The sequence below is a fragment of the Sphaerodactylus townsendi genome, linkage group LG15 (assembly GCF_021028975.2).
Source record: "Sphaerodactylus townsendi isolate TG3544 linkage group LG15, MPM_Stown_v2.3, whole genome shotgun sequence".
Taxonomy (NCBI): Eukaryota; Metazoa; Chordata; class Lepidosauria; order Squamata; family Sphaerodactylidae; genus Sphaerodactylus; species Sphaerodactylus townsendi.
In genome coordinates, this window is record NC_059439.1 from 5850088 (window position 1) to 6138445 (window position 288358).

General features: G+C 46.4%; 4 protein-coding genes across 8 annotated transcripts; 2 read left to right on the forward strand and 2 right to left on the reverse strand.

Annotated features, from left to right (window-relative positions):
* The first annotated feature begins 15410 nt into the window (after window positions 1-15410).
* On the forward strand, window positions 15411-59853 carry LOC125444980 (transcription factor CP2-like protein 1). Its single transcript, XM_048517784.1, has 15 exons — window positions 15411-15498; window positions 18152-18306; window positions 29165-29238; window positions 29593-29698; window positions 32897-33003; window positions 34098-34250; window positions 35533-35643; window positions 36197-36294; window positions 36386-36440; window positions 40070-40163; window positions 45079-45169; window positions 48222-48304; window positions 49629-49774; window positions 58874-58925; window positions 59682-59853. The coding sequence occupies exons 1-15, from the start codon at window positions 15416-15418 to the stop codon at window positions 59717-59719; spliced, it is 1446 nt and encodes a 481-aa protein (XP_048373741.1). The 5' UTR covers window positions 15411-15415; the 3' UTR covers window positions 59720-59853.
* Window positions 59854-65035: 5182 nt separating this feature from the next.
* Window positions 65036-164611, reverse strand: FBXL20 (F-box and leucine rich repeat protein 20). Of its 2 annotated transcripts, XM_048517320.1 has the most exons (16): window positions 164132-164611; window positions 160260-160493; window positions 123641-123702; window positions 99171-99225; window positions 97066-97140; window positions 93321-93415; window positions 90314-90382; window positions 88392-88487; window positions 87459-87585; window positions 80909-80983; window positions 76462-76592; window positions 73828-73888; window positions 72695-72739; window positions 70349-70405; window positions 68867-69079; window positions 65036-68426 (listed from the first exon to the last, which is right to left on the reverse strand). In XM_048517320.1, the coding sequence occupies exons 2-16, from the start codon at window positions 160308-160310 to the stop codon at window positions 68319-68321; spliced, it is 1320 nt and encodes a 439-aa protein (XP_048373277.1). In that variant the 5' UTR covers window positions 160311-160493; window positions 164132-164611; the 3' UTR covers window positions 65036-68318. The 2 variants fall into 2 exon arrangements, with proteins under 2 accessions (XP_048373277.1, XP_048373278.1); XM_048517321.1 differs by lacking the exon at window positions 160260-160493.
* A 9691-nt stretch (window positions 164612-174302) lies between these two features.
* MED1 (mediator complex subunit 1) lies at window positions 174303-208883 on the reverse strand. Of its 3 annotated transcripts, XM_048517008.1 has the most exons (18): window positions 208666-208883; window positions 204263-204372; window positions 202865-202943; window positions 201560-201638; window positions 198426-198558; window positions 197661-197689; window positions 195393-195464; window positions 192860-192934; window positions 191251-191324; window positions 189246-189335; window positions 186985-187096; window positions 185879-186003; window positions 184948-185066; window positions 181547-181748; window positions 180536-180631; window positions 180323-180428; window positions 176076-178024; window positions 175728-175906 (listed from the first exon to the last, which is right to left on the reverse strand). In XM_048517008.1, the coding sequence occupies exons 1-18, from the start codon at window positions 208691-208693 to the stop codon at window positions 175869-175871; spliced, it is 3516 nt and encodes a 1171-aa protein (XP_048372965.1). In that variant the 5' UTR covers window positions 208694-208883; the 3' UTR covers window positions 175728-175868. The 3 variants fall into 3 exon arrangements, with proteins under 3 accessions (XP_048372964.1, XP_048372963.1, XP_048372965.1); XM_048517007.1 differs by having other exon boundaries at window positions 174303-178024; window positions 201560-201614; XM_048517006.1 differs by having other exon boundaries at window positions 174303-178024.
* A 4447-nt stretch (window positions 208884-213330) lies between these two features.
* CDK12 (cyclin dependent kinase 12) lies at window positions 213331-259632 on the forward strand. 2 transcript variants are annotated; one of them, XM_048517202.1, is made up of 14 exons: window positions 213331-215470; window positions 225571-226449; window positions 228288-228464; window positions 231266-231405; window positions 235233-235403; window positions 235976-236165; window positions 239673-239729; window positions 240869-240970; window positions 241638-241715; window positions 245313-245429; window positions 249188-249319; window positions 251298-251512; window positions 253812-254270; window positions 257051-259632. In XM_048517202.1, exons 1-14 carry the CDS (start codon window positions 214410-214412, stop codon window positions 257719-257721), a joined length of 4449 nt encoding a protein of 1482 aa, XP_048373159.1. In that variant the 5' UTR covers window positions 213331-214409; the 3' UTR covers window positions 257722-259632. The 2 variants fall into 2 exon arrangements, with proteins under 2 accessions (XP_048373159.1, XP_048373157.1); XM_048517200.1 differs by having other exon boundaries at window positions 213332-215470; window positions 257027-259632.
* Window positions 259633-288358: the final 28726 nt, after the last annotated feature.

Here is a 288358-nt window from a genome sequence, read left to right on the forward strand (position 1 = left end):
CTAGGACCAGCGTCTGCCTGCTCGTCGGGCTTGCCATCCAGGGCCAAGGCAGGGTGGCTAGGCCTGTAGAGGGCCTCTCCTGACTGCCTACGCCCACTGGGGGCCCTGCCAGTCTGGACCTGGGTGCTGCTTGGCTTTCCCTCCCAGGCCTCCCCCGGGTGACTGGAACATCCCCTGGACCGTTTCCCGAGTCCCTGGTTGCTCCCCACCCCTGTCTTATCGGCCTTTGTTGAGGCTGGGCAGTCTCCACAGCTCTCCCCTAGGCTGTGGTTGGGGCTGCCAGCTCCATAGCTGCCTGTCCCAGGATGGACCATCTCTTTTGGATCCCACCTGGCTGGCGCAATCTCAGCCAGTGGCAGCAGCGGCAACAACGGGCTCCAAAGACCCATAAGAACCCTTCCATGGGAGTGCACTCCACTGAATAAAATGGAGCTTCGAAGTTACACCTGCTCAAGATGGGTCTGGGAAGCCAGCCGGTTTGGTGGCCACGTGAGGACTTAGCTGCAATCCTAAGGAGGAATGAGTGGGTTCCAGCAGTTCCATTTCATTCAGGTTTCGATCCTAAGATAAGATCTTCCAGCGAAGATCAGCAACTGGACCAGAAGAAAAACCAAGGAATGGGGAGGAATATGGCTCATTTCTCCCCAGTGTCTACGGGACTTATCAAGACTCAATAATAAGCTGTTTCAAGTGCCGACATAAGAGTTTTGATTCCCTGAGAGCTGTTTGCTTTTGATATATATCTTAATGGAAAAATGTGTGTATGTCTATATATATTGGGTAGAAGCTAACCATTTGCCCTGGTTGCTAGAAGGATGGAAGGCTGAGGACTGGGAACCGTGTGAAATTCTTGTGCAGAATAGGATATTTCTCCTGTTCAACCCAGGATATTTGGACCAGGCAGAAACAGCCTTTGTTGGGATTCCCGAAAGCACTTATCTTCTCCTGTGAACTAGGAGCCTTTGGGAAATACTTGCCACCTTGGGAGGCCATGATGAGTCCTTCTGCTAGGAGCTCTTTCCCTCTCCGCGGTCCGTTTTCAAAACAATCCCCCTTCCCTTTTAAAAAATGTTTGCTGTAAACCTAGATTCATACACATAGGACATTCCTTGCTAATGTCATTTCCTTCTTTCCCCTAGCTTTGAACTCATTATAGGGAAAAAGGTAAACAAAAGAATAATTAAAAAAAACATGATTAAGGCTTCCAGTTCCAAGCAGTTCCCCCTTCCAGACCTCATCCTAAATTAAACACACAGGAATGAATTAACAGATGTATAGAGGGTCCCAGTGGTGGGATCAAAAATTTTTAGAGACAGGTTCCCATGGTGGTGGGATTCAAACAGTGGCGTAGCACCAAGGGGGCTGGGCGGGGCACGATGGGGGCATGGCCGGGCATTCCGTGGGCGGGGCATTGCTGGGCGGGGCTGTGGCAAGGACGCAGCTGCTGCACCGGTCCTTGGGCGGGAAACGAATGCACGCTGGTGCACCTCCTGCTAGACTGCTTCAAGTTCTGCGCACTACTGCTGAGGAGCGGAGGAGGGGCGTAACTAAGGCAAAAATCACGTGGCAAAATCACCAATTAGTAACCCCCTCTCGGCACACGAAAATAATTAGTAACCTACTCTCGGGAACCTGTGAGAACCTGCTGGATCCCACCTCTGGAGGGTCCCATTTGAATTGGAGATACCCAGGGCTCTGTTCCAGCACACAGCAAGGTGGAGTTCATTGTGAAGTTACTTACAGAAAGGACAGTGAGTTGTATAGAGTCTTCTTCACCCCTCAACAAAGTTCCCATTTGAAATTAGGGGAACTTGTCCATGTTGGAGATCAGGGCTTCTAGCCAGGGTTGCGTATCAGCTACGATGACTATACTGAGGTTGTCATACTTTGGTCACATTACGAGAAGACAAGACTTGCTGGAAAAGGTAATAATGCTAGAAAAGGTTGAAGGCAGCGGGAAAAGAGGAAGATTGACTTGATAAAGGAAGCCTCAGCCCTCAGTTTGCAAGGCTGTTAACAAGAGGACATTTTGATTCATCGAGTCGCCATGAGTCAGAAGCCGCTTGACGGCACAGAGATACAGTTTTTGAAATTGATCTACACCATCCTGACCTAATTGTCAGCCATGGTGGCTTAACAGAACTTCTATATTGAGAGGCAGTGTATCTCTAAACTCCAGATGATGGAAGTAAAAGCATGAGAAACAGATGGTTGCACTCATAAATGACTTACAGGTTTCCCAGTGTGGAATCTGCTGGAAAGCAGATGCTAGACTCAATGGACCATTGTTCTGATCTGACAAGGTCCAACATAGGTTTTGTGAGTTAGTCACCTCCTCAGACAACTGACAGGTGCTGTCGAGGATGACAGTGCTACCCAAGTGTTTGATACATGGGGTACAGTTGCTGAGCTAGTGCAGAGATCTGTTCGCCCATGTCTGGAACCAGACTTTCCCTGCACATATTTTGACTTTTCCCCACATTTCCATTTTAGAGCTGAAATGCACAGCCACAAGGGCAGGAAAGATGTGTCCTATCTGGGCACGTCCAGGTGCAAATAGACCGTGACGTCCTTCCAGGGGCAATCCATGTCTCTGATTCTGCAGGAATCCTAAACCTCTGGTCCATTGTCAGTACTATAAAAATATATGTACTCATTTTATTTCATCACAGCTGCATAGATTTCAAGATCACACAGGTCAATTTATATTTCCCTGCTGCTTACAGGTACCAATCCTGATATAACATACAGTGTTGCCAGGTTCTGGGCAGTAGCACTTGCAGGATGGTCTGTGGTATAAAACAGGCTTAATGAATACTAAAGTTGTCTTACTAGAGTGTACTGTGATCTAATATTTACAGCCTTTTACCTATCAATTTTAGTGTTCCCTTTGAGTATTTATAATTTCCTTTTAATATTGACGCCAGGCCCATAGTCAGAACATTTTCTTCTGGGGAGAGGGCAAATAAGTACAGTGGTGGTCAGTTCATCGTTATTTATTTTATTTATTATTATTTATTTACCAATTTTGTACTTGAGACGCAAGGTGTATGCATAGCATAAAGCAACGTAATTGAATACCTTGAAAGATCTCATAAGCAATGCAATGGATTTAGGATTACAAATGAGAAAAGGGCAAAAAAAGGTACAGACATCCCATGTTTTCCTCCCAGACTTTTTACATTAGGACACTTCAGCCCTGCTAACCGCTAATTCTGTTCTAGCCAATTGTATAGCAATTTACCCACTCTGCCGCTTGAGCTGTGGAGGCTTATCTGGGGAATTCAGATTAGCCTGTGCACTCCCACACACGCCAGTTGGGTGACCTTGGGCTAGTCACAGTTCTTCGGAGCTCTCCCAGCCCCACCTACCTCACAGGGTGTTTGTTGTGAGGGGGGAAGGGCAAGGAGATTCTAAGCCCCTTTGAGTCTCCTTACAGGAGAGAAAGGAGGGATATAAATCCAAACTCCTCCTCCTCCTCCTCCTCCTCCTCCTCCTCCTCCTCCTCCTCCTCTTCTTCTTCTTCTTCTTCTTCTTCTTCTTCTTCTTCTTCTTCTTCTTCTTCTTCTTCTTCTTCTTCTTCTTCTTCTTCTTCTTCTTCTTCTTCTTCTTCTTCTACGCAGAACAGCATAAAGCCCTGACTGTTGAGGACCCCAGCCTTTGAGCACCACATATTTCTCTAAGTTCTTTTGGGGAGGCTTTTTCGGAGAGCCAGAGTGGTGCAAGGGTTAAGAACGGTAAACTCTAATCTGGAGAACCAGGTTTGATTCCCCACTCCTCCAGAGTAGTGAACTCTTATCTGGTGAACTGGATTTGTTTCCTCACTCCTCCATATGAAGCCTGCTGGGTGATCTTAAGCTAGTCACAGTTCTCTCAGCCTCACCTAACCTCACAGGGTGTCTGATGTGTGGAGAGGAAGGGGCAGCATTTGTAAGCTGATTTGAGACTCCTTACAGGAAACAGAGGAGGGGCATAAATCCAAACTCTTCTTCTAAACCATTGGGTTCCACACATCATCATTATTACCCAGAAGTCTGAAGGGGTTTTTGGTTTGTTTTGTTTTGCTTTTCATTTCAGACCCTGATATTAGTCAGAGGCCTTCACTGGAATAACGGCTTCCACATGCTTGGCATGCCAGGAGGCAAAGCTCCCTTTCTCACAGAAGCGTGGAGTGTAGAAGGATCCACTTTGCCTGACTGCAACAACAGGAAAGTTGCCTGATGCCAAAGCGCTGCATGATCTAACAGCACACATGACTCACGCCCCACCGAGCCCTCCTGTCCACTTGGCCTGTGCGGGGCCTACTTAGTCAGAGTGGAGGCGTAGGATGAAGAACGGCAGAACGGCAGATTCCTAATTTGCTGTCAGCTGCTTGCCGTCCGGTCACGCTTCGTTCTGGATCCACCGGATGAGCCCTTCTCAAGGTCTCTCCACCGCCCAACAGGGTCTTTTAAAAAAGATTATAAATATAAACAGAACAGAATGGGGGGGGGGGGGAGGTTCAAAACAAGTAATACAGTGATAGAAGACTAAGGAAAAATGAAATTGTGCATAGGATGTTATACACAATAATTTAATGTGTGCAGTGCTCTCTTGGCGAGGCTGAATCTAACAGCCACACCAGAAAGCACAGACGTAAAACAGGCTGTGTTTAAATAAATAAATAAATCTGTACTGGGAAAAAATGGATTCTGTGACTTGTGCAAGTTATACACACGGGACAAATTTGATCTTGCTCATCTGGAGATCATATCAAGAGATCTCCAGGTGCCACCTGGAGGTTGGCAACCATACAGTGCCACTTGGCTGGAAGCCACAGGAGTCGGCCATCAGCAGTATTTGACTGGGCACGGTGGCTGGGACTTGGCTGGCACATCGGGCATGTATCAGTCACCCTTGGTGCTGCTAATGGGAGGGAGCGCCCTGGTTTGCAGCATACTGGCATTCTCCTCATGATCCCCCCCCCCCACACACACACATAAAGCTGCCACTTTGTGATGCAGAACTGAACCTGCTGATCTCACCTGGGACAGGTATGCAATGGTGCAGGTTGGGCCAGCCAGATCTGGCTGAGGCAATTGGTTATTGACGAATGGTCTGTCTGTCATTGGAAAATCCACTCACTCAGAGAGGTGCTAGTCTGAAGGAACTGAAAGAGTCTCGTGATCGGGGGTGGGGGTGGGGAGGGAAGAACAGGAGGTCATCGTATGGTTTTAAATTTCACAGATATGGTCCCCACGAGCAGAATAAAGTGGTACAATTCAAACTGTAGGAAGAAATAGTGTTTTTGAATGCTCAAAACACCACCCTATGGAGTTGCCAACACCCAGGTGGTAGCTGGAGAACTCCTGGGATCCCAATTGATCTCCAGGAGACAGAGATTGGTTCTCCTGGAGAAAATGGCTGCTTTGGAAGGTGGATTCTCTGGCATGATACCTCGCTGAATGTTCTAGCTCAACTTGTGCCCAGTTGTGCTGATTTTCTGCTCACGGTGTGAATTTTTCACTTGCAAGAGCCCTGAAGAAACGTGACCCAGTATGGCCTTCCTCCAGTTTGATTTCAAAGGGATGCTGGGAAGGTCACCACCTTTCCCCTGGACAACTTTGCACGCGCCCAGCAACTGGGCCGTCACCCATCCAAAGCTGAAGCGCAGGCTTAGTTAAGCACAGTGAGGTGATGCCCGCGGTGACTCTCAGATTGCCGTCTGCTCACTCCAAGCGGAGGCGGTTTTGCACTGGGGGTAGGGCAGTTTAAACAAGGCAGCTGCTGGGCATGTACCAAGTTTCACGGGGGAATTATTTTGCTTCGCCAGCGAGATGTTTAAATCAGGCCTCCTCTGCACGAATCGACTGGGTTTTTAGTCATAAACGGCATGGCGGAAGAAAGAAAAAAGCCAAAAAGGGGGCGTTCTTTGTGGCGAGGAGCTGATATTTGGAGAGATCAGCTTGCCTAGAGGATCTAATGTGGTCACGGCAGGGCTGACATCTCGGGGGCTTCTCCACCACACAAGACCAGCTCTATGGAATCTCCGGGACTGACCTCTAAATGCTGGTAGGGAGTGAGGTGGAGGAAAGTTATCTCCATATTAATGATTGTTTCCTAAGAAAATACACCAGGGGTGTCTAACTTCAGCAGGGGCTGATGGGAATCATAGTCCATGAACATCTGAAGCGTCAGAGCTGGACACCTCTGAAATACACCATCAAACCTGGGCCTTTTCTAGAGCACGGTTTGACGCATTTCCATCATCTATGCTTATAGGCAGATTTGGGAAAACCCCTTGGCATTTGAGGAAATGTGTTTGTAACTCTGGGGACGTTGATTCTATGATACATATCTTGTTACACTGCATGCTGCATAAGGCAGAAAGAGAGCTCTTTATTTTACCTCTGCTTGTGCAACACAGCTTGATAATTGCAAAGGATCCTGACCAAGAGATTAGGAAAATGCTGTTGGAAGACAAGGATGCAACCATCTCCCAGCAGGTAGCAAAGTTCTGTGCATTGGTGTATAAAAAACGCAAGGGCCTACTTAATCAGGGATGAGCTGAAAGCCAAACATTCATGTAAATGGTTAGCTGTAATAATTGTTGTAATTTGCTGTTGTGAATGTGTGCTGTTGTTTTGTTTTGTCTTTGCTGGCCTTTGGCCGTATTAAACTATCTATCTATCTATCTATCTATCTATCTATCTATCTATCTATCTATCTATCTATCTATCTATCTATCTATCTATCTATTCCATTCATCTATCTATCTATCTACCCATCTATCTATCTATCTACCCATCTACCCATCTACCCATCTATCTACCCATCTATCTACCCATCTATCTGCACCTACCATACCCACCTACCTACCTACCTACCCACCCACCCAAGTACCTACCAAGTACCCACCTACCCACCTACCTACCTACCTACCCACCTACCCACCTACCCACCTACTCTACCCACCCTTACCTACCTAAATGCCTATCTATCTATATCTATCTATCTATCTATCTATCTATCTATCTATCATCTATCATATATCTATCTATCTATCTATCTATCTATCTATCTATCTATCTATCTATCTATCTATCTATCTATCTATCTATCTATCTATCTATCTATCTATCTATCTATCTATCTATCTATCTATCTATCTATCTATCTATCACCATCAAACCTTTCTTCCATATCTTCTTGCAAAGACCCTGCATCTGCCCCCCTCTCTCTGAAGTGTATGAAAACACATGATTTATTGTAAATTTCCATTTATGAACTGACTCATTTGTGAAAATATACCACGTGGCTGTGGTGATGATATTATCTTGTAGGATATTTATTAGATGAAATAGCTTATTAAGCCATGACAGGGGCCTGTAGACCTGCTTCTCCAGATGTTCTTGGACTAGAAGTCCCATCAGCCCCTGCGGCAGGGGCTGATGGGAATTGTAGTCCATGAACATCTGGAGAGCCGCAGGTTGCAGACCCCTGTGCTACATAAACAATGCAAAAATGCAATAAGTATCTGGAGAGCCGCAGGTTGGAGACCCCTGATGTAGTACTTGTGTATCCATTCCCCTTTACATTGCATGATGACCCTTCTCTGGCCAAGCATAGCAGCACAGTGCATTGGGGGATTGGCAAAGGACATTGACACAAATTTGGATCCCACGAGATGCACTTCAGTTATTTATGGTGCCCCACGAAAACCTCCAGGCGTGCCTGTGTGTGTGTAAAGTACCCTCGGGTCACAGCTGACTTCTGGCAACCTCAGCAAGAAGAAGAAGAAGAAGAAGAGTTTGGATTTATATCCCCCCTTTCTCTCCTGTGGGAGACTCAAAGGGGCTTACAATGTCCTTGCCCTTCCCCCCTCACAACAAACACCCTGTGAGGTAGGTGGGGCTGAGAGAGCTCCGAGAAGCTGTGACTAGCCCAAGGTCACCCAGCTGGCGTGTGTGGGAGAGCACAGGCTAATCTGAAGTCCCCAGAGAAGCCTCCACAGCTCAGGCGGCAGAGCAGGGAATCAAACCCGGTTCCTCCAGATTAGATACACGAGCTCTTAACCTCCTACGCCACTGCTGCTCAAGTGAGAAACAGAGGTGGCGTGCCACTGTCTTCCTCAGCAAAACCTTCCTTAGAGATTCCCCTTCCAAGTAGTAACCCTGTTTAGCTTCTGAGATCTGAGAAGAGCAGGCTATTCAGTGGTGGGATCCAACATCCGGCAGTACGCCCCTGTCACCCACTTACCTGGGGGAAGTGGCGAGGGCCAGCTGCAGCGCAGACTTCAGGGGAGGGCAGGGAGGCCTGCTGGAACACCAGCAGGGAAGGCCACCCTGGCAGGCCATGCACCACCAGCCAAGAGGCGCATGGCCTGCCAGGGTGGCTTGCCCTATTGGCGTTCCAGCAGGCCTCCCAGCCCTCCCCCGAAGGCTGCGCACCATGGTACCACCCCAGGGGGGCTGCCAATCTGTGGCTGCCCTGAAGTAGTGCCATGTTGGGATTCAGCTGGTTTGGGAGAACCGGTGCGAACCAACTGAATCCCCCCTCTGAGGCTACCCCTTGCTGCCTTTCCTCCTGGGCCTTGACATACTGTCCACGTGTTAGAAATTCTACCCCAAGATGGCAGAAATGTGGTTGCTAGTTCCAAGTTGGGAAGTACCTAGATATCTAGAGGTGGAGCCAGAGGTGGGATCCAGCAGGTTCTCACAGGTTCCCGAGAGTAGGTTACTAATTATTTCTGTGTGCCGAGAGGGGGTTACTAGTTGGTGATTTTGCCACGAGATTTTTCCCTTAGTTACGCCCCTCCTCTCAGCAGTAGCGCACAGAACTTGAAGCAGTCCAGCAGGAGGTGCACCGGCGTGCATGGCAGCCTGCGCCTGCGTGCATTCGTTTTCCGCCCAAGGACCGGCACAGCGGCTGCATCCTTGCCACAGCCCCGCCCCTGGAATGCCCGGCCACGCCCCGTCATGCCCCACCCAGCCCCACTGGCGCTACACCACAGTTTGAATCCCACCACCATGGGAACCTGTTACTCAAATTTTTGGGTGGTGGAACTGGGTGGAACCTGAGGAAGATAGGGTTTGGTGAGGGGGTGGACTTTAACGGGATATAATGCCATAAGAGTCCACCTTCCAAAGAAACCATTTTCTCCAAGTGAACTGACCTTGGTAGCCTGGAGATCAACTGTAATAGCAGGAGATCTCCAGCCACTGCCGGGAGGCCGATAATTCTAGCTGTGAAGCACCTTTTAGGATCCATGGTACGGCTGGTGGATGGGCTGAGTTTGCCTGGGTGGCTCAATGTGACCAGAACAGATGGCTGCCTTGAATCACAGTTCTGATCCATCCAGCTTTGGCCCATTCCGCAAAAGTCCCTGAAAATGTTTTTTAAAATGTTTCAATTCCCTCCCCCCCCCCCGCTTTTTTCTCACTTACCCCCTCGAAATGATTCCTGGCCCCCATGTTCTGCTTGCTCCATTCTTTTCAAAAGCTCCATGAATCCGATGCTTTGAAGCTTCGAAGCCTCGTGCTATGATTCTGCAGGGGCCGTGTCTTCGTAGCTGCCCCCAAAATAAAGAAAACACCTGATGAAAATAAACAAGAGGATGATGGAGCAAGCTCAGAAAATGGCACCAAGGAGGAAGCGCGCCGCCAGTGAAAATGTTTTCAAAACGTTTTCAGAAAAAGAGACGGGAAACGCCTTAAAGGCATACGCATAGCAACTGCAAACATTTTCAAAATGTTTTCAGAAAAGAATCGAATCCACCATGTGTTTAAACATTGTCAAGCTGGAAATAAAACAACTAAAAACATTGCGGAACACCTCGCAGGAAACATTTTGTTTTCTGCCTGAAAATGTTTTATTTTGGTTGTTTGGAATAGACCTTTGTTGCAGCTGGCTGCAGCTCTGGAACATCTTGGACACAGAAGAGTTTCCCCCTGAGCTCCTTTCATCGGAGATAATGGAGTGGGACGGGGAGTTTTTCTGTGGACGCAAATGACCCCTTCTGCTGAGTTATGTGCCTTCCTATTGTTCCTGGTCCCTCCCTGCAGAAGGCAGAAATGCAGTCCTGCTGTCTCGTCCACCCAGACGTGAACTCTCTCCCACAAGGGAAATTTGTTTTGGTGATGCTGGACTTGACGCTTCCAACCAGATACACAAGCAGGAATAATCTGGGAGCAGGTGAGCAGGTAGCAGTTTCTGCTCCTTCCTTCATTTCACTGGTGATTGACTGGCTATCACAGGGCTTTCTATTATGATACGTTTATAACCCTTTTTCCGTAATACGGAAATGTTGTTTTCAGCAATGTTGCAAAACAACATAAAAGAATCCATCCTTTCCTCTTGCGTCAGACCATTTTCTTTTTGACCTCCTCCACGCTGCAAGCAACTGTGCGTTTCAGGGTATCGAGGTCATTAATTTCAATGCTGGCATCACAGTTAACCCTTTCCCAGGCTTGCTGTCATTAGAACACCTGTTCGTATGACAAAAAAGGCAGAATCAGGAGGGCTGAACTGCTCAAGGGGGCTGGAGGAGCGGGGATGAAATATGTTAGTTCCTGGTCCAACTCTTTGCAAGCATCTGTGCAAATGCACCACCTCATATTGGGCGAGCCACAGTCCTCTGTTGCAGGCCCCTGTCCCCACTCAGATGATAAGAACGCTGGCCTCCAGCGTGGCGTAGTGGTTATGAGCAGGTGCACTCTAATCTGGAGAACCAGGTTTGATTCCCTGCTCTGTCACTTGAGCTGTGGGGGCTTATCTGGTGAGCCAGATTAGCTTGTGCCCTCCAACACATGCCAGCTGGGTGACCTTGGGCTAGTCACGGTTCCTCAGAGCTCTCTCAGCCCCACCCACCTCACAGGGTGTTTGTTGTGAGAGGGGAAGGGAAAAGAGCTTGTAAGCAGCTCGCCCAGCATGGTGGGATCCAAAATGTTTAGTGACAGGTTCCCATGGGGGTGGGATTCAAACTGTGGCGTAGCGCCAATGGGGCTGGGCGGGACACGATGGGGGCGTGGCCGGGCATTCCTGGGCGGGGCTGTGGCAAGGATGCAGCCGCTGCGCCGGTCCTTGGGTAGGAAACGAATGCACGCAGGCGCAGGCTGCCACGCACGCCGGTGCACCTCCTGCTAGACTGATTCAAGTTCTGCGTGCTATTGCTGAGAGGAGGGGCGTAACTAAGGCAAAAATCACATACCAAAATCACCCATTAGTCACCCCCTCTCGGCACACACAAATAACTAGTAACCTACTCTCAGGAACCTGTGAGAACCTGAAGGATTCCACCTCTGCTTGTAAGCCTCTTTGAGTCTCCTTACAGGAGAGAAAGGGGGGGGATATAAAATCTCTTCTTCTTATACAGTTGTAAGGAATGCGCACAGCATATTTACAATGAGTTGTGTTTCTTATAAATGAATCCATTTTATGTTTGCATGTGTGCCTAGTCCAGGAAACGATTTGAGCTCATGAGAACAATCCAGGTTGTTTCGACCCTTTCGCGCAAAAACACGTTTTTTGAAAAATCTGCAGCGCATGCGCAGCATCAAAGGCACACAGAAATGAATCGTTGCAGCCATGCCGATTTCCTGCATTTTGTCTAACAAACGCTCAGTCTGGGCTACAATCGAGTGTCTCTGCATGTGTATGTGTGCATTTTCAAAACACACATACGCACACAAAAGGGAGATAAGGGGACTTTCATGCAGTGACCAGGAGATAATGAATGTGTGGAATCTGTGTAGATCTATGTGTGAAATGGTGGTCATAATCGCTGCCACGGGGAGAAAACCTGTTTGAGGGACTTTGTAAACTGGCGGGAGGTCAGAGAATCATCCTACAACATACTGCGCGAACTGCACAAAATGGCGGACAGGCAGAATCATCCTGACATGACTGACTGCAGCAGAAAATAAAGTAACAGAGTGGAAAGGTGGAAGGGAGGGGGGAACAGGCCAGCGGGTGGGAAAAATAAAGTGTCTCCTGTCTGTTGTGTTTACATGGGAGCGTCTTCAACCTGAGTTTTTGGGAAAAGATTGCCAGTTCAGTGATTTTAGAAAAAGTTGGGTTGGGAGAAATCAGTGGCGTAGCGCCAACAGGGTGGGGGATGGGAGTGCGACGCCCCAGACGTGTGCCTGTGCAGGGGCATGGCCAGGGCAGGGCTGGAGTTGGGGCGGGGGGGGGGCTTTCTGGGCAAGGTGGGGGCGTGGCAGTGGCACAGGGTGCACGCATGCCCTGGGGGCAGTTCCCCCTCACTCCGCCCCTGGGAAAAGATAATGGGCTGAAGTCGTTTTGGGGAAGAGAGCTTTGCAATGTTCTCCCCCAAAAAGCTTTTTTGTAACTTGGTCAGCCCGGTGGATACTTGAATTGTACTCTACACATTTTCACATTATTATTACTAGCAAAATATCTGCCCAGGGAACCTGGTCGGCGTGGGCCTGAAAGATATTTTTGCTGTTGCAGTACGATTATGCCTTAGAGCAGCGGTTCTCAACCTGTGGGTTGCGACCCCTTTGGGGGGTCGAACGACCCTTTCACAGAGGTTGCCTAAGACTCTCTGCATCAGTGTTCTCCATCTGTAAAATGGATAAATGTTAGGGTTGGGGGTCACCACAACATGAGGAACTGTAGTAAACGGTCAAGGCATTAGGAAGGTTGAGAACCACTGCCTCAGAGCTCTGCTTTAGTCTTTCCCATGTGAACTGTTCATTGATTTGGGAGACAGCAGCAGGGGCGCCAACTCTGCCTTGGGAAATTCCTGGAGACTTGGGAGCGGAGGCTAGGGAGGGAGGGGACCTTCAGGAAGTATAATGCCATAGAGCCTACCCTCTAGAGCAGTCATTTTCTCCAGGGGAATTCCAAGAGATCCCCCAGACTCTACCTGGAGTCTGGTAACCCTAGGCAATGAAGTGCGTTCAGAGACGGATTTGAGTAAAAGCTAATTCTGATAAGCCCGCCATTGAGAAGGAAGGAAGTCTGCCTGTCCCTCTATCTATGCCGCATTTTCATCCTGTCCTTCCTTCTAGGAGCTCAGACCAGCATATATGGCTCCCCAGTCCACCTTTTGTGGTTACAACAACAACCAGAAGAAGAATTTAGATTTGAATGTTTACTCGTATGTTTATTTTACAACATTTCTGCTGTGAAGAAGAGGCCTGTTATCTCTGCAGACACAAACTCCCAGTTTTGAGAACTGCAAAGCCAAGCCTCTGTGATTATATCTTCTAGGTAGACAAAGCTGACCAAAATAATGTTACAAAAACCTCTGGAAGAGGACGACATTGGAAATGGATTCATGGAATTCATTTACCAAAACAATGTCGACATTGCATGAAAATGCAGCCTTGAGCTATGTAATTAAAAACTAATTCTTATTTCATGATGATTATTCTTTGGATTATAGAAGAAGAAGAGAAGAGTTTGGATTTCTACCTCACCCTTCTCTTCTGGAAGGAGACTTGAGGCGGCTTACAAGCTCCTTTCCCTTCCTCTCCCCACAACAGACACCTTGTGAGGTAGGTGGAGCTGAGAGAGTTCAGAGAGAACTGTGACTAGCCCAAAGTTTATGTGGGTTTCATGTGGAGGAGTGGGGAATCAAACTTGGTTCTCCAAATTAGAGTCTACTGCTCTTAATCACCACACCACGCCGGCTTGTGAAGTGCATTAAGGTGACAGTGACACCCAAATGGAAGAATGGGGATTCAAATCTAGCACTCCCAGTACTCTAACCACTATACCACACTGGTTCTAAAGACAACAATGAGTCTGCAGGGACTCAATTGTGCCTAGGTGGTCCATCTTGGTCTCACATAGGGTTGCCAACCTCCAGGTGGAATCTGGAGATCTCCCAGAATTACCACTGTTCTCCAGAAGAGAGGCATCAGTTGCACTGGAGAAAATGTTTGCTTTTGGAGACTGAACCCTGTGGCATTATACCCTGAAGCTCCATTCAAAGCCTGCCCTCCACCCCTACATCCCAACCCAGCCTCAGCACCCTGGTCACCCAAGAGTGTGAAGGAATGCGGGAAATCCCCTGGGTGGATGTTTCCTTTAAGTGTAAATTTCCATCAAATGTGGCAGAACTGCTGTGGTGGATTTCTAAAGAAGGAACGTTGTTGGCATTGCAGTGAGTGAGCAGAGTTAATAACAGGGCAGAGATGCAAGTGTGTTGTTTTGTAGAACTTTAATGAATAACAAAACAACGTTCCACTAAATATAGGAACAGTAAACTCTGTCTATGCAAGTTCTCAGCCTGAGTGCCTATGTCTTCTCTTTGGCTGGAAGAAGAAGCAGCAGAAGGATCTTTCCAGAAGCTCACGTGCTTCTAGGCACGTGACTTCAACAGTTAACTTTTGCTTGACTGAATGTAGCAGGAACTTGCAAGATCCTAACAAAAATCCTGGTTTTGAGAGTTCCATTTGAGTCTCATTGGCTGCAGTTCCACATAAGGCTATACAGAAGAGGTTATTCTTTCTCGAGAGAATTTCTTTTTAACGTTTTGTCGAATGTATTGTCTTTTTAACGTTGTCAGGTGTATTTAAAAATAATAGTAAATTGTTTAGAACTTGCAACAACGTAGCGGCAACTACGTGGTCTCTTTTTAACGACAGAGAAAGACAAACCCTGACCGAGTTCCTCCATTTCTTTGCCATTGATCCTTCTGAACGAGGAGACCCAGTTGGTTATCTGCTCATCCACTTTGCTTTTAAACAGACATTTATAACGTTAGCAGCACCCCTGGGTTCAGGGTGGCTTACTGAAATCCTTTAAAGACACACAAACAAAAACAAGGCATAAAACAGTACCATGGCCATCAAATTGCAGCTCACATGTGGAACAGCGCACATCGAAAGCAGTTCTGCTGAACTCTACTTCGAACACCTCCCCCAAAGCGGGCAGAGACAGATCTCTGCATCTCCTTAGGAAAACTGTTCCAGAGAAAAACATCTCGGATTAAGTGGGGTCCAGCCCACAATAACGTCGGCTTCTTAGTCTTTTTGACTAAGCCAGAGTCTTTTTGGATTCCCACCAGGCTCTTCTGTATCTCTGCTGCAACAGGCCGCGGTGGCTTCCCTTCTGGGATCGCCCCGTGGACAGAAAGGGCCTTCAGCAAAAGACGCATATCTGGGGTCCTTGTCAGTGCGATACAGCAGGTAGTGGAAACAGCTCTATGCACCTCTGACCAACTGCAGGAGAGAGGAAAGCCTGTAAAAAGCAGCCCGGCTGTTATCTGAGGCATCTCTCCTTCGGCCAATCAGAGGTCACCTCTCCTGGCACACACCCACCTGGCTGGCAGGTGCTTAAAGACTACGGGGGTGATCCCTGCAATCCAGAAGAGCAGCCGGCTACTGCGGTGTCCAGGCTTCTGCTGGGGAGCTTTTTGTTTTTATTCTGCTTCTGACAGATTCCCTTTTGGGATCCACTCGCCATGCTTTTCTGGCACAGCCAACCTGACCATTACTGGCCAAGCCCAGGGGAGATGTATCCCTGCTCCAGCAGCAACCTGATCAGGTGAGAGATCTTCTTTTATTTGCCTTGCCTCTGCCCCCACTGGACAACTGAGTGTTGGGAAGATCCGGACAGAATGGTACAGGAAGAAATGCTTCGAAGGCTCCAGGTGGGCTTTGAACCCCTTATCGCTCACTGACCGGACCGACTGGCAGGATCACCCCCAGCCCAGCACCCCGACAGCAACCAGGCCAGTGCTCTCGAGAAGCAGGACATGATGTTTCTGCCTCTTGGCTGATGCTGGGGAATATTAAAAGGTAGACTGTGTCTGCACAGGAAGGTTCCATTGAACCATCATGACGAAGAATACGGACTGGAAGGTCGAGACTCCATAAATGTGTCTAAACTGTTTTGAGGCTGTTTAAGCCGGCAGAAACACCATACCTTGTGGCAACGAATTCCATAATGATGGAAATTATGGAATTAATTATGAAAATGTAACCCTTAACTTCTGGTCATTTGTGACACTTGAGCACTTGGCAGACTCAGAGGGGTTTATGTTTTTGTTGTTTTGCTTTTTTGTTTGGGGGGGGGGTTGCTCTTCTTTCAGCCTTTACCATAGTTCATTGGCAACTGGGAAATTTCCTTTTTTCCCACCAGGAGTTTTCAGAATGTCTTTCCTCCAGAGCTGTCACGTCAAGATATTTACCCCAGACTTTCTCTTTCTCTTTTCTCATTCTTGCCACTCTTAGTCACCTTTCTCTCCTTCTCCCATCTCTATCTTCTGATGAGCTTTCCTTGGTCTGCCAACAGACTGTCTCCCTCACTTTCTCCAAAGTCCTCCTTGAGACCTCTGGCAAAGTTTAACCTCAACCCCCCTTATCTCCGCTGCCGCCAGACGCATATCATGGATATTCAGCACACAAATGAGAAAGAGACAGTTTCTTCCTTGAATCAGACGACCGGCTGGGATCCCTGCGCAGACAAACACGCGCCAATTTTGTCCAGATCTAGTCAGGCCCAGTTTTCCTGCCCAGCCAACCTAGCGACTTCTTGAGGTGGCAAAGTGAATGGGTTGCCCAGTCTGGGTTGCGAAATGCCTGGGGGTTTTAGGGGTGGAACCTGAGAAGGGTGCGGTTTAATGGGGTCTAAGGCCACAGAGTCCATCTTCCAAAGTGGCCATTTTCTCCAGGTGAGCGGATCTCTGTTGCCTGGAGATCAGTTGTAGCAGCAGAGATCTCCAGCTACCACCTGGGGACCAACAACCCTAACAGGAAGGAGAACACTGAAGTGCCGCGAGGGCTTGGCTCAATCCCAGCCATCCGTTCCGTGGGGTGGGGAACCGGCGTCATTTCCTGGCCCTTTGCTGTCATGGATCGTGCCCGAACCAGCAGCAGCTCCAGCCCAAGAGCAGCTTGAAAGGGCAAATCAGACCCAGCTCTATGCCAGGTGCCAGGTGCGTCAGGAAAACAGCTCCACTTAAGGAGAGCCAGCATGGTGGTTAAGAGCAGCAGACTCTGATCTGGATAACCAAGTTTGTTCCCCTGCTCCTCCACATGAAGCCTGCTGGGTGACCTTGAGCCAGCCACAGTTCTCTCAGAACTCTCTCAAAATACCTGCTGCCTGTGGCGAGAGGAAGGGAAGGAGCGAGCTGCTCTGAAACTCCTTGGGGTTGAGAAAAGCAGGGTTTAAACCCAAACGTTGTCTTCTTCTGAGCTCAGAAAGGCTCTGCTCCTGGCGGTCTGTGGTGTGGCTCTAAAGTCCATTAGGCAGAAAGGGAGTGACCAACCCAGGGCTGTCCAGTGGGCAAGAACAAAATAATGAGGGGATTTTCAGAAGTGACAAGAAGAATGCCCTGCTGACTTATTAAAATGTGCAACTTTATGGATGGGTTGCCCAGAGCAGAAAAATTACATCCTGGGAAATGGTGGCTGGTGAGGTGGGGGGGGGGGGCGCGATGGCACAGAGCCAGTCTGTCTGCCTTGGAAGGTGGCCACAGACCCTCGCCGACTAATGCAGAGTTTATTAGCAGCTGGGCTCATAAACCTTTTTTGCAGGCAAGTCGTGGTTGCTGATGGTGTCCACACAGTGAGAGGAAGGAAAAGAGCAGCTTTAAAAGGGAACGCGCACCCTCGCTGGCACAGACTTAACATTCAAAGCGCATCTTTTTGTGTTTCTGCATTTGTGCACAGAAAGCGCTTGGCGGCACAAATCAGTGTATAATCCGCTTGTGGGTTGACTGTCACAGCTGTACCGATGTGTGCTAATGTGTACTTTTCAGGCTGCTCATGCCCAAAGAAGCCACATCCCTGCATTTGTGACCCTATGCAGCAAAGGATATATATCGGTGAAGGCTTTCATGACCGGAATCAACCAGCTGTGGTGGGTTTTCCAGGCTGTGTGGTCGTGGTCTGGTGGTTTTTCCTCCTGACATTTTGCCTGCATCTATGGCTGGTGCGGGCAAAACGTCAGGAGCGAAGACCATCAGACCAGGCGCACACAGCCCAGAAAACCCACAACAGCCACACCTGGGTACATTTGCACATTCTTTCCTACCTACAGGTAGCATGCGCGGGAATGCTTTCCACACTGGGAATGCTTTCCACCCTAACTCATGAATGATCATAGTGTTCCCTGTTAAAACGGCTTGAATGAATCTCCCCCTGGGCACACCACACAAACTGTCCCCTGATGCATCTTGCCTTGGGCCCTGCAGGGAGCCTCTGCCATTGCCGTTCTTGAAGCAGGAGGAAGCCAACAGCATCTCTACGTCGGCTGAACAGCAGTGCCCTTCCTTCCAGTATGTGCTGTGCGCAGCCACGTCCCCGGCTGTGAAGCAGCACGAAGAGACCCTTACTTACCTGAACCAAGGTAAGTGGGTTGAATGCACCTCAGAGATCGATTCAGCTTTGCCAAATGCTGCCCCCTGGTGTTAAATATAAGGAATGTTTCCCAGACCAAATACAAGATGCCTTGAGCCAGAATAAGAACTTTTAAAGGTCGATTATTCACTGAGTCTGCCCTGCAGCGAGGATAGGTTTTCTCCGGGGCAGAGGCTTCTGTACTGATGCAATACCATTTGGGGCACTGAAGATCCTAGATGCCCCATAGTTAGCGAGAGCAGGGAGACCCCAATGCTTCCCCTCACTTTTGGGTTTTGGTCCTTTCAGGTCACTCTCCTGTCCGATGCAGCAAGGCTGAAGATTCCTGGCTTTTCTTTTAGCTGTTTAAATGTAATATTGATATTCCTTATATCGATATGATGCAGGCTGCTATCAACGGTTTTGGCTTTTTAGGTAAATGCCGGTCATTGATCCCTGCAAGGAGTCGGGGAGAGGAACAGTCTCCTCCTCACAGGGATTGAAGGCTGGCATTTCTGTAAAAAAACCAAAAATAGCAGTACCAGCCTGCACTATATCGATATAAGGAATATCAATATTACATTTAAATGGCTAAAAAAAAGCCAGGAGCCTTCAGCCTTGCTGCATCGGACAGGGGAGTGACCTGGGAATGTGGGGAAGCAAGCTGGGAAAGCCACGCAGCAGGCAATGGGCACTTCCTCACATGGAAACAAGGGAACATGAAGGGACCCCACTACAAAGGCACTGCGGGGCAAGGAGTGTCGTGGGAAGCGCTCCATGCATAGTGGGCCTAAACAATGTGTGCCAAACCAGAATAATGCTGATTGTTTTTAAAAAACGGCTAAGGGTGTCAGAGGATCTTCTGTATATTAAGCATCGCCCAGTGAACCAAAAAAGATTCTTGGCCATCAGCTCCTTGGATCTGACTCTGCAAGGTTGTTGTTGTTGTTGTTGTTGTTGTTGTTGTTGTTTCTTCTCCTCCTCCTTCTCCTCCTCTTCCTCCTCCTCCTCTCTCTCTCTCTCTCTCTCTCTCTCTTGCCTTTAAGTGGCTCATATGTCACCATCACAATAATGGGTCACTGTCGATAGCAAGAACAGCAGGGCGGCAAATGTTTTAATAAATTAATGATGAATCAAGGAAATGTTAAAATCATCCAGCATGTTTTTTTTATATTTTCGAGTTTTGAAATGTCATCCCAAAATGTGCCATTTCAATTTCAGAATCAGCATCTGACATTTTATTTATTTATTTATTTATTGGCCTATTCAAGAGGATGTTTCGTGAGCCGTTAAAGGAATGAATGGACGTAAAAGGTCCTCCATGGTGCTGGAAGCTTACTAAGGGATATTGGTACTACTGGAAAAGATTCAGATGTCTGATGTTGACAGTGAACAACTCAACTTGACTTTACCTTTATTGCCCTTAAGACAAAAAAAGTCAATACAAATATTATAAGGTGTTCAGGTTGAAACATCAAAAGAGATTAAAAACCAGTATGTCTAGGCCAGATAAGAATAATCAGGAAATGCTACATTTTGCTGTAAGTTGGGGCAATATGACTGCTAAAAAAATTGCCACAATATCTTTTGTAAATGAGTCTTTGTCTCAGAAGAAGTTTTGATTTATTTTCTTTTAAACTTTTGAGGCCCTTCTGATTTCTATATCGTTCCAGTGGCAAACACTGACAAACGAATTGTTTGCAATTGAGCAATAAGTGTAATAAGAAATCTGGAATATTGCAGGCAAATAAGCATAATCGCTGCTGGAATGGTATCAGTATCTTCCACTTGTAGCATTTGATGGAAAAACGTTAAGTCAAACAATGAATATTATGGCCATACATCTACACTAGGGATGCCAGCCTCCAGATGGAACCTGCCCCCCCACCCCCAGAATTATAGCTGAACTCCAGACTAAAGAGATCAACTCCTGTATTCAGCCCCCCTTGTTAAAAATCAGTAGTTTGGAGTGCAGTTTGTGCCTGCATGGGGGACATTTTGGACACCAGTTTTAGCACTGCCTAGATCTCCACTATGAGAGAACGGTGAGATATAAGTATAATAATATTCCTATAAGGATAATAAGGATATGTAGTAATACTCACCACACAAAATCACTGGAGAAAAATTTGAAAATAACTTTTAAGGGGAAATGATTGTCATGCTTTGGACATCACCACTGTTTTGATCTGAGATAAGTCCAAATAAGCCTTTCCATTCACCTAATTTTATTTTGCGTGCTAGTTTATTAATGAAAGAAGCTGGCTTGATCTACCCTTTTCCAAATAAAAATGGGTTGGTTCTAAAATTCGTTTCCCCCTTTCGGCAACCACCTGCTGCAACCTTGGGAAGTTCTGCAGTTAAAACTGCCACCATGTTGACAACTTCAGAACAGGCAAAAACTGACATGGGGCCCAGAGAGAGGAAAACACTCCAACCGATCTGTGAAGCAGGAAAGGAAAAGAGGCGGTGTCCAGGCTTCCTGTGAAATCTTAATTCCACAATTCCATGCGGAACCCTGACTCGGAGGTTCTTTTGCTGACCCTCCAATCAGCAGGCAGGAGGGTAGTGAGCAGATGACCCAGGCACCAGCCTTATGGCTTGGCAAGCCTGCCCTGAAGGGTGAAGGTCGGGGCCCGGGCTCACCCACAGCTTTCAGTTGGAGGCTGCTTGGGGGGAAGTATCCCTACAGCTGATGCTAATCTGATTGTGGTTCTCCTGCAGGGTATGCCAGAGTTGCCAAGTTCCAACGGGGAGATTCATGGAGATTTGGGGATGGAACCCACAGAGTGCAAAGTTTGGGGATGGGAGGGACCACAGCAGGGTATATAATGCCAAACTCATCCTCTAGGTCAGGGGTGTCCAACTCTGGCGCTTCAAATGTTCATTGGCTACAGTTCCCATCTGCCCCTGATGGCATGGCCAATTGGGCTGTTGGGGATTGTACTCCACGAACAACTGAAGCGTCAGAGTTGGACACCCCTGCTCTAGGTCAACCATGTTCTCCAAGAAAGGTGATCTCTGTAATCTGGAAGTCAAGTTGTAACTCCTGAAGATCTTCAGTCCCCACCTGGAGATTGGCAACCCTTAATGCAAACCAAAAGGTTCTTGGAGGGTTGGCAGAACTGGCCGGGATTGTTCCTGGCCACAGGCAGCCCTCACCCATCTGCCCTAGTGGGAGCTGGCCGCTGAAACTTTCCCAGTGAGTTACATGGTCAAACTGCCCCTCACAATAAAAGGGTAACCAGGGAGAGCGACATGTTCTCTGAGCCAGCGTGCCTTCGGGTGTGACTTGACTCACTTTTCCAGCAACCGGCTGTAACTAGCTCTTGATGCAACAGATGAAACAAATTCATACAGATTCAATTTCCCTCTTTCTTCCTCGTCTCCTTTTTAAAAAACATTGTGCTGCTGCTCTTTTAGACCACCTAGGAGGGATTCAGAAGAAGCTATGTGAAGAATTCAAAAGACGTAATTGTCTCTTTCAAGGTGCTTGTTTACACAATAGGTTTGGCAAGGCCCATTCATCACCAGTTGCGGCTAGCCAGGAGATTTGTCACACACCCAAGTGGATTGGACCTGGGAGTCATACTTGGCACTTTGTGACTCTTCTCATCCCCCGCCCCCCCACAGATTGTTCTTTGCGTCTGGCCTTTTGGTCTTCAATTAGCAAAGAATTTTTCTTTGTCACCTCTCTCTCAGGAGGGCACCCACTTGAGCGCTGTTATGCATCGGGCAAAGAAGGGTTTTCTGTACAACTGCCATGCAACGAAACTTGTTGATTTCATGGGCTTAGACAGGCATCGCTGCCTGCCTGCATACGTTTGCTTTGTGAATTTCTTGCAGCAGACTGTCTCCTGCAGTTGCCACAACAGACTAACCCAGCTTCCCGACGGAAGGAAAGGATTGTGCGTGGAGTACTTATCTTTAGCTGGCTTGCTGGTTGTTTCTAGGCCAGTTAAAGGTGCTGGCTTGTAAAGGATAGATATGTAATAGCTGTTCCCTATTACAGTCTATGCAGTAATGAAATCTCAGGGGTGTGCTGTCAGTAGCAGCAGGAGGAGGAGGAGGTCATTTATGCGCTTGTGATCTCCTTCGCACTGAGCAGACGTTCCCTTTGGGCCTGATTTTCGTTTTCCCCTCTTTGGAACTCATCCCAGTCTCAGATCAGAGACACTCTGCAATTTCTGAAGCCTGTTAAAGTGTGACTTTCTCCCTTAGCAGGGAAAGTGAAGTTCCGCACATGGTAGACTTTCTTTGGGTTTTCTCGCTCCTCCTACCTTCCCCTGCCCACACAATAGCAGTTTCCCCCACTCTTTGGGCCACCATTTTAAAAGGATCTCTGACAAGAAATTGACATGGTCTAGCACAGTGGTGGCGAACCTATGGCACAGGTGCCAGAGGTGGCACTCAGAGCCCTCTCTGTGGGCACGCGCAAACAGAGTCCCCACCCCCACCCCACCATCTAGGCTGGCCTGGGCCGCTGGGTTCAATTATTAGCATTAAACCTAAGACCTAGTTTTGGGGAAGCAGTGTAGGTAACCCTGTTAAGTGCTGTTAAACCCCACTGATTTTCCTGCAAAGAACTAAAGTGTGATACTTTACCTGGGAGTAAGCTCAGTTGCTGGCAATGGGGCTTGCTTCTGAGTAAACCCTCCTAGGGTCGTGATTCACCTGTTCGAAGAGTTGCACGGTTGCATCAAAGCAAAGCCAACAACTACCACCAAGCTTACTCCTGAGTAACGCACGCCTTGGAGCCAACAATTTTTTTCTAAACTAAAACCTCAGTATTCAGCTTAAATTGCCATGTTGGCACTTTGCGATAAATAAGTGGGTTTGGGGTTGCAATTTGGGCACTCGGTCTCGAAAAGGTTCGCCACCACTGGTCTATCAACTGACATGCTGGACCACAGGTGTCAAATTCACGGCCCTCCAGATGTTATGGACTCCAGAACATCTGGAGGGTCGCAAGTTTGACACCTATGTGCTAGACCAAAGACCACAGGGGGGAAAGTCATCAGGCAAGCTCCCCAAGGGAGGTTGCATGGAAACAGCAAGGACAAAATGGTGGATCAGCTCAGGTAGGGACACTTTGCAGGGGAGAGTCCCAGCGTAAACAAAACACTGCGGGCAAAACCCACTGTGAAGCAAACACCCATAAATTCATGCCGGCATAAACGGCCAAAGGGTTGGTTTTTATACGCCTGTGCTCAGGTTGCTAAACTGCTTGGAAAAAAGCTGAATAGAGACTAAATAGGATATTATTTACCAGTATCAGGGTTGTTGTGATGATAAAATGGAAGTCAGGCAAACACTGTAAGGCCCTTTGAGTCCCTGGTGTGGAGAAAGGCAGGGTGTAAATGCACTAGAATGGATATGCCAGGTGGTGTCGCTTCCATGTCGTGAAAAGCTTCCACTGCCCACACAGGAAACCTCGGTCCCTTGCCACCTATGTCTAAGGATGCTGTTGATATTCTGACCTTGTGCTTGGAGTCAGTAGGAAGGTGGATGAGGGGAAACCGGCTGATACTGAACAATCTCAATAATACAGAGCTTCTCTGAGTGGAAAGGCAGAATTGGGACTTGAGCTCTCTCTTGTCTTCGAGGGGGTTCCGCTCCCCTTGAAAAGTCAGGTTTACAGTCTGGGAGAGTTGCTTCACATAGCAGTCACCATAGAAAGCCAGGTGCTGTGGTGGCTCAGAGTGCTTTCAGCTGGTGCTTCAGCTGTGTTCATTCCTCAGTCAGTTCTAGCCGCCCTGATCCATGCCAGATTTCCAATCAGACTGGACTACTGCAATGCACTCAACATGGGGCTACCCTTGAAGAGTGTTTAGAGGCTGCAACTAGAGTCAAATGCTGTGGCTGAACTGCTGCTTGGGGCCAGCCATCAAGAGCACATAACCCTGCTATCAGAGCATTTACACTGGCTCCCAATCCACGCCCGATCCCAGTTCATGGAGCTTGTTCAGACCTTGAAAGCCCAACATGGCTGGGGACCAGGGTATCTGAAGGACGGTCTTCTCCCATGTGTTCTTGCTTGCAAATTATAGTGGGGAGAGGCTCTCCTGACTGACCCACCAATCAAAGAAGCCTGTTTGGAGATACATGAGAAATGGCCCTCTCAGGGGCAGCCTCACAATTGTTTTAGTTATTTATTTATTTACATTTATTCCCGACCCTTTACCAGGGAGACACACCTGGTTGCCTGTCAGAGCCCGGGTCTGGAAATAATAGAAACTGTAGATTTGCGCTGAAGTCTTTATTTCCAAGTGAAAGGTAAACATCAGTTCTGAAGATCCTGCGCAAATCACTTGCCTATATCCCCCACAAAACCCCGCCCCCCTGTAGCCAAAAGGTTCACTCTGCCCCTCGAACAAAGCAGGAGAAAGCTGAGAACGTTTCACCCTTGATAAGGGGCTGCTCTTCCTGGCTCCAAGGCCGCAGACGGTGGGAGCCTCGGAGGGCTCGCCTGGCCTTTGGGCTGCCAGCCACCAGGTGGTACCTGGAAATCTCCCACTATTACAGCTGATCTCTAGACAACCACGATCAGCCCCCCCCCCCCCTGCTGAAAACGACTGCTTTGGACGGGGGACTCTGTGGCATTATACCCTGCTGAGGGAGCCTGATGACCGGACACCGGCAGAGAAGAAAGCCTCACAGTTCCCTTGCAAATGCTGGCCACCCACAACCGTCCGGCTCACCCCAACGGCCATTGCCCCACTCCCAACCTATAGGAGGCAGCTGAAGACAGTCTCATTCAGGACTGCACTTGATTATGTTTAGTAGCAGTCCTGAGCAGTGATTTTAAATGTTGGCTTTCTGTTTCAATGTATTTTATCCAATGCATTTCATATACGCTGTAAGCCACCTTGAGTTCTGTAAGGAAAATCAGAGGCTCGCATTGGTGTTAGAAACGTGGGTCCAAGGACCCTCAAAATAATCTGGACAAAGTTGGTGAAGCAGGTAACAAAGCTTTTATTGGTTTACGGTCTTGCAAGATCGGGTGTCCACCCAGTAGTAGGCACACCCTTCCTTTGTTCTACAACAGTTTATAATACTTTTTCAGGACCACCCAATCCCTCCCTCACTTCTCCATTGGCTAGGAGATGAGGGCCATAGCCTATTACAATTCATCTAGGCATACTATGTCATATACCAGGTGGTATCTCCTCCAATTAATACATCTCTATATGGTCATTTCCTGTAATTAATATTTGGTTCTTAGTTGTCAACCCTTCGTTAGTGTCTTCATGATATATATCCATGCACCTGCCATGTCTTTGGTTCCCTTATCTTACTGTGAAGACACCATCATATTTTACCCCTTCATCCAAAGGCCTTCTACCTTGGCACAGGATTCAGTCAGCCTATAAGCTGGGTACCTCTTGGCACAAGAACCTAGGTCTTCCTGACTCCACTCCCCTGCTTTGAAGACACTCATCCAGCTTGTTAGGGGCCCTCTTATCAGCAGGTGTCTGTTTGGCACAAGAACTCATGTTCTATTACTGTTTATGACTATTGAAACCAGGCTTCAGAAGCATCTTAGAAAAAGACTTTAGCTAGAGGCCTTAAGAAGCTTCTGAATGGAGTTTCTGCTTAATAGCACCTACTGATTAGGGTCTAGAGAAGCAAGCTGTTTTAGCTATTTTACACTTTAAACTGAGAGAATAACATTTATAGCAGGATTCATTACACATGAAGCATTAGGATACATATATTGAACATGAGTGATTAACATATTCTTTAAGTTTCATTATTTAGCTACAATATAAAAGCATTCAAATATACAAACATGATTATAAACTACTACATCACCACATCACCTATTATTCCCCTCTAACCCTTGACCTTTCTGTTCTTCTGCTAGCTCATTTTAAAGCAGGTGTGCTTTTAATTGGGATATGATAAGAAATACACAAGTCAAATGGAATATACTAAGCATCATACTCCCATCTCTCTTTGAATTCCATCCAACTTAACAGGCTTTATTCAAGTGTAGATACTATACATGGACTTTATATTCAGAGTTCACCTACTAAATCTTGTGATTCTGTGAAGGGTATATTCTTTGTGACTTCTAAATCCAATATTTGTGCACTAAATATGTTTATGTGTGTAGATAACTCAATATAATCTTACACCTTATGAAAACACCTAAAGCTACCTTCTTTTATAACTTATAAGGCAATCATTGTCATTGTCCCGTGTATACTTTATAAAAGTAACACCTCTTTGGCATATGTAAAAGCAACATTTTCATCTATCACAATGGCAACCGGAACTCATTCCCCGTCATTGGTGATTGAAGGTGATCAGCATTCCCTTCCTTATCGTGTTCCCAACTCTGGGCTGGAAATGCCCGGGGGTTTGGTGTTGCCTGGAGAAGGTGGCGTTTGGGGAAGACAGGAAGCTCAGCAGAGATGTGGGGCCCTCTGAAGCTGACATTCCCTTCCGGAGAACTGATCGCTGACATCTGAAAATCGACCATAATTCTGGGAACCTCCAGGGCCCACCTGGAAGTCGGCAACACTACTTCCTGGGCTCGTGCCACTACCAACAGAGCGAAGGACAGTTGCCAGCGCTTGGTTGGTAAATAACTCGAGATTTTGTGGTAGGGTCTGAGGAGGGCAGGGTGGAGCCTCAGCAGGGTATAATGCCACAGAGTCCCCCGTCCAAAGCAGTCATTTTCAGCAGGGGGGGGGGGGGATGATCTTGGTTGTCTAGAGATCAGCTGTAATAGTGGGAGATTTCCAGGTACCACCTGGTGGCTGGCAGCCCTAAGGCCCCTTCGAGGCAATGCCTGCCAGTGGCACGGACTCAAAAGGGGATGGAGAAACCTGGAACTGACCCATATTCAGTGGCTGGGGAAAAGCCCCCCTCCCTGTGCATTTTGAATTCCACCTGCCTGGGCCTTTGCTGAGAACGTCAGATGCCCATTCCAGCATGCACAACATGTGGCCCAGATTGCCTGTTAACAGGCCGCCGCAACAAAGTGCTTTGAAGAGCACCCAGAATAGACTTCAGTGCCCAGGTGCTCTTGCTTAGTTCTCGGTGAAATCCTAATTAAGTTCCCCAGCAGTCAGGAAGAGGCAATTTGACTCATTTATAGAGCTCGGGGGGCGGGGGGCGGGGGGTTGCACTCTGCAAAATATTAAATTCTGAGTGAGGCAGCCTCTAACATTTCAAAACAGTGGGTGGCTTTTAAAAAAAATATCTCCGACTCACACTTTCCCGAAGTGTTTTGCAGACGTCAGCTCCACAATCCTGACAACATCCTTATAAACTAGGCCAGTAGGAAATAATGAGTTGGAATCCAGCCAGCGTTTCTGGTGATGAAAAAGGGAGAAGGGGAAGGCCCCACGGGCCACCCCAAAAAGGCTGTTCTGGGAATCAAAGGACCTGTATGGACGAAAGCCACGTGGGATACGGATTGCAAAAAGGAAAGGAATTGGACTAGATTGAAGGCTGGATCTAGTCCAACAGTCTTACAAGTTTATTTGCTACCCACAGTGCTCTCTTTGGTCACCCTCAAGGGGTCCCCAGTATGGCTCAGTTCATTGTCACCAGGGGAAGGGCCTTCTCAGCCTTGGGCCCTACCCTGTGGAATGCACTCTCTGGTGACACCCGTGCGCTGCCAACTTGTTTAGTTTCTGCAAGGCAACCAAGGCCAAACTGTTAGGTTGACCTTCAGAGTGTAATCCACGTGTTTGGGTTGTTTCGTTAGTGGTATGGTGGTAGCCATGTATTTTAAGAGTTTTAACATTTTCATGTTAATATTTTATATTTGTTATCTGCCTTTATTGAGCCTTTTAAACTTGTTTATATTATTTTAATGCCGCATGTTGCTATGAAACCCTCGGGGTGACGGTGACTTTTTAAAAATCTAATGAATAATGTATATATTTTGAGATTTAAAAATTAATATTTATATCTTGCCTTATTTCCTTTGACTCAAGGCAATGGAACTATAAGCTGTAAGGACACAAAACACTGTAGTCCATTAAGAAATAAAGTTGAGGCTCAGCTATAAAGACACACTGCTAAATCTGAGGAGTCTGTCACCCTTCTCCACATATCCCCTGCCACAAAACTGAAGAAGAATTGGATTTTAAACTTCACTCTTCTCAACCATAAGGTGGTTTACAAACTCTTTCCCTCCGCCTCCCCACAATAGACACCTTGTGAGGTAGGTGGGGCTGAGAGAGTTCTGAGAGAACTGTGACTGGCCCAAGGTCACTCAGCAGGCTTCATGTGTAGAAACATTAAGCATTACTTGCATGCCTTCCTGAATGTAGTAAGTGAAGGTGCCATTCAGTCCATTCCGGAAGGTCTAGGTACAGGGGTGGCCAACCTATGGACTACAATTCCCATCAGCCCCTGCCAGCATGATGGGAATTGTAGTCCATGAGCATCTGGAGCGCCATAGGTTGGCCACCCCTAGGATCTGGGAGGCCAGGGTTTAAATCCCCACTCTGCTCTGGAAGCCTTTTGAGTTATCTTGGGCCAGTTGTATACCATCAGCCTAATAACCTACCTCACAGGGTTGTTGGGAGAATAAAATGGAGAAGAGGAAAACAATGTAAGCCACTTTGGGTTTCCATTGGATAGGAAGGCAGGGTATAAATGAAGTCAGTAAAATAAAATAACACTTTGAAAGGGGCCCAGAAATAAGTACCGGTAGGTAATCAGTGAGATCATCGCTGAGATGGGGTTTGAATCGGGTTCTGCATAGCTTTTGCGGTGCAGGGAAATCAGACTTCATGTCGGTGCATACATTTACCCATCTTCAGAGAATAAGAACATGGTGGAAGATTTTGGATTTTTGTCCAAATGTTACGCGGCATTCCTGAGAGTCTTCTTTTTCCCAGGACAGTCTTATGAGATCCGAATGCTCTGTAACCCCAAGATGGGAGAATTGGCAGAAGGTCGCAAGATGTTGAAGGTGAGGAATGAAGAGGAAATCTTTAGGCCTTTTTTAAAAAACAAACAAACCCTGAGAACCTTTCGGTGCCTTATTACACAATTCCTAATCAACCCACGGAACTCATTGCCACTGTAAAGGGACAACCACTACTGTAAATAGAGTTTTGAAAAAGGGTTTCAGGCAGATTCTCCTGTTGCTGATTTGCTGTTAAAATATTTCAGCTTCTGTTTTCCTAAGTCAAATGTTGCCAGCTCTCCTAATTTGCAAGCGCTCTTAGATGTCGTCATTTCAGATATGATTTGGCAAACTGAAATGGAGGTGTGTTTCACCTGTGCGGGAAAAATGCTCCTTTTCTATTCTCCCACTCCTCAGAGTGTGGCCAGGGTGGTATTCCATGACCGGAGACTACAATATACAGAGCATCAGCAGCTAGAAGGGTGGAGATGGAACAGACCGGGTGACCGCATCTTAGACATTGGTAAGCAAGTATATTCCCTTTGTTTAAAAGAAAGACTCACTGGCCCTCCCTGCATAAAACCTCGAAAACGTTTCTAAAACGTTTTCAATCTTTACCAAGATTTATGTCCGCACTCTCTCCCTCCAAACAATTCCTGGCAGCGATTTTGTGTGATTTTTGCCCTTTTCTTTTTGTGAGTACGTTGTCAATTCCTGCCTTTGTGCTGTGATGCTCTGCACCTTTTGTGCCACATATATCGAAGAACAGCTTCCCCCTCAAATGGCAAACAAACAACAGAAACGCTCCACAGCAGGAGAGGGGGAACCGAGAGTGAGCGCAGAAAATGGCAGCAAGAAGGAAGTCCGGGGACTGCAGAGAAGCTCGGAAAACATTTTAAAGAGAGAAGCACAACAACTGAAGACATTTTCAAAATGTTTCAGCCTCAAGTAATGGGATCCATTTAAATCATGTTGAGGCTGGAAATAAAACATTTGGGGGTAAATACAATGTGGAAAGGAAATTTGCATGTTCACAAGGGAATTCCACTGAAGAGAACTTGCTAAACAAATACAGTGGAATGGTAATGTGAAAATCAGAGCCCAGATGTTCATCTAACAGGCATGATACCCACCCGTGGATTGGCCTAAGACATTTCCTGCCCCACAGTGTGTGATAGGGAAGTTGTGTACCTAACTGTCAAGGCCTCGCTGACAAGGGACTTTATCTCATTTGTAGTTGCCAACCTCCAGGTGGTAGCTGAAGATCTCTTGAGATTATAGCTGATCTCCTGGTGACAGGAGAAAATGGCTGCTTTGGAAGGTGGACTCTAGGGCATTATATCCCACTGAAGTCCCTCCCTTCCCTTCCCCTCCCCAAACTCCACCCTCCTCAGGCTCCACCCCCAAATCTCCAGGTATTTCCCAAACCAGAGCTGACACACACACACACACACACACACACACACACACACACACACACAGAGTGGCGTATCTGCAATGGAGACATGGGGAGTAAAATGTCCCTGGGCATCCCCTTGTTGGGGGGGGGGCAAGAAATGTAGGTCCGTTTGTGGGGTTTTTTGTATTTTTAGTGTTTTTTTCATTTTTGGCCTGCAAGGGGCGCAGTTTTTAGGCTAGCACCACCAAAATTTCCGAGAATTTTTGGGAGACTCTCTTGATGATATCACCCGGGTTTGGTGAAGTTTGGTTCAGGGGGTCCAAAATTATGGATTCTCACCGTGGGTGCCCCATCCCCATTGTTTCCAATGGGAGGTAATAGGAGATGGGGGCTACACCTGAGTATCCTGAAGATACTCAGAAATTTTGCTACCTTAATAATTGCTACCTTAATAATTGCATAATTTTGCTACCTTAATAATTGCACCGCTGAAAGCAGGCACCCCTCCCCAAATTCCCCCAGATTCGCCTTTTAAATCCATCCCCTTCAGCATAGATTTAAAGGGAGAATCTGAGGTCCCTAGTTTAAACATTGAAAGTGATGCTGTTTCAGGTTGGGAGATAATCCACCCCAAAACAGCATCACTTTCAATATTGTTTTAACTGGGGACCAAGATTCTCCTTTTAAGGTGGATTTAAAAGGAGAATCTGGGGTCCCCAGTTAAAACAACATTGAAAGTTTGGGGGTGGATTCCAGCATTGCTTGTTTAAACTAGGGAGCCCAGATTCTCATTTTAAATCTACCTTAAAGGGAGAATCTGGGGTCTCCAGTTTAAATAGCATTGAAAGTGATGCTGTTTCCGCCTGTTGGGGGGACTGGATACAACACCATAAAATGTTTTCACAGCAGTAATAAAACATTTTGAAAGAATTTTGAAAACGTTTTCATTTTTTTTATTTCTGCTGTGTGGCATAGCTCATTGCTGTGTTCAGATTTGTGATGTGATGGTGACTTTGAAATGACCTGGTGTAAAAAATCATTGTTTGGTCACGGTGGGGGAGGGCAGCCGCCCATGGAGGGGGGTCACAAAACTCAGATGGTGTCCCGGGCTCCATTTACCCTAGATATGCCTCTGAATTATCTGCCCTGACTGGCAGCAGACCTCCAAGGCAGAGGTCTTTCACATCACCTTCTACCTGAACCTTCCAGCTGGAGATGCTGGGGACTGAACCCCGGGGGCGGAGCAAGGGGAAACTGCGCCCGGGGCACATGCGTACCCTGTGCCCCTGCCATGGCACTGCCCCGCCACGCCCCCGCCGCTGCTTCACCCAGGGCATTGCACGCACACACACCGCCCCGTTGCCGCTGCGCCACTGCTGAACCCAGCCCTTTCTGCCTCTCCCACTAACTCACAACCCACACCTAAACAAAACCATTGAGTGGTCTGACGTGGTTAGTATTGCCTGCTTTGACTGGCAGTTGCTCTCTAAGGTCTCTCTAGAGGAGGTTTTTCACATCATCTACTCCTCAATCCTTTCCACGGGAGATGCCAGAAGATTGAACTGGGGAAGTTTTGCATGCAGAGCAGATGTCCAGCTACTCAGCCAAACAGAAAGGAACTAGGAATCTAAAGGTGACAGTGGTGTCAGGGAAGGGAGAGACAAGGGGAAGGGTGAATGGGCATGATGGAAATGCTGGGGCGTGTCATGAACGTGTGGTTGAGAGTCAGTGTGGTGTGGTTAAGGTGTTTGACTAGGATAGGGGTGGCCAACCTATGGCACTCCAGATGTTCATGGACTACAATTCCCATTGGCCGTGCTGGCAGGGGCTGATGGGAATTGCGGTCCATGAACATCTGGAGTGCCATAGGTTGCCCACCCCTGGACTAGGATCTGGGAAACCCAGGCTCAGATGCCCACGCTTGCCATAGAAGCTTGCTGGGTGACTTTGGGCCACTCTCTCAGCCTTGACCTTGGAAGGCATTTGGATGGGAGACCTCCAAGGAAGGCCAGCACTGGGATGCAGCAGCAGGCAATGGCAAACCAACTCTTGCCTAGAAAACACTATGGGTTTGCCCTAAATCAGCTGTGACTTGACTGCGAAAAGGTAAAAAAAAAAGGGGGGGATGTTTACAGCTGGGAATGGGAACTAAGGATTTAAGGCAAGGCCTGGTGGGAAAAGCAGGGTTGCAGGAAAAGAGAGCATTGCCCAGGTCTGTGCATCCCCTTCCCCCTAATTTGTACCACAGAAAAAATTGCTTGCGTTGGGGGAGATTGTGCTGGAGTCCTGACATAACCTTCTTCCTTTCATGTCCTACCCCAGATATCCCAATGTCTGTTGGTGTCCTTGAGCCCCATATCCACCCAACATTGCTCAACACTGTGGAATTCTTGTGGGATCCCACTAAGAGGACATCTGTGTTTGTCCAGGTGAGCGGGCAAAAGGCGGTGAGACTTCTGGACATGGCTTTGAATCTTCAACTCCATGCAACCACCATGAGAGTCTTCTTTTTCCCGGGACAGTCTTATGACTGAGCACAGATTTGAGCACGATTTGGATCCCCCTACATGATTTGGCACTAGGGGTTTCCCCCCAAACACAGTCTCAGAACTGAAGAGCTTACAGTCTAAAATAAACTAGAATCAAAAAGCCCTGGGAAAGAAGAGGTCTGAGAATATACAAAGAGAAAGCAACGTGGTCTCTAAGCAAAGTCAGGAGACTGGTGGCATGTGGAAGGCCAGCACAGTTTATTCCAGCTTTTGAGGCCTGGTGCCCATTCTTCATATGGATGAATCTGACAGAGTATGCTGGAATAAACTGTGTTCATTTTTAAGGTTCCACTGGACTCTGGTTTCCATTTCAGCTGAAGACCACATCATTTCTGGGCAGATTTCAGGCCCAGCATCTCAGGTTTTGGGGCTTAGTTTTAGTTTTGGCCTTGAAAACTGATTGGTCATGGATGGTAGGGGAGTCCCTTGATTGTGCTTTGATTTCTCCTTTGATTTCTCCCCCCTCGGTGTATCAGTTTCCAGGGGGAGAGACTCTCATCTATCCCCACCATTCAGGAGTGGGAATAATTCCTATAAAGGCAGTGTTGTAGAGTGGTTAAAAATGGCAGATTCTGATCTGGAGAACTGGGTTTGATTGCCCTCCACTTGAAGCCTGCTGGGTGACCTTGGGTCAATCACAGATCTCTCAGAACTCCCTCAGCCCATGTGAAGGCAGGCAAGGGCAAACCACCTCCCGACTTTTGCCTTGAAAACACTACAGGGTCGCTGTAAATTAGCTGTGACTTGATGGCGCTTTCCACTAGCAAAATAATTCCTAGCAGTAGCCAACAACATTTCACAGAGCTTGGCACAGTAATCCCCCCAACAGTCCTGCAAAGTAAGTCAGTAAAATGACTTCATGGTATAGGCTGAAAGAAAATAGCTTGCTTTATTGGTGAGTTCAGAGGTCAGGTTTGAACCAATGACCTCACGGCTTACAGCCTGTACCTCAGCTACTCTTTTTCCTGCAATAGGTCCACTGCATCAGCACTGAATTCACACTGCGCAAAGGTGGTGGAGAGAAAGGGGTGCCCTTCCGCATACAGGTGGATACCTTCCGGCCCAATGAGAAGGACGAACACGTGGAACACTTACACTCGGCCAGCTGCCTGGTGAAAGTCTTTAAGGTAAAGGCGCCTTACCTGGCAGGGGCAGGGGATAGAACCCGGACCCTGGTTTCAGGGTTCGTCACATGACAGTCTTGGCACAGCTCATCTCTCGCTCGTTCCAGCTGCTCCAGGATGAACATGGGAGTAAATAAAAGCCATTACTCCCCAGACACTTCCTTCTGCATAAGACAGGACAGCAGATCGCTTAGGAGCAATTGATCAGAAGCTAAGAGGGATGGGATTGGACATTTATCTTGGGTGGGAAACCATGTAAAAGGATTGTTGAAGGCTTTCACGGCCGGATTCAACTGGTTGTGGTGGGTTTTCCGGGCTGTGTGGCTGTGGTCTGGTAGGTCTTGTTCCTAACGTTTCGCCTGCATGTGTGGCTGGCATCTTCAGGGGTGTATCACAGAGGGAAGTCTGTTACACACGGTGTCCAGAGAAGTATGTCCAGAGAAGTCTGTTATACACTGGACACACTGTGTAACAGACTTCTCTCTGCCTTTTTCATGGTGCCTCGTTGAAAGGAGAGTCCCTCACCGCTGTCATCTGTTTTCTTCTTTCCCTGCTGCAGGGCTCTGTCTTTGCCCACCTCTTGGTGGCTCAGGGCCCAATTGCAAGAGATGCAAAGGTCTAGGACTGGAACTCCAGATGTCTAATTTAGGAGAAAGCAGCTAAAGGGGAGGAATTAGGATCAGGACTCAGGTTGCTGACTCTTCCTAGGATGTTTCAGAATTGATATTTTGCCTGACTTTTTTCTACTATCAGGACTCTGCGGGAGCCATTTGTTATGGGGGAAAGGCTATCCCTGTCCCCTTCCTCAGAGAGATATGTCAGTCACAGAGCTCCCACATTGTGTGTAGCTGACGCTGTCACATATCCGATTCCCCACCACCCCCATGTGCATTTGGGTGGGGTTTTTTGCAAGTGTCACTCCTGGGGTGGTTAAGTGAGGGTAGCAAGCTAGCACTGAAACAGCTGAGCACGATTGAGTTTCTTCCCCGCCAGAATGGATGGAGATTTGGGAAAAAGTTAGACAGTGGGAGAGGACAGTTACGGAGAACATTAGAGAGGGCTGTTGCCAAGACAGAGAACTGGACCGTTATTAGAGCTGTAACCGGAGTTAGAAAGACCAAGAACGAAGAGTTAGTTGGGCTGTTCTTGTTTTTTGCTGCCCTTCTAACCCTTTTCCTGTTTTCCAAATTAAATTTTTCTTAGAGGCTAAACCCACCCTTTCCTAAGGAGCATATCATTCCTCTGCCCTATATTTGCTCTGCTAAATAACCCAACAATTTTCCAGCCAAAAGGAGCCGACCGGAAACAGAAAACAGACCGGGAGAAGATTGAAAAGCAGTCTCTCCAAGAGCGTGAGAAGTACCAGCCTTCCTATGAGAGCACCGTGTTGACAGAGGTGAGAGGGCCGCTGCTTCCAGTCTGTGCAGGGTCACCAGGTCCCACCTGGCCACTGGCCAAGGAGGGGAGGTGGAGTTGCCAGATTCAGGTTGGGGAACTCCTGGAGATTTGGGGGTGGAGCCTCAGGTTCAGTGGAGTCCAATGGCGCGGCGTCCACCCTCCAAAGCAGCCATTTTCTTCAGGAGAACTGACCTCTAAAGTCTGGACATGAGCTGTAATTCCAGGGGATCCCCAGGTCCCACCTGGGCCCCTTCCACACATGCAGAATAAGACACTTTTAATCCACTTTCACAGTTGTTTGCAAGTGGATTTTGCTATTCCACACAGTAAAATCCATCTGTAAAGTGTGTTGAAAGTGCATTATTCTGCATGTGCAGAAGGGGTCCTGGAGGCTGGCATTCCTAGATGGGCCAGTGAAATGCACCTTCCAAGTTCTAATTGGCCATGCTGGCAGGGGCTGATGGGAACTGTAGTCCGTGAACATCTGGAGCACCCATGTTCTCATGTTTCTCTCCTTGGATCTAACTCTCTGCCCCTGAACCTTCTCTTAGTGCCCGCCATGGCCAGAAGCTTCCAGCAACCTTCATACTCCTCCGGCCACACCTGGCCTGCTCTCTCCGCATCCCTTCAAGTTCCAGACTCCTGAAAGGTCAGCCTCTGGAGATGCACAGGTGCCTTCACTCTTTTGATCCTCAGGCATTCATCCAGCATAAGCCATGTTACCTTGTTCTCCTTGGCAGGGTCTGTTCCTCGCCCAGCTACGCGTTGGACAGCTCATCAGAAAGTACGGTGGAGGTAAGACCGTGTGGACAAACACACGACGACCAGCCTTGTTGGAACAAGGCCTGCTGAGTTTTTCCTGCAGATCCCCATGACTTAGTGCACGATGACAATGAACCAAAGGAGGATGTTGGGCTGGATCAGACCAGTTTTTCCACTGAGGAAAAAAGCATGGATAGATCCCCTTGGACCACCTAGATACTGAATCCATAGAGATCCAACTGTTGTAGTCAGCGGTGGGGGGGGGGGGCGCCCCAGGGCAAAACCTGCTCCAGGTGCACCCCACACCCACCCAAGAGCTAAAACAGATAAGAACAACATCACCTGTCTTGATGTGTCCATAAAAGGCAAGCGGCCTACTTAGCCAACCTCAATTGGCCTCAAGGCAGTGCTGGAAAGGGACAGGGTGCCTAATGGGTTACTGTTTCGCTCCTTTAACCTCCTAATAGCTGAACAGGGGAGCCAGTTTTGAGTAGCTAAATCAAATGGAAATTCAAGGGTTAAAATCCATCTTCCTGGCATGCACAGCTCTGAGGCAAATTGAGGCTACATGAACCTGTAATTTGTGCTGGACAGATGGACCCAAGAAGTGTGATCCCCTTCTCATCCATTTGAGCCCAAATGTGCACTTTAAGGTCTTGGCTGATGAATTCCCAGAAGTCAAGAACTCTGTAAACTATTGTCCTGGTATAGGGATTCTCAACCAATGATCGAGGTGAATCTAACCTTGAGGCAAGATTAGGTAGCTGCTGTAAATGGCCTGTATGGAGGTGCGTGAAAGGCAAATGGACAGATAGCACTGAGTAGTGGTTAGAGCAACTGAACAGAATCTGGGATGCTCAGGTTCAAACCCCCACTCTGAAATGGAAGCTCGCTGGGTCACCTTGGGCCAAATTTAACTTACCCAATAGGGTTGGTGTGAGGAAGCGGGAGTCCTATGTATGCTGCTTTGAGCTCCTTGGAAGGAGGAGGAGGAGGAGGGTGGGGCTGAGAGAGCTCCGAAGAGCTGTGACTCGCCCAGGGTCAACCCTCTGGCTTGTGTTGGAATTCACAGGCTAATCTAGTTCCCCAGATAAAGCCTCCACAACTCAAGTGGCAGAGCGGGGAATCAAACCTGGTTCTCCAGAGTAGAGTGCACCTGCTCCTAACCACTACACAACTGCTGCTCTCAAGAAAGGTTGGGAGAAATAAAAATACATAAAAGATAGATTTTATTTCAGGGGTCTCAATCCACAAAAAAGATTGCCAGGAGCTACCCAAAGTAGTCTTCCCTTCTCCTCATCAAATACAATGTCAGAGCGCCTCCTTGTGGCCCATATCTACACACGTTGCCCTGACGGCTGAAATAGCGCCCAAAACACCCGTGGAGAAGTTTCTATAGAGCTGCTCTTTAATTAAAATACCAAAGCGAAGGGTGTTGCAAGTGTTGCCATCTTCCAGATGGTGGCTGGAGATCTCCAAGGAATTCAACTGATCTCCAGGTGATAGACATCCTTTCACCTGGAGAAAGTGACCACTTTGAAAGGGGAACTCTATAGGCATTGTACCCCTATCAAGCCCTTGCTCTCCCTAAACCTCTGCCCCTCTCAACCTCCACTCCCCAGTTCTCCAAGTATTTCCCATCGTGGACCTATAGGAGAACCCAAGATTTGTAGCTCCTGCTCCTGGCCATTCTGTATTTCAAACATGCCACTCCTTTCCCTGGTTAGCTTCTCTCAGGAGACTGAAATGAGGTGCACACAAAAGACCTACAAGAGGCATCTGGAATCGGCAGGCGATGTCTTTTAAACCCCTTTCAAAAAGCTTCCCAGAAGCAATCAATTGCACAGCAAGGGGCTTTCAAGGCAAGTGAGAAGCAGAGGTGGTTTGCCGTTGCCCTTCCTCTGCAGAGCTGGTCTCCCACCCGAGTACTAGCCAGGAATGACCCTGCGGCTGTCCAGGTCATAGCATCCACAATATATGTCCAAATATACCTGAGATTAAGCTGGACTCTTGGACTCCAGTCAAAAGAATGGGCTCTTAGTTTGTTTAGAAAGAGTCTAAGAGAGTGCCCTGTGATTGCTGCATAATCATTAGATACCTGCAGGCAAACTGCTATATTTTAGTCTTATCCCTCCACCCTCTTTGGAATATGGGGAAAATAACAATGACCTACCTGGCAAGGCTGTTGTGTTATGCTAATTTGTTAATTGTGAAATACCCCAGAAGCTCTACACAAATGCCTAGGGTGGTCATTAGTATGCCTCTTAATTTCAACTTTACTAGCTGGTTTCAACTTTACTAGCTGCTTTACTAGCTTCAGCTTTACTAGTATGCCTCTTGGTTTCAACTTTGCTAGCTTGGTTTCAATTTTACTAGCTGGCTCCAGATTTGGAGAGAGCCTGTTGCGTTTTTGCGTGCTGAACAGCACTTTCACAGTTTTTCCAGACAACCATCCAAACTCTCGCTTCAACCCCAGACTGTGTCCAGATTGATCTCCACCTCTTGTGCTATAGGTAGTAGGGTAGCACCAAGGGGGCAGGGTGGGTGCGATGCATCAGGCGAGCACCTGTGCGTGGGCATGACAGGGGCGTTCTGGGGGGTGGGGGTGGGGGCGCAGGCATGCCCCGGGCACAGCTCCCCTTTGCTCTGCCCCTGGCTATGTGGAATGTATTTTCAATGCCAGGGTTAATGGAGAGATAGATAGGCTTATTGTTGTGGTCAATTGATCCATAAAACAACCTCATATAGCAAACAACAGTATCTGGTCAATAATAGCAAACAGGTCCATAGATTAAAGGAACAAAAGAGGTAATTAGTGGAGAGAAATGCTTGCTGATTTGGAGGTCGTGCCTGGAGGAGGGGGAGGCAGCTTAGCAGAGACGTGAAGGCATGATGGAGCCCCCCCCCCCCTAAAGCCGCCTTTTCCTCCAGGATCTGATTTCTGCAGTCTGGAGATCAGCTGTAATTCTGAGAACTCCTGGCCCCTCCAGGCAGATGTTGGCCATTCTAGCCAGAGTTCAGATCTGGAAAACCATTAGACCAGGGGTGGCCAACCTATGGTGCTCCAGATGTTCATGGACTACAATCCCCATCAGCCGCTGCCAATTGTCCATGCTGGGAGAGGCTGATGGGGGTTGTAGTCCATGAACATCTGGAGCACCATAGGTTGGCCACCCCTATGCAGACCTTTGTCTCCACATATTCTAAGAGCACGTGCACACCACCATATATGCCAATGTGATGCAGAGAGCCAGCGTGGTATTGTGGCTAAAAGTGGTAGACTCTGATCTGGAGAACCTGGTTTGATTCCCCACTCCTCCATGTGAGCGGTGGACTCTTATCTGGTGAACCAGACTTGTTTCCCCACTCCTACATCGAAGCCTATTGGGTTAGTCGCAGTTCTCTCAGAACTTTCTCAGCCCCATCTATCACATCAGGTGTCTGTTGTGGAGAGAGGAAGGGAAGGAGTTTGTAAGCTGCTTTGAGACTCTTTACAGGAGAGAAAAGTGGGGTATAAATCCAAATTATTATTCTTCATGGTGAGCAAACTGGGTCCACGTCCGTGTCAGGGACTGATTGGGGTGACTTCTCAGCCAGGCTTGATTTCCAGAGCTCTGAGGTTACAACTGAGGCCAGTGATCCCATTTGTCTGTTCCTTCCAGGCCCTGAGCCCAAGTGCCTCCATCTTGGAAACACAACAGTGGCTGCACAAGAACAGGTTCTCCAGTTACTTCCGGGTTTTCGCCAGCTACACTGGTGAGGCTTCTCCTGTTCCACGGAAGGACTGTTTACAACTGATTGACTTGCTTCATTTATGCCGGGGGTATCAAACAGGTGGTCCGGAGGCCACATTCGACCCCTTGAGAAGGCTTATCAGGCGCTCAAGCCAGCTGAGGCAACTGCCCCCCCGCCCCCCAGCCACACTCAATTTGGCCTGGCGAGCCCACTCTGCTGCAGGCTGGCCAATCTAGGCAACTATCCCATCTTGCTCGCAATCTGGTCTGGTGAGCCACCCCTTCACCCCAATGCCAGTCTGGGCTGATGAAGCTGCTGCGGGCTCACCGAGTGAGGCAACCACCCCTCCCCCATGCTAATTGGGGGGGGGGAGAAAGCCTGCTGCAGAGTCACCAGGTGAGAAAGCCCCCCAGTGCTGACCACCTCCCCCAGGACTTGCTAGCTGAGGCAGCCCCTGAGCTCCGTGCGTCCGCCCCGACCAAGTCACATTTAAGCCAAAGCCAGCCCTCATGGCTTACGTCATTCTCCTCTCATCTGCTTTATCAACACAACAACCCTGTGATGTAGGTTAGGCTAAAAGTGTGTGACTGTTTCAAGGTCACCCCACATGCTTCAATAGCAGGGATTCCAACCTGAGTCTCTGGGATCCATATTAGAAACTCTCCCCTCCAAACCTTGTGGGTATCTCTATGGCGTTCCTTGGGCACTTGCAGAAGGTGAGAGGTATTTTTCTAAACCCTGTAAAACTAAGGAGAAGAAATAAAACAAAAACCAGCCAGTTGGTAACTTGCAAACATGCCCTGGCAGCCCAAGAAGCTCAGGTCAGAGAAGTGGAGTTCAGTTCCTCGCATGTTCTGCTCTGCTTTAAAAATAAACTCTTTCTTCTACTGTCCTTAGATGTGAGTGGACGGATGCCTGTAACCCACTATGACCCCAACCACAAGCAAAATAGTTGGGTAACAGCTGCAGCACTTGGGAAAAGAGAATGGGAACAAAATGGAAACACAGAAACGTAAAGCTGGAAGGGGACTCAGGGGTCATCTAGTCCAACCCCCTGCACAATGAAGGAAATTCACAAATACCGCTCCCCACACCCTCGTGATCCCTGTTCCATGCCCAGAAGATGGCAAAAATCCTCAAGGATCCTGGACTCTGAGCAGCCTGGGCTGGAGGAAAATTGCTTCCTGACCCCAAAGCGGCAAGCGGAGTTCCCCTGGGCATGTAAGAAGGGCCCACAAGAGCCCAGCACTTACTCATCCCTTCCTGCCCTCCCTCTTATGTGTTCACAGAATCAGCATTGCTGTCAGATGGCCATTGAGCATCTGCTTAAAAACCTGATGCCTGTTCCACTGAGGAGCAGCGCTAACTGTTAGGAAGTTCTTCCGAATGTTTAACTAGAACATTAGTTCAGCAGAATCACATCAAAGCCCTCCCCAGCTAGTAATCCTACAATGTGATTAGTAGAAGCAACACACTGAAAAGGTACCACAGTCCTCTGCGGCGGCATAAACTGTGCGTATCTCTGACGACTGGAAAATGTCCCTGTCAGTTACATATCTGTTACTATCTTTTCCCTTCCCCTCCTTTCCTTCCTGAACACTATAAAAAGGAATTCAGATAACAGAGTAACATTTGAGGATTTTAGGTGACTGTGGACAATCGCTAATGCTTGGATTTGCATAAATTAAGCTAAGTGATTGTTTGTAAGCCATCTTGAGCTTATGCTGGGAAAGGTCTAAGCCACACACACACACACACACACACACACACACACACACACACACACACACACACACACACACACACACACACACACTCAGTCCAAGCACCCACACACACACACACACACACACTCAGTCCAAGCACCCACACACACACACACACACACTCTCTCACACTCAGTCCAAGCACCCACACACCCCGTTCCTAGTCTGGCCTAGCAAGCCTACTGTGGGCTTGCCAGACCAGAAGCCCACCCATCCCATTCCTGATTGTTCCTGGCAAGCCATCCTTCCCCATTGCCAATCTGGGCTGGTGATCCCGCTGTGGGCTCGCCAGCTGAGGCAGCCACCCCTCCCAATGCCAACACCTCCCATAGTGCTGATCTGGGCTGATGAGCCTGTTGGGAGTTCATCAACTGAGGCCGCTACTTCCCCCACCCCCGCCTGGCCCAACCAAGTCATATTTATGCCTTCGTTAATGAATTTGACACCCCCAGTCTAAACATTTTAAATAAAGAATATATAAATAAGGAGGCATTTTCAACGTGGGTCTCAGATTTTAATAAATGCTTGGCTGGTTCATGTCATGATCTCAATATTCTTTCAGATAAGGAGCAGCAGTGGTGTAGTGGTTAAGAGCAGGTGCACTCTAACCTGGAGAAACCAGGTTTGTTTCCCCACTCTGCCGCTTGAGCTGTGGAGGCTTATCTGGGGAATTCAGATTAGCTTGTGCACTCCCACACACGCCAGCTGGGTGACCTTGGGCTAGTCACGGTTCTTTGGAGCTCTCTCAGCCGCACCTACCTCACAGGGTGTTTGTTGTGGGGGGGAGAGAGAAAGGAGATTGTCAGCCCCTTTGAGTCTCCTTACAGGAGAGGGGGGTTATAAATCCAACACTTCTTCTCTTCTTCAAGCACAAGATGCATTTAATAATAGCAAACCTACAAAATGAATGCAATAAGGGTTTAACTTGAAAATGATATTGTTAAATTAGTGTTTCTGTGCACTGATTGTACATGCTCTAGGACAGGGGTCGGCAACCTGTGGCTCTCCAGATGTTCATGGACTACAATTCCCATCAGCCCCTGGTTGCAGACCCCTGCTCTAGGAGTTTTGCTGACATTTGACATCAGGTTACTTGACATACAGCTTGGAACTGGTTCAGAGAAGGTGAACGAACTACATTTAAAGTTAATGTCTGAACTGATTCAGAAATACCTGAGAAGCGGAACTGGAACTGGAAATAATGTTGCAAGGACTGGAATTCCTACATGATCCAACCATAAGTACTGGCCCTCGCCCCACCCCATAGTTCCATCATGGCTTGACTTTTAAAAAAAAGTTAATTATGAGTTAATTATGAGAGGAAAAGCAATTCAGAGCTTTAAGACAAAGGACTGTTGGCTACTGTGGGTTTTCCGGGCTGCCTGGCCACGGTCTGGTAGTTTTTGCTCCTAATGTTTCACCCACATCTATGGCTGGCATCTGCAGAGGCATGGAATGGGAAGATGTGTTTCTCTCCATGACACTCATCTCACTGTGACATGGCCCTGAATATTCTCCTTCCTGGATGTGGTCGCCCTCTGCCGTTGTGCTCAGGTCTCCGGGGTAAGCATGATTGCGTACCAGCATTGGTGAGGTTTTAGAACTGCTCGTCTCTTGGACACCTCCAGGCGATCAGCTTGCTTCAAAATCAGGGAGATGTCGATATGAAGTGAATTTTTTTTTTATGCAGTGGAATGTTTGTTCATTCTTTTTTCGCACATACACGCACATACACATACACACAGCAGCCCACTGGGTGTGTCTCTTGGGTTGCACCAAATGATGGGTTTACTATTAGTGTCCCCACCTCTCTCATTAGCAGTCCACAGTCTTGGCCAATCCTGTCACCTGAGGTCCTTTCCCTAAAGATGCCAGCGGGCAAACTCTGATCTGTGTGCCAGTTTGAACACCCCACTGCTCAGCCACTCCTCTGTCAGCAATATAGACCTGGTGCTTGACGCGGTAAACACAGCCATGAGGTAGCTGAATTCTTGCCTCTTCTGACTGGGCAAAGGCTGGTTAAGAAGCAGCAGTTGACCAAAACTGTTCTCCCTCTTTTGCAGTTTATTCATTTTTATCTTGTCTACCCTACAAGAAACTCACCCGCAGTTTCCCTGGTTCTCCCTTTTGTCCTCACAACAGCCTTGTGAGGTAGGTTGGGCTGACAAGACATGCATGTGTGACTGACACAGGGCCACCCAGCATGAATCCATGGCAGAGTGGGAATTTGAACTCGGGCCTTCCAGGTCCTAGTCCAGAATTCTAACCATTACACCACATTGGCTCTCTCGGTCTCCTGTGTGTGCTACAATCCACTTCTACAGAGCCTTTGGCTGTTGGATATGGATGCTCTAGCCCTAGGGGTGAGTTTAACTCCGGGCGCCTGATAAACTGATGGATTACGGAGTGAGCCTGACAGCCCCTGCTGCCATGGCCAATTGTCCATGCCAGCAGAGGCTGATGGGAACTGTAGTCTATGAACATCTGAAGCGCCAGAGTTGGACACCCCTGCTCTAGCCACATTCAACAATGGATGCCGACCTCCAGGTGGGACTTGGGGATCCCCCAGAATTACAGTTCATCTCCAGACTACAGAGATCCGGAGAAAATGGCTGCTTTGGAGGGGGGACTCTGTGGCCCGCTTGCACCCCACTGAGGTCCCCGTCCTTCCCAGGCTCCACCCCCAAATCTCCAGGAGTTTCCCAACCTGGATCTGGTAGCCTCACCCCGCCCCCATCCGTTGCCAGGGGCTGGGGGAACCTGGCAACTCTACTTTCAACTGCACTTGTATTTCCATTTCTGAGGAACATGTGAAAGCAGAGCCACTCTGGGTATGCCTGTAGGATGCAGCTCTCCTCAGTCCTTTGGAATCTTGTTCCCGGCCTGTTTAAAGATTATTAATTAATAAACTGATTTAGATTTCGTTTTTCTGATCAATTTTGAAGAATAAATTCTAAATTGTGCATGTGCGTGCGTGTGCGCGTGCGTGTGAGTGAACTTCCATATCCTGACAGATCAGAACCAAGACCTCAACACTGAAATGCAGCTATTCAGCAAGTTTGTTTTACCGGTATTCCTGGTGCCATTGCCAAGGGAAATGTTCCCTTTTCCAACTGCATCAATTCTGAACAAGAATGATTTTGCCTGTCAAACTGCTCTTTCTCCTGCAGGAGCCGATTTGTTAAAGCTTTCCCGCAGCGACCTTGTGCAGATCTGTGGCACCGCAGATGGCATTCGACTTTCCAATGCCTTGAAAGCCAGGTATGGAACTAGAAGGAGAGATGGTTTAATTTTCAAAATCACAGCAAGATGCACTCTCAGGAGAGAGAAAAAACACCCCAAAACAGAACATCTATCATGCCAGGCCCAGCAAACCCCCATGTTTTTCCTGCTTCCCAGCTGAGCGACAGTGCGCAATTTCACCATGGCTCAGCTGTGAAATGAACTCCTAAGAGTTAAACGAGGAGGGTTAAGACTCAGATACTCCTCAACAGTCGTTATTCTAAACGGACTGAGGATGTAGCAAAGTTTCTTGCTTTGGCCCTGAACAAAACTTAGTTAACCTGATTAGGTTTTATTCTGTTTTCCTCCCCTTTTAATATATTTTATTTATTTTATTTTAAATTATGCCTAATAAAGGTGATTGATTGATTGAGGTAAATGAGGGTGAAGCGAGCTCTACCACATGAGGGTGTCCTTGTAGGGGCTGTCCTCCCCTATTGAGTAGTCAACCTACCTGCAAGTCCACCATATGAAAAATAGGTTTCCTGGCAAAGAAGGGCACCTCCATACATCTCTGACCCCTCGAGCATCTGTTTTGATATAAATTGTCACTCATTTGCTCCTCAACAGTATCCAGCTTACCCCCGCACCCTTCCACAGCCTTCCTGCACTCTCCAGTCTTAACAGTTAGAATTATTAATACCTAAACCTAATTTTCCTAACAGTTCAGCCTTGGAAAGTAATATGTGTGCCTCTGAGCCTACAAAGAGTTTCTCTCCCTGATTTAAAACAGAACCAGAGTCTGTTGCCACTTGTTTGGGATTCGAAACAAGAACATCTGTGCAGCTGCACGTCCTGCACCTTGTTGTGCAAATTAAGCATGGCTGATTTTTGCCACTAGGCTGACAATACCCAGCTCTGGAGATCCTGATCCGAATCTGGGGATGGGATAGAGCAGGGATCCCCAGCGTGGGCACTTTAGTAATTCTAACCCAGGGTGGTGGGTGGGCGCAATCATAAAATGGCTGCCCCAGGAGGTGGAGTCAACCATAAAATGGCTGCCAGGGGACGTGTAACTAACCGAAAACTGTAAGGGAGTGATGTTTAACAAGATGCCTTATAAAATGTCATACTGTTTTCAGGGCCATATCCATACAGTTGACCCAGATAAAGCCTAGGGCAGTGGTGGCGAACCTTTGGCACTCCAGATGTTATGGACTACAGTTCCCATCAGTCCCTGCCAGCATGGCCAATTGGCCATACTGGCAGGGGCTGGTGGGAATTGTAGTCCATAACATCTGGAGTGCCAAAGGTTCGCCACCACGGGCCTAGAGTCTCCAGGGACCAGAACCTGTCTTTTATTTATTTATTTAGCTAAGGCACTGTTGATAGGCAGAGATAAACCAGTTCCAAAAGATTCCTCTGTTTCAAAGTTTTATTTGTTCAAAACTACAGTTTCAGGAGCTCTCCTGTGAGCTTCAGGGAGGAGTCTCAGAGCTCTATTTTTCGCAAACATGATTTACACACTCTTTTTATTAAACCCTCCCAAGCAACTTTTCTAACATTATCCATTAGTTGGGCTGTGAAGACATACAGATTGCCTGTCATGCTCTTAATCTTTACCCCCTCCCAAAGCTTTCTATATTTGGGAATATGGTTAAGTCATACTTATTCTATTTCATATCATACTTATTCTACTTCTGACTACCATAACAACCACGCGTTATCAGTAGTTTCTACATTCCGGCAGAGTCAGCCGTTTCTGTGTTTTTCCCAAAAATCCCTTTTCTAACTTCCTTAGCTAATGTATATGATTCTTACATATATGGTGAATTATAAGTTACTCTAATATAGTTCTTGTGACTAAATATGCATATATCTGTCCATCTTTCCGTCAGTCAGTCTGTCTATCTATGGCTTAAAACAGTATAATCTATTATTTCTATCACTGTTACCAGTGTCCCAAGGATCCAATGGTTAAAGGCACTTTGCACTCTGCACTGTGGCAAAATGTATACATATGTATTTATCCATATATATATGGATAAATACTCTTGTGTGTGTGTATCTATACTATACTATATATACTCTTGTGTGTGTGTATCTATATCTGTCTATGTAGATGTATTATATATAAACACACACACACACATTATTTTAATCCCATATTGCTTACCAGTTTCTTTTTAGCCAATATCTCTATTCCAATATTCAGGCAATAAAAGAAGGAAGATGCTTCGTTTCAGTCCGCATCTACTCTTCCACCCATTTTAGTCTGTTTCTATGAAACGTTTATTGTAAACTTCTCCACTTACCTGTGCAATGTTATAGAATCTCTGCAATCTCTTTTCGTACAGCCATGTGCTGAACAGGTGGCTTTTACGTTAAGAAATAATAATTACGTAAAAAAATAATCTAGAGGAGTTGCAAGAGACAGTCGCAGTCAGCTGAGGTTTGTTTTGAGTCAAAGGTGTGGGGGGAGACTAGCGTCAGTGTTGTGACATCATGCCGCCTCCTCCCTTATTACACCTCCATGAGCAATTCAATCTGGTTGTGATCTTGATCGCATGCGCTCGAATGTTCCTATGAGCTGTTGGGACCAGCTGGAGCCGGGTGAAAGACTGAAGCACAGAGGGAGCCCATGTACCTGAGAGTCTAGGGGCCAGGCCATGAGTTATTACGGCCCTGGCTGTTTTAATGTATTTTCTTGCGTACACACAGCTTACCTTCCCTCACACAGACGTCTACAATGCGCTGTTTGCTGAATGTGCCAGTTGGTTGATTGTTCTGACTCACTCTGGCTAATTCATCATGAGTCCAAGTGAGGAATAAAAAAATTAAAATGTGGATGCTGATAGCATGCAAATAACGCTTTTAGAGCATTCAGGGGCATTTTGCTTTATCTCAGTAATCCCTACAACTATCTTGCAAAGGGGAGTGAACATTGTGCTTCCCAGGTCACAGGTAATGCTGCTGGGGCTGGGAGAATACCTGCTCGAAGGCCCCCTGTTGGGGCAAACTCTGGAGCATCCTGACTGACAACCAGGTCTTAAGTGGCAGACCACGATTAAGTTCCCTTTCCGTCCCGTAGGAGCGTGCGTCCTCGACTCATCCTTTACATATCCAGGGAGACAGAAGCAAGTGGGGATAACAGTCCCAGTACACCTGTGCCTGGTAAGTCTAGTTCCTTCATCAAATGCCTGGTGGAATATCCATTTGCCAAAGTCCTGCAGGGGTACAGGTGGGATGGGGGTGAATCTAGCCATTCCCCTTAGGACAGGGCGCCCCAACCTTTTTTGAGCCTGCTGGCACATTTGGAATTCTGACACAATAGGGTAGGCACAGCCACAAAATGGCCACCACAAAATGGCTGCCTCAGGAGGCAGAGCCAGCTGCAAAATAATTGACACAGGTTGCATTGTTATTATTATATTGTTCTTATATTGTTATATTGGTTTTTTTGACAGTTGTTGTTTGTGCTGTTTTATATTGTTATATTGTTGTTTGCCGCTCTGAGCCCTCTGAGGGAGGGCAAGGTACAAATTGATAAATAGAACTTGAGAAATTCAGCTTAGATCCTTGTGCCACTGTTGGCAAAGCAACATTTTTAAAAAGATAGATTTTTTTTGCTTAAAGCAGAAGAAAAACGACCTGCTCATTTGTGGATTTGAACAAGGAGAATAAGAAAATGGGACATAACAGAGCAAGTGTGAATCCTACTCATAATAAGAAATAATTGAATTATAATCTCATAATTGTAACTAGGGAGCAAGTGGTAAAATTTTAACTGCGTTTATATTTGGCACAGAAGAAATTGGGAGCTCTCCCTTTCCCCCTCATAGTACAATTGTGTGTATATATTTTTAGTTGTTTCCAAAAACAATAAGAACTAGAAATGCAAAAACAAAAATCTGCGCAGCCTATCAGAAACCTATCAGGAGCAGCAGTGGCGTAGTGGTTAAGAGCAGGTGTACTCTAATCTGGAGAAACCGGGTTTGATTCCCCGCTCTGCTGCCTGAGCTGTGGAGGCTTATCTGGGGAATTCAGATTAGCCTGTGTGCTCCAACACATGCCAGCTGGGTGACCTTGGGCTAGTCACAGTACTTCTGAGCTCTCTCAGCCCCACCCACCTCACAGAGTATTTGTTGTGAGGGGGGAAGGGAAAGGTGTTTGTAAGCCCCCTTTGAGTCTCCATACAGGAGAGAAAGGGGGGATATAAATGCAACTCTTCTTCCTGCTGTGCAAAATCCACCCCACCCACCTAAAACACGGGGGGGGGGGGCAGCAGCAAAGGTCTCAGCAGGCACTGTGGCACCCCCAGGTGTAATGTCACGGACCCTACTTTAGAGTCCGGTAGAATCTTGGTTTGGGATAGGAATTTGATTTGTGGGGGAGGGGATTGGAACAGGCCTCTGGCTTGCCTTTTAAAAATATGCACCAATTTCAATATCTTTATTTAAAGTTCAATTTTTCTTTTGCTTTTCCCATGCCTGAAAAGACATTTACCAAGAGTTGTATCTGGAAGAACTAACTGCTACGGAGCTGACCAATAAGCTGGCTGAACTGCTCAGCCTCCCAGCCAATCAAATCCAGCAGCTTTCCAGACAGGGACCTGCAGGAATTCACATCCTAGTGAATGACCAGGTATGGAGAAACCTTTGAGGACAGGGAAATTTGAGGACAGGGAAACCCTCCCCCTCTGAGCTCCTTCAAAATCTCTACAGCAACAAGAAACCTTAGATGTACTTGGTGCTACACAGCCGACTTCTCTGATATTTCACTAGAGAAAAAAAAAGGGGGGGGGGGGTCTTCCTATCTCCCAAACACCGAGACAAACACTGGTGACCCAAAGGGCTTGCCAGTCCTGCATATTTGGCAGTGATTTATTTAGGGATTTAGAGGTGACCCCTCTTCGCATGGTGGTTGTGGGAGATTTTGATGGAATCAGACCACAGCCTGAAGGACGAAGCTCTCCATTGCTCAGTTTGATCTCCCCTTGGACAGTGAGCGATTTCCTCACCTAATCAGCTGGCTCCTGTTGCCAGACCTAAACTCACACCACAGCAGGCTGACGGGTGATCTGGGCTAGCTCTGGGTCTTTGTATTCACTCCTTGAGGCCCTGGTCCTGTTAGCATGGCTCCTCACATGGGGTTTGTGCAAGCTTTCCTGCACCTTTGTTTCCATGCAATGTCTCTGTGGCATCCATGCAACCAAACCCGGGTGGACTGGCCCTCCAGCCTTTTCAGTTGCTGCTGTGGCTCAGGTCTGAACTGAGCAGGCCCTACACCACTGGCAGCATTACCCAGACTGGTTGGCTTAGGTTTTTATGGCGCAGTGTCGGCCCCTGCGCATATCACCCAGGAGCTGTGGTTTTGCATGGGGGCAAGGAATTTACATAGACAGTTGTCTTGCTTTGAGGCCACACATAGCAGACCAGGTTAGGCAGAGAAGTAACGAATGTCACTCCGCAGAGTGCATCGCACGTGCATGCATGAGCCAGCTATATCACTTGTGTCAAACTTCAGTCTGTAACAAGACCTACAGAGGCAGCTGCCTGTGGAAGTGGCTTGGTGTGTGTGTGTGTGTGTGTGTGTGTGTGTGTGTGTGTGTGTGTGTGTGTGTGTGTGTGTGTGTGTCACTATTCCTCCTGCCACCAGCCTCCTGTCCCCACCTGGTTACCCCCTATGTGCTTGCCTTCATTGCCTCTTCTCTCCAATGGGGGACTAGACCACCAGAGCAGAGCTAGTCAGGGGCAGCATTTCTCAACCGGATTGAGAGCCTGACCTCAATTAGGAGGCTGACCACTGATGAGTCTGAAGTACCTCTTTCAGTCGGCAGAGAGGGCTGAAAGGGGAACACACAGAAAAGCGGAAGCTCCTGGCTGCCTTCCTCAATTCCTAAAATTAAACAGAGAAGTGGGTGCCACTGGACTACCTGTTCAGAGCCTGGCTGCCTCTCTGGGTTTCTTTTCTCCATCTCCGGTGCCCCTGTCTCTGTGGGCAGATGGACAATTAGCCGCAAAGAAGAGACAGCAGAGAGAAGCTGCCTGAGGCTGGAGAAAGGTGGCCAAGGACTCTTGCAGAGAGGCTGCCTGTGGCTGCTTCAGACAGGATGGTTGAAATGTGGGGCCAGATAAACACCCAGGCTGTCTCCAGAGAAAGCCTCTGCCCATCTGGACTCGGACTCCCATTTAAGGTGACACAAGACCTTGTCATTTTGATGTGGGTGAGGTGAAATAAAGGCCCATGGGGCTTAACTAGCCAGTACTTGTCAGCCAGTGAAAGTCATGCCAGCCAGAGGGACCATGAATGTGTGAGCCAGATTGCCAGAAACCCAGTGCAGGGGTGTGTGAGGTCCTTCTAGTGCACAGAAATGAAACTGAGTCCACGGGCAGATTCTGGCTGCTGAAACAATTTATCCTCTCCTGCTGCATTTGCATCATCAATATATCTATTTCTCAACATGGCCCATCTCTGGATACTTACATCCACAGATAGGGGCCATGCTTAGAGCAAAAGATCTTTCTACAATCTTGTGGGAACCTCCAGCTTGCTGAAAAGTGTGGAAAGTGGTTTAAACATTAGGGAGGGGTGTTTTAAATAGACCATGCACCTCCACTGACCCGGTCTCACCCACACTAGGCAGACAGTGGGCAGAAATTAGGAACTGGAAATCATGCCAACTCCAGCCACTACTTTGTGAAGCACATAAACAATTATTACATAGATGAGCAGGGAAACAGTAACAGCAATGGGACCGTCTGGCCCCATATGTCCCACGTCGGTCTCTGTGCTCGGCAGAGGCCAATCTACTGGAGATCCCCGCCCCCTCTATGATGCGGCTGGCCTCCACTAGGGCCAGGGCTTTTACGGCCCTGGCCCCTGCCTGGTGGAATGCTCTTCCTCCAAGGCTGTCCGAGTTCTGCTATGGACCTAAATGAATTCCGCAGGGCCTGTAAGACCGAGTTATTCCGCCGGGCTTTTGGGGAGGCTGGCTGCTGATAGGTGCCCATTAACAACTAAGATCCGCTGTTCCCCTCTCAGAGTTAGAGGAGTTAATGGTTGAACGCCATCTGTTTTAAATATTTATGGATTTGGAGCGCTGCATTTTAACTGGTATTAATTTTTAGCATTTTATCCTGTTTATCCACTTGCCTGTAATTATGTTGTAAACCGCCCTGAGCCCTTTGGGGGAGGGTGGTATAAAAGTGGAATGAATGAATGAATGAATGAATGAATGAATGAATGAATGAATGAATGAATAAATAAATAAATAAGAGCCACCACCTCCCTGCCCCATTGCTGATGAACTGGCAGTAATGCATGTGGGATCTCCATCCCCTCCCATTCCTGCCATGAAAGCCAGAAGTGTAGCAGACACCAAAGAAGGATCCATTGAATACTTACTGTGAAGGGTCTTTCTACTGTAGGTAAGGGAGACATCTTAGATGGTGTCTTCTCCACCAATAGCAAGGAGGCAGGAAGTAGTTTTAACTTTTAACGGGTCACTTCCCCTTCTTTGCCCTCGAGGCCATTTTCCGTCAGTATTCTCATGACCTAGTAGTTGGTATCTGGAAGTGACCGTTTAACCAGTTCTATAACTTGAAACACTAATAACTATAAAAAACATAACTTATGAGGCTCAGCGAATTCTCAATTCAAACACTCATTCATTCAGGCTAGCATCGGGGATAATGGAGACCAGGGGGGGTCAAGATGTCTCCCTTACCTACAGTAGAAAGACCCTACGAAGTAAATTATTCAATGGATCCTTCTACCTTGGGTAGGAGACTTTATCTTAGATGGGACCCCTCGAGCAGTGTCTAACCAGGGTGGAGTCTCATTACTCCCCGATGATGTGTTTCTAACACCCTCCGGCAGAATGCTTTCTCTGCAGCGGCTAGGGAGTTCCGTTTGTCATGTCTGGAGAACGTGGAAATCGAAGACCACGTGGCGGCTTTAAATCTCTCTTCCACTGAGGATATGTTGCGGTATGCAGCGTTGGTTGCTGCCTACCTCCTGGTGGGGTGTTACAGTGATACCAGATGGAATCCCAAGTGCCTACCCGCTTTGTGAGCTATCTATGATGGTAGCTTTGAGTGTGAGATTACTTATCGCCCTTCCGTTGACATAGGGGCCCCTATGTTTGGCAAGGCAATGTTGATGAAGAGGGTTTCAGATTTGCGTATGCCCTCAGTCCTGATTATGAACGCTTTGAGTGCTCGCCGGACGTCTAGGGTATGCCACTCCTTCTCTTTTGGATGTGAGGGGTTAGGCATGAAGTTAGGCACCACGATTTCCTGTTGAAGATGGAATTTGGACAGAACTTTTGGTACAAAGACTGGGTCCAGACGCAGTATCACTTTATCTTTGTGGAATATGCAGAATTTTGTGTTGATGGATAGTGCTCTCAGCTCTGAGACCCTACGTGCCGAGGTAATGGCCAGGAGAAACAAGGTTTTCATTCTCACCCACCTTGGGGGGGATAGTTTGGATGAGTTCGAAGGGGTGTTTGGTCAGAACCCGTGAGCACCGCGTGGAGTAGCCATGGCCGAAACCTGTGTATAGGCCGATTGGATTTGTGAGAGTTTCACACCTCACCAAGAAGTTCACTGCGTCTATGTGGCTGCACCCAATTGTGTTACCCTCTGCTGATCTACACACCGTCGATATTGCTGAGATCTGTCTTCTCAGTATTGGCGCATGAGTCCCTTCTCGAATCCTTGTTGCAGGAACTATGGCCAATATGTGGCGGATGGAAGGGGGCCTCAGGGTCAGAAGTCTCTACCAGCACTGTAGTGAAAGAAAGGTTCTCCATGAGGCATTGTAGATGTTGATAGTTGACCGTCTGCGGGCTGCCAGGATGGTATTAGTTACACCGCCTTAGAGTAGCCTCTCTGACTCAATTTTCTCCGTTCACATGCCAGGCAGTCAGCTTGAGCCAACCTGGGTCCGGATCTGAGAGAGGCCCTTGCGTCAAGAAGGTCTGCTGTGGAAACCGGTAGTGGTAAAGGTGTTTCCTACTGACATCTCTAAGATTGTGGAGTACCCACGGTCTCTCCTAGGCCATTGTTTGTACGATGAGTATGAACTTGTGCCTTTTCCGCTCTTATTTTTTTAAGTAGAAGGCGCGTGATGGCCGAGGAACGGTGGGAACGCGATATAGGAGTTCCCTGTGGCCACAGTGCATATGGCATCCACCTCCAGAGCACTCTGGTGAGTGTATCTGCACATGAAGAGCTGCAGCTGCTTGTTTTCCGCTGTGGCAAACAGGTCTACCTTAGGTTGGCCGAGGCGTCGGCAGATCCATTGGAATACCTCTGGGTTCAACCTCCATTAAGCTTTCCTGGACTTGCTGCCCTCTTAGTCCGTCTGCTTTGTCATTTTGTATTCCCCGGATGTAGTAGGCTTCTATAGACAGGAGGTGTTTTTCCATCCAGTTGAGGACCCAGCGCTTCCTTGTACAGCCTTAGGGTTACTGACCCTCCCTGGTTGTTGAGGTATATCTTGGTTGAGATGTTGTCTGTTCTCACTATCAGGTGCTGCAGTGTTATTTCCTTCTGAAAGTGTTGTGGTGCCAAGAACACTGCTTGCGTCTCCAGCAAGTTGATTGGAAGCTTCAGCTTCCTGCTTGGACCACTTGCCTTGCACGAATTTCTGATTGAGTGTCGCTCCCCAGCCCGATAGGCTCAGGTCTGTGAAGATTTGGGGCCTTTTTGTCGTGTAAAGTAGCATCTGCCCAGTTGGAGGTTGTCTTTGTTTGGCCCACCACTTCAAGCTGTCTCTGACCTGCGATGTCAGTTGGAGTCTTCTGTCTCTTTTTCTGATGATGTCGAGGAGGCTGAGAATGGCCTTAAGAAGAGTTGCAGTGGTCTTGCATGTAGCCTTGCCCATTGATTGAGATCGGTTACCGATATCAACAGTCCCAGTAGACTTGGCAGTTGGAGCAACGGCCGGTTTGCAGCCGACAGAAGTGTGGATGTTGCCTTTATTATTCTTGTGATTTTTTTCCGGTGGGATAAACGGGTGCATTCTTTGTAGGAGTCTATGATTGCTCCCAGGTGTTCTAATTTCTGTCTTGGGATGAGGGAGCTTTTCTCCGTGTTTACCAGAAAGCCGTAATGTTGAAAAGTTTTCTGTACTCTGGCGATGACCCTCAGACCTTGTTGTTTGGTTTTTGATCTTACTAGGAGGTCGTCTAAATAGGGGTGGATGTGTATCCCCTCTTCCCTGGAAGCTGGATGATGCGTTATGGGGAACCCAACGGAGAATGTTCTGGGGGCTGTGGCCAGCCCGAGCGGTAATGTTCGGAATTGAAAATGAAGCTTTTCCTACCGTGAACCTTAGGAATTTTCTGTGGGCAGGATTGATGGGGATGTGTAGGTAAGCCTCCAGGAGATCCAGGGAGGTGAGGAATTCCCCTCTGGTCTTAGGGCCAGAGCGATGGATCTCAGTGATTCCATTTTGAATTTTGGGAGCCGAATGGTGGTTGGCGTATCATAGGTTCCAGCACTGCCCTGCAGTCCCCGTTAGCAACAGGGACTGTAAAAAAAAGTCCTAGCAAATAGGTTCCTAAGAATTTCTCCTGTGGGGGAACGTGTTCCACTGCCCGAATTTGCAGGAGGTGTTGTACTGCATTTTTTGCTCTTTGGGCTTTTTCTGGGTTCGCTGAAAGGGGGGACGGGACAAAGAGGTGTCGGGGGAAGCTGGTAAACTCGATTACATAACCCGTTGCGATCACCTCTTGTGTCCAGTGGTCGACATGTGCGGCTTGCCAGGTTGGGAGGAAGTTGGACAGCCGCCCCCCCACCGGGATATCCCGGGAGTCATTGTTTGTTTCCACCTGGTTTAAAGGGCTTTCCCTGTTTGTGGAAAGGCTTAAATGTAGGTTTGGCACGAAAGGAGTTCTGATTGTGCCATGCGGGACGATTGGTCTCCCTGTTAAACCTAGGTAGTGTTTTCTGGGATCTGAATGTAGTGCGATTTCCCTGGGCAGAGTTCCTATCCTGTCTGACTGTCTTCGGCATGGCTTTCTTTTGGTTCTTTCGTTTGAATTAATACCTGTTCTAGTTCCTTGCCAAAGACGTGTTCCCCGTAGTAGGAGTAGGCTGCTACTGCATTCTTGGAAAGTATGTCGGCTTGCCATGGGCGCAGCCAGGCGTTCTGCAGCCTGGCCACCGTATTAGAGGCCATTGTTCACAGCGCCATGGCAATCTGGCGATCTAGTGTTGCGTCTGCTATAGAGGAGCATTAGCTAGGAAAACCCTTTCAATCCCTTCTCTGATTGCTGTGTTTTCTGCAGGGATCATCTCTAGGATCCGTTTAGAGCCAGGCCATGGCAGCTCTGGACACAGTGGAAGCGAAGGCATTGAAGTGCCTTAATGGCGGCAGCCAGCCAGTCGTGGGACCTGCGTAGGGCAGCTTCTGATCTCCTGTCTAAGGGGTCCTTAATATTACTGTCTCCTTCCTTCGGCACCAATGCCCCAGAATGCAGGACTGCCACTGGGGCCCTCTCACTGAGGGGACTTTTAACATGGCCATGAAATTGCTGTGGTAGTGGGTATATACTTTTATAAGATGGCGGCAGCCCCTTGCGGTTAGTGGGGTTGAGCCATTCGCGCTGAATGCGCTTCACAAAGAAATATTCCGGCACCGGGAAAACACAGGCTTCTGAGTCTTGTGAAGAAGTAACTGGGTGTCTCCCTTAGGGAAGCCTTTGATGGGCTTTGAGGGTTTGTCAATTTGGTCAGGGGTAGGGGGTTCTTCGGCGTCTGCTTGGTCGTGCAGGGCCAGGGCCGAGACCGTTTTCTTTATCAATAATTGGATATCTTCCTGTTTAAAGAATTGTGGGGATTGTTCAGCCGCTTCAGTAACTGGGTCCTCCGTATCTGAGAATCTATCCCCCTCCTCCTGTATCTCCCCTCTCACTTTCTTCCTCCTCCTCCTCTTGTGAAACAAGAGGATCTCTCTATCGATGGGAAGGGGCTATTGTATTTTTATTTCTAAGTATTTGAGACTGAGGTCTGTTGGCCAAGAAGCGCGTTGTTCCCTTGCGTCCAAGACTTTTTCAATTTGTTCCTGCAGCATTTGTGCAAAAGCAGCAGGGGGCGCCTGTTGCCAGGCCATCAGTTCACTGTTAGCAGACTGAGTTTGCCCTGGAGCGTCTTGGAGCTCCGTTTCGCTTTCCTCCCCACCGCTCTCCCGGGGCCCCGGTACTTGCCCTTGCTGGCTATGCGCTTCTTCTGCCGCCTCCGCGGTAGAAATCCCGAAAAGGTAAGGGTGATCGAGTGCCTCGAATCCCTGTCAGGGTAGGAGAGACTTCGTCTGGGAACCCGCCGCTTCGGCTGACTCTATGTGAGGCGTCAAGCTCCCCGGCAGCGTCGTTTTCTTTGCCTTCTTGGGCGTCGGGGGTCCCTCCGCGCGCCCGGCTGCCTTTACTCACGCCCGTTTCGGACGTCGAACTTCTTAAGCCCCTTTTGTAGCCCTGAATTAAGCTCTGTGACCGAACCGCGAAGTCTTCTCGTGGCGGAAGTGCGTGGGCCCGAAGCGCCATTTTCGCAAATGGTCGGGATCTTCTCGTTCCCGCCTTTTTTGCCTCCGGGCAAATTCGATCAGGAGTAGGTTTGTGGGGGATTTTTAGTTCCCCCTTTGGTTGCCTGAAGATTTGCGCTAAAAGCCGGTAACAAGCGTACCAGAAATCACACACACACAGTTGAGAGTGCGAGAGCCTCTAAAAGCACAGCCTCCCTGCTAGGCAGGAAAAAATACTGACGGAAAATGGCCTCGAGGGCAAAGAAGGGGAAGTGACCCGTTAAAAGTTAAAACTACTTCCTGTCTCCTTGCTATTGGTGGAGAAGACACCATCTAAGATGTCTCCCACCTACAGTAGAAGGGGAGATGCACCTTCTCCTGCTATGTGAGCTGCAGGGGCGGGGGTGACAAAGCAGGCACAGTAGGTGGGAGCTGCAGCCACTACCCACCATCACAAGAGCTGTGGAGGCAGAAATGATGCATGTAGGCAGCAAATCCAGAAGCTCCCACTGCCCCACCCCCATGGACCTCAGAGCTAATCTGCAGAGATCAGCTCCCTTGCAGAAAATGGATACTTTGGAGGGTGGCCTCCAGAGCATTGCACGCCACCGAGGTGGGTCCCTGTCCTCCCCAAAACTCCAAGAGTTTCTCAGCCTAGATCTGGCAACCCTCCTCCTCTCCCCCGCCCCCCCACCCGATCCCTGCCAGGTTGTACCTGGCCATTCTACCCAGAGGCACCTTGTAGCCCACCAATGTGTCTTCTGCTTGCTTTGTAATCTAGGGGATAAAGTCTAAAAGGTCTTACTGAGAGAGTAAAAAGGAGCTGCAGATCTCTCCTTACCTGCTGAACTGGCACCGTGCTGTGCTCACTCTGGGCAAGCATAATAGTCATGAGCACTTAGCTTGGCCATAGACAAGGGTTGCCAGCCTCCAGGTAGGCCCTGGAGTTCTCCCAGAATTGCAACTAATCTAGAGTGATCACTTCCCCTGGATAAAATGGAAATTTTAGAGGATGGACTCTGTGGTATTACGTCTATGCCAGGGGTGGCCGGTCTACGGTGCTCCAGATGTTCATGGACTACAATTCCCATCAGCCCCTGCCACGCTGACCTCCTCCCCATAGTCTGCCCTCAAATCTCCAGGAATTTCCCAACCTGAAGCAGGCAACTCTAACCATCTAATCTTGCATTTGCTCTCTTGTTTGATTTTCAGATGGTCAGAAATCTCCCAGATGAGTCATGCTTTATAGCATCCGTAACAAAAGGTAAACATGGTTCCTGTGTTACTTTGAAAATATACAGATTAATTGGGGCATACGCTGGGGTGGGGGTTGAGTCCACTTCTTGCAGTGAAAGAAGATACATCGTCTGTGGGATCCAATTTTGCAAATGCGCAGCTTATCATTTTGAGCTTTGTGCACAGAAATGGCACAGATCTGATATCTGTCTGCCAGCTGAGGATCACACTTCATGCATCCAACAACACAAAAGCTTAGACTTGCAATTGGGTAATATGTGTGATGCTCTGGAGCAGGGGTGGCCAACCTAAGGCGCTCCAGAAGTTCATGGACTACAATTCCCATTAGCTCCACCAGGGCAGGGGCTGATGGGAATTTTAGTCCATGAACATCTGAAGCGCCATAGGTTGGCCACCTCAGCCTGGAGTTTGCTACTCCATAAAATGAGAGTTGGGAAAGAGTATATTAAAGGCACAGGTTAGGGTGAGGGCAAGTTTGTTGGGAAGGTGCCCCAGATGGCTACTGTTTGCCTTGCTGGGGAAACTTACATGTAGCCCATAGTTGCAGATGGGTTGCAGACCCCTGATAATTAAGTCCCCAGGTAGGAACTCCTAGAACGCACCCTTCGAGAGTCCCATGGACAACACATGGACTTTGAAATATGGGAATCGGTTCTAGAGTGACAGAATTTCCAGGGATTCAGGCCATGGCTCCATACAACAAAAACACCCTCTGTTTCAATCCCTTCACTAGTGACAGGTTTTCTCTCCTGTCTCACTACAGCACAGAATTCAGAAGGCTATCACTTAGTTCTGAAATAGACTGGGATCTTCCAGAAGGCTTGCTGTTGAACCGCAAGAACAGTGCCAACGCGGATGCAGCGAAACCAACACCGAGCTCACTGTGTCCTGAGATTTCCCAAGGAGAGACCCTCCAACATCTGGAACTGAAACTGCTTCCCCCTCATTGGAGGACAACTGTCAAGTTTGCCATCTTGGCTCAGAAAATTGGCACAGCTGGGGTGCTGCAGAAATACTGTTAGTGGACAGAGGAAACAGCAGAGAGTTGCCACAGTTATCAAATCAGATTCCAGGTCTCCATTGCACAGGGCAGAATATAGCGATCTCTCTGAAAATAGCACAGGCTTTTTAAAAAAGCATTGATTTTTTTTTAAATATGGAACTTGTTCAGGAGTCTCCCTCAGCTGCCAATTGTTTAAACTGTTGTTTATCAAACATAACCAATGGATTGTTGCTTGGGCTGAGCCCCCCATTTGCCTACTTTCTGCCTCCTGTCCCCCTCCCACCTCGCAAGGAAAGATATCCACTCTATACAGCTGTCTCTGAGTCTAGGCACCTGCAAGGACCTATTCAGTGCACTCTGAATTTAGACAACCTAACAAACCACAACTAAGTCCCCCTTTCAAAAACTGCCATTATAACCCATTTTAGTAGCCAGATGCCAACAGATTTCTTCTGTCATTTCAGACACAACTGTTTTTACTCACAGGTGCTAACGTAAAAACTGCTTGTGTCCTATTGGCATTCCAGGGCTCAGCCGTGGTTTATGAAAACTGCTCTCTTGTTTTCAGTTTTTCCTTGCACTTTTGAGTCGCCGCTGTGTGCTGTTTAAAATGCCCAGAGCGCTTCTGAAAGGGCAGCTTTCCCCCGGCCTTTTTCCGTAGTGCACTGTTTTTCACTGTAAAAAAACCCACGTTCTGACATTCACGCTGTAGCACAGCAGCAATTCAGTGCACTCAAGTGCTAGTGACATAGCAATCCAGTGCTATATCACCAGCATTTGGATGCACTGAATTGCCATGCTGCTACAGCACAAATCTCAGAATGTTTTTTTAAAAGGTGAAAAAGTACATGCTGAGGAAAAGGGGTGGGGGGTGGGGCGGGCCAGGGAGAGGAAGCAGTGCTGTTTTCAATGGCCGGAGGGCTTCAGAGACAACTCACTGATGGATTGAAATGAGCTGTACGAAATGCCCGTCACTGTATTGCTTTACTTGGAAACAGGCCAACAATGGTGATATCTGGTTTAGAATAGTAACCTGAAAGGCGATGTGCTGCGATGACTAAATCCTAACCTTAACTCTCATGCCACCCAGTAAACCTTGAAAGCATTCAGACATCACAGGTAACTGGAGTTTGACCTCTCCACAGTGATTTATCATGAGGTCTGAAAGAAGCCTAGTGCCAAGGTATAAGATGCTAGATCTTGCAACTGTTGCCCCAAAAGAGGGTGGGGTAATTTTACAATATTCAAGACGCCCATCCAAGCATAATTTGGGTATATCTGCTCAGGTAATACAAAGATTACGGAGCTTAACTCTCCTCATTCTTCTTGCAAGTATATCACCGAAGTGTCCTTTACCTCCAAGTCGCTGAAATAATTCACCTGTCTCTGGCTGTGCAGCTGTCTGAACGCCACTAACTAGCCCACATTGGAGCTGACCAGGGAGTTGGCCTGCTTAGATCTGGCTCCTCTCCTGTTCTCTGACTTCCCCAACCCACAACTAAAGGATACATTGATTGATCTGTTGAAACATGCGGACAATTCTTTAGGCCACCACACCTCCCCACCTGCCTTGGTGGTTCCGTTTATCAGTTGTGGATGCCAGGAGGCCGTCCGGGGCTTGTGTAGTAAGAGGCCATCGGTAGGTGCTTCTCTCATGGGAGGGAAGGCCTGATGCCGGACGGATCCATCACTGCCATGATGTATAATGGAGATGTGCAGGATGAGCAAGCATCACACAACTGCGGGGAAGAGCCCCATAATATATTTCCTAAAACATCAAATGCTCTACATTTCTGATCATTTCCAAAGTAGGCCAGTTCTCCCTAACAGTTAAGAGGTACAGAAGCTTTGAAAACCACCATTTCCTACCTTTGCTGAATGCGTTCAGATTACAGGAGATAAAACCTCCATTTTTGCCACACTGTTCATCAAATATTGACAGCTACTTTCCAAGCAAGTTGCAGCTGACTCTTGCTTTACAGTGTATCTGCAAACACAAACAACTTGACCCCACTTTATTCTGAACCAGTAACTTTTGAAGAAAAAAAAACCCCGAAATTTTATATGCCCTTCTGCCACTTAGATCAATTTCCAATTGTATTATCTGCAATATTTTGTTCAAAAATATTTGTTTTGACATTGCTGTATTTGTCGAAGCCTTTTATATTAAAATGGTTAGTGTGAAATACAGCTGTGTCTTACTGCCATCTACTGGGTAGGTCTTTTAATGGCTTCAAATTGTTCAGCACCATAGGGGTGAAGCAATGTAGTTACAACTAAAGATGTCGATTTTTATGTCAGATAACATCATGCATTTGTGCAAACACAGGCAACATGCTTATCCTTAGGCACAGAACAGGACCTGAGGCCTGTTGATAGTATAACCATCTCTTTGAAACACCTAGGTCACGATACAAAATTCAGTGTCTGCATGGGACATGCGTAGCCAGTGGATATGTCTGCAAATCTACAGAACCCTACAGAGCAAACAATGAGGATAAGGCTGCTGTATGCACAAAACTGACCTGGCTGGATCAGAGCTGCAGTCTTTTAGCTCACGTGGCCATGTGAAATCTGCTATATTACCTTTTATAGCTGCTGTATCACCTTTTATCTCCTATATCCTAAGTGTACATCTCAGAATATAAACTGAGAATGTGGCAAATGGCTGTATTAGGTACATTTGTTGGAGAGGTATGATTGGATGTAACTACCAGCCAGATATGTGGTCTGCTCTGCAGCAAATCTGGGTCCCTTATGTGTAATGTGTGAAACAAGCCCCAGGATCACTTTGGCAAAGCCACAGTAAATGTGGAAACACACAAAACTGGCTTGTCTTGAAGCAAAGCAGCCTGGCTTCCCTCCGTAGAGAAAACCAGCGATCCTGACAATAGTTACCATCTCACATTACCAGATAAGGCAACATGGTCTTGTTTATTCAAAAACAAATGCTAGGTAATAACTTTTAAGACTAACTCAAACCAGAAGACCAACCAAAAAAAATCCAACTGGGGGTCTCGGGCTGAGCCATCAAAAGGTAGGTGGGCATTATAAATAGGCTGAACAAACAAAAAACAGCACAACAAAACATGCAGGCTTTAAGTCTAAATGTTTTTTAGGGAGGGGCTGAAGGAAATCTCTCTGGCCAGGATATTGAGGCCTCTCTGTCAGTATCCCCAGCAGAGTACTTGCTGACCCCACAATCACACAGCATGCAATTGGTGCTACCAGTTCTGCTCCTGGCAGGCTGGGAAGGAGCAAAAAATAGAGGCCATCCAATTGAAAACATGATCAAACCCATGATGTGAAACAGAACACAAAAAGCCCTGCTTCATTTCAGGCCAGAGACACGTCACCAACTAATGGTTTTGATGCTTTTCAATTGGATGGCTTCAATTGTTTTTTTGTCTCGCATTCCTGGCATGTAACTGTAGTTGCCACACCCTCTGCCCACTGAAGTCAGCAAAGCTGGTGTGGGCCTTCAGTTCATGGCGTGAGAGATGCTTCAGTCTCCCTGATCCTTTTTAAAACATATCCATCCTATTGAAGGGTTCTCAAGAACTGAAAAGGGTATGGATTGATGGACCCTATTTTTGTTGGGCTTTGGGAATGCAACTCATTAGACCGCGTGCGTGTGTGTGTGTGTCTAGTTTATGAAAGTGTCTTCTAAGGAGCAGCAGTGGCATAGTGGTTAAGAGCAGGTGTACTCTAATCTGGAGGAACAGGGCTTGATTCCCCGCTCTGCTGCCTGAGCTGTGGAGGCTTACCTGGGGAATTCAGATTAGCCTGTGCACTCCCACACACGCCAGCTGGGTGACCTTGGGCTAGTCACAGCTCTATGAAGCTCTCTCAGCCCCACTCACCTCACAGGGTGTTTGTTGTGGGGGGGGGGGAGGGAAAGGAGTTTGTAAGCCCCTTTGAGTATCTTTACAGGAGAGAAAGGGGGATATAAATCCAACTCTTCTTCTAACTGAATTCTTGGTTGTATTTACGATGCTGCTGGATTCTTGCTTATTTTTGCTGCAAACGTGGCCACAGCTCTGAAATACTACTTCCAGAATACCTCTCGGGTATTAAAAACTTCAGCAATAATGGGTTTTCTATATTGTGCATCTCTTTACTTTTTGCTGTAACAAATTACATTTTTGTTAAAGAGTTAGTGGCTTGGTTGTAATATAAGTCTGGTAGATTTTATTTCCTATTCGTTACCCTGCATCTGTGGCTGGCATCTTCAGAGGTGCATCACAGAGGGAAGTCTGTTTCATACTGTGTCTAGTAAGAAGGGAAAGTTTAGTGGGGTATATTGTCCATGTCCCAGGGTGGATATACCCCACTAAACTTTTCCTTCTCACTAGGCACAGTGTGAAACAGACTTTTCTCTGTGATACACCTCTGAAGATGCCAGCCACAGATGCAGGTGAAACGTTAGGAACAAGATCTACCAGACCGCGGCCACACAGCCCGGAAAACCCACCACAACCAGTTGAATCCGGCCATGAAAGCCTTCAACAATACATTTTTGTTCTTTGAACTCAGTCACAGAATCGATTGCCCAATCCTGACCCAGATCTACCCATGGGTTGTATTTTAAAAAAATCCCATCTGAAGAGCAAAGTTAATTACAACTTCTGCTTTTTTCTCCTCCAACCATAGTTACCATATTGTCCTGCACAGCCACAAAATGCCAAGGATTTGGATTTTTCTTTTTTTTGCAAGTTTCCCACAATACAAATTTAGCCAGGATTACAACAATACTGTAATATGGACAAGAAAAAAATAAAGATTAAGCTACATGTATACAAACATATTTATATATAGTTTTGCTTTCAGATAACTGGCATCCACACTTGAGTGTCCAGGAAAGGGGAAAGCACAAAGTATGGGATCATTAAAACATTTTACAGATTTCTCTGTGTAATATGTTGTTAAAGGGCTGAAAGGCAAAGTGCCAACCTATGTGTCCAATGTATTTGTCCACAAAGAAATAGTCTGGTGATTAATTTTCTTAAAACATACACTGGCCAAAAGTACCCAACACCAAGCAACTTGTGAGAAGAATTGTGTTCAAAGTTGTATTTTTAATTTGGCATAAGAAGCCAATAAGAGTCATGAAGAAGGGTGACCTAAATATTTTATTTAAAAAATCGCCAATCCTGTCCTTGAGCTCACCAAGAACAAAGTATATTTTTTGTTTAATAAAAGATGCTTTAAGAATGAAACTTTGTCATGGATTTCCTGGTGGAATTTAACCATCCCCAGAACTGTGGCAGGATTCACAGGAATGGCTTAGATTGCAGCAGCAGGATTCTGCCATCCTACAGGAAACTGCAACAAAAGAGTCCAAGCTGTGGCCGGCCAGAACCCTTGAACATCTCCGCAGCATCTTTTCTGAATTCTGGCCCCAAACCTCAGCCAAGTGAACAGACCACAAATTAAGACTTCAGACCCTTCCCCAAATCCTTCCCTCTTTAAAAATGACACTCTAGTTAAGGAACCATCACAAAACCTTCCCCTCCCCCGCCGCCTTTATCTTCACCAACCCCACAATAATCATGGCCCAGCCATGTCTGTATATTCAATTAAAAAAAACTTTTATAAACTTAAAAAAAACATGGGGCAAGGTTAACCCATAGATGTTCTTTGGAAAGGGTTTCAATATTCTGATGGGGTTGCATTACACCTTAAGAATACATCAAATTCTATTGGTTCTGCTGCTCTCCACAAGCCCAAGGTTCTTCAGATGCACATTCCTTCCCTTCACCTTCCCTCCATCTGCAAGGGCACAGGAAATGACACGCTGCAAAGTAACGCCTTCCAGAACATAACAGGATATGGCTGAAGACGGACAGACAGACACACAGAATGAATGCTTCCCCGATGAATAACCCACTACTGTGTGGGCACAAGATCAGATGACAATGCAATTTTGGGTTTTCTTCCCTGGCTTCTAATAAATAAGGAAGAAAGGGGGCAGCAGTGCTAACTAGCAAAATTATAATAACAAATCTTCTGCTGACTGCAATCCTAGAGTGAGTTGCACCTTTCCAAATGTACTGGTTGAGGAGCGTGTTCACTCTGCTGAGTGCTGCATGGCCAGTGTTGAAGTAATCAGGCTGAGCAGCTGGAACTGAAAGGAGCAGGGAAAACTCAGATTTTTTGTTCATTTAGATAACAGATTTGGCACATCTTGTGAGAACAGATACTGATCACAGGATATTACATTTTAAATCTTCCCAACTTGCTTGGCCCTCCTTTAGATCTCGGCAGCTGCATCAAGTACATTCCAGTCTACTTCGTACGCCAACCTGCTCACCGATCAGAGAAGGGTCAGGCCAAAAATCTTCATTTTTAGTACTTTTTTAAAAAGTCCCTTATGGAAGTTATGGTCCCAAAACTTTTTTTAAAAAAAGTCATTGATGATTGGGAGAGGTAAGATGGTTAATATACATTCCTACTTTCAAGACAGACACATAGGATTAGTATTGCAAAGGTAGCAGATGAGCCTGAGAAATGCCTTGCTGGACTGGGCTCAGCTAACCTGACTGTAACAGCGGTCAGCCTCATGCCTCTCAGACGCCCTCTGCTTTCAGCGTCCGTTCACCAAAGGTACTCTTGCTTCAGAATATGGATTCATAAATATCATGACTTGCAGGACCATTTTTGCACATGTACAAGAGGGATTATCAAGATCCACAAGGCGCAAAGTGGTCAGCTGCATTACTGCAGTCAAGGCTCTGCTCCCAACCTGTGTTCGATCCCGATGGAAGTCGTCTGCAGGTAGCCAGCCCAAGGTTGACTCAGCCTTCCATCCTTCTGAAGTTGGTAAAAGGAGCATCCAGCTTGCTGAGAGTGACGGGTAGACGACTGGGGAAGGTGCCGACAAACCACCCCATAAACAAAGTCTGCCTAATAAATGTTATGATGTGACATCACCAATGGGTCAGAAATGACCAGTTGTTTGCACAGGGGGTGGTGGGGTGGTACATTTCCTTTTTAAACAAGGAGGAATGCTTAGACTACATTTTACCCAATGCTTCTGGTCTTGTTCTTTTAGCTGGCCGCTATGTCTGAGATTTCTGCACCTTATTCAACTTGTAAATGTTCTTCACAATTGATAGTATACCCAAACATTGTATAAAAATGGGTTTAACAGTGTAAGGGTATGGTTATTAAAAATGGACTCGTGCAGCTTATGTGCTGCATGTTCTTTAGCTGGGATATTTGTGAGCTTGTCTCTCCTGAGAGGTCGGGTTTTCTTTAAAAAAAGGAAAATAATCTCTATTAAAAAATCATGATTTTATCACTTCAACTCATTTCACAATTGTGTTTTCAAACCTTGGCTTGATGGCAAAAGACATCCCCCCCCCCCTTTCTGTTTTTGTTTTAGAAAAATGAACTCGACATATATCTTACGTTCAATAATTTCATACAATTTCAGAATTAGACATTTAAAAACTGGCGGTTCTGAGGAAGAAAGAGGAAAGGAAACAAAAGAAAAATAAATCAGACCTGACGTTACAGATTTCTAGCTTTATCGTCACAACAATCTAGGAAGCCTCTGAGTCAAATGCTACGAAACAAGGAAGAGAAATCGCTGAACCTTCGACATGAGCATGCTCAGTGTTTGTGCCGGCATGGAAAACGAAGAAGTACAGAAGCGCAGGAATCAATATCTCACGATGGCCGCTGTTTGAACATTCCCTTACACAAGGATGATATTTCTGAAGTAAAAAATAGAACCACAGGGTTATCGTGTTTTGCTTACTTCTTCCCCTCTTGACAGTGGAGACAGGATTCAGAGTTTATTATTCTTGTTCCCTTCCCTCAATTATCACGCCCGTTCTCACCCCTGTGGTGAAGAGAGGGGCCATTTTGCCGTTTCTGGTATCAAAAGGCCCTGACCCCACCCAGCCAAGCAGCAGCAATTCTTCCGATCTGTATGACGATCCCCCCTCCCTATCTTCTCTCCCCACCCACCCCCACGATTTTTTCTGAGCATGCCCAGTAGGAATGGTTCATAATTATATCAATCCACCTAAAGGGGAAAAAAGGAAGGATCTCACTGATCCAGCTCCCCAGCTCCACAGTCCTTCTGCTGGCTGGAACATGTAGGTAGGTGTGTGTATGTGCACATGTGTATACGTGTGTGAGAGAGAGCTTGCATGTGTGTATGTACACACTATCACGTGTAGTCGAGTGTGTAGCTATACGGCAAAAGGGAGGACCCAGTTCTGTAACCAGCCCCCGAACACCCTTCTTTGCGTTCCTTTCCAGTGGCCCTGGCAAAGGACCGCCAGCAATACTTTTCCATGGAGAGACTGGTGTTTGCTGTTACTTCTAGGAGGGCAATTTAAATACTCAGTTATTCATTTTGCGCAGAGTAAACCGGCTCCCGCGTCATAGGATGATGCAACATCTGCAGAAGCGTTGTCTGCTGCCCCCCACAGATGGCGGGGGGGTCACGGGGGCGAAGTAGGCGTGGACTTTAATATTGGGTAAGTGAGTCTGAAAAGACAAACACAGAGGATTTTTTTGTTTAGGGGAGCAACCAGAAAACTTGCCATAACAGAGTTGGATGAGTGTAGAGGAGAGCTGGGAGACAGAAAATGATTGGCCCCGCCCACCTTCCCATCCACACAGCATCCATAGGTGGAGAGGTACTGTGATGCCCCCTGAATTCTGTATTCAAGTCAGTCTTTAAATAAATCAGGAGACGTGGTGCCCTTGTCTACACATGCCCAGGAGCATTAATTACTTCCAAAAAGCAGCAGCCATGGAAGCGCTGCAGGCCTCTCCCCACCCGGCAGGTGAGACTCTATGATTCACCCAAGGGTTCCTGCTCACGGACTGAAGACCGCTGACCCAGGCAGCTCCTTTAAAAAAGCACTCATGAAACTGCAAGGAACTACAACAGCACCCATGTATTTTTACACACATAATTTTACCCTGAGTCTCTTGATTCCTGCCCGTGTGATCTGTTGACAGTCATACAGTTCTATCCTCTCCAGGCTGTGGCAGCTCTTGAGATGTTCCAACGAGGCGTCTGTGATCAGAGGGCAGTTGTCCAGCTCGATCACCTCCAGTCGGTCGTGAGCACAGGCGCCGTTGCCGAGGTGGCGAATCCCGTCGTCGGTGATCAGCTCGCAGTGTGATAAGCTCTGCCGCCATAAAGGAATCCCAACGACAAAAATTAGGAAGGGGAACAAGTTTGAGGCATTTGCAAAACCCCTTTCACACTGCTGTGCAAGGTGACTGATGCTATTTCAGTCAAGTAGGTGGAGCTTAAACATACACCCACAGGAATCCCCAGCTGTCATGTCCCATCCAGAATTTTTTTCCACAACCCTTGGAACTGTTGGGATTACTCTGTTTCAAGGGCTCTGGCTGCTAAACAGATAACACAGAGACAGAACAGAAGGCCTCTCTGCCAGCAGGCTCCATTCCTTCCTTCTCTTTACCCTCAGCTTCATTCCACGTGTCATGCTGACCCAAGAGTCTCAATAAATGTCTCCTCTGCCACCGCCTCCATCCTCTCCACAGTCAGCTGCAGCTCGGCTAATTTGTTAATGGCCAATCTTGTAACAAACCCAACCCCTGCGACTCTTTCCTTTATCACTGCCCTCTTCCTCTACTTCCATCTCCTCTACTGTATTGGCGCTGTCATACCATCAACTAGTTCCATTACGAAAGCCAGCGTGGTGTAGTGGGTCAGAGCGGCAGACTCTGATCTGGTGAATTGGATTTGTTTCCTTGCTCCTACACATGAAGCCTTCTGGGTGACCTTGGTCACAGTCCTCTCAGAACTCTCTCAGCCCACATGGAGGCAAGTAATGGCAAACCACCTCTGAACATCTCTCGCTTTGAGAATCCCATGGGATTCTGTGACTTGATGAAGCTTTCCACTGCCAGCTCCACTTAGAATCTCTGCAAAGCTTTACACCTGTCCAATGCGTTTCACATGCAGTTACATTGGAAATCCTTGCAACAAACGGTTGGGAGTGGGGAGCTAAAGCCAAGGAATGGGAGCTTGCACAAGTATACCGAGTGATGTTTATAGTTGGGGCAAGATCTGAACTGAGGTCCCTTGGTGAAAAGAATGAACCGCAACTAGGTTGCACCTGATCTAAAAAGGCTTGGCTGGCTTCCCTGATTAACAAAGCTGCTGTAACTTTCACAGTCCTACTCAGTTCCTACCTGGCAGAAAGACCTACCTCATAAGATTGGTATGAAGGAGGGTGAGCCAAGACTGAGGCTGAGAGATTCTTCGCACATCAGAAGTGTGATGTGTGCATTATTTAGGCATGCTGATTTACAGCATAGGAGCCAGTTCATTTTTCTTCTCCAACCTTTCATGTTCCTTAAAAATCCAATTGACAAAACTGTTAAAACACGACCGTGATGTGCAAGTAAGCCCCTCCGAGACTCACCAAAACCTGGAGCCGGGGACAGTGTATAGAGAGTTGGATTAATGTGCTGTCTGTTATCTGGAAAAGACAATAACAACAAAGACACACGTGAAGACGGCTGCATCAGGCCCCGGAAAAATCTCGAAAGAGAGCACTTCGTGCAATCTTTTCTGAACCAAGGGTACACAAAGTCACTTGAATACAGACTAGTTGTATTTCACTGTTCAAAGATCCTGATGATACTCTACTGACCTATGAACTCAGGTCTTGATTTTTTAAAGTATGAAGACAATCCCATGAAGCTAGTAAATCATGGCAAGAATCCTCAGAAAGGTCTGCTCCTGCCATTTCCCGTTCTCTGACTTGCTCTCATATGGAGAAGAAAGCAGATCCACTGCTTGGCTGAAACCTTTTCTGCATGTACCATTTTACGACGTTTTCAGGTTGGAAATAAAAAGTTTCCTCCGTGGAGTTCTGCACTGTCCCCCGCTCCCATTTTGAAAATGTTTCCAACACTTTTCCGCTGTTACTTTTGAAAACACTTTTCTAGAGTTTCTTTTCGTTGAAACGTTTCTGAGCTATACCCTTTCTCAAGGAAAGATGACAGGAAGACGTGAATCAAAACTGCCACTTCCTGACCCCCTCCCTGGTCAAGTTCTCTTTTAACATTAAAGAATTGTACTTTCCCATGGCATGATTGGGAAACCAAATGATGGGCACAACTTTACAACAAAAGTGGTGCCGATAGGTGTCCGGAGCATATATAAATGCTCTTTTAACAAACTGCTATGTTTACTGGCGCAAACAATAATGGTTTTCATTAAGGCAACAAATAAGGGAAATTCTTTAATATTAAAACAGAATTGGCACTATTTTAAAATGTGTTCATGCGCTGCTGCAACTACCACTGCAGCATGCATGACCGCATTGTCACCTTTCCATGAAAAACGGTATAGCTTCCTTCATGGAGCAGTCATATTTGAAACCTTTAATCTTTCATGTTGAATAGCCTAGCCGTTTTTCACGCCTCTGTGTTGTCAACGATTTCCCCCTTGGTGCTAATTTTTCATGTCCCTCACCTCACTCCTTTCCCCCTCTCCTCTTTATTTTCACCATGTTGTGTGGGTTTGGGGTTTTTGTTTTTTTTTGCTGTTTAGGTTGAATCAATGAAGGAGCAATTAAATGGATCTAAAGAGCATCGAAGCAATAAATCAAGGAAAAATTGTTTCAACAAATAAACAAAACAAAACCCCCTCATGACAGCCATGAAATGTTAAGAGGAGGTGAGTGTGGACAGACATCATGGTAAGGGGGGGGGGAGGGTCAAAAATGTTATGGAAATGTTCTAAGCGACTTGTGTGGAAAAGGGCATAGTGGTCCAGTATTTCCTGGTCTTGAGATGGTTCAGGATAAGATTGTCTGAGAACCAGTAACCAAGACTTCTCTATCTCTGACAAGTGTTTGGAAGGCCTTTCTGGAAATTATGGAAGTCATATAAATGACACCAAAAAGCAATAGCCCCACACTCCCACCTCTCCTACCAACATGGAGTACAAAAGAATATTTGCCCTGATAGCACTGCACTAAGAATTCTTTCTGTTCCACAAGCAGTAGTTCAGGAAACTCTCAATGAAATGTTATTAGATGACACATTTTTAATTTTGCTACACATGTCAACAGCCATAGTTCATCTCCGCTAACATAATCTTCGTAAAACCTGACTGTTAAAAAGAGAGATAACTAAATGGAACTCATGTTCCACAGAAATATGACAGTATGGTCAGTTGAGGGGCAGCAGTCAAGAAAATTGTATGCTTCAGCATTAGAATACAGTCTTGAACAAATATGAGAATTATCATTCATTTTTACATGTTGCCTTCGTCAAAACCATTATTTTGTGCATTACTGAACATGATACAAGTGCATTTGTCGTTCATTAAGCGACATTCAAACAGATGGAGGAAGAAGGGCGAGGTAGGCACTAGGACCCAGGCAGAGCATTCTACAACAAAGTCAGTCTGCAATGCTTTGTTCTGTGGTGAGGAATGCATAACCCTATCATCTTTCTGTAGAACACCTACTCTTATGTCTCAACTTTAGAGCTACAAGAATTTCAGAGACATTTTTTCCTGAGTGATCAAGATGTTGGGGAGGCATCCCTTTCAGCACCCCCCCCCCCATTGGGGGTGGGGGAATGGGCACACTTTCTTTTCTAATGATATAGGAGCAGCCTAAAAACAGAAAGCATGACTCACAGACTTCTGGTTTCTGTGTTTTGGAATGTACAGAAAGAACTTGCAAACTGGGGAAATCTTGGCCCCTGTGTCTACTACACTGACATTCTTAATTTTAAAAAGGAACAATTACCTGAACACATTCTTCCAGATCCATTTTTTCTAGCTCATGACAATTCTGGAGATAATAAAAAAAGAAACACAGCATTAAGCATTCACTATGTTCATAAAAGAACAGGCTATTCAGGTTCTTCTTTTTTCAACCCAAGGTTCCGTCCTTCCATCAACACAATTACTATGCTGAAAACTGCTTCATGCACAGCAACACAATCCAGAGGAAGGGAGGGCGGGGGAACTGCTCTTGGCGCTTGCTGTGCTGGTGTTTGCCCACTCCACTGGTGTGAGTGGCACTTACGCCAGCAAGGAGGGCAAACAGGGAGGGGGCTGAGGAGCACCACAGTGCCCAATCCGGAAGTGGGCTCTGGCCTCAGAGCTGCGCCAGGCTAAACTGGCCACTGGTGAAGCTGGCGGCAGGCTAGTGGTCTTCCTGAGGGTGGAGCCAGCCTTCATCAGCTTCCATCGGGTGTTTGGCCAGGGAATGTCCCCAGCGCAGGAGATAGACTTACTTTGCCATCCTTTTGGCAAAGTCTGTTTGCTGCAATGGGGGCTTTTCGGGCAGCTGAGAATTTCCTTCTTTTTGCGCCCCCCATGCCGTGTGGATCCCCTCTGGAGGTGGTGTAGCAGTGGCGCCATCTCCAGCCCTCTGAATTGGGCTGTTAAGCTGACACACGAATAGTAAACTTTCTTTTCCAAATCGGAAAAAGAAATACAACTGATCAGACTCCCATGGTGCACTGGGCCCTCTGGAGACAAATCCATTCCGGCCAGTGTGAGCATAACCTGTCCTACATAACCTGCCCACCTGCCCAAGTTGAAGCCAGACTAACGCCAGTTCTGAAATTAGAATACATTCAGTTTGGTCATGCAAAGGTATTGACTGGAATAGTTTTTTCTGCTCCCATGAGTTCAGTTGTTTTGAGGGGGGATCCTTCGGTACTCAGTGAGGGTGTGGAAGTTAAAAAGCAAGACCAAGGCGGTATCAGAAGCTTCTTGTCTCACAGGCAGCCTCAGCTGTACCCCTTCATGGCAATGCTGGCCCTGGCGTTGGCCGTTGCCTCCTCAAAAAGCAAATGCATGCAGTCAAAGAGCAGCTTGAGTACACACTGGCAAGTATACAGTAAGCAAACCATGGAGTCAGAGACTTACCCGAGCCAGAGTGGTGAAGCCCACATCTGTGAGCTGAGAGCATCGGGCCACTTCCAATATTCTGCACAGAAAATAACATACGGTAAATATAACTGCCGACATTTGATGCACCGTAGAGCCTGTTTCTGAAATCCCACAAACATGATGCTCGCTGTCCATGCTTCGGTTTGTTTGTTGGGGCCAGGTAGTAATTTCTCACCTGCTGTATCTTCTGGGCTCACTTTGGCTAATAGCAATCCCTCTATACCAGGGGTCTGCAACCTGCGGCTCTCCAGATGTTCATGGACTACACATCCCATCACCCTCTGCCAGCATGGCCAAATGCTGATGGGAATTGCAGTGCGTGAACATCTGGAGAGCCGCAGGTTGCAGACCCCTGCTCTGTACTCATACAGAGAGGATAAATAAAGATCAGCAGGCACACTGAAACCAGGCATGTCTTTATTTATGTTAAAGGGTTTTTACACTGCTTCCCAGCACAACAATGGAACACGTTCAGAGGTAAGAAAAAATATTCAATATTCTCCACTTCTACTTGCTTGCCTCTGACGTCAGCTTAGGGACAGCTGAGGATACTCCTAATCATCCCTCTAATACCCCAGCACTCTCCAGTTGTCCCAACAATGCCTACCAAGCTTGTCCCTATTGTCTTCTAAGGGATTGATTCAAGTTGTTTTTATCTGAGAAACTGATTCTGGGCTTAGGCCCAATATACCTTAGAGACCATCTTCTTCGCTTCATTCCACTGACCTATGAGCCCTTTGACGTTACTAAATAAGAATGGCCAAAGGCTCTCTTTGGCACCTTCCCACACCGAGTACATCCCATGAAATGTAGGAGCAGCTGTGGCATAGTGGTTAAGAGGAGGTGTATTCTAATCTGGAAGAACCAGGTTTGATTCCCCGCTTTGCAGCCTGAACTGTGGAGGCTTATCTGGGGAATTCAGATTACCTTGTGTGCTCCAACTCATGCCAGCTGGGTGACCTTGGGTTAGTCACAGTTCTGAGCTCTCATAGCCCCACCTACCTCATTGGGTATTTGTTGTGAGGGGGGAAGGGAAAGGAGATTGTAAGCCCCTTTGAGTCTCCTTGCAGGAGAGAAAGGGGGGATATAAATCCAACTGAAAAAAAATCAGGATACCTTCCCTATAAAACCTGCTGAAATCTAACGTGTGCGTGTGCATTTATAAAGGTCAGGGTTAAACAGATTCAGGTAGCAGATTATCAAAAATATTAAAATGTGCAGAAGGTTTATTCTATGTAATCAAAGCAATAAACAGTATTGTGGTACCTTAAAGATTTCCACCATGAGCTTCCAACAGAGGGTAGGCTAACGAAACAAACACTGGGGTGCTGTGTGGTTTCCGGGCTGTATGGCCGTGTTCTAGCAGCATTCTCTTCTGACATGCTAGAACATGGCCATACAGCCTGGAAACCACAAAGTACCCCAGTGATTCTGGCTGTGAAAGCCTTCGACAATACATTGAAACAAACATTATTTTATTCTCTGGCCCAGCTCCTTTTCCATTCCAACTCTCACCTCCTTTCTTGAGCGGATGATTCCCATCTGGCTGGGTATTTACTTCATCTACGAATGAGCTCTGTGCAAGCTAGAACACCTCTGGTTCAAAGAGGGCTTCTTTTTGAACTAGCACTTCCGTTATATTTTCACCAGGGCTCGTTGTAAAAACAGGGTTGCACTTAGGTAGTCACTAATTCAACAAGCTTTTCAGGGTATCAGCTTTCCAGTGTGACAGCTTCCTTCTCAGAAGCTTTCAATATATCCAATGTATATCCAATATATCCAGCTTTGACTCTTGAAAGCTTATACTCTGAAAATCTTGTTGCTCTATAAGGTGCTACTGGGTTTGACTCTAACTCTCCTGCTGCACATCAAGCGGTCTTCTGTGTAGTCACATAATGGATACCACGCAGGCTGGCCTGAACCCAATCCGGGATGGAATAGAAGCCACAATGATGAACCACTGATCTTGCGTAAGCGGGAAAAATTAACACAAGAAAAACCATGCTCCTTGGCACGGGCTATCAAGGACGCATGGAACTTATTCCCAGGATCCAAGCCTTAGATATTTATATCTTACCAGCTGGGGACTCAAAGGAGCTTATACTATTCTTCTCCCCTCCTCCATTTTATCTTTACAACCACCCTGGGAAATGGTTCGGCAGAGAAAGAGCAACTGTTCCAAAATAACCCAGCGAGCTTCCATGGCAAAGTGGAGATTCAAACCTGCATCCTCCTAGAGCTGCCACATTCCTCTTGTAGCTCTAGTTTCCCAATGCCTCCCTGAGTGGTGGTGGGAGAAAATACCTCCCCAAAAAAGCCACTATCCCAACGGTGGGACATCACTTCTGGAGGAAGGGGGGGTACACCTGGAAGTAATGTCAGTCCTCCTTAGGAATCAATGGAAACTTTATACTTCTACCATAGAGTTTCCAGCAATTCCTAGAGAGGCACAATGCCAACCAAATGTGACATCACTCCCACGTCCCCACACTGCCCCCCAGCTGCCAGGCTGATCCGGTAATCCTAGCTCCTGCTAGATCCTGGTCTGACAATCTAACCACTGAATACATCTAAGCTTACACACAGTCCTCTAGATCCAGTACTACTTACCTAAGTCTTGGACAGTTTTGCCCTAAAGCATTCAAGATGGCGTCGGTGATGTTGGAGCAGCCAGAGGCACACAGAGATTGCAGCTTGTGGCATCCTCTGCATATTGTAATGAGGCCATCATCTGTAATTTGCTATCGGGAGAAGGAAAGAAGTCAAAGTCTTCAATAACGAGGAACTTTTTGTGTTTTTTGCATTTGCAGAGGAGCTGAGTCCAAAACAAAGCCGAAGTCATCAGTATGTCCAAAGGAAAAGATTAGTAAACCAAATATATAGATAGATACAGCTAACTTTCAATCCCTCTTGGCAGCGCAGCAATGGTTTGTGGGAGACTGCCATGTGAAAATAAGGGTGCCAACTATATACGCACTCTCAAAACCAGTTCCTTTTTTGGGCTTAGCATTTCATTTTTGGCAGGGACCACAAATTGGTACACAGGATATTTTCTCACAGGATAAAAATGTGCTTCCTGAAACAATTTTCTCACACACACACACACCCCCACACACCCACACCCACACCCACAACTTTATATTTAAAACATGTAAAAATTAAGCTCAGAGAGAAGACCAAACAAAATATCCCAACTTGACAAAGGACCAGTTTTTCCCAGCCTGTCCTGCAAAAGGACAAATCCAGACCAGATGGCTTGGCCACACTAAATGTTAGCACCAGTGCTGTTTGGGAAGCTTCCACGAGATCTCCACATAATATCTACAGTATGGGCTGGTCTCATTTTAAAAATACCTCTCCTGTGGGTGGAGTCTGGCAGGTTTTTAGTAGGGATAAAGGTGGAGTCGAGTATGCTTGCAGCAGTTCAGCACCCAAGCCTGAAATACCTGGCTTATTCAACAAGATATCTGGTATCAAAAACCTGCAGTAAACATGTCAAATGGACATACAAAATACCCAGCAGCTGGTGACCACGAAGGTTGGGCTGAACTAGATTACTTTTTGTAGTTCTAATTTACCGAGAACAATGGTGACACAAAGCAGATAAGGTATGTAGCTGCCTACATAAAATATTGAGAGGCATCTGCTTATTTTTTTAAAGTCTCAATGAGTGTTCAAGAACTGTGTTCTATGGGAGTGCTTAACTCCCAAAACAAGAGCAGCCAGGGATCAAGCTAAATGGAAGCCCTGCTTCTTAATTATAATTGTGGGGGGTGACAGTCAGCTGTTCAGTGACCAGGGAAAGGCCTCCGCTTGTGCACTATGTTACACATTTCTGATCCTTCCTTTTAAAGAAGGGGCAGAACCAAACATTGCGTGTGCGGGGGATACTTGTTGAACAAGATGGTTGGAAACTACAAAATCTAGGCCCAGAGGCGTTTGGGGACCATATGGCGCCTGGAGACAAAAAACCCTACGGGTGCCCTCCCCCATGCAGCATAGCGTGGTGCCTCATGAGATGTAGAGCCCTGCCCCCACCCCTGAGCCCCCCAACTTACCTGAGCCAGCGGAGGATTCTCTCCACCAGGGCTGCTGGGCAAAGAAGAGAAGCCGTCTGCTCTGCAGCCAGCCCCTCCCTGCGGCACAAGTTCTCGCAGCGCCGGTGCAGGGACGGCAAGAGAAGCTGGCAGGCTCCCCATCCCTGCACTGGTGGCTCGAGAGGGGCGGGAAGGGAAGCCAGCTGGCCTTCGCTGCTTCCCCTCCCTCTCAGCGGGCAGCCCTCTCGGAGAAGAAATGAAGCGGCTGGAGGGGCGCTGTTTGTCTTCGCCGCTTCCCTCACCCACGTCGTCCTCTTCGATGACGTGGGTGGGCCGAGGGAGGCCAAAGACTCTGGAGGCGGGGAAAGGACTCTGGTCACATGGGGGGCCGGTTTTGCTCCCCTCACGTGACTAGAGTCATTGCGCCTGGGGACATAGGTTACCCATGTCACCAGGCAGATACATCTGTCTAGACCAGTGGTGGCGAACCTTTGGCACTCCAGATGTTATGGACTACAATTCCCATCAGCCCCTACAATTGGCCATGTTGGCAGGGGCTGATGGGAATTGTAGTCCATAACATCTGGAGTGCCAAAGGTTCGCCACCACGGGTCTAGACCAATATTTTGGGGTTGTTTCCTTTCCACACCACGGGTTAAAACAGCTTTTGAGGTCCATCTAAACTAAGGGTAGCCAACTAATGGTGCTCCAGATGTTCATAGACTACAATTGGTGGTGATAAGCTGATCTAAACTAATCCCTGCTCGGGTGAGCTGCATTTTAATAGCCACCTCAGAAGAAGATGCACCACTTAAGCCAGCATAGTTGCCTTTCTTGTTGTGATGCTAATCCACTGATTCCCTGACATTCTCCCCATTTCTCTTTCTTCCAGCATGAATTCATGCACTCCCCCACCCTGCCGATTTGAAAGAAAGTTTCAAAATAAAATAGAAAACAGATAAAATGAAACGCAACAGCTTGCACAAGGATGCCTGCCAGATTCCTCACAATAAATACACAAAACAATCCTCAGGTTTAATTGCCAGTTATATTTTTATGACAAGCCCTGCATGTGTGACAGTGACGGTCCCAAAAAGGTAGTTAAAAGCATCTCAAAGATTTTTGGCATCTTTCAGCATGGCCAAGGAACAGATATTGAGGAGAGGGATGTCGCCCAGAGGAGTGTGGCTTAGTGCAGGGGTTTGCCACCTGTGGCTCTCCAGATGTTCATGGACTACAATTCCCATCAGCCCCTGCCAGCATGGCCAACATCTGGAGAGCTGCAGGTTGCAGACCCCTGGTATAGTGGAACAGAAGGCCCCAGGTTCAATCCTGGGCATCTTCAGGTAAAAGGACCAGGTAGTAGCAGCAACATGAGCATCCTCCACATGAGACTCTGGAGAACCACCTGCCAGTCTGAGTAGACAACACTTAACTTGAATGGACCAATGGTCTCAGCTTCGCGTGATGGGCTGTCACACAGAGCACACAGCAGGGTTGTTTCCTGCTTCCCCTGAAGATCACACCAGGACCAACCGGCTGAAAGTCAATCAAAAGAGTTTTTGGCCAAACGTCAGGAAGAGCTTCCTGGTCGACCGGTTTCTCAGTGTCATGGGCTTCCTTGGGAGGTGGTGGGCTCTCCTTCTTTGGAGGTTTTTAATCAGAGGCCAGATGGCCATCTGACAGCAACTTAGGCAGGTTGTGAGAAGAAAAGCAGATAGGGATGAGTCAGTTTGGGGTCAGGAAGGAATTTTTCTCTAGGCCAGACTGGCCCAGAAGCCTGGAGGTTTTTGCCTTTCTCTGGACATAGGATAGGGATCACTAGGGGGGTGGGGGAGGGGAAGCTGTGAATTTCCAGCCTTATGCAGGGGTTGGACTAGATGGCCCTTGATGTTCTTCCAGCTCTATATTTCTATGGGATACGTAGACAGAAGTAAGTTGAATCTCAGTGGTTAGGAACCCAGAAGCACAGCATAAGATTTAGCCTATACTCCAATGGTGTTCTTGAATGTACCCATTTCATTTATCCAATATAAAGTGGTTTCCATTCATTCCTAGAGTTAAAAACAAAAGGCTGTACTTGGGGACAAAACTGCAGCGACAGCAAAACCTCCCTCCTTCCCCATTTCCAACAGATGACAAGTAAGCAGTCCCCACCAGGGCCCTTGTAACATACAAGCCGGAGCTTCATTACAGCCCCACCTGCCAGGTGGCTAAAGTTTGCATGTTTTTAAAGTGAACTTTGAAGTAATGCCTCACATCTTGGTGAACTTGCCTATCTGTTTACCTCTTAGGGGTGTCAAATATGCAGCCCAGGGACCAGATCCAGCCCCTTGAGGACACTTGTCAGGCCTGTGGAGTCACCTCAGCTGGTCTGCAGGCTTGATAAGCCCTCTCAAGGCAGCCACTGCTGAAGGCTCACCAGTCCAGGTGACTGGTGAGCCCCCACCCCCCCTGCCTGCCCCAGTTCTGTTCTGAGGCCAGTTGAGGCAGCCAAACCCCCACCCCGCCCCGGGCTCAGGCAGACCAAGTCACATTTATGTCATATCCAGCCCTTGTAACAAATGAGTTTGACACCCCTGTCTTAGGGGGTTATCAGTACATCCGTGAAAGCAGTAGCCATCACACCCATCTCCATCCCCTCTTCACACCTGTCTGCATGCCTAGCAACCAAATAGAACTGCCTGCCATGCCAGTGGAGCTGGAAGCAAGAGGCCAGTCATGAATGTGGGAACAGAGAGGAGAGCCACAACCAGTATTTGCCCATCCCCTTCAGCTGCAACATTTCTATAGGTACGTTTTCATACATACTCCCATCCAGTACAAGGGGAACATTTTGCTACTATAAAATAAGGCAAACAGCGAGTCTGGAAATGCAAATGTTCCAGGCCAGCAGAACAATCGCAGAAGCAGCTCTTGGGAGTGTTAGTGCCATGCTGCATGAGTCAGTCAGCACAGCCTCTGCAAGTGAGGACGACATGAAAACACCACATGGATATTCATGTGGGCTGATTACTTACCAAGCAGGTCTGCAGGTTCAAAGTCACCAGCTCAGGACAGTGTGCTCCAATGTATTTGAGGGCTTCATCCTCCAGCTAGAATGTAAATTTACAAGGGGTGGGTTAAGGAAAACAGACAGCAATAAGCAACTTGTTAATAGCCAAGACAAGCCAGGACAATGACCAGGGGCTCAAACATGGGCCTCTGACAGTTCCTGCCAAAGTCCTTGGCAAGGATGATGCCCTCATTGGAGAATGAGAGGACAGACAATACCATGCAATTCCTAGACATCCCCACTGTATCATGCTTCCCTTTAACCTGGAGAATTCCAGCAGAGGCATCCTCAGTGGTGCGACAGTCCTAGAAGTTTCCTAACTGAGCCTTCAAAATACTTGGGTCTCATCATGGATACATACAAAAAATATCAGTTTTGTTACTAATGTGTGATGCCTCTGAACCTTCTGAAATTGGGATGCCTGAGGTTTTGTTGACTTATTTCTACTGTAACTATTTCTGTGCTTCAAGTGGGTATGCTTCGAGGGAGGTTTTAAGCATCACATTTTCTGTCCATCTGAACGCCCGGGAGGGTAGCAGTAATAACAGCAGCAGTAATAACAACAAACCCGGAGGAGGCTGAGAAGACCGGAGATTAATTACTAGCAGCTCAGACGGAGTTCAGACGGTGTCAGATAACGAGGGCCGGAGAGGTAAAGGGCCAGAGAAACAACGAGGTGAGGGGCCAGAGAAACAACAACATAACGAAGTGCTGATATGAGTCCCATGGTGCCCGCAATTCCTCCGGCTTTTACCACCTACCGACTCCGTCTTTCAGCTGTGATTTGGAGCTTCCCCGCCGCACCGGCTTCCTTTGGGCAGCCTTGGCAAGCTGCAACACTGTGGAGAGCCATAGCTTCGGCGGGTGCAGCCGAGAGAGAACGGAGTGGTCTAAAGAGGAGACAGAATAACCTAGAACACCCTGGCTGGGATAGGACTGGGGCTGGTGGCAGAAACCCCTTCCTTTACCCCCAAAATACAATCAGCTCAGGGTGTTCTGGAGGAAAAGGAGCTAGGGTCAGTGGCAGCGGCCCTTCTCCCTATTCCCAGATACGAGCTGGAGCCTGGCTGCGACCTCGGTGGGTGAGCTGGCAGCTTTGTGACCAAGTGCCAAGAGTCCCGCGATCCAGAGAGGAGGCGGAGAAACCTGGGACATTTCAACGGGGTTGGGGGTTGGGATCGGTGGCAGAGATTTCCCCCCCCCCATCCCTTGGTTTAACCCGGAATCCGGCTGAGCTCGCAGTGGTTGAGCCGGGAGTTCTACGGCCTGGGAAGGCAGTGAGAGAGCCAAGCAGACCGTGTTCCAGGAGACACATTTCTCTTGCTGAATATTTGGGACTAAACCTGCCAGGACTAACTATCGGCAGGAGTTTCCTAACGGCTATTACAGCCCATATACTACCGACCACTTCATTGTTTGTATTAGAGGTTCGGGAACTGGTGGCAGCAGTTCTCATCCTGTGCTGCGAATATGATCTAGCGCCCTCTCCTGGCTCTACGTGGATGCTGCAGCAGCCTGTAGAGTACTCAACTATTCTGCTACATGGACACTATATATATACTATCTATGGCCCACTGGTGAGAGCTTTGGGCAATTACATTCATACCATCTATAGCCCACTGGTGAGAGCTTTGGGCAATTATATCACATAGTGGAAATCCCGGACATTATGCATTCCTTTCTATTGCTTAACCACTGCCTATAATTGCTATTGTAATTGTTATTTGTGATTGCTGTTTGTGGGGGTTGTATTAGGGGGTAGTTAATGTTAGTATATTGTAAGGTATTGGAGTGAGTTTGCTCAGCCACATATTGTAAAATAGTACTGATTTAATTTGGTTAGATTAGGAATAGGACTGAGTCCACTATAGTGGAGGAGTCTAGTAGGCTTAGATTAGGAAATGGAAGAAGATGGGGGAGGAATTGGGGCACCATGGTTGGGGCTGAGGATCCCAGTACTAATGGGACGGGGTAAGTATAGCGGTAGGCGGCGGCCATATGATAGACAGCGGACGAGAAGTAGATGTGCTCGTTTGCTTTCTGACCTCCGACCTATCTCTAGGAACGAGGATGGCTGGGTTCAGGGATACTCTGCTTCGTCTCTGGTGCTGATTAATGCCAGGTCCATAAACAATAAGACCGCAGTACTCCGGGATTTTCTCGGAGATCTGCAAATGGACCTGGCTTGTGTCACCGAAACCTGGGTACGTGAGGGCGAGACCGTAGCCTTAGGCGGGGTCGCGCCCCCAGGTTTCACGTGCCTCCACCAGTCTCGAACCCAGGGCCGGGGTGGTGGTGTAGCAATGTTCATCCGCAATTCCATTCCCTTCAGGGCAGTCCCTGTCCCGGAGATCACCGGCATGGAGTGTGTCGGCCTGGAGTGGTTGGCCATGGAGAGGTTGGCGGTCCTTCTGGTGTACCGGTTGCCTAGCGCACCGGGGGACGGCCTTCTGCGGCTGCTAGAGGTGGTGGCCGACTGGGCGCTGAGGTTTCCCAGGCTTATTGTCCTGGGTGACTTCAATGTCCATGTCGACACCGCCTCATGTATGGCAGCTGCAGACCTAGTGTCATCCATGGCGACTCTAGGCCTCTCCTTAATAAATTCTGGCCCCACCCATGAGGCCGGGCACACGCTGGATTTGGTCTTTGGGTCGGGGGTTAATCATCAAATATCCTCTATTGATAGAGTGCCATGGTCCGACCACTATGGAGTGAAGCTGCGGCTTGACATGCTGCGCCGCCCCTGTCTAGGCGACGGGCCGATTTATGCCCGCCCACAGAGACTTATGGATCCAATTGGTTTCCTGAATGCTCTGCGGGACCCTGAACCCACCGGCACACTCGATGAGCAAGTAGAGGATTAGAATTCCCGCCTCTCTGATGCCATCGAGACTGTTGCTCCCCGGCGTTCTTCTGGCCCCGTTCCGCGGCAGGCTCCATGGTATACAGAGGGAGATGCGCCAGATGAAAGCGGGTGCTCAGGCGTCTAGAGCGGTGTGGAGGAAAGCTTCGTGGACGAAGCTGCGCGAACATCCTATAGGACGTTTATGAAAGCCTATGAGATGGCGACGAAGGAGGCGAAGAGGGCTTTCTTCTCTTCCTCTCTCGCATCTGCTAGCTCTCGCCCGGCTCAATTGTTTCGGATAATTCGATCTTTGACCTCTTTATCAGAGGGTTCTACAGATCTGGATGTTGCGATGAGCTTTGAGGCGGTTATGAGCTTTTGTGGTGACAAAGTCGCGTCGCTCCGCCAGGACCTTCCTGCCACCTTAACTACAATTAGTGAACTGGAGGCTCCCTTGCCGCCTTCTGGCCCTTGTTTGGCCGGTTTTCCCTGCTCTCGAAGCTGCTGTTGACAGGATCTTGGCTGCTGTTAGACCTACTACCTGTCCTCTGGATCCGTGCCCTTCCTGGCTAATTAAAACTTGCCGGGAGGAGTTACGACCCCACCTGTTGAAAATCATCAATGACTCTCTTGAGCAAGGAGTCTTTCCAGATGGGTTGAAGGGAGGCAGTGGTCCGCCCACTCTTGAAAAGACCATCGTTAGATCCTGAGATCTGGCCAATTACCGCCCGTCTCGAATCTTTTGTTTCTGGGGAAGGTAATTGAGAGAGTGGTGTTGGAGCAGCTTCAGGGTTTCCTGGATGAAACATCAGCTTTCGACCCCTTCCAGTCCGGCTTCCGTGCTGGGCATGGGACGGAGGCGGTTCTCGTCGCTGTCACAGATACGCTCCATATGCAGCTTGACCGTAGGCCGGATCGGCGCTGCTGCTGTTGTTAGCTCTCACCGCAGCGTTTGCTGTGGTCGACCACGACCTTTGGCCCACCCCCTGGCCGCCTCGAGTCCGGGGCACTGTCCTTCAATGGATTGTCGTTCCTCTGGGGGCGGAGTCAGCAAGTGTGGTGTGGGGACAAAGCTTCCCAGAGGTGCCCGCTTCATTGTGGTGTGCCTCAGGGGCATTGTTGTCCCCACTGTTATTTAACATCTATATCGCACCCCTTGCTCAGTTGGTACGGAGCTTTGGGCTGGTCTGCCATCAGTATGCTGATGACACTCAGCTCATTCTGTCGATGGAGGCGGGAGCCGTCACGCCCTGCAGCTCTACAGCATTGTTTGGAGGCGGTCGCTGATAGGTTGCAGCACAGCAGGTTAAAACTTAATCCATTGAAGACGGAGATCCTCTGGCTTGGCCGGGGGGGAGAGATTGGGGAATTCCAGCCGCCGGTGTGGGAGGGGGCCACATTGGCGCCGACCTTTTCCATCCACAGCCTGGGGGTCCACCTGGATTTGTCTCTTTCAATGGAGACCCAGGTGGCCCATACAACCCGGGTTGCGTTTTTCCATCTTCGACAGGCCCGACGGCTGGCTCCCTTCCTCTCCAACGCTGACCTAGCCACTGTGATCCATGCAACGGTCACCTCCAGGCTAGACTATTGTAACTCGCTCTGCGTTGAGCCTTCCCTTAGCGTCTGATCTCGAAGCTAAAACTGGTCCAAAATGCAGCTGCACGTCTGCTCACAGGCAGTGCCATCTGGGATCATATCCAGCCTGTGTTGCACCAGCTGCATTGGCTCCCAGTGGAGTTCCGAATCATCTTCAAGGTGTTGGTGTTGACCTTTAAGGCCTTACGCGGCCTGGGACCCTCGTACCTTCGGGACCGCATTACCCCATATGTCCCGAGTGGAGCCTCTGCAAGGCTCAGCAGAGGCCAATTTACTGGAGATCCCTGGCCCCTCAATGATGCGGCTGGCCTCCACTCGGGCCAGGGCCTTTACGGCTCTGGCCCCTGCCTGGTGGAACACTCTACCACCAGCTGTCCGGGCCCTGCGGGACCTTGGAGAGTTCCGTAGGGCCTGCAAGACCGAATTGTTCCACCGGGCCTTCGGAGAGACCAGCCGCTGAGGGTGCCCTGCTTTCATCCTCCCCCCTGCTGTATAGGGTCCCTAACATCATCGGGGCCCATCATTCTTCTTGGGAGGGTTGCATGGGTTCGTGGGATACTTTTAGAATGAAAATTTTAAACTTTTATATGTTTATGTTTATATATGCTTTTATATTGTTCACCGCCCTGAGCCCTTTGGGGATAGGGCGGTATACTAAATCAAATAATAAAATAAATAAATAAATAAATAAATAAGGCAAAAATGAGCGGTTTCTGCAATTAAAAATGTTGCAGATATAATTGAATATAGGAGAACAGATGGCAAATAAGTGATAATGATGGACATATTTTCACCAATATTTATTCCCCTCAGAATTCCACAAATAAGGTAACGGCTTAAGCTATTTTAAAAATTCATTTGAGTTCTAAAATTAACTCCACATTTGCTAAAGCTGTTACTTGGAGCACCAGTTGCTGCAGGCTTCGGCGATGCTCTCTGGGCAACGGCAGCCCTGCTTTTCTCACCTTGCCTTCTTTTCTTTAAATATTTATGCATAGCAGCCCTCCCCAAGGAAGATATACATGCAAGAATTCTTCTGTATAAGAGCACACAATGCAGGTACAATTTGGTCCTGTACCCTCTACAACATAGGTGTCAAACTCGCGGCCCTCCAGATGTTATGGACTACAGTTCCCATAATTCCCTGCCAGCATCATGCTGGCAGGGGATGATGGGAACTATAATCCATAACATCTGGAGGGCCACGAGTTTGACACCTGTGCTCTACAATAAACGATGCTAATCTATGACACTGCTCTATCCCCTACTGAACCAGTTTCAGTTCCTTTCATCAACTGACCTAAAATATTTTTGGAGAAATCCATCATGAGAAAAAGCTGTTATCTGGCCATTGGCTTGGGGGTCATGTGTTGGACTATGGAGGTTGTGTTTTCCTTTCATTAAATGAAAGTGCTGTGGTCAGTGATGAAACAGAATAATAAGTGCAGGCATTTGGACTAAGCCCAGCTTGGCTTAAATGTCAGATTAGAATCTGGCAGCCACGTTCAAACCCCTTCTCTGCCATGGAAGCTCCCTTGGTGACATTGGGCCAATCATCCTCACAGTGTTAACATTCTTCTTCCTTGCAAAGTGGATGTGTGTTTGTGTCATCAAGTAGCTTCCAACTTGTGAACTTATGGTGAACTTATGATATAATAACCTCCAAAACTTCCAAAGTGAATACTGTTCTCCAATTATTTGTTTCCAAGGTGCCCTGTGGAGTAGAGTAGCAAGCAGTATTACTGACATCGAAGTTTTGCTCATGATCAGAGTTCACTCTGAATGGAAGTTGGTTTCAGGCAGCCAGCTCAGGGTTGACTCGGCCTTCCATCCCCTTAAGGTCAGTAAAATGAGTACCCAGCTCGTGGGGTGGGAGGCAAAGTGTAGATGGCTGGGGCAGGCAATGGCAAACCACTCTGTAAACATAATCTGACTTGTAAATGCTGTGATGTGGCATCACCCGATGGGTCTGCATTGACTTTGTTACTATTAACGTGATGCATTGCAGCCCTCTCTGCCAAGTTAAACTTATCTACATTCAATCACCCTTGCTTGCCCTGGAGAGGAGTACCTGTGTGCAGCCTTTAAGAAACAGGGCTTTGAGTCCACCGCAGCCTCTCACCAAAGCCTGGATGCCATCTTTTGTCACTTGGTCACACCAGGAGATGTTGAGCTGCTCCAGCAGAGGGCACCCCTCGCTTGTGAGGTGGAAGTAAAAGGTGAGGAGGGGGGGAAGAGGAGGGAAAAAAGCAGGCAGAGAAGTCAGAGATAAAGATCCGGCTTTCAGGACAAGGGAGTTTTAACCCCTTGCCACACAGTCATTACTCAAGCCTGTGAATAACTGATGCCCCTGCTCAGTGCAGCCTCCAGGAAGATCAATCACCAATGGAAAGCCACTGCTAGAATAACTGGCAGGTGATAGGTGTGAGGTGGTCAGAATGCTCACAGGAAACCCTGCTAGGTGAAAGGAACAGATGCATTTGTGCACCTATACTGGCCATGTCTTCAACAGATCCTGGGGACAGGGGAGGGAGGACACACACACACACGGAAAACCATGGCCAGTGAACAGAGTTCCCATCTGGATGAATGGCAGGCAATGGGAGTTTCCATGTTGCCAATTAATTCCCCAGGTTTTGCTGATTTTGCCTGACCCCAACTTAAGTGAGGAGCCTTCTTCCTTTTCTCCTAAAAGTGATCTTTCAGACCCAGAGAGAGACCAAGGGAATATTAGGGGTCATTTTCAGCTTCCTTGAATCCACTAAGTGAGACCAACTGGGAAAGAGCAAGGTGCCCCTTCCCTTAAATTGGCTTTCCTGCCAGTGGTCACTGAAGAGCTGGAACAAAGCAGGATTAAATGGAAAGTGTGAACCTCCATCACAAAGGCAAGTAATATTAAAATCAACACAGCTCACTAGGACTGTACACCTTAGCAATCCACTAGGACTGTACACCTTAGAAATACAAGGTTAAAAGGTATAATCAAGAACTGCAAATCACTCACCTCAGTGCTTTGAGAGACAGGTTGGTTATTGAAGTGCAGGAAGCCAGATCAAGATGCCGGAGTTTGGAGCAGAACTTGCTAAGGCTTGTACATGTACTAAAGGAGAACAGAGTATGCAGAAAGGCAGCATTATGAGTTTACAACTACATGGGGAACTGGCTTTTCACAGCAGCCAACAGAATGACCAAATGTACTGGCCATTTTCATTGCTTTGTGGAATGTGACCAGTGGTGGGATTCAGCAGGTTTGCACCACTTCGGCAGAACCGGTTGTTAAATGGTGCTTGTAAACAATCAGTTGTTAAATTATTTGAATTCCTACCACCAGAACCGGTTGTTAAATTATTTGAATCCCACCACTGAATGTGACATGTACAATTTCCCTTTTAACACAAACCAGGAGGCACATTTGGGAGGCAGCAGCAACAACTGCAAGGTGAAACACTAGTAAATGGAAAAAACTAGACTACCCAGTTGTTTTTATTAACCCTGTGCATGCATAAATCAACACGTTTAAATAAAATCAACTCTGTGTGTGAAATGTTTTAAAAATGGACTGAAAAAGCCTTCCACAACTCCCCCTTCCCTACAATGGAGAGATGCACATACTTGGACAGAAAACTCATGAATCTCCCCTGGATGGTATGGGAAAGAGAACAGGAGGACAAAAACACTGCTCCTGCTGTATTCCAGGACATCCAAATTGATTTTCAGGGCAGTGAAAACCTACACTTTTCTACTATTTCATTTATGTTATCCTTAAGATGATATGATGTAGCATTATATATTTTTTTCAATCAACTTTAAACAAATCTAATGGATTTTATATTTGGAGCCCCACATGGGAGAGTCTGTTGGGGGGAGGGGGAGATGTGATACAGTACTGGTGCTCTGTGCAGGCCACACAGAGCTCAAGGCTCTTCTCTCCTGCTTGTCCAAAAATTATTTTATTTTTAATGTTTATTTTGTTAAATTCATACCCCACCTTCCCCAAAAACAAGTTTGGCTCAAGGTGGCTTCCAACAGCAATCACACAATAACTTACAAGTTTCACAATAATACATCATACACTTAGAATAAAAGTCAGTTCTGATTAGATCAGAGGTGTATCGGGGGAAATGGCACCTGGGGACAACACTTGCTCCGGGCGCCTCCCCGACCTCCACGCTCAGGGTGGGGCTCAGGGGCGGCTTGGGTGGGCACTGCAGCAGCAGACTGGTTCCTGGGCACCGCGGGGGGTGTGTGTGTGTGTGTGGTGGAGGCAGTTTTGTGCCTCCCCCCACCTGGTGCCCCCTGGGTCATTTGAGAACACACACCCCCCCCCCCCCGTGAGCCCCTGGATTAGATAAAACTCTTACTATTTAAAACTCAATATTCTATTCCATTATCTCTTTGGTGTCCCCAATGATTGTGGTCAGAGGTGCTATGCAGGACTATTTTGGACATCATGTGAACATGGGCAAGGGACTGCCGTAGTAGAGATTCAAAAGGTAGAGGCCAATTGACTTATTTTCTTTAATTTTCTCAACCACACACAGACAAAAAAGGCAGAAAAAAGATGTGTTTCTATGGCTGGAAAGCTTCTGGGGCACAAGAAGGAAACCCACCTGCTACCACCAAACTGGCCACCTTCTTTTGAGATGGAAGGTTTGTGTCCCTCTCACTGACTAAAAACTCCAAGTAATTAGTCTTCGGCAGGAACACAACCCAGTGATAATCACTTTCTACACAGCAATAAAGGGACCACTGTCCCTGTGCATGATCCCCAAACAACCAGTGATTTCATTACCCTTCCCCTCCCCACAAGCAGGAACCATTGCTTCTGCTCCTACCAACACATACTAATTCTTCCTTAAATAGAATATTTTACCTGCAATATTAAAGTTATTTTAAAAGTTGTCATCAAATTCCTGGGCCACTTACGCATCTGTGATCTTGGTGCAGCCATTCAGGTTCAACACTTCAATATTTCTGCAGTTTTGTGCAAACGTTCTTCAGAGCAGAGAGAAAATACACTGCGTTTCACATGTATCAAAACAACATGCATTCATATCAATGGCATCTGATTTTCAAAACTATTCCACTCACTGGGGGCAAGGCATGCATAGAGGTCCTGTTGCTAAGAGCAGCAAAGGAGCTCAGTGGGTGACCCGAAGCCTGTCACCATCTTTCAATCTCCACAGGGCTACTGTGGAGAGAACATGGGGCAGGGGCGCACGCTGCCCTGACATCTTTGGGAAAAGGCTGAGATAAAAACAGAATAGAAATATTCACTGCACTACAGAAATCCATTGGCACCTTAAAGACTAACAACGTTATTTCACCATGAGCTTTCATGAGATGCTGTCCAATTCTTCAGATAGGTATGTGAAGGAAAATCATAATATTAAATCTTACGAGAAAGGAGGAGTCATAAAACTCATATTGAAATAACTTTGTTCCTCTTTAAGGAACCACTGGACTTTTGTTTAATTTTCTACAACAAACACTGTTACCTCTTTGCAATTATCACCATATTGTCAACACTAAACTCTTTTTCCTTAAGGGAGAATTGTTGTTGTTCCCAAATAATGTACCTGCGTTAAGTTCATGACAAATTGACAACATCAATTACTACAATAATGAAATATTATTAAAATTATCAGTTAAAACATATATCCAGTAACTGAAGTAACAAAAGCAGCAGGTTTCTTCATTCAGCACTATTTCAACCTTTCTCCATTCTCACAATGTTACGAACTCACAGTTTACAAACTGGGTAAATGAACCTGGAGAACGGATTGCAACTTCGGTTTAGACAATAGTCCAATACAGACATCAGAGTTAAACTATTGTCTGGTTATCAGGAAGCTATTCATCACTCACTTCCAGGTTTGAAGCAATCACAGTTTGTGTACTACTAACTGTAGAAACCTCAGTTGGAAATTGGTTTGGAGAAACAGCTATTGCCATCCAGGAAGTGGAGGAGTGATGAGCGCACACCAGAGAGAGAGGAAGGGAGGAAAGAAGGAACTTGAGATTCTGGAGTCTGGTCTGAAGGAGAAAAAGAGTTGGATTTTTATCCCCCTTTTCTCTCCTGTAAGGAGACTCAAAGGGGCTGACAATCTCCTTTCCCTCCCCCACCCCACAACAAACACCCTGTGAGGTAGATGGGGCTGAGAGAGCTCAGAAGAACTGTGACTAGCCCAAGGTCACCCAGCTGGCATGTGTGTTGGAGCGTACAGGCTAATCTGAATTCCCCAGATAAGCCTCCACAGCTCAGACGGCAGAGCAGGGAATCAAACCCGGTTGCACCAGATTAGAGTACACCTGCTCTTAACCACTACACCACTGAATTGTTGTCTGAATTGGCCCACTATGTGTTGTCATTATCTCTGCCATAACTCATTCACAATCGATAAAATCCTCTCCAAATTAACTGCAGCAAGGCTGAAGTTGCATGTCAACTTCTGGAAATTACTGAAGCCTCTGTCTAGAGCCAGGTCCTGCAGACTAGGAAGTTCCTTCCCCTGCTGAAGAGTCACTACAGAACAACTCTTTCTAACTTCATAAGTAATATGAGCGACAACTCAGAAAAAGGAACAGAACAGTTAGAGAAATGCCTTCGCACCATACAGTGGGCACACAGAAATCTTACTGCTGACAAACGGGAAGCGGTGACCACTGGGAGAGTCAGCCAGCCATGCTCTTAGAGAACGGGACTGAAAAGCTTGCCTGACAGAACAGAGAAAAGCTCTTCTGGCAAAGAAGCCTTCCCCAAAAGCTCAGATTACACTGAGATTTCTTCCTCCTTGGAAGCCTAGAAAAAAACATCAGCCAGTAAAGGGGCTTGACACGATGGAGAGGGATGATGATACCCTCATCTCCTTCAGGAAAGTTTGATCACACTCCACCACCTGACCCCACCCCAGTCAGAGGCAAAGCTTTGCTAAGTGGCAAGACAAACCTTTTGGTCCAATCAGGCTTCCTGCCAAAGGAAGATATGGCCAATAAGTTATTTCCCTAGGACCACGGGATTCTTTGCACTCAATATACAGACAGGTGGAGTATAGCAGGGAACAAAGGGGTCTCAAGGTGGAAGGATTTCTCTACTGATCCCCCTCGATTGATAGCTGTGAAGTCACTGAGACAGATGGCCAGGTGTAACATCTATACGCTCACCTCTGCATGCACCTTCACACCCTTTTATGGGATGCTGACACATGCTATGCTCATCTGAGTCCAATGGAGTTTGTGGCTCAACTGAAAACTTGTTCTGCTCCAAAATGCCTAGGTCTGCCATAGCACAGATAAAGTGATTTAGTCTGAGCAAGCCTGCAATATGTCCAAACCCAAGGGCCTGTTTGTCTGCATTCCTGCAGTGGTGTGATTGCTGGAGCCAAGTGATTGGGTTGGATCTAACCAGCTATTCTCCTGGTAACAAAAGGAGGAAAGGGTCTCTTTTGACCACCAAAATGGGATGCAGGAGATGAGGGAACCAAGGAGATGACTTGTCTATGAATACAGGCAAAAGCAACGTGAAAAGGGGGAGGGGCAAGACTGAGGAAAAAATGGTCAATAGTTCCAACCAATTAGATGCTATGCTATCAAAGAAAGTCATGCCGTTCACAAGAACCACATGGGTGGAGGCAATATAAGGGGGAGTGGTTTAGAAGCAGCCTTGCTTTATTAGTGACTACACCTAAACTGAGACATGAACTCTGGTTTCCTCGATCTCAGTTCACTCAGATCTCCGTTCAGTCCCTGGATCACAATTTACTGAACCAAATACCAAAGAGGTTCATTAGTTCTGGGATGTCACTGCCTCAGGCATAACGCCTGAATCCACTGGCAAGCTGATAAGCTAACCCCTAAGCAAGCATGCTCTGCTGGAAATGAACATCAAACCTTTGTTATAGAAAACAAACAGAAAGGAATTAGATCTGCTTACCTTAGTGCGTTATCACCTACGCCTTGGCATCCACGCAAGCTCAGCTTCCGCAAGAAACCCCCACATCTTTTGGAAATGTTCTCTACTACGCGCCCCTGGAATTAGATCAGGAAGAGAAAGCCACTGATATTTATTTATTTTATTTTATTAGTCTTTGATAGGTCACTTTATCCCCTCGGTTAGGCTCAAGGCAGACTCACAACATGGCTAAGCTGAATCCCAAACAGCAAATCAACATATAGACACTAAAATCATTAAAAACCTAAGCAGCAGGTTACAACAATAAAAGCTATAAATTAAACAGCCCGATTATGGGTAAAATTGTTTAAACAGGCGCCCAATCGAAGGCCAAAGGAAAAGAGGGAGGGAGTAGGTAGGGCCTGTGATGGAATCAGTAAATAAATAAGGCCCGGCCATAACAAGATGGAATGGCAGTCTCAGGGGGCAGTAGATCCACGGCCGGCCCCCCCCAAAGGCCCGGTGGAATAGCTCCGTTTTGCAAGGCCCTGGCGGAACTCGGCAGGTCCTCAAGCAGAGGCCTCGCGACCGCCGGAGGCAGCGGGTATCTCCACTGAGGGCAGGCCAGTGCCGTCAGAAAGCTCTCTGGTCCGGTTGAGGCCAGCCGTGATCGCCAATATCGGGACCTAGGGGTCACCCAGTAACTCAGCTTGTTGTCGAGCGAGCGTCTATGTGGGACATATAGGGTGATGCGGGTCCTCGTGAGGGTATGTGGGCTCCATGCCGCAAGGCCTTTAAAGGTTAATACCAAATCACCTTGAAAATCGCATCCGAACTCCTGCTACCGAAGCCAGTGCAGACGCACAGCACAGGGGTGATATGATCTGAATAACCAATTCACCTGTTAAAAGCCGCGCCGCTCACAGACTCTGGACCTCAGCTTCAGCTTCCGGATCAGTCGTGCGAAGGGGAAGGCCTGCGAGTTTAGAGCGAAGTTAGCAGTAATCCAGCCTCCTCGAGGTGACTGTCGATGGGATCACAGTGGCCAGGTCGGACTGGGGAGAGAAAGGGAGCCAGCTGCCGCCGCTTCGGCGCAGATGGAAAAACGCGAACCTGGTGGTTGATGGGGCCACCTGGCTCTCCATTGATAATGAAGAGTCCAGGCGACCCCCCAGGCTGCGCAGCCAGGGATGTTGGGGTCAGCGGGACCCCTCCAAAAAATAGGGCGGCTGAAATTCCCTCGGTCTCTCCCCCCCCGCCCAGCCACAAAGCGACCTCCGTCTTCGCTGGATTAAGCTTAACCTACTCTGTCTCAAACTCAGCCAGCAACCGACTCCAAACAATGCTGTAGAGCTTTCGCAGGGGCGAGGCCAGCCCCTCCATCAACAGAATGAGCTGGGTGTCATCCGCGATATTGGTGACAGACCGAAGCCCAAAACTCCCGCACTGAAGCTGAGCAAGGGGTCGCGATGATGTAGATGTTAGAATAAGAGCGGGAAAGCAAAGCTCCCTGAGGAACCCCACCAATTAAGTGGGGCTCTGTGGGAGGCCTCATCCCCGCTACATTCATACCTGCTGGCCTCCTCGACCCTGGAGCAGAAACGAGGCAATCCATTTAAGGACAGTGCCTCAGATTCCAGAGGCAGCCAGGCGGTGGATCAAAAGGTCGTGGATCGACCACCATCAAACGCTGCTGTGAGATCGAAAGCAACACCAGCAGCCGATCCGCCTCGGGTCCAGCTGCATGCGAGCGCATTATCTGTGATAGCTGATGAGAACGTTCCCTCCGCCCCATGCCCAGCATGGAAGCCGGACTGGAAGGGATCGAAGGCCGATGTGTTCCTCCAGGAAGCCCTGAAGCTGCTCCTTAACATCATTCTTCAATTACCTTCCTCCGAGGAACTTAACATTAAGTTCTAAACGGGATCGGTAATTGGCCAGATCTCTGGGATCTAACGATGGTCTTCTTTTCAAGAGTGGGCGGACCATCTGTCTTCCCTTCAACTCTCAATCCCGAAATACTCCTGCCTCAAGGGAGCAGTTAGCTATATTCAACAGGTGGGTCGTGAACTCCTCCCGGCAAGCTTTTATCAGCCAGGAGGGGCACGGATCCAGAGGATTGCAGGTAGTAGGTCTAACAGCAAAGCTAGGGCCCTGTCAACATCGGACTCTCACAGAGTAGGGAAAACCGGTCCAGACTAGGACCTGAAGCCGGCTAGGGAGCCTTCGAAGTTCCATTACTGTATCAAATGTGGCCGGAAGGTCCCGGGCGGAGGGACACCACTTTTATCTACAAAAGCTCTGGAAATGCCTTCACAGCCAATCGCCAATTTAGAATTTGTAGAGCCCTCCACCAAAGAGGTGAGGGATCGGACAATCCAAAAGTTGTAAGCTGGGCGGAGCTAGTAGATGCCAGGGAGAGACGAGAAATGGGCATTCTTCGCACTGCGTGTCGCCAGCTCATAGGCCTTCATAAATCGCCCTCTATAAGTTGTTCTCCGCTGTCCCTTCGCTTCACGGAGCTTCCACTCGCGCTTCAGCCGCTCTGAGTTCCCGCTTCATTTGGCACAGCTCCTCGGTATACCAAGGAGCCCGCCGTAAGCGGGGGCGCAGAGGGCGCTTGGGATATGATATTCTAAAATAATTAGCAGAACTCTCTAAGCAGCAAATCCCCCTCCCGCCCCCTCAAATCTAAGTTCTTGTCAAGCGCCATCTTTCCTCCCTAATCCTCCTCTTTCTTTGTTTCACCACACCTTGCAGTCCTCCTTTACCTTTCACATGTCCATCTAAATCAGGGGTCTGCAACCTGCGGCTCTCCAGTTGTCCATGGACTACAAATCCCATCAGCCCCTGCCAGCATGGCCAATTGGCCATGCTGGCAGGGGCTGATGGGATTTGTAGTCCATGAACATCTGGAGAGCTGCAGGTTGCAGACCCCTGATCTAAATTTACACCTCATTTGTATTCTGTAGAGTACCTGGCATGCAACTCACTCAATAAAACAGGCAGCTCTAACACCACAATCCCTGTGCTGCCAACATTTCCCTCTGGTCACCTGAGTGTTCTCACAGCAAGGGCACAAATGAGAAGTTACATGACAATGTCGTGTTTGATAGGGTGGGTGTTGAGCACCAAGGTATGGAAATCAACTGATTTTACCCAGGATGGCCAAAGAAATACCGTCTAATTGGCACAGGACACAGCTTATTTTCAGGCAGTTTCACAGCAACAGCTATAAAACTGGGTGGGCAGTTGACACGAGCAGAAAGGGCACAAGGTATTTTGATGCTTGATACTCCCCACCTCGCCGCCGTGGTAACAATATAATCATCTTAAACCAAATAATTGATCATTATTCCACACTTTCCTGGCAGGATCAGACTGCTTCACCTGGCCTAACTACATAGTATATCTTAATGGCACAATATTATTGCAAGGTCATGCTCAATGAACTAATTACCTGAAACTACTAAATGGGGATTCTGTTCCCCTTCGGCAAACATATGCAAAGGGTTTCTCCCTGATATTAACAACTGTTTTCATATGAAGGCCCGTGCCCGTGCACACAAATGAACATGCACAGTTCCATACAGAATGATTTAATGTAGTTTTAGCATCTGAACGACTGCCACAGCTGTAAGGGCTCCCTGGAGCGAGGAACTAAAAATTAATTATTCCTGTCTCTGGGGAGCACCACAAAAGGTTCTGTAGGTTATTATTAATCTTACACAGTGCTGTAATTATGGTTTAACAAGAGAAATGGTTTTTGCACACCACTCCATTATACCTCTATGTCCCTCTGGAAATCAAACAGGTCAATGCGTTGCCAGTTGCTACCATCCAGGGCTAGGACGTTCCATGCCTGTGGAGAAAGGATGGAGAGAAGGAAAGGCAAACCAGTAGTTAAATATGGGAGGGGGTGAAAGGCAAATGGCAGCTTTGGTGAGCTTCAGGTCCCCTCTCTTGCCTGCTGATGGGGTGCTTGCCCTGTGAGCCAGCAGACCCTCCTCAGGCATCAAAGATTTTGGGTGTCTGCCAGACTATGGTGAAATTGTTTATCTCAACTACGGGTCATTCTGCTATTTTAGACTTCAGATAAATAAAAAGAAGCTGCAGACAACTTATGTACAGGTATGGATATGCACCAGTGGAACTTCTACACACCCCAAATATGGAAAGCTGTGATTTACACACAGATGCCAAGGCTAAACAACATTCTTTATATTGACCAAAAGGATAGTCTACAAGTTTGTTTAAGTTCAGGCAGTGATGCCCTCTGAGATCCAGCTTTTCTTATGAAAGTCCAGGGGGGGGGGGGGGGAGAGAGAGAGAGAGAAGGGGGACGCAAGGACAGTTTGGCTGGATCAGACCATGCTAACATATAGTAAAATACCATTTTCAACAATGACCAGAATGATGCTGCCAACAAACCTTCAAGCAGATCCCTATTTTGCCCCTGCATCCAAAAGGCTTATTTTCTTTGAGCGTAGAGGTTTAATTACTACAACCCATCATCGTTTATCTAAACTAACAGCCATAACTGCAGCACTGGACATCTTTTCTTTTCCCGTCTTCAATTTACTGTCAGTTTCACCCAAGTTCGGACAGTATGCATGAGAAAGCAAAATTATTGATCCCCCGCTCCAGACATCGTTTGCAATTTTACATGCCCCCATTTTAGCTGCCTTTTCCCCCCAATCAAAAAAGGTCCAAACATTTTAGCTTTCCTAAAAGGGAAAAGCTTTCCTCAAAGGTCCTTGAATACTCTGGTACTTTTGTACCCTTTTCAGCTCTATAATAACTAATTTTTTTAACATGGGACAAATACAAAACTTTGGGCAGCCACAACTGTACAGGGTATTCCAGATGTGACTGCCCCATAGCTTTATAAATTCACTATGCTACTAGTCTTTTTTATTTTCAATGTTGTCCCTAATAATCCTTGCCCAATTCACTACCACTACCACAATACCCAGATACTCTCTCCCAGATACTCACAGAAAGTTCAGACCACTTGGTCGGGAATTTTTTAGTCGTAACACAACCACCACACAACAGACAACACTCAGCACCTCAACTTAGGCAAGGCTCCTCCATCTTTGCCTTGGGACAAGAAAAAAGCAGCAGTCCTCAGGGGAAGGGAATAAAGAGCACACAGATTGGTGACTGTGACCATCTCTACATGTCAGCAGCCAGAGGAGGAGGACCGAATGGAAAAGGATGAGGGAAAGGAGAAAGACTTAATGAGAACCCAGACTCGTTAAAGGAGACGGAAGGGTCCCCGCCTTCCATCATTCTTTTTATGCCACTATGTCAGGGGTCTGCAACCTGCGGCTCTCCAGATGTTCATGGAATACAATTCCCATCAACCCGTGCCACCATGGCCCTGCTAACATTTCCTTCTAAATAGTTTTTACCCCTAATGTTTCGCCTGCATCTGTGGCTGGCATCTTCAGAAGCACATTATGGTGAGATGCGTTCAACTAATCTTACTGTGACATACCTGTAAAGGTGCCAGCCACAGATGTAGGCGAAACATTTGGAGCAAAAGCTACCAGACCACGGCCACACAGCCTGGAAGACCCACAACATCCCATCGATTCTGGCTGTGAAAGTCCACCAAGATTCTTGTCACATGGTACATGGGCTCACAGTCTAATAGGAGAGATGGGGACACTAACAGTAAACCCATCATTTTGTGCGACTCGAGAGACACACCCAGTGAGCTCCTGTGTGTATGTGCGAAAAAAGAATGAACAAAAATTCAACTGCATAAAAAAATTCACTTCATATTGACATCTCCCTGATTTTGAAACAAGCTGATCACCTGGAGGTGTCCAAGAGACGAGCAGTTCTAAAACCTCACCATTGCTGGTACGCAATCATGCTTACCCTGGAGACCTGAGCACAACGGCAGAGGGTGACCACATCCAGGAAGGAGAATATTCTGTTAACAGACAAACAGATATAAATAACTAAGTGCTGGAACTTTAACACCATTTCCTCCCCAAAGCTGTTTGCATCAGGGCTCAACTTGAGCTGCAGCTCAAAAGAGTTTTTTTCTTCCAGGGCTGGGACTCGTCCCTGAAATATTTAAAGCAGAACAGTGCTGATCACTTGACTAGCAAAACAAAAAAACCAAAAACCAAACCAAACAGCGAACTGGTCAAATATTCATTGAGAAGAACTGTAACAAATATTGATTACTAGAACAACAAACCAAGTAACTTTAGATATTAGTCATACTAACATATGATGAGTTACTGTAGAACAGGAGTCGGCTCTAGATAGCTCAGGGTCTATAATATTCATCAGCCTTTCTTCACCAGCATGGCCACATGTGGCCATGCTGACAGAGGCTGATGGGAATTGTAGTTCCTGAACATCTGGAGAGCCGCAGGTTCCCTACCCCTGTCCTAAATGTTTTGCTTTCGTTGGATTGGGGAAAGCCATGGAGATTTCTGGTGTCTTTTTTATCCGTTTGCAAGGAAAATAAGGAGAGTCTATCAGAAGGAAGCGAAGCTGTTAAAAGAGGCATCATAACAACTTACAGCCAGCCATTCAGCTTTACCTGAGGTTATACCCACCTTCAGTCAACTGCAACTCAAAATTCTCATCTCTTCCTTTCCATGTAGCCAGATTGAAAATTGCTGCAAACTTTTTTGGTGCCTCTTCCGCCAGTGGCAGGGTGCTTCCTTCCAAAGGCACGGCATATGGGGTGGGGGTCGGGGGGAGAGATTTCTAGCTTTGAAGGAATATTAATGTTCTTTCTCTTGTATCCTTGATAATACATTCGTAATTCTTTATGATAATCAAATTGCTAAACTTGAAACAGTGTAATAGGAGACCACTATGTTTCTGTTAGTAGTCTGGTAGTTACCTAATGAGAACATATCAATTCTGGGTCCTTTGGACTTCTCAGAGGCTTTTAGTACCATCAGCAGGGGGTTGTGGGCTGCACAGCTGATATGGACCTGGGGAGCAGTTGTTAACGTCTTCATTTGGTTCTGAAGAGGTTGTGAAACTGCTGTTGTCTCCTTTGGCCTGTGAAGGTCTGTGGGCTCCATTTTATTTTCCATGCTATTTATTTATGCAGAATTGTCCAGGGTGATACCTGAAGATCTAGGGTACAGGTGACATGCAGCTCTGTCTCTCTTTCCATCAGATCCTAGGAAGTCAGTGGAGATCCTGCACCAGTGCCTGAGATCAATGAAGGATTAGAAGTTTAAAACAGGAGCTTAATTTAGACAAGATGACAATTAATATGAGTTGTTTTGGGAGGGGAACCCATCAAGGATAGGCTTAAAAACTTTTCTGCATGGGTTCCCAGTTTATTTAGCACTAACCATAAAAACTCAGGTGGTAGCTAACAGGAGGGTCTGTTTGCAGTTTAGGTTGGTGCTTCTATTGAATCTTTTTTGAAGAGATTTGCAGTCCCATCCAAACCCAAAGGTGGCAGGATGAAACAGCACTGGTGCGGCACTCCAGTAGGGCTTACCACTGCTTCAGGGAGCTTGGGAAAGCCCCCAAACTCCCCCACCATTGAAAAGTCCCATAGAGTATAAAGGATATACACCACCAAAAGGGTGGCGGACGTTTGAGAGCTGGTGTGCCATGCAACTGACCCTAAACCCCATGAAGGAGCCAGCTAACATTGGTTCTGCCCATGGGAACACCCTGGCCTGCCCCCGCCCGCCCGCCCATTCTGGCATCCCAACAGGACACCAGCACAGCCCCGCTGCAGCCCAAACTTCTAGGTTTTGCAGCAGCAGGACTTGCAGCTTCTGGTGTGTCTGCCCTCTCCAACAGGTAAGTGCCCTGGAGAGGTCTCACTGCTTCCACAAGCCCTTTCAGCTCAACCCACCCCCCATCCCCCCGGCGCCTTTGGATGGGGCTGTTGATCTGTTCTCACACATGCCTTCACAAGCATCCAGATCAGATTACTGTAATGTGCTCTAGGTATGACTGACTTTAAGGCTTTTTGGAAAACACAGTTGATGCAAAATTCAGCTGCAAGAGAGACAGGAGTACTTTGATGTTTTCACCAACTTCCTGTTTATTTCCTGGGCTGAGTCAAAGTGCTGATTTGATCTCTAAAGCCCTAAGTATCCTAGGCCAGGATATCTAAAGAACTACCTCTTTCACTATGGGCTTATCTTAATCACTCTGGTCTTCCTCTGAGGCCCTGCTTCATCCTCCCCTGTCATTTGTGGTAGATTGTCTTTTCAGTATTTGTGCTTGGCCCCTTGATTTCTTTCCCCAGAAACTCATTTATCTTCATCACTGCTTGCTGTCAACACCAAGCAAAAACTGCTGTTCATTTAGGCATTCTGTAGCTACTTTGTCACGATGCTGTTTTGTCTAATACCTCTGCTGCTTTTTGTTTAACGTCTTTTCTAAAGACTAGTTTGTATTATAATTTTGATAATGTGGTATTTTATTGTTTTGCCTATTTTACTTATTTACTTCTGAGAATGTTTAGCTTGCTTTTTTCCTCAGAAGAACCTAAAGAGGTTTACAAAAAGAAAAAAAACCCACAAATGATAAAAAGTGTATATTTGTTATTAATGGCATTGAGTGCCATAGTGGAAGACTGATGGCATAAAGATGTTTTAAATAAATCAAGTGATCTGTAGGTAAGGGCATAGGAAATGAAATCAGGATTCCTGGTAAACACAAATGCTACCCATTGCAAACCATGTCCTGTCTAGCAGCCTTCAGCATACATTTGCTTGACTTTATTAAGATTATTTCCAGAAGTTCAAGGGCTAGAAATATTTGGTCTTTTGAAAGAAAAAGCTCAGAATATGGAACAGATGCATTTTATGTAAGAAAATTTAGTGGACTTGCAACAGTGCTGCAAATTAACACCTCCAAGTATGCCAGCAGAATGAAAAGTGTTGAAAGAGTCCACAAGAGCCATCCAGTCCAACAGCCTGCCATGCAGGAACGTACAACAGAAGTACTAGAAACTGCGATTGGTAGCTGATGCTGCCTAGTAAACTCACAGCATCGTAGATTTTAATGTGCTAAGACTGGAATAATTCCACATAAAGATTGAACTGTGAGAATCATCCTCAAACCTTGTTGGAATTATACCTTCAGTAACATTTTATTGGATGTCCTGGGGTATATCATGTTCTGTGCTTAGGTAGTTGGTGCCACTGTTCAGTGTGACCCCAGTCATTATAGAAGTACTGCAGAAATGTGATAATTCTAAGCTGTCATATCAGTATCATCAGAAAGTTAAGAGTGAAAATGGCTTAAAGTACAAATAAGTTCGGTAAGTAGTCCATGCTTTTGGCAGTCCAAGTAGTCCATGTTTCTGACAGTCCAGAGGGCAATAGCTGACTTGAATGTTCTAATGAATTCTTTTCAACTACCCTTTTAATGAATGTGGCTGGTACCATGGTAGTTCCTTTCCCTGATCCTAAAACAGCAGTGCCTACCAGTGTGTTTCCTGGCAGCCATTTACTTGAGTCTTGAGTGAAAATCTAAAGCATCTTGAACAGCAAAGAAAAATGTTCAAGTTGTGGCCTACCATCTGACTGACTAGCACAACAACAAACTCATTCCAAATAGCCATTCCACAAACATCCATGTGCCATCTGATTAGCCACAGTCAGGATTTCCTTACATCTCTGGACTTGGAAGAAGAGAAGAAGAGTTTTGAATTTATACCCCTCTTTTTTCAACTCTAAGAAGTCTCAAAGTGGATTACAAATGTCATCCCTTCCTCTCCCCACAGCACACACCTGGTGAGGTAGGTGGGGCTAAGAGAGTTCTGTGAGAACTGTGACTAGCCCAAGGTCAGCCAGCAGGCTCATGCAGAGGAGTGGGAAAACACACCCACTTTACCAGATAAGAGTCTGTTGCTTATATGGAGGAGTGGGGAATCAAAACTGGTTCCCCAGATTAGAGTTCACCACTCTTCATCGCTACACCATATTCAATATGCATAAAAGCCAGGAAGATTTTTAGCCTACCATTTAAGAAAGGAAATAAAGGACAATTAATTAACTAAAGAAGAATGGCAAAACTACCTACATAAGAGGAAGGAATCCAAGATCAATTTGCCCAATTTTTTTCTGAGTTGTATTGTCAAAAAGACGTCAACACAGTGACTCTAAATCCGTGGTGGCGAACCTTTGGCACTCCAGATGTTATAGACTACAATTCCCATCAGCCGCTGCCAGCATGGCCAATTGGCCATGCTGGAAGGGGCTGATGGGAGTTGTAGTCCATAACATCTGGAGTGCCAAAGGTTCGCCACCACTGCTCTAAATGAATACATTAAAAAGCTTTCACTTGAGAAATTCACTACAAACCATCATGAAATATGAAATTAGAATATCTCAATTCAGGAGTTGTCATAGGGCTATCAAAGAACCAAAAAGCCCCAGGGTCAGATAGATCCACGGCAGAATGCTATAAAAGCATGGAGGAGCTGATAAGCCTAATACTACTTGAAGTGATGAATACCATCAACTCCCCTGACACTTTACCATCTTCATGACAAGAAGGACGTAAAATCCTGATCCATAAAGAAGGAAATGACCCAGAGTTAACAGCAGTCATATAAGCCCTCTGAATGTGGACTACAAACTTTTAACATCAATAATGACAGTTGGACTGAGAAGATGTACTGACAAATTAATTCATAAAAGCCAAACTGGATTTATTCCCCAAAGATATATGAAACACAGTGTACGATTTGTTATTAATGCCCTTTAATGTGTTAAATGAAGGAAAATCAAAGTTGCTTTTATTTTCTTGGATGCTGAGAAAGCTGTGGATAATATTTCTTGGGACTGTGTTGAAAACATTAGAACATTTAAAATGTAGCTACAGATTTCACAATTGGATTTGTACATGTACCAAACGAGCCAGACTATTAATAAATGGTCTTCTTCCTGAAGAACTGCAAATTGAAAAAGGTATGCAACAAAGATGTTCTCTGTGCTCTAGGCAGGCAGGAGCTAGAGTGTGGCCAGACAGGCTGGAGTCAAGATGAACAGCATGTGAGGTGCAGTCATAACCAGTCCAGAGTCAGGACAGGCAGAAAGCAAAGCCATAGTCAATTCAGTCGAGGATCAGGGAAGGCAACGGCATGGTCAAAGGTAGAGTCAAGGCACAGGCAGGAGATCGGACAGCCTTCTCTTCATTTTTGATATGAGATCAGGGTTGCTGTTTTTTTAAACAAAAAAACATACTCAGGATTTACCTCAACGACCTGTAGTTTGACGCCTAGAAACGGAACGTGTTTTCCTAGTGCTTGCTAAGATTCTCCTGTGCCTACTCCAAATACCATATAATTACGAAACTGAGCATAGAGATATACTCCTTCACTCAGTTTACCATTTTCTTTGTACACCAGGCTTGCAAGTTATACCAGTTTTTTTCCCTTACCACTCCTGGCTAAATGTCAGCAGTTCCTCTAGTGTGGCTTGTGTGTATGTACCAGTGAGCAGCAGCAATCACCTGCTTAAATGTAAATGGTGGTTTCTTATGTTCGGAAAGAGTTACTGGGAGCTGGTAAGACAAGCTTGCCAATCCAGTTAGTTCGGGTTATGGAGATGATAAAATGAAACAATCCTTGTAGATTGACAAAGGTCGCTTCAAATGCTGGAGACAGATCATTGGCTGTTAGGTATAGCATCATTTAGGTTGGAAAGTGGCCTCTTGCTTAAACTTGCATGTTTTAATAGTTTGTTTCTGTCTCCTGAATTGCTGATGCTGCATCCAAAAAATGTCAAACATTTTTTTTCAACTGTATTGTTGGAGACTTTCGTGGCTGACATTAGCTGGCTGTTGTGGGTTTTCCAGGCTGTGTGGCTATGGCCTACTAGGTTTTTGCTCCTAGTGTTTCACCCGCTTCTATGGCTGGCGTCTTAAGATATCTGTTATGGTAAGGTGTGTTTCTGTCCATGGCACGTTGTGGAGAATGGCGCAGCCATAGATGTGGGTGAAACTTTAAGAGCAAAAATTAGCAGGTCATGGCCACACAGCCCAGAAAACCGACAACAGCCAATTTTTTCCAGCTTTCCCCTCTGCTGTAGTAAACAAGTTCTGAGTTCTTTGGCTTCTTGAACTTTAGCCTACTTTCCAGTGTAGAGTAGAAGATAAAGGGGTATTCTGGTTTGGGGTTGGGAGATCTATGTAGCTATGAAGCAAACTGTTCTAGCCCTGAGCTATCATACTGTGTCAGCTGAATATCACAGGGTTCTCACAGGGTTCTTGGGAGGATTAGATAAGTGTACATTGTCACCATCCACAGCCCTTGAGGGGGGAAAAATAAGAATTTCTTTTCAGATGTCTCCGTTAGTGGAAGTTTATTAATCAGGTAGCTGAATGGGAAATGGGGAGCAGTCTGGGAAACCCCAGTCTGTTTGGCTGAGGATCTTAATGTATATGTTGCCCGTTTTTGTGCTTCTAATTCATTAAAAAAATAGACACCACCTGTGTTTTTGCATTCTCTTAAAAATAGATGCAAGTTTTGTAGTCTTTGGTGAACCGACTTCAGGTTTTATTTCTTGTGACATTTTCCTTCTCCAGGGAGAGGGAAACCACATGGCTTCATGTGTGGGGTTATTCCGCAGGGTGGTATCCTGACCCTTTCCCCTGCCTCAGATTCTTCACCCTGATTTGTCTTGCCAAGAATGCAAGAAGAGATGTAGGGATGGTGCCTTCATTGGCTCTTCACACTGTTCACTTTGCACTATGTGTTGTTATTAAGGAATAAACCAACTGTGCTTAGCTACAATATGAGGTAGATTAGGATACTTTTATTTACCTTTACCCTGTTGAGAGGAACTTAGTTGTAGCAAGTTTCTCTTTTAAAAAAAACTATCGTGATTTAACATGAAATCAGAAATTAAGGCAAATGCATCATATCTGAAAATGAGTTATGACTTCATCGAACTTTTGAGAACCACCTTTTCTTTGTAAAGAAAGGACCGTGAGGAAAAAGATCTTCATGAGTCATTGCACAGCACGATAGAAGTGTGCTGTGAGCAACTACCATGATGGACTAGGATTTGAGGGACCCTAGTTCAAATTTCCATTTTGCCATGCTGTTCACCAGGTACTTAAGGCCAGTCACTCTCAGTCTAACCTATCTCGCAGGTTTATAAAGAGGATAATAAAATAATCCAGGAAGAACTATGTATGTCATTCTGAGCCCTGTACAGTAAGGGCAGAATAAAAATGTCCTAGATATGTGACTTGATATCATAATGCTTTATGTTAGGCTTGATGATAGTGAGAGCCAAGGACTGGCCCAAGCTCTTCACCCACTGGTTCTGACCCTTTTACTCTTTATCTGCCAAGTACTTACCATCAGTCCCTGCTTTTGATTGAGATTATTTACTTTTGTGGGTCGTGGTAGGGTGGCCAAAACAGAAAGGATCCCTGGGAACAAGGAATCCCTTTTAGTGTTGATTCAGCTTAGTCCTATCTACACAAGTATACTTCTTGTCATGGCTGTTTATTATAAAAGAGACACTATCTGGAGTCATGACCATTAAGCTATCTAAAAATAGGCAATCTAGGGGGTATTGTTTTCTGAAATAGTAACATGGTTGTCTTAAATATTTAAGGGGTTTATAATGTAGCCTCTAAGATTATATGTAGGCTGTTAAGTTATAAATACTTTTCAAAATAACTACAATCCTTCCTTTACAATTATCCCTTCCACATCACTGGGGTTAGGGGCACAGTGCACCCTGCAATCTGGAAATCTGCATAAAATATTTTGGCCCTCCCTTCGTACTAGAACAGGAGTCTGCAAACTGTGGCCCCCCAGATGTTCATGGACTACAATTCCCATCAGCCCCTGCCAGCATGGCCAAGTGACCTTGCTGGCAGGGGCTGATGGGGATTGTAATCCATGAACATCTGGAGAGCCGCAGTTTGTAGACCCCTGTACTAAAGAATAAGTTTGAATTTTTTCTTTTCTTTTAACTTTAAAAAAGAAATTGTGTATATTCATGGTATTAAAAGATCAAATATATTGACATTTGCTATACATACACTATACATACATGTTATGCATTTCTGAGTTTCTAAACTTTTTCTGTGTCGTCTGCTGGCCCTCACATGTCATCTGCAGCTTCCGCAAAACTCCCCCCAAAATCCCATTTAATTTCTTATGCTGACCCGCAATATATCAAAACCACAATGGGGAAAGTTACAGTGTGAAGGATAACTGTACTTAGGAAGTACCCAGTAGGTGTGACACATTTCAATATTTAAAAAAAAAACATTTACACTGTAAGGCTTTTTCCCTATCACTGGGGATTTGATTCAGATTACTAATTTAATTCACGTTGACTTAAATCAGTCCACTGTGCTTTGAACCAAATGTTGCTGCTCAGATACAAAACATGCAGGTCTGTTCTTGGCATAGTCAAGTTTCTGCCTGGGTTACAGTCCCAACAAACTGCTGACCTGCTGTTGGAAGAAACAGTTGGGATAGCCCTAAAGGTTTCTTGTGTAATCCAACTGTATACTCAGAGCTGCGGTTTATTTTTCTTTGAGCCTTTCTAAAAAACTTCTGTGCTATCAGAAAAATGCTGGTATTGAAACATATCAGGTACTCTTAAAATAAAATACATATGGTAGGGGGGTTATCCCATTTTATCCCACAACTGTGAGATTGGCTGGACTGAGAGTAAGGATTTGATCACAGCCCCCCCCCCCCCTTGCATAGGCAGCAGTGTCATAGTGATTAAGATCAGGTGTAGTCTAATCTGGAGGAACTGGGCTTGATTCCCCGCTCTGCCGCTTGAGCTGAGGAAGCTTATCTGAGGAATTAGCCTGTGCACTCCAACACATGCCAGCTGGGTGACCTTGGGCTAGTCAACAGTTCTTTGGCGCTCTCTCAGCCCCACCTACCTCACAGGGTGTTTGTTGTGAGGGGGGGAAAGGAGTTTGTAAGCCCCTTTGAGCCTCCTTACAGGACAGAAAGGGGGGGATATAAATCCAACTCTTCCTCTTGTCCACATCCAGTACTTTCCCTGCGGCACTACATTTACTCTTGTAGACATCCTTCACAATAGCAAGACAGTTGGTTTGACAAGCTGAGTACTGGAGACTTCATGAGAGAGTTGGCTTTAGAAAGGGGCCTCCTATTAAGCTAACATGCAGAGGAGAGGTTAGGAAGCAGGATCGCGGTTACAAAATCCTATGCCACAGTACATTGTTTAGCCATGAAGGTGTGTGTCTTTTTAAAAAAAAACCTGTGCAGCAACCAATTGCCCTGACTTGCATAGCCCCAGGCTAGCCTAATTTCATCAGATCTCAGAAACTCAGCATGGTTGGCCCTGACTAGTAGTTGGAGGGGAGATTACCAAGAGATACTGGGGTCATGATGCAGAGGCAGACAATGGCACCTCTGAGCATCTCTTGAAAACCCTGTGCCAAGCAGGGTTCTGCAACCTGCGGCCAATTGGCCATGCTGGCAGGGGCTGATGGGAATTGTAGTTCATGAACATCTGGAGAGCCGCAGGTTGCAGAACCCTGCCCTGTGGGGTCACTGTAAGCCAGCTGTGACTTAACAGCAAGAAGAAGGACATCTCTTCCCTTCTCCCGACAACTACGAGTTGCACATTCAGGCTTTGCCAAACTCGGCTTTTGAGAACAAATAAGTTCAAGTAATAATTCAAGTAATAATTTACAAGTAATAATTCTGCGAAGTCGGAGCTTTCTGGTGTGTGCGCTGTGAACATTCATTAATGCAGCTTGGCAGGGCAGCCTTTGAAAGAGAGCTTTATCAAGAGGGCCTTTTTGTAAATGGGCATCAGTTTCTGCCAGACAAAGGCGGGTATGTGTTCACACAGTGGTGCTGTGTTAAGTTCTTGTTCCTTTGTTCCAAGGAAGGTCTTGATGTCTCATGTATGCGGGTGTTGAGTGAAAAGCGTTATTTTTCTCCTGTTCAATTGTGGTAGCATGGACGACGGGTGGCTTCTAATTGAGGAGACTTTGCAGTGGGATTTCTCTGTTGCTCCTGACACTGAAGGCCTGTTTGCCCCCTTCTGCAGCTACTTCATCATGTACTAGAAACGCCAGCAGAAAGAGAAGGGCAGAATTAGGAGTACCATGTCAACATGGTTCTATAGAGGGATGGACACAAGACAGTTTTATTCAGGTCAATTTCATCTGGGTTAAGCAATCTACCCCATTTGCTGCTCCTTGAGCTAGGTACAGTGTGGAGGGAAGGAGTTAATGTGACACCACCACCCCCACCCCCACGGGTTCAGAACTCCACAAGAAATGTTTGGCTGTCTTTAGCTACACATGAAGCCAGCTGGGTGACCTTGGGCCAGTCATCATTCTTTGGAACTCTCTCAGCCCCTCCTACCTCATGAGGTGTCTGTTATAGGGAGAGGAAGGGAAAAGAGTTTATAAGCCACATTGAGTCTCCTTACAAGAGTGAAAGGGGGGGTATATATCCAAACTTTCTTCTCTTTGTTACATATCTATGAGCAAGGCAACATCTCAAGTTGTAGATCTGGCAAGCTGATTGCTTGAGAAGAATTATTTCTCTTTCCAAGGGAATAGCTAATTTTAATCTGTGGTATCAGAGAATCTACAGATAAGCCTGTGTCTTAACATTTTATTTAGCACCAGGAACATGCTAGATTCTATCTCCAGCATAGACATAGCAACTACAGCATTGTACTTGTTATCAAAGAGAGAGACCTAGTTCTTTCTAAGGTGGCAAAGCATTGTTTGGGCTATACCATTTAAGCTGAGGGCTCACGTGATAGAAAGAATTCCCTCCACATATGAAACAAACAATCTGGGCGAAAAGTTCTAGACCGCCCTTTTTATTGACTTGCTAGTTTTTTCGTAGGCTGAGTTTTTCATTTCCACAGAAAAACGTACAGTCAGGCGTGCCCCTTGCCTGCAGTCTGAAATTATATACCTAGGATTGAGATTTTTGCCACTTCAGTGAGACCTAGGCCAGAGAGACATGACAAATGCAGCAGGGCAAGTGAATATTCAGTCAAAGGCAGGGGTTTTGAACTCATTTGTTACGAAAGCTGGATATGACACAAATGTAATTTGGTTGGGGCAACCGTGTGTGTGGTGTGTGTGCCTGCCTGCCTGCCTGCCTAGCTAGCCCCAGAATGGCACTGGGGCAGGTGCCTGGACTGGCAAGCCCACAGCGGAGTGGGCTGACTGTCTTGAGAGGACTTATCAGGCAAGCAAGCCAGCAAGCAAGGGAGGGGGGGGGGTTGCTTCAGCTGGCTTGTGGGCCTGAAAAGCTCCCTTAAGGACCCAGAGTCCACCTCTGAACCACACGTTTGACACCCCTGGTCTAAGTGGTTGGGGGGATTCAGGTATTTAGTCTCCCTTTCTGGACCACTGGCTCAAGGAAGGCTTTGAAGGATAACTATTTTTAAAGAAGAGATTAAAAGAACAGAGGGTGGCCAGATGGCTCAGAATGGGGATCTGGTTCAAGGCAGAGGCATGAAATGAAACAGTTCACTAGCTGTATAAGCCACCAGGCTGCAGTAATAAGAACCAAATATCAAGAAAACTGGTGCCAACAGAAACAACACAGCACACCAAGAGCTGGGCCATCTGCAGGCATAACGCTTGGGCGTGCTTTGTTTTCCTCAGCCAGAGTTCATCATCAGATCTGAATACATAAACAGTGACAAATCAGGATCTAAGCTGGATTGCAAACCGTGGTTTGTGTTAACCACAGTTAAGCATTATCTGTGTGACAGTGTGCCATGGTTAAGACAGTTCATTTCTCTAATCCATCCTTATGCAAAGTGTTAAATAAGGAGAGAGCTTTACATTGGCCAATCTGTCCATCTTTAGGATGTTGAAGAATAACATAGCAAGTCTACTGTCATCTGCTACCATTAATTGATAGAGGAGAGGGAAGAGACCAAAATCAATGGAAAGGGTGCACTTTTACCTCCTCCCTATTAATTTGATTGGCACCTGGGAACTGAGGTTGAAAGGGACTGCTGGTGGAGGAAAACCCAGCAGAGATCAGCGTCCATCAGCCCCTTCCTTCCTTTTTCTTTTTTAGGGAATCCAGACAATTAAGCAGTTTTTGTTATATGGAGAAAATACACTCCAGTACAGAAGCTTTATATGCAAACCTGCCCACCATGTATACCAGTTTTTTTTTTGAAGTAACAGATTATGCCAGGACAATTCAGAATTTATGCTCAGGATCAGCGTAAGTGTATGAAGATACCCTAAATCAGCAAGGCACCTACCTCAACAATCTGGAAACACTGGGTTGGATTCAGTCATTAATTTTTTCAAAATTAGCATGCCTAATGCATACAATGTATGTTTTCCACCAATGGCTGCTGTAGCAAGATACCAGCACGTTCCTTTCAAGTATTATTTTTTATCTCATGCTTGCTCTTCCCCAGATTGAACCACAGTGGTTACCCTGCAGGCAGGGAAAATGTAAAACTGGAGAGCTGGAGTGGGCATCAGAAATGAATTATAACAGTTTGAAGCAGTTGTCGATTCAAAAATGGTATGCAAATGTCAAACAGTAGCAGAAATGTGTTTTATTTTAGAAATAGTGCTTTTTAAAGCACTTGCACTTTCTTACCTGTGTAAAGGGCAGTTGCTTGCAACATGCAACCTTATACAAACCCTCTTCTGAAGAATTCTATCTTACTCAAAAGTTTTGAAGCAACCATATTTTATTATTTAAAGCAAATTTGAAGCTGTGAGCCTGAGCAGCAAATGTAACGTTTCAGTGTAACACATATAGTGACACATTGAAGACTCCCCTTTCCAATTGTAGTTCCCTTACACTGCCTGAAGAGCCATTTTCAGGCAGTGTATAATTTGTTTACTTTATTTATACGCCAACATTTCCCACATTGGGTAGGTGTGCTTTATTTTATCCTCACAACAGCCCTGTGAGGTCAGTTAGGCGTGTGTGACCCAGCAAGCTTTCATGGTACAGTGGGTATTCAAAACGGGCATCTCTCAGATCCTAGTTCAGCTCTTTGACTACTGTATCACACTAATTGGGGCATGAATATGGAATGATTCTGGTGTGAGCATCAGTTCCTTGGAATCCCAGCCCAAGTGTTTTATTAGTGTTTTGTTTTTAGTAGCGTGCTTGTGATTTATTTACAGCGCAGTCCTGAGAAGAGTTGAAACTTTCTACATCTATTGAAGTCAGGGGCTCAAAAGGGTGCGACTGCTTTGGAGTGCGTTATAAGACTCCTGTTGTTTCCGTTCTGTGCCATAACCATCTACTGAGGAGTTGTAATTTTAACATTGGTAAAATGGCTCAGTCTTCGTGGGCTAATGTTTGAACACACAGGATTTGTGAAACATCTCTAACCGCTGCCAGGTTTGGCTTGCAAAACCAAGTAATTAGTGTCAGAGGTACTGTTTAAATATGCATCATTAATCTAGAAAAAGTTAATCCAGAAAAATAAGGCCCTTTACAAATCATTCGGGACCACAGTTGCAGCTGTAGCTACCTCTGCTCCTCTTTGGTCTCTAGTCATGAATGAAGCCAAAAATATACAACCAATAGAGAGAAGGGCCATGAACTTTCCTCAGGACTCTCCTTTGTCCTTTATCTGGATCTCTCAGCACTGTGACCTGGATTATAGCTGGGTGAAATGCCGTTGATGGCTTAGTAACAATTCCCCCAGATACTGCTGCCGCCTGACATTTGGGCTCAGCAACCTTTGGAAGAAGGGCCGCTTCTTGAGCTAGTGACTAATCAGAATGGGGTTGGCTTCTGTACTGTTGCTGCTTGGCTGTTGTGTAGTTAGGTGGGATTTTAAATTGGCTTTGCTTCTAGATGTAAGCTGGAAAGGCCGTAATGGAGAGGGTCCTCTCTCTCTCTCTCTCTCCACTCCTTGATCCATACTAGAGGAATTCCATAGTGCTAACTGTATTTCTTGTTTCAGTGGTGGGATCCCAAAATTTTAGTAACAGGTTCCCATGGTGGTGGGATTCAAACAGTGGCGTAGCGCCAGTGGGTCTGGGGGCGTGGCCTGGCCAGGAATTCCGGGGGCGTGGCATTAATAATTTCTCTGTTACTGTAAAAAAAAAGTTCCTAATTTCCAACTGGTATCTTCCTGTCCATAATTTAACCTTATTATAGCAAGTCCTATCGTCTACTGCCAACAGAAACAACTACTTTTCCTCTAATTGACTGCCTGTCAAATACTTAATACTTTCAAATAGGTTGGGTGCTGTGTGGTTTCCGGGCTGTATGGCCGTGTTCTAGCAGCATTCTCTCCTGACGTTTCGCCTGCATCTGTGGCTGGCATCTTCAGAGGATGATCCTCTGAAGATGCCAGCCACAGATGCTAAACAATGTACTGTGGCATGGGATTTTGTGGCTTGATCCTGCTTCCTAACCTCTCCTCTGGTAGCTTAATGGGAGGCCGCACAAAGCTGACTCTCATGAAGTCTCAATTACTCAGCTTGGTCAAATAACTGTACTTGCTATTGTGAAGGATGTCTACAAGAGTAAATGTAGTGCATGAGAGAAGTACTGGATGTGGACAAGAGGAAGAGTTGGTTATATCCCATCTGTCCTGTAAGAGGGGCTCAAAGGGGCTTACAAAACTCTTCCCCCTCACAACAAACACCTGTGAGGTGGGTGGGGCTGAGAGCCAAGGGAACTGTTGACTAGCCAAGGTCACCCAGCTGGCATGTGTTGGGTCGTTAATTCCTCAGATAAGCTTCCCTCAGCTCAAGTGGAAGCGGGGGAATCAAGCCCAGTTCCTCAGATTAGACTGCGCCTGATCTTAATCACTGCCAGCACTGCCTATGCAGGGGGCTGTGATCAAATCCTTACTCTCAGTCCAGCCAATCTCACGGTTGTGGGATGGAAATGGGATAACCTACCATATGTATTTTATTTTAAGAGTACCTGATATGTTTCAATACCAGCATTTTTCTGATAGCACAGAAGTTTTTTAGAAAGGCTCAAAGAAAAATAAACCGCAGCTCTGAGTATACAGTTGGATTACACAAGAAACCTTTAGGGCTATCCCAACTGTTTCTTCCAACAGCAGGTCAGCAGTTTGTTGGGACTGTAACCCAGGCAGAAACTTGACTATGCCAAGAACAGACCTGCATGTTTTGTATCTGAGCAGCAACATTTGGTTCAAAGCACAGTGGACTGATTTAAGTCAACGTGAATTAAATTAGTAATCTGAATCAAATCTGACCAAGGAAAAAAAGCTGATGTAAATGTTTTTTTTTTAAATATTGAAATGTGTCACACCTACTGGGTACTTCCTAAGTACAGTTATCCTTCACACTGTAACTTTCCCCATTGTGGTTTTGATATGTGCTGGTCCAACATAAAAAAATTAAATGGGATTTTTTGGGGGTTGCAGGAAGCTGCAGATGACATGTGAGGGCCAGTGACAGAAAAGTTTAGAAACTCAGAAATGCATAACATGTATGTATAGTGTATGTATAGCAAATGTCAATATATTTGATCTTTAATACCATGAATATACACAATTTCTTTTTTTAAAGTTAAAAGAAAGAAAAATTCAAAACTTATTCACTTTAGTACAGAGGGTCACCTGAAGCTACGGCTCTCCCAGATGTTCATGGATTACAATCCCCATCAGCCCCTGCCAGCAAGGTCCTTGGCCATGCTGGCAGGGGGCTGATGAAGTGAATCCATGAACATCTGAGCTCCCACAGTTCTGAACTCCTGTTCTAGCTCTGAGGAGAGACCAAAATATTTTATGCAGATTTCCAGATTGCAGGGTGCACTGTGCCCCTAACCCCAGTGATGTGGAAGGGATAATTGTAAAGGAAGGATTGTAGTTATTTTGAAAAGTATTTATAACTTAACAGCCTACATATAATCTTAGAGGCTACAGTATAGACCCCTTAACTATTTAAGACAATGTGTTACTATTTCCAGAAAACAATACCCTAGATTGCCTATTTTTAGATAGCTTAATGGTCATGACTCCAGATAGTGTCTCTTTTATAATAAACAGCCATGACAAGAAGTATACTTGTGTAGATAGGACTAAGCTGAATCAACACTAAAAGGGATTCCTTGTTCCCAGGGATCCTTTCTGTTTTGGCCACCCTACCACGACCCACAAAAGTAAATAATCTCAATCAAAAGCAGGGACTGATGGTAAGTACTTGGCAGATAAAGAGTAAAAGGGTCAGAACCAGTGGGGTGAAGAGCTTGGGCCAGTCCTTGGCTCTCACTATGTCCATTCAGCACTTAAACATTATGATATCCAAGTCACATATCTAGGACATTTTATTCTGCCCTTACTGTACAGGGCTCAGAATGACATACATAGTTCTTCCTGGATTATTTTATTTATCCTCTTGCAAACCTGAGATAGGAGTTAGACTAGTGGCCTTAGAGGTACCTGGTGAACAGCATGGCAAAATGGAAATTTGAACTAGGGTCCCTCAAATCCTAGTCCATCATGGTAGTTGCTCACAGCACACTTCTATCGTGCTGTGCAATGACTCATGAAGATCTTTTCCTCACGGTCCTTTCTTTCCAAAGAAAAGGTGGTTCTCAAAAGTTCGATGAAGTCATAGCTCATTTTCAGATATGATGCATTTGCCTTAATTTCTGATTTCATGTTAAATCCTGATAGTTTTTTTTAAAGAGAAACTTACTACAATAAGTTCCTCTCAACAGGGTAAAGGTAAAATAAAAATTATCCTAATCCTGTATTGTAGCTAAGCACAGTTGGTTTATTCCTTAATAACAACACATGGTGCAAAGTGAACAGTGTGAAAGAGCCAATGAAGGCACCATCCCTACATCTCTTCTTGCATTCTTGGCAAGACAAATCAAATTGAAGAATGAGGGCGGGGGGGGGGGGGGGGGTCAGGATACCACCTGCGGAATAATACACAGCAAACCATGTGGTTTCCTCTCCCTGGGAAGGAAAATGTCACAAAGTAACCTGAAGTCGGTTCTTAGAACTACAAAACTTGCATCATTTTAAGAGAATGCAAAACACAGGTGGTGTCTATTTTTTTAATGAATTAGAAGCACAAAAGCGGGCAACATATACATTAAGATCCTCAGCCAAACAGACTGGGGTTTCCCAGACTGCTCCCATTTCCCATTCAGCTACCTGATTAATAGAAGCACCCACTAGCGGAGACATCTGAAAAGAAATTCTTATTTTCCCCCCCTCAAGGGCTGTGGATGGTGACAATGTACACATATCTAATCCTGCAGAACTAGAGACCCTGTGTGATGTCCAGCTGACACAGTATGATGATAGCTCAGGGCTAGAGCGTTCTTCATAGCTACATAGATCTCCCAACCCCAAACCAGAATACTATCTTCTACTCTACGCACAGAGAAGTAGGCTACAAAGTTCAAGCCAAAGAACTCAGAACTTGTTTACAGCAGAAGCTGGAAAAATTGGCTGTTGTGGGTTTCTGGGCTGTGTGGCCATGACCTGCTAATTTTGCTCTTAAGTTTCACCCACATCTATGGCTGCATGCATTCTCCCACAGCGATGCCATGGACAGAAACCTGCAACAGATATCTTAGGATACGCCAGCCATAGAAGCGGGTGAAACACTAGGAGCAAAAACCTGGTAGGCCATAGCCACACAGCCTGGAAAACCCACAACAACTTTCAACTAATATCAGCCATGAAGTCTCCAAGCAATACAGTTTAGCAGAAAAAAAAAATGTTTGACATTTTTTGGATTTGGCATCATTAATTCAGGAGACAGAAACAAACTAACAAGAAACATGCAAGTTCAAGCCAGGAGGCCACTTTCCAAGCTGGTGTTATGCTATGCCTAACAGCCATGATCTATCTCCAAACGTTAACGACCTTTGTCAATCTACAAGGATTGTTTGTTTTATCATCTCCATAACCGAGACTAACTGGGATTGGCAAGCTTGTCTTTTAGCTCCCAGTAACTCTTTCGAACGTGCAGAAACCACCATTTGCATTTAAGCGGGTGGTTGTACTTGCTGCTAATTAGTACATACACACAAAGCCACACTAGGGAACTGCGTGGCAGCATTTAGCCCAAGAATTGAGTAAAAGGAGGAGAAAAAAAACTAGAATTGCATCAGCACAAAGCCTGAATTGTACCGAAAGAATGCATGGTAAACTAGGTGAAGGAAGGGTATATCCTCATATGCTCAGTTTACATTACTATGGCCATTTGGAGTAGACACAGGAGAATCTTAGCGAAACTACTAGGAAAGCCGTTCCGGGACAAGGCGTCAAAGCTACAGATCGTTAGGGTGAAATCCTATGGGGTATGGCAAAACGGCAACAGCCCTGATCTCATATAAAAGAATTAGAGAAGGCACATCAAGATCTCCCTGCCTGTGCCTTGGCTCTACCTTTGACCATGCCGTTGCGTTCCCTGAATGTCGACTACGTTGGCTACTGGCTTTGCTTTCTGCCTGTCCTGGCCTGTCTGGACTGGGTTATGACACCACCCTCACATGCTATTTCATCCTGACTCCAGCCTGTCCCCAGCCTCTAGCTCCTGCCTGCACAAGAGCACCTGAGGAATTTATCTTTGTTGCCATGCACCTTTTCAATTTGGGTTCTTCAGGAGGAGATACATTTATTAGTCAGTCTGGCATTTGGGTACATGTGCCGATCAATGGTGGCGATCTGTATGCGAACGATTTTAAATGTTCTAATGTTTCCAAGCTTACACCAGTCCCAGAAATGCCATCAACAGCATGGCATCCAAGAGAATAAAAGCAAACTTTGGTTTTCCTTCGGCTTGCTACACTAAGGAGCGTGTGCTAACGAATGTTAATGTGTTCCCTATCTCTTTGGGAATAGAAATCCAGTTTAGCTTTTTTATGAATTAATTTGTCAATTACATCTTCCTCAGTCCAACTTGTCATACCATTGATGTTAAAGGGTTTGCTTAGTCCACATTCAGAGGGGGCTTATACTGACTGCCTGTTAACTCTTCTGGGTCTATTTTCTTCTTTATGCAGATCCAGGATTTTTACGTCCTTCTTGTCATGAGAAGATGGTAATAAAGTGTCAGGGGAGGGAGTTGATGGTATTCATCACTTCAAGATGAGTATTAGAGCTTATCAGCTCCTCCATTGCTTTTAGAGTAGCTTATTCTGCCATGGATCTATCTGACCCTGGGGCTTTTGGTTCTTTGATAGCTACTCTATGACAACTCCTGAATTCGAGATATTCCTAATTTCATGTTTGCATGATGGTTTACAGTGGAAGAATTCTCAGAGTGAAAGCTTTAAATGTATTCATTTAGAGCGAGTGGTGACGAACCTTTGGCACTCAGATGTTATGGACTACAGCTCCCATCAGCTCTCTTCCAGCATGGCTATTAATTAGCCATGCTGGCGAGCCGCTGATGATAGAATTATGAGTCTATAACATCTGAGAGCCAAAGAGTTCGCTAACACCTATAGTTCGAGAGTCACTGTGTTGACGTCTTTTTTGACAATACAACTCAGAAAAGAATTGGGCAAATTGATCTTGGATTCTTCCTCTTATGGTAGAGTAGTTTTGCCATTTCTTCCTTTGGATTAATTAATTGTCCTTTATTTCCTTTCTTAAATGCTAGGTACATTCTAAAAATCTTCCTGGCTTTTTATGCATATTGAGATATGGTGTAGCGATGGCGAAGAGGTGGGTGAACTCTCAATCTGGGGAACTAGAGCTGGTTTGATTCCCCACTCCTCCACATATAAACAACAGACTCTTATCTTCTAGTAAAAGTGGGTGCAAGTTTGGTCCCACTCCTCTGCAGTGGACGAGCCTGCTGGCTGACCTTTGGGCTGAGTCACAGTTCTCACAGAACTCTCATCTTAGCCCCACCTTACCTCACTAGGTGTGTGCTGTGGGGAGGAGGAAGGGACTGACATTTTGTCCAATCAACTTTGAGACTTCTTAGAGTTGAGAAAAGGAGAGGTATAAATTCAAAACTCTTCACTTCTTCCAAATCCAAGAGATGAAAGGAAATCCTGACTGTGGCTAATCAGATGGCGTAGCATAGGATGTTTGTTGCTTGGGAATGGCCTTCTTTTGGAATGAGAGTTTGTTGTTGTGCTAGTTCAATTCTGATCCAAGTATTGATCAGATGAAGTAGGCAATACAACTTGAGACATTTTCTTTTACTGCTATTCAGGTTTGGGATCGCTTTAAGATTTCACTCAAGACTCAAGTGAAATGGCTGCCGGGAAACACACTTGGTATGGGGCACTGCTGTTTTAGCGATCAGGGAAAGGAATTCTGTGACCATGGTACTCCAGCCACATTCATTAAAAGGGTAAGCGTTAGCGAAAAGAATTCATTAGAGGAGACATTCAAAGTCAAAGCTATTGCCCCTCTGGGACTGTATCAAGGAACAACATGGGACTGCCTATGGACTGCCGAGAAAGCATGGGACTACTTTACAGAACTTATTTGTACTTTGAAGCCATTTTCACTCTTTAACTTTCTGGTGATGATACTGATATGACAGCTTGTTAGGAACTGGAGGTATACTGCACATTTTCTGCAGGTACTTCATATAATGACTGGGGTCCACTACTGAGACAGTGGTAAGTGCACCAACTTCACCCCTAAGCACAGAACATGATATACTAGGACTTAGGACATCCAATAAAGATATTACTAGAGGGTACTCAAATTCCAACAAGGTTTGAGGATGATTCTCTACCAGTTCCAATCTTTTATGTGAATTAATTCCCAGTCTTAGCACATTAAGAAATTCACTAGGATGCACAACTGTGAGTTGCAGGGCAGCATCAGGCTACCAATCGCAGTTTCTAGTACTTCTGTTGTAATGCGTTTCCTGCCATGGCAGGCCTGTTGGACTGGATGGCTCTTTGGTGGACTCTTCGCGCAACACTTTTCAATTTCTGCTGGCATACTTGGAAAGGTGTTAATTTGCCTGTATTGCAGAGTCCACTCAATTTTCTTTTACATAAAATGCATCTCCTGTTCCCCTTAATTCTGAGCTTTTTTTCTTTCAAAAAAAGACCAAAAATATTTCTAAGCCCGCTTTGAACTTCTGGAAATAATCTAATTAAAAGTCAAGCAAATGTATGCTGGAAGAGGCTGCTAAGACAACAGGACATGGTTTGGTACCTAATGGGTAGCATTTGTGATTTTACCAAGGAATCCTGATTCTCTCATTTCCTATGCCCTACCTACAGATCACTTTGAGTTTATTTAAAACATCTTTATGCACATCAGTCATTCCCACTGCTTGGCACTCCCTCAATGCCATTAATAACAAATATTAAGACTTTTATCATTTTGTGGGTTTTTTTCTTTTTGTAAAGCCTCTTTACTTAGGCTCTTTAACTTACCATGAAGGAAAAAAGCAAATGCTAAAACATTCTCAGAGAAGTAAATAGAGTAAAATGAAGGCAAGAACAATAAAATACCACATTATCAAAATTATAAATACAAATAGTGCTTTAAGAAAGAAAGACGTTAAACCAAAAAGCTTAACAGAGGTATTAGACAAAACAGCATCGTGATAGAAGTAGCTACCGAAGTAATGAATACCTAAATGAACAGCAGTTTTTTTGCTTGGGTGTTGACAGCAAAGCTGGTAGTGATGAAGATAAATATAGAGTTTCCTGGGAAAAGAAATCAAAGGGCCAAGTTACACAAATGCCACTAGAAAAGAGAGACAATCTACTACCACCAAAATGACAGGGGAGGGATGAAGCAGGAGGCCTCAGAGGAAGCATCTAGAGTGATTAAGATAAGCATACATAGTGAGAAGAGGCCCAGTTCTTTAGATATCCTGGCCCCTAGGGATACTTAGGGCTTTTAGAGAGATCAAATCAGCACTTTGACTCAGCCCAGGAAATAAACAGGAAGTTGAGGTGCAGAAACATCAAAGTTACTCCTGTCTCTCTTGCAGCTAGAATTTTTGCATCAACTGTGTTTTCCAAAAGCCTTAAATAGTCAGTCATGCCTACCGAGCACATTACAGTAATCTGATCTGGATGCTTGTATGAAGGCGTAATGTGTGAGAACAGATCAAACAGCCCCCATCCAAAGGCACTTCAGGGGATGGGGGTGGGTTGAGCTAGAAAGGGCTTGTGGAAGCTAAGTGAGGAACCTCTCCAGGAGCACCTCTACCTGTTGAGAGGGCAGACACACCAGAAGCGCTGCCAAGTCCTGCTGCTGCAAAACCTCTAGAAGTTTGGAGCTGCAGCATGGGGGAGCTGTCTTCTAGTGTCCTGTTGGGATGCCAGAATGGAAATTTGGCTGGCAGAGGAGCAGGCCAGGGAGGTTCTATGGAGCGAGAACCAATGTTAGCCTGGCGGCTCCTTCACTTGGGGTTTTAGGGTCAGTTACGCCCCATGGCACCACCAGCTCTCAAACGTCCAGCCACCCCTTTTTGGTGGTGTATATCAACTATACTCTACCAGGACTTTTCAATGGGTGGGGGGGGAGTTTGAGGGGCTTTCCCGAAGCTCCTGGAAGCAGTGGTAAGTAAGCCCTACTGGAGTGCGCACCACTTTTTCCAGTGCTGTTCTTCATCCTACCACCTTTGGGTTTTGGATCGGGGACTCTGCAAAATCTCTTCAAAAGAGATTCAATAGAAGCCATCTCAACCCTAAACTGCAAACAGGACCGCCTCCTGTTAGCTACACTTACCTGAGTTTTATGGTTAGTGCTAAATAAACTGGGAACCCATGCAGAAAAGTTTTTAAGCCTATCCTTGATGGGTTTCCCCTCCCAAAACAACTCATATTAATTGTCATCTTGTCTAAATTAAGCTCCTGTTTTTAAACTTCTAATCCTTCATTGATCTCAGGCACTGGTGCAGGGATCTCCACTGACTTCCTAGGATCTGATGGAAAGAGAGACAGAGCTGCATGTCACCTGTACCTAGATCTTCAGGTATCACCCTGGACAATTCTGCATAAATAAATAGCATGGAAAATAAAATGGAGCCCACAGACCTTCTCTACAGGCCAAAGGAGACAACAACAGTTTCACAACCTCTTCAGAACCAAATGAAGACGTTAACAACTGCTCCCCCAGGTCCATATCAGCTGTGCAGCCCACAACCCCTGCTGATGGTACTAAAAGCCTCTTGAGAAGTCCAAAGGACCCAGAATTGATATGTTCTCATTAGGTAACTACCAGACTACTAACAGAAACAGTAGTGGTCTCCTATTACACTGTTTCAAGTTTGCTTAATTTGATTATCATAAAGAATTCTAATATTATCAAGGATACAAGAGAAGAACATTAATATTCCTTCAAAGGCTAGAAATCTCTCCCCCGACCCCCACCCATATGCCGTGCCTTTGGAGGAAGCACCCTGCCACTGGCGGAAGAGGCAATTCAAAAAGTTTGCAGCAATTTTCAATCTGGCTACATGGAAAGGAAGAGATGAGAATTTTGAGTTGCAGTTGACTGAAGGTGGGTATAACCTCAGGTAAAGCTGAATGGCTGGCTGTAAGTTGTTATGATGCCTCTTTTAACAGCTTCGCTTCCTTCTGATAGACTCTCCTTATTTTCCTTGCAAACGGATAAAAAAGACACCAGAAATCTCCATGGCTTTCCCCAATCCAACGAAAGCAAAACATTTAGGACAGGGGTAGGGAACCTGCGGCTCTCCAGATGTTCAGGAACTACAATTCCCATCAGCCTCTGTCAGCCTGGCCAATTGGCCATGCTGGTAGGGGCTGATGGGAATTGTAGTTCCTGAACATCTGGAGAGCCACAGGTTCCCTACCCCTGATTTAGGGCTACCAACAATGCTATTTTTGGAAGTACTAATACATTGTGTGGCCTGGAGGGAAAGCAGAATGGTGTAGTCCAATCTCATTACATCTCAGAAGCTAAGCAGGGTCAGCCCTGGTTAGTACATGGATGGGAAACCAAGGCAAGCTCTGCGAAGGAAGGCAATGTCAAATCACCTCTGCTTCTTAGTTGCCTTCTAAGTCTCTTAATGGATCGCCATGTTGGAAGCTAAGCAGGATCAGTACTTGGATGGAAGACCACCAAGGAAGGCTCCGCAGAGGAAAGCAATGGCAAACCATCTCTGCTCCTTGCTTGCCTTGAAAGCCCCTTGTTGGGGTTGCCATAGGTCAGCTGTGACTTGACAGCACTTTTACATACCCAATATATTGTTCACAGCCTAGTCTTCAACATTTCTTCCTTGTGCTGAAAAACAGCACCAAATCCAATCAAACTGACCCAACAGATGGACCAAGGGAGTCAGGATTTGCAAAAAGTTGCTTTCCATGCTGTTAAACATGAGGCTTTGTTTTGGTTTTTTTTGCTTGCAGTCAACCAAGGCCTCCCATTCATGCTGATATTCCCAAATGCACATTCTAGCATTCAACAAACCAGAAGGCAGCTTACCGAAGTAGCAGCTCTTTGGGGAGCTTTTTATTGATCGCAGCCTCATCGTTATTTGAGAACATCTGCAAGGGGGAAAAAAGCAATAAAACTCATTTAGCCTTTTGCATGGTCATTATGGATCATTGTTTCTTATAAAAAGCAGGTAAATGTGACCCAGGGGAAGGTTTAGCAGAAGCAGATCTGATTCATGGCCCTTTGCAAGAGGGAGAGAGAGATTTATGGGAATCTGAATGGGTGACATTTAGAGACCATTTAAATGCCACCCATAAATATTACATTTTAAAACTTGGTTTCAACATGTATTATAAACCACACTGTGCTGTCTATATTCCTAAATTAAGAAGCCTTAACTTTAAGATATTTGTTTATTTTGGCCGCTTAACAGTGGACCGCTGGGACTGAGAAGAACCTTGGAATATTTATTCTTATCAGAGCAAAAGGGTCTGCTACAGCTAGACGGAGGATAAGGAGAGTGGCCTTAATACAATTTTCTATGAGATTAATTTAGCAGATTCTATTCTCCTCAGGGATTAAAAAAATGCTCCCTAGGACTGACCTCACAAGCAAACTGAGGGGGATTTTCCCTTTCCGGGAAGTGGGTGATTTGGTTCATGGTCACCTTAAAAATCTTAATCTGATTCATTTATTTGTTCTTGCTCTCTGACTTGAGGGAAGGTGGAATATGACAGCTCAATCTGACAGTACAAGGATTCATTTCTACTCAAGTTTATACTATTATATCTGCATTGAAAATGTTTGGGGACTCACTTTAAGGAGGGTAGATATTTCACTAGTTTCAGCACAATGTTGCCCATCATAGTCACACAAATTATAAACATTGACTGGTGAAACGGGGATTTGGTTTCAGATAGAAAATGTTAATTAATGTGCTTGATGCACTTATAAGGAAATTTAGTTCTCAATAAGGCTATACATTAGACTATAGTCACAAAGTTCATAAAATGCTGCTTCATACGAAAACAAATTCCTTACAAACACAAAACCAACAGCTTGATCAGGCTATCAACTTTTCTTCACATATTTTGATTTTCTATATGTATGAAACCATTACATTTGGAGGAGCATTCTAACATCTGGTGACCCCACCCCACTGCAGCCTGAAGAAGTATAGCACAGGCCTATGTTTGCCACCTCAGGAAAAACTACCTCAAGGTATGGCTTGCATAAAGATCACTGTAGCCAACCAGAAATGGAGTTGGCAGCTATAGAGGTCAGGGGGTTGATCATTTCCTCAATATTTTTCCAGCTTGCACTCCAAAGACAGAAAGCCAGTAGAACCTGCGGAATTTTGCTGGTGGTGCATCAGTGAAGAGTCTCTCCATTTCTGCATGCTCCCTCCACCCATCCCATTCACACTTACAATTCATTAGAAATATGTCCAAAGCGACCACAGTTACACAATACAGCAGGATAGAATTTATAGACAGATATACATCAATGACTTCACGATGGGGAAGGAGTAATGAGGATGTGAAACAGAATCAAGATGAATGGAAATTGTGGCAGTCAGTGTGATTTCATAAGTTACACAACTCAGGATTTTTTGTCATTTCACAACCAGTATGATAAGATTCAATCACACAGACACAGACACACACAGAGTCCAATAGCAGGAAAAGAATAAAATATTTGACTAGTCTATTCAAGTTTCCCATCACTTACAGGCAAATGTGCACATCCACAGGCATTGTAGACCAGAGTTTTATTAGTTGAAATACCACTATTTGATGGTTTTAGTGTTGTGATAACTGAATTTTGGAAGTGTTGTAAGATGTACTGAGTATGTCCAGATAGAAACTGGCGGCCTAGAAATCTAATAAATGAATAAACAAACTGCAAGACCAAGCAACTAAAACATTGTTAGAATACAGCTAAGCCTCAGTGGAGCAGCATAAAACTACTTCCTGAATGGCTAGAAAAATAACACACCCCTGTGCAATTACCTAAACCAGGAAGCCAAGGCAACCGGCTTCTGCGGGACTTTCAAAGGTGCCTCGCTCCCCAGCAAGGAAGGGGGCGAGGCGCTTTTGAAAGCCCCGCAGAAGCCGGCAGCCAAGGCAACCGGCTTCTGCGGGGCTTTCAAAGGTGCCTCGCTCCCCAGCACGGCAGGGGGGCCAGTCAGGGTCATCTGGCGGGCGGGATGTGGCCCGCGGGCTGTATAATGCCCAGGTCTGACCTAAACATTTGACATTGTCTCTTAAAAATTATGATTGGTTTTCAACCCCCGTCCTGCATGCACTTTTCTCTCTTCTTCAGGTTGTGCCTCAGAGCCAGTCAACACATCCCACAGCATCACGTTCCGCTTTCTATTTTGTCTTTCTTCCTCCACTCCCACAACCAGCTAGCTCGGGTTAGCCCCTTGATTTCAAGTCATGGTTTGAAATGGGTTTGCAAATCATGGCTAAGTGTCAAAGCACCAACCAGCTGATGCTCATTCAGATGACTTGGTAAATATTGCTTAGAGAAAACTAGGGAACAGAAGATGAAATCTGCAAGGAGGAGGAGCCCATAGCACATTCCTGGGTCTCCAAAAGCTCATTCGCATCAGGATTAGGTCAGTTTGGACAACCTTCCACCCTTCCCTCAAGTACTCTACTTGTATAAACCACAAGGGGATCTCACACCCCAGAAGAGCCCTGTTACCCTTCTTAATTATTTATTTAGCTGTACACACAAAATCATAAGTTACATTACAAGTTAAATGTCTCACATGGCGACTAGCCCATTAACTTTAAATACACTAAAAATTCTAAACTGTAGGTACAGAAATCTAAAAAACCGCAAAAGGAGGGGTAGTGGAGAGGGAAGCCAACTGAATGATAGAAACCAGAGATGCCTCAACCATACGCCTGGTGGAATAGCTCCGTCTTACAGGCCCTGAGGACCTATATCAAATCCCTCATGGCCCTGGTCTCATTGAACAGAGCGTTCCGCCAGGTTGGGGCCAGGGTTGAAAACACCCTGGCCCTGGTTAGGGCCAGCTGAAAAACAGCAAGCTTCACTGTTTTTCTTCCATGATCCTGCATAGAGTTCAGGGATCCCCATGCTATGATGTGCACAGAGCAGTTCTTTAAGCCAACAGCTTCAACCATTCCAGAACTGGGACTCTCTGAGCTACAAGAATGTCAGCACAGTCAGTGACAGAAAGAGGGAGAGACAGAGTTATTACTGCATCAGAGTCAAGGGGGTGGGGCGGTCTACAAATATTATAATAATAATAATAATAATAATAATAATAATAATAATAATAATAATAATAATAATAATAATAATAATAATAATAAAGGTCAGAACCGTGGGCACTGGAGCAAGAGAAACGAACAGGAACTGTAAGCAGAGCACTGGGAGGAGCACTATAGCGAGGAATGCCAATGTTCAGAGCCACGGAAGAATCTTTTCCACTCCTGGGTGATCCTGCCCCACTGTCCCGCGGCCTCTCTTAGGATTGTTTGTGACTTTGCTCTCTCTGTGTTTCAATTCTACCAAAAGGCAGCAATTTTTTTCAAACTTTGTACAGAAGAAGAAGAGGTTGGGTTTATACCCCACCTTTTCCTGTAGGACTATCAAGGCGGCTTAAAAACTCCTTTCCCTTTCTCTCTGAGCAACAGATACCTCGGGAGGTAGGTGAGGCTGAGAGAGTTTTCAGAGAACTGTGACTAGCCCAGGGTCACCCTCACAGGCTTCATGTGTAGGACTAAGGGAAACAAGTCTAGTTCACCAGATAAGAGTCTGCCGATCATGTGAAGGAGTGGGGAATCAAACCCAGCACCTCTCTAAACCACTACATCACGCTGGCTCTCATAGGGCTTGCGATCCAGCAGTTGGTGCTTTATAATCTACCTAAGGTTCCCCAACCCAAGAATGGACATCTTGAAGTAACAGTCAGTTAATGGGTGCACCATTATAACTGTCAAATACCAACTTTTCATCTGTTTGCTCTCTAACAGCCTGTTACGATCACAGAAATGCCATATTCTCAAGAATTCTCTAGCAAAATGAGCTTGATAAAGTAAAGGTAAAGTTTTCCCTCAGTTGTGTCTGACCCTGGAGTACCACTGCAAGCAGTGATTTCATAGGCAGGCCATTTTTGTGGGGTAGTTTGCCATTGTTTCCCTGGCTATTCTTTACCTCCTAGCTATGTGCTAGGTACTCATTTACCGTCCAAGGAATGGATGGATGGCTGAGTTGACCATGAGCCAGTTGCCAGGATATCTGACCCACAGGGGGCTCGAACTCTTGACTGTGTGAGTGGCAGTGCAAGCACTGCCACGCGGCTCCTTTGAGCTTGATAGTCTTCCCAATTTATTTACTTTCTGAAGTTAAAACAAATGAACAAACAAAAAACTGAGGAATGCAAGGAAGTTTTACAATCTGGCAAGTTCACCAATATTTTCAGCCTGGTTCACTGAGAGGCACTTTTCAAGGATGACTGATGTTATTAAGCTGGCCTTCAATACAGCTTATCCTGTCGTACCATTGTTCTTTACAATCCAGACAGAGCAGTAAAAGGCCCACATACAGGGTTTTACCCAGGATCAGCATAGCCACAATTGCTGAAACTGTCTACATTTCTGATTTTCTATGCCTTTCCCATACAAATTAAAAATCAACTGCAGAGAAGGTAAAAAAGAGAGGAAATTAAGAGCTAGCATGCACAGTGAATAAATAGTCAGCCCTGGAATGGGGAAGCCTGGCTCTAAATTCCATGAAGTTCTTTATTTAACTTTGGGTCAGAAATCATCTTCAGTTCCCTGTAGGTTGCCCCAAATTCCTTGGAGAAAGGAATGGATACAAGGATGAGACAAGTTACAAGAGGCTAGCCATGTTAGTTACCTGCACAAAAAGCAGCATCTGACAAACACCCTGAAGCAGAAGAGCCCATCCTGCCAGATCTAAGACACATACATGGAAGTGAAAAAGAAGTGGGGAAATCAGTACAAGCCAAGGGAAAAGCATCAAGCAATGCAGAGATAACTGTGCGTGTTAGCTGGGAAGATGGGAAGATTGCACAGAGCATATTAAATACGGGATCCGGTCAGAAGAAATGTGACCCAGTAGCTACTAATGAAGAATAGGCATAGAAACATGCAAACAAACACCAAAAGAGGTGTTTACTTTCCACAGTGTGCCAGCTACTCCCATGACCTACTAAGTCCATGTCGAATTTTATCTGCAGGGAGCACCAAATTGATTGGAAGCTGTACTGCTTGGTCAGTCCCTTAGATGAATACCACCAGGAATACCACCCATGCAAGATTTTGTTTAACTTTTCCCCCTTCCAAAGTCCACTCTCAGCAAGCAAAAAACCCCTGACAGCCCATCTTAAGAGTTCTCAACACAGGCTTCCTGTTTCCCCAGGAGCTCCTGTGAGCAAGACGTCTCTAGAGAGGCTAAAACTGTACCCGAGAACTAAGGGGTTGTTGGGTTTCGATCCTTTAAACAATAAACTGACTCTAGATTGCTGATCAGCAGTGTTTATTGGAAAGGCAACAAAGCACCCAGTTTACAGGAAGCCAGTCCTGCCCCCACCTGGCTTTTGAACCCCCCCTCCCGTTTTCCCAAAGAATGTGAGAAAGAGTGACATCGGAGTCCAAGCATGCCCCAAGGTCAGTGACAGAAAGAGATAAACCCACCTGGTCTCCTGCCCCCACGGAGCAATGGAAACCCGCTTCCCATGGGAATACAGGGGTGTCAGGGACAAGCCTAGTTACCTACCAAGCATGTGAAACAGATCAAGGAAAGAATGTTCCATTAACACTGTGGTTAAATTTAGCAGGCAGCGTACAGATATCTAAAAGCAGTTATGTTGAAAGGGACGCATCTCAATCAGCTAGATACAATCACCGTCTCCAATTTATGTGGCCCTAACCCGGGGTTGGGAATGTACCTTAATCAACCAGGTGCCAACCCTGACATGGGTACAGGTATCCTCTGCGCTAGAACAAGTAAAGGATTTTCAACTTTGCCATCAGAGTTCACCACCCTCCTCTAAGTAAATCAGATACAGTTGGAAATAGAAACAAGTGTATTCAATACTGCATACAGGATACCCTGCATGTAACTGTTTTATTGTCTGGGGGTTCTTGCCTGCTGTTCTCCTCCTACAAGGGTCTGGAATGGGCACCACAGCATCCATGTTTCATTTTACTTTCCCTATGAGGTAAGCCAGATGACAGAGAATTCAGGGGAGAGCAAAGGTTTGAGACTGCAGTTGCCAGGGTCCCAGTTATACATTATACAAATATTTAACATAGGTGTGGGGGAGATGCAATGGGCCCTAGGAAAGGGTGGTGGTGGAGGAAGAATCTCCCCTGCTCCCAGTGTGACACATGGGACTTTTGTGGGCCTGGGTCTGTGGCTTGGGATGGGCAGATTGGAGAAGTGTGGCTTCGGGTAGGGTGAGTCTTGGGGTGATGGTTTGGGGTAGGGGGAATGGAGTGACTATGGTTGGGAGAGGTTGAAAAGGTAAGAGTTTGGGTGGGGGAAGGTGGCAAGGTGAGGGTTGGGGTGGGGGAAGGGTTTGAAGGTGTCTCTTGGGGTGGGGGGTAGCAAAGGTGAGTATTGGGGTGGGAGTGGAAAGATGAGGTTTGGGATGGGGAAGTTGAGAAGGTGAGGCTTGTGGTGGAGGGAGGGTTGGAAGGTGGGGTTTAGGGTGGGGGAGGGTGTAGGTTGGGTGATTGGGATGGGGGGGAGGAAGGAGGGCTTTGCTGAGACCTTGGGGACGAGCCCCCGGCCTGGCTGCTTGAGGCAGGGAGGGAGGAGGTGCCACGATAGCACAGAGCCTACAAAATGGTGGGCACAACTGTACTAAAGCGAAAGTGCTGCTGACAGCTGTCTGGAGCACTATAAATGCTCTTTTACCAAAGCGCAATGTTTAATATTACAACGGATAATGGTTTTGATGAAGCTGGAGCTTAAGGACTATTCTTGCATCCTAAAAGAGAATCAGGTCCTCCTTGAAGGGCGGAGATATGCATAACCGGCTCCCAGTCAAGCATGCACGACTGAATTGTCTTCTTTCTCACCAAAAAAGGTAGAAGCAAGCCTTTATTGGCATAGACAACAGTACAACAATAATAAAAAACAGATTAAAAAGCATATACAATACAGGAAATAAATGTTAGGTTGAAGGAAATCTACTGGCGTTTAGTAATTTCCAGGAGAAAGTCTGCCACTATCATACAGAGAGAAGGATCAGGGTTGTTCAACAAGTAGTGTAATCTAATTAAATCGGGGAGATGGGGTAAATGTAAAGGAGTAAGATTCACATACTTGGATCTGATTTCCTTGAATCTGAGACAGTGTAGTAATTGGTGGGCCAGAGATTCAACTGAGCCATCGTTACATGGGCACAATCTTTTAGCCTTTTCTTGCTTATTAAATCTGCCATGTAACAAGGCAGAAGGCATAACATTCAACCTGGCGAGCATTATGGCTTAACAAACAGGGTTTGTTAAGCAATACAGGTAGTGTGCCAAGTGGCCCTGTTCAAATGGGAGAGAAAAATACAGGAGGGGGACACGTTTTCTTGGCTGTGATGATTAGGGTAGAGAACTCTCTATCCAACAGTTGACCTTTTAATTTCCTATAAGCTTCTGAATAGGACAAAGGGCAAAGTGAATCCACTGACAGTCCAATAGAGGCCAATTTTTCTTCAATTATGGAAAACCAGGGGTTGGAATGGGTGTCAGAGAGCAGACGGTGGACCAGGGAATTACAGTCTGAGAGAAAATGAATTCGCAGCCAGAATCTAAAAAGTCCAAATCAGCCAAGCTGTATGATTCCAAGGAGTTTTCGGACCTAACTCCAGACAAAGGGCTGTGTATAGGGCAATTTAATTTGGGGAAAGTCCAGTTATTCTTATGAAAAAATATTGGATTTGAAGGAGAATTCAAGGAGTGGTTAATAGCTTGAATCCAAATTGGGACTCAGTAGAGCAATCTCGAGGCGACTTTGGCATTGAAAAATTTGAGGGCAGGAGGGATAAAGGAGTGGCCACTGCTGTAAAAGAAAAGTAGTAATGCTGACATACTGTTAGATGTAGCTAGGAGAGTGGCCTTCCTCTGGGTTGCCCATGAAAGGTTAAAGGAGAATGAGAAGCCAAGGTAATTATAGCACTTAACCTGTTCAATTTGGGTGCTTTTATCCAAAAAAGGTATAACTGGAAACTTAAGAAGTAAATAAGCAAATAAGTAAATAAATGGGCTGGAAGCAGTTGCAACACTTTTCAAAGGCAACCACAGAGTGTGTTAGAGTCATCTAATCTAGATGTCACAGGGGCATGAATTGCTATGCTGTATACCAGCATGATCTACTTGCTCCAGCACACCTGGAAAAATAGGTTACAAACCTCAACCAATCCCACTGAGCACAGGACCTACCCTGAATCTGAGCCCCAGCAAAATTTCCTGAAGTTACTCTACTGAAGTGTCAAAGGCTTCTTCAGATGAGTTTCTTTCAGCTATTGGCTTAGCTGCAAACAGCATGGTCAGAGAAAGAATATTATTTAAAGAAGAGGGTGTGCAAAACGTGAGACAGAATAAAGGCAGTAGAAATAGACAAACTGAAATAAAACTGAAGTAAAATGCTTCCCTGCACTGCTTGCTAAGGCGAGAGAGAGAGAGAGACAGACAGAGAGAGAGAGACAGACAGACAGAGAGACAGAGAATGTGTCTGGGACTGAAGAAAGAAATTATGCATAAGAGAAATTATGCAAGTGTGCAATACACATACAACCACATAGCACAAATATTCTCCCTTCCCCCAATTTTATTAAAGTTCATACAAACCAAGTTAAGAAAAAATACATGACATGGGGATTAAGAACTAGATGCCCCATAAACTTAGAGAAGGAATCCAACCTAATCCAGGGGTGTCAGATATGTGGCCCGTGGGTCAGATCTGGGAACCTTGAGGGGGCTGAGACAATCCCCCTGGTCAACCTGCTGCGGGCTCACCAGCCCAGCCCCTCCCACAGTGTAACAAATGAGTTTGATACTCCTCCCCTAATCCTTGATTCCCAGAATTTTTATTCATACTATACAGCTAATTCTGTCATCACACTTTCAAACATTTGAGCAAGAAATCAAGTTTACTTTTTAAAGGCAAGGAAACCAAGAATTCTGCAGGGCTGACAAAATACTGACGCAGGTGGCATCCACATTTTGAGAGGAGAGTTAATGCAAGGAAGATTTTAGTTATCAGTCCTTCACAAAGGTGGTGTAGTGTAGTGGCTAAAGTGTAAGACAAGCATCCGGGAGACTTAGGTGCAAATCCTCACTCTGACATCAAAAGTTGCTGGGTGATCTTGGGTCAGTCAGACCCACTCAGCCCAACCAATCTCAAAGGGCTGTCGCAAAAACAGAGAACAGACTGATGTAAGCCTCTTTAAATCCCCACTGAGGGAGAAAATCAAGGGATAAATATTACCATATATAATTCCCTAAGCAGCGACCAGTTGCCATCTTTCGATGATGAACCCTCACCCATTGGTGGGCATGCCCATTGGTGGGACGTCCATCCCCCGACCGCCTTCTCCCAACCCAGCAGAGAGCCAGGTCTGCCACCTTCTCCACCCATGACAACTTTCCCACCTCCACCCCTGGCTTCCCACCACCCACAAGGCACCCAGGCCTGCCTGGCAGCAGCAGCGAGAAGCAACAACAGAGCAGCAGTGCAATGAGTTGCAGAGCAAGACTGCCCATGGTGACCACAGGGTGAGTTTGGGATCATGGCCGGTGTGGGAGGGAGGCAGGAGAAGGCGGGTGTCAGGGGGATGTTATCTAGGTGATTGACGGGCATTCCCAGAACTGTGTAACTGCTTAAAATAATGAATTGCTGCTGCTACTAAGATATATGTAACCAGCCTGTTATATTTATTCACTGCCATCTGCGCATTCTTTCCTTGCTCTTTATTTTATGGCTTCACATGCCTGTAGACAACTAGACTTCCCCTGTCCCTCCTGTCCCATGGGAACAATGTTACATTTGTTATTTTGTGAGGGAGGAAGACAGGTGGCTTTCTCTTGCTGTCTGCTGGCGACAATGGGGCGCCTTAGCTCCAAAAGCTGTTTTTCACAAATTCTTGGGAAAGCAGGAGGGGGGCTCACTCTGGGATAAAGGGAGCTGTGGATGCCGGCTTCATCAGAACTGGCTTTACCAGTGTGGTGCTTCAATGTCTATTCAATAAATGCTACTGATCAATACTTCAGAGTCTATTTATTTATTTATTTATATTTATTATTAGATTTAAGAACCGCCCACCTCCCGAAGGGCTCTGGGCAGTGTAAGGGTTCAAGACCTAACAGTGGGAGGCTTGGAACACCTACCATCAGCCCACCCATTCCCCCATCTGCACTGTCCCCACTGTCTAGAGTTCATTTTATGGAAATGTGAAATGGACTTTCCTACTAGTGAGGCAAATAATAAACAAATAAAAATAGACTCTTTCCAAGTACCTATAGCAATAGTTAACCTTGCTGCATTTACCTGAACACTTTTCACATCCCAGATTACAAGTGAAACAAACAAGCAAGCAAATAAAAATGTGATTCTTATCTACAATTTTGCCCAGATTGTTGTGTTAAATCTCATAAATCACGTTCAGGAGTGTAGAGTACAGAAGAATGGAATATTCACAGCCTTGCTTGACCAAGGTCAGAACAGATACTGATCTGCTGGTAAACTCAGCTGCTTCTCAGCTGAGAAAGCATTAGGGCTTTTCTCTTTTTAAAAACTTATGCCGGCCCTTATGATTAAGAGGATCAGTGCCAAAAGCAGCAACCAGCAGAAACTGCCAGCTTGGAAAGAGGACCTTAACCTCATCAGGCCATTCTTCTGAAGCACAAGACTGCAACGGTGATCTGGCCAGAAACTAGACCCTCCCTTCAGACTTGCGATGAAACAGTCAGACCTACAACTACTGTTTGAAAAACAATCTGCCTTTTTTAAATTGAGGGGAAAAAATATGGCTGAAGTTTACCAAGTTCAATCTGTCCAGAACAATTCTGCAAGAATGTCCAGGTCTTAGAAAGAGAAATGAAGTCCATTGTTGACTACACTGAAAAGGTGTATGAATTATTCTGCTGAATGACTCCAGATCAGACACGAGGCCAAAAGAAGACTGGTGCTTTGTGAATGAACCTCCAGTTCACACAGAGCTCCGGTGCAGTGCTCCCCTTCCATTTCATGGCAAACTTTAACTCACAATAATACCCAAACCAGAAAACTGTGGCGTGGCTTGCCCTCTCCGCCAGAACTGCAAACCAGTGGCAATTCCGCTCATCAACATAAGTACAAGCCAGTTCTGATTCAGTTGCAAACTGCAGGCCAGGAGGCCAACCTGCTTCATATCGAACAGCAATATAACTTCCACATACTTCTAAATTCTGCTTCCATGAGTGGTATTCAGAAACCCTCCATTCTTCTGGGATGAGCTGCACACAGCAGGTTGTTCATTGCAAATGTATAAATAATAAATAGAGTTCAGACCAGGTGAACTTCTCTTGGAAGTCCCGGCTGTCCAGGGACTTCCTCCCCCAGCTCTTTCCTTTTTGTGGCTCACTTTAATCTGCATTAAATCCCTCTGGGAAATGGCTGTCTGCAGTCTAATGCAGCAGTTTCTGATGAGCCCTATCATTAGCAGCCTCACTCCTTTGTTGTTTGCTCCAAGCATCAGCAGGCCCTGAGGAACTGAACACAGAGGGTTGATTAGGCACGCCATACACTTCTGCCCCAATGTTGATCGGCTCCTGAGAAGTATAGAGTAGTATCCCCTGCCGTCTCAAGAAGGTCAGAAAATGCTGGGGGATGGAGGGAGTCAAAGGAGAAGCTTGGTGCTCTTGAATGACCAGGCTTCATGAGCTATGCTGTTCATTCTGTGGCACTAGCTTAACTATTAAGAATCAGCATAGTATAGTAGACAAGGACTATTTGATCAGCCAGGTCAGGAGTCAAATCCCTGCTCAGCCGCAACACATGCTGGGCGACTGTGGGTCTGTCCCTATCTCCCAGCCTTACCTGTCTCACAGAGCTGCTGTGATGATAAATGGGTAGCTGTGATGATAAATGGGTAGGGAAAATCTCGTATGCTACCCGGAACTCCTTAAAAGGGCAGGACATTAAATATCTTAATTCTGAAAAACACCAAAGAACCAGGATACATTCTAGTAAATCTGCCTCCTAACCTGCCAAAATCACAGGACAGGCTTAAAAATGTTCAAAGTGGGATATGGATTTTAGAAATAACATAAAGGTTAGGTAAATTCATTTTGTCCACCTATTACAAGCTTGTGTACAAAATATGAGAGGTGTTGAAATATCAACATATGCAAGTGGGCAGCACTTTTGAAAGCTAAACTTTCTTTACTAGTGTTAAGAATGTTAAAATACATATACCATACCTCACAGAAGTACAATTATGAAGGATTATTCTGTTCCCCTTTCAAATATCATCTGCTGCTGAGGCTTTAATTAACTCTGACCACTGCTGTGATCCAGAGCAATATAAATTGCTATTAATAGAATTATGAAATGTAGATCTAAGTGTTTCTTTGTTTACTGAAAATCGTTCTCAGAGAATGGCAAAACTTCCGATTTCTTCCATTTTGAGCAACACAGAACAGGGAGTGAGACAACAAGACAAGCTGGATGCCCTTCTAACAGCTTGTTTTTCCCTCCACTTCAACCAGAACTTTCCATAGCTATTCCCTTCGGGGATCGGGCGGTATAGAAATTGAATGAATGAATGAATGAATGAATGAATGAATGAATGAATGAATGAATGAATAAATAATACATTGGCTTGTTGGTAAAGCCAGTACAGTAAGGCTTGCAGCATAACAACCTCCTGAATGCCTCCAGCGCCAGGCTACTGGTGTTAGTATTGCTGGCTGGAACGTCAGTGAGGAAGTACAGCACGTAATTCTGAGCTACACATTTAGGAGCATGCAGAAGTGAAAAAGAGGCAGGACTAATAAAAACACGTTTGCTGCTTGAGAAGGTAAGCATAATCTCCTAGGCTCATTCCACACATGCAGAATAATGCACTTTCAAACTGCTTTCAGTGCTCTTTGAAGCTGTGCGGAATAGCAAAATCCACTTGCAAACAGTTGTGAAAGTGGTTTGAAAATACATTATTTTGCGTGTGCGGAAGGGGCCCTAGTTAACAAAGCAGAAGATCTGAACGTTATCTACTATTGCACTGTGGAAAAGAATTCCACTCCTACAGCATGATTAGGGCCCAAAACACAGCATGATCTTCTGAAAACAATAAGCCAGTTTTGGGGACAATTTTATGCAGATCTACTCAGATATAGCGGAATGTGCCACCGAGTCGTAACCAACTCATGGTGATACCCTCTATGGCATAGGTGTCAAACTCGCAGCCCTCCAAATGTTATGGGCTACAGTTCCCATCATCCCCTGCCAGCTTCATGCTAGCAGGGGATGATGGGAACTGTAATCCATAACATCTGGAGGGCCACGAGTTTGACACCTGTGCTCTATGTGGTGTTCCAGCTCAGAGAGGAGTAGAGGTGGTTTGCCATTGCTTAAATCCCACTTTATTCAAGGGAGCTTACTCCTGGGAAAGTGTTCTTCAGATTACAGTCTTTGTCACCCATTCCCACAATCCAAGCTTCTGGGAAATATGCCAGAGTACGGCCCAGAGTACTCTGCATGAACGGGAATTCAGCACCAAGCAAACTGATGTGGAATGGATTGTCTGGATATACAACGGATATATTCCACTGGCCAATATTTCCACATAAAAATGATTGCAGCACTAAGTACTGGGGCCCCAATCTATAGGGAGAGAAAAGGTGACTTGCAGAAAGCTGCTCAGACAGAATCATGGTTGAGCAAGGATTTGAACACAGTCCCTGTCGGTCATCCCCTAGCCATCCATAGCCAAGCTACACATTAACTCTGACCTCAGAGTTGCCATCACAACACAGTCAGAGTTGCCATCACAACACAACAGAGTTGCCATCACAACACCATCCTGGAAGCCAAGCTGCAAGAGAGGAAAGCAAAGGAGGACAGTCAGACATGGTTTGTGTGAAGAAGTGTCAGCCATTAGGGCTCATAACCAGCCCGATGTCCTATGGAAGGCTGTCCTATGGAAGGCTGCATGTGGCATTATGCAGTAGGCAAGGTAGTCAGTACATAAAAGTCTTGCAAAAATGAGGGATAGTATACAGTAGCTCCAGAGGCTGCTAACCACTATTTAAACCTAATAGCCAGAAGCCAAGGAGAATGCCCCAGGCCTTCCCTCCTGGCTCCAAGAGTGGGAGGAAGTTCAAATGTGCACCGGAACAGCCTGAAAAGGGCAGTTGATGACAATGTGATCACCCACCCACCCATTCTCTTCCCTTCTCTTCTGGAAAACAAGCCATCATGAATTCCAGAACTGTCCACACAAGTAAACATCTTCAGCTAGAGAACTGGGAACCAGCACTAGGCAATATTACCACAATTTGAACTATATTAACTTTTTGCTTAGTGTACCAAAAAGAGGCTGTTTTTGTATCTTCAACTGGATGGAATCCATTTTTGCTCCTACTTCCCACCAAGCCAAGGACAGATCTTCATCACTTAGTGACAGCCTATGCCTAGAGTTTGGATTCAGTTGGTTTGCATCGGTTCTGCCAAACCAGTAGCTAACTGGCTGAATCCCACCAATGGCACCACCCCAGGGCAGCCACCGATCGGGCCGCCAGCCCAGAGGCACGCAGCCTGATCAGAAGCTGCCCTGGGGGGTGCCATGGTGTGCGGCCTTCAGGGGAGGGCAGGGAGGCCTGCTGGAGCGCTAGCAAGGCAGGCCACTCCGGCAGGTCACACAATGCACGTAGCATGTGGCCTCCCATGAAGGCCATGCCACCAGCATGCAGCCCGATCAATGGCCAGCCCCCCCATGGGGGGGAACTGGTTGGCCCAGCTCCAGCAGGCCTCCTGACCCTCCCCCAAAGCCCGCGCTGCAGCTGGCCCCCCAAAGCCACCACCTTCCTTCACCTCCCCCCGCCTAACATCAGAAAAGGGGGGCTGGGGGCTCAGCAGCCATGTAAGTGGGGGGGGCGTGGCGGGGGGGCAAACCGGTGGCTGATCCAGTTGGATCCCACCACTGCCTATGCCCACCCAAATCAACAAAGCATTCTATACAAGATGCAAAGAGATAGAGCCCAAACAACTGTGGCCTAAAGATCTGTGTCCCTTTTCTTGTTTTTTAACATCCAGTCAGACCTGGACAACTCAAATGCCTGGAACACCATAGGTTGCATTAGCTTACTCAGTCTAAATAAAAAGGTCTTATTATGTGGTGTCTGTTTTGGGACTTTGATACCTTTTATTTTTGCCAACATAAATTTGCTCCCCAGGGTATCCTAAGTACTGAATAATTCCTCTAATAGTTACTAATTCACAAATTACCACCACAAAGAAAATGCAAACTGCAGAGCCTTCCTATTTCTAGTGAGTGCTGCAGCCAGGTTTGAAGACTGCTACCAAGCACGCTGGAAGGGCTATATGAAACTTAAGTAAATCAGTATCTGCTCAGGTGTTCGATCAGAACTCCACAAACAAGACAGGAATATATTGTCGAAGGCTTTCACGGTCAGATTCCACTGGTTGTGGTGGGTTTTCTGGGCTGTGTGGCTGTGGTCTGGTGGATCTTGTTCCTAACGTTTCACCTGCATCTATGGCTGGCATCTTCAGAGGTGTATTACAGAGGGAAGGACACAGTGTGTAACAGACTTCCCTCTGTGAAACACCTCTGAAGATGCCAGCCACAGATGCAGGTGAAAAGTTAGGAACAAGATCCACCAGACCACAGCCACACAGCCCGGAAAACCCACCACAACTAACACAGGAATAGTTAGTATGTTTGTGTGCATGTATATGTGAGTGAGACAAACAACCATGGTATTGATTAGACAAGTGTAGAATAACAGGTCTGTGATCTATGGAACCTTCTTAGTGCTTCATTCCCTACTGACCATTTTAATGCATTCTTTCACAACATAATTAATTTTCAAACAAAATAATATTGGTTAAATACAAGATCAAGTATTTTACCATGTTTATGTAAGTGAAATGACATTGTGAATTTAAAGAGCTTCAGCTTATAAGCATAAGCATTTTATTGTCATTGTGCACGCACAACGAAATTTACAGCAGCATTCCTCGATGCACACAATTTCAGACTCATACATCATCCTCACTTTCCCCTTCCTCCACCCATCCCTACACAGCCCCAAATACATCAATATGAAGCAGCGGAGTTTAGCATAGCCACAGCTCTAGAGTAGAAGCTGTCTCTAAGCCTCTTTGTCCTAGTTCTGAGGGCCCTGTATCGTCTGCCAGATGGTAACAGTTTAAAAGAGAGTGTTAACAATGGATGAGGACTGACGGTCCCTCAGAATGATTTTGGTGGGCTTTATTTAGGCTTCGGGAATTATAGATTTCTTCCAAGGAGGGAAGAGGGCAGCCGATAATCCTTTGTGCAGTAGTGATCACCCTTTGGAGAGCCATCCTATTCGCCACTGTGCAACTGGAGAACCATACACAGATGCAGTAGGTTAGGACACTCTCTATAGCACAGCGGTAAAAGGACACCAGAAGTTTTCCATCTAGTTGTTGCTTCCTTAAAAGTCTCAGAAAGTACCGCCTTTCCTGGGCTTTCTTTAACCACCAAGGCAGTCTGTGCGCTCCTGGTCAAGTCCTCTTTAATCATAACGCCTCTGTGAAATTTAAAACTAGCCACCCGCTCCACTCTGATCTCCATTTATAGTCCAAGGCGCTGGAATTTCTGAGCTATTCCTTCTATAGTCCCACTATGAGCTTCTTTTGTCTCTGTTAGTGTTAAGAACCAAGGTTATTTTCCCTGCACCATGAGAGCAGTCGGTCCCACTTCATTCCTCGATAGGCAGACTCATCCCTCCAGAGAGATGAGTTCCCCACCACCGTTATTGTCATCAGCAAATTTGATAATGGTGTTACTATGATAGACAGGAGTTACAGTCATATGTATAAAGGGAATTGAACAGTAAAGCGACTCAACACACAGCCCTGTGGCGTTCCCATATTTAGAGTAAGAACTGAGGAAACCCGATTTCCCAGTCTAACCCTCTGAGGAACGTCCAGACAAGAAGTCCCTAATCCACAAACAGATTGAATGTGAGGAGTCCAAGATCCACGAAGCTAGTCACCAGTCTTTGTGGCCGAGATTGTATTAAATCGCGGGACTAAAAAAAAAGTCCGGCAAAGAGCATTCGCACATAATTCCCCTGGATGTTCCAGATAAAGCTGCCAAAAGCAGTGTGGAGAGCTAGCGTGGCAATATGGCCTCCTCCGTGAGATCTATTAGCTGGTCCGATATGCAAACTGGATGTTTATCAAAATGTATCTGGAAGGCAAGAACTAATATGCCCTATGGACCAGTTTTTCAAAACACTTCATGGCGATGATGGGGGGTGAGTGCCACTGGTCATATAATCCTGAAGATTGTCAGCAGGGAAATCTCTTTGGTGGAAGTCTGGAACAATGGTGGAAGCTTTCAAACAAGATGGGATGGTGGACTGGGATAGAGATCGCATTAAAGATCCCAGTAAAACACGCCAGCCAGTTGGTTAGCTGCGATTCTCTTTAACACCCTCAATCGGGAATACCATCCGGTCCAGCAGCTCCTTCCTTGGATTCACAGCGCCTCAAAATCCTTGCCTCACCTCATAGTTCCCTCCACAGTGAGGTGTGAGCTGCAATCACTCTCCAGTGGCTGTGTGTCATCTCCTTCTGATAAAACCTGATTGTTTCAAAGCCGGGCAAAAAAGTGATTTAGCTGCTCTTGCCAGAGAAGAAGAATCCCCATCTACAGAGATGTCATTGGTTGGTTTATGATTGGTAATTTGTTGAATCCCCTGCCACACCTGCCTCATGTTGTTATTATTAAAATAATCCTCAATTTTTCTCTTATAACTCATCTTGGCTTGTCGAATACCTCTCTTGAGACTGGCTCTCGCCGCACTGTATTTTGCCTCATCACCAGATCTGAAAGCAATATTCCTGTCATGCAAAAGTCGCTGAACCTCCGTTGTCATCCAGGGTTTATGGTTGGAGTAAATCCGGATGCGCTTATCCACAGTAAGAGTGTCTGTGCAGTAGGTGATATAACTCAGAACAGCAGTGGTATACTCTTCCAGATCTGGGTGGTAGAAAACATCCCAATTTGTTGTCTCAAAACAATCTTGAAGTAATTTAGAGGCATCATCAGGCCAGGATTTCACAGTCTTTATTACAGGCAACACCCGCCTCCCAAGTGGAATATATGCTGGTGCTAGAAACAGTGACAAATGGTCTGACTGACCCAAGTGTGGTAATTGTATCACCTCTGAAATATCCAACTTGCAAGTACTTTATGCTCTCTTCTATTTTAAAAAATAATAAAAATACACACTCAAACATATTAGATAATTTGGGAGACTGCACTCTGACGCCACCCAACTTACAACTTCTAACCACATTTTTAACAAAAAAAAATGGTTAATGTCTGCCTTTTAGGTGTCAGTTGAAGTTTTTAAATCTGTACCACAGCAGGAAAAGCATACCGGTATAGACAGATAAGTTAATCACACCTTTTTGTCCATGAGGAAGATTCATCTACAAAGTGAAACATGTATTAATACTATTGGATGTTAAGGTACTTACTGTGCAAGGCTACATTATAGGAGACAACTCTGTTCTGGTTTGTAATTAACCTGTTATTAACACACATTACAATTTATTGAAAATATACTATAACTCTCCAAAGTTCAAGATAATATTTACATCTAGGGCCACAAATTCTCACAGGAAAAACGATTACAATTTAACAATCAATTACAAACGACAGCATCATACCAAATTCAGCAACTGAAAGACCTTCAAAGGAAAATGCTTTTAGATACCCAAAAAGGTTATACTGGGAGGAGGAACAATTTTGAACTTTGACAAAATCAAATGCTTGCTGGTATCTGGTCCAAAAGAAATTCACCTGTATGAACAGTTGGAGTTGTTCAAGGGGGGAAAATGTGTGCTGTCCTCGAAAACATCAAGATTGGGACGGGGGGAAGGGGGGATTGCCTCCACTGGCTTGCAGGCCTAAGTCCTCTCAAGGCAGCTGCATCGCAGGTGACCCAAGTGTGAAAGGGGTGTGGAGATAGTGAGGGCTGCTCTGTATCTCCCCTTCGAAAAGCACCCAAACATTGAACATCTTTCAGAAGAATCTGAAGGCTTTCCTATAAAGGCTAATCATTTGCCAGTAGGGTTTAGCAGACATGGAGATTAAGAACTTCCATGCTTAGACAACCAGTTTAAATCCTAGTTCTATTATGTATTTTTTCAAAGGGTAAAGAGATGATACATTTAAACACACATCCATCTTTAATAAGGCTGTGTATTTACCAATGCCTCTATGGGTGCAAAGGGAGAAACTAAGCATGAAATTCAGATTCCCCGGGATCTCAGGGAAACTTTGTTTAAACTTTTAGCTCATGTGTTTATGAATATATGTTTCAAAGAATATGAGAAGTTAGATGAACGTGATTCTTACAGGTTGGGGAAGGCTTCAGCACTCTGCATATGCCACTTACCATGAGGAGACAAAAACGTGTGCAAACTAAGATTAAATATAGAATTCTGTAAGAGAAATGTAAGTTTGTTCACATAATATATGAGCAGCACTCAGCTTGCTGCCAAACAAAAATTGGATTATCCAAAAGCACAGTTAGTTATTTTTTAATTATTATTTTATTTTATTGGATTTTGTAGAGTTTACTACACACAGCCCTGGTTATAGTTCTGAATCTGTGGGTAAAAGCTAAAGCATTTTTTAAAGAATTAGTAAATGTATAAATAGCTTTGAAAATAAACGCGCTCAAAGTAGAAAACAAAAACAGAACACCACATTAATTAGCAGCAGTAAAAGAAGCATTGGCTTTATACCCCACTCCTCTTAACCATGAGGCATCTCAAAGAACATACAAACCTCTTCCCTTCCTCTCCCCACAGCAGGTAGGTGAGGTGGGTGGGGTTGAGAGAGTTCTGAGAGAACTGTAACTAGCCCAAGGACACCCAGCAGGCTTCATGTAAAGGAGTGGGGAATTGAACCTGGATCTCCAGATTATCCACTGTCATGTAGAGGAGTGGGGAATCAAATCCGTTTCTCCAGATTAGAGTCTACTGCTCTTAACTGATACACCAAGATGGCCCCACAGATGACCAAGCAGTTCCCAAACTCAGCTGGAATATCAATAAGCATAAGTTTAAGAAGTTGTATGTGTGCTTGGAGAGCTTGGAGCTGCCTTGCCATATCCCATTTTTATCAGATAAGAAAGAACATGGGATATGTAACAGGGTTCACAAATTGTCCAATCTCTATTGCAGCCTAAGAGACATAAGAAAAGAACTCTCAGGGTCCTCCCATTTTCAACCGGATATTGTGCAATGCCCGGTTGGTTATGGATCATTACATCACAGATGTGCAAAAATTTCACTCCATTTGCTGTTCTTAAAACAATGTAAGCAAAGAACATTTTACATTGTTTTATTTGTTTTACATTTATTGTACTGATGAATTTGAGTATAAAGCTTTGCATGTCAACATTTTTTTCTTACTCAAACATTTCAATTCAAGAATTTCTACTGGACCATAAAATTAATAACTGAGCACTTTTAAAATGTGCTTACTAAACATAAGTTAAAACAGACATGCTAAATCAGATCATGATCAGATAACAGATGGCATTGTACAGCTTTCCAGTTCTAATCTTTCCAGAAAACTAGTATTACTGGTTAGGGCCACTTTAAATTGGGACAAGTCAATGACTACCATGGTAGCCAAGTCCGACTTGACAATACAACCTCAGTATAAATACCAAAGTCCCATTAACACAATGCTTCAAAGGGTCCTCAACAATTGCCTCCATAAATTGCTTCAGGACGCTTGCAGACAAACTAGGAGGCTAGTACACCTACAGGAACTCTAGACCATCCCTGTTACCCAGCACAATCAATAAAGGCAACTGCTTGAACTGAGAAGATGTGAAAAGAGCGGACATCCACACCCATGGCATATTGCGGGGCTTGGGGAAAACAGATTTACTTTCGGATAGACTAAGTCGGGGCCTACGCCAGTGGCTTCCCTGGCCTGAAAGCCCAGTGGAAGCTGACTAAGGTTGGCTCCATCCCTGGGAACACCTCCAGTCCATCCCCAACCATGCCAGCTTCCACATTTATGCCAGCGTGGGTCTGGGGCAGGCAGACCTTCTAGGTCGGGTGCTGCACAGCTTTGTGGCACCTACCCACTGCCCCATTTGCCCTTCCCACCAGCATAAATGCCACCTATTTTTTATTTATAATTTCAATTTAATCGCCTACCACCAAAGGGATCTGGGAAGTGTACAACACATTTAAAACGAATAGATAAACTGTTGGCCAAGTGGGCAAACACACTGCCATGAGCACACACCATTTCCTTCCCATACTCCTTCCCCCTCTGGATAGGGCTGCCGGTCTCTGAACCACAATATCCTGATAAATGATTCAGCAGAGATATTTGATGTTATGATTTTTGGTAGAATGATTTCACCTTTGGTAGGCATGCAAGTCAAAAATTTTTTTTCAATTCAATAACCTTTATTAAGCATAATTTAAAAATAAAAAAATATTAAAAGGGGAGGAAAACAGAATAAAACCTACCGTATATACTCATGTATAAGTCGAATTTTTCAGCACATTTTTAATGCTGAAAAAGCTCCCCTCGACTTATATGCGGGTCATTAAAATTTTTTGTTTGTTTTTACTTTGCCGGCCAGCAGGGGGCGCAGTTTTCATGCTAGCAGCACCAAAATTTCAGGGTACCCTCAGAAGACACTTCTGATGATACCAGCCAGGTTTGGTAAAGTTTGGTTCAGGGGGTCCAAAGTTATGGACCCCCAAAGGAGGTGCCCCCATTCCCCATTGTTTTCAATGGGAGCTATTAGTCGATGGGGCTACCCTTTTGAGGGTCCCTAACTTTGGACCCTCAGAACCAAACTTCACCAAACCTGGCTGGTCTCATCAGGAGAGTCTCTTTATGATACCAGCCAGGTTTGGTGAAGTTTGGGTCAGGGGATCCAAAGTTATTGACCCCCAAAGGGGGTGCCCCATCCCCCATTGTTTACAATGGAAGCTAATAGTAGATTTTCTATTTCTGATAATATCCCTCTTAAAATCTAAGTTGGGTTACATTTGGACATACAGATGATGATGAGGATTCCAGTTTTGAAGGATTTTAACTCTTGTGTTTTAGCTTGGTTGCTGGTTGAGCTAAGGTTTTTGTACTTTTAAAGTTATTGTTGATACCATATTGTTCTTGTTGACCCTCTTTTCCACTTACAGAGCCAGTTTACTGTTTTTCTTTGAAATAAATATTCAAAAACATTTAACCTACTGATGCCTCAATTGATGTAACTTTATTGGTATCTATTTTTATTTTTGAAATTTACCAGCAGCTGCTGCATTTCCCACCCTCGACTTATACGCGAGTCAATAAGTTTTCCCAGTTTTTTGTGGCAAAATTAGGTGCCTCGACTTATATGCGGGTCGACTTATACACGAGTATATATGGTAATCAGGTTAACTAAGTTTTGTTCAGGGCCAAAGCAAGAAACTTTGCCACATCCTTGGTCCGTTTAGAATAACAATCGTTGAGGTGTATCTGAGTCTTAACCCTGTCGGAAAGAGCAGGTTTTGAGTTTATAATCGGCTCAATAAATTGTTTACATAAGTTAGTGTGATGGGGGCAATACAATAGAACGTGTTCTGTCGTTTCCAATGTGATTGAGGAACATGGACAGGTCCTTTTAAGTGGCGGAATACCAAGGTATCTTCCATGTATTATTGCAGTGGGGAGGATATTGAAACGGGCCTGCATAAAAGCACATCAAAACAGGGGACGTGAGGTTAGAGAAATAATCCGGCAAGGCTCCTGAGGATGACTGGGATATCCCATAAATCAGTGGCGAACAAGGACCAATGGAGTGGGCTAGTAGAGTTTGTTTTTCCACATCCAGAATTCTTTGTTTTAGTAAGTAAAGTATTTGGGCCTCATCATGGTTTAGAAACATATCAAAAGAGAAACCATAGATCTTAATATAATGTAACATTTTGGAGTCCCAACTAGAATAGTGGGAATCGTTTCGACTGTGCCACATTAGGCTGTCTGGCTTCACTCTAAAATGGAGGCGAGTTCAGAAATGTAAGGTTACTATCCAAATACAAGATGTTATTAGGTTTAGGCCCAGTTCAAGATATAAAGAAGAGTGCGCCATGCAGTTGGGCAGGCCAAGAAGTGTTCAAAAGAATCTAGATAGTATTGTATCTAACACCTTCGTGGAGCCACTAAACCATACTGGGGCCCCTTAAGAGTAATTTAGGAAGCAGCTTGGTGGAAAATATTTTGATAGTAACGGGTAGATACTGGCCACCTTTAGTGAAATAGAAGCGCTTGATAGCAGTCATGTTGCGCTTAACAAGTAAGATGGTTTGCTCAATTTGGGCTGTCCATTTCAGATTGTATTGGCATGTCACACCTAGGTATCGAAAGGTTGGTACTTGTTAAATTACATTCCTGTTTATTTTCCATTGCTCTGGTTTCCAGGATTTACCACATACCATTATCTTAGTGTAGTTGATCGTCAGAGTGTTTCTTTGGCAGTAGTTGGAGAAGGCTTGCAAGAGATGGATCAAGCCAACACTGGTCCTTGAGAGTATTACTGCGTCATCAGCATACAATAAAACAGAGATCTTCTGGGAGTTCAGGGTAGACTGGTGACCATCGATATTTAAAAGAAGTCTATAAGGAGTAAGTCACTGATAAATTGAATAAATAGGGGGCCAGTACACAGCCTTGTTTGATCCGTCTGTTCGTTGGAATTTCAGATGCGCAGGGTAGGCATGTAAGTCTTGTTTCGTTGTTATATTTGTGAGGTTTCCTTCCTTCAGGAAGAGCCAAAAGGTATCTGACAATAACCATGAATTAATTTTTAACATTCAAAGTGGTCGATGATAACATGGGCAGAGTTGAGGACACCAGAGGACAACAGGCCGTCTTCCTGGTCATGTGGGGGGCCGATTTTGCACCCCCACATGACCAGATCAGTGGCGCCCCGGGACAAAGGGTATCCCCTGTCCCTAGGCAAATATGCCACTGGTTGGGAGACACCAACAACAGGTACCACCAGGCACAGGCATTGGTCCCTTTCCAGACACACCAGGCAGCTGTCACAGTGCTCAGAGGAGTCACATATGGCTTCCAAACTGGTGGGCAGAACTGGTCTAATTGAAGGCTGAATAGGAAAAAGAAGAACCAGAACAAAAGGCTTTATCATACTATCTGGGGTTCTGAAAAGCCACATAACTCAGAACCTAAAAGCACTGATTGTCAAAATCTGGACAATTTATTTTATCACATCCATTTCCTTCAAACATCTTGAATAAATTTTACTGACATTTTAAGGAGAAAGGCACAATGGTGCAAATATGTCCTAGCTGGCATTTGCAAGGTTAATGAACTAAGAGGCTAAGCATCAATGACTGCATGTGCAAGACCCGTAGCCGTCAAGCCCAGCTATGGAAACATATTGAGAACTCCTTCTCCACAGAAACCTGTTGTGTTGGCCCAACCCACTTGATACTGCTCTGTCCCAGCAGCACTCACTCAGTGTCTAACAAAGATCCATACTTGCAAATACCACAACCACATACCATAATATAGCTATTAATATGAAACATGGATCTAATGACTAAAGAGCCTTTGTGCATATACTCTTCCTAGTACTGGGACACCTGGAGAGCAAGGAATTCCCTCTCTGCCTTCCAATTCTCTCCCCAATCTGAGGCACAGCAGCTCAGGTGAGAGAGTGAGATTGCCAGGGGGCCTGGGGAAGTGCAGAGTGCCAGTGGGAAAAAGGCAGCAGACCCATTCAACTGTGCATAGCTTGCTTTTTTCCTGGCTCTCTGCCATGGCAGCTATTTTTCTCTCTCTTTTCGATGCTGAGCCTGGTCTCTTACCAACAGATCCCACTTGCTGGGATCAGATCATGGAGCCTTTAGAGAAACAGGGGTGTGTGTATGTGTGTGTCTGTGTTGAAAAAGCCTTTACTTTCACCCTGGTATGAATCCCATAGCTCATGGAGGCTTGTAGCTTACCTAATGCCTAGCTAGCCCCTCTGCCAGCAGCTGTTACATGGTAGGAACCACATGCCTACCACCAGTGATGTCAGGGAACAGCCTTGCAAGCTTCACTGGAACTTAGGACAGGTACCATATTAGGGAACTGTGCTCAGAAGAGGCTTGGGTGGTATCTCGATGAAGAACTGCACAGATGGGCAGCACCAGCAAAGGTGTAAATAAAACAAAGCAAAAGGTGCACCAAAAATCCTCAAATATGTAAACCGAATCATCAAATAAATGCTGTTGACATATGTACTGTCGAAGGCTTTCATGGCCAGAATCACTGGGGTGTTGTGTAATTTCCGGGGTGTAGGGCCATGTTCTAGTACCATTTTATCCTGACATTTCACCTGCATTTGTGGCTGGCATCTTCAGAGGATCTGATGGTAGTAAAGCAAGTGGAGTATATATATACCTGTGGAATGTCCAGGGTGGGAGAAAGATCCATTTGCCTGTTAAAAAGTGTAAAGGGTGCAATTAACAAGCTTGATTTGCATGAATGCAGAGACTATTGAGAAAACTTAGCAATGAAGGAATAAGAGGGGAAGTCCTCCTATGGATTAAAAAAAGGAAAAGGTGTAATGGGAAGTTCTCACAATGGAGAGATGTAGGGAGTGGTGACCCCCAGGGATCCGTTTTGGGACCAGTTCTCTTTACCCTATTCATAAATGACCTGGAAGTAGGGGTAGGTAGCGTGGTGGCCAAGTTTGTGGATGATACCGAATTATGTAGGGTGGTGAGAACGACCCATTGGGTACTCACCGTGAAGGGGTCTTCTGGTGGATGACGTGAGGCCGTCTCGTTCGGGTTTTCTCTGCTCTTGGTTAAGGAGGCAGGAACCAACTTTTGGCCACTCCCACTTGTGTCGTAGCGCCTCTACACCCCAGTATCTGAGTGCTGGGCGAGGCCATGTGTAACATACATGCAACAAAACACCAACAGGAACCTAGGAAACGACCTAACTTAAAACAGGTCAACAACTATTCTAGGAGTGGCTAGTAATGTAGTAGGCTCTCATGTAAGGGAGTGTGCTAACTGAGGAGTTCCCAACACCTGGGAAGAACACATGATGGGGGAGAAAAAACCAACAGGGTGGGCCGAGACGGCCTCACGTCATCCACCAGAAGACCCCTTCACGGTGAGTACCCAATGGGTCGTTCTAGTGGATGCCGTGAGGCCGTCTCATTCGGGACTTCCCGAGCAGTATGTCCCCACGGGTGGGCTGTTTAGTCCCCCACGATGTGTTCGAGGATGCGCCTGCCAAAGGATGCCTGGACCGCATCAATTGAGGATATCCTATAGTGACATATGAAGGAGGAAGGGGAGGCCCAAGTGGCCACTCTACATATCTCCTCCCTCCCACCTTAGGAAGGACCGTGGCTAGGGCCGCTAGCTGTCGTCTAAGTGTGGCACTCCTGAGTCCGCCCTTGTAGCCTTCCTGGAGGAAATTTAGGATAGCGGAAAGTGGTGGGTGTTCGGGGTCCAAACTCTTGCACCTGCACCATCTAACGAACGCCTTCCAGGATGAATTGTAGATCTTTATGGTAGACTTCTGTCGTGCTGCCAGCATGGTGTTGACTACCTCTTCGGAGTAGCCTCTCTCCTTCAGCCTGCGCCTCTCAACAGCCAGGCGGTCAAGCAGTAATGCCCTGGATCTGGGCGTAGGATGGGACCTTGTGACAGTAGATCGGGGCCACTGGGAGACGGAAGGGAGTTGAAATGCTCAGTTCCTGGATGATTGAGAACCAGGGCCTGTGGGGCCAGTGTGGTGCTACCAGAATCAGCAGCCTCCTCTCTAACTGGATCCGGTGTAGGAGCCTGGGGATGGTCATGAATGGCGGAAAAGCGTATAGAAGGCCTTCTGGCCAGTCTGCCGTCAGGGCGTTGGTCCCCAGTGCCAGAGGGTGGTGGAATCTGGAGAGGAAGACTGGGACCTGTCGGTTTTCCTGAGACGCGAAGAGGTCTATCGTTGGGTGTCCGAACCTCTTGCTGATGGAGCAGAAGATGGATGGGTTCAGACTCCACTCCGACTCCTGGATCTTGGATCTGCTGAGCCAATCGGCCTCCGTGTTCAGAAGGCCCTTGATGTGCTCGGCTCTTATGGAGGCCAGGTTTAGCTCTGCCCATGTGAGGATCCTGAATGCCTCCCTGTGGAGGGTTGATGACCTTGACCCGCCCTGATGGTTCAGGTAACACTTCGCTGAGATGTTGTCCGTGTGGATGATCACGTGTGTTTGACGGAGCTGCCTCTGGAAGTGTTTTAAGGCCAGGAACATGGCTCTGATCTCGAGCATGTTGATGGGTAGCGATTGCATTCTGGCCGACCATGTCCCCTGAACGTAGAGATGACCTAGCTTTGCCCCCCAGCCTGATAGGCTGGCATCCGTGAATATGTGTCGGGGATCCGGGACCGCGAAGACCTTGCCCTCCGTCAGGTGTTCCCGGCGAAGCCACCATCTCAGGCTGAACCTCACGGCTGGTGGTAGGCGAATCAGGCAGTCCCTTCTGAGGATGATCTGTTTGGCAAAAGGTCTTAAGAGGGAGTGAAGAGGCCTGGCATGGGCCCTGCCCCATTGGACCATGTCCATGGTGGATAATAGAAGGCCTAGGAGGCTCACGAGTTGGAGAAGGGTCTGAGAGACTGTCTGCAGAATCTTCACGACCTTGTTGTCTGGCACCGATAACTTGGAGTCGATAGTGCTGATCTTGGCTCCCAGATGTTCCATGGTCTGGGCTGGGCAAGTTGAGCTCTTCTCCTGGTTGACAATGAAGCCGTGCTCGGCCAGGATCTGTTGTACTAGGACATCCCTCGCAGCTGCGTCTCTTGATCTTGAGCGGATCAGGATGCCGTCCAAGTACGGGTATAGATGAATGCCACGGCTCCTGATGAGGGAAATTGGGGTGACTAGCACCTTCGTGAAAACCCTGGGGGCCGTGGCCAGCCCGAAGGGCAACGCTGCATATTGAAAGTGCCGCTGGTCTATGGCAAAACGAAGGAACCGTTGGTGAGCCCTGTGGATTGGAATGTGCAGATAGGCTTCTGCCAAGTCCAGAGAGGTAAGGAAGTCGCCACGCTGGATCATCTCCACGGTAGACCTGAGTGATTCCATCCGGAATTTGAACCTCCTGAGGTGCCCGTTGATGTGTTTCAAGTTGAGGATAGATCTGGCTTCCCCGTTCTTCTTGGGAACAATGAAAAAGTGGGAGTAGACTCCCTTGAACCGTTGTTCCAGAGGTACTGGTAGGATAGCCCTGATGTCTAGCAGATGTTGGACTGCGGCTGTCAACTTGAGGGCCTTGGAGGGATTGTGGCTGACAGCTGATGGAATTAAACGATCTCTCGGCCATGATCTGAATTCCAAGGAGTATCCTGCGGAGACTACTTCCCTGACCCAGGCATCCACATGGCACCCCTCCCAACGTGGACTGAAGGCCAGCAGATGAGCTCCTATGGGAAAATCTGGGCAGTCATGCCTTGTTTCCGCCAGGTTCCTGGTGGAAACCCTTGCCTGGCTTACTAGTCTGTCTAAAGTCCTGTCTCTTGCGAAAGGAGGATTGTGTGTGCCATGGCTGCCTTCTGCTGTCTCTACCTGAGTGAAAGGATGGTCTGTAGGACCGAAAGGACTGCCTAGGGGTAAATTTGGATTTGTCTGCCCGGATGTATTTGGGCATGGTCTTTTTATTATCTTTTGTGTCAACCAGGATGTGGTCCAGCTCTGAGCCGAACAAGATGCCGGCCTAGAAATCAAAACTGGACACCACCATCTTGGAATGCGTGTCCGCCTGCCAAGGCTTGAGCCAAAGGAGGCGACAGACCACTGAAGCGGTAGCCATGGTGCGTGAGGAGGTTAGGAATGCGTCTAGGGTAGCATCTGCCAGGAAGGAAATGGCCAGGAGCACACGCTCCACTCCCTCCCTGATCCCCTGGTCTTCTGGTGGGATACGCTCGAGAAGGCGGTTAAGCCAGACAATGGTGGCTCTGGCGACTGTGGCTGCGGGTGCTAGGATCCTAGAGGACATAGCCAAGCCTTCGTGCACCCTGCGTAAGAGGTGATCCGCCTTTTTATCCAGCGGGTCCTTAATGAATCCCTCCCCATCCCTGTAAACCAGGCCCCCTGACTGTATTGCTGAGACAGGCCCGTCCACTAATGGGGTCTTAGTCAGGAAGGAAAGGTGGGGGGGGGGATCAAGTAAGTTTTCTTGAATACCGAGGGGAACCCTTTGTTTGAGGCTGGGGTGGCCCACTCCTTTCTGTATTTCCTCTCAAATAACTTGGGGAGCGGAAAAAACTTTTCACCCTCCTCCTCCTTGGGGAAAATGGAGGCTGAGCCCTTGGGGCATCCTTTTATGGCCTTAGCTTTCTTCTCTGAGGGATCTTCCGCGTCCGCGGGATCGTGCAGCTCCAGAGCTGCAATGGTTTTGGATAAAAGATAGGAGACGTCCTCCACTTTAAAGAGCCTGTGGGACTGCTCGCTGGGCTCTGCAGTAGGGGCCTCTGCGTCTGAGAAATGATCAGAGTCAACCAGCTCTCCCTCACTGACGAAGCTACTGTCTGAATAGGGAGACAGATCGCACCAGAGTCTGTCCCTCTTGGCCCTGCGTGGTGACTGTGATCTGCCCCTGAGTACAAGTGAGCCCTCTGCGGCTGGGAGGGAACCTGGGAGCCCGTAGCGCCCCACCTCCTCCCTGATGGAGTCCTTCATTATGGCTATGAGCTTGTCCGGGGTGAAATTCGCCCATTCAACGCCGGGGCGGCCCGGGGACATGGCGGAACTCGCCTCCCCCTCTCCCTCTTGCCTGCGCGCCAATAAGGATGTGGATGGCGCTCCTCCGCTGTCTGAGGCGCGATGCGGCAGGGCGGGCTGCTGCCAGGTGCCGGTGGCGGCTGTGCGATCTCGCAGCTCTACGTCCATCCCGCGTGCGCTCGAGCGGCTGCGGCAGCCTGGGCAGGGCTCTGCCGAAGAGGACCGTCTGGCTCCCACTCGCCTGCGCATGAGCTCCCTCGACGGGGACCACCGGCCAAGCTCTCGGCTGCACTGGGTCCCTGCGCTCTCATCCTCTCTCCCAGCCCTACGGCTGTACGAGGAGGAAGAAGCGCTCTTCGCTGCCGCCCGAGTGTTCTCGGCGGCTGATCTTGAGAAGAATTGTCTGGGCGGGGAGAAGGGTGCGGATCGGCTGATTCCCTCAGCCATGATGACGGAGGCCTTTTTGGCGGGAAGTAGGCCTCACCACACAAACACCCTTTCAACCGCACAGAACACAACGAGTACTGGTAGGGGATTAGGTAGACAAACAATCACACGAAGGCAACAGAACAAGACAATCACAAGCACTCAAAAACTCACAAACATTCGATCAGAACAAAGGAGCCTACTGAGGAACCTGCTCTCCCATAGCAAGGCAGGAAGATACTGGGGTGTAGAGGGCGCTACGACGCAAGTGGGAGTGGCCAAAAGTTGGTTCCTGCCTCCTTAACCAAGAGCAGAGAAAACCCGAACGAGACGGCCTCACGGCATCCACTAGAAGCACAAAGGATTGCGAAGAGCTCCAAGCAGACCTTTATAAATTAGATGAGTGGGCTAAGAAATGGCAAATGCAGTTCAATGTAGCAAAATGTAAAGTGATGCACATAGGGGCAAAAAATCCAAACTTCACATAAATGCTACAGAGGTCAGTGCTATCAGTCACAAACCATGAAAAGGATTTAGTTGATAGTTCCATGGAATGTCAACTCAATGCATGGCAGCTGTGAAAAAGGCAAACTCTATGTTGGGGATAATTAGGAAAGGTTACAGCCTTTAAGAGTATTATCCCTATGATGAGTATTATCCCTATCCCTATCCTTATGATGAAATGTTATCCCAAGGTATTTAAATAATTTAACTTGTTCGATGTCAACCCCTTGGATGGACCATCTCATGGGTCTGAAGGTGTTAGAAAAAAACCACACTATTTTAGACTTCACAGGGTTAATAACCAACCTTTTGTTTCGACAATATTCATCACATTTGATCAGGGAATTTTTAAGACCTGACCTTGTTCTTGATAGCAAAACTGCATCATCGGCATAAAGGAGGATGGACAAAGGAACAGCATTCAGATAGGGCCAATGAGAGTTGGAATTATTCAAAGTGCAGGCAAGATCGTGCAGAAAAAAGTTGAATAACACAGGTGCTAACACGCATCCCTGCTTTACCCCCTGAGAAACCAATATTTTGGGTGTCAGAGGGCCTGATGTTGTACACCTTATCTGACATATGGGATTTCTGTATAGAGACCTAATTAATAAAAGAAGCCTGGGTTTTATAGCAAGCTTCTGAATTTAAGCCATAGCAGTGATCGAATCAAAAGCCCCCTTGAGATCAATAAACACTACATATAGGTTGGATTTTCCTTTGTGAAGATATTTGATTTCAAGTGCTTCCAGTGTCATGAAGTGGTCCAGGGTGGACTTTCGTTTTGTGAAACCAATCTGCTCTATTAATTAGGAAAGGAATTGCTAATAAAACTGCAATGACTGTCATGCCCTTATATAAAGCAGTGGTGCGACCGTACTTCAGAACTATTCAGTTCTGGTCGCCACATCTCAAAAAGGATATCGAAGAGATAGAAAAAGTGCAGAGAAGGGCAACGAGGATGATTGAGGGATTGGAGCACCTTCCTTATGAGGAGAGGCTGCAGATATGATTGAAGTCTATAAAATTATGCATGGGGTAGAAAATGTTGACAGAGAGAAATCTTTCTCTCTTTCTCACAATACTAAAACCAGGGGGCATACATTGAAAATGCTGGGGGGGGGGGGGGAATTAGGACTAATAAAAGGAAACATTTCTTCATACAACGCGTGACTGGTGTTTGGAATAGGCTGCCAAAGGAGGTGGTGATGACCTGGATAGCTTTAAAAGGGGCTTGGACAGATTTATGGAGGAGAAGTCAATCTATGGCCACCAATCTTGATCCTCCTTGATCTGAGACTGCAAATGCCTTAGCAGACCAGGTGCTCAGGAGGAGCAGCAGCAGCAGCAGCAGCAGCAGCAGGCCATTGCTTTCACATCCTGCATATGAGCTCCCAAAGACATCTGGTGGGCCACTGCATGTAGCAGAGTGATGGACTAGATGGACTCTGGTCTGATTCAGCAAGGCTCTTTCTTATGTTCTTATAAAGAAAGCATAATCAATTAGTGAGGGCATCTGAATTGTAGTAGCCTGGCCTTTTGATCCCTTTCATTGCTTTCTGCTTAGTGGTGGGTGGTGTTCTGGGTGGTGTTCACTAGCCCTTTGGTATAGTGGTTAAGAGCGATGGACTCTAATCTGGAGAACTGAGTTTGATTCCCCACATCTCTACATGAGCATCAGACTCTAATCTGGACTTGTTTTCCCATGCCTCCACATGAAGCCTACTAGGTGAGCCTGTATCTCCTCGAACTCTCTCAGCTCCACCTGCTCACAAAGTATCTGCTGTGGGGAAAGGAAGGAGTGGAGTTTGTAAGTCATTTTGAGACTCCTTACAGCAGAGAAAAGTAAGGTATAAATCCAAACTCTTCCAAACCTAGATGAGCGAGATTACCTGCAGTGACCAAGGCCACCCATCACTTTGAAAGGAATCTATATTCTTGTACTTCATTATCATAAGTCAACTCAGGCCATACAGAAGCTAAATCATTAAGGAATTTACACTCAGTTGCTCAGCTGGGCAAACTCTGTGAACATGGCCTTTTCCCATTATTACAAGGGATGGAAATAATTTGCAAAGCACTTGATTTCTACTTTTTATACACTAAGGTCCCCAACAATCAAAGAGGAAAGGAGCAGCCTACTGAAAATTTCCCTCTGCCTTGTTTGCTCTACTGGAGCCAATGTGACTATTTTCTCCATAGGAGCCACACCTTCAGAACAGACATTCTTCGCATATGCTCTCACTGTGGCACAGAAATCAGCCAGCAAACACTGCCACAAGAAAGGATTTCATTTTCAATGTAATAAGCTGACTGTGACATGTTAAGTAAAAGATTGAAAACAATATTTAACGAGCAGCCCATATGTTATCAAGTGTGTCATGATGCAAAAACAGACAATTGCCCAGCATACCCAAAAAGCATTCTGGAAAGTTTAAAAGATTATTTATTGCATTTAACAATTGTTTAGGAACACAAATCTCATTAGATGAGAAAGGGATTTGTGTATGTAGCTTCACAGCTCTTGAAACACAAAACAAGCTACATCAGGGAACTAGATATGGATGTTTAGTAGGCAGACTATATTTATGGGGTGGTTTGCCATTGCCTGCCTCAGTCATCTACACTTTATCTCCCACTCCCCCAAGCAAGCCGGGTACTCATTTTACCAACCTCAGAAGGATGGAAGGCTGAGCCAACCTTGCACCGGCTACCTGAAACCAACCTCTGTCAGAATCGAACTCCAGTTTGTGTAGATCTTGGACTGCAGTACCGCAGCTTACTACTCTATGCCATAGGGCTCCCTAGATCTACTCTCTTGCTTTTGGAAAGTTCAACAGGACAAGTTGAAGAAACCCTGACCTCAATGAGACAGCACCAAAACATGCATGAGACATAACACTGGAAATTGCATTACTACTATACATTCAATAGTTGTTCAATCTGCAGAAGTGGCATCTACATATACTTAACCATCACCAGCAATGCTTTCCATTGGTTTGCCCTCAACATACATTTCAGGCACACCCACACAAAAAGTTAAAGAGTTTACTGTATTCTTCTGGAATATGGAAGAATAGAAAATGTCCATTAATTGGGCAGACAAGCCCTCTTAAGATCCTGTTATTCAAGAAGAAGAAAAAATGGGAAAGAAAGAAATTATAACATTAATCAGCTTTATCCACAGTTTCATAACACTCCATTGTTCGGAGAAACAGCATTGCCTGCCAAGGGACCGACTCATACTCCTGAGACCCAGAACTCCCACTAAAGTCAGAAGGAATTTTGCACGACGAAGGACATGCTTAATGTGTTCATTTATAGATGCTTAAATCATTGCTCAACCCATTCTGTGTGGCATCCTCAGTCACACTGCTTTACTTTACAGACAAACAGTTAAGAAGTCTTGGTTCAGAATTAAATGCTGTTCCTGCTCATTTTGTACCACTTCACACATAATTAACCTACTCAACAACAAAAAAGTCCAAGACTTCAAACTGTATTATATACTGTGCACTATGTACCTCCAATATTTTGTGATGCACAGTAGAACAAAATAAATACATGAGATGGAAAGATGATTTGCAGTCTAATTTTCTCACCCTCTCTGGCAGAGACGGTGTGCGAATGTCAGTAACCAACCCACACAATCAAGTCAGACAAGCTTGCTACATTTACTGCCCAAATGCCTTCGCTGCACTTCTTAAAATATCATCCCAGCAATGTCATCCTGGGCATTGATCAATGTTGCTCCTCTTTTTTGTTTCAACAGAGTGATTAAAGTGTCGGACTAGGATGTCGGTAAACCCAGGCTTGAATCCTCACTCTGTCATGGAAGTTTGCTGGGTGATTTTGAGCCAGTGACAAGTTCTCAACCTACCTCACAAGGTTGTTGTGAGGATAAAATGGAGGAAATGCTGTAAATTCCAATTGGGGTAAAAGACCAGGGATAAAGTAAATAATAAATACCTACTTATATGTACCTGAAAAGCTTACTTCACATATTCTGAAAGTTAGATGCTACAATGAAAAAGATACTGTCTTGCAGTTTTCTTCTCTTTATAGTGGCCTGTCACAGACCTCCCACATTCCAAATGCTAACCATGGTGTAGCAGTTAGGACAAAACAAAACACTCAAAGCCTCACACTCCTCTCAGCTGGGGTTTGGCATCATCTGACCATTGCAAACAATCCATAAGCATACCTGTTAACGATAAGACAATGCTGCTCAATGTTCAGAAAACACTGTGCGTGCATCATTCCCATGACCCTGTTCTAATTTAAAAAACTGAGCATCTTTTCCTGGAGTAGAAATCTTGCCTCACTGCAACAATAGGTAGCACCCTTCTACTCGATATAGACTGTGCACACGTGGCAGAGGAGCTGAGCATTTTGTGATTAGGCCTTAATGTACTTTGGCTGTGGCTATTCACACTGAAGCAGCCTCTCTGGCTGGAAATGAACTACCTTTTGGTCGTGTAAGATGAGTTCTGCATAATTCAAACCAGAACAGTCCTTTTTCAGCTACTGGTACAACAAAAAGCTAACCCTCACGTACTTCTGTACCTCATATTGATTGTGAGACAATTTTCACAGTTTCTAGCTTTTTATAACATCATAGGCACATGTTCCCACATTTTCTTTTTCACATAGATACTACATCGTCACCCACAATTATTCTCAGCAAATGTAAAAAAAAACATGATTTTTTTCTTCCAACGACAGCTGGAAAACCACGTTCCACAGACATTCCTTTCTGAGGAAACCACTAACCCCCACCCCACCCCACCTATCAGTGCCTGGATACATGTTCCACAAGGGAAAAAAAAGCCCATCAATGGGCAGCTGTAAAATTCATTCACAGATTTAAAAACAAACAAGCCACTAAAGCCTAAAGATAACTAACCCTCCCAGGAGCAGCTGTGGCATAGTGGTTAAGAGCAGGTGTACTCTAATCTGGAGGAACCAGGTTTGATTCCCTGCTCTGCAGCCTGAGCTGTGGAGGCTTATCTGGGGAATTCAGATTAGCCTATGCCAGGTGTCTGCAGCCTGCGGCTCTCCAGATGTTCATGGACTACAATTCCCATCAGCCCCTGCCAGCACGGCCAATTGCCCATGCTGGCAGGAGCTGATGGGATTTGTAGTCCATTAACATCTGGAGAGCCGCAGGCTGCAGACCCCTGGCCTATGGACCCCCACACACGCCAGCTGGGTGACCTTGGGCCAGTCACAGTTCTTCTGAGCTCTCTCAGCCCCACCTACCTCACAGGGTGTTTGCGGGGGGGGGGGGAGGTAAAGGAGTTTGTAAGCTCCGTTGAGTCTCCTGTAGGATAGAAAGGGGGATATAAATCCAACTCTTCTCCTTCTCCTGCTCCTTCTCCTGCTCCTCCTCCTTCTGAATCCAAAGGTTCCTAACTTTCAATTTAAAGGACTCAGTTTTCACCACCTTTCCTGGTACATGGAACACAGAATTTTAACTATGCTGCTAGCTGAAACATTAACTGGTCACCTTTTCTGAATTAGTTTCCACACCAACTTACATGTTACTGTACTTTCAATCCACAGCAATTTCATTCAAACACCCCTCCTCCCTTCAGCCTCTTCAGTTTGATCTTTGTACTAAACAGCTATTGGTATTTCTAAGAAACTCAAGAATGAAGTTAAAACATAGTTTCTACCTGTTTCAGTCCTCCGGCCAATTTCTGAAAGAAGACACTGCTCTTTTTCATCCTGCAGAACTATTAGCCTCTGCCAGGCTGCACCAAGTCAAGTCAAGTTTCCACTCAGTCACACCTGCTTCCACTTTCCAGACCACAATGGAGGAAAGCTACCATCAGGGTTCTGTCCCTTGTTCAAGCTATCCTCAGGTCACACCGCGGAGAGACTTTCCTCAGGCAGTTTATTGTTCTCCTCTGTGAAAACGGCACAAAGTGAGGAGAAAGGAAACATCCTCTTGGTCTCATTTGTATCACCCATGTCACCTCTCCCCCTTCCCTTTAGTGAAGAAAAAACAATAAAGCTGTTAGAACAAAGAGTTGGAAGGAACCCTTGTTGGATAGGGCGCTTTTGTGTGGTCCCATATCATGCTGATTGCGTACTATAGATCTTCCTGAATAGCACTCATTGTCTGCCCTTTGCCTGCCCCCCCTCCAAGCATCTCCACCCCCTGGACTTCCCAGCATTCAAATTCCCTTCACTATATTAAAATAAGGCAAAAATACTGGGCGTTCGTGTTTTTAGGGCTTTCTCAAGTTAAACACACATGTGGTTATATTTCCTTTTTTTTTCTAAAACATCTTCAGCAACCATTTTGCATAACACCTACAGCATCACATGTCAAAATAGTAGTTCACCCTATTCTGCAATGCCCTTAAGTCACACTTATATTTTACACTTTAAGATAAACTATGTTATCCAAAGCTTGCCAAAGCAGCAAAATCTCCCTTACTATGGAATCAACACACAGGAGATTCACAACTACTTTCTGAACTCTTACCAATGAGCAATCAAGCACACCACTGGGTAGAATCTATACATATAATTACAATTACAATACACATGTGTAGGGCATATGCCTGTTGTGCTCTTTTAAAAAGGAGATGATCCAGATCTGAATACCCATCAATTTTCCATCACTGAACACACAGGTGATCGTATACTCTCACATATCTACCTGTGATGCTTTTCAGCTCTCAGTGTTTGCCCTTTTCCCAGCATGTGACCTACATACAACATTGTTCTGTGTGTCTGCACACATATGTGTATGTTCTTGCCACTTAACCAGGCAGGAAGGACCAATAACTCCATAGCTAGCAGCAGGCAAGACCTGCCTCTCACTGGCATCATTAAGATTAGTCAGCACTGTGTCCCCCGTCCCCCCACCACACACAAACACAGTTTTTGAGGACCAGGGCTCCTTCCCTCCCACCTCCATTTAGTCAGTATCTCATCTCCCATCCAATCCCACTCTGCAATCTGCTATTCTTCTGCACTATCCCCCTCCCACTGAGCAAAACATCCCCCCAGGACCTTTTTTACCTACAAGTACTTACATTTCTTTAACTTATTTTCCTCCTCTTGAAAATCCCAACACACTTCCAGAGCATCCCCTGCAATGCCCACCCTTCATAATACCACCTCAAACTTGTCATAATTGCAACACAATCTCCCATCATCCCGTACAAATAACAAGCAAAGACTTCATGAGCAACGGATACCTCTACTCTTGGCAATATGTTCCATCCAACATGGTTATTTCCTCCTCTAATGTCTCCAACAGTTCATCACTTTCCTCAGGTGCAGCCTCTCCCTACTTACCCAACAACAACACCCCACCCCCATAATCTAGTATGTTTGAAGGGCCATTCTTAATGCTCTCTCTTTGAACATTCATCTATTCCATTCTGGCAAATCGACCCAAAGACCACTATCTCTCATACACAAACACAACACAGCAACCTTTCCAGTCTCCCTTAGCTCATGCCCAGCAGCATTTCGTTTTAGTGCTGGGGTCGTTAAACAAAACCCTGCCTCGCTGCAACATAATCTATCTACCGCATGGAAATCCTGTGTAGACTGGCTCCGATCTAAGCCAACCGATTTCAACAGGTCCAAGCTCCAGTAATTTAGCACAGGATTGCACCATAATATTCTTTGAATCCCCTATTGCCCTCCCCAGGATAATATGCACCCAATAATATCCAGAGAACACACAAGAGCCCGTACTTCCTACAGTTTGTCTGCCCCACACACAGGTACACACACTCAGTATAGGAAAAGAGATTCCACCTGAACATTAGGAAGAACTTCCGGACAGTAAGGGCTGCCTGACAGTGGAATATGCTGCCTCAAGAGTGTGGTGAAGTCTCCTTCTTTGGAGGTTTTTAAACAGGAGCTGGATGACCATCTGTCAAGGATGCTCTGATTGTGTATGCTTTCATAGCAGAAGGCTGGACTCAATGGCCCTTGTGGTCTCTCCCAACACTACGATTCACTCTCCCTCATACATGCACAGAGCTCAGGCCTTTCATCTTCCTGTCTCCAACACAAATGGGGAAAATGTGTTCTGTCCCCAGAAAACTAAATATTTGTTATACAATGAAATTTGTATTGGCTTAGTCTAAATTTTAGGGATGGTGGATGACTGCAATAGACAAACTTCTTCTGTGTCTTGCCCCCTTCTGCCATAAGCTTCCCTCCAGTGGTGGGATTCAAATAATTTAACAACTGGTTCTGGGATTTAAATAATTAAACAACTGGTTCTGGTGGGTTTTCCAGGCTGTGTGGCCGTGGTCTGGTGGATCTTGTTCCTAACGTTTCCCCTGCATCTGTGGCTGGTATCTTCAGATGTGTATCACAGAGGGAAGTCTGTTACACACTGTGTGATACACCTTCCCTCTGTGATACACCTCTGAAAATGCCAGCCACAGATGCAGGCGAAACAAGATCCACCAGAGTGTCCAGAGAAGTGGTTTCCAACGTTTTCGACATCACAGTACCCTTGACTTCACTCTTCATATCTCACGGTACTCCTGCCATCCTCCCCCCAGCTTCCCCTCCCAGTTCCCCTGCTTGCCACCCCCCACCTTTCCCTCCCAAGGTGAAGGGAAGCGGGGGGGGGAGTAGGGGGGTGGGAAGTGGCTGCTGACCTTGAAGCAGGCCCTACCCCCTGGTCCAGCTCCATATTGTTGCTGATGCCAGCAGGAGACACCACAAAAGTGAGGGGGGCAGTAGCATTACTGCGGCACCCCAGGGTACCATGGAACCCTGGTTGGGAATCGCTGGTCCAGAGAGAAGGAAATGTTTGGGGTATATATTGTCCATTTCCCAGGGCGGGGAACCAATCAGTAAGTGTTTGGGTGGAACTTGTTATGCAAAGTTGTGGTTGATAGTATTGTATTGCGGGTGGGGCTTATCAGTCCAGTCCAGTCACATTAAACAACTGTTTGTTTACAAGAACCATTTTAACAACAGGTTCTGCCGAAGTGGTGCGAACCTGCTGAATCCCACCACTGCTTCCCTCCCTACTAATGTGTTTCCTTCCCTGTAAATGAAGAGGGACAGAGCCTCTGTCAGAAAGACGACCTAAAAACGAAGCCCAAGGAGGAGAAAATATCCTTCAATCTAGTGGTGCCATTGGTCCCCCTTCCCAATTACTGACTTAATCAAAAGGCCACCAGGAAATCCCACCTTGTCCTCCCTTAAGCCCCCTCACAGGTTCTTAAGAAAGGAATATCTTCTCCTTCCTACCCCCCAACCACAAATGGCGACACACGTGGGCACATTTATATTTATACAGGGGCAGTCCTCACACGAACAGAAACACCCCTCTCCCCCAAATGAGGCTGTCAATCCCGCCTTGGGAAATGCCCGGAGATTGCGGGAGGGGCTCAGAGGGGGTGGGATGAGAGCCTCACCTCCCCCCTCCAGCTGCCGGATCCTGGTGTCTGGATATGAAGATCAGGCGCCACTCCGGGAGAAATCCAGGAACAACCCCCCCCCCCCCTTGTAGGTCGGCCACAAAGCCCCGACCGACCCGCCCCCCGCTCACCTCAAAGCGGCTCTTGGTCACGCCGTTCATTTCCCTCCTCATGATGGAGGCCCGGCGGCGGGGGTCGACTCGGGTGAGGCCGGGCCAGGCCAAGCCGGGCCAGGCCTGGCCCCCCCTCGTCCTCCTCCTGGGCGGCGTCAGCAGCGGCTGCAGGCACCCCGGGCAGCCCGCCCCGAGCCCGGCCTGACGCGGCGGAGACGGGAAGCGGCGACGGCTGCGAGGAGGGCGAAACGGAGGCACCAGCCTTTCCGTCGCCTTTCTGCTCCGCCAGCCCGGGCGGCGCTGAGGCGGAGGGGCGCCTGAGGTAGGCTCGTGGCCTCCGGACGAGGGACGGAGCGTGGCGGGAAGGGGGGCAACGAAACCCGCTCAAGCCCTCAGCGGCCACCGCGAGGCCGGCCCGCCTCAACTGCAACTACTTCTTCTTCTCCTTCTTCAACCCAAAACAAAAACACTCGGCACCTGCCAGCAACAGCGCCGCTCATTGGTCGAGGAAGGCGCAGGCTGGGGGAGGAGGGAGGGGGCAGGGGTTGCGCACGCGCATGGCCCGAGCAAGGGGGTTGCGCGCGCACCTCAGATGCCCGGAGAGGTGGCTGTGGGGGGGAACCGGCTCTCTTGCAGGTACGGTTGCCACCCTCCAGGTAGAACCTGGAGATCTCCTGGAATTACATATACTGTCCCCCGGGGGAAATTGCTGCTTTGGAGGCCGGACTATAGGAAGCTGTGGCCTGCTGAGGTCCCTCTGCTCTGAGGTTGCCAACCTCCAAGTAGTATCTGGGATCTCCTACTTGTCTGAAATGAACTGCCCTGGAGAAAATGGATGCTCTGGAGGGTGGACTCTATGGCATTCTACAGGGATGTCTGCCTCCAGAGGGAACTTGGGGATCCCTTGGAATTTCAGCTCACCTCCAGACTATAGGGATCAGTTTCCCTGGAGAAAACGGATGCTTTGGAGGATGGCCTGTATGGCATCGAACCCTGCTGAGGTCCCTGTCCTCCCCAGGATCCATATCCAAATCTCCAGGCGCTTCCCAACCTGGATCTGGGAACCCTAATACCGTGCTGAGTTCCCTCCCTTCCCCAGATCTCACCCTCCTCAAGCTCCACCCCCAAACCTCCAGGAATTTCCCAGCCCATACCTGGCAGCCTGATTGACCAGGCTGCAGAAAGCCAAACCTGCCCAATGTAAATACTAGACTGGCCCCACTAGCATGTCATCAAAAAAAGGTTGGCCTCTTATATTAGTTACACTAATGCCCAATAATTTAAAAATGTTGTTTTGTGCATGATGGGGTTGCCTTACATTTAAGCAGGGTGCAGGGGGTGTCCTTTCAAGGCAATGCCTTTTAGGAAGACCAGCCAGAATAACACAATGCACTGAGCCAGCTTCTCAGCTGTCCACAATTCTTGCCAGGCTGAGTTGGGAGGTAAGATGGCGTGGGGAAGGAAAACATTTGCATGAAGCCCTCTGGGTATAGGGTACTTAGCTGGGTTCAAGCAGCTGCAATGCCAAGGATCCTCCCCACCCCAGCATACACACCATAGCCATTCCAGTCCCCATCCAAAATGATAAGAACATGAGCGGTGCACTGTTAGCCTCTCCTAGCTCTCAGGGTAGAGGCAAACGGCAGAGAGGCAAATGAGGTAGTCCCCTTTGGGACCCCGGTGGGGAGAAAGGCAGGATATCCATGAGTTGTTTTTTAAATGAGCTGGTGGCTGGACACACCTGTCTTACCGTGACATGCCTCTGAAGATGTCTACCATATAAATGGGCAAAACAGTAGGAGCAAAAACTACTAGACCACGGCCACACAAGCTGGAAAACCCACAAAAGCCAAAGAAATTATACTGTTAACTACTTCAACACTATGCACTTGTAAACCACTGACATAATTTGATATTTGTCAATTCTAGGGCACTTCCATTTTATTGCAAAGTGTGTTACGGTGTGTCTTGCCCATACACTCCAACATAAAATCACAATAATTTCCATGAGAAGAGACTGTGGCTTGTTAGAAGACCACAAATGCTGACTCTTTCAAGGACCCAGTTTTTTAAATTACCTGTAACTGGGGAACATGTGAACAAAACCAAACCCTGCATCCACCACAGACTGTTCTCAGAAACTCATCACCATTTTCAATTAAGGCAGGACATCCCAGCAAGCTTGAGAAGTGACTGCTCAGTTTTAGAAATCAAGTCCTGAATACTATGCATGTTAATAAGCTTAAGAAATCCTCAAGGCTTGGGAGAAAGGGAAGCGAAGCAGCCACTTCTGTTGATCCCTCCGCGTATCCCACAAAGCAGATTCATGCATTAATCTTGTAGTCCTCCTGCTCCCTCCACAACATATCCTGCTGCTTTCTCCCTCAGACTGGCAGCCATGCAGGATGGTGAGCTGACACCAACCGCCATTGCTGATGGTACATCTGAACCAAGTGGCCACTGTGGTATTGATGAATTCCGCCCAGCATAAGTATAATGTCTTTAGGATGTTATGAAATGATCCATTTTGGTATTTTTTGTTCCGCAGAATGGAAGAAAACAGGCGTTGCCAGCCAAAATGGATCTTTTCCCCACCTGCTGCACAGAGCTCGTCAATTTCACAGTGGCACCCACCATTGTGTGTGTGGGGGGGGGGGGAGCTCGGCAGCGGCTGGGGAGGGCAGAATGGCAAAGGTGGCATTGTGCCACTTCCAAAGGAGTTTTGAGCAGCGTGGAAAGGAGGCAAAAACGAGAAACCTTCCGCTGCCCCTAAAAAACTTACACCACACTATCCAGTGGCGCAGGTCTGCAGCTGTGGGGGTGGGGTGGGGACACTATATTGTAAGAGTATATCGTAAAAGATGTAAAAAGTCCATCCTAATTATATATCCTGCAGGATCATTAGAGGAGGGAGGCCTTTGTGAAAACTCATTTTGCATATGATTAATTAACCTAATAAAGGTTAATGAAATGAAGTTACACAGGTACAAGAAAGACCTCAGCGAAAAGGCTTCAACACCACAATAAGACAGCATGGTGCAGTCTGGAATTCTGTGAAGGCGTTTCATGTTTAAGAGAAAGCAGGCTTTCACTGAGCTCTCCCTGCAAACTGAGAAGATGAGTTTTCTGTCCTCCTTGTTGCAATATAAAGTTTTCAACTGCACAGCAGTGCAGCTCAAAAAAGGAAGGGGGAGGCAGGTTATTTAGCCAGGAGCCAAACCTCAAGCATTACTTCCAAGACAGCTTGGTTTGTTGCCTTTGCCCAGAACCCTAGCATTTTTGAAAAGGATTGCCTTAATGCACATGGTTCATGGGCGGATTCCGCAGGGGCCAAAAACAGCAGTGTGAAAACGATGTAAATCCGCTGTTTTTGGCCCATGCAGAATCCGCCACTGAGTTCAAAGTTACTATTAGTTTGACACCAAGATGCATGTTGAGCAACCTTGGATTAAAGGCCAGCTAGCGACCCAGGTTTAAATCCTCACTTGATATAGGATGTGCTTAGTGGGCCTTGCGCCAGTCACTCTCTCACTCAGCCTAGAACTATGTCAGAGGGTTCTGATGATGATAATATAGACAGGGTGATCAGCAAGTCCTATTTGGAGCTCCTTTAAGGAAAAGCAGGACAGAAAAGGCCCAAATAGCCAAACAATCAGCCTTCTGATCTAAGAGAAGCACAGAAAGTGATGCTGCATGTGTACAGGACAGTAGGATGGATGCCATCCTCCAGGTGTGACCTGGGGGTCCCCTGGAATTACAGCTTTTTTCCAGAGTACAGAGATCAGTTCTTCTGGAGAAAATAGCTGCTTTGGAGTGTGGACTCTGTGGCATCAGATCTCTCTGAGGTCCCAGTCCTCCCCAGGATCCATACCAAGACCTCAAGGAGCTTCCCAACCTGTATCTGGTAACCCTAATACCCTCCTGAGCTCCCTGGGAACCCCCTGGACTGATCGCTCATCTCCAGACTACAGACATCAGTTCCGCTGAGAAAATGGCAGCTTTGGAGGGTGGCCTGTGGCATTGCACCCCACTGGGGTCCCTGTTTCCCCCAGACACCACCCCCAAATATCCAGGAGTGCCCCAACCCTGGAGCTGGCAACCCTTTCCCACCCTGAAAGTGGACAGGGGGGATTTCAAGCAGCCCCTCTGCAGGGCAGACTTGAAAGGACCCACAACAAGTCCTCCCCGGATCCCGCCCCGCCGGCTTGAGAGAACAACGCAGAAAAGTTTCCGCGTTCTTTCCACTCCGCTTCCGCTCGGAAATGGCGCGGCCCAATCGGAGCCAAGGCGTCTTTTTTTTCGCGGTGACGTCAGAAAGGCGGGGGTGGGGAGAGAAAGGAAACGTGAGCACGCATTTAAGGGACCCGCGCGCGCTTTTAAAAGTGGGGCGCGTGCGCGAGGAGGGCCCGCGGCTGCAGGCAGGCGGCGGTAGCGAATGAAAGTAGAATGAGAATCGTTTGTTTATTACAAGGTGGTGAAAAGTTTGGTAGGGAAAGAAAGGGCAGGACATACGAAAAACTCCAAGAACACTCTGGGAACTGGCTGACACCCCTCCCCCAACAACCCTAGTCCGCTTTAAGCCTTTACCCCAGAGGTGACCAACTCTGGCGCTTCAGATGTTCATGGACTATTGCTGCCATCATCCCATTACAAATGTCTGAGATGGTTTTGGGGAGGAAGGGGAACGCTCTCAAGCCACTTGCTAAGGGAAGGGGGGTGGGGCGAGCACAGCTAACAAGTAAAAAGGAAATAAAAGTGTTTACCTGGTTGAAACTACTTACAAAACCATTGAAACTTTTAACTCTTCAAACTCCCCACCCCCACCAAGGAATGCCAGTGTTGTGATGCAGAGGCAGGCAATGGCAAACGACCTCCAAATGTCTCTCGCCTTGAAAACCCTGTGGGGTCACCACATGTCAGCTGTGACTTGGCAGCAAGAAACAACATAAGGAAGAACAAGAAGAAACAAAGTGCCCTTCAGTTCTGGAAAGTGTTTGCTGAAGCGGGAGAGAACAGAAGGTTGTGCAGCCCAATGCAGAGTCTCCCATTTACATACTAGCCAGTGCTGACCCTGCTTAGCTGCTGAGATTTGGCTAGCTTGAGGATCTCTAGTGGTCATGGGCATGGCACTCTTCCCATTTCAGGTATTTTGTTATATACCAGCGTGGTATAGAGGTTAACGAGCAGTGGACTCTTATCCACCAGGTTTGATTGCCCACTCCTGCACGTGAGCTGTGGACTTCTATCTGGGGAACCAGGTTTGTTTCCCCACTCCTCTATATGAACCAGGTTTGATTCCCCAATTGTCCATGTGAGTGGTGGACTCACATCTGGTGAAACAGGTTTGTTCCCCTACTCCACGTGAGCCAGGTTTGATTCCCTGCTTCTCCACATGAGTGGTGGACTCACATCTGGTGAACCAGGTTTGTTCCCCTACTCCTCCACATGAAGCCTGCTGAGTGACCTTGTGGCCAGACACAGTTTTCTTGGAACGCCCTCAGCCCCACGTGCCAAAGGAAAGGGTGCTTCCCAACAGCAAAGCCAATGTCTTCTGTGTGTTTTTTTAAGTCCCTCTTGTACCACAGAAGCCGTAGAAATCTGGGACCGGCTCTTCACTTTACAGAAAAGATAGTTTGATTTTGGTTACTTAAGAAAGATTTGTTCCCTGAAAGGATTCCAGTGTAGTGAGCCAGCGTGGTGTAGTAGTTAAGAGCAGTGCTCTTTAATCTGGAGAACTGGGTCTTCCACATGAAGCTTGCTGGGTGACCTTGGGCCAGCCATGGTTCTCTCAGAACTCTCTCAGCCCAGGCGGAGGCAGCCAATGGCAAGTCACCAGCCATTCACTCTCATCCCAGCCTACAGGGTTCTTGTGAGGATAAATGAAGAACAATAAATAGAAATAAATCTCACAATACTAGAACCAGGGGGCATTCATTGAAAATGCTGGGGGGAAGAATTAGGACTAATAAGAGGAAACATTTTTTCACGCAGCACGTGGTTGGTGTTTGGAATATGCTGCCGCAGGAGGTGGTGATGGCCACTAACCTGGATAGCTTTAAAAAGGGCTTGGACAGATTTATGGAGAAGTCGATCTATGGCTACCAATCTTGATCCCTCTTGATCTCAGATTGCAAATGCCTTAGCAGACCAGGTGCTCAGGAGCAGAAGGTCATTGCTTTCACATCCTGCATGTGAGCTCCCAAAGGCACCTGGTGGGCCACTGCGAGTAGCAGAGTGCTGGACTAGATGGACTCTGGTCTGATCCAGCAGGCTAGTTCTTAACAATGTATGTTGCTTTGGGACCCCATTCATGAGGAAAGCAAGGCATAAATGACGTAAATAGAACATATGCTTTACTCTCACAGACCAGGTTGTTTAAATTTCACCGAGCCATGAACTGAGAATGCAGCCTAGATCATAACTGAACACCTCTGTGAATGCACTGTGCAAGGCATGCTGTCTTCAGGAAAAACTACACCTTTTCATAATGATAGAGCAGGCCAGTGCTCCTTAGCATACAGTCTAAGAACCACAGCTCCAAGACAATTCATTGATAAGCATTGGTACGGAATTGATCTTCACTATACTGGCTTGAACCTGACAAACAAGTTCCATGCATGCTAGAAAACCTCTACTGCGAAGCTGGCTTCCTCTTCTGCTAGCACTTCCATTTTTTATGTGTGCCATTTGACTCAAGGTGCATTACAGAGTGAACCAATTCAGTTAACAACATGGGACATTTAATATAGGATTATAGTTGTAGAACCAATCAGAACTTTTAAAACAGAAGTGAAATAAATCGAAGACTTAATACGTTAATGATGCCCCTAGTTTCAGCAAGGTAAACATAGTAGTATCCTTAATAATTTATTTAAGTAACTCTGTGGATGTCACTGTGGAAGGAATCAGTTGGCCAGATCAGCTGTGTCAAGGTAAGGGACCATCTTACAGGCTAGGCTGATTAGGAATGAAAAAAGGACCTGAAGTTAGTAATGTAATAGCTGCAACCACAAGGAGGCATCGGTAACAAAGCAATTCAATAAGTATATTATGCAACCATCCAACTATTTGAGGAGAAGGGTTTGGGAATACTAGGCTTACTACATGGCTGGTAGCTGTAGACTGACAACCCATTTTAACACAGCTGTCTCACCCTTCCCTCATCTTTGTCTTTTTTGGACAAGTCTCGCTGCAATTTCACTATCACCTGTTTTCTGTCCAATCTCATCTTTTACACATCCATTGATGTTTCCCTGTTCTGCTTTTTCTTCCCACAAGGACATTGAGGGCAACTTGATGCCAGCAGCATTTCAAATCTGCACCCCTGCTCAGTTTCACACAAGATGCTGGAAAGACCCAAATATAAGATAATGAGCTGAAATCTCAACATTCATCTCTTTAAAAAAATCTAGACTGACAAAGAGTTCTGCAAAACTGAAAAGCTTGCAGGGTGTTTAGGTTAATTTTGGCTGGACTTCTGGTTTTGGCTTTTGGTTTAGACCAGGGGTAGGGAACCTGCGGCTCTCCAGATGTTCAGGAACTACAATTCCCATCAGCCCCTACCAGCATGGCCAATTGGCCTTGCTGACAGAGGCTGATGGGAATTGTAGTTCCTGAACATCTGGAGAGCCGCAGGTTCCCTACCCCTGGTTTAGACCAATGAAACCACCTGAAATGGCTCTATAATTAGTACATACACTATCCCTATACCTCTAGCCTAGCCTTTGTAGGGATGAAATTCGCAGGGAAGGGGACTATATTACTCCTGTCACCAATATGGCCTCTGCAGTACTGTTGGTGCTAAATGAACAACTGTGGTACAAAGCAACAGTCATAGTGTCCGGAAGACACAGTCAGCAGGATTTAAAAGTCAAAGCTCCAAAGGTCTCCATTCTGACCATCAGAATTCCCCTTCCCGCAAGGATGCCAACAACTTTTAAGTGAAATGATTGAGACACACTTTTTTTAACCAAACACATTTATTTGCTTGTAAAACCAACAAGTTATTTGAAGTACCTCCCCAAAAGTCTGTATTATACTCTTCCTCCCATCCAGTCATCAGATGCAGCAGTTACCTATACAATTGTTGACAAAATCAGAGAAAAGGGCATATTATTTACAGGTTTTAAGGACAGAACTAATTTTTTAACCTCCATGTAAGCAGCTTCACCCAAGATTGCAGTCTGGCTCTTTCTTATCTTCGGTCATTTTATTTTTACTTCCTAATACTGAACAATATCAAATATTGTGGACAAGCAAATGCATTTTTTAATGTAAAACATGAAACTGGTAACAAAGCAGCAGACTGTTTGATACTGACATATCAGTAATGGATAGAACTGGTCTTTGCCTCCCATTTCCTGTAATCATGTGGTGTAGAATACCTGTGAAGGAAGGGGGCTAGGTTCTTCCAAGGCCAATGGGGAACATTCTGGGAGTGCCATGGATGAGCACTCAACATGCCAGAAAATGGAGGGGCGTAGCACAGAGAAGGCCTGTGTACCAAGCTGGGGTTGGGGGGAGAGAGAGGACAAAGTTCTTTTATGGCCTATAAGGGTTCCATCACAGGTGAAAAGGAGCACATGGCAGACTGTATTGAGAATGTCCCATTCTTAACAGCTTTCTGAAACTCAAATTCTGCAACTGTGTGAAAATAATTATTTACTCAAAAGTCTTTGGCACCAGAACTGGTCAGCTGCTCTCAAAGATCTAGTAGCATCTTGATCCAGGAGCTAATACCCATTTTAACTTTTTAGATACTATCCATAATGAAGAATCAAGTAGATCCAGCTGCAACTCAGCCTCCATCCTTGCAAACAACTTCTCCAACAATTCCATTTAACTTACAGGGGCTAACAACGCGATTTTTAAAAACATTCCCCGTTGTGAAAATACTATTCAGAAACTGTGGCTGGAAGTTTTCCTGATGTCTTGAAAAGTGAAAGTTTCTGTTCAACTCCCAATCAAAAACAAATAGCACACCGTGGTAAAGTTAACAGATGACAACATGCCATAGCCTAATAGGCACACACTTATATTTCAAATGTGCCTACCACTGCAAAAGATGTTGCAATTAAAACTCTTTGTATTCCACAGGCCACAGGGCACCCAGTTACATCTTGTAGTCACTGACCACTTTCCCTACATCTGAAACACAGGAAGTAGGAACACAAGTCTGGAGAAACTCTGCAGTGTCCCTGAAACATCACAGATTCTCGGTTGCAGAGAAACCATGGTGAGCCAGATCCATCCCATACTAACCTGTAAAGCTACAAATAGTTTTGGATGTATGGTTAGTTACCACACTGCCTTGCAGCCAGTACTATGCTCAAGATGTGTGGCCATACACTGTCCACATGCCTAGACCTTAATCTCAGGTGTACACAAGCAGCTCCGAAGAGCCACCCTGTTCTTGTGAATACAGTGGAATGGCTTATCTGAGAACACTTCAGAATGAGGCATTGGCTGTTCTCTCAGAGCTCTGAGCGCACACTGGAAAACAGCAAAGCGTGAGCTCATGTGACACAACAAAGCTAGGTAAATTCTAAAGGGGAATTAATCCACTATGGCAGCACTAGATACAGACAGTAGATGGTTGAGGGAAGGTTTGAGAATTTCTCTTGCAACAAGATGGAGAAAGGAGCATACGTTAAGCACACATCCTTAAGAGAAGGCCAGTTCCTATATTACCTCACTGCCTTGTGAGCTGCTCCAAAATAACTTTTCCCCATGCTCTTTTGGTCGAGGAGGAGCACTGAAGTCATGCAGGGGAAGTCAACAGTTACTACGGGAAGATGTTCTGCTGCCGCCTCCTCCCTAGTTGATCCTCGCGTCCGTTCACTTGGCAACCGTCACAATGAGGTGACCATCCTCATGCATATATTCCTTGGCATCCATGTCTCAGGTAAACTGTACCCACATCAAGAATGTAGGAGCTGGGGAGTCCAAAGTTCAACATAATCCAATTAGAATGAAGAAGGACTACCTGAAAGCCAGCTGGGCTTGTGGCCTATGTCTGAAAACGACTGTGAACGCAAACAATTCAATAAAATCGCCTCAAAAGTATGTAACACAGAGATGCCAAAATACTTAGTTGTTTAGGTGAAGGTTAAATAAAATGGTGATATCCGTTAAACATAAGACTTCAGGATGGGGAAGTCAGCACATTGGGGGGAAAACTGGGCAGATGTCAGGCACTAAACAAATTTTATTTTATTTTTTAACAGAATATTTTTTTCGTCTTCTTTTGCTAGATGTGAATAATGAACCCCACACCAATGGCTAAAAACTTTACAAAATGTGCACCAAAATGGAAACATTCCTAAAAAGTTGTGGGGAGACCAAAGAAATTGATCTGGAGTTAAAAAAATAAACAGGAGAAACGTTTTAACCTTTGCCTGAATTTCAGTTCTACTGTGCTAGTATGCAGCTACACCCAGTGGGGAGCATCTGTTTCACTAGCTACAATTGTGTACATGTCTGGTCACGACATTTCCCAAGAGCTTAAAATATTTCTCATTAACTACACTCCATCTGTGGATGTTTGTTTTTATTAGAACCCGTCTGGGTGCTCCACATGCCCAAGATTTAAAAAATATCCTTAAAGAAACAAAGCAACCCCCCCCCCCCCCCCATTACTAATTTCTTATTAGGGCAACGTCCATCAGATCATCGTCTTCCTCCCCAATCAAAAAGTCAGGGCTAGGCCGAGATGACCTGTCGGAAGTGAGAATGGCACTGCTTGTCATAGACAGAGACTGCTCTGAAGAGATGGGGGATTTTGACCAGCTCTCTGGCTTCATGCTGTGTGTTTTCTTTTTGTCCCTCTCTTTGTCACGATCCCTGTCGCGGTCTTTGTCTTTCACTTTCTTCTTCTCCTTTTTGTGCTTCTTGTGTTTTTCTGAGCTGTATTCCGGAAGAGGCCTGATTCCATCGTCAGAGCTGGGGCTGTTCTGATAGGATCTCTCTGCGATGGACGATCCAGACTCGCTCTCGCTGTCGACATTTTGCGGGGTATATGCCGGAGACCGGCTGTGGCTGGGAGAGCAGCGCTCGTGCTTTGGAGTGGACCCACTGATCAGGGGGGATCCATAACTTTTTGAAGATGTCACCTGAGGCCTTAAACCATCTCCCCCGGCTTCTCCGGGTTTCTGCAAGGTAACTTTGGCTTTGATGCTGGGAGAGCCACCATCATGTTTGCTAATAATGATCTTGGCCACTCCAGTGCTCCCGACATTTTTTGACTCGGATGACTTCTTGGAAGAGTCTGAGGAGCCTCCTGAAACCGCAACTTTGGATTTCTCTTTGTCGCTTCTCTCGCGCTTCCCTTGCAGCTCCCCTCCTGACAAGCTGTGCTTGGAGGACATGGAGTGGCTCGAGGAACTGGAACTTTGGACCATCTGCCCATCCATTGAGTCTTCCCCGCCGGGGCCGCTGGTGACGACACCATGCTTGAGTTTGTCAATGACAGCAGTCAAAGATGGCTTCTTATTTCGACTTGGGGACTTGCCTTTTGAACTCCCGTGCTGGTTCTGAGATGAGGACATGGAAGAGCTGCCAGATGAAAAGGAAGATGAGGACGCTGTTGAAGAGTTTGAAGAAGGGGGTGGCTTCTGGGACACGGAACCGGAGGACCCCATTCCTGACGAGGACTTCATGCTTGAGCTTGATCCTGCCCCAGACATATGTGAGCCTCCAGAACTGGAACTAATAGGGGACTTTGCTTTAGACGACGGGGGAGTGCCTGGAACAGGTTTCATCGGAGAGGCCAGCTTGTCAGAACCGCCCGAGGGTCTAGAATGAGAAGGAGAAATGTTTGGTTTACTCATGGAAGGATTCATAAGCGACGATGGCTTCCCTTGAGGTTTGATCTTGGTACCTCCAGAGCCGCTGCTGAGGCCGTGTTTTGTGATGGGGGAGGACCCGGGCTTGCCCACAGATTGGGCGGAGCTTTTGGACTGACCTGATCCAGAGCTGCCTTGGCCCGAGTAGAGGCTGCTGCTCATCTTGGATCCAGAAGAGCCGTCCGACTTGCTGCTCTTTATTTTGCCCGAGGTCGATGAGGAAGACGAAGAGGACGAGGATGATGATGACGAGGAGGAAGAAGAGGAGGAGGAGGAGGAATGACTGTGATGACTTTTGCTGCTCAGAGAGGAGACCGAGCCACTGCTCGTGTATTGCCCATGGGAAGGTTTGCCAACAGTCACTGTTCCCTTGGGAATCTGGATGGTGATTTTGGGGATGGGAGGAGTAGCTAACCCGGGGGGAGTCTGAGACCTGCCTGAACTCCCGGGAGATTTCGAGCCCCCCGTGCTCGCTGGCGGGGTGAAAGGCCTGGTGGACGAACTATGAGAAGGAGATTTGCCTTCCGGTTCCACCTTCCTCCGCTTCTGGGCCTTGTCTTTATTCTTCCCATCGCTGGATGGGGTGCGGCTTCGTTTTCCTCCCTTGCTATCCAGTCCAGGGCCTGTTAAGGAACTCCCGGATCCATTACCCTCCTTGACCCGCTTCTGCGACTTCTCCTTCCCCAAATCTCCCGTGCTCAACAAGGGGCTCTGGCTTTCGCTATGATGCTCCATGACATCAGAGGTCCCCAGAGCCTTGCTGGCAGCAGTGATAATACTCAAGTCGGCTGTGTCCGCTTGGCTGCTTGCCTTGAACTTACTCTCCCCTCCATCTCCCCCCAGCACCTGCACACCCAGAGTACTTATCGTTTGTGGGGCAAAGCCCTTGAAGTCGTCAGCATCTCCGCTCTGGCTGCTATCGTCAAAGTACTCCTCTCCAAAACCGCTTTGGCTCTGGCTGTTCAGGAGGTCGGGGTTGAAATCAACTCCGTCGGGGAAAAACTGATTGGACGAATCACTGTTTGGGCTGACGGTGGCGTCGGCAATCAGGTCGGCGGGGTCGGTGTAAGGGTTTTCGCTGTGGTTTGACTGAAAGACGTCGGGATCAAACAGGGCACTCTGGGAATGCCCCGAGCTGGACGAATCCCTGACGGGTGTTCCAACAGGAGGGCAATCTTCAATGGCGCTCGGCAGTTTGGACGCTTCTTCTGCTATGTCAGAAAGGATATCCGTGACGTCGGCGCCGATGCTGTCTGAACTAGAGAGCCGGACCATCCTCTGAATGCTGGGCTGCGTGTGAGGTAAGGACTGTGGATAGGTTGTCGGTGGAGTGCTGCACTGACTGGGTGCGGGGGTGATATGGGGAGTGTCCAAGGTGTCGGCAGTCATGTTGACGTCAAAGATGGGGTTCTGGGAATCAACGTCCATGGAGAACAGCTCTCTTTGGAAGTCATCTTCCGTCTGATGCTTCGGTTTGTCCACCGGGAGACGCGACTTCTTCTTCTTCTGCTTGTTACTGCCTGGCCCCATTTCCATCCTTGGGGAGCCGGAGGAGGAGTTCTGCCTCTCCAGCGGGCTGCTTCCATAGAGGGTTGAAAAGTCTTGGGTTGGATTGTCCTTCAGCAAATTCATGAGCATGGGGTGGTTTTTCGTGTTGCTGGCTGGAGACGTCACCGGGGGAGGCGTGTGGTGAGGAGGGGTGGGGCTGGAGCCAATGGTGGAGCCCACGTTGCCTGTGATCTGCAGCAGGCTGGTCAGGATGGGGTTCTGAGACACTTTGCTGAAGTCTTCCCCGTGGCCCGCCGAGTCGTGCCGCTCTTTGATACCCAGGCTCATGTTGAACAGGCTGGAGATGGGCCCGCCGGGGAACGTGCTGGTGGGAGTGGTGGTCCCGCTCATCTGGTTGTTGCCGGTCGTCATGCCGTAACCCGGGCTGCTGGCGGGGGGCAGGTTTTTCTTCACCATGTCCTCAACCGTCTCAGCAATGAGGGACAAGGCAGGTGTGTCAGCTTGGATTGTCTCAGCTTTTCTGCGGATAGCTCTCATGGTCACAGGAATGGACATACATCTGCAAGGCAGAAAGGGGCAGAAAGGTTGGTGAGGTTAAGCAATAGCCTCGCCTGCTCTGATTTCTCCTGACAAGGAGAATCATGTTCAGCAAATTCACATGAATCATCCTCTATCTTCTTTCTACAGAGGAAGGAGGGGCAGGGGTATCCCGGAAAACTTGGAAGATGCTCCCTCTTCTTCACTGCTTTAGTTCACCCATGCCCAAATCTACAAGTACTTGTGGAAGAACGGCGGGCCTGGCTGCTCCTCCACTCCAAATCCATTGCACACATGGCAGACTTCTACAAATACCACTTCAGTATAGACAAAAGTGCATTCAATGGGCGAGTGGGAAGAACAGCTGTCCATTTTGTGGGACACACAAACAATGGGCAATCAAGCACACACTGTGAAACAGCAAATGTGCGCATGCTTTCTCCCACACAGAAATTATATGTGTGAAGAATGAACATGGTGTCTGAGTCAGCACTCTGGGGCTGATCGATAACGAGGCAGCAAGTTTAGAGTCATGCTGTGATGGAAGACATTTCACTTCTCCTTGCTCCACCGGGGGGGAAATGGGCCAAAAGGAGCAAGCAACTGAACCTACAGGGAGTGACAGCAGTGGTGTAGTGGATAAGAGCAGGTGTACTCTAATCTGGAGGGACTGGGTTTGATTCCCCGCTCTGCCGCTTGAACTGTGGAGGCTTATCTGGGGAATTCAGATTAGCCTGTGCACTCCCACACATGCCAGCTGGGTGACCTTGGGCTAGTCACAGCTCTATGGAGCTCTCTCAGCCCCACCTACCTCACAGGGTGTTTGTTGTGAGGGCAGAAGGGAAAGGAGTTTGTAAGTCCCTTTGAGTCTCCTTACAGGAGAGAAAAGAGGGATATAAATCCAACTCTTCTTCTATGCAAGGGCCAGAAGGAACCTTTCAGGAGCAAGACATGCCAAACCTGCAAGCAGAGTATGAACTGATGGATAAGCAGTGGCTTTCCTGAATGGGTCAAGCCAGTTTAATTTCAAGAGGACTATCAAAGGGTATGAGAAGAAGAGAAGAAGAACAGCTTGGTTTTATATTCTGCTTTCCTCAACTATGAGTCTCAAAGCAACTTACCAACTCCTTTCCCCACAATCGACACCTTGTGAGGTAGGAAGGGCTGAGAGAGTTCTGAGAGGACTGCAACTAGGACAAGCTCACTGTGCAGGCTTCATGTGGAAGAGCAGGGAAACAAATCTAGTTCACCAGCTGAGAGTCTGCCACTCATGTGGAGGAGTGGGGAATCAAACCCAGTTTTTCAGATGGGTCTGCTCTTAACCACTAGGCCACGCTGGAGTAAAGAGAAAACAAGTGAGGCCTGAACTTGCTGAAGCACCCTGCATCTGGATGTGTCCCTCTGGCTGGGGAAGGCAATGGCAGGGTGGAGATGTAAAGTAGGAGTTCTGAGTTAAACTTCTCTGGAAGGAGAAACAGTCCACTGCAGTGGCAGACAAGGCCAGGCGTGGTGGTCTGGCACTTACAACAAAACAAGCTCAGGACCCCCCTGCTCTTAAGTCCAAGGACAGAGGCCTCTTTGAACAGGCAGAGTAGTTCTGTGTAGGGTTTTGCCTGCATGAAAATAAATTCCAGCTGTGTACTGCTGTAGGCTTTCAGAGCCGGAATCAACTGGGTGTTGTGGGTTTTCCAGTTGACTCTGGCCATGAAAGCCTTTGAACTCCTCTACTGGGGGCGGGGGGAGGAGGAAGGGAGACGTTGCTATAGACGTTGCTATAGACCACAAACTGGGACGTTGCTATAGACCACAAACTGGGAACACTCCAGAACAAGAAAGCACACCAGCTCTGTGAACCTTTCTTTAATGCTGCAGGGATACCAAAACCATTATGGCTTTCCACACAGCAAAAATAATCTTTAAATCCCCATAGGCCAACCGTATCTATGGCCACCTAAAACACGCTCTCTTATGCGAGAGAATCCATGCCACCTGCAAAACACTCCAGGCCATAGACAAGGAGCTGCTGTTCCTATACATCTACACAAGCCAGAAAATGAGAAGCCAAGATTGGGACAAGAGCGACAACCCCACCTACGCAAAAATGGACCAGACCATGGCCACACAGCCTGGGACACCCACAACGCCCAGTAAAGTCCATTTAGTTCTCCACAGGGTTTCATATAAACATGCATGTGGGAGTGACCGTGAAATAACTGTTCCCTCTGTAAAACGTTCCTAAAGATGCGTCCCAGGGTGGACAGGTTTACATTTAACCCATCTCCAAAGATTGGTTTTTGTTCTGTTAGGAAGCACAACATACCTTTGAACGACTTTGGCAATGAAGTCATCTGTGCAAATGAGTGCATCTGAGAGCCCTTTGTACAATTTACAGTTCACGTGGGCTGAATCTTGTACATCCATCACCACTGAAAGACAAAAAGGGAGCACAGCAGAGTGTTAAACCAAAAGCCGGCCCATTTTTGTCCGATGCTGGGCTGAATGTGCCCCGTGTTGCTCTCCTCTCCCAACTCACCACAGACTAAGGAGTCGTTGACGGGATGTTGAAACGACACGCTGAAACACAAGTCGGACAGGGGACAGACTTCAAACTGCAGGATCCCTGGGGAATCTGAAAAGACAGAAGAAGTACTTGATGAAGAAATAGTTTGTGTTGCCACAAGAAATTACGCCCAACTCCACCAGGAGATCAATCTTACATTTTGATATGTTTATGCTCTGCTAATGTATTGCTGATTTATTGCTATTGTATGAATTTAGTATAGATAGGTGTGGATTTGTTCTTAGGGCTGCTATTGGTTTAGCAAATTGTCAGGCTTGAGATGTTTACTATACTGCTTGTTGTTAAGATATTGCTATTTTGCTATTATGTCTTGAAATGTTGTTTACATTTGATATGTTATGATCAATGCTGTTTGATTTGTCTGTTGTTAAGCCGCCCTGAGCCCTTCGAAGGAGGCCGGGGTATAAATCGAATAAATGAAATGAGAAGTGAACAGCACCAAGGAGCCTTCAAATCTGGTTTAACGATGGAAGTATCATGTATCTCCAGGATAGTTCAAGATATTGCAAAAGGTTTCCCTTTCTCTTGGATCTGCCCTGTTCCTTGAATGGAACAACGGTGACATACTGTTGCTTATCATAACCAAACTTGCAAAGCATACAAACATCTATGATTTGATCTAAGAAATCAACTCAAAGAGCTACAGTTCCCTGGGTTCTCATCAGTTCAAGACTTGCTGAACTCTTGCCTTGTTTCCCCAGCCCTGGCTGAAGCCCACCCCAAAGGAAGCAACATGCTCACAAGGAGCAGAACGAAGTGCCAAGTCAGGCTTTGTTGGGCCTTGGGCACCTGTGTACTTTCTGCTGTGAATGGAGCTATCCCCATTAGACACGTTGCTTTATCTATTTTCCCCCCTCTGTTCCCTAGGATGAACAGGCTAACAACATCAGACTATGACAATCACATGGGGACCAGTGGCCTTGAAAAAAACCCTTGAACTGAGGAACTGTGGGCAGCACCCACCTTCTTTTAAGACTGTTCGCTTGACACAGCTGCCTATCAGTGTGTTGTAGGCCACCTGGTGTCTAATCAAGTTGAGGAGGAGAGGCACCCGGCTGGGATGGTGGAAAGGGATTTTGCTGAGTAGAGTTCCTTGAAGGCTTCGTCCATCTGGCAAGGGGGCATCTTTATTGAGAAAGTAGCAATGCTGCTGTCCTGGCAGAGCCTGAGAGGAGAAACAAAAAGCCAGTCTCACATTAACTACCATCCCTGGCCTCGATGGCCCAGGCTAGCCTGATTTCATCAGATCTCAGAAGCTAAGTCCTGGTTAGTACCTGGATGAGAGACCACCAAAGGAGGGCAGGGTCACTACACAGAGGCAGTCAGCGGCAAACTACCTCTGTTCCTCTCTTGCCTTGAAAACCCTACAAGGTTGCCATAAACTGTCTGTGACTTGATAGAACTTTCTACCATCAGGCATGAAAAATTATGAAGGATGTAAACTGAACCTCTGCTTCTGAATAACAAACAAAGTGCATTAAAGGGACACAGGTTCCAGTGCGAATGCCTTGAGCAAGGAGTCCCCAACTTTGTGCCCATGGGCCCCATGCTGCACACCAACACCTGGTGCCCACCAAGTGTTTTCGAAAAGCAAGCGGAGTCAGGTGGGGCTCTTACCCAGCCCAGCTTCCGTTCGCCCACTGGAGATCCAACTGGCTGTGCAGATTAAAGTGCTGTTTCAGTAGCAGCTGCCTCCAGCTCTGGTTTGATTTGGTCTCTCACTTCTCTTTCTCAGTACATTTTTTAAATTACTCCTCTGCTCCCATGCATTTGAATAACTTTTGGGTGCATGTGTGGCTCCATCTCCTAAAGCAGATATGTTGTGCATCCCAGAGGCGCCCACTGGATCACAAAGGTTGGCCACCCTTGCTTGAAGCTTTACTTGCCTCGCTTGGTTTAGGAACGACAGCTTTCATGGAGCATAAAACCAAATCACCCGTCAGTGGGATTAAAATAGATACATTTCTACAATCTCATGCTTGGGATGTCAACGCTTTTAAACTGTAGCAATCGTGGCATCTTAATTGGTTCACTCCTTGGAAGACAGCCTTCACGTATTTTCAACACATAAAACTCAAGTCTAGAAATGTTTACAAATAAACTCTCTTTTGCAGATCAGGTTTAATCTCAATCTGTAAAGTCTGTTGGATATGTAACAGCCCCTTTCATTTCAAAGAGGCAGAGTGGGGTAGTGTGTAGTGGTGCCAGTCTGGGAGGTGCAGGTTGGAATGCCCACTCTGCCATGGAAGCGTGCTGGGCGGGCCTGGGCCAGTCATGCACACTCAGCCTAGCCCAAGAATAGCCCGCCTGATGGGGTTACTGTGAGGATACAATGGAAGAGAAGATGATACTAAGTCACACTAGATGTATACTGAGGAGAAAGCAGGGTATAAATGTCTAAATAAATATATCCAAGGCTTCCCCACCATGGAAGATGGATTTATTTAAGCACATTTGGTCCACTCTTGCCAAAGACCCAAAATAAACTACAGAGGCAAACACTTGAGAAAATCAAATAAACTTACTGTAAAGTCTAGTAATGTACACAATTCAGTTTACAGAGCTTGGGTTTTCTATTGCCAGATCCTATGCTACCAAATCATTTATTATTGTTAATCGCCCCTCCATATTTGGCTCATAACAGTGTAATACATAAAAGCTGTTTTGACTAGAACTCATGATTTAAAAATGAAACAGTACCCAAATAATAAGATAAAATAACCTACATAGTCCATAAAACCAAAAGTTAATAAACCAGACTACACCAAAAGCTCTAAAAACTGAGCAGAGAAGGAAACCTACCTATTGGCTGAGGAAACACATAGCCCTAGGGGAGACCGGTAGTCAGAGATCGGCCTCAACCAAATGCCTGGTGGAACAGGCCCTGAGGAACTCTGTGAAATCCCACAGGGCCCTGATCTCCTCTGGGAGACTGTTCCACCAGGAAGGGGCCAAGGCTGAAAAGGCCCTGGCCCGCATTGAGGCCAAACGGACCTCCCATGGACCAGGGGTTATAAGGAGTCCCTTGGCTCCAAATCTTAATGTCCGCTGGGGGTTAATACGGAAGAGGTGGTCACGCAAATATCCTGGGGCCAGACCGTAAAGGGCTTTAAATGTTAAAAACCTTGAACTTGATCCAGCTCTCAATTGGCAACCAGTGCAAATCACGCAACACCGGTGATATACGTGGATGCCACGACGACTCCGAAAGGAATCGGGCACCTGCATTCTGGACTAGCCGGAGTTTCCGGGTCAGACTCAAGGGCAGCCCAGGGTAGAGCACATTAGTCCAATCTGGAGGTGACTGTCGCATGAATCACTGTAGCCAGGTAACAGAACAATAAGTAGGGGGTGAGCTGCCTCACCTGGCGAGGATGAAAAAATGCAAGTTGTGTAGCCTTGTTGATCTGGGTTTCCATAGACAACACAGAGTCCAGGATCACCCCAAGACTCTTGACCATTGAAGTGGGTTCAAGTGGAACCCCATCAAGAGTCGGATGCCATCCAGCCATCTCTCCCCCACCTAGCCACAGGACCTCAGTCTTTGCTGGGTTCAGTCTCAGGCGGCTCAGTTTAAGCCACTCCACCACGGCTCCCAAGCACTTGGCCAGTTGTCCTGGGGTGGAAGACTGGGGGCCGTCCATGAACAGAAATAGCTGGGTGTCATTGGGATATTGATGGCAACCCAGCCCAAACCCCGGACCAGCTGAGCAAGGGGCTGCATATAGATGTTCAATAATAAAGGAGAGAGAACTGCCCCAAGGGACCCCACAATCTAGAGGGATCTGAGAAGACAACTCTCCTCTCACTGCAACCTGCATTGCTTGACCCTGGAGGAACGAGTTGAGCCATTTCAAGGCTGTACCCTGAACCCCCACGGATGCAAGGCAATATGACAAGATGTCAAATCAACAGTGTCAAATTGTTGACACTGAGAAATCAAGCAGCAACAGCAGTGCTGGCCCACCTCGGTCAAGCTGTCTCCGGAGGTCATCTGTGAGGGCGACAAGCACCGTCACTGTCCCAAGATCGGGCCGGAAGCCGGATTGGAATGGATCCAAGAAAGATGTGTCACTTAGGAATGTCTACAATTGCTCCGCCACCACTCTCTGAATCACCTTCCCCAGAAATGCCAAATGGGAAAATGGAAAATGCCAAATGGGAAAATGGTCGGTAGTTGGCCGGATCTAATGGATCCAAAGATGGCTTTTTAAAGAGTGGTTGAACCACCGCCTCCTTCATGACTGAAAAAACCACCAACCATTTTTAATGAGGACCCAATACCAAGGTTTGTGGTGTACAGGCAACTCGGGGCCTTGGATTTTTCTGGCCCCAAAGATATCTTAGCCCTTCTGGCAACGTACCGCATAGAAGCGCATATTGTGGTTCAACGGTCCAGGGTCCGCATCTTTGGACAGCTCAAACTGTGTGATGAGTTCATATAAGGGAACATACGTTGGTGGTGTGTCAAACAATGGGATGCCTGGGAATATAAAGAAAAAAGACTATGACCACCCACCTCAGAGACTGTCCCATTTGAGCCAAAAACAGCTATTATCCACAAAAAATTGTAAAGAGAGACGTCCAGTTTCCAGCACAAGTCTGTGATTTCTCATATGAAAATACACCGGGTGCTCTGTGGGACTGTTATTAACCTATTGGAAATTACTAATATTTAACAAAGGAAATAACTGAATCATTGGATGGGTCTAAAAATTCAATCTATGATCTCACTGACATGGATTCCAACATATTTCTACTAGGAGGGCCCTGGCAAGCGCAGGTCTTCCCCAAGACTTCCCATTGGCCCACCGCCTAATCTGCAGGAAAGGAATAAAGATGACATCCTGTCCCAAGAGATATGCATGCCACGGGGATCAGATTTTTCCATCCTCAGAAAATTAGGGAAATGACATGTTTACCTGTATTTAGTTGCCTTGTATTTGGTTGTGTTACTACCTCAATTAGGGCCCAAGAGGATTTACTGACTTATTTAGCTTAAGAGCAATCTGCCTTTTTTCCCACTAAAACTCAAGGTGGATGACAGAGTACAGAAAGAAAGAAAAAAATATAGGGCAGGAAGCTAACTCTGTGTGACCTATGAAGGGCTTGCAGAGATGGATTAGAGTATTCAAGACCTTTCACTACAGCCACCTAAACTCTGCTCAGTCCCACTCAGCCACAGCTGCAGAAAGACTCGTCCAGGACAGACGAAGCATGGAAAATTATATGGATTCTGCCCTCTAGATGTCAATCTCTTTAAAAAATCTCACGGATAACTAAACTGTGACTGACCTGTGCAGCTCTGAAATTTCTGAATGAAGGCCCTAGATACTGGAATTGGCCTTGGGAACTTCAAGAAGAAACAAGCTGGCAAATCGATGCTGTTGGCACTGGTGATGGAGGAATAGGATGGTGTTCTGGAAGAAAAAAAGTGACATTTGTATTTTATCTATGCTAATGAGATAGTGTACCGTCAAAGTCTTTCATGGCTGGAATCAACTGGTTGTGGAGGGTTTTACGGGCTGTGTGGTCTGGTAGTTTTTGCTCTTACCTTTTTACCCACACCTGTAGATGGCATCTTTAGACCGTGACATGCCTCTGAAAATGCCAGCCATAGATGTGGGCAAAACATTAGGAGCAAAAACTACCAGACGACAGCCACACAGATCAGAAAACCCACAATGTACTGAGGTAGAATAGTAAATATGGGAATTCCCTTGTGATAGTGGCCTGCTTACGCATTGTGTCCTTTTAGCTTGAGGCAGGCTGTGACGATGTTTTCACTTCAAAAAATCTGTGGCTAGAGGAAGCTAACTTATATACACAGCTGATCTGTTATGGTATGTATTTGTGTGACGATTTTTCTGTAGGGAGATATTATATTCTTCTGAACTGCCCTGAATGTTCTCTGGGATAGAAACAAGAGGTCCAATAAACAAACTCAAATAGACAATAACTTGTGTGGGGCCTGCATTTTATCTCCAGGACTCTTATCTCTTATCTGCCTTATCTCCAGGACTCTTTTGTTGTAAGTTAAAACAACAAATATCAGCAACCCAGAACACCATGAAGTAAGTTGGTCTCTTTCCTTCAAAAATACCATCAGCACAACCCAGAAAAAAGCAGGCACATCTAAGTCCTACTTAAGTTAACCGGACAAGCATTTTAACACTTTTGAGTCGCACCCATCACATAATGTTCTGGCCAGACATTTCCTTGCTTTCTACCAAACCTTCACCTAACAAGGAGTTTCTTAAGCAAAGAATGTAAAAAGTTGAAGAAATCTGCTATAGAGAAGAAAACACATGAACACTATCCATTGCTAATGAACTCCAGAATTACCCTTATCTGCTCAGGTAACATCGCGCTAGTGTCGATGGGCAGAGCTTTCTGCTTACCCTTTGTTGTCCACAGGATGAGACCCCATTATTAGAGGGGCAATTAGAAGTTTGTTCATAGTCAAGGTTCCCTCGATTGTAACACACACATTCATACCCAGATGTCGGGGAACTAAAAATAGAAGAGAGGGTGAGCCTAAGTTCAATAACCTTTATTAGGCATACAGAGTAAAAAATAAATAAAATAATGCAGTGAGTAATATAAGCAGGTCATGTTCCTTCCTATTTTCCTTGGTTCTGTACAGCAATCACTTGTAGTAGAAATTCAGCCGTCTTTTCCAGTGTCTCCTGTTTCTTGCTGTTGAGAAGGAAGTTCATTTGCAAGTCAGCTAGACAAGTTAGTGCTTTATGGTATATGGATTGTGGTAATAAGTATCTGATGTTTGAGTACACAGGACAGAAGAAAATCGTATGATTTAAGGTTTCTACTCAGTTCAGACAATGGGGACAAAATCTTTCATTGGATGGGATAGGAAGTAGTCGCCCCTCCTCTATTGCCGATGGAAACACGTTGCATCTGGCGCAGGTTAGGGCCCATCTCTGTGTTGACTCCAGTAATAGGTCAATGTAGTGCGCCAACTGCGGATGTATGGGTATTATATTGTGGTTTAGGGGGGAGCATGATCTGTTTGCTGATGCTAGAAGCGGCTGTTGTTCCTGGTCTAGTAGTCTTGTTTTTAGTAAGCTGAACATCTCATTTGGGTTAAGCATGTGGAATGTTTCCAGTGAGAAACCAAGAGATTTGATCTTCCTAATGATGTTGGACCACCAACTGGAAATCATCAGATCAGGCATCACGAGTTAGATTACACTATCTTTTTCTGTGTTGAAACAGAGTCTCAGCCAGAATTTCAGAATAGATAGCCATGCTCTGGTTAAGAGGGTGATCCCTTTAGACAACTACTGTTTCTTTAAAAAATCCCTTTGCACGGGGATGATTGGAACCCACCTCTTGTTATGAAATAGGGTACAGAGGCAGAGTAGGAGCAGCCAGAAGAAGGAAAGGTTAGATGGTGGTCCAATTTCCACTTGCCTGCTTAAAAATCAACTGATTTCCTCTGTTGTGCCCCCTGCCTTGTGGAATGGCCTGCCTGAAGAAGCCAGGAGGCTCCCAACTCTCATGGCTTTCCACAAATTATGCAAAACTGAACTATTCAAGAGGACATTTCTAGAAAGGTAACAGGGCTGTACTCTCACAGAATGGATTGGGAAGGTGTAATGGGAAAGGGTCTGCAGAGTATACCACTGTGGCCGTATTGTCTATTCACTACCCAGATTGACCTGTTGTCACTGCAATGTTTTCTTTGAACGTAAAACCATTTTTCGGCAATCTATCTGTACTACATCTAATGTGCTATGCTTATTCAGGCTTCTGTAATGTTAGCCCTAGTACGTTGCTTATTCGATGTCTCTCCATACTACCTTACACTGCATAATTTGCTTTGAATCTCAATGAGAAAGGTGGACTATATGTTTGCCATATATCTACAAATACAAAATAAATAAATAACAAACTATTTGCAACATGCAAGTTGCAAACTATGTGGTCCAAGGCTAACAAGCATAACAGATGTGTGAAAAAGCTGCATTTGGGCTTGATCAGGAGCAGGCAAACCCAGGCACTTATGCCACACCAATGGGGCCCGAGACCATTTTGCTCAGCACACAGGGCTGGTTCTTAGTCCAAGTCCCTGAGATGAGTCTTGAGGAGTCAGTGGCACCTCTGGAGGAGGCAGCATAGGAGAAAGCCACAAGCAAAGTTTAAACCTGCCACTGCCTTCCAGACCCACATAGTTGCTAGCCAGGCCCCAAGACAACTCTTGGGCAGACTGTCTCCACCCCGGGCCTTAATATGCTCTCAGTGTGCCTGGCAAAGTACCACCCATATCCCCATTCTGCCTGCCAACACACCAACATCTCCACTGACAGAAGTTGCCATTTCTTTGGCACTCAGGCTAAACCTGCCAGCTCCTCTGAGCTAAATGATCCTCCATGTCTCACATGTCTGCAGCAGGGAGTGGTAAGGGAACTAAAAGATGATACTTTTTAATTGCAACATGTGTTTCAGGAATTGTTCATTATTTATTACAGTCAGCTGAATTCTGCAAATCCAAGTGAGCTCAAACAGCACCACAACTAGTGAGGCTACAATCTTCTGCCCAGGGAAGAGAGGCTACCAAAAAATGTAAGGCATGTTTTAGACAGCATCACTTTTTAAAGGCACAAAGAGGGGTTAGGATTACAGCACTGGAAAAACATACCATTGTTCTCATTGAGAATGACGGGAGCTCCAGTGCCTTCTTCAATCAAGTCATAGGGGGAAACGTAATACTTCAGATTCATCAGATGACCTGGAGGAAGAAAGCTTGTTAAAGATAGGAAGATCACCATAAGAATGGGGAGGGGAGGACGAAGCTTGTATACTGACTTGATCGACTTGGCCTTAATGAACTCGGAGAAATCAGAATTCTCCATATAGAGCTCCACAAAATGTTTAGGTTCCTCTCTCCCCACAAATGGGCTCTCTGGTGGAATCCCACACCTTCCCAAATCTCCCACTTTTGCTACCTGTGGAATGGGAACAGGTCACACCTTCTTGGTAAGACATTCTCCTGGCCCCAGTTCAATTTCTCCCTTGCAATGCATATTGGTTGAACAATCTGATGTTATAAACGTGACAGGCAGTTATTTTCCTCACTTGGGTCTTAATAGATCATTTTCTCAAGGAAGTGAAGGTGGCAGACGTGGCATCATTTTTATACAAAAGGTCAAGAAGGAATTTTATTCTTATCCTTACAAGAACTCTGACAGGGAAGAAGGTTAGGCAGAAAGACTCAGTGGCCAATTGCCCACAGTCAGCTCTTGCCCCACCCCAGCATGAAAATTTGCGATAGAAATACTCTCGCTTTCTGCAAGGAAAGCGAGAAGCACTGGCGGGGCAAGAAGAAGTACGTTGGGACAAGAAATCTTGCCCCAATGTACTTTCTCTCTCTGCGCGTGGCAGAGAGGAAATGCATCGGGAGAAGAAATCTTCAGCTCCCAGTGCATGCCCAGAGTCCCCTGGAGCCCCATCTGTAATTGGCCTCTGGTACAGCTGAACATTTGAATTTGGGTTTCCCTCAACCAACCCAACAAAAGTCACAGTTCCGTTCTGGCAGGAAATTCACCAAATTATGCATATTTCAATTATCATACATGAATTCAGAAGCTAACTAGAATCATAGAGTTGGAAGAGACCCAAAGGGCCATCAAGTCCAACCCCCTGCAATGCAGGAACACACAATCAAAGCACTCCTGACAGATGACCATCGAGCCAGGGACCTGGCTTTTCACAAATTAACCCTGGAAAGTGCACAGGCAGGTCATCTTGAGGTAGAAAAGAGGGAATATGTGGCACACCATGGCATGGTTACCACTTCTGTGCAGCAATATCAGCAGATGGAAGGTAAACTTAATTACTTAACGAGATTGCCTAATTCACAATAAAGAGTTATTTTTCTTCCTGTGTTGTTGCAATGGCAGTCGTTGCAATTTGTTGTCAGTTTTTGTTTGGTGTACTTTTTGTTTGGCCTTTACTGATCTCATCATCCCATATGTTGCTTGAGTTATTGTTACTGGACTTCTTTAATAAACTGTTGTTATTGTGCCTGGGCCCTCATGCCTCATTTGGTCACTTAAAAATGATATTCCCTGTGGGGAAAAGCAACAGTCTGGAATAGGGAGGGTGCTCTGAGTTAGTTCACTTGTCTCTGCTTTCTCCTCTCTTATTATGGGCAAAAATTTCCAGCAGTAAATAACTGCTGTTTTAATTATTAGGTTTGATTAGGTAGGTAATTGTTGTTTTAGGTCACTGGGTCTTTTGTTGTTTATATTATTCTTTTTAATTATATCATATATTTTTAAAATGTCTGTTATGTTAATTATATTTTTTCTGTGTGAGCATTCATGATGGTGGGCTTTTTTCTGTGGGCATTTTTCATGGAACTCATTTTTATGCAGTTGCTTAAGTGCCCTGAATTGGACAGGTTGAGTCACAGGCATAATGGATCACAGATACGTTTTGGACTTATTCCATCCTAACGTTTTTAAAATAATCAAGCTTGAACTATTCCACAAATCACTTTTATTTTAATGTAACTGCGTATCTTAAAGAATGGCACAAGAAAGGAGAGGGCAGTGTAATAAGTATGTCATATCATAATAAGACTCTCTGTTTACGCATGTTACACCCAAACCCACTACAGTAACAAGAGACAGCCTCCTTACCACCACTCCTTGGAGTGAGAAATCCCACGCTGCCATGCAAAATCTTGTCCAAAGGGGTCGCATTGGTCGCTTGCCTGTAAAGTGGAAACAGATGAGATTTATAACCCTTGGTGGCAATGTCATAACTCAAAGCTGTCCCAGGAGAAACCTGCTGGATGGTATCTTAGGCTGTGTGTTTCATGTGGCCCGAGTCTTGGGTTCAGCAATATTTTGACATTTACAGAATGTACTCACATGTCTTCTGAATACTGTATATGCTTTTCAGACAGTTATGACCTGACAACAACTACACAGAGGGGGTCTTACATATGGGAGACCTGAGTTCAGGTACATCTTTGCTGCAGATTTCTTGCAGGGCCTTCTGCAATAATTTCTAAGCCTCCAGCAGTCTTCTTCATCCGTACAATAAGGATATTAACAACCTTATTCTCAGGGCAGTGATGAAGGTGAAAGTAATTACTGATACCATCACAGCTAAATGGGAAATTGCCACTTTTTTGCCAGAGCTTGACAGGATGCCAGCCTCAGTTAAGTTGTGGGGCTAATGCAGCCAGATATTTTGGAATGTCTTTAAAAAAAAACAACCTAGGCAGTCCAAACAAATAGCAGTTTAATCTTTTTAATGTTTGTGCGTGCATAATGAGGCTAGCGGGGAAGGGGGGGAGATATCAAAAATCTCCAGGTTTCACCTGGAGGTTAGCAACCACAGCTGAAGCTCTGCTCTTAGTGATGGCGCTACAGGCCAGAGCTTGTTCACAGCTATCTTTAAAACTTAAAATGTTTACACCCCAATTGGGGGGGGGGGGGGCAAACGCATTGTGGGAGCTGCATGGGCTTGTGCCAGCGTGGGTGCCCTTCCCAAACTGGTGGAGAAAGTGAATACGCCAGTGGATGGTCACTGGACGGTTTCATGGCACCAAAGACCAGAAGGGCCTACCACTCCGAGGTTGGAGTGGTGTTAAAGAGAATGCCAGCACATTGCGGGCAAGGGGGGGGGGGGGCTGGGGGTGTTCCAGGGGGTGGAGCCAAATTCGGTCAACTTTCACTGGGCTTACAGCCTGGGAACACCCCCTCCCCAGCTGCAGAGTTATGCCACCAGAAGGTGGGGCATAAGTTCTTTTCCTCAATGGGTTTTTTTCAGGTAGTCGGGGATTTTTTTATTTTTCTTTTAGCCTTTTCCACACCCCCTCGGAGGCATGGAAGCAGCGCCACCCCTGCCGCTGCACCCTTTGGATTGGGCAGTCTTATCTGTGTACTAAATTAGGATACATTTCAATAAAACTTGTTCGGGTGCCATGTTCCTTAAAATGTTATCTGTCATGGACGTGACCATTTTCAGCCATGATTACAGACTGTGGCACACTTGCTTATATTGACTTAAACTGCATCATCCACTTGTGTACTTGGTGAGAAAAGCAGATTATAAATAATGTGAATAAATAAAAGTAAAATACATTGTGATTTAAACAAGAACACCTTGTGGATCCACAGTTCAGGTGTGATTTGAATTATGCCCCCAATCTAGTCCAATGCACCAGTTTTTTGTCAATACCAGTGCTTATTACAGTTACAGGTAAACCCTGGGCACCCGGTGGCAAACCACTCTTACCAGTACATCCCCGCCATCTTTGAGAGGTCCAGCTCCAAGGACTGAAGTGCCAGGTACATTTTAGTTTTGAGTTTGCTGAAATGAAAAAGAAAAAAAGGTAACATGACCTGGAGAATAATACAGAAAGAGCAGATACAAGGAGGCGTCTCCAACTGAGTCAATGAGTACTGATATGACTGGCAGCAGCTCTCCAACACCTTGAGGCCGTTGCCAGTCTAGACCACTGATATGCCAGAGAGCAAACCTGGGGCCTCATGATGCCTTTGAAGCTTTCTTACCAAAAAAATCCTTTCAATCAGCTGATGAGACCTGTGCAGTAGACAGTCATGGTCCCCCAGGACAAGCTCTCTCACACACATAGAGCCCAGTTTCCACGGTTCCAACAGTCAAGCACCAAAAGGTCCAAATGTAAACCAAAAAAGACCATGGATTCAGGGCAAGGACAAGACAGAGCAGATAGTTCAAAGCAGAAGCCACAAGGTCTGCAGCAATTCAACGTGTTGCTTCCCGGCAGATATGTCCTTTCCAGCTGCTTATAAAGGCAAGACTACTCAGAGGGCCTGTAACGCTGTTTACCAGCCCAGCTGCTTCAGATCTATTCCTGCAAATACTCCTCCTCACTGTGCATTCAAGGCCTGTGCTGGGCTGCCAGCGCACATTTTGTTTTCTGTCCAGTTGGGCCCTGGATGTTCCTCTCTTCCTCTGTTCCTGAGACTTCCTGAGGGAAGAAGAAAGTGAGCAGGCTGGCCTCTGGCTTCCCACAGTTGGAGGGCTGCAGGGTCACTGCACTGGTGTCTGGCTGTGGGTTCATGTCTGACCCCACAGGGGCTGCTTCTCCTGCACCATTTCTACTCCTGGCTATGAACAGAAGTCAGGGCTTCCTGCTGACTCTTCATCAGAAGAGTCCTTAATACCTGCTGGATGTGTCTGGCCCATGACTGTTTATCACTTCCAAACAGAGATGTACAATTTCTGGAGATTTTGAATCCATGGGGGAAATACCTCCCCCCCCACCGTTTTTTTTGTTGTTGCTGTTGAAAAAAATCCCTAACATTTGGGGGAAAATTGAAATGCATGCAATACTTACTTAACTAATTTTACTGCTTGAACAATATAAAATGTATTTATAATATATTTAGCATGTAAATTTGCAATATTTGACAGATTTATGGATTGAAAGGATATGAATGCCTTGCAAATACATTCAGTAATTGAGAGAAAGATGCAAGCGGATGCGCCCTATTTTATGTTAGAACAGGACTGTAACTTTTCCTATCTGGGTAGGGACAACTCAGTGAAACTTTCAGAGTCTTCCTCTAAGGATCTGGTGCTGTTCTGGCCCCACATCTTCCTGATCTCCCCCCACCCCCCTCACTTTCAGCAAATTAGGGCAATTACCCAATTTGAGGAGAGGTGAAAAGTTCAATCACAAGTCAGATCAAAAGGACAACAGACGTCATCCAATATTTGAAAAGTAATGAAAGCCCTGCATGCACCCTGCACAAAAATTAGGTATCCAACAGCCCAATCAAGAGGCCACAGCAGTGGGATGCCCCGCCACTTCAGTGCTGCCCCGCTGCCTTCTTGGCAGTGCAGAAAAGCAAAACTAAGAAAAGTCTGTATGTTGCCGAAGAGGCCTCTATTGGGCACTATGGGCTTATGCTAACCCCAAAGAGTGGCATAGTTAGCCCAAACCCCCTACGCTGGCATTCCGGCTGGCAAAGGCCGGGAGGAAGCCGACTAAGGTTGGCTCCACTCTCTAGTGCGCCCCGACCATACTGGCACAGCTTTTTGCATTAGCAGGTCTGGGGACAAGTGGTGGCATCTGGGTCAGGCACCACGGAGTTACGCAGCGCCTGACCAAGTTGCTCCTCTGCTGGTTCATATGCCCCATGCACCGGCAGATTAGGCACTCACTCCGGCATAAGGATGTTCCTGCTCCAGAGAGGGATTTGCCCTCCCCCCCGGATTGGGCTGCTGGGGGCAGAAATGCACCTTGGATTTTAGAGCTAGTTATGTCGACAGAATGTCTACCTTTGTCTTTGAAAACGTTTAATTCATTCTAAAAAAACAGAGAGGTTTTTTGTTTCCAAAATTGCCAATTTTTCTGTTAGAAAATTTTTAAAGGCCCTCGGGGAAAAAAAAGGGGGGGGGGGAATCATGTCCCCTCCCCCCAGGCCTTCATATTTTTACCTCTAAAACTGTACCCAGGAACCGGTCACACACATGCAAACCTTGCTTTCTCCCACTTTATTCTGTGCTCTTTCTAACTTTGGGGATAGTTCTGGACCCCAGCTGAAAACATCACTACAGGTCCACTGAAGTTACTTTTCCAAAGCAGATAGACACTGACCTGGCGATGCAGGAAAGAGAAGAGAATGGTGCAGGTGGTAAAGAGAAGGAAAAGGTGGGCATGCAAATGCTTTCAGACCTAACATGCAAGTATTTAACCTGGTTCCAGCAATGCTATAAATCTATGCTCCATATACACTGATTTACAACCAAATAGAATATCATATCATGAAATGCTTACTTGTCACCAGGCATTTTATACAAATTGACAAGACCTTTCAGGTGCTTAGAAAATTCATCGAAGTTTCTCTCTCTAGGAGGAAAAAAAACACATTGGATCAAAAGAATTTGGAGTAATCATACATGCCAAAGGCACGCTGTCCGTGTGCACACATGTGTATGAAGTACCATCAAATTAGAGCCAATTTATGGCAACTCCATAGGGTTTTCAAGGCAGGAGACTCACAAAGGTGGCTTGCAATTGCCTTAGTTTGCAAAAGGATCCTGTTATTCCATAGTGGTCTCCCATCCAAATGCTAACCAATATTGACCCTGCTTAGCTTCCGAAATCTGATAAGCAGACACCAGCATTCTAATACTCAGACTGACCCAGTCTTGCCATTACAGCTTCTGTGGTACTGGTTGTCCCCACACTCCTTCAACTCTCAAAGCTCACAAATAAGGTGTGTAAATATTTTTTTAAAATGTTACTCAGGGAGTTTTGTAAGGTTTCTTTACATTTCCCTTTCAGTCTCCTTCCTCTGACTGATGATGGCCCAGGCTGTCTATCTACGGTCAGATTGGGCGGTACTCCTTTGATGCGAGGACTCTGGACTCTGGCAGAGAGAACCCCTGTCCTAAAGTTTAACATGGCTATTGTCTCACCTATTTAGGTAAATATTCTTTGGAGTGGGGTGAGAACCCTTATTTTCTATCATCACAAGTAGCACAAGAGTGAACTTCTCCAGATTGCCTTTCCATACAGGATGAGAGAGTTTGTGTATGTGGCTTTCTTGAAGATCCTGTTAGAGATATTAAACATTCTCACAGCATTACAGTGACTTATACTAGTCCTTTCCAGTTACCTTCATGGATGAGCAAGAATTTTCCCTTGGATTTGAAATGCACCCCTGCACCACACTGCCAGTAAAATGACTAACTTACCTAATCTATTTAAACTTCTTTAAGAAGAAGAAGAGTTTGGATTTATATCCCCCCGTTCTCTCCTGCAGGAGACTCAAAGGGGCTTACAATCTCTTTGCCCTTCCCCCCTCACAACAAACACCCTGTGAGATAGGTGGGGCTGAGAGAGCTCTGAAGAATTGTGACTAGCCCCAGGTCACCCAGCTGTTGGCGTGTGTGGGAGTGTACAGGCTAATCTGAATTCCCCAGATAAGCCTCCACAGCTCAGGCGGCAGAGCTGGGAATCAAACCCGGTTCCTCCAGATTAGATACACGAGCTCTTAACCTCCTACGCAACTTTGACTTAATTTGACGATTAGATACACGAGCTCTTAACCTCCTACGCCACTTTGACTTAATTTGACCATTTTATGGTCTCATCTTGTTTCCTAAACACTAGAAAAAATGTGATAGGGAGAATATTTTACTACTAGCAATAAAGCCCACTGAGCGACAAAATAAATGGGCTCTTGAAAACCGTGAGTTGTCGCCAATACACCTTACACATGCTCGCATCAGCGTAGCGTACCTCCTCAGCCTGTGCACCTGCACAGTTATTTAAAAAGTGACTCATCACCAATATGCTTTGCTTTTCATACAGATAAATATAGATGAGGCAGGAGATTTGTGCATTGTGAAGAAAGAAGAATTCCATTGATTATATACAGTTCCAGGCAATGCCAATTTGCCTACAAACAGGTGAACAGGTACAATCTATAAAGTTAAACAGTGCAAAGCTGAAGCCCAATTCCAATAAACTGAATAGGATCGTGGGCAGACTTGCTTAGTAAGCCACTGCCAGACCGCCATCCAAAGATCCATGGGACCTCTGACTAAACATGCTTCATATTGCTCTGCACAAGCATAAATGGGAAACAGGGAACTTTAAAAGGTGCTTTCAAGAGGTGGAACAGGAGCTGAAGGGCAGAAATCAAGAACAAAAATCCTGATGGCTGCATTTTCCTTGGAGAGTCCCTGCTGATTCAATATTGGGTTTTTGGGGGAGGGGTAAAGAAATTTATGCTCCACTGTTTTTTTTAAAGGAGCCTCAAAACATCTTCCTCTCCCCGCAATAGACACCTTAAGAGGTAGGTGGGGCTGAGAGAGTTCAGACAGAACTGTGACTAGCCCAAAGTCACCCAGCGGGCTTCATGCGGAGGAGTGAGGAAACAAACAACCCCAAAACTTGTACATAAAAGACACAGAAGGGCTTACAGCAGGATAATGAGTGACCGCAAATATTGGAAAATTGAAACTATACTGCAGACTTATAACTTAGTGGAAGGACAACTTACCTAGCCACCAATGAAAGGCATACGACACTCACCTGAGGTGCTGCACCAGCTCTGGGCAGCTCTGAAAAGGAAAAAAAACCCAGCATATGAGTCCCAAGCTCATCTGAAGTCACTGTCTCTAACAGCAACTATCAACTTATACAGTTCATGAAGCCAACAAATTTATCTGTACCCCACACACACACTCCCAATTTTTCCCAGGGGTGTTTATGCAATACACCAAACAGAGTTGCCTATTATTTCTAACAGTCCTCCTCCACCAAGAGAATGTCACTCTCTCCGTGAAGCCATCCACAATAGTAGTGGACACATCAAAACCCTGAAGTTTTAAGCTTTGTCCCTCAAGGAATCCAAGCTAATAGTACCAACAAGGAAAGGACAGCACTAGGATTCAAAGGAACATTGATCAATCATTCTACTCCCAGATAAGCAGTGAACAACAAGCTAAGCACAAAGGATAGGGAAAGGAAGCCTTACATGGATATAGTCACTTGAGGACTTGGGGTCAATAACTGGGAAACAGTGAAAACTGGGATTGCTTGCATTTTTTCCCACAGGGCTAGGCTAAGAAAGGGGGAAAGAAACTGGTAGAAGGGATGGCGTCAATTACGGAACAGCTACACATAAAGGTATCCAAAGAAAGGGCTGTGTTTAAAGACAACATAAGAAGCATAGCATTAAAAATAGCATTAAAATGACAAATTCCTGTGATCTTTCAAGACAGGCTCCACCTTTGCACACTCTTCCTTAGGACAAGAGGTAAAGGCAGTTTGACGTGAGCTGCAAACTCTACATACCACGGGCTGTTCTCCATGGTGGGCCACCTTGACATCACACAGCTGCCCTGCAGGATCCAAGTGGACTTCCACATAGAACATGTCTGAAGTTATGTAACACTCAGTGCCATTTGGACTAAGGTGAGATCTGAGGCTTAAGTACACAGGGAGAAAAATGAAAACAAGAACGCAGAGATTCTGTGATCTGAAAAATTTGGTCACACCAACAATGCACAGCCCACTGAGAAATCTGCATGTATGTAGACTTATATCCTGCCCTCTCATCTACTTAAGGAGGACTATCAATCCTCCTGTGGATCAAACACACAACTCTGACTACAGGGGTTACAAGCTGTACACTTAAAGAATGACCACTGGTAGTTACCCATGAAGGGTCCTTCTTCTTTGAGTGGAAGAGGACATCTGGGTGTTTTCCAGTAACCAATCAGGGGTGCCCAGGATTCAGACAGAGGAGGAAGATTTTTTTGTTGTCTGTGAAAGGCCAAATTAATCTTTGGCACAAAAGTGGGATCAGTTTGAAGTACCACCTTGTCCTTGTGTAACATGCAAAAGAACAGTTTTACAAAGGGCATGCTCAACTCAGACACCCGTTGAGCTGATGTAACTGCTACTAGAGAGATGATCTTCATCCTGGATGTTTGAGGGAGACGTCCAAACTTGGTTCAAATGGATGTGTGGTTAATGCATGTAACACAATATGCAGTTTCCAAGTAGGAAAGTGATGTCTGGTAGGCTTGTTTTTAAGCAATTCCCCTTTGAGAAATCATTTAACGTGAGGGTGTCGGGAATTGCTCCAACTATTTAGATTGGGGACCACAGAAGCTACTGCTGCCACCTATCTGCAAAGTGTGGAAGACCAAAAGAAATTCTACCCTGGAGGAAACCGAAAAGGTTCTGTATGTCAGGATTAACGGAGTCTATCTTTTTCTGCAGCACCACCTAACTAAGGCCTTCCAAGTGGTATTATATATTCTCCTTGTTGACACCCATCTGGAATTGAAGATTGCATTGGTAACCTCTCAACTGTACCCTATAGATCCCCCCCCCCCCCATTCAATTTGCACATGGTCCAGTTCCACTAGTCTGGTTCTGAGTGCAGAATGGGTCTCTGATGGAGAAGATCTCTGGTCTGGGGCAGTCTGAATAGCTTGCATAGTGACATCTGAAGAATGTTGAAAAGCCATGGACGTCGAGGCCACCAAGGTGCTATTAAGATTACCTTCACCTTCTCTTGAATCTTCTGGAGGAGTCTGGGAATCACCGAGAGAAGAGGAAAGGCGTACAGAAGACCTGGAGGCCATCTGATAGATAACACATCAATTGCTTTTGCATCTTGATGGTGAAATTGCAAGAGGAAGTTGGTTGTTCAAGTTGGTTGCAAATAGGCGTTCCCATGTGTTGGGCGATTTGAAGGAAAATCTCCTTCTTTAATGACCTTTCCCCAGGGCGGATCTGTTGTTGACTCAACAAGTCTGCTCAGATGTTGTGCTTCCCTTGAATATGTCCCACGTGTATGGACAGCAGGTGTTACTCTGCCCAACAAAGGATCTTGATCGCTTCCTTTGGGAGAGAGGATTTGGATCCTCCCTGTCTGTTTTAAGATAAGTTTTGGCTGCTACACTGTCTGTCCTTATTAAGACATGGGAACCTTTCAATGGGTTTGGAAATGTCGAAGCACCAGACTTGATGGCCCTCAGATACAGAAGATGGATTGGAAGTCTGAACTAGAGGTTCAATCAAATGCCTTGGACTGGGAACTTCTCCAGCATGCCCCCCCAGTCTAAGAGCTGGCATCCATAAAAATCTGTTTGGTGGAACTGATCCAAAAGGATTTCCCTTGATCCAGATTGAACTGTTTGGTCCACCACAGAAGGCTGACCTTGACTGAATGAGGCACCACCAGAAACACATGAATTTTGTTGTCAATCTGATGTTGAAAAGGTTGAATGAACTGCTAAAGAAATCTGGAATGGAAGCGTTCCCATTGAACCATTTCTGAACAGGTGACGAGGAGCCCCATCAGGCTGGTTAAAGACAGAAGGGAACTCTTCCTGTTGTTCCCGACAGTTGGGATCTTGCTCTTTAGCAAAGAGTTTGCACACTGACTAGTTGAAGCAACTCCACTACGAACCTTAATGTTTCTATCTGCAAGTGACACAGCTTCACGAGTCAGTTCACAAATTTTAAATCTAGAATTGCTCTCCATTCCCCATTTCTCTTGCATGCAATTGGCCATTACAGTGCCGGCTTTGGCTGAACTAGCCTCTGAGCCCTACTCTGGAATTGAAAACAGACTTCAGTGGCTCTCTGATTCGCCCAGAACCCACTCCCGCACTCGTGGCTGCCATTTCGTGCCAACTTTAGAGAAGGGAGGAGTTGCCTGATAATGGAGCTCCACAGCAGAGGACTGGGTCTGGGCAGCCCATTCAATGAACCTGCCCCCCCCTTCCTGCCTATTCAGTAGCTCTGGCTGCAGCAAGAACATTATCCTCATCCGTGAAGAAGTTCCTCTCAACAGGTCATTTCTCCAGCCCCTTCAACAGACTTCAAGTGAGAACACCAACCTGTTCAAACATAAGCGGTCTGGTTCAGAATGGTCTTCAAAACGAAGAACTGTGCTCCTCTCTGGTCGCCCAAGGAACAGAAAGGAGAACAGCAGGAAAAATAAGAGGGCTTGAACAATACAATCACAAAAGATAGACAAGAAAGGGAAAGAATAAAATAGATGTTGCAAAAAAGGTGAAGAACAGGCAACTGGATGCCCTGCACTCCCCGGAGGGAGGAAAGAACTGGAGATTTGGGAGTGTTCCAGTAGACCTTGGATGCAAAAAAGTAAATTGTTCTTGTCTCCCTGGTTGGTTGGTGGAAAACATCCAGATGTCCTCAAGCTCAAATGGAGAAGGGACATGAACAATAATTAGCTCCAAGGAACAAAGGCAAGTTAGTTAAGCCACATATTGCAGAGGAAGAAAGGAACCCCTTATGTCACTAGCCTGAGAATCTTCAATAAATTCCATGCACTTAGAACTGAAGGTGAAATTCAAATAAAAGCAGCACAGAGGCTAAAATGCCAGCATCGTTGGCACTACTCTTTCTGAATTGGGTAACCATTTCTGGGGCAGGAAGAGACTCACCCATTTTGTCTAGCAATGGATTCCAAGCGATCAGTCATGGCAGGCAGAGATGTCACTAGGAAGGAAAGGCCAGAGTTGGCTTAGATCCAAGAACACGCATCATCCAATACCAGGCAGGTTTATGTAGAAACAAATGGAATTTTAAGTTACATACAGCATTGGTGTCATGACAATGGGTCGCAGAAGGTCCTTAAAACGCACCAACTGCACATTTGCACAAAGAGTGTTCATACTCCCCTTCTCTAACAAATATGAAATTAGGAAACTGCAGAATTGGAGTGGGATACTTGTGGATTTAGTCTTTACGCAGTGGGATACTTGTGGATTTAGTCCAGTATGCAGTGGTGTAGGAGGTTAAGAGCTCGTGTATCTAATCTGGAGGAACCGGGTTTGATTCCCAGCTCTGCCGCCTGAGCTGTGGAGGCTTATCTGGGGAATTCAGATTAGCCTGTACACTCCCACACACGCCAACAGCTGGGTGACCTTGGGCTAGTCACAGCTTCTCAGAGCTCTCTCAGCCCCACCCACCTCACAGGGTGTTTGTTGTGAGGGGGGGAGGGCAAGGAGATTGTAAGCCCCTTTGAGTCTCCTGCAGGAGAGAAAGGGGGGAATATAAATCCAAACTCTTCTTCTAAAATCCTTCTGCTACACAACAGCTCAGCATAAGGATTAGGTGGACCAAATCCTTTACATTCATCTTGACCAGGGGGATAAATGGGTTTGTTTCACATTAATGGTGTCCATTCAATGGTGCTGGCATTTACTGTTTACTTCTACAGTTACTCGCACAGAGGCCCCAGGATAGGGTAGGCAGAAATGCACCACACCAGCCAACCTATGGGTTCTTATTATTCCACTTATAGTGACTAAGCTGAGAGACAAACTAGATGTGACAGTGGCAGCTCCATGACGTCCTATACAGGTCTAGCAGCAAAAGAGGCATACTGGCAAGGTGCCCAGAGCTCGTGCTCTGTTCCTGGCTTATTCCCCTACAGCTTCCCTCCTTTAGCACTCTTCTCAGCATAGTTCCGATACTAGAAGTATCTCAGCTACGAGAAAGTCACTAGGAGGGCTCTGTACTCCTCACATAAGCACCCCCTTTGCTGTTAAAATTTTGCGGCTTTCAGTACAAATATCTCCTGCCAGCACATCCAGTTTGGTTCCTGAAGCAGGTAGGCAAACTAAGAGCTTTATGCTGCTCCCACAGGCAGGCCACAAAGTACCTAAACTCTGGAATAGTTACTGAATGACTACAAAACCCACAGATACAACATTCCACTGTTATGTTTCTAAAGCACTACCAACCTTTTAAGGCTTTCTGCAAAGTTTCCAAGCAGCTAACGAGGTGCTGGTGTCCCCCAGAGTTCATTACAATTCGTTTTTCCTGCATTTGAGAAAGGGGAAGGGAAATGTTTATGCCACAGTCAGCAATAACATTATACAGAAGCAATAGCTAGGTGATCACAACACTTAACTACATCCCCAGAACCTCTGAGTTACTGGCCCTGGCTCCTACCTGCTACTGGCCAGAGTAAACCAAAAACCCCTTTATGATGCCCTCTTGCACATTATTTGCTTAATTTCTACCCTATTTTTCTTCTCAAGGGGGACCCAGAACAGCTTAAATTGTTTCCTATTTCTTCATTTCAATTCTCACAACAACCCTGGGAGGGAGGTTAGGCTGAGAGTGTGATGGCCCAAGCTCATCAGCAATCTTTCATGGAGAAGTAGAGATATGAACTGGAGTCTCCCAGATTCTACTGTCAATCTAACCATTGCACCAGTCTACTAAACAAAGCCACAGATACAGTCTGCTTCAACTCAAATGGACCCATATAAACAAAATTCCCAATGGAATGATAAAGCCATGAGAATTGTAAAGAGGGTTTTTTTTCCAAATTTTAACTAGACTTTTAGAATAGTGGTTTTTAACCTGCCCAATCATTTCATCAATGCACCTCAGAGCTCCGAGTTGCTTCTTTGTTCACCTGTCTTTCCGTGCAGTACCCAGCTGCAGAGGGGACTCAGGCAAATCCTACCCACAGTTCTTCAAGCATAAATATAAAAGTATGACAGGGCTCGCCAGTGTTGTAGAGCACCTGCTGCAACACAACACTGACTCCTTTGCAAGCACTAGAGTGCTGTGAAAGATACAAACAAGATTCCTGGCAGATGGACTGTTTAGGGCAGTGTTCCCCGAGGGCAGGGATTTTGAACATCATGGCTGTAAGAATGTTCTCTGCACCTGCTCCATTTTGCCTACTGGTACACAAAAGGTAAAAACAATTTGCTAGCAGTTACTAAAACTTTTTTTTTAAACCTTAAAAAAAAAAGTTGAACAGACTCTAGTTACCCTAATAAAAGGACACTGGTATCAAGCCCAGCAATAAAATTGTTAAAAATTAACATATACTAAGCTAACCTAAATTAAAAGCCAATAATAGTTAGAAGATAGTAGGTTTAAAAGTTTTAAAAAGACTCAAGTAACACAGAGCCCAAATGAGTGCAACTGGCATGTCGCCAGCATTAAGCAAGAATGATAAAACAATTTTAGATTAAAAGGAAGTGCTAGTAGATAAAAAGTGAGTGAGGTAAAAGAACTTTTAAAAAATTATCGTAAAAATGCGGAGGAGCTCATTAGGGAGCGACCGCATGGAACGGCAACCGGAACTGGGGAAAAAAAAGTACACAAAAGGTGCTCACCATGACTTGACGGACAAGCTTCATGGTTTCTGTCCATGGTCTGCTGTTTGGATTAAACTTGACGTGAAGCCTTTCCAAAAGGGAACTCATCTTATTCAGTTTCTCCGACTCTGCGAGGAAAATCACAGGTTAGACAAACAAATACTGCATTTAAATTGTCTGAAAAAGAGACACTTTCTGCTTTCTTCCATGACCCTTGTTTGTTTCAAATGACACTACATGTCCACATTTGCATGAGAATGTGCACTTTGCAGGATAAGACCAAGATAGATCTAGTGGATCATTTATTAAAAGATCATCAGTACTATATGAAATCTAATTTTCTTCCACGGGGAATTTGGGGAACCTAGCGGCTCTCAAGCATGGCCAATTGGCCATGCTGACAGAGGCTGATGGGAATTGTAGTTCCTGAACATCTGGAGAGCCGCAGGTTCCCTACCCCTGGTCTAACAGAAGTTGAGTAATGCATCACTGGTAAACCATAATCTACTTTCTACCTATCCTGACCCACAAATAGTTAAAGAAGTAAACATGTAGGAGTGGATAATTAATCTTCATTACACTGCTGGCCAAAACTATCCATGGAGCTAGCAAAACATGTTTTGTCTTATTGGATTGGATATTTGATTTATATACCGCCCTCTCCCAGAGGGCTCAGTTAAGGTATGCAATACTTGTTGTTCTAAAAATGGAAAAGTTTAAAGTAACCTAAAAAATGGGGCAACATCAAGGAAGGGCAATACACCTAAGCATCTTTGCAAGCAAAGCGTCTCTGGGTTGAAGTTCTGAACTCTCTTATTAAAAGATCTCAAGTGACTGGACTTCTCATTTTCTTTTAAAGTTAACAACATTCTTGTTAGATCAAGTTGATTATCTACAACGAAAGGAAATTACATGTCTTTTAGAGGCTTACATGGCCACAGATATCCTCTGTGGTTTTCCCTAATACTCCCTTGTATTGCAAAATTGGGGCTTACCATTTGTGACCTCAGTAGACATGGCAAATTACAACTTTTTTTTTTACCAAAGAGAACACCTTACAAGAGTGAGCTGATACATCAAGCAAACAACATAGAACAATTGCCAGAGGAGTGAACAAACAGGGAGTCCTTTGTTCAAGTTCCATTTATTTCATACATTCTTAGCCCACCTGCTGTCTTCCCATCTCAGGCCCCTTCCGCACATGCAGAATAATGCACTTTCAATCCACTTTGAAGCTGGATTTTACTGTGCGGAATAGTAAAATCCACTTTCTAACAATTTATTTATTTAATTATCAGATTTAATATACTGCCCCATCCCCAAAGGGCTCTGGGCGGTGTACAACCAATAAAACAATCACATTAAATTATGATCATAGAATAGAATCATAGAATCATCGAGTTGGAAGAGACCACAAGGGCCTTCAAGTCCAACCCCCTGCAATGAGGAACACACAATCAAAGCACTCCCAACATATGCTGATCTAGCCTTTGTTTAAAAACCTCCAAAGGAGACTCCACCACTCTCCGAGGCAGTGAATTCCACTGTCACAGTCCTGACGGTCAGGAAGTTCTTCCTAATGTTTAGGTGGAATCTCTTTTCCTTCACCTTGAATCTATCAATAAAAAATATTTTCAAATACCAGTTAAATGCAATTAACAACCAGCTCCAACCTCCATCTTAAAATCAGATGATGACATAAACAACGGACTCATTGTGAAAGTGAATTGAATGTGCATTATTCTGCATGTGTGGAAGGGGCCTCAGTTCCCCCTCTGTGAAATCGAAACAGCAGCATCCAAGAGACACAGCAACAAATGCTACACAAATGACAAAGTAAGCTAAAAACAACTGAGTGCATTTTTAAATTCCCAATCTTTAGTTCTAGTAAACAAGCTAAAGAATATAAAAAAAAGACTATTCTTGACTGGAATCCATCTGACTCCCTCAGGAACTAGACACCAAGATCTACATCCAAGGCAGCCATTAATTGCTATTTTTTCCACTGGTTGGAACTGGTGTATTGTGATGTTTCAGAAAATACGAACTTTTAAAACACATGTGATTAACATGGCACAATCCACCCTGACAGTTTACAACAGGGCAGATTCACAAATGGAAATGAACAAGCACAACTTTTAACTACCTTCCTGAATCTCAGAGCAATGACATCTAAGACTCACTGACACTTTTAACAAAGAGAAAACATTTTAGAGGCCTATGAAAAAAGAAAAAAAAAACACCTGATGAACAGGTGGTTTTCCCCATCACTCGCGCACATGCTTTTTTCTACACAAGCCCCCTCTTGAAGGGCGGGAAATGGAGGTGACCAAGCTGCCAAAGAGCCAGAATGATGAGCTCTGCGGGCGCATCTTTGCTGAGGAAGCTCTGCAAGGTATTACAAATCTTAAATTATTAGGAAACAAGGGTGACAAATTTTAGCTTTCTCCTCCTGCCTTCTCACACACATCATCAACCCCACTCCCTAGAGCAGTGGTGGCGAACCTTTGGCACTCCAGATGTTATGGACTACAATTCATTTTACTCACTACATTTTACTCACAGAGCTCATTATTCCACGTTTAGGGTTCTCATTGCACATTGGGGGCTTTCATTCTACCTCCTAGTGACCATCACGGAACACCCAGCTCAGTCATTCCAAACAAACAATTGGCCGTGCTGGCAGGGGCTGATGGGAATTGTAGTCCATAACATCTGGAGTGCCAAAGGTTCGCCACCACGGCCCTAGAGGACTGTAAAACCCTGCTTCCGCACGTTTGTCCCTTTCCATCCTCAAAGTAAGCTATGCTTCCAGGGTTGAGGGAGGGGAAAAGAAAGGAGAAAACAGCAACGAAAAGGGATCTAATATTGGGATAAAGGAACTTTTCAAACAAATTACAACAATGTCCTTTGGAAATTATGGAATGTGTAAAAGTGTACAAGTGTAATGTGTAAAAGTGTAAGCAAAACAAGGAACAGATTCAGAAAAATAATGAAATGAATCAAGCATGGTCCCTGGAAATAGAATGCATTTTTAATTTAATTCATTTATAGCCCACATTATACAGAGACTTTTGGCACATCACCAAATTCCCTTTTCCCTTTTTGTTTTTCCCTAACCCTATCTTATGCCCATCCTTTAACGCTTTGTGGCTCCCCACACTGCGGTCCCCATGGAAATGACACCATCATTTGAGACTCACGATCAGGGTTCCATTCTTGTTCCTTGGTCATCTAATACTTTAATTATTTATATATTTATGACTTTAATTTCAGTTCTACTTTATCAATTGCCATTAGCCTGGCTTTAGTTGGAATAAAAATAGAATAAGTAAATGCAATAATGATATCAATATAGAATTAAAGACAGTACAAATAAGGACATTGTTTATACAAATAAGAAATGAGACAGGAAAGCCACACCCATCATGACAGATCCTGAACCTGGAATGACTCACCTAGATTTTGAATAACCTCAGAAGCTGAATAGCAGTCCCTGGGACTACAATCCTTTGCAGAGTTACTCTAGTCTAAACACACAGACTTCAGTGGAAAAATTCTGCATAGGATTGTACTGAAGGAGCAGAATGATGATGCTGGAAGCGGATTGTCAGATTTAAGTCAGAAATGAAAATGATGACATTTTAATGTAATAACATTATAGACACATCAAAGTATGGCTCCGGATACTGCAGACTATTGCATGTCCAGGGCCATCATTCCAAATGTGAATCTCTCATTTTACTCACAGAGTTCATTATTCCACGTTTGGGGTTCTCACTGCACATTGGGGGGCTTTCATTCTACCTCCTAGTGACCATCACGGAACACCCAGCTCAGTCATTCCAAACAAACAGCACCCACTCTAATCCCACAGACCACCACTCCCAGGATCCATGGCTCGACCCATCATTTCTCCTGATCCGTTCCTTGTTTAGTTTGCACATTCACAATATTTATTTATTGCAATGTATCTAGGCATTCCTGGTTCCCATTTACAGACCTACAGGACATTCCAGTCATTAGATTTCGGGCGTGCTCAGTTAAAATAAGGGAAGCGGCCAGGTAAAAAGAAGGAGGGGCTGGAAGACTTTCTGTTCTTTCATAGCAATAGGGTATTTTTCCGCAGGGGCCCTATTCGAACTCCATTGCTCCCCATGTTATACACAAGAAATTTAACGAGAGTTATACAGCCAACCCTAGCGCCTTCTGCCCACCCCAACCCCCTCCTCATAGGCCGTCTCCACCAACTCAGCGATAATCCTCACACACAAACATCCCACTACACACAGCTTTTCTCTCGCTCCTCTTCAGCTGAGGAGACCCCGACCCGATTTCCCCCAACCAAGAAAAACCGATCCCCTCCCTCTCGATTGGCAGACGAGAGAAAGCGTGGGAGCCCCCCCCCCCCCCCGACTCACCCTCGGGGCCCCCCTGGGCCGCCTTCATCCCTCAGGAGGGCGAGATGGGGAAGGGGCCAGCCGCCCCCCTCCACTCTCCCTCATGGGGGGTAAAAAGGAACCGCCTCAGCCAGGCCCCCCCTTCTCCCGGCCCTGAGGAGGATCGGGACTCGGTTGGCCCTGAGCAGCTACTCCGCAGCGACCGCCATTGCCCAACTGCCAGGCCACACGAGACTTCCGCTCACTCCTCGCGAGAGCTGAGAGAGAGCAAAGACACGAGTACAAACACAACAACAGAGAAGGTGGGGGGGGGGGAGGCCTCATCCAATGGAGGGAAGGCGAGGCAACTCTCGCGAGATATGGACGCACCTGTAGGCTTTTTTAAATCCCGCGAGCGCGAAACTCTTATTGATGGGAGTGGTAGAAAATGGCGGCTGTTTGAAACGTATTTGAATGAAGTTAAATGGAAGGGACGAAAAGAGGCGCCTTAAGAGCCTGTTGGAGGTGGATCTGTCTCAAGTTCGCACAATAAAACTGGTTTCAGGCGGATCACCGTGTTAATCTGTAGCAGCAGAACTTTCATATCTAGTAGCACCTTCAAGACCAACCGAATTTCTCATGGTAACAGCTTTGACTCAGGGAAGCTTATAGCCTGGGATGTTCTGTTTGTCTTGAGGTACTAACGGACTCCAATTTCACACTGGGCCAATCATAATAATGTAGATAGAAGAGCTTAAAGCAATTGAAAAGCTCCAATGAAATCAGTTATACCTAAAATGTCATCAAAAATTCTAGAAACAGGCAAGAGACATTCAAAAGTAGTTTGCCATTGGCTGTCATGATGACATGGTTGGAGTGAGAGGAGTGTGGGCCAAGGTCATCTAGTAGGTTTCATGTGGAAGAGTGGGTAATGAAACCCAGATCTTCTGATACTAGAGTCCACCACTCAATCACTATACCACACTTGCTCTCCAAGAACAAATGATTTTAAAGCAGTCCTATGCACTTATCAGTAAGCATTTTTAAATACAATTAGACTTTTCAGTAAAGTTAAAATGAGTGGATGCTGGAATAAATTTTTCTACCAGCAATATACAAGGGGTCTAAACTATGTTAAGAAGCTAAACTTCTAGCAGAGTCAATCAGAGTGTCATGGTTACAGCTGAGACACCAGACTTAAGACTGATCCCTGGAGGGAGTGGTCACATTTGTACATTAACAGAACAGACAGTTCCAGTGGCGATGGAGGAAGAATCTTTGATGGCTAACTACTGGGCAGCAACAGGAGTGGAAAGTGACACTGGCGGAAGATCTTTTGTAGACCATGACAGTGCCACTACACCTAATCCTGGTTAATACTATGTAGAAGAGGGCAATGGTAAAGCAGTTTCGACCAATCTTTACCTATGACAATCCAAAAGGAAAAAGATACAGTGCTGGAAGATGATACCCACAGATCGGATGGCACTCAATCAACTACCGAAGAAGAGTGGAGGACAAGTAGAAGTATAAGCTATTTTTATTGATACTACTTATTGGACTAAAGCTAGAAAGTTGTTCAGTTGTTGATGTGAAGTACAAACGGACAGTCCCAAACTGTCTGATGCATATAACAGAATTGAACTGAGGCTACAGTACTTTGGTCACATTATGAAAAGACAAGAGTATTTGGAAAAGACAATAATGCTAGGAAATGTTGAAAGCAGCAGGAAAAGACGAAGTCCAAATATGAAATGGCTTGACTCTACAAAGGAAGCCACAGTACTCCATTTACAAGACCTGAAGTAGGCTGTTAATGATAAAACTTTTAGAGGAAACTGATTCATAGGGTTGTCATGAATTGGAAAAGATGTAACATACTTTACATACTTTACAAACACACACAGTCCACCTTCTATAATGACTTTTTAAATGCCATCTACATCCTAATTAGAATAACTCTCCCTAAGGAGTCATCCACTCTAATTTAATTGGGTTTAGAAGAGACTGTAATTCTGCTTACAATGGTTTAGATATAAATTTTCTCGATATGCCATTAAAGGTTAAAATGAAATGAAAAATGAAATGATATACATTTTCTGGATGACCATGAGCCAGCAACACACTCTCAGAGGGTTGTTTATGGAAAGGAGAGAAAGATGCAATCGGTTTTGGGTCCCTATTGGGTAGAGTGGTATATTATAAGCAAAGTAAACAAATAAACAGATAAATAACCACAGCATAAGTAATGTTTCAGTTTGCATGTTAATTAGTTCCAGACAGCCCTGTTAGTTGGTAGCAGGAAAATAAAACAGATTTCAGTGGCAACTTAAAGACTAACATTTATCAATTAAACCTTACGCCAGCATATAATTTATTATTAGAGTAGTGTGGTACAGCGATCACTGTGGTAGAGCAGAACCTGGGAGATCCAGTTTCCAGTCCCCACAAATAAAGTGGGCTTAGAATGGCATAACTGTGGTTAGGTTTGCAGTCTGATGACCTCTGAGGTTGCCAACTTCCAGGTAGGCCCTGGGGATCACCCAGAATTACAGCTCATTTCAAGACTACAGAGATCAGTTCCCCTAAAGAAAATGGGTGCTTTGGAGGGTCAAATTACACCATGCTGAGCTCCCCCTCTACAAACTCCAGCCCTGCATTTCTAAGAATTTTCTGATCTAGAGTTGGCAACCCTATTTCCCTACATGAAGTTTAACCTGCACCACTGGCTGTAGTTGTCGAGAGGATATTGCAAGCCATTTCAGATCACCATTAAGGAACAAATGGGGCCCTGAACATCTAAACCTCCTCCCCCACTTCATTCAGTCCTCCTCTGCAGGATTCCACACAGCATAATTATAATCTCTTTCGGATGTTACGTATAGTGTTTTGAGGAAGAGCTTCATACAGTTCTCTTCCCCAAAATGAGTTCAGCTCAGCATATTTCTCTCAAGCCAGGTTTTTCAAAAATCGCTGAACTAACAATCTGTTCCCCCCAGCCTGGGATGAGGACGATTCCTGCCTGCTGAGCAAATGCCAATAAGCAGGAAACGTTTTACTTCTCCTGCCCAAACCTCTCACTTTTGTTTCCACTGCTTGCACTCACCATTCTGTGGGTTGCAGGAGATTCTCTGTGAGGATTGCAGCTCATCCGTTTGCTATTGCATTGTCAAAAGTAGATCAATAAAGTTTGTTTAGCCAGCAATCTCGTGCACGTGTGGCTTTCCCTTTTTTTTGTTTTGAGGGGCATGTCTGAAAAGAGAAGCTGCAATATGTGCAAATTTGTGTTGCTGTAGTTTCACAGACAGTCCCCTCAAAACAAAAAAAAACATGCATAAGATTACTAGGCTAAACAAACATTATTCATCTACTTTTGACAGCAAAATAGCAGAGCTCTGCTGCAGCACACACAACACCGGGTGCCGCTTTTCAACTGACAAGAGTTCCATGCAGCAGTTGGGAAAAAAGATCAATTTTTCCTAACAACGTTGTGCTCTCCCGTGCTGTGGGAACACAAAATCCCAAAATGGATCTTCTTTTCATAACGTCCTAAACACGTTACATTTATGCTGTTCGGAATTCATCAGAATTTCTGTAAAACAATTCTGCTTTCTCAAGACCTTCTGCCATCGTAAGCCTGCTACAAATGGACAATCTATCTATCTGTCTGTCCGTGCGTTTTTCTGCTGACAGGTAATCTCCCAAACTACTGGACCGATTGCTTTGAAATTTTCACACAACGTTGCATTTGTGTGCCGCCAGGTTTCCACACTGTTCCCACACCTCCTGTTGTGTAGATATCACAACTGTGCCAATTATTGTGTACATGCCACACCTGTGACAGTTGGAACCACAGTTCTGTTCTGCAACAGCACTATTTGCTGGCCGTCAAAGCAACACCCTCTGATACAAGGGAACCAACCATGCCTTCCTTGAAAAGCACTGCCTTATGGGGTGAAAGGAATGGGGCCCTCCATCTGGACATGACCCACCCACCCTAGCGGAGGAAGAGGAAGGTGAGGGCGGGTCCGAGGATTTGAAACGCTCTGAAATTTGAACACAACGTAGCTCATGTCTCCCAGTGTGTTTTACACTAGATAATTCGACTGCCAGGGAAGGGAGTGAAAGGGACAGGACCAGCCCACCTGCACATGGCCAATCCACCCTAGCAGAGGAAGGGGAACGTTAGGAAGGGACCGGCTGGGTTGCCATGCAAGGGAATGGGAGAGAGGGAGGGGAGCGAGGGGCCCCTTGCCCCTCCCTTGCAAGAATTGTGCAATGACACATGTTCGAACCGTTTGCTTCCCCTTTTCTTTCTTTTCCACTTCACCAGACTCAGCAACAGCAACGCGTGGCCGGGCCCACTAGTTAAAAATAAATCTTTTCTGAAAAAAAAGTTTTGTTGAATAAGCCCCCTACTGGATCAACCAACAGTGAAGAAGGAACTAAGCTATCCTCTTCATGGCCACAACCTCGCGGCTGGTTTATAGTTCTCTCCCCCCGCCCCCCCCCAAAAAAAACTCATAGTAAAAAAAAAATTTCAACAAAATTTTAAAATCCCGTCAGTTTGCGAACAAAAAAAATCCTTTTAAAGAGAAACACATAAGCATTTCTCGCGAGATTACGCGAGAAAACAATCTCGGAAGGAGGAGAAAGGAAAGTCACCCTTCCCTTTTCGACTCTTGTGCCAACTCCGCGAGAGTTCGCGAGGCAGAGCCTTTCTTGTGCGCCTGCGCGTGAGAAAGAGCGAGAACGGACGCGCACGTGCGTGTTCTCGCGGTATTTGGGGGGTAGGAGCAGGTAGCGCGAGCGGAGTCGCGGGTGGGGGAGAGAAGGCCCCCCGCCCCCCTCGAGCGGCCGTAAAGGAGGGCGGGGCCAGGACGGACGACGACCGAGACCACGGCGGCAGGAGAAGCGGCAGCGGCGATACCGCCATCGTACTCTCGCGATATTTGGCGGCTCACCTTCTCCCCTCACTTTCCTACCTCCCACCCCCGGCCTAGAAGCGGCGCCCTTTCGCGGTGGGCAGGAGGGAGATGGGAGCTTCGCTGGGTCCTTAGGTCGGGGAGGCTGAGAGGGCGCCCCGTGTCGGGCCAGGCCGAGGGGCCCCCGTGGGGCTTCCCAAGGAACCAGGCCGGGGAGGGGGCGCGGTGGAGGGGGCGCCTCTCCTTCCTCAGGTCCCCGAGGGAGGTTGGAGTAGCCCAGGAAGCGCAGGTGCCGCCCTTCCTTCTGTGCAGTGAGTGGGGAGGGATCCTCTTCTACCTGGGGGCCTGTTAACGGAAGTCTGGCGTGAGCGGGGAGGTCTCAGAATCCCCACCTTAGAAGATTGGGAAGCCAGCAGGGGAGGGGAAAGGGCCCTGGACCTTTCCTTGCGCTGGGGTGTTCATGTTCCCAAGTGGTAGCGTTAAGGGAAGGATGGGTTCTTACTCAGGGTCTTAACAGCCCAGCCTTGCCCCTGATGCCTTGAGGACGAAGGGAGATCTAGTCAGAGCTACCTATTCTCAGCCCAAGCGGTTTAGGAGAGCCCTGCTCAGAGATCTATCTGTAGCAACGGACCCCCTCCCCCCATAGGGCACCCTTTTCACTCTAAGATTCTAGACATCTTTATTGGCTCAAGTCTTTGCATATCAGCCATATTTCCCTCAGATGTCGGAGTGGTGAAGGCAGGTTGAATGTAGGAGGGAAAGAGAGAGAAGCCCCTTGATTGTGGAAGGGAGTGAGAAGGGTTAGTGTTTTGAGGGGGTTTGGAGGCTTGCCCCCCTCTTTCCGAGCACAGTGGAGAAGGAATGCCAAACCCAGAGAGACATGGGGGCAAGAAGGATGCAGGGGGAGGGGGGTGCTTGCATCAGGAGGCCATGGCGAGTGGTGGGAGCTCGAACAACAAAGAGAGGCACCGGCTCGCCAAGCACAAAAGACACAAGTCCAGGCATTCCAAAGACTCACCCTCGGGTTCCCAAGAACCAGCCACATCTCTGGGCAGCATGATCAAACCGCTTGTGGAGTACGACGACATCAGTTCTGACTCCGATACTTTCTCGGATGAAGCAATTGTCAAGCTGGAGCATCAGGAGAACGATGAGAAGAAAGGGGCGTCGGAGCGGAGTGACCGGTTACATAGGCATCGCCATCACCAGCACAAACGCGTCCGTGAGCTGATGAAAAGCAAGCAGGTGGACAAGGAAAAGCGGCCGGAGAGGAACCAAGAGTCCTCAAGCAAGCTGAGTTCCAACAAGGATAGAGTGTCAGGGACCTCTAAAAGACTCCATGAGGAGAATGATGACCACTCCTCAAAGTCATCCAAGAGCAGTGGCAAGGAGTCCCGCTCAGCCAGATTGCATAAGGAAAGGTCCAGGAAAGAGCGCGAGGTGAAATCTGGGCACAAAGACCGTGCCAAAAGTCACCGGAAAAGGGATGCCCCTAAGAGCTACAAATCGCTCGACAGCCCGAAGCGGAAATCGAGGAGTCCCCACCGCAAATGGTCAGACAGTCCAAAGCAAGATGACAGCACTTCAGGCGCATCATACACCCAAGACTATGATTTAAGTCCTCCACGTTCGCACACATCTAGTAACTACGATTCCTATAAGAAGAGTCCAGGTGGGTCCTCCCGGAGGCCATCTGTTAGCCCACCATACAAGGAACCTGCTGCTTATCAGTCCAGTGTGCGCTCTCCTAGTCCGTATGGAAGGCGCCAACGATCTGTTAGCCCATACAGCCGAAGACGATCGTCCAGCTATGAGAGGGGGAGTGGATCATACAGCGGACGGTCCCCCAGTCCATTCAATCGAAGGCGTTCCAGTAGTCCTTTTATCTCCAAGCGGTCACTGAGCCGGAGTCCTGTGTCCAGGTGTGTGGCTTTTATGGTTGGTCCAAAAAAGTTGGACCTCTCTGGTTCAGGTGTGGCTGAAATGTTGACTATCCTAAAATCAGTGTTATTGCTGGGGTGTAAAAATCATTAGCATTTTTCCTGTGTGTGTAATGTGAGCATTTTAGTGCACATAACTTTTCTAATCTAACAGCAGTCTTGAAGATTGGGAAATTGTCCCAGTTCTACTGCTAAGGAGAATTCATTTGGAAAGGCAACTAGCTCCACTCAACATGAGACAATGAGTGAACTATAATTTGGACCCAGTTTTTGAAAGTGCAGTTCAGTGAAATATTCTGTGTTGTGATTCATATTATTGCTTATTCTTAAAGTGCCGAGGTGACATTTGCCAGCGTGAGCCTGAAAGCTAGGACTTTTGTTGAAGGTAGCTTAAATTTATCGAAATAGGTAAGGTTTAGAATTGCTCAGGATTACTCTATCTCAATCCTGAGTAAACACAATACAGTTCCAAAAAAGTACCTGAAAATGGCTGTGGCTGAAGAAGGACTGAATTCTCTGATCCCAGTGGCATTCAGGGTGTCCACTGCTCTTGTCTGTCGATGTAAAGTAGTACCTTTCCGGTAAATTGAGTTCCTCTTTGCACTGTGACTTTTGGTTAAATGAGAGAAGGCTTCACAAGACAAAATGATGTTTTTCAGGGTGTGCTGTGGCATTGCAGTCTGCTGGTCTGTTGTAACATGGAATTCAGATTGTGTTTGAAAATGTTACCTAGGAATATCCTCTCAACTGGACAGAAGGCATCAGTAGCTTAAAAAACTGCTTTGACCGAAGCTCTTGTAGTCTCGAGAGAATCCAGATATCACAAATTGACTTTGAAACAAGTAGTACTTTTTCTTGTACATGTGTTCAGCTGAATGGGACCTTGAAGGTTGTTCAGTCCCTGTTCTCACCTTTGCTATGTCAGTCTTGCATGGGATGAGTTTGCACTTTCTCAGCCATTTGGAAACTATTGAAATTGCATGATACCTATAATCTGTAAAACTGAAAATACTGGTTACCACATATATAGTTGTGTCACTGGCCTGACAGCTGAAGAGGTAGAGCTCCATGCTGTAGCTGAAGGCTCTCTGAATGTGTAAATTGGGAGTTTGGGAATAGTCTATGTTCTGTCTAGCTACTAGGGTTTTGTCACTGTGGGCCAAACATACTTATCCCTTGGTTGTGCTGGATATTGACATGATTCATATCTATTCAGTTGTGAACTCTCTGGATGGTTTGGACAAGTTGCCATCTCTCACGCTTGATTCCCCCTTCTGTACATTGCAAATATTAATGACTTTCCTCCCAGGGCTGTTAGAAGAATGAATGAAATAAAGCATTCTTTGTGACAGTAGTGCTTTCCAAATAGCAGTTAGCTTAGTAAACTATCCATTGGTTGGAAGGGAGCAAGGAATGGTAGGAAGGAAATTTCACAGGTAAGACTGCGGTAAATTGCTGTAAACTTGTAAGACTGCTGTAAACTTGTCAATAGAGACATGGAATAATGTATGGGAGTCCAGGTTTGAATGTCCACTCTATGAAGCTTACTGGGTAACTGATCTCACCCTAGTCTACTTTACTGGATGGTTGTGAGGTTATAATGAGGAAGAGAGTGCCCTATTTACTTCTCTGAACTCTCTGGAGCCTTGCTTTTGAAAATATTCCTGTTCTCTCCTAAAGTTAACATACAGTTCAGGCGCTTGGGAAGGAGGTGAGAACTACTTCTCCTACCTTGCTCCTGTTATTTTGCAGGAGGAGTAACCAAAAACATCTCTTGATAACTCTTTGGAATTGCCTTTCAAAGGAAGAGCCAGTGTAGTGGTGAGAGTGTTGGACTATGATCTGGAGGATTCAGGTTCAAATCATTACTGCCTTGGAAGCTTGCTAAGTGACCCATGCTCTTAGCCTCACCTAACAGGGCTGTTGATAGGATAAAATGGACGTCAGGCAAGCAATGGGGAGAAAGGCAGGGTATAAATGAAGTAAATAAATGTAGGTGTGATGCACTTCCATGTGAACATCTGGTGACCATAAAGTAAGAGGGAAAGTCCAGGGGTTACACAGGGTGCTATGGAGTGAGGACTCCAGTTGCTCCTGGACCAGGTGAATGGAGTCAGGCTTCCCTCTGCCTGAATAGGTCTGGCCTGCATTCTCTTTTCATTAGAGCAGAATGGGTGTTGGGAGCTAGCTTTTACACAATGCTTTTTAAGCATTTAAAGTGCTTTGCATATATGTTTCAATGCTTATAGCAGCTCTGTACACAGGCCTGTTGTGATCACTCCTGCGTCGTAGATTGGGGCTTGGGAGGGAGTTGTGACTGAGAGAGTGACAGCTTGCCCAAGGCCATGTACTTTGTTCCATTACTAAAGGAGGGTTTGAATGGGGAATGTGGTTACACTTTTTTCTGCCAGAAGATCTAAGTTGAATTGTAACTTAATTTACTACATGCTGGACCGTTTTTGTTTTAGAATTCTCTGCAGGGGTTCTAGTGCCTACCAAGCCCAGGGTAGAATGCCTTGCTTCCTCCTCCAACACAAAAAATGTACAAATGATAAACTCCTTATACGAAAACAGTTTTATATATATAAAAGTGTCCAGCTTTGGAATAACTTAATGTTCCAGGTTTTCCTATGAAATGTAGCCCTACCTACATTTAGATACCAACTGAGGGTACCAACATGATGAAGTGGTGAAGAGCGGTGGGCTCTAATATGGAGGACTGGTTCCCCATTCCTCCACATGAACGGTGGACTCTTATTTGGAGAAATGAATTTATTTCCCATTCCTTCACATGAAGGCTTCTGGGCTAGTCACCATTCCCTCAGAACTCTTTCAGCCCCATCAACCTCACAAAGTATCTGTTGTGGGGAAGGGAAGGGAAGATGTTTGTAATCAGCTTTGGGAGTCTGTAAACATAGAGAAGAGCAGGTTATAAATCCAAGGTCTTCTTCAGTTTTTGCAGACTTATATCACAGTATCTGACCTTTACGTAATACTGCAATTTTTTCACCATGACCCTAACTTCGAATACCTGTTTCTTTTTACTTGGAAAAAGATTGAGATTTAAAAGAATTTGCCAGAACTGTGTTTGTCTCTGTTAGTAAATTTGGTACCATTTCTTCATAAGGGGAGTCGGACTGTTGCACATAACCTACTAAGAAGACTTGCTTTGTGAGCAAGTCCCTACTTTAATGTTTCCAATATATTTCTAGTCCTTATTCTCCAATAGGCTTTATTGCAGGTCTCTGAAAGGATGGGGTGGTGTGTGTGTGGGGGGTGGGGGGGGGATGGAGAGAATAGAGTTATTTAAATTGCCATTATTAGGTGCTCATCCAATAGTCTTTTCCCAGGGAGGAGATGCGAGAACTTCCTGAGACAGCTTGTATGCATGCTCCGACTTTCCTGTCAAGCACAAAGCATATTCCTGTCACAAGCTCGTGTTTGCTGTGTTGCAGCGTGAGACCAGCATTTAATGTACTCAGGGCAGGATGAGTTAGTTCAACTGCAGTTTTAATTGAGTTTCTACTTCCTGCTTGTTGAGCCATTGATGCCAGAAGTTGGCACACAACATCTCTGTGTTTATTGAGAAGGGAATATTTATTTTTTTATTTTGTTTATTTTATCTGACTGAATACCCTGACCTCTTCAGCCATGGTTGTGCTTAGGGTGGCTAATGCACATTTAAATTACAATCTTGAAGCTCTGTATTAACAATCAAAACATTCCAGATATAATAATTATACAGATGGCGATTTAAAGGCACCTTACCCTCAATTCCAACTCTCACTCTGGTTTAATTAAACTTTATGGGTGAGAGAGGAGGGGGCACAAACTTTGTGGGGTGGGGAGCAAAATGACACTGTTTTGAACCAGGCATTTTCAGTTGTAAGTCCAGGGGAATAATTTAGTCTTGCAGCCCCTGCAGAATTGATTGATATCCTGCAGGACTCTGATGTCCTCTGGGAGTGAGTTCCACAAGATAGGAGCCAACCCCGAAAAGGCCTGGCTCTTCTGGAAGACTGCCCAATGTTCCTGGGACTGGGGACCATCATTGAATTACTACCAGGGGATCGAAGGGTCCTCCATGGGCAATATGGGAAGATGTGGCCCTGAAGATGCGAAAGTCCCAGACCGCTCAAAGCCTTAAAGGTGAATACCAAAACCTTGAAAAGGATCTGAAATTCAGCTGGCAAACAGTGTAGCTGGTAGAGCACAGGTCTAATGCTGTCCCTCACTGGTGCCCCAGTAAGTACTCTTGCGGCTGCATTCTGGACCAACTGCAGTTTCTTGGAGCAATCTCAAGCGTAGGCCACTGTAGAGCCAGTTGTAGTAGTTTAATGTGGAGGTGACCCCTGCATGGATCACTGTGGCCCTGTCTGTACAGGACAGATAGGGGGCTGAGTGCCTGGCCTGACGAAGATGGAAAAAGACTGTCCTCACTGTATGTAGAATAGGTAAAGTGAGTTGATTGCTATCACCTCTAGGTACCTGATATAGTTTTTGAAAACTGCCCCATAGAGATGACTCCATGTCTGAGCCACTGTCATACACAGCAGAGACTGCTGGGCTTGGGGTTTTTTGGTGGTGAAGTAGAATAAAGATCAAGTAGAATAAAGGCAAGCAGAAACAATGAGGAGCTCTGTGTCTGAGTGAGGAATGGGTATTTGTCGTCGATGTTCATAGCCATCACCAGGTGGTATTATATAGTATATGGCTCTGATTGGTAAAAGTAGCCTGACATCAGAACTGGGATTTGCAGGGATTGGAGAAATCTTCTTTCATTCATAGGAAGGAGACAGGCTTGGGTCCAGCTCCGTTTAGCATAAATATCTGGACATATGGAATTTTCCCTTGTCTTCAATTTTCAGCCCTCAATAGAAAGTGAGTCCTTAAGAAGTTATGGACTCCTTCAACTTTCTGTTACATCAAGAGACTTCTCAGGCAGGCTGTGAGGAACCAGCTACAGTACAGGTAACATGTTTAGCTTTGTTAGTTCAGGTGTATTGCTCTTCATGTGAATATCTGTGTTGTTGTCGCTTATGTGTTTTTCCCTGACCTCCCTCCCCCCTTTTGAATCGAAACCTTTCTCTTTTATACTAAACTTTTTCCAAAAAACTTTTTTGGTCATCACTTGGTACAATCCATTTCTCTGGGGCATTTCTCTCAATCTTTCTCCATGTGCTAGAGTGCATGGTGTGAGGAAATGGCTCCTTCCTTCTTCTCCCCCCCTTTTTTCCTCCCCCTGTCTGAGCAGGTATCGTAGATTTGGAGGACTTAAAAATGCCAGAGGGACATCAGGAAAAGCTACCTGACCTAGGAGTAAAAGATAACCCAGACTGACCCTGAGAGAGGGGTGGGGGCATAGGCATAGGGGGGCAAAATGGCACCCAGTCCGTGCCCCCCCCCAAGCTATGGAACCCTGACTCTCCCCAGCAGGAAGTCCCTCAAACGGTCAGGTGGTGGCAGCAGTCTACCAGAGAGAGAGAGAGAGAGAGAGAGAGAAAGCAAGCCCTTTCCAGGAAAAGGTGGCAACCCTTGGTAGACACTTGAGGTGGAATGGCCTGCTGGGCAGAGTGAGCCTGTTCTGCCACACATGGTACTACCTGGTTGGCTATATATTATTTTGTTATTGCTATTGCTAGTACTTCGCTGGAAGATTGCTTTCTTAGCAGGTCAGTCTAGAGGTTCTCAAGAGGTATGGAGTGGTAACGATGTATTACCAGCACACCTTCCAGAGAACCCTTGGTTTCCCAGCAAAGAAAAGGGGCCATGTCTCCCTTCCTGCCATAACAGATGGAGTGCACTTAAATCAGTGGTACACACTTGGTGGCTGTTGGTGGCTTTGCAGGCTGCTTTTATTGCTGAGCTTGCCCTCAGTGTGACGGGGGTACTGCTGAGCCCTCCTTGCCATATCCACCAGTGCCAAAGTCTTGCTCATTTAGGCAACAGGGAGCCAAAATGCTTCCAACATTGCCTCTGAGTCTCAGAAACCATGTAATGACATTAATGATGATACAACTTTTTTCTTTTACCATAGGTAACAGTCAAAACAGGTAGCTCCCAAAATGCAGGAATGATTCAAACTCCAGAACCATTAAACTGCTTTTAAGTAACTACTGTGTTTTCCCGAAAAGAAGACAGGGTCTTATATTAATTTTTGCTCCAAAAGATGTGTTAGGGCTTATTTTCAGGGGATGTCTTATTTTTCCCCATTATTTTGTGCCCCCTCACGTGACCAGATCAGCTGCACCGGGGAATCTGTAACTAGGGCTTATTTTTGGAGGAGGGCTTATATTTCAAGCATCCTCCAGAAACCCCAAAAAATCATTCTAGGGCTTTGTCATGGCCGGATTCAACTGGTGGTGGTGGGTTTTCCAGGCTGTGTAGCTGTGGTCTGGTGGATCTTGTTTCGCCTAATGTTTCGCCTGCATCTGTGGCTGGCATCTTCAGAGGTGCATCACAGAGGGAAGTGACAGTGTGTAACAGACTTCCCTCTGTGATACACCTCTGAAGATCCCAGCCACAGATGCAGGCGAAACATTAGGAACAAGATCCACAGCCACGCAGCCCGGAAAACCCACCAGAACCAGTAGTAAGCCAGATTTCACAAGATGCCAGAAATTAGTTTTAAACGGTTCCCGTGTTCCCTACTATCAGCTTTGCTTGGGATGCATAAAGAGGTACCAGGATATTTGGGAATGATTCTGTGGGGTAACTTTTCATGGGGAGAAAATTCAAAACCTTTGGCGGCTTCTGAGAGCCCTGAACTGATATATCTGTGTGGAGAAATGGCTCCCCCCCTTCCCCCCCCCTCTTCTTTTTTTCCTTCTCTTCCTCTCCAATCAGGTATCATAGATTTGGAGGACTTAGAAATTCCAGATGGACATCAGGAAGAGCTACCTGACCTAAGGGGAAAAGATATCTTGACCCAGCCTGACCAGGTCAAAAGAGGGTGGGGTCTGGGAACTGATAAACTCTGGGAGGAGAGGGGCGTTGTCTCTTCTCTTTCTTTTTCGGCTGGGCCACTGAAGGCGGCAGACCTCTTGCCAGGGCTGGGAAGGGAGCAGCCATTGTTGAACCATGTGCTCATCCAGGGAGCTCACTCAGCCTGGTAATGATAACTCTTTGAGAACTGCAACCTTCTAAGCTTTAATGGCCTACCCTGTTTTCAACAAGTGCTAGGGTACGTTTAGGGGGAAGGACAGAGGATTTGCGTTTACATCTCCTTTGCTTTGGAAACCCTTGCTCAATCTGGCACAGTGCTAAAGTATACTTCTAGCCATTTTAATTTTAATAAATACTTTTAAACCTTAGGTGTGGAGAACAGTTCTCTGTACCCACCGTCTTGGATGATAAACTTTGAACAGGTTAATTTCCTGTTTAGTTTCTTTTGAACAATTTAGTAAGGATGTCATTATCTAGGAGTACAGTTCAAGGCTCCTGTAGGGGAAAGGGGCCAGCTGACCAAAAGATCTGGTCAGCTGGTATTATTTTAGCCTACTTTTGGTAGTGCTGTTATTGACTGTAGCTCATGGGTGGCAAATGGAAGCCTCGAGATGTAAACATTGCAAGAAATCTGAAGCCATAGCTGGAGACAGAGGGGTATGTTTTTGTTCCCAGAGAAAATATGTCTAGTGCTTCCTTGCTTATCCAGGCTGAACTTATTTTACTACTTTAACAATATAAAATTAATAATGAATAGCTCAGCAGAAAAGCATTGAATAGTTGGCATATTTATTAAAATAGAGTATTTGTTTTTGAGTTGCTAACCTACCCAGTACTAAAATGAGAGAGAACTGGAAACTGCTGTGTCCTGTGCTATCTCAGTACGTGTTTTTTTACATTTTTTTATTCCTGCCAACTGCAAGGCAGTGAAAAAGAAAAGATGAAAATAGAAAATACAAACTTTGTAGTAAAGAAAAGAAAATGTGGTACTTGAACAGAAGCATTCCTGCCATTATAACACTAGCAACATATTTGAATATTGAGTGGCACTTTATGAACATTGAAAGCACTGAACTGTTCAGTGGTAAACTATTCTCGTAGCATGTGTGGACAGTTACTGATATGACAATAATATGTGCTATACAGTATATGCCAGAATTATTCCTTTCTCTTGCTGTAGGTTACGGGGACAGATCTTCATTTTACATGTTCATGCTGCTTTCACAGTTTGGCTACCTGACTGGTGTGGGGTTTTTTTTAATGCTTCCACTTGATGTCTTAGTTCACAGACAGATACATGAACGCACTTGAAGCTGCTATGTATTAAATCATACCTTTGGTCATAGTCTGTTGAACATGGCAGCTGTTGTCCAGCAGCGGGGTGTGTGTGTGTGAGAGAGAGAGAGTGCACTGGGAGCTGGCTAGTGTCAGCTCCACCTCCAGGAATGTGCTCTCCCCCCCCCCCCCAAACAATGCTAGCTACTGCAGGGGCCAGGTTTTGAGTTTGGGAACTGCATTGGCTGACCACTGAGGCAAGTCCCTTGATGCCAGTGTCCATACCAGTTTGCACAGGGCTGGTGGCACGAAAGACCAAGCAACCCTTCTGCCACTCCAAAGTGGCTTCAGCCCCCACTCCCCTGCTCAACGCTTTGGATTGCACAGTAAGACTGACAACGTTTTATTCTTGGTATAGGCTTTCATGTACATGCACGTGAAGAAGTCTGGTGCACATGGAAGTTTATACTAAAAATAAAGCTTCTTGAAGGGGCCACTGAACAAACTTTTTTCCCCTACTTCTGTACTTCTGGAGTTTTAAAAAATATTTAAAACCGAAAATAATTGCTTCCCTTTTGGATGAGTGAGTGAAGGAGGTCATCTGGAGGTGCTGCTGTATGTATGTGGAGTGTGGTGTGGTGGTTAAGAGCAGGTGGACTCTAATTGGAGAACCCGAGTTTGATTCCCCTCTCCTCCTCCTGAGTGGCAGAGGCTTATCTAGTGAACCAGATGTGTTTCTGCACTCCTATGTTCCCACTGGGTGATCTGGGGTGAGTCACAGTTCTCTCAGAACTCTCTCAGCCTCACCAACCTCACAAGGTGCCTGTTGGGGAGAAAGGAAGGGGAAGGAGTTTGTAAGCCCCTTCAAATCTCTTTACAGGAGAGAAAGGAGGGGTATAAATCCAGACTCTTCTCGTTCTTTAAAAAGAAAGGTTTTGAAAAGGTATTGTATTATTTCTATACTCCTCAAAATAAGGTTTTAACAGAGTGGGTTGAGAATCCTTAGGGTCGCGTGAGAATAGAGCAGGTGTGTGTGTGTGTGTGTGTGGGGGGGGGGAATCCAGTGCATGCCAGATATGAAAGAAAGCTATCGTTAATGATAAGGAGAAAATAGATTGCCCTCTGCCATCCTCCATCTCTTGTCGCCAGGGCAATTTCACATACAAATTGCATCAGCATCCGGTTCACTGTGGGGGAAACCGCCCTGGTGCGGAAGCTGTCCCAGAGTGACATTCCAAACGAGAGTCTGTTATTGGAGTCTCCTTCAATGTCTCGTCGTAATTTCACTGTTGTAAAAAATTGAAAGAAGGGGCCTTCATATCTAGAAGGAGCCACCAGCCTTCTTCTGTCCACTGGCAGGGTCCCCTCCCAAATGCCAGACAGAATGAGGAGAGGCAGCGAGAGACTGTAGGTTGCACTGTCTTGCATATGTAGGGTTGGCTGTGTTAGCCACACCTTTCCCGAGTCCTTGGAAGTGGCAAAGCCTACAAGGACTGCAATGCCCCTGCAAATCTGATGCCGCTTGTGAGCCAGGCAGCAAACCCTCAGGTACAGAACAGCCTTTGGGCTAATCATGCAGGGGTCTGCAACGTGCAGCTCTACAGATGTTCATGGACTACAAATCCCATCAGCCCCTGCCAGCATGGCCTTGATGGGACTCTCTAACAAGTTTCCCCCGTCTCCAACTCAGCAGAGGAGAATGGCTGAGCCTGTAGGAAGCCTTTATTTTGCACAGAAAGTTCTGGATCATAACGGCAGCTTCTGGCATATCTCTTAAAACCATAAGATGTGGAGTCTTGCATTTTTGCATGTAAAACCACTGATACCGAAGGGATTCAAATTCTCCTCTTCTATTTCCACAGGAAACCTATGAAATCACGAAGCCGAAGTCCTGCTTACTCGAGGCATTCATCATCTCACAGCAAAAAGCAGAGATCTGGGTCCCGCAGTCGCCATTCCAGTATCTCACCTGCTCGGCTACCGTTGAACTCCAGCCTGGGTGCCGAGCTGAGCAGGAAGAAAAAAGAGAGGGCCGCAGCAGCAGCAGCAGCTGCAAAAGTTGACGGGAAGGAGACCAAGGACTCTCCTAGCTTTTTGTCTAGGAAAGAGAACAGCTTGGCTGAAGTTAAAGAGGTGGCGACGGAGGCCAAGAAGACGAAAACAACGAAGCCCGAAAAGTGCCCTTCTGATGTGGAGCCAGCAAACGTGCCCCAGCCCAACGCGGAGGCAAAAACTGCCACTGAGCCCGTAAAAACAAAGGCGGTAGAGAACTCTGAGAGGAAGCCGCCTGCTCCACCGAAAGACTCGAAAGCAACGGGAACAAAAGATGTGAAGCCTGTTATTGCCAAGGAGGAAACTGTGACTCCCAAGGAAACCGAGACTGCTGAGAAGGAGGCCCCGCCTCCGTTGCCTTCTGCAAAGTCACTACCTCCCTTGCCAGTGTCATCGCCCCCTCCCCAAGCTCCGCCTCCATTGCCCCCTCTTCCTCCATCGCTGGTGGCTCCCCCTCTGCCCCCTGCCCAGTCACCCACTGTGCCCACCCCTGCTTCTGCTCCTTCATCTTTGCCAGCCTCTGCCCACGCCAGGACATCTCTGATTACTCAGGCCAATTCTCAACCCACCGCACAGCCCTCCTCGAAAGGGCACATTTCAGTGACAGCCACTGTCCCCCACCTGAAAACATCCACGTTGCCTCCGCTCCCTTTCCCGCCTGTCCTGCCTGGGGAAGATGACATGGATAGGTAAGCAGAGCACAATGGGGAGGGGTTTTTGCTGAGAAATCTCTTCCAGACAGTGCTGGGAATATTGTTCACTGCAGCTTAGAGCCCAAGGAGCCACTCATTCTGTGGTGTGCGTGCAGAATCAGAACGTCTGCACGAACTGGCACCCTGACACTCATAGGCTTGAGGAAAAAAAACTATAAAGGAGTCATAAAATGAGATTGTGGTGAGTCCTCAGAATGTTGTGGTGTGTTTGAGCCACGCTCCCAGTTCCTGGGGATGGAGTGATGGAGAACATGTTCATGTTTATCTCCAAGATATTGTCCAAGGCTTTCACCGCTGGAATCAACTGGCTGCCGTGGGTTTTCTGGGCTGTGTGGCTGTGGTCTAAAAGTACCAGACCCCGGCCACAGTCTGGGAAACCACAGCAGCCGGTTTATTTTCAGCCTCTTAGTCCCCCCTTTTCTCTTGGAACTCAAGGCAACTAACACTGTAGCACCCAGTGTGCGAGGACACAAACTCTGATAGTCTATAGCAAACAATTAAGATTAATAGGTACACATTTCTTATTAAAGATCGCTCAGGACTGAAAATACAGCTTAAAAAACACAGGGAGAATTAATGGAGGCAAATTAATGGAGGCAAATTGCTGGAACAATTTACCTTCCACCAAACACTCTACAATAAGTGAAGGCATATGCAGCACCCATTCTGGTCGGCCGTAGCAGAGAAATCCTGTGATCCCAACGGTAGCCAAGGGAACAGTCCAGTGGGAGGATATCGTTAATGAGGAGGCTGTCCAGAGTATGTAATTTGCTGGGGAAGAAAAGGTTTGATAAGTATGATGGCCCTTGTAATTGAAGGTAATTATTATGTATTAAAGCTAATAACCAGCACTTAAGATGTCAAAGAACCCGTGTGAAATCCCTGTGTCAAAGATCACAGGTAGCAGATCTGGAATAGGCTTCATCCTTAGACTCTGGGTCACTGTTGCCAGTCCAGGTAATTAGTGGTGGACTAGGATGAGATGGCTGATAGGTTTGCGTGATATGAGGCAGCCCTGTTTTTTCTGGTGCAGACCAGTACATCTCCCTTCCTGCCCCTGTTGCTTCAGCTTGCCCACTATACCTTTGAGTATATCTAAAGAAATGGGGAGAGGGGGGTTAACATTGGAGCCCATCATTTATTTATTTATTTATTTCATTCCATTTTTAAACCGCCCTCCCCCGGAGGGCTCAGGGCAGTGTACATCAACATCATATAAATACAAATATAAAAACAATCTATAACAATATTAATTTCATAGAATTTAAACAATTTAAAATTTGCAGATGGCGACATATCATGTTTCCTTTGTAAGCTGGCCACTCCCCCCTCCCCTCAATCTCAGTGAGGCCTTGAATTGGTGGAAAGAAAGGAGGGATATAAATGAAGTAGTTAACTAATAAGGTTGTGGCAGTAGAGAGATAAGGCACTGTATGTGGCTCTTAAATTCCAATGTTATCAATGACTGGAAGCCCCAGCCAGCCTTCCGGTGACTTTTGACTCTCTTCCAGCTCTTCCTTGCAAACTCTTCTTGGAACTTTTTGGCACAACGACGTGGGTTAAGATCTGCATGCTGATTTTAGTGCGGGGGATCAAAAGTTCAGATTCTAAAATGTACAGCAGATACCAAACTCATGGTTTATGTGCTGAACCCATGGGTTGACTGTATGCCCGAGGATGCTTGGTTGTTGTCTTTCAGTAAATGCAGACCATAAGGACCACCTCACTGTCCAAACAAAGTTAGTGGTGATCTCTGCTGTCACAGGTGGTGCGTGTAATTCATATGCTCATTCATATTTTTTGTGGTGTTCTAGTCCAAAAGAGATTGCACCTCCAAAACCTGTGAGGAAGGAGAAAGAACAGAGACCACGACACTTGCTCATGGACCTCCCGCTCCCTCCAGAGCTTCCTGGTGGAGATCCTTCGCCTCCTGAGTCTCCGGAACCAAAGGCAGCCACACCACCTCAGCAACCGTTGAGGAAGAGACCAAAGTAAGGAGGCCTGCCTGATTGCATGGCGGCCATTTTGAAATGCATTTGGGTTTTTGTCAAAACATTGTTTGCTATAGTAAATCGGTGAAATTTGGGTTAGGTGGAAAGAAAGGAAGAGCTGGATAAAGTGTGAAGTGGCAGGCTTGTGAACGTCGCTGCTCACCTGAGTTGAGAAACAAGTTTTCCCTTGTGCATAGCCTGACAGATCCTTATATTCACTCTCTTGAGATGTGAAGAAGTAGTAGTAGTAATTAGTAGTTGTAGTGCTTTAGATGGTTCAAAGCACTTTGTATTGATTTGCAGTCCTTAGGGCAGCCCTATAAGGATGGTCAGCATTGTTATCACCCTATTGTAGATCTGAGGTGGAGAATGGTTGGCACATGATCTTCTCCTCGTGAGTTTAAGGCACAGGCAATATGTTAACTGGGGACTTGCAGGATCCTAGTGCTGTCTTCTACACTAACTCACACAGACAGAATTGGTAAATTTCTTTGCAAGCTGGTAGCAGGAAATGGGGAGTGGTCGTTCCTGTTATTGCCATTGGATACGCCCTGCCTTGAGCCATCTCAGTGGTGCTGCTGAACTCCAACGGCAGCCACTCTTTGACAGACACTGCAGTCAGGACAAAGCACATTCATTTATACGTACTTTATATTTCTGCCCAATTTTTGTTGTTGCTGTTTTCTGTTAAGTTACAGTTGACTTACAGTGATCCTGTAGAATTTTCAGGGTAGTTTGCCATCACCTGCCTCTCTGTAGCAACAATATACTTCCTTAGTGGTCTCCCATTTAAAGCCCAACCCTGCTTAGCTTCTGAGATCTGATAAGATCAGGCTAGCCTGGGGCTATCCAGGGCACAGGTTCATAGTCAGTTAGAATAAAACTAAGCAGAAAGAGCAAGGCCTGGAAGAATTAAAAATCCCTAGGGAACTAAAGCTAGTCCAAAAGAGATCTATCTAATCTTGTGGTCATGGCATAAGACTTTAAAACGTTACAACACCTTTCAATTTAACCCAGAAATAGATTGGTAGTCATTTGAAATTGCTTAACACAGGTTTTACCTGGTCTCTGGCACATTATTATGTATCAAAGTGAGTGATGTTGCAGAGTCATTTAAACAGGGGTGTGTAGTTCCCATGTTGAAAATATGTTTCAGGCCCCCTCTTTTTAAAAGTGAAGAGATCGGACCATGTTCTTGCCTGGGCCGATCACACTACTGAAGGAGCTCTTATCATTTTTCTATTGTTAACATATCCAGGAACAAACCATCAGAAACTAAGCACTAACTAATCCATGGGGCTGTGACTTTTTCTCCCTGTCAGTATGACTGGACATGGCCTAAAGGGATTGCAGCCAGCCCAGTGCCAATGACAAAAGAATGTTAATGTTCCATAATTACTGTGTAGCTGTTTCCTCAATGGGGGATAATTGTTATAAAATAGTTCCCCAGTGCCTTCATACATCTGCCCATTAGAGCTTGGGAAACTGAGCCTGCCTAGCTGAGGGGAGGGGGCAGATGTGCGCATAGAGAAACAGCATCTACCTGTTCTGAGTGAGGCAGAGAGAAGGAAGTTGCCAGACACTCGTCAGTTGGCTGAAGCATCTCTGGGATACAGGTGTTCTCTGGAGATCAGGTGTGGTGCAGTGGATTTGCTACCCTGTTGGAGCACTTGGCTCCCACATGTGTCTTCTTGTCTGTCTGTAAATGAAGCAGATATTACAGGAACACCACAAGAACACCCTTTTCTGTTCTCCAAAGGGAAGTGACCCAAAAGCACCATCTCTGCAGCTTCTCACATTACATTCTCAGAGAGCCAGTAAAAAGTTAGTTAAGCAGTCTTGAGTCTTATTTCATGCTGTACAGACGTTTTGCTGAAGGCCATATGAAACACTCTTAATTTATGTTTATACGTAGAATGAATTATAAAACAGGTCAGAGAACAGACTGAAATGATTTTTCAGCTTTATTGCTTAGGGTAAGCTTATCCACTGGGAACAGCCCATAACTTATTGGCAGGGTGCATGTTTTTCAGGTTCAATTCCTGGCATTTCCAGTTAAAGCAGCAGAGGAGCAGCAGTGGCATAGTGGTTAAGAGCAGGTGCATTCTAATCTGGAGAACCAGGATTGATTCCCTGCTCTGCCGCTTGAGCTGTGGAGGCTTATCTGGGGAATTCAGATTAACCTGTATACTCCAACACAGGCCAGCTGGGTGACCTTGGGCTAGTCACAGCTTTTCGGAGCTCTCTCAGCCCCACCCACCTCACAAGGTGTTTGTTGTGAGGGGGGAAGGGTAAGGAGATTGTAAGCCCCTTTGAGTCTCCTACAGGAGAGAAAGGGGGATATAAATCCAAACTCTTCTTCTAAAGAATATTTGATAGCAGGAATGTAAAGGCCTCTTGCCTTATATCCTGGAGAGCTGTTCTGGTTAGGACAGTTCTGGATACTGGGTAAATTTGCTCTGAGGTACCTTCATACGTTCATGTGTGCTAGTCAGGTGTGCAAACTTCTTAGGTGGGAAGGTTGACGGGGAGCCATGAATGAGTCACTCTGAATTCCAAAGAAGAGTAGGATATACATGCAACACTATTATTTTGTTAGACCAGATAATAGTTGGCTTTTTAGAGTCCTTTCACAAGCGGCATAGCTGTGCATGATTTGCATCTGCAGGAGTTCACATGTTGAGAGATCTCATCTTGGCAACAGCAAGTTGGAGAAGACGACCCTTCCGGTTCAGTCAGGCTTTGTCCAACTCAGCACTTGCAAGCTTGAAAACTGTCTCCTTTGCCTCCTTCTCTTCCAGAATCTGTTGTCCTCGTTACGGTGAGAGGCGGCAGACTGAAAGTGACTGGGGAAAGCGTTGCGTCGACAAATTTGACATCATCGGTATTATTGGCGAAGGGACGTATGGGCAAGTGTACAAAGCCAAGGACAAGGACACAGGTGAGTGTTCAGTAGGCCCTTCCCTGGCCCCTTTTTCTCTTGCGTTAGTTTGATTCTTAAATAGCTGCTCTGTAAAAAATAGTATGTTGGCTAACAGAAGTTTCAAACCTGCTAAACTGGGAGATGGTTAAGTGGAGGTCGTTGTACCGGGTGGTTTGTTATTGATAATGTCTTTTTCTTTTTTTCCCCTGCCAAGTCACAATTGACTTATGATGACCCTTGGGTTGGCCAACCTATGGTGCCCCAGATGTTCATGGTCTACAATTCCCATCAGCCCCTGCCAGCATGGCCATGCTCCAGATGTTAATGGAATACAATTACCCATCGGTCCCTTCCAGCATGGCCCGGGACTGATGGGAATTGTAGTCCATGAACATCTGGAGCACCATAGATTGGCCACTCCTTCATAGGGTTTTCAAGGCAAGAAACGTTCAGAGGTTTTTGCCATTGCCTGATTCCGCATCAAAACCCTGACTTGCTCGGAGGTCTCCCATCCAAGTAGTTGTCACGGCTGACAGTATTTAGCTTCTGAGGTCTGGCAAGATCAGACTAGCCTGGGCTATCCAGGTCAGGACCGTAGTTTCTATAATACGCCATATTCAGCATGCTCCTCAGACCTTGATGTTCTGCTGTGGAAACTTGTCAAGTGATCTTGGTCCACTCAGATGCACTTGCTGTGTCTTACATCATAGTTTGTTTTGTTGTGAGGATAAAATGGAGGAGAAGAGAATGATGTAAGCAACTTTGGGTCCTACTTGGAGAGAAACACTGGAGTATAGAGACTGTGAAAAAAATAAGGTCACAACCAATTGTGCAAGGAAGGGAGCAAACGATAGATATTATAAGAATATAAAAGCTGTGGTGGGTCACCTCAAGAGGTTATCTAATTCATTGAATCATACAGTTGGAAGAGACCCCAAGCGCCTTCAAGTCCAGTTCAGCATCTGGCTTCTGATGTGGCTAGCAAGATGTGTCCATGAAGCCAATTGCAGGTCCTCAAGACAGCAGTCCTCCTCTGTCATTAGTTCTCAGCATCTGATATTCAGAAATAAACTGTCTCTGAACATGGAAGTTCCACTGAGCTGTGGTGACTGGAAGTTGTTGTTGTTAGACCTATCCTTCATGTGTTCATATAAGAAGAAGTGTTGGTTTTTATACTCTGCTCTACCAAAAGTAGTCTCAAAGCGGCTTACAGTCACCTTCCCCCTCCCCCCCCACCACAAACACCTTGTGAGGTAGGAGGGACTGAGAGAATTCTGAGAGAATTGTGACTGGCCCAAGGTCACCCGTGGGGCTTCGTGTGCTGGAGTGGGGAAACAAATCCAGTTCACCAGGTAAGAGTTCACCACTCATGTGGAGGAGTGGGGAATCAAATCCAGTTCTCCAGATTAGGGTCTGTTGCTCTTAACCCCGATGCCATGCTGGTTGTCCTTTTTAACCGTTGTCTAAGACACTATCATTGCATTTTACGGCAGTGAAGTACAGGTTTGTTGTGCATTGTGTGAAATAAGTACTTTTGCTCCAGAATCTACTGCCAATCTGTTTTATTGATAACCCTGACTTCTAGTGCTATGAAAGGCTCTATCCTCTCCCAAAGACACACCAATTGCCACTTCACAGATGGGGTTGTGCCTCTCCCAGTGAGTTGAAAGCAACTAGGGCTTTAAAACGTGTGCGTGCCAAATTGGAGTTGCCATCACTCCTTGTAATCACAGACTGGAATAGGAGTGTGTCTGTGTGCTGAGGTCGTCAGAGAGAGAGAGAGCTGAGAGGCCTGGGCCCTACTTGAACTTCAAGGCCACCTCCTTCCAGCTACCCAGAGGGAGGGGTGTCGAGAAAGACATCTCGACTCCCCCACGGAGACTGGTGAGATCCAGCTGCAGAATGTTAGCTTGGAAATCTCTTTCTGTGGGAGGCGGATTTATATCCAAGGCCCCCATAACCCGAAGGAGGAACAATAGAGTGCAATAGCAAGAAGACCTTGGAGATGAAAGAGAGGGCACTGAAACAGCTGTCTTATCAGTTGCGTGTGTATGGTGAGGATTTGATTTTGCTTTTTTGAGGCATATCAACTTCTGAGTACCATGTGTGGTGTAATGTGTAGGCTGTTTTATCAGTAACAACCTACTTTTATTGGTAATATTTTTAAAAAATTCTGTAGCATTAGGATAGTAAAATTGTGCTAGTCTTAGACAAGGTCAGGGTTTTCTGTATGTTTGAGGAACTAATGAGATAGCCAGAAAAATTATAGTTTGTGAGTCTGAAAAAAGAACAAGAAACCCCTTCAAATGGCCCAAAGGACATGATCTTTGTGTTCCTAACACCAAAGGGTACCGATCAGTAAAGGCAATAGGTGTTTAGCTCAGCGGCTCCCAAACAGTGTTGTGTGGAGAACTTGGCGCTCTGAAGCACATGTCAGAGCTCTGCAAGAAGATTGAAATGAATGTGACAAGATCTTGAAATTGTGAATTTGTGATGTTTTGAGAAAATGATATTGAAAGTTCCAATTTGTAATGACTTCCAATCAGAAAAATCAAGTTTAGATCAAAATTTAAGCTATTTTGAATTTAAAAACTAACTTGTGCTTTTGCTATCCTAAACAATGAAGTGCTAAGGAATCAAATGTCCTAATAATGAACCCTCCACCAATGAGGGAGCAGAACTCACGAGTGGACTCAACGCTCCCTCGTTGGTGGAGGACTTGTGGTGGGGGACATTTGATTTCTTCCCGGCCTGAGCTGCTGTTCTGCAGGCCCCAGAAGCCCTCTGCCTCTCCCCTCCCTCCTCAACAGCCAGCCGCCTCCCCCCACCCCTGCAAGCAAGCCCAGGCTGTGGAGCTGCTCCATGGGCTCTTCCCACCCCCACCCTCCACGAAGCACCTCCGTGGCCCCAGCCAGGCTTCCCCACTTCCCCCACAACAGGCAGCCTGGCAGCCCCTTTTACCTCTCCCCGACCCCCAAACACCCCAATCCTAACCCTCCCCCCACCCCAAGCCTGACTTTGCCACCCCCCTTCCCAACCCTCTCCACCCTTGTACTCACCTAGCAACCCTCCCAGCCACTTCCTACCCTCCCCACCCTAAGGCTAAACTTTCCACCCTCCCCCCACCCCAGTCACACCTTCATTCCACCCTCCCCCCACCCCAGTCACAATTCTCCGCACCCCAAGCCTCACCTTCATTCTCAAGTTCAGAGCGCTGTTAAGGCATGGGCCCCCAACCTTTTTGAGTCTACAAACACCTCTGGACCAATGAGGGGGGTGCAACCCCAAAACAGCTGCTGCAGGAGGTGGGGACCAGCCATGAAATGACTGCCACAGCTTCCCTTCAGTCACACAGTGAAAACTCTTGTTCTGTGGTAGCAGCTGCTGCCAAAATGATGTTTTTAAAAATCTGTGCCGCCAATCAAATCTCTAGTGGCCAGCCAGAAGCTGTGCGGGGAAAAGTTACTTTCTAAGAACACTTGGCAGGCCTCAAGAAAGGTGTTGTTGAGTGCCTTGACACCCGCAGGCACCATGTTGAGGACCCTGGTTTTACAGTCTGTGATTCCTTTCAAGCTAAGTGTTGGGGTAGTTGCCTATTATTAGGACTTCAGGGAAAAACATTTTTTGTCCATTTCAAATTAACTGCCCCTCCTCCACTGTCCTAGCACATGGCAGTTTGGATTGTGGGAGGTGGGAAATTTCCCTAGCCGTTCATTTTGGGCCCCAGACTTGTACCTAGTTTATTGTCTTCCCCCAATCCAGTAGGGGTGGCAGTGCTAACAGGACAGTTCTCTTCTTGGGTACAACAATTTATTGTCTTATCAGATGCGACTTGAATTTGACAGGTGAATTGGTGGCTTTGAAGAAAGTGCGGCTAGACAATGAAAAGGAGGGCTTCCCCATCACGGCCATTCGTGAAATCAAGATCCTCCGACAGCTGATCCACCGTAGCGTTGTCAACATGAAGGAAATAGTCACGGATAAACAAGATGCACTGGATTTCAAGAAGGACAAAGGTATCCACTGGTGTCGGACATAGTGCTCATCAGCAGTGCATGCAACTCCAAATCAAACGGCCTGTGAGTTGGGTTGGAGCGTCCCCTCAATAGCAGCAAACCTTCTTTGTGTGAAATAGGATCCAGCTAAAGAACTTGGATGGCCGTATCTAACATTTGCCAAGGGTGCCTAAATGGCAGTGTCTTTTTGTAACAGCACTGCAAATACCTTGAAATTTCCCCCACATCTTGAAGGTCTTCAGTTTTCTAGAGGAATTTTGTGCTTTGGAGAGTGGGATGTTGGGGGACTAGGTCAAGCCTGTTCGCATGACTTGGAGGCAGATAAGGAGCTGGAATTTATAAATTTCACAGCAGATCTGACAACAAAAGCTGAGAGGAGAGGTGGAAGGCAGTTCAGCAACAAGTACTGAGAGCAAAAGCCCACACATTGATGAATATTCCTGTTTGTGATGAGTTCTTTGACTAAAAAGCATTGATACGGAAACTTTTCCTTCCTGAACTCCAGTCAAACCTTATTCAAACCCTTGGTCTTTAAAAGTGCTGTGTTTTTCCTCCTCTTCTGTTCCTGCCAGGTGCCTTTTACCTCGTGTTTGAATATATGGACCACGACCTCATGGGATTGCTAGAATCTGGGTTAGTGCACTTCTCTGAGGACCACATCAAGTCTTTCATGAAGCAGTTGATGGAGGGGCTGGACTACTGTCACAAAAAGAACTTCCTGCACCGAGACATCAAGTGCTCCAACATCTTACTAAACAACAGGCAAGTGGCTTGAGTTTCCCCCTTATGCTGGACCAGTTTGGATATTATGTGCGAGATGGCATTTTGTCTATCCATATCCAAGCGCAGGGAATTCCTTCTCCTGTATGTCCTTCCCTTATCTGTTCCCATTCCTCAATGTCAAACCCTGGATCAGTTGACAAATATCAGACTCTGGATTTCAAATCAGAAGCCTTTGTTGACAGACATCAGATGGTGTGGCTAAAAGAAGCCAGTTCTAACGAACTGTCTTTGGGTACAACCTTTTATCCTCTGAGATCTCCCCCCTCCCTCTTTCTCACCCCATATCAAAGACACCCCCATATCAAAGGCACCCCCATATCAAGGACAGGCATGCTATTGCTGCTACTTTCTCAAGGCTGGTGTGAAAAATAATGTCAGGGCCCTGGTGGTTGGGCGCCTCTAGTTTGCTACATGTTGCAGATTAAGGGAAGGTGAGAAACTGAAAGTAAAGTGAAGGTCCATTAACATAACAGAGTCCTCTTTAAGAACATAAGAAAGAGCCTGCTGGATCAGACCAGAGTCCATCTAGTCCAGCACTCTGGTGCTCGCAGTGGCCCACCAGATGCCTTTGGGAGCTCACATGCAGGATGTGAAAGCAATGGCCTTCTGCTGCTACTGCTGCTCCTGAGCACCTGGTCTGCTAAGGCATTTGCAATCTCAGATCAAGGAGGATCAAGATTGGTAGCCATAGATTGGTAGCCATAGATCGACTTCTCCTCCATAAATCTGCCCAAGCCCCTTTTAAAGCTATCCAGGTGAGTGGCCATCACCATCTCCTGTGGCAGCATATTCCAAACACCAATCACACGTTGCATGAAGAAATGTTTCCTTTTATTAGTCCTAATTCTTCCCCCCAGCATTTTCAATGTATCCCCCCTGGTTTTAGTATTGTGAGAGAGAAAAAATTCTCTCTGTCAACATTTTCTACCCCATGCATCTTTGATGTCTGGGAGGCTCTTCCAGACAATCGGGGGAAGACATTGCTCTGCATTTGGCCGTTTACCAAGCAAAAATGGTGAGGCCTCAGAGTGCATTTTTGTCCATGGCTGTGTTTGCCCTGTGGTATCCCCTTCTAAAAGATATCCTCCTGGTTATGTCCCTCCCATCATTCCACCAGTTAGTAAAAACTGTCTTTTTTCTTGAAAGTCATCTGTGAACAGATTAATTCTAATTCTTAGATACAGTGGGCTGTTCAGGCTGCTTTATTGCTGCTTCTGTTCTCATTAACATTTTAGTGTGAATTGTTGGATTTATGCCTTTAAAACTGGTATAGCATCTTGGATGCCTTCTGGCAGAGAGAGTTATTTATGAGTACTATAAATTGGTAAAGCATAAATGTTCTAGAGGACTCTGTTGCTCATAACCCTCCTGAAAATTGGTCCAGGGGTGAAATTTTTGGTTTGAACATGACTTTTCTTAATAGTCTCTGGCACATCGTTCATTCCAGTAGCTCTGTTTTCAGGTGAGAAACTGCACTGTATTTTGTATACTTGCCTGGACTTCTTGAAAATCTGTGGCAGGTTATGCTGGGATCCATCACGATGTTGTTTTGCCAGTCCTTATTCCTGGAATTCTCCCCAGACCAGCGGATGGTTTTAGCACACTCCAAAGTTGAACCTTTTAGCTTCCCTGTGCAGACATGACTGAAAACATGCAACTTTCCCATTTCAAATAAAAGCTTGCATTTTTGCACTTCTACATTTGGAACGGGACATCCAAGTTCAAGCGGAATGTATGCAGCCCTGCTCTCTGGTATATAGATCACATTAGACCTTATAAATCACAGAGCTGATTGGGGTGAATGGGAAATGACTAGCACGTTAAAGAGGAGAGGAAGGCGGTATGCTGCTTTTCGTTTAAAAAAAAAACAGTTCCAGCACTCAGCAAAAATAACATGTGCACTTTCTTAGGACTAATAAAGGGAAACATTTTTTCACGCAACACCTGATTGGTGTTCAGAATATGCTGCCACAGGAGATGGTGATGGCCACTAACCTGGATAGCTTTAAAAGGGGCTTGGACAGATTTATGGAGGAGAAGTCGATCTATGACTGCCAATCTTGATCCTCTTTGATATGAGATTGCAAATGCGAGTAGCAGAGTGCTGGATTAGATGGACTCTGGTCTGAGGTTCTTGTGTTCTTGTTCTGATGAAATGTTGGTGAGCGTTTGTGAAAGAAAGGTTGCAAGTTAAATGTTTGAGATGGGACTACAATATCTCCTGAAATCTTGTGTTTTCAGTGTAGGGTGTTTCCATTTAGACATCAGTCAGTTTCAGAAAAGGAGCCTTGTGGTGCAGAGTGGTAAACTGAAGTGCTGCAGTCAAAACTCTGCTCACGACCTGAGTTCGATTCCAACAGAAGTCAATTTCAGGTAGCTGGCTCAAGGTTGACTCAGCCTCCCATCCTTCCGAGGTCGGTAAAAGGAGTACCCGTTTGTTGGTGGTGGAGTGTAATGATGACTTGTGAAGGCAATGGCAAACCACCCCGTAAACATAGCCTGCCTAATAAGTAAACTTTGTGATGTGATGTCACCCGATGGGTCGGTAGTGATGCTGGCCTTTGGGTAGAGGACTACTTTTACCTTTACCAGTTTCAGTAAAAATTAAATGACTGCAGTCCAGAGGATTCTACCTGGAGGTTAAAAAAATTACAGAGCCATTGGAGTGCATGCAACAGTTCTTCCAGTAGCCCATTCCTCTCCAGGTTCTTTCCCTGGCCCTACCATCGTGGTGTGCCTTTCTGATCACCACAGCAGGCGGGGAATAGGCAGTGGGATGAGTGAAGAGCCAGGCAGGAAGCACAGGAGCTGCATTCTTGGGGGGAGGGACTGTGGCTCATGGGTAGAGCACCTGCGGGGCTTGCACAAGAAGCCAGATTCAGGGTCTGGCATCCCATTGAAACCACCGGGAAAGATCTTTCTGTGACTGGCCACGGCTTTTCTGATACTCAGATAATGGAGATGAACCTGGGTGCCGTCACAGTATGAGGCGGTTCCATTGGTTCACATATTGACTTCAGTTGTGTTGTAACTTGTAAAGGATTCAGGCGGGGGAGTTCCACTCCCAAGGGCACGTCTGTCAGTGGGACAGAATGTGTCCCCCTGAATGCTTCTCCTGGGGGGCAGGGGACCATCAAGATCTGTGTGAGAGATGTAGAAATTGATTGAAATTACCCCACCCCATTCCTTGAGCAGAAAATTTAGTTTGCATCTGACCCAGAATCTCCATCTTTTAAATTTGGTTGGATGGGCCTTGTCTGTCTATCAGGTTTCTGAAATCATCTTATGGAGACTCACCCTACGCAAATCTATTTATTCACTTGGAAAGCTCTTAGAAATGCACCCAGGAGAGCCTGGGTGGTCGGGTTTGTCTGGTGTTCCAGTAAATCTGTTAATTTTGGTCATCGGTACTAATTTTCAGTTGCCTATTAGTATGTGTGTATGCACCATTGTTAGTAATTGTCCACTGCATCTTATTTTTATTAGTGGGCAGATCAAACTAGCAGACTTTGGACTTGCCCGGCTCTACAGTTCAGAAGAAAGGTGAGATGTTTGGGGAAGTGGGGAGGCTGAGTGAGTGAGTGAGTGAGTGAGTGAGTGAGTGAGAGAGAGAGAGAGAGAGAGAGAGAGAGAGAGAGAGAGAGAGAGTGTTGCGGGGGTGGGAATGGGGGTTATATAGTCAGTTCCTGTCCATTAGGGCTATCTCGTGCTGTATGAGGCCTGTTGAAATGAGTGGTGAAAGGACACAAGAGTTCTCTGGTCTATTTCCCATTTGCTTTAATGGGTCTGTGGTCCCACTGCTTTGTCGGTGGCTGTTGCTCAAGGGAGGACCCGGGTTCAAATGTGATTGGCCTCATTAACATTAATTTTGTCTTGTGTTTGGATTTTGCATGGACCAACATGGCTGTATAGCTTTGTCTCATTAACAGGGTCAGGCCTTATAAGCAGAGATACACATTTCTAAGCCCATCAGCTTCAGTGGGCTTTAGATGGGTGGAGCTCTGCATTGGATGGCACTGCCTGTAGTCATCCTCAGCATCAATTGACATGTGACTTGGATAAAATGTTATCCCACCTGACTGACTGTCGCGTAGTCGTTAAGAGCAGGTGCACTCTAATCTGGAGAACAGGATTTGATTCCCTACTCTGCCACTTGAGCTGTGGAGGCTTATCTGGGGAACTAGGTTAGCCTGTGCACTCCACCACACTCCAGCTGGGTGACCTTGGGCTAGTCACAGCTCTACGCCCACTCATCTCACACGGTGGTTGTTGTGTGTGAGGGGAGGGGAAGGAAAAGGAGATTGTAAGCCCCTTTGAGTCTCCTACAGGAGAGAAAGGGGGGGTATAAATCCAAACTCCTCTTCTTCTGTTGGAGTGCTGATTAAATGAGTAAGACCCACGTAATTGACTTTATTTTGACAGTTGCAGCGTATACAGTTAATGTACACACATTAATACCTACACGGGAAATGATCTCCCCTGACAACTGACTTCCAATTGTTCAGTGTGGTTGAGAAAAGGGCCAAGCAAGGGAAAGTGGCTGATTTGGGGGGGGGACCCCATTTTTAACCCAAAACTCAGCTTGCTGCATTATTACAACTGTGCCATGTATACTCCAATTCTTACAGAAATCTGCAAATCCTCAAGGTATTTATCTTCTTTTTTATTTCTTTATTCTCAAGCCGTCCATACACCAATAAAGTTATAACGTTATGGTATCGACCACCTGAATTGCTGCTAGGCGAAGAACGCTACACACCAGCCATAGATGTCTGGAGTTGTGGGTGAGCCAGTAACTTTAATTCTTTCTGCCGTCTGATACTGATGATGGAGAATCTCCTGTGAACAGCGACTTTTATCTGTTTGCATCAACCAGTGAAAACACACACACTAAGGATTATTTTTCCTTTTAAAAAGCTGTGCTGTGAAATCTGAATAGGACTTTAGTGCCGAGTAGAAGGATCTGTCAATCTGCAAATTCACAAATAGATTGGGCTTTTCCGCCCAGCTCTTTGTTTTCCTTAAATCTTAGCATCAGCAGCAAGACCCTTGTTTGCAAGTAGATTTTTTGGTGCTGTCCTGCAGCGCTGGGGAATACAAAACGCTGCTCTGTTTTTCCTGGTGAGAAGAAGAAAATTCAAAGTGACTCATCTTAGTAGCACTGGTAACTTCCTGCCTTCCTATCTTGGACGCTGCCATTCTTTATGGAATCCAGTAAGACTCCCTGGCTTTGCTGTGCAGCCATCTGTGGGAATGGCATGTACTCTGGGGATATCTTCTTCACAAAGCAGGTTTCACCCCCCAGAGGGGGGTGGAAGTACAGGCATATGCCTGGCTGCCAATCTCCTGGTGCCCTGGATTTCAAAAGCTGAGTGTTTTATTCCTTGTTTGCCCACCCCAGCATTTGCCATTTATTTGAATACTATCTCCCCTCTCCTTTTTCTTTCCCAGCTGCATCCTTGGGGAACTATTTACAAAGAAGCCTATTTTTCAAGCCAACCTTGAGTTGTCCCAGCTTGAATTAATCAGGTAAAGTAAAGCATTCTTTGCACCCACGGAAATGAGAGCTTTCAAGCAGATCAGTTTGTACCTTCAGCCTTGGTGCTGCTGGCTGGTCATGAACAGCAGCTTTTTCTGAAACTACCAGTATGTACCTTTGATGCATGTTCATAGAATCATAGAGTTGGAAGAGACCCCAAGGGCCATCAAGTCCAATCCCCCTGCCATCTAGGAATCAAAGCACTCCGGACATATGTTCATCCAGCCCAGTGGTGGCAAATCTATGGCACGGGTGCCACTCAGAGCCCTCTCTGTGGGCATGCGCACCGTCACTCCAGCCAAAGGCGAAGCTGCCATGGGGACATCGGAACAAATGTCCTGGGTGGCTGCCATTCAGTCATTGGGGGGTGGGTGGGGGGTGGAATCGCCACCCACATCCCTCCTCCCTGATGCCATGCTCCAATCTCCGCCCTGCCTTTTAAGACAAAAGATGTTAATGTATGAGTTGTTTTTTCTAAACTAAAACCTCAGCATTCAGGTTAAATTGCCGTGTTGGCACTTTACGATAAATAAGTGGGTTTTGGGTTGCAGTTTGGGCACTCCGTCTCTAAAAGTTTTGCCATCACTGATCTAGCCTCTGTTTAAAAACCTCCAAAGAAGGAGTCTCCCACCATTCTCTGAGGCGGTGAAATTCCACAGTCGAACAACCATGACTGTCAGAAAGTTCTTCCTAACGTTTAGGTGGAATCTCTTTTCCCGCACCTTGAATCCATTACTAGTCTCTGAGGCAGCAGAAAAACAAGCTTGCTCCTCTTCGATATGGCATCCCTTCATGGTGGGAAGCCTGGCCCCATAGGGGCTCTGGGCCTGTAAATGTGGATGCTGCGTGATTGGCAAGGGACTGCTTGTTGCAAGATGTCTGAGCCATGCCAAGAAGATGTAGCTCTCACAACCCAATTATCTCAGAAGGATGTTTCATTTTCTTATAGACTTCATTTGAATGCTCAATTAACCTGCACTGGATTTAGTGGAAAAGAACTTCTGTAAGGCCTGATTGGGAGTCCAGTGGAAGAAGTATCTCTGTCTTTGAAATTTTTGTCAAACAGTGGAATCTCAGTTTTCGTTGATAATCCGTCCAGGAAACCTCGGCAAAATCCGAAACTGACAAAAATCAAGGCAAACACTGGAAAGCAATGGAACTGCATGCGTCGCTATTTGTTATCGCAAAATTAAATCCGACGAAAAAACCCGAAGCAAACCGAGACAAAATTTTTTCGGGGAAAGAATAAATGAAAACCGAGGCTCCACTGTAGTCGTTTTGGGTTTCTTTGCTCATGGGACCACAGTGCTACTTGCACAGGACCTTCCGGGTGCCTTGAGCGACTCCTAACCCTGGCCACCTGTCCTTAGGAGATGAGAACCAGAGACTCACAGCTGACCCTCTCTGCCTCCTTGCCGTTTCTTGCAAGTGAGAGTAAATTCTTGTCTGTTTATCTAACAGATGGGAGTTCTCCCTCTTTCTCCTGCCTGCTTTGTGTAATTGCTCCAGGAGTGAATGGACACCTCCCCTCCTGCTCAGATATTGGATGGTTTTTTAAAATCCTTTTAGGGAAGAAAGATTTCCAGAAACTTTGAACCCATAAGGGGTGGAGGTGGGGGATACCATTTAAGAAAAAAAAAGGAAGTTTGTTAGAAAGTCAAAATATTTACAATGCTTCCTTATCAAAGCTTCTACTTTAATAACATGTAACATCTTACAATACATAATTGGCTAAGGGTTCGAACATCAGATGACAAACCCTTAGCCAATTGATGTGCAGGACACACAGGGACCCAAGCCCTGTGTGTCCTGCATGCCCATTGGCCATTACCAGACTACGGAATTCCATGGCCTGGCAAGGCTGTCAAAACTCCCCTCCTCAACACCGAGAGGCAGCACAAGGCCTCCCCGCCCCCCAAGCAACCACCCTGGCCCATGGATAGGCTGATCTGCAGGCAGCAAGGCCTCCCCCCACCCCCAGAAAGTACTCCAACCCTCAGATCTGTGAGCCCAATGAGCTCCCTTGCCTCCCCCACCCCCACACAGCAACGACCCAGGCTGTGGATCAACTGATCTGCAGCAGCACAAGCACCTCGCCCCCCACTCTCAACACCCAGGCTGGGCCCACAAAGCACCTGCTACACGGGCCCGGACGGAGGATGGGGCATGCTTCTGTCCCCACCTTTCTTCCTCAGGCTCACAAGCCTCAGCAAGGGGGGTTCATCCCACCTGTTGGACTCAGCGCTCCGAATCCAACAGGCAGGATGGAGCCCCCTTCTGGCCCCACCTCCTTTCCCAAAAGGGTGGGGAACCCCCATCCTGCTTTCTGGACTCAATGTGCTGTTTCCAGCATGCAGGATTGGGGCTCCTATTTCCCCCCCCCCTTAACCATCCCCCATTCCCCCCTGCCCCACCCAAGCCACATCTTCCGACCCTTCCCCACCCCAGCCTTTTCCGTTGAACTCTGCCCCCCACCCCAGGCATCACCTTGCCATTCCACCCCCACCTGAAGCCTCTCCTTTCCCCCTCCAAGCCACACCTTCCAACCCTGCCCCCACCCCAAGCCTCCCTACTTCACCCTCCCCCACTCCAGCTGCCCTGCTGAACCTGCCACCAGCCTTCCCATTCCTCTGGCCGGCTACAGCCCCACTAAAACCCATTGCGAGGGGAGATGCTTCCTCTTCAACCCTTTGCTAGGACCCATTGCATCTCCTCCACATTGGGCTTTGCTGCTAGCTTATATAGAAGTGTATAACACGTGCAGTTGTAATGTTTGGGATATTTATGATGCCTCAAAGTACATGTGTCTTAGTTTTCTACAAGCAAAGTTGCAAATTCATCCTCCATTCAAGTGACCGAGAGCAGCAAACTGCTGCACCTTATTTTTGCTTAGCAGATGTATTTTTGTATTGTGCCTTCTGAGGGACAGGAAAAGAAAGAAACTTTTAAAATAGATGATATCCAGATTTTATAATACACGGAAAAATGTGTTTGAGCAACCTTGTTTAGTAATCATAGCACTGGTAATCAACGTTCCCTGTGAGCCGTGAGGGTGTGTGACCGTGTGGCCATCATATTGGTGCTGTGCAGATAACGGGCTGCCCAGCACAGGTAGTTCTTCTGGGTGGCTCAGTTCCACAAAATGCTAGGGAACTTCCATGAAGCACTGAGGGATGCTTAGAAGGACTGTTGCCTGTAATGTAATATATTTGGATATAGTGTTTTGCTGTGAAAAACTGGATTGTTCCAGAGTGTAGTATCATTTTGTTGTGGCATGTTAATTATGAACAAATTAATTGCATTAAACAGTAAACATAATGTTGTGGATTTTCCCGGTGGTATGGCCGTATTCCAGTAGTATTTTCTCCTGATGTTTTGCCTGCATCTGCGGCTGGTATTGTGAAGATGCCAGCCACATACAACCCAGAAAACCCACAACATCTTAGTGATTCTGGCCATGAAAGCCTTTGACAATACAGTAAACATATCCTTCGCTTTCAGTGTTGTTCTCCAGTGTAAGCTGTTTGATTTAAAAAGAAAAAAATATTGGTCTCTCCTAACTGTTTCCCCTTCCAATTTTCTTGCAGCCGGCTCTGTGGGAGCCCCTGCCCAGCTGTGTGGCCAGATGTCATCAAATTACCCTACTTCAACACCATGAAACCGAAAAAGCAATACCGTAGGCGCTTGCGGGAAGAGTTTTCTTTGTGAGTTTTAAAACGTGGGTGGAGGGAATGTCTCTGTAAATTCTTGTGGTTCTGTTAAGAAAAGGGTTTGAAAAAGAGTTTGGATTTATACCTCGCTTTTCTCAACCATATGGAACTCAAATCGACTTATAAATTCCTTCTCCTCCCTACAACAGACACCTTGTGAGGTAGGTGGGGCAGAGAGAGTTCTGAGGGAACTGTGACTACCCCAATGCCACCCAGCAGGCTTCATGTGTACGAACAGGGAAACAAATCAGTTCACCAGATCTCCTGCTCTTAACCACTACTCCATGAAAGCATAGAATGTACATGTCAGTCAGTCAGAGGTTAAGCGAGTGGTTGAATGAATGTGGCTTTTCCATTGATGGCATCCAGATTCTGGATTCTAGATGGGGTTGCCCTTGAAGCTTACTTGCAGTCTACAGCGGTCTCAAAATGCTACAGTGCATTATCCTTCTGGAATGTATTTGTCCCATTTTGAGATCTCTCTGCTTTCTGGTCTTCAATTCAGTTCAAGGTGCTGCTGCTTACCTTTAAAGCCCTTCCCATCCCGAGTCCAGCATTCTTTAACTTACCTATGTTGCAACTCCCTCCTTACCCATCACGGCCTTCCCTATGCCTCCTCTCTTGCTAGGGCCTTATAAGTCTTTATAACTTTATCCAGGATGCAGATCACTTCCTCTCCCATCCTCTGAATCTTCCCCACCCAGTCCTTAGGTCAGGTGGAGCTTCAGTGGCCTTGGGGAGCATGGGGCGAGGCCGTACACCACTTGGAAAGGGAAATGTCCAGTACTTTGGTGAACCGCATCATTGTAGGTAAACTGCAAACGAGAGGAGGTCAACCCAGTCATCCTGATGATAGTTAATGTAATACCTGAGGTACTGTTTTAAAACCTGGTTCACTCTCTCGCTTTGCCCATCTGTTTGAGGTGATAGGTGGAGCTAAACACTTGCTCCTTCCCCCAAATCCTCAGGAAGTCCCTCCAGAATCTGGACACAAACTGAGAACCCATCTGAAATTTACTTTGTTGGAATTGAATGGAATCGATAATCATTCTGAATCAACAACCATGCTCCCTTCTCTGCTGTGGGGGTCTGTTTGCATGGCACAAAATGCGCTTGTTTTGAACATGTGTCAGTGACTCCCCATGTCACCATTTTGCCATGGCTAGGAGGCAAGTGAATAATAAAATCCATGGCTATACTACTCTAGGGCTTCTGTGGAGTTTCTAAGGGCTTTAGAATGCTCTGCTTGAGTCCTATTGCTTTGGGGACAGAAGGACCAGGAAATGGCAGATTAATCTGCCATTCTACTGCCATCTTTCTGTAGAAAAAAGTATACCCCCCTCCCCCAGTCTAAGTGGTTGTGGAGGACCTCATTGATTGGGTTCATGAGAACCCCAGGGGCCCCTCTCAATCCAAAGGGCATCACCAAATATCCGAACTGTCCACTGTAATATGCTTCCCTCCAATTCAGTTTGGTAAGCTGGCCAACAGGTCCTTAATGAAAGGCAATTGGTTCTGATTCGTGGTGGAAATAGCATTCAGCCCCCTGTAATCTGTACTCAGTCTCAACGAACAGAACAAGGGCGGCAAGTGATTCTTCTCAACTGAGCATCCCGTATGCCCAGAGCTTTGGAGGGCTGGCAGAATTCTTACCCCTCATCAAAGTCTAGTCAGACTACTATCCGATTCTTTGGTGCAGCCCCCAGCCAGGGCTCCAATGGCCTGTACAAGGGGGTGTCTCACCCCCCCCCCCTGCTCGCCTGGCCAGGGCTGGGTCACTCCTTTGTCCAAGGGGTCCCATCTCCCCCACTGGTGTTCCCCACATCCTTAGGTAGTCCCCACATCAGGTACTCCATCATCTGACATGCAGCAAATAGACGTCCAGGACCGGGACAAAAGGGAGACTGGACTAACTGTTGTATCCTCTAAGATCTCTCACATAAAGTGGTCTCAGTTGTGAACGAACTCTCTCCTTATTGATAGACAATAATCAGAGATGCACTTTGGAAAAGGATTATTGTCCAGTCTGAATTCAGGTGGGAAGCAACAGAAAGCCCAGCAACCCCTCCCCCCTGGCCCAGTTAGCTGTTTCTTGCAAGTGAGTACAGCTATGCACCAACCCTACAAGACCGGATAACCATTCCCTCAGAAGCTCCAGTGGCAAGGTCACTTCGAAACAAGCAGGCCAGCCAGCCGGCCAAAGCAGTGAGATAGTTAAACAAAGGCAATTTGAAAACACTCAGAGTGTCAGAACAATCCCAGATGCCACATCCCCTGTTCCTACCAATTGGAGAGTTATGCTCAGGTGTTGACATCCTGTTAGCCAGAGCTTCTGCCTGAAATATTAAAGAATCACTATTTGAATTATGCCTAATTTCCCTCCCTGAGATGGTGTGGTTGGTGCTGCCTCTTGTCGCACCCCCAACCCTTTACAATTTTACCCTTTACAACCCCACTACCCTTTACAATTTCAGGCGCACTCAAAAAGGTTGAGGACCTCTCCTATAGAATTACAAATTATTAATCCCTATTCTGCGATGAGATATTTTTTGAGCTATAATATGCCTTTAATTAAAACTAGGGTTTTTTCCTCAACCATTTTTTTTAAATAAAAAAATATTTTTTGGGTGGAAATTATCAATTTCTATTCACCCTGGTTATATCAGTCCTTTGCTCTGTCTGATCTAGAACTATATCTTCAGTCTGGCAGTGGCTCTGTAGGGCCCCAGTCCTGCTCACTGAGATCCTTTTAACTGGAAATCCCAGATTGGATCTGGTACTTTGAACACATGGAAACATTTGTTCTACCAGCAAGCCCCTCTGCCACATGCAATGTTTCTTGTAAGCCGTGCAGACACTGTATTGGTGCCGCACAGATTGGGTGGCTGCCAGCAGGAGGAACTCTTTCAGGGTGCTCTGTGCTGCTTAGTGGTAGGGAATTTTTGCACGGTTCCCTACCTCGGTTAAAGGAACTGTTGGTCACACATTTCTGTAAGCAGTTTGTCCTGTCTCTCTTGAGCAGATTCCACAACTTCTGTAGCCTTTTCACGTCCCCATGAGAAGGGCTTGTAAGTTCTTGAGACAGAAAAAGAGTTCTGGTCATGGAGGAGAGGAAACCACCCATGGAGAAATTAGAGAGTAGAGAGCTGCTTGGAAACAAACCGAAATGTCAGTTTTTCAGTGACCAACCAATAAAAAAGTGAAGCCCAACCATCTCGTGTAACTAGCGTTGTTCAGCTACTAGAGTGTTAGATCTGAATGTAGAAAACGCACATTCATATCCTTGCTTGATTATCAAGTTCACTGGGATGACTTTGTTAGAGGGATTGCCTCTCAGCGTAACCAACCTCACAGAGTTGTTGTGGGTCAACAGGCTGTTCTGAACTTCTTGGGATGAGGGAGGGAACAACGCAAATATAATTGGGTATCTGAACAGCCCAATGCCATGAATGCTTGCTTGGAGCTATGTTCAGTGGGCCTAGGTTCTAGAAAGGGTGTGTAGGGTAGCCACCTCAATCTCCCACTCCGCAAAAGCCTCTCCAGCTGTAAGTAGACGCTATAGATGGTCTTATGCGAACCCCGGCCTCTGCCTTGGAAGTAATGCAAGGGTAGTAGTAGTATCTTACCTGAGATGACAGGATGAAGAGAATTTGTAAAGTTCACTAAGGAAATTTGCTGATAGGAGGAATAACGTGTGGTGTTGCTATCAGAGGGTCCATTTGGACTGATTCTTTCCATTGTGCTTTGCTCAGCATCCCTTCTGCTGCTCTCGATCTGCTGGACCACATGTTGACGCTGGACCCCAATAAACGATGCACAGCAGAGCAGGCTTTGCAGAGTGACTTCCTGAAAGAAGTTGATGTCAGCAAGATGGATCCTCCAGAGTAGGTGTCTTCCTCCGTGCCCCCTGGGAGACACTGTGCCAGGGAGACTTGGTGTGTGAAACGTGACCTCTTAGACCTAGGGGTGGCCAACCTATGGTGCTCCAGGTGTTCATGGGCTACAATTCCCATCAGCCCCTGCCAGCATGGCCAAATCGCCCATGCTGGTAGGGGCTGTTGGGAATTGTAGTCCATGAATGGGAATTGTAGTCCATCTAGAACACTATTGCTTGGCCGCCCCACTCTAAACCATAGGCTTACTGTTCTCCATGCTATGTATTTGCTTACAAAGTTTGGTCTGGGCATTTGGTGTCTTCAGCTGCTAGCTTATTACCTCCAAGATTTTGTTGGTAACTTGATGTCTTTTTGAACTTTGTTTTGAACATTTACATAATACTCATGGTGGCAGGGAGGCTTTTTTTACCCACCAAGGTATTGTGTTCTGATTCCTCTGAAAGAGTGGAGACGGCATAATCCTCTGTGGGCCCCGTGCCTCTCCTTCAGAGTACTGGCTTCTTCAGCTTCCTTTAGAAAAATGACAAGTGACTCAGGGAACATGAAAGTTTTTAACAAATGGAAAGTTTTTAACAAATCATTTACACCACACAATGGATATAACTTTCTGCAGTGAGGAGCACATCGGGAAAAGTACTCACACAGTGCAGCTGGAAATATGGCAAAGTCTCACATATGTATCGTGAGGCTGGTGGGCTTGTGATGTAGGTCCACCTGCCCCCCAACCCTACTTAGAACAGGCTATGCAGTTCAGAGCACCCAACTGTAGGGACAAGTTGGAGGCATGTACTCAGGTGACTTCCTCCATGAAACTAGTCATTGTAAGTGACTTCAGCATGTTAGTCAGCCAAATGTTGCAGGGGAAATTGAACTTCAACACTGATTTGCGAGTTAATTTGACACAAGGAAATTGGATTCTGTGGATGACTCAGAACTATATGAGAAGCAGACCTCTCTGCAAGCTCTTTTATATGCGCAAGAGTTCAAATCCACCAAGTTGTGCAAACAGGATCTAATAAGGGGGCTTTTTTGTTCTTGTCTCTGCTTCCCCCAATTATGGGCAAGCTTCATCTATCTATTTTTAAAAACTAGCTTAAAAACTGAATGTAATGCAGACATAACTTCCTAAAATGGAATTTTTAAAATATACATATATACACACATATATACACACACATATATACGCACACACATATATATGCACATACACATGCATACATACGTGTGTGTGTGTTTCTTCACGCAATGTGTGATTGGTGTTTGGTGTTTGAAAGTGGGTGGATCAGGTGGTAGGGGAAGGCCAGGATGGTGACTGCAGCTGTCTCAACCATATGTCTCATGAACAGCTCTGTCTTACAGCCCCTGCAGAACTGCATCAGATTTGGACCGAGTGTTCCACCAAATTGGGGCCAAGGCTGAAAAAGCCCTGTCCTTGGTCAAGGCTAATTGGACATCTTTCAGGCCAGGGATCCGAAATGTATCCTTGGCCACAAGTAGTTAAGAGACACAGTCTGGAGTAATGAGCGTTAAAGTATTCAAAGATCAGTAGTACGCTGCATATAATTTCATTAAATATTAAGCTGTGCATTTGAGAAAATGTATAATGTATTTTCTGAGATTTGGTAAAGGCTCTAAATCAACATAGCATTTTAGGAAGAGTGTGTGTGGGTGTATGTGTGTACACACACACGGGGATGTTTCATCCTCTACACTTCAACTTATTTCTAACTCTCGTGACTTTCTCTTAAAGACTTCCTCTTAAAGATTGCCAGTCCTTATCTGCCTGAAACTTGGTTCTGTGTTGAGCATAGTCAAAGATACACACACACCCCGACAAGTTCTCTGTAGTTAGTGGAAAAGAGTTGTTCCTTCCAATGAACTGGAGAAAGAGCTCATGGGCCACTGACTTGGAGCCACTTACCATCATTCTTTCCTTCTCAGTAATGTCTGCCTGCTGTCTTTCCAGCCTCCCTCACTGGCAAGACTGCCACGAACTGTGGAGCAAGAAACGTCGACGGCAACGACAGAGTGGGATCGTGGTAGAAGAGCCCCCTTTAGCAAAGGTTTCTCGGAAAGAGACGGCCTCCACAATCAGCACAGACACCATCAAGAATCACAACAGTCCAGCAAACCCACCGCCTGCCCCAATCAAAAGCCACCCAAGTGCCGGAGACTCACTCGGTCAGTGTGTGGCCTGGGATGCTCACCGAACTGTAGATGGCTGGCAATGCTGATCCAGTGTTACACTTGGCTTCTCTTTGTCAGAAACCCAGAACACAATCCACACTATACCTTTTATTAGGACCAACCAAAGTATCGTTATCTGCTTGTTCCTCTCTAGGCTACCAGGTGAAGTTCCGTAATGCAGAACGAACATGAAAAAGCCGATCCTCTTCGATAGATCTTGAGGCACAGGGAGTTGTGGCTTGGATCCTGTGAACCAGTCCCCCACACACGAGATAGCCTCTGCTGCTGAGTACATTTTCTCTTTTGCTCTCACTTTTGTTTGTGCAGGACCACTGTTTTCCAGTAAGCCCTTGTGCAAACAGAAGTGGAAGCGTTCTTTTGCAGAGGTTGTCCGGCATGTGTGGAACTTGTCCGTAGCATCCAAGCTCTGGTGTAGGCAAACCATGAGCCTGTGTGAGTGCAGGGGCCTGGGAAGCCAAGGCAGAAAGCTAAACATGCAGGCGGATATGGAACTAATAGGGCTGTACACTGATGAGTCTCTGGCTTTTTAGACAATCACACTGTAAACCTCTACACCTTGATCTCCAGTGGTAGCCAATCAGGTTGTGCTTGGCGATTGAAGGAGGAGTCATGCCCCAAGTTGGACATGTTGTATTCACATGACTTGTTGTTCACAGTGGTGGGCTTAGCTCTTTGACACACTTGTTATAGGCGGATTCTGCACAGGTGGAGGTAGCGGCGTTCCACTGGCATATACAATGTTGGTGGAGCCCCAGGATCATTCACACGCTGAGTAGCGAGCGGCCCCAGAGTGACCACAGCCTGTGGGCACGCCTCCGCATGCAGGCACTGCCATTTTTCTGTCCCCACATTTACCTTTTACCCTGTGGAGCTCCGCAAGGACGGGGAGGGACGTTCACACTGCCCTCCAACCCCTGGGGCCGTTTGTGCAAACAGCATTTCCCTGGAAAAAGCACAGCGTTGCCTCATTTCACCGTTCCTGGGGCGCTGTTTTTGGCCCTGCGGAATCTGCCATAGTGAGGCTGCTCCCCTTCCCAGTTCTCCTACTCTGCGCTTTATGGGAGAAACGGAGATGCTGGAAATACTTTATTTTGGGACCTTTTGATTTCTTGCCCTTATCACTGACTTCTAAGAATGCTTGTGTGAATGCTTGCATCCTCTACAGAGAAGCCCATGCTGCTCCTCTTGAATTCCGCTTTTGAGCCCAAGAGGGGATTTAATGTGGATTATGAGTAGCCGCGTGGCGTAGTGGTTAAGTGCTTGCACTGCCACTCACACGGTCAGTTCAAGCCCCCTGTGGGTCAGATATCCTGGCAGCTGGCTCATGGTCAACTCAGCCATCCATCCATTCCTTGGTCGGTAAATGAGAACCTAGCACATAGTTAGGGGGTAAAGAATAGCCAGGGAAAGCAATGGCAAACTATCCCACAAAAACAGCTTGCCTATAAAATCACTGCCTTGCAGACTTCAGGGGAAACTTTACTTTTTTATGAGTAATGCTGAAGAAAAGTAGCCACTTTTGGGAATGTAACTATAAGCTGTGTCATGATTCAGTGGAGGTCTGTTCTTAGTGGAAGAACAAGGTCTTGCAGACAGATAAAAATGAGAAAGAAAGTTCCAGAGTTTATATGTGTGAGTGTATGTTCATGTTCATCATATTCTGTTCAGGTCCACCAGAAGATGTGCATTTCCTGGTAGGGCTAGGATCTTTCAGGTCCACCAGTCGATGTGCAGCATCTCTGGATATTTTGGTTGGGGTGAGCCCAAATCACCCAACTTAGCCTGGGCTTTTTAAAGCTTTGAACCTAAGCTGAGTCAGCTGTGATCAGTAGTGGGATGGGAGACCACCAAGGAAGACTGGGGTTGCTATGCAGAGGAAGGTCGTGGCAATTCACCTCTTCACGTCTCTTGCCTGGAATGCCCCACAGAGTCTTTCATCGTGACTTGGTCACAACCCAACAGCACTTTCTTCTACAGTTGTTGGGTGACGGGGCTTATGATGGGCTCAGCCAAACAATGGGCCTACATCGTGTGCCTATAGGCAGAGGTTTTGCTCCTGGGGGGCCAGGTCGCTTAGGAGCCCTGCATTTTGGTGATCACAAAAAACAAATCGCCGGCCTTTGGATGGGAAAGCAAAAGGCTTTGCGGGTGAGAGATATTAGTGGATAGTTGGCAGGTGTTGCTGCATGCATTCCGTTGTCCACGGATCTATTCCTAAGGTCCTGACTTGTCTTTTTCCACCTGTTCTGGTGGTCTTCCTTGTGTTTTGCAGTTGGACTTGGTAGCATCACGCAGCAGCTGAACCAGAGCGAGCTGGCTGTCTTGCTGAACTTGTTGCAGAGCCAGACGGACCTCAGTATCCCACAGATGGCCCAGCTGCTCAACATCCACTCGAACCCGGAGATGCAGCAACAGCTGGAGGCTCTCAACCAGTCTATCAACGCTCTGAATGAAGCCACCACGACCACGGAGCCGAGTTCTCAGAAGTCCACAGAAGACGAAGCAGCCGCTGAGGAGCCAGCCCCGCCCCCGGCCGAGCCACCGGAGGAGCAGGCCACCCCCGAAGCAGCTGGCCATCAGGGAGACGTGCAGAATGTACTGGCTGTGTTGCTGAGCCAGCTCATTAAGAACCAGGAGCCCACAGCCAGTGGCGAGGAGAGCAATAGCGAGAACAGCAGTGAGACGCGGGGGCTGCGGAAAACCCCCACTTTGGCTCAGGAGGAAACCGCAGGTAAATAATTGTGACTCCCCCCGCCACCACCCCTTGCTCCTGGGACCTGAGGGCAACAATGGCGTGGGGTTTTCCAAGGAGTAAATAAAAAACACTTTGAATATTATTTTACTATGCCTGGTAGTCGTCTCTGAGTGTGTGTGGAATCTGGCAACAGCTCCAAGTTTTCGAGAATATCGTCGAGCCTTGGGCAAGTTGTGTGCTGTCCGCCTCAGGCCCCTCGCATCTGTTTTTTAAAAAAATTATAATGATAAATCTACCCCACAGGGTGGTTTTTGAAATGAAGCATTGAGAAACACATTTATACTGCTTTGTGAATGATTTGGTGGGAGTTCTGTCCACCACAAAGAGCTGATTCAAATATGCAGCTAAAGAGTGTAATTGGTCTTCCATTACTAGCACAGGGATGTCCAACTCTGGCGCTCCAGATGTTTGTGGACTACGATTCCCATCAGCCCACCAGCATGGCCTTGAACATCTGGATCGCCAGAGTTGGACACCTCCGGTCTAGCACCTTGGAATGCTGGTTGGGACAGCCTCTGGAAGCGTTCGCCCACGTCAAAACCTCTGCATGCATGAAGTGTTAGCACTGTAAGGCTGAACACACTCAGATAAAGCTAACTTTAGAAAAGGAACTTTATTGATTTATGTCGCCCTAACTACAGGGTGCTGGAACTGAGGATTCTTGTCCTCAGTTCCAGTATATAAACTATTTACAAAGACAGACAGCAACCAATCAACTCTTCCCCTCCTCCCAGCTCCTGGTCTCCCATTGGCCCTGAAACTCTGGTGGAATGTAGCTTCTCAGTTTGTTTTCCCGCACTTTTTGGGAAAAGGCGGGAGCCAGTACATGTTGGGAGTTGCAGTCCTGACAAGCACGGCAGTGGGAAAGTTAGGCTAGAACATTTTTCCCAACTTTCTGTATATACAGATTTTTAAATTACTCACTGATTTTTATTTATTGAAAAGGTCATATCCTACCTTTCTGCCCCATGAGGGCCCTCGTGGTGACAGTTAAAAAGACATTAAAAAATAAGCTTTAAAAATAGTGGGGGTGGAAAGGGCCATCAAGTTGCAGCTGGCTTCTAGGAACCTAATGGGGTTTCCAGGGCAAGAGATGAGCAGAGGTAGTTTGTCATTGCCTGCTGTTGTTTAGCGGCCCCAAATATCCTTTGTTGTCTCCCATCCAAAAACTAATTAGAGCTAATCCCGCTCGGCTTCCCAGATCTGACGAGAGCAGGCTAGCCCGGCCCATCCTGGTGTTAAAAACAGCACTGGGGTAAAAATAACAAAACGAACAAGAGGAGGGTCAGTCAGGGAATATGAGGGAGTATTTAACTTTCCAGCCAATCCCCCCTCCACTCATTGTCCGATGGTACGAGACTGAACTAAATACATGTCTCGGAACGCTTATGCCTCTTCTTGCACAATTCATGCATTTTTTTAAAAAAAAAGTTTATTTCACATCAGTCATCAAACACTGTAAAGCTACATTAGTAAAATCTGTTAAGCAAATAGGATGGAAGTTTTTGTATTGCTTGAGCCCGTGACAGAGCTGTCCCAGAAGACATGAGCTGAGCTGCTGCCCCAGCCCAGCGTCTGCAACCTCATGTTCTTCTGCACAGCCAGACCCTCTACTTCAGTGGTTCTCAACCTTCCTAATGCCGCGACCCTTTAATACAATTTCTCATGTTGTGGTGACCCCCAACCATAAAATTATTTGTGTCTCGGTTCCTAAGATCATTGGAAATATGTGTTTTCCAATGGTCTTAGGTGACCCCTGTGAAAGGGTCGTTCGACCCCCAAAGGGGTCGCGACCCACAGGTTGAGAACCACTGCTCTACTTTCTACTGGCTGCCCTTCCCACGGAAGGAGATACCTCAGCTCAGGCTGAATTCAAGTTGCAGAAAGTTCTGCCAGACTCTTCTTCTTCTTTTTCCTCCAATAGACTACCCCTAAACCTACTGGAAGTTGTAATTAGAGGCCATGCTAGGCGTGTGTTTGCCCATGTCTGTTTCAGTCTCCTCTGGGGGATCTGAAATGGCAGCAGCTCTCTGAGGCTGACTGTATCCTTGGCTTCCCTGGCTAGAAGCTGGCTGGGGTCACTTGGACTTCCTAGGGCTAAACTTCGCTAGGAGGTCTCTGTTGAATAAAAAACTTGGTAGGGACAGGACTAGGCTTACATGTCCACTGGATGGAGTTTTCTGCTGCCTGGAATTCAACAGTATGAGAATCTTTTCCTTATTTTATTTTGTGACAACAAAAGGAAGTAAGCTTACAGCTCTTCTGGTTGCAAAGGTAGGCCTTGAAGCAAGTTCCAGACGCTGGAGGGGAGGGGTTTTTGCAGTGGTTCCAGTGGATGCGGCTTCTAGCTCTTTGCATCTCCCCGTATCAGATAAACAGAACAAGCAATAAGAAATGTCCATCTTGTATTCAGGTTTCGATATTTGTGTCATGTTGGCGCAGAAAGGGTTTTTTGGGCAGGGGAGGCCTGTTTTGTAAAGCTCAGATGACTACAGCCCCACTTAACAGTTCTTTATCCATTTCACCACCTGTTAATGGCTCTCCAAGGTCTCAGGAAGAGATCTTTGCAAGGCCTGTTACCTGAGATCCTGGGACCTTCTGTAAACAGAGCATGCAGCCTACCTTTGAAAATGTCCCCCCCCCCTCCCCATATAGCCTCATCTCTAAAATGTGTTGATGTTTGTTCACATGTGCTTTTAAGATGGTATTTAAAAGAAGTAACCATTCCACAGCCTGTCCTCACATTCTCCCACCAGAGAAGAGACCCCCCGAGCCTCCCGGACCGCCGCCGCCACCAAATCTGGCCGAGGAGAACCTCTCCAACGCAGCTCAGGGGTTGAACCCAACTGTTACAGCTGCCCTGCTTCACCTTTTAGCGCAGCAAGAGGCAGGGCCACCGAGCCACCCAAAGCACGAACCCCAACCGGCAAAGCCCTCCTCGGATTACGCCAGGTCACAGCCCTCAGCCAGGACTTTTGCCACTGACGGGCCAGAGGGCAGCAGCTTTGATGTCGACGAACGGAATTCCAGCCAGACTTTGACAGAGACGTCGCCCCAGACTTTGGGGAAAAGTAGGACCTTTCTGGGCTCCACGAGTCACCTGGGGGAGTCGAGCACCTACCAGGGTGCAGGATCTGTTCAGTTCCCAGGGGACCAGGACCTCCGTTTCACTCGAGTCCCCATAGGGATACACTCTGCCATCGGGCAGTCGTTCATCAAAACTGAAGGGAGCCACAACACCCTGGCACACCCAGAGGCCAAAATCCACAACTACAGTGAGGTGGGAGTGGCAAACGCTAGTTCTAGTGATGCAGGAACCAGTCACACATGGGGGAATCCAGTCCAGTCCACTGCTTATGGAAAAACCTTTCGTGGGCCAAGTAGAGCGCCCCCGAGAGGGGGACGAGGAAGAGGGGTACCTTATTAAGTGACTGGAGGGGGTGGTGTCTTTGGAAAGGGGTGTGGTGGATTCCTCTCAACTAAAGCAGCCGGTTTGCCAGGGCAAACAACACCCCCTGTGTGTGGTCTCCACAAAGAAAATTGGCTCATTGTTGCTATTTCTTTTTCCTTTTTTGTTCACCGAGCTGTTTTCAGCCCCTCTCCCCCCCACATCCCACCCCTCCTTAACCTCAATTTAGAGTTCTTTGTCCTGAATTGGAATCTGTCCACACTTAAAAGACCTCCTGATCTGAATTGGGCTTTCCCACTCAGGGATGAAGAAAGAAGTCCTTTAAAAAAATTAATAACAATTAAATTGGCAAATATGAACTGAATGTGTTTTCTAGCCTGGAGCCAGAATATCTGGATGAAATGAACTGGCACACTGGTCTATATATGCAGCCGAATGAGGCACCGGAATGAACAGTCGATCACATTTTTTGTTCCCTCCATTTTTTCAAATCCTCCTTGCAAGTGGAGAACTTTCTTAGAACATCTGCGAGATGGGTGTTTTCTCAGCCCTTTTTCTTATATTAATTTGCTGATCAGAAGGTGGGTTTTTATAGGAGGTGTTGGGATAGCCGTGCAAAAAATGCAATTTTCCCATTTGCAGCCTAAATCGAGTACGCCGTGCGTTGCCACCTCATTTGATTCCATGTATAGACCCAGGCTCAATATTGCAAAGATGATGTGTGTTTTGTTTTTCCCTCTCGCCTCCTTGAATTTAAAGATTCATCAGATGGTACCAATATGCCTTTTATTCCAAACTAAAAGAATTGGGCTCGTGTTGCGTAAGATTTGGGGCCACCCCCCACCCCCACCCCGGGCCGTATTTTCTTCACTTGGAAAGGCAGGATGCCGCATTATTTCATGGGCAAACTGTCCCATCTTACTGTGAAAGCCCCTGAGCTGACATCTACACCTTCCAAACCTTAGTTGAACTGCGTTTCTGTAGCATCCAGGAGTCCGTTGACGTTTGGATGAATTTAGGTTTGTTTTTTTTAAAAAAAAATTCTCTTTAATAATGGCAAGTGTCTTTTTGTTGGAAGTTCTTCAGGCCAAAGTAAATGGCTAAAATAAAAACAAAACAAAAAGAAAACTTTGTAATCCTTAAATTCTCTGGGTTGGAAGGAGTTTCGACTGAAGCTGGAGAGAACCTCAATAAGTCTTGAGTTTTTTCAGCTACTCAGGTATGGGTCTCTTGAGGTATTTTGCTGTTTGCGATGTTAAGGAAGCCTCTGGAACTTTTCTCAGTGAGGATATCTCTTATTTTTTTAAAAATGATTTAGGGATGTGTGAGGGAGAACATGAAAGCTGTGGTTTTGAACCCCAAAACACAGTGCAGAAATTTGAGTGACTGTAATTTTGGCATGGAGGGATGTATTCTCCCCCCCCCCCCCCCCGCCCCTTTAAACTTGCAGTGTTCAAAGGGAGAAATGTGTCTGAAATGGGAGGGGGAATGTTCTGCCATTGGCTTCACTGCTCAACAAAAGTGATTTTTTATTTTTTTTTTATTATACAAAAGTGAAAATACTACCCAACTGGGTAATTCATTGCTGCTGAGGGTGGGAGACATAATATGCCTTACTAGTACTATAACAGGACAAGAGTGACAGAGAGATCGGTGGGGGTGAGGGAGAATGTTGAAATATCTTCGAAGTTTTGAATGGAAAAGGGTGATATTGGCTGTAATATATTAGTCCCCCTTCTACAAACTGAAGACAAAAAAAAGTTATCAAACCTATGAAGTGTAGTAAGTTTGCAAATTCCAAGTGTAAACTGTATGCGTATTTTTTTAAATTCAGTTGCCATTTCATGGCTAACATGCAAAACGGAAAGTACTGTATGTGCAGAGTATGGTAAATAAAACGGAGAGGCTTCTCCTAGGCATTTCTTTAAACCCTTCTTTTTCCCTTCTCTTCGCTAAGCAGCCTCGATTTCTTAGGGTCTTGGCATGCTCCTCAAACAAGGTGGCTCTTCCCCTCTCTACCCAAACAAGCTGACACAGAAATGACATCAATTTTTCTCCTTGCTCTTCTCATAAACCTGCTCAGTTAAAGGAAGCTGGCCCCTCCCTCTCCTGCCGCGCTCAAAGATGCTGACTAAAACCTCACTTGGCAGTAATCCCTGTAGCCTGTTTTTTTCTCCAAGGGAGGAGTTTGCTTCAGAGGTTGTGTTATGTGTGTGTGTGTGTGCATGCATGCGTATGTGTATGTGTGAAGGACTGTGACCCTCATCCCTAGTATAGTTTTCCTAGCTCTTCATTTCCACACACCCATTTCCAGTTCACTGCATACAACTCTAGCAGTATTTGCCCAGGCCTACCAATTCAGAACGTTTTATTAAAGAAGGGTATCTTCTTGAATTTTAACAGGAGCGGCAAAGAGTGCCAGGTGGGTCCCCCTCCCCCAGTATACCAACCATATCAGTTTTAATATGTGATTGCCTTTTTTGATGTGTCTAAGCTGGGGGTCTCCCACATAGTGCCTGTGGGCCGCAGGGCACCCTGCAACACCTTTACTGACGCCCACAACATGCTTTTAGAAAATAAGCGGGGCTTTTGCCTGGCAAGGTTTTTGAGTGGCTGTGCAGATTTGTTTAAAACATCGCTTTGGCAGCAGCAATCACCGAAACACAGGAATCTCCCACTGGTGACTGAAATAACTGCAGCAGCCATTTTGTGGCAGACTTTGCCCACTCTGGTAGCTGTTCTTTTAGCAGCCATTTTGTGGCAGACTTTGCCCACTCTGGTAGCTGTTCTTTTAGCAGCCATTTTGTGGCGGTGTCAGAATTCCAATGGCGCCCAAAGGGTCAAAATGGCTGGGGACCTCTGAGCTAAGCCGGCACTGCTCAGTTCAATAATTGTGTGGAATGAGGCTCATCCTGTGGGTTTGTTAGTTCAGGGCCACCACTTGCCCTGGGTAACCTTTTGCTGTTTACTGGACCAACAGGCCTCTATAGTCTCGAGTGTTGTGCGTCCAGCGGTAGGGTGTGGAGTGTGGCAAGACACAGGTTTTTAGAGGCAGCAGTTAACCCAATAAGAGAAAACATAAACAAAAGAAGACACTGAGATAAGAGGAAAGAGGATCAAGGTTCCGAGGCAGCCACATGGATTGAACCACTGGCCATTTCCAGTTAATAATCTCATTTTTTTTTTATTTTTAGAGTTCCAGCTCATAAAATACACTGCTGCACCAACAGTAAAAATTAGGGGGGGAAGGCAAAATTGGGAGGGGGTGGGGAGAGAAGGCTTTCACAGCCAGAATCACTAGGGCCGTTTCCGCACGGGCGAAATATGACGTCGTGGCAACGGTAAAAGAACCGCCATAGCGAGAGCGTTACTTGTACTTGGCGCAGTCGCGCATTCTGCGCCCGTCAGCGGAAGCAGCTAAACCCGGCCTTGAAGAGCGCCGTATTCAAGCGCTTTAAACCACTCTTTTCCCCTGTGGCATCGGCCTTTTCGTCGCGAACAGCCGCAAGGGAGCCGTCTTCAAAATGGCGACTGCCAGACGGCCAAGCTGGGTCACCTTTTCCCCCCACACACACACACGTTCGTCCCTGGTGCTTTCCCTGCATGGCCAAGCACCTTTCCCAGACCCATGCACTGGGGCTGACGGTGGCTGGGAGGATAGGCACTGACAGATGGGGGGCGGGCAGGACATCAGGGCAGATCCACGTTGTCCATCGCACTGCTGCGTGGGCATGGCGTCGGGCCTGCGGCCGCCAAGTCAGGCGCAACATCAGCGAGCGCCGCTTCCAGCGCTTCCAGTCGCGAACCGTCACATTTCTGCGGGGCTGCGGACGCCCGCAGCTCCGCCTGTCTGTGTGAACGCTTTTTTCGGGATGCGTCGCAATTTGCGACGTCATCGCGTCGCTGCTTTTGGCCGTGCGGAAACGGCCTAGGATTTTGTGGGTTTTCGGGTTGCATGGCCATGTTGCAGTGATATTTTCTCGTGACGTTTCAAACATGCCAGCCACGAATGCAGGCAAAACGTCAGGAGAAAATGCCACCGGAACACAGCCATACAACCAGGAAAACTCATAACATCCAAAATGGCAAATGTGTAGAGCAGCAGAACGGTCTTCTTCCCAGGTTTTCAGAAAGTCATGGTCTTGGGTGTATTTTTATGGTTTCTCACGGGAGAGCACAACAGAATGTGAAATGCCCCTGGTAAAACTTGGGCGTCACACCCATGGGATATTGTTCTTTGCAGACAGTTGACTTGTTGCAGGTGTATCCTGTTGGAATAAGTAAGAGCACATTATTTGTGAGCCAGCCCTGAGTCCAGACAGCAGGTTTACACCAAATCTAGTTCAACATTCAGTTAATAGCCAGCTAGCGTTCTTCACACCCTTCATAATCATAATGGGAGAGGCCTAGCTGTCGCCCTTCCCCCCACCCCCAACATGCTGCCATCAGCAGCCTCTGTACACGGAGGCTCCATTCTCTGCTGCATTCCAAATCACCAATAACATCTCCACTCCATGAATTTGTCCAATCTTTCAGTTACAGGTACCTGCCAGTGTTTTTAGAAAATGAGTGGGGGCAGGTAGGCTTTTACCCAGAAAGGCTTCTGACTGGCTGTGCAGATTTTTAAAATTTTGCTTTGGCAGCAGCTACCACCAGAACATGAAGGTCTTCTCTGTGTGATGGAAAGTCAGCTGTGGCAGCCATCACTGTGGCTGGATCCACCTCCTGCAGCAGCTATTTTATGGTAGCCATTTTGCGGCTGTGGCCACCAGGCTGTCGCAGAATTTCAAAGTTCCTGCAGGCTTAGGAGGATTGGCGACCCTTTTTATGGGGCTTTTTGGTGCCAAGTTTTTGCTTCAGAGCTCAGCCTAGCTTCTTTACTGACTTGTTTCCCCCCTCCATGACTCAGTGTCAGTTGGTGGCTGTTGCTCTCCCAGTCCCCCCAACCACCTTTTCAACCAAAAGACAATGGAAAATTCAGGGGATATGGACAGGAGAGCAACAACCAGCAAAGAACACTGTGTGTGGAGGGAGTGGCATTCTCTTTGTAGAAAGGAGCAGAGCTTGGAGGAGCAGCCCCCTGAGACCTTCTGCTCAGTCATTCTGCACTGTGTCAGACACTCTGCACACATTTCCAAGCATTACATTTGCTGCCTTGAGGGCCAGAAAGTTGCTATTTTTTAAAAAAATCCAAAAGCCGAGATTCTAAAATGCTGTGGCCATTTTAAAATTCTGCATATTTATAGAATCCACAGCCTTATCGGTTATGACCAGCTTGATGTGATGGCATGCACAATGCTATGTGATTGTTTTGATAAGTGGGCATTTGCAGGCCAGTGTCTCATCCTTTGCATGTCACTTGTCTAACCTCCTGACTGTTTTCCAAGAAACTTTCTGATCCAGTTTTGCTCAAACCCCTTGTGTCTAGCAGCACATGGCTGTGAGACTTACCCTTCGGAGGAGGGCGGGATATAAATGAAATGTGAGTAGTGGCAGTAGCAAAAACAATCATGCTTTCTTCTTTTAAAATAAATAGAATTGCATGAGTGAAAGACAGTGCAGGCCAGGCAGTCCATAAGACTGACAGTGTTTTGGTTTAAAAGCACACGCACACCCCAAAGGTGAAACTTGATAGTCAGGAGCCAACTTGGCAGAATCTGGTATTTCAACCCCAATAGCATCACCTAACAGAACTCACTGTTGCTGGTTAATCTAACAAAATAGCTAGCTAGTCGACAACCTAGTGCAGTGGTTTTCAACCTTGCTAATGCCATGACCCTTTAATACAGTTCCTCATGTTGTGGTGACCCCCAACCCTAACATTTATCCATTTTACAGATGGAGAACACTGATGCAGAGAGTCTTAGGTGACCCCTGTGAAAGGGTTGTTCGACTCCCAAAGGAGTCGCGACCCACAGGTTGAGAACCATTGACCTAGTGGAACATGGCTGTCACTCCTTGCTTAAGGGTCCCAAAGACCCTCCACTGACCATTTTCCTAGCACTCTGCATCTGCAGAGGTGCCTCTGAAGCTATACAGGCAAATTCTGCAGAAGGCATACTTAGGAGAAGAGGAAGGCGTTTCTATCATTCCTTCTCAGTTTCCAAGCACCTGCTGTTCCTGAGGAATTCATTCAGCCAGCCTGAGTGATAAATATCAGTTAGGTGGGTTTTTCCCAGGGCTGGCTGTCCAGCCACACCACCCGAGCCATTGAGGTGGGTGCTGATGCACTGCAGGCCAGGACTCCTCTCACTCGCAGGTCTGGGTAGCAGCAGTGATGACTGGCACCTCTTTCCAGGCCTGTGCCAGTCACTGGCTACATTCAAACCAAGCCCCTGTGGCTGTGCTAGAGGGGATTATTTTAAACTAGCAATAAAGCCCGTTGTACAACAAAGTACAATGGGCTCTAGAAACACTCGCATCTGTGTGACCTACAACCTCACCTCATACGTCTGTGCAGCTCTTTAAAAAGTGAGTGGCTGCCAATACGCCTTGCCTTTCTTATTTATTTATTTATTTATTTATTTATTTATTTATACATACATACATACATACATACATACATACATACATACATACATACATACATACATACATACTTTCGATTTATTGGCCGCCCTCCCCCGAAGGGGGATTTATGTGGCTGGTCTTGTCTGCGGTTACAGAATACTCAGCACCATGTCTAGCTTCACTGAAAGACTGCGTGGCTACCACTCCCCATTTCCAGATTCAGGAGAACCAAGAATTGTGTTCATCTGTATCTTGCATAAACTGTAGGTGGGTGCTCTAAATCAACCGACCAACCAATCAATCCATCCATCTACCTTTATTGGCCTATTATAGGGCACTCAAAATGTGTCCCAGAGTCCTCAACAACATTGTGGGGACTCTGGCAGAGTTCTCTGATAATAAAAGACCTGCCAGTGAACTCCGGTTTTACCCTAATGATATACCCTTAACCATATGCCCCTTTTGCGGGATTTATGTTACCCCAAAAGGAAACCAGGCATTTAACCTTTTACAAGCTTTGCCCTCAGACTTTGTATAAATAATTGTGAGATTTACTAACTGAAAGGGAGAAATAATGGGATTACAACACAGAAGTTGCCCTATATGCATTATCTGTGCTATTCACAGTAGGAATCCAATAAATAAAGAGGGACCTGCATGGTATGCTGGTCAGAGTGGCTGACTCTAACCTATTGAACCAGGTTTGTTTCCTCACTCCTCCACATGAAGCCTGCTGGCCACCCTAAAATAAGCATCAAGCCCAATTATGTGAATGAATTGGACTTCAGTGCCATAAATGTTTGAAACTTGCTACCCACCCAAGCTACTGTGACCAGTTCTGTCCATGGGCTTTACGTATTCTTATAGAATTGATGTTAGTATGTCCCCTCAAGAGGGAGTGATTATGTAATTCTGCATATCTAAATATTTATTGTTTTAGTCTTTTATACTGATCAAAGACCGAAAAAACATATTGGTTGATTGATATTCACATCCCCATATGGCTAAAGATTTGCTGATATGGCAGCCAGATTGAGAACATTGGGATAAATTCCAAAAACATAATTTTAATCTTATCCAATTTGGGTTTTCCTTTTTCAGGCTTTATTTCATCGCAAAAAGCAGAAGAATCTGTGTGTGTGTGTGTGTACGCTCACACATGCACGTCAGGACATTGTGTAAACTGCAGTATATGATTGCGTGGCCATCGTATCTAAATGCAAGAGTATTTATTTTGCCCTCAGACTTCCATCTTCTCAAATCTTTTAGCTATTTTCTTTAAAGGAGTAAAAATAATGTTGAAAATGTCCATAGTTTGGGGGGTGGGTAGGCCAGATGTAGTTAGACCAGGGGTCTGCACCTGCAGCTCTCCAGATGTTCATGGTCTACAATCCCCATCAGCCCCTGCCACCATGGCCAATTGGCCATGGTGGCTTGAAGCAATGAATATGAAATATAATTTATGAAACTGAGTGCAGGCTGAGTTAGACAAAATGTGGGTGCTGGATCTGGGTTTCCCTGAAACAGAAAGGGAGGAGAGCCAGCATGGCATAGTAGTGGCTAAGAAACCAGACTAGGATCTGGGAAACCCCGGTTTGGATCCCCATTTGGCCATGGAAACTAGCAACAGGAACTTTGGGCCAGTTCCACGCTCTCAGCCCTGGCTACTATTTGGGTGGGAGATCTCCACGGAATATCAGAGTCACGATGCAGAGAGGCAGGCAACGGCAAACCACCTCCAAACGTCTCTTGCCTCGAAAATCCTGTAGGGTCGCCTAAGTCAGTTGTGACTTGATGGCAAAAAAAGAAAAATGCATCCAAAATGTACGTCTTGCCTTTTGTGCTGGTCCAACTTGGCATCTATTTGCTGTCCAGGTTTGTTTCTAAAATATTTTTCCTCAACCAGGGAAAAAATTCCCACTTAAAGGTGTCATTAAACAAGAAATCTGAACAGCTTACTTCCTCTGTATGTATTCCAAATTGGTTCCTTTATTCGTTCCTTACATAACTCATGTGAATTACTTTTCATCTTCTATTTATAGCACTTTTTCCCCCTGGGAGGATTGTTCTGTGGCCGTTCTGGCAGAATTGCCTGTTTTTGTAAAGTACATTCATTCTCCTGCAGAACTGGAAAGATTTTGTCCCTCCGTGCTGTCCCTGTGGGTGAAGAGTGGTGGTGCTTTGGGGGCTGAAAGGACTTCTGTGCCGTCTAACATCCTGTCATTAGGCACTATGGTATAGTGACATCTAGTGACATTATACACACCTTGCACAGTGTTAGGTAGTGCTTCAGCCAAAACCATGAGCGGAGAAATCTTCATGTTCCCATCCAGAAAAGGACTGAATTTAAAATTTACAGATTCTGCTTAGCCAATAAATCACACATGTATAAAAGATGAATCCTAAAAATAATCATGTTTCATATATATGTTAAATCTATTTCTATAATTATTTTGCTTTAAACATCCTAACACTGTTTTCTGCATCTTAATTTCAAACCTGTAAAAGTAAGAAGACTTTTTCTCCCCACGCTGGCCTGCCTGCTTCCTATTTTAAGGACTCATCCTGATTTGTTCAACTTAAATCTACCCCATGACCTTAATGAAAACTGTAGCAGGGACATAAATAGCTCCAGGGAGGCGGACTCTTAATTCTTGCGTTCTCTGGAAGCCCCATATCATATTCTCTCTTCCTTTCAGGCAGCATTAATTTTATTCCCACTGACTTCAGGATTACAATTTCCATCTTCTGTATTATTAGACAAAATGGTGAAACAAGGAACCACTTTGCCTAGCCCTAGATTATTAAAATGGAAAAAAAACATTGGTCAGCATCTCCCAGCCTTTACTATGGGGTGGCCAAATTTGCAAGATGCTGTTCAGTTCTGATTGCCCTACCTGAAAAAGGATATTGGAGGTGGTCGTGGGTTTTCCAGGCTGCGTGGCTGTGGTCTGGTAGATCTTGTTCCTAACGTTTGCCTGCATCTGTGGCTGGCATCTTCAGAGGTGTATCACAGAGAGAAGTCTGTTACACACTGTGTCACACAGTGTGTAACAGACACAGTGTGTAACAGACTTCTCTCTGTGATACACCTCTGAAGATGCCAGCCACTGATGCAGGCGAAACATTAGGAACGAGATCTACCAGACCATGGCCACACAGCCCGGAAAACCCACTACAACCAGTTGAATCCAGCTGTGAAAGCCTTCGAAGATATTGGAGGTGCCTTTAAGAACAACTGAAAGCTCAAGAGTCTGAGCCCTTTCCCAACGGAAGGGGCTCTCCCACTCCTTTTCCCCGGCCCACCCCTTTTATTAGGTTAGGGGTTTTAGTTTATCCCTCCCTTTTAAAGATTTATCTGAACTCAGAAAGTTGGATATTTTTGCCATCTTGATTTAGGTAAATGTGTAGAATTTTAATTTAATTTATTGTGAATAGTTATAGTTTCATTGTATCTTTGCCTATATAATTCACTAATACACCAAGTGTCACAATGATGAATCCTCAACCAGCAGGTGTACAGGACTGTCTTGCGTGTCCATTGGTTGGGGGTTCGCCGTTGCGTTCAAAAACTGTGGCGGGTAAGAAGCACTTTGCAGCCTGCCACCCCTCCGCAACCTCCCTGTTGCCCGGCCTGCTCCTCAACTATCCTCTCTCCCCATGCACCAGTGATAAGAGACCGATGCTTCATGGGCCTGGCGGCAGCCCCCCATACGCTCCCCCACCCTCAACCACCAAGCTGACCCCTTGCAGAGCAAAAGTGGTAACCAGCTGTTGCTCTGCAGGGCCCCCAGAACCTTTCACCCACGCACCAACTCCCCAACCCCAAAATGGCAAGGCGGCCAGCGTCACCATGCCGCCCATTGCCCCCTCCCCCAGCGTGAGCCTCCCCTCTCACCCCCTTTCTCCCTGCTCCCAAGTGCACCTTGCTGCCCCCCGCAGCCTGAGCCTCCCCGCTCCCCTGCTCACAATCTTCCAGCCTCCATGCAGCAAGCCCCCAGTCACGCCCCAACAGCCCCCAAGCCTCCGCTTCCGACCCTCCCCTCCAAATAACACCACTTCTTCCCTCTAAACACCCCAAACAGCCCTTGTTCTTACCCGCCCCCCCACCACCCACCACAGCCCCATTAAGCTCTCCTCCACCCCACCCGTTCAACACTTACTGGATCCCTGTGACCATCACCAGGTAGTTGGCATGTGGCCAGCCTGGGGGAAGTCCGGGGGGGGGGGTGAGGCACCAGAAAAGTGGGGCCCCCAACTCCCTTCTCAAGACCTCTGGGCTTCGGGAGGCGAGGTGGGCTGACGTCATCATTTAGGATTGGGCCCCCTTCCCCCCTTCCCAAGATCTCTGGGCCTCAGGAAGTGAACTGGCCAGAGAAGTGACCCTCGTCTGGTATGCTGGATTCAGTGCACTGACTTTGGCATGCAGGATTGGGGCCCCCAACCTTCCTTCCCAGGAATCTCTCTAGGCCTCGGGAAGTGAGATGCGGGAAGAAATGGGCCTGATCCTGTGTGCTAGACTCGCCTGCTGAGTGCACCACACAGGATCAGGCCACACGAGCAGCTTGCCAACCTTTAGGTAGGAGCTGGAGTTCTGAACTTCAACTGATCTGATCTCCGCACCCCTGAACCCGCTGTGTAGAGCCCGTTGTATTGTTCAGCACAGCAGGTTTTACTGCTAGTTTATTATATAATTGTGTGTGTGTTGTCTTATTGGAAACAGCTCTGAGCCCAAAAGGGGAGGGGCAGAATAAAAACTTGAGTCTTTTCAGTTTAGGGAGAAGACTGCCAGGGAATATGTCAGAGACTTTCTTTTTTAAAGATGCGCATTGTATAGAGCAGGGGTCTGCAAGCTGTGACTCTCCAGATGTTCATGGACTATGATTCCCATCAGCCCCTGCTAGCATGGCCATGGGAAGTGTAGTCCATGAACATCTGGAGAGCCACAGCTTGCAAACTCCTGGTATAGAGAAAGTATGGAGAGAGAGATCTTACCTCCCCCCCACCCCTCCCTTCATTCGCACATAATATCTAGTAACATCTAAGAAATGGATTGTTAATACATTCAGTACAGATTCAAGATAGTCTTTCTTACAAAGCAGAGCCTGGTAGGGGAAGGGCAGCATATAAATATAATAAAATAAACGTATGGAATTTGCTGCCATCCAATATGGCCACTCGCTTACAGGGCTTTCAGAGAGGGCTTGGCTTGATCTTAGCTGGTATACCAGTACAATGAAGTGGCCTAGTGCTCAGGTGTTCGAATAGGCTAAATCAGTTCAGACAGTTTTGGCCTATTCTGATACTCTCCGAAGTGATTACTTTTCTCCAACTGCCGGGCTTACGAAGAGATCTTTCTCTTTAGCGCACGAATTTCTTTAACAGGTGCTGAGAGTTTGTACGTGGGGGTGCATTTTTCAAAAGCGGTTCTCCTGGCTCACATCTGAAATGGGACAGCTTGTTCCAGCCCCTCACGATCCCCCCCCCCCTTGTGTAGCTCATCGAGATCCAGCCTGATTCTCGAAGGCTGAAGTTATCTTTGGCTATTTGGCCTGGTGGTTCAATGGGACCGCCAGGCAGAGAATGAGGAAGCCTCGGAGAGCCAGCTCTACTGCCTTTGGGGCTGTCCTCGTGGGCTCGCTGAAAGAGCACCAGGCTGGCCTCTGTGGGAAACCCAGATGGTCCCCTTAGGTGCCCGCTGCCAATTCTCACACTCTCCCTTCTTCCTGCCACAGTTGGAATGCATCCCAGGCAGCAGATAATTGTGACTTGCTAAATGCTTGACTGCCTGGCTGCTTGTGCCCCCCACCCAGACAAACCTCCCTAGAGCAGCCGCACGGGCTGTGTTCTGTTTAGGGAGACGCACGTTTTCTGTTACCCTGGAAACTCCAGTTTTGCTCCGATGAGGGCTTTTTGCTCATCCTGTGGGCACAGAGGCTCCGTGTCGTGGACAGAGTATCTGTCATAGAACTTACTGTAATGTGGCTCTTGTTTTCGAAAATGGAGCTGGAAAGTTTCTAGTCCTTCACCCCCACCCCACCCCCCACCCCAATCCCAGATTGCCAAATTCCCCAACTTGGGATGCTTACCAGCTCCAGATTCAGGAACTCCTGGATATTTGGGGAAGGAGCCTGAGGAGGACATGGACCTCAGTGGGGTACAGCACCATTCTCCCCACCCTCCAAAGCAGCCGTTATCTCCAGGGGAACCAATCTTTGTAGTCTGGAGATCAGCTGTAAATCCAGGGGATCCCCAGGTCCCATCAGGCGGCTGGCACTCTATCACAGACACCCCCTTCACGATCCCTTTGTCTTGTGTCCATATTTCTCTGCGTTTGCTGCTCTTCCTACTCGTTTATTTCATTTATGCCTTGCCTGTCTTCCCAGTGGAGACCCAGAGCAGCTTACATTATTCTCTCTTCCATTGAATGTCCCTCCCCCCCAAAAAAAACTGTGAGGTAGGCTAGCCCAAGGCCACCCAGCAGGCTTCTGCATCAGTGGGGTTTTTCAAACCTAGGTCTCCCAGGTCCCGATTCCAGACTCTAACCACCACACCCGCTAGGCCTCTATTATCAGTTCTGTGATGTATGATCTCCCCCCTCCCCACAAACACTTATACATGCACAATGCACTTGAGGCTGATTTGCCACATATATGCCAAACCACAAAGATTTTTTTTAAAAAAATGCCCTCCTATGCATTGCTTGACTTACTGCACCCTTTATGGCAGCTTAGTATGAGAACAGACTCCCGTGGTTAATACGAAAGTCCTCCGTGCAGAGCTTAGCTCCATGGGGACCCGTGGACACAAGCAACAAGCTAGTGACCCTGCAGCCATCAAGCAGTGAATGCACATACCTAAGCCAAGTAGCCATGGGCTTCCTGTATGTGAAAACTGCTATTTGCTCAGAATAATGTAAACTCTTGATGTACCTCAACCATTGGTTGAGGAAGAGACCTGAGCAGTTTAAAGATTTGCACCCAACAATAACAGGTGCCTTTAAAACTTTAAAATGTCTACCCTTGCAAAGAGATCACCCTATATCAGAGATGGCCAACCTATGGTGCTTCAGATGTCCATGGACTACATTTCCCATCAGCCCCTGCCAGCATGGCCAATTGGGCATGCTGGCAGGGGCTGTTGGGAATTGTAGTCCATGAATATCTGGAGCACCATAGGTTGGCCACCTCTGCCCTATATACTTATTTATTTAGCCTTCAAGTCACAGCTGACTTAAGTTAACCCCATTTGGTTTTCAAGGCAAAAGGCCTTCAGAGGTGGTTTGCCGCTGCCTTCCTCTGCGTAGCAACCCTGCACTCCTTTTGTGGTCTTCCAGCTTGATAGTAACCAGAGCTGACCCTGCTTAGTTTTCAAGACCTTATGAGAGCAGGCTCACCTGGGCCATTCAGATCAGAGCTTTAAGTGACACCTTAAAGACCAACAAATAGCAAAACAAGTGTTAGTTAGTCACCAAGGTTAAGATGAAGCCCCAGAATGTGCGTGTAAAGGCCGTCAAGTCACAACCCGCTTATGGTGACCTCATAGGGTTTTCAAGGCAAGAGACAAAGGTGGTTTGTTGTTGCCTTCCTCTGCATAGCAACTCTGGACTTCCTTCGTGGTGTCCCATCTAAATGCTATACAGTGGCTATCAAAGAAGCATGTACTTCTGATGGAGAGATGCACGTGTATGAAGTAATGTGCAATCTCTATTACGTAGAACTGAAAAAAACAAGACAAGACTATACTCTGTCCAGCATAGAGATCTGAGTGCAGTCGGGCATGCTGTGGTGGGATGCACGGCCACCCTCCAAAATGGTGCAGATTCTCTGTTGCTGCCAGAGACCCTTATTTCAGTGCTGCTTTTGTAAAAACCAGGATGCCCTGCTCTGGGAAATGTAGAACTTTGAAAAAAAATAGCACTTATATCTCTCTGGATAGTTATTATGATCTCATCTTTTTGTAGAGTTACGCACACCATTTTCTTTCCCACGGCAGGAACAGGAATGGGTGGGGTGGGGGGGCACACCTTTACAAAAGGATGAGTTTTGCTAATAGCCAGAGATATATAAATGCTATTTTTTCAAAGTTCTATGTTTCTCAGTACATACTGTTTTGTTTTGTTTTAAGTGGCACTTAAACCGGGGTTGATTCTCCACTCTGCTGCCTGAGCTGTGGAGGCTTATCTGGGGAATTCAGATTGGCCTGTACACTCCTACACATGCCAGCTGGGTAACCTTGGGCTAGTCACAGCTTCTCGGAGCTCTCTCAGCCCCACCTACCTCACAGGGTGTTTGTTGTGAGGGGGGAAGGGCAAGGAGATTGTAATCCCCTTTGAGTCTCCTGCAGGAGAGAAAGGGGGGATATAAATCCAAACTCCTCCTCCTGCTTCTTCTTCTTCTTCTTCTTTTTCTTCTTCTTCTTAAATAAGAGTCTCTGACAGTAACAGAGAATTGGAAGGGGGTGGGGGCAGGGAAAGCAGGCACTAGGACCCAGTGGCGCGTTCAACATAAAGAAGTGCCGGGAAGATGTGGTGAATTAGTTCCTGCATCTCCTTGGTTCTTTATGCTGAATAGAGTATAAATATAAGCATCTACATGCTGTAAGACCAATAATTGGTTTACAAGGTAACAGTAGAATAACAGTCCATGCAAAGAACTCAATCCACGTCAGTCCAGGGGAAAACAGCCCTGAGAAGACCCTGTCCTTGGTCTTTCAAAGGTCTGAGGGGAACTCACTGGACCAACCCCCGTGCTCTTTCTAATTTTAGAGCAAGTTTTCAGACGCCGGCAGATGCTCTAATTTGACCCTCATCTTGAGGAACACATCCCTCTTCCTGTTCCACGGTGCTAGGAAGGGCCACGTCTTTGTGAGTAATCAGATTTCTTGACTGTGTGAACTCACCTTATTGCTGAATCAAACTATTGGTCTATATCAGGAGTCTGCAACCTGCGGCTCTCCAGATGTTCATGGACTACAATTCCCATCAGCCCCTGCCAGCATGGCCAATTGGCTATTCTGGCAGGGGCTGATGGGAATTGTAATCCATGAACATCTGGAGAGCCGCAGGTTGCAGACCCCTGCTCTATATCAAGACTACTCTGCCTGGTAGCAGCTTCTCCAGGGCCGAAGGCACAGGTCTGTCCCATCAGCTCCCACCTGATCCTGTTAATGGGAGATGCTGGGGATTGACCCCTGACCCCTGTTGCATGCTGAGCAGATGTTGTGCCATTCAGTCATGGTTCCCCTCCCCCCCCCCTTGTGACCAGTGCATAAAGATCTCCAGCCAGCAAGGGTTTCTGTGTCTGATGTGGAGAAAGCCCAGTTTGCATGTGTTTTACACTCTCCTGATTAATCATACAAAGAGAGATCTGGTATTGTACAGCGGTCAGAGAACTTGAGCCAGAAAGGGAAACCCAAGTTCAAACCTGCCCTTTCTGCCATAGCTTGGGGTCAGTGGTGCAAGCTCTCTCAGCCTAACCTACCTTTCAGGGTTGTTGGGAGAGTAAAATGGAGGAACGCAAAAATAACGTACACAGCCTGGAGCTTCTTGAAGGAAGGGCAGAATAAAAAATATACTAAAACAATCAATAAAAGTGGTTGTGTTGTTGGTGGTAACAATGATTGCTACTAAGAAGTCATCCCTGGGACTTGGATCCAGACCACTTATCTTTGATAAACAGGCTTGGCAGGTTTTTATTGTTTCAAAACCCTGCACAACCTACTTGAACAGAAGTGACAGTGGAACAAAGTAGATCCCTAAGCAAAGCACTGCTGCTTTCAAAACATTTCCAGCCTCTCATTCCTTCTTGCTTGCCTGTTTGCTAGCTTTCCTGGGGATTAATGATTGGTGGTTAAGAAACCACCAGATGGCACTGTACCCAAGCTAGGAAAAAGAAATGAAGGCTTTAAATATTTCCCCCCTCTCCTTCTACTTTTACCCCAAGGCTGTCCTACCTCTTTGGCAATCTGCAGCATATATTTTGTGTTTAGCAGAACATGGCAGGATTGAAGCCCCCCACAGAAGAACAGTTCCCAGCATTTGTCCTTTACTCTGGCCTGAATGGATCTCAACCCCACAGCAAAACTTTGCCTGTGCTGTGAACAAAACAGTTTTGACCAGTGTGGTTTCTTCCAGCAGTTTTCATCAATGTTAATTTGAGAAGCTTCAGAAAAGACTTGAGTGTGGATTCTTCGGTTCCGCACTGAGTTACAATTTGGAGCGTTATGGGGGAGGGTTGCGGGGGGGTCCAATAAGTCTGAACAACAAGCATCAATTTTGGTTTACAGTTGTCCCTTCCATGTTGTGACTTTCCCCATCATGGCTCTGATATATCGGGAGTCAGCATACGAAATTAAATGGGAATTTTGGGGGAGTTTTGTGGAAGCTGCAGATGACACAGAAAAAGTTTAGAAAGAAAGGAAGGCATAAAAACATGTATAGTATTGTCTAATATTAGCATATCTTATCTTTTAATATCATAAATGTACACAATTTCTTGTTAAAAGAAAAGAAAAAGAAAAAAATCAGACTTAGTCTCTGGTATGAATGGAAGGACAAAAAATTGTATGCAGATTTCCGGATTATGGGGGGTGTCGCGCTCCTAACCCCAATTCCATACAAGCCATTTATGTGCACACTACTTACTCCAGGGGTGGCCAACCTCTGGTGCTCCAGATGTGTTGTATTGTATTATTTGATTAGTATACCGCTCTCCCCCGAAGGGCTCAGGGTGGTGAACAACAACAACAGCATAATAGCAAACATCAGTAATCATAACATCAAGCAACAAAACATCTATAAACAGAGGATCAATAAACACAACATTATAAACATGGCATTATAAACAACAAGAACATCAATAATTATAATATCATAAACTATAAGGCAACAATAATCATAGCAGCATATATAATCAACAGAGATAGACATAACAAGCATAGATGGTGACTTTCCCATTCTGTAGCCAAATGAGGGTCTTTCTGCCCTCACATTATAACAAGTTTTGGGTTGCCAAGCTCCAGGTTTGGGCTGCAGATTCCCCAGAATTACAATTGATGGCCATAAATGGCTTGTTTGGATCTATGAAAACACTGATCCCACTTCTCCTGCAGAAAAATGTTCATGGACTACAATTCCCATCAGCCCCTTTGCAGTCCATGAACATTGCAGTCCATGAACATCTGGAGCGCTATAGGTTAGCCACCCTTAACTTACCCCATGTTTCCCCCATTTTGTCTGCACAGGGATTCTCTCCCTGCGAAGAGTCCCTAGCAAAGCCAAGCCACCATTATGCCCGCCCCTTGCTTCCTTGTTGTTTCTGTGTTACCTCCATTTGGGGTAGTTGCCTGCCTCCTTTTTCCCCCTTGCCCTCTTTGGTCAAGTGTTAGTTTGCCAGAGCATGTCAATTTCTTGTCAATTTCACTGGGCCTATTACTTTAGTGTGATTTTTTTAAAAAAAGAAAGTCCTTCTGATCCTTCTGAAATGGTGGTCTGAAGAGTGGGAGGAACAGCTGTGACGTGGGCAGGGAAAGGTGGGGAGGAGTGCAAAAACCCGAAGAAAGCTAAACGTATGCTTATCTCCTTCCCTTTCCCTGCAAAGGGAGAGGAAAATCTTTCAGAGCTTTTGGAAACCACGGGGATTCTCTGATCCGAAGGCAGGGTTACTGTCGAAGAGGGGGAAACATGTGCACAGCCAAGAATCGAACCTAAAGGGAATGTACGCTCAACACGTAGGAGACCACAAGTGCGTAAATGGCCACAGTCTTTTGGAGACGACCATCAGGTAAGTCTGATCTGGCTGGAAATGGCAGTCTTTCCTTCAGACACAAGAGGGCGGCACATCTCAACAAACCTTCTGGCTTTCTCCAGCTGGGAAGGCAGTTCTGGCATCTCTCTTTGGATCATCATGGCCTGTTAACCCCATCTGAGCTCTGTTTTGGTTTCATTTCCCTGTGCCACTTGCTGAAGGAGAGCCTTTGTTGCCAAGGAGGTCAATGGGCCTGAGACGGGGACAGCAGAGAGAATTGTCCACTCCTTATTATCGAAGGGGAGGATGGAAATACGGCCATACAATCCAAAGCTGAGTCATTTAAAGCTCTGTGCTTGTATGTACTCCTTTTTCCCCGCCTACATTAAGAGAACCTTAATTGGTCAGTGGGAAATTTGTGTTTGTTCTTGAAAGTGTACACAGCAGCATGATTTTTGGAGGTCGCAACATTATTTTTCTTCATTTATACCCATATTTATGCCAGGGGCAGAGTGCTGGTTCTATACTCGTGGAAGCCAGCACAGGGCCAGGGGTGAAAGTGGATGCAAGTGTGGGAAAAATAAAAACCCTCCAAGCACCTGAAGACTTCCAGTCTGTTTTGTTCCCCCCTCACACAGCAATTTTTGTGTGGCTGAAAGTGCCTTCTGCCTAGTCTGTTCCCCCTATGAAGCCTCCAGGAGCAGCAATGGCGTAGTGGTTAAGAGCAGGTGCATTCTAATCTGGAGAACCGGGTTTGATTCCCCGCTCTGCTGCTTGAGCTGTGGAGGCTTATCTGGGGAATTCAGATTAGCCTGTGCACTCCCACACATGCCAGCTGGGTGACCTTGGGCTAGTCACAGTTCTTCGGAGTTCTCTCAGCCTCACCCACCTCACAGGATGTTTGTTTTGAGGGGGGAAGGGAAAGGAGATTGTAAGCCCCTTTGAGTCTTCTACAGGAGAGAAAGGGGGGATATAAATCCAAACTCTTCTTCCATGCAATTGGATATCTGGGTTTCCATTCTGAAAACTTGCCTCGTTCTTCCATATTGGAACAAAGGCATTGTGCAATTTAACATTCTTTTAATACATGTAAATATATTACATAATGTTTGCCCATCTGTTCCCAGGGTGTGTAGACTTTCCGCCCGCCATAGAGATTTTCTTTTCCAACCTTATTAAGCCACCAACCCCTTTCTCTTTGCCCTGTTGTCCAGATCCAGTTGCACACTGAATGCAAGTTTCTTAGTGGCACAAGTTTGGTCTCATTAAAATTGTACGTGTTTGCAGACCTGCATAGCGGGCTAACCAAAAACACCTCGTTTTAGCTCCAGAGTTGGTGCTAGGCTCTTCAGCTGCCTGAAATAGAAACAGCAAAACAATGTGTGAGCTGGACATTGCTTGTCAAACTAGGAAGCTTTTTCGCACAGTACTAGATGCATCTAGAAATGTCTCAAATGCGCCTTTTTACACCACACCCTTAAACCTGTTTACTATTCTCTCCTTGAAGAATTGCCAGTCTAGGAAATGGAGGAAGTTCTTGGCAACCTCATTCCTGGGGGGGGGGGGATTCCTTGAGGGGGGGAAGACATGACAGTTAAATTTGGTATAAACCAACATATGTTGCTGAGAAGACCGAGGCTGTCTGAGTCTTCAGCATAGGAGCAGCTTTGCGGCCACCATTTTGAGAATATTATGTATGGTTCTGTCCTTCGCTTGGGGAAAAAAATTCTTAGAAGAGGAAAAGTCACAGAAAGGGCAACGTTCTATATGAGGCAGGGGCCTAGACTGCTCATTTCTGGGGGTGGGGGTGGGTGGGGCACAGGGCTGAACCTGGATTAGAATAAGTTATTTATATTTCTAACCCCACCCCCACCCCCAGCCGTCAATGATTAATCTTGTGGTTTCAAAAGTAACATTTTCATGTTCATAATAGTTTGAATCACTGCCAAAGAAAGAGGAGTCAGTAAGAGGAAAAGAAAGATGCTGCAAACTCCTTCACTGAGACAATTACAGTGAATATTTTATTTGTGTGTGACAGGAAATTCCCTTCCTTGTCTCTTTCTCTTCCTCAGAGCTACCCTATTAGGGACACGAGGCTGAGAGTGTGTGACGGGTCCAGGGTCACATAGTGAACTTTATGGCTAAGTGAGGATTCAAATTCAGGTATCTCCAATCGTAGACAGACACTCTAACAACTAACTACATGCCCCACATACTGGATACTCCATGTAAATTTCCCCATAAATCTCAGAATCCAGAGTAAATACGAGCTTCTTGGATACCCTGGCCTAAAAATATTTGGTAGAAAGTCTGGTCCAGGACGTCAAAATCCCTTGACTGTCTCTATGTGGAAAACCAGCTTCATGTCTCCCCCAACCCCACGAACAAGACATGCAGAGCCAAACAAAAATGGCTGAATGGACAGAAACATTCCCGTCTCCTCCGTTCTGTTTTCTCTAAGCAGAATCCAGGATTGCCTTCCACGGTCTTCATCCCCCTCCCTCACATGCCTTCCAATCTCTGGGCAACGGCCCTTCCTTTCCTCCAAACACACCAAGCTAAATATAAAATGGAGACAGAAACGTTTCCCTATTTGAAAGAGAGCCTTTGCGGAAGACCAGTTTTCTCCCCAACTAGGTTTAGCAACTTCCCAGTGGTACCTGGAGATCTTTTGGTATTACAATTGATCTCCAGGTGCCCGAGGTCAGTTCCCCTGGAGAACATGGCTGCTTTAGAGGTGGACTCCATGGCGCCGTGTAGTTGCCCGTCCCAAAATCTCACCCTCCCCAGGCTCCACCCACAAAATCTCCAGCTGTTTCCCAACCCAGAGCTTGCAACCTATCCCCCGCCATAGCTTATTATTATTATTCATTGAGTTATACTTCCCATCCCCTCGGCGTTGGCTCTAAGGTGCACAGCATAGAAGGCGACAATGTAAGCAGTTAAAACATTTAAAAGCAGTAAAACATAAAAAACATTTCTAATAAAATGTAATAAGTTACAATAAGATAGGGTGGCTGCCTAGCAATCTACCATTTGTCTCCCTCCCTCCTGGGATCCCATGTTCCAGTCTAGTAAATTCCCTCCAAGAGAGGAGGGCGAAGCCTAAGATGACATCTGACCGGGCCATCAGCTTATTATTATTATTCATTGAGTTTATACCCCATCCCTCGGCTGGCTCTGCTGTACAGCATAGAAGGCTACAAATGTGCTAGAAGTTAAAACATTTAAAAGCAGCAAAAACATAAAAACATTTCTAATAAATGTAATAAGTTACAATAAGATAGGTGGCGTTCAGCAATCTACCATTTTAGTTCCCTCCCCTCCCCTGGGGGGGGGGGGATCCCATGTTCCAGTCTAAAAATTCCCTCCCCCTTCCAAGAGGGAGGAGTGGCGAGTCTAAGATGACATCTGACCCTGATATCAGCTTAAGATGCCAGCCGTAGATGCAGGCAACACGTTAGGAGCAAAAACTACCAGATCACAGCCATGCAGAGTGGAAAGTTTGGAAACCCACAACAGCCACCAAACAGGACTGCCTGAACTTGCAAACCGGAGAGCCTGAACACATTCCTGTGGCAGCCCAGGGAGGACCATTGTTGCTACCAAGAAACCCTGGAAGGACTTGAGTCCCGCTGCTCTCCTGAAGTTTAAGCCCCTCGTATGAAGAAAGGCAAAGAAACAACCTGACAGAAGTTTATAAAATTATGTAGAGGAAAGGGAGAGCCAAATCTTTTCCTGTCTCTCATAAGACTCAGGATCTCCTGAAAATACTTCCTGGTATCAGGATCAGAACTGACACCTGGAAGTGTTTCTTCACTTCACCCAAGCTAGGGAGTTCTCTGCCAAAATATGCAAGGGGCCCCCTACCCACTGAAGTGACTTTTGAAGAGTTCTAGAACAATCCATGGCAATAGGTCAGCTGACAACATTTGTGTCATGAAAATGTTAGAAATGGGTCATGGAGGAAGGGGCCAAATAACCTTAGCCATGGGACACTGGAAACTTGCATGGTGCTTTTTGTCAGGCCTAGGGGTTGCCAACCTTCAGGAAGGGCCTGGAAATCTCTCACCATTATCATTGATCTGCAATTAACAGAGTTCAGTTTCCCTAGACAAAATGGCCGCTTTGGAAAGTGTGCTGAATGGCATTGTAACCTGCTGAGGCCCCTCCCCTTCCCAAGCCCCACCCTTCGTAGGCCCCACCCCCAAATCTTCAAGTGTTCCCCCACCCAGAGCTGCTGCACTGTGACTGTGGTGCAGAGGTAGCTAAATTGGGAATTGTAGTCCATGAACATCTGGAGAGCCGCAGGTTGCAGACCCCTGCCTTAGACTAAATCAGACCCTTGGTCCATGAAAGTTGGAGCATCCTACCTGAACAGCAGTTCTCTGGGTCCCAAGGCAGAGGTCTTTCACATAAGCTTCGACCAGATCCTTTTCAACTGGAGGATCCTGGGGTTGAGTGTGGGACCCCCTGCCTGCATGCCACAACTGAGCCACACCTCCCATGCCCTACGAAGAGAGGCTGAGGGAGCTGGGGATGTTTAGTCTGGAGAAGCAAAGGTTAAGGGGTGACATGATCGTCATGTTTAAATATTTGAAGGGATGTCATGTTGAAGAGGGAGCAAGCTTGTTTTCTGCTGGCTCAGAGATTAGGACAAGGAGTAATGGATTGAAGGTGAAGGAAAAGAGATTCCACCTAAACATTAGGAAGAAGTTCCTGACCATCAGGGCTGTTCGACAGTGGAATTCATTGCCTCAGAGAGTGGTGGAGTCTCCTTCTTTGGAGGTTTTTAAACAGAGGCTGGATGAGCATATGTCGGGAGTGCTTTGATTGTGTGTTCCTACATGGCAGGGGGTTGGACTAGATGGCCCTTGCGGTCTCTTCCAACTCTATGATTCTAAGAACCTTGGTGTTTTCAGAGGCGGGGGCAGGGGGGAATGGCGGGGTCTGTCTGCTCCAGCCGGGCAGTTCTTGCTGATGAGTCATAGAGCCTGGATGCGGGTGAGACAATTATAGCAACACTCACAATTATAGCAACACTCACAACACTCACAACAGCAGATGTGTTGGATGGTACCTCTTTATAATGGCATCCCCACCTCCCATACCCTGCCCTAAAATTCTGCTGCAAAAATGCAAGCTGCTGTTTGGAGGAGTTCTGCAGAGTCTTTCTCCCTCTCAGGGTTTTGACACCCTTCGTTCTTGCAGGGAAACGTCAGCCTTCCCTGCTGAGTCCTCCAGCTTCATCGTAGTTAGTTGTTGTTGTTTTTTGCAGATGGGGGGGGGGGAGGTGAGCACCAAACCCTCCCCTTCCCCAATTTCACCATTCCACCTTCCCTGCCAAGATGGCTTGATTAAAAAGCCGCTGCTCCCTGGAATAGCTGCACAGCTGGTGATCCTGTCAGCACCCTGAGCAGAAAGTTGCTGAAGATTAAAATCTCCAATTAGCAAGAAAGTGAAGCCAAGACGAATTGTGGCAGGTTCCAGGGCTGGGGGCACTCATTCTGGGCTCCTTTCGCCCTGGAGCAGAGGTGAACCCCCTTTTAGGCCTGCGCTGCTGTTTGTTTCCCATCAGTCTCCACCTTTCCATTTTCTTGTATGATGTTGTGTGTTACAATTGTGAGTTTTTCTCCTATTTTTATTTTGTGCATGAATTGCTACGTTTTGTTATCACAGAACCAGGTTTCATTCCAGCCAGAGAGACAGCATTGCTTTGGCCAAGTAATTAAACCGTCCGCAATGAGGTCATTTCGAATTCTGGGTCGATAAAAGTCACAGTTCTAGACCTCTTTCATCCAATTTGGATGAAAAGTTTTACGCTTCTCATGGTTTTGGATCCGCACATTGCTCCAGTCCAGCACAACCTTCCCAGCTATGAATTCTTGACCTGCATGTTGGGTTACAGCTGTTGTAACCTTGAAGGTTACAACAGCTGTTTAGAAGTCATTCATTTATTTAGAAAATGTCTATGCTGCCTCTTCAGAGAACCTGGTCAAGGCAGATAGCAGAGGAGCAGCTCTGTCATGTTGCTCCCCAAAAGGGAAGGGCTACAGCCTCCCTGCTGTCGAGAAGCCTCCATGGGCCAAGTCTGGACTGTGACCCGCTGGTGCTAAAGTCGCCTTTTGCCCCAGCCCTGACCCGCTCCTGCCACACTGGCAGCAGTGGAGGCACTGGGATGCTGGCACCATGTTTGGCACTGAATTCCAGTACTGGGGGTGGGGTGGGGGTGGTGGGGAAGCAGTGGTGGCCACATGCCAGCAGTATCACCCCTCCGCCGGGGTAAGTGTTCCAGGGATGGTAAATTCGCCACCGTGGCCAGCATGCCCCTCCCAAAAGCCAAATCGCCCTCCCTCTTTGGATGGGGCTCTACATCACAAAAGAGCATAAAATCATTAAACGTTAAGCAAACTATTAAAAACCCAGCATTTAAAAACCCCAAAGAGCATAAAAACAGCACAAAAACCTTGGTATTAAAAAAAGTCTCAGAAAACAGTTCTCTCAGGCTTGAAGCAGACTGCAAAACAGTTTCTCTTGTTTTTTTTTAAATCAACCCTTAATTAAAAGCCTGAGGGGGCAAAAAGGACATGTTTTGGCCTGGCGCCTCAAAGAAAGTAATGGGGAGGGTTGCCAACTCTAGCTTGGGAAATTCCTGGGGACGAGGGGTGGAAGCTGGAGAGGGCAAGAGTTGGGGACGGGGCACCTCAGTGAGGTGTGAAGCCATACAGTCCACTTCTCAACGAAGCAATTTTCTCCAGGGGAACTGATTTCTGTAATTTGGAGATCACTTTTAATTCCAGGGTATCACCAGTTTCCCGGGAGAGTGGCAGCCTTCATCATGCTATGAAATATTGGAATGAAATGTCGTCCATCTTAACATTTTCTCCTTTGCTTAAACATTCTTACAGGAGAAATCGGCTTTGGGTTGAAATGAGATTAAAAACTAATGAGCTTTTCTAGGATTATGCGGATTCCGTAACTGTCACACTATACTAGAGCAAACTGGAAATTGGATGCAAAACTTAGGGTTCAAAATTCCAGTATAATTTTTTTTCTTAAAAAGAAAGTTTCTAGTCCTTGAGGCTATGAAATTAGTATTGACGGAGAGGGAACAAAGCTGGGTGAAATCAAAGAAGACGGTGATAGCTGTTCGGGATTTTCTGCAGTTCGCTGAAGCAAATGAATAAGGAAAAATTCACACAATCTACAGAGAATTGCTGAATTGAGCTTCCCTTAGTGTCTCGCTGGGGCTGGAGACAAAACTTCACACAAGGCCTGTATAGTGTAGTGTTTAGAAGGCCAGACTACGCTCTAAGTAGGGTTGCCAACCTCCAAGTTGTGTCTGGGAATCCCCCTTTGTGAGATCCAGTGTGGCGTAGTGGTTAGGAGTGGCGGACTCTAATCTGGGTTTGATTTTCTGCTCTCCGCATGAGCAGTGATCTAATCTGGTGAGCTGAGGCTCATTCCGCACATGCAGAATAATGCACTTTCAAACTGCTTTCAGTGCTCTTTGAAGCTGTGCGGAACAGCAAAACCCACTTGCAAACAGTTGTGAAAGTGGTTTGAAAACGCATTATTTTGCGTGTGCGGAAGGGGCCTGAGTTTGTTTTCTTGCTCCTCCACAAGAAGCCTGCTGAGTGACCTTGGGCTAGTCACAGTTCTCTCTGAACTCTCTCAGTCCCCTTCTACCACATAAGGTGCCTGTTGTGCGCTTGTGCGGATGTTGTAAGATGCTTTGAGTCTCCTGAAAGATACAGAAAAGAAGAGTATAAAAAACTCTTCTTCTCGTCCTCCTCCTCTGTTACATCTGATTTCCAGGGGACAGAGATCAGTTCACGTGGAGAAAAGCCCACTTTGGGAGGTGGACTCTATGGTGGACTATTGAAAAGCCCACTTTGGGAGGTGGACTATTGAAGTCCCTCCCCAAACCCTGCCCTCCTCAGGCTCCACCCCCAAGATCTCCAGGTATTTCCCACTCTGGCCCTTGCAACTCTATTTCTAAGAGTCTTAGGTTGGCATCCCACTCTGCCGTGGAAGCTGGTTTTGTGATTTCAGATCCCTTGTTTTCTTGCAGCCTGTCCAGCCTCACTGGGTGGTTATGAGGATAAAATTGGGGGAGGGGGGAGAAAAATGATCAGGGTTGCCCATTCCAGGTTTGGAAATGCCTGAAGATTTGAGGGTGGACCTGGGGGGGGGGGGGTGCCATATAGCCCATCTTCCAAAGCAGCCGTTCTCTCCAGGAGAAGTCTCCCCTGGCAACCGGGGAGGGTTGCCAGATCTAGGTTGGGAAACTCCTGGAGGTTTGGGGAGGGGGCCTGGGGGGCGGGGCAGGATAGAGACCTAAGTGAGGAACAATGGCATCAAGTTCAGCCTTCCAAAGCATTCATTTTCTCCAGGGGAACAGATCCTGAACCCCAGGCCCTATCTGGAACCTGGCATCCCTCTGTGGGTGGGAAGGAAAGCAGGGGACAAAATAAAAACATGCTAGGAAGCCAGGCATGTCTGCTGATGCTTGCGGTGGGAACCTGAGAAAGGCAGAAAAGGAGGGAGGAGGGCCAAGGATTTGGATAAGTCAAAAGGCTGGGTTCTGAGAGGTCAGGATGGTGGGAGGGGAGCCCTGGACAGACTGCTGTCCCAGGAGGAATTTGAAGGAAGGAGCATCAGAAGGAGGAGGAGGGGGGATTGGGTTTTACGCCCTGATTTTCTCTACCTTCCCTTCCTCTCCCCCCAACAGACACCCTGTGAAGTAGGTGGGGCTGGGAGTGTTCTGTGAGAACGATGACAGACCCAAGGTCACCCAGCAGGCTTCATGTGGAGGAAAACAAACGTAGCTCACCAGATGAGCGTCTGCTGCTTTTAACCGTGACACTGTGCAGCTCCATCTACCTTGCAAGGTGTCTGTTGCGGGGAGAGAAAAGGAAGCGGTTTGAGATTCCTTAAGGTTGAGAAAAGCAGGATATAAATCCAAACTCTTCTTCATCCTTAAAGGAGTCTCAAAGTGACTTACTTTTGCCTTCACTCCCTCCCTCCCCTTCCCGTCCAGGCACCATGTGAGGAAGGGGGGGCTGAGAGAGTCCTGAGAGAACTGTGACTGGCCCAACATCCCCAGCAAATTTCTTGTGGAAGGGGGGGTGGGATTCGAGCCTGGTTTTCCCCATCAGAGTCCGATGCTCTTAACCACTGTGTACCTCTTGGTCGGAAATTCCCAACTCTCTCTCTCTCTCTCTTTCCCTGCAAGATTTTCCCGGAGCCTGGTTCCAGGGGATCTTCAGTTGACTTTACAGATGTTGTTTCTGCTGGAGAATCTGGCTGCCCCTGCCCTCCACCCCCTCTGTCAGGCTGGATACTTCACGGCAGGGGGTGTCAAGATGGGGCAGGCGGCAGCTGACGGAAGGGAACCATTCCAAGCACCAGCGATGGAAATCAATCTCCTCCCCCCTCCGCCCGTGAGCACACACGCAACACACACAACACACACACGCGCGCAGCACCACCCGAACAGCCTGGCACGGCCCGCGTTGGCACCGGTTCAGAGAACCCTCCCGTAGCCTCGTTCAAATCAAAGCGCAGATGAGCCCGTCGGCGCGGGCTGAGGCGGCGGCTCGCGTGGCACGTCCTCACCTGCCATTTAATTGGATGTCTTTTTAATTAATAGCCCCTCGGGGACCCACCCGAGACGCCGCCGGTCTTTGAATAGGGACTGGGGAGGAATCGGGGAATGCGCGCGGATTGGACCGCAGGGGGCGCTTAGTGGGCAAGCGCCGCCATCAATCAAGGGCCACTTTGGGCTGTTCGGCATGGCGCTTGGCACGAAGGGGAAGGGGTAGCGGGTGGGGGCGGGGGTGTGTGTGTGTGGAGCACAGAAGGAATCAAAGGGAGAAGTCTGCTCTACCTCAGTGGCGTAGCAGGTTAAGAGCTCGTGTATCTAATCTGGAGGAACCGGGTTTGATTCCCCGCTCTGCCGCCTGAGCTGTGGAGGCTTATCTGCGGAATTCAGATTAGCCTGGACACTCCCACACATGCCAGCTGGCTGACCTTGGGCTAGTCACAGCTCTTCGGAGCTCTCTCAGCCCCACCCACCTCACAAGGTGTTTGTTGTGAGGGGGGAAGGGCAAGGAGATTGTCAGCCCCTTTGAGTCTCCTGCAGGAGAGAAAGGGGGGATATAAATCCAAACTCCTCCTCCTCCTCTTCTTCTTCTTCCTCTTCCTCCTCCTCCTCCTCCTCTAAGGACATCTGGGAGAGGCCTCTGGGGCAGGCAAGTAAGTAGTCCCACAATGGACGCTTGCTGTTGCTTGCTTGCTTTCTTTTGAACTCCAAAGAGATGAAGATGCCGTTTCCGGTGGCTGAGAGATTGTCCAGCTTCGGGGCTTGCTGGCAGCTGCATCATCTTGTGCAGAAGTTTGGAGAGGCAGAGAGAGCAGCTGGGAGCAGGCTGTAGTGACCCAGCGATGGGAGGGAGGCACTGTACCCTGGCCTCAAAGAACTCTGGATGGTCGAAGGCTTTCATGGCTGAATTCCACTGGTTCTGGTGGGTTTTCCGGGCTGTGTGGCCATGATCTGGTGGATCTTGTTCCTGACGTTTTGCCTGCATCTGTGGCTGGCATCTTCAGAGGCGTACACACACTTCTCCCTGTGATACACCTCTAAAGATGCCAGCCACAGATGCAGGCGAAACATCAGGAACAAGATCTACCAGACCACGGCCACGCAGCCCGGAAAACCCACCACAACCAGTCAAAGAACTCTGTTGTGCAGTTGCAGGGGTGACTTTTCAGATGTCATTTAAAAGATGGGAGGGCCAGGAAACTGTCCTTGGGTATTTCTGAGATTAAACTGCAGCAACCAGAGGTGTTTATTTATTTATTTATTTTATTAAATTTCTATACCGCCCTTCCCCGAAGGGCTCAGGGCGGTGTCCATCATACATATAAACAATTAAAATCCAATTCACCCCCAATCCCAGTTAAAACCATATACAAATTATATTTAGAAACGTTGTATATTCCAGATCTTAATCCTGGCATGGGAAACAGGTACAGAACGGAACCAGACCTCTGGAGGGAGCATGGTTATAAGGCTGAACAGCAATCACAAAAAAGAACATTTGACCTTACTGGAAATCCATTTGACATTTTAGAGAGCCAGGAGGTATATGTAGAGTTGCCAACCTCCAGGTGGTGGCTGGAGATCTAATGGGATTACAATTAAGCTCTGGGAGGCAGAGATCGGTTCACCTGGAGAAAATGGCTGCTTTGGAAGGTGGGCTCTATGGCATTATACCACTCCCTCCCTGAACCACACCCTCCTCACCCCTAAAATTTCCAGGTATTTCCCAACCTAGAGCTGGCACCCTTACAAGTATAAGAAGAAGAAGAGTTGGATTTCTATCCCCCCTTTCTCTCCTGTAAGGAGACTCAGAAGGGTTTACAATCTCTTTTCCCTGCCCCCCTCCAACAAACACCCTGTGAGGTGGGTGGGGCTGAGAGAGCTCAGAAGAACTGTGACTAGCCCAAGGTCACCCAGCTGGCGTGTGTTGGAGTGCACAAGCTAATCTAGTTCACCAGACAAGCCTCCACAGCTCAAGTGGTGGGGTGGGGAATCAAACCCAGTTCTCCAGATTAGAGTGCACCTGCTCTTAACCGCTACACCTCGCTGGCAGGCATCCCCCCCCCAATACCCATCTAGATCCTATTTACTTATGGCCAGTGAGACCCAACGGTTGCACTGCTGATTTGAAACTCAGGCTCACATCAGTCCTTAATTTCAGATACGTGACTTTCCATGACTCAATCCTGGCCCAAAGTCCACCTTATGCAATTGGAACACCTGGATTCTTAATCCTGAACGAGGACCATCATCACTCGGGTAGGGGCTGTGTGGTAAAAGCACCTGCCTGTCATGCAGAAGGTCCCAGGTTCCACCCCCGCCATCTCCAGTTAGAAGGATCAGACGGGAGCTGCACAGGTTTCAAACTCGCAGCCCTCCAGATGTTATGGACTACAGTTCCCATCATCCCAACCAGCATCATGAGTTTGACACCTGTGTTAGAGCCTTGGAGAACTGCCACCAGTCTGCATGGGCTACACTAACCTTAATGGAACAATCACCTGATTTAGTAAAAAGCAACTCCATGTGTGTACTCAGTGGTGAAGGAGATGTACCTCAGCCATGCCGAGAGATGCTCTTTTCATATGCTCTAATGGGGTCTGCAACCTGCGGCTCTCCAGATGTTCATGGACTACAATTCCCATCAGCCCCTGCCAGATGGCCATGGTGGCAGGGGCTGATGGGACTTGTAGTCCATGAACATCTGGAGAGCCGCAGGTTGCAGACCCCTGCTCTAATCAGTGGCGCTGGCGTAGCAAGAGGGCATGGGGGCCCCCTACAGCTCCACTGG

Coding starts and splice junctions, on each gene's coding strand:
- LOC125444980 (XM_048517784.1), top strand. CDS start 15,416: ATGCTTTTCTGGCACAGCCAACCTGACCATTACTGGCCAAGCCCAGGG. Junction 34,251..35,532: donor GCCTGGTGAAAGTCTTTAAG/GTAAAGGCGCCT, acceptor ACAATTTTCCAG/CCAAAAGGAGCCGACCGGAA. Junction 45,170..48,221: donor TCCAATGCCTTGAAAGCCAG/GTATGGAACTAG, acceptor TCCGTCCCGTAG/GAGCGTGCGTCCTCGACTCA.
- FBXL20 (XM_048517320.1), bottom strand. CDS start 160,310: ATGAAAAAGAGCAGTGTCTTCTTTCAGAAATTGGCCGGAGGACTGAAA. Junction 123,703..160,259: donor TGGCCGGAGGACTGAAACAG/GTAGAAACTATG, acceptor TCCCCCTTGCAG/ATGTTCTCAAATAACGATGA. Junction 76,593..80,908: donor TGAACCTGCAGACCTGCTTG/GTAAGTAATCAG, acceptor TTCTCCCGATAG/CAAATTACAGATGATGGCCT.
- MED1 (XM_048517006.1), bottom strand. CDS start 208,693: ATGAAGGCGGCCCAGGGGGGCCCCGAGG. Junction 202,944..204,262: donor AGCTTGTCCGTCAAGTCATG/GTGAGCACCTTT, acceptor TCTCAAATGCAG/GAAAAACGAATTGTAATGAA. Junction 187,097..189,245: donor CATTCTCAATGAGAACAATG/GTATGTTTTTCC, acceptor TTCTATTTTTAG/TTCCCCGACATCTGGGTATG.
- CDK12 (XM_048517200.1), top strand. CDS start 214,410: ATGCCAAACCCAGAGAGACATGGGGGCAAGAAGGATGCAGGGGGAGGG. Junction 249,320..251,297: donor AGCAAGATGGATCCTCCAGA/GTAGGTGTCTTC, acceptor CTGTCTTTCCAG/CCTCCCTCACTGGCAAGACT. Junction 251,513..253,811: donor AAGTGCCGGAGACTCACTCG/GTCAGTGTGTGG, acceptor TGTGTTTTGCAG/TTGGACTTGGTAGCATCACG.